Raw genomic sequence first — 288,358 nt, 5'->3', positions numbered from 1 at the left:
ACTTTTTACTGAGCCAGAAAAGGAATCCGACTTCATCCCCTCGTCTTCAATTTTCATTGATAATATAAAACGCCCGTGGGAGAACCCTACAGCGGCCACAGGCCCTTCCTCCATCGAAAAGAAGTTCTATAGTTTGGCCCGGACATTGAAGGATTGCTACAGTTCCCCCCTGTGGATCAATCTTGTTGCCAATCTTGTTTCCAATGCTCTAGTCTCAGCAGACATGGAAGGTCTGAAGCCGGACGACCGCAAAGCAGAAACCCTCATCCGCAAATCACATCAGTCAGCAGCATGGGCATTGCGGGCTGCCCATGCAGCTTCATTTTTTAAACACACATCCATTGTTTGGATTAAAGAAATGCAATCCAGACTGGACCCAGAGGACGCTAGACCCCGTCAGGACTTAACTAAACTTCTTGCTGCAGCGGAGTTTTCCGCGGACGCAACATTGAACTCCGCTAAGTTCACGGCGTGTTCCATGGTGGCCACTATGTCCTCACACCGCCTTCTCTGGCTCAAAAGCTGGCACGCCGATGCAAGATCTAAATGGCGTCTTGTGGCAGCTCCCTTCAGCGGGGAGAAACTATTTGGCGAGTCATTAGACTCAGTGTTGGTTGAGGACAAAGACAAACGCAAGGTCCTCCCTAAGGCTTATAGGCGTGCTGATAGAAGACCAGCACCATATTCCCGCAGACAGACTTTTCGTTACGACACCACTACAGCCTCTCCCTTTGCGCAAGCCCAGAGAACCTATGGCCAAGGCTACTATCGACAGGATAGACTGCCCTTCAGAGACAAGAACGCGGGGGGGTACCATCCATACACAAAACCTAAACACCCGTTTAGGGGTCAACCCTCCAGAAACTTTCGGAAATCCAAATGACTCATCCAAAGATGCTCCCATTGGAGGAAAACTTCAAGGGTTCCCCACGCAATGGGAAGAGACATCCTCAGATTGCTGGGCCATAAACACCATCCAATCAGGACTGCGTCTAGAATTCCTTGCCCTCCTGCCCAACCGGTACTTCAGATGCCCCATCCCCGCCAACAGAGCGGAAAGGGACCTACTCCAACAAGAAGTCCAACACCTGCTGGACATCGCGGCCAGCGAACCGGTACCTCATGACCAGGAGGGAAAGGGATTTTATTCACACATCTTCCTAGTGCCCAAAAATTCAGGGGGACATCGTTTAATCCTCAATCTAAAGCAACTGAACATTAATGTAAAGTACCGCAGGTTCAAGATGCAGTCACTCAAATCCATCCTAGCCTGCATCTGTCAGCACGACCTCCTGACCTCCATAGACTTACAGGGGCATATTTACATGTACCAATCCACCTGGACCACAGGAGATACCTACGGTTTTACCTGGGAGGTGCCCACTTCCAATACCGGGCCATGCCCTTCGGGCTATCCTCAGCACCCAGGACATTTACCAAGTTGCTAGATGTCGTAATGGCAGTCCATAAGACTCCAAGCCTACTTAGAAGACATCATTATTCTATCCAGGTCGCCCAAACAAGCACAGGTCGATCTATCCCACACAATCTGGTCCCTACAGGCATATGGATTCTCAATAAATCTCGTGAAGAGTCACCTGACACCTACAACATCGCTTTGTCATCTCGGCACAATCATAGATACGGTCAGTTGCCACATCTCCCTGTCACCAGACCGTCAAGCATCCCTACTAGAGACAGTACAATCAGTACGTCACGACCACAAAGTACCACTGGCCTTAATATCCAGGCTACTGGGCATGTTTGTATCATGCATCGACGTGGCCCCCTGGGTAAGACTACACACACGACAACTACAATGGTTCCTCCTGCCATTTCAGAAGAACAAAAACAGTCACACCAGCAAGCTGGTTCGATTACCACCCAGGGTCTGCCACTCCCTTCAATGGTGGACAACATCAGCTATCCACCAGGGCACCTGCTTCAAGGAACAGATGTGCATCACTGTGACAACCGACACAAGCCTCTCAGGCTGGTGGGCACACACGGCACACCAAATAGCCCAGGGCAACTGGACTCTGAAAGAGCTTGCCAACAACAGCATCAACTTCTTTGAGTTAAGGACGGTATCGCTAGCCTACGCCAGTTCCTTCCCCAGGTGGCGGGCCGCCCAGTCCTCATCCTCACAGACAATGTGGCCACCCGGGCATATATAAACCATCAAGGAGGCACAAAATCACAATGCCTCATGAAGTAAGCAGAGACACTGGTTTCCTGGGCGGAACAACACCTGCAGTCCTTGAAGGCGGAGCACATAGCAGGGACTCTAAACACACAAGCGGACTAGCACCGAACACCCTCCGCCGGCAGGTAGCAGCATTGTACACAGTACTCCACCTGGACAATTTGTGGTCACTATATCACCACCCCTACATTTGAGACTTCCTCCGTGGTGCTACTAACATCAGACCACAGGTGGTGCACATGTATCCCACCTGGGACCTCCCACTGGTCCTTCGGGCATTAACTGGCCCACCTTTTGAAACAATGCGCTCAGTTCCACTTCGCATACTCTCATTTAAGACCGCTCTTCTGGTAGCAATTACTTCAGCCAGAAGGGTGTCGGAATTATCAGCCTTCTCGGTACGGCAGGATTTATGCATTTTCTATCAAGATAGAGTGGTCCTGCAACTGGACCTGGCGTTTCTACCGAAGGTCAACACACCATTTCACCGTTCCCAAGAGGTCGTACTTCCGGATTTCTGCGCCCAAGCCGCTCATTCTCTGGAATACTGCTGGCATAAACTAGATGTCCGGTGAGCCCTCAAACTGTACATTCGTAGGACACAACCAATTAGAAAATCTGAAGCCTTGTTCGTCTCCTTCCTCCCAGCCACTCAGGGACTCAAGATCTCCTCCCAAACAATTGGACGATGGATAAGATCTTGCATAGTGGAAGCATATATTGCACGGTCCCAGCAGGTACCACAAGGGATTACAGCGCACTCCACCAGAAGTGCGGTCACATCCGCCGCCTGGAACACACAGGCGTCAGTGGAGGATATTTGTCGCGCAGCCACGTGGTAGTCCCCAACAACGTTCATTAGACATTACCGCCTCGATGTCTTTGCCTCTGCGGAAGCAGCTTTTGGCAGGAGAATTCTTCAAAGAGTCTGTGCCGCTTCTGCTCCCCTAATCAGGCCTGATCCCTCCCTGTCTCCATAGCTTGGATATATCCCACGTTGGACTCTCCTAAGCAGCGCATTGGAGAAGAGCCATTGTACTTACCCAAACGGTCTTCTCAATGCGCTGCGTGGAGAGTCCAAAACCCACCCGGCCTTGTTCTTGCCCAGGGTCGCAGTTCCTTTTTATAGTTCTGGTTTTTTCCTGTAACAAATAAAGTTTTTTTATATAAAGAATATATGTCTATGCCTTTGTTTTAAAACTGAGCCCTCTGGGGCAAGCAGGGGGCAGGACAGAATTAATTATTTAAATTCAAACTCAGTCCCTACCAATAAAACTAGAGTATAACCCACGTTGGACTCTCCACGCAGCGCATTGAGAACACTGTTCAGGTAAGTACAACAGCTCTTTTCCTGCAGAACTGCATGCGTTGGGGTGCCATGCCTCCCTGCCAGTCAGCTGAACTTCGGTGCACTGCTCCTAGGCTCATCAGCCTCCAGATTCCCACTACCCAGCACCAGTTTTGGAGGGGTGGGGTGGAGAAACAGATGAAGGCAATGAGAGAGAGAGGGAGGGAAGGAAAGAGAGAAACAGAGGGATGGAAACAGGGTGAGAAAGAGAGAAGCAGAGGCAAAGAGAGAGAGGGAGGGAAAGAGGAAGAGAAAGAGAAAGGCAGAGAGGAACGGAAAGGGGAAGAGAGGCAAGGAAAGAGAGAGAAAAACAGAAAGGGAAGGAGAAAAAGAGAAATAATATTACAAAAGTTTTTATTATTATTGAGCATAATATTTCAAAAGCAGAAAAAATGAAGGGGCATAAAAGTGCATTTATCACATTTTTCATAGAACAATTAGCTGAACTCTGCCTTTATCATTATTTTAGGTAGTAAAACCTCAGTATTCAGGTTAAATTGCCTTGTTGGCACTTTGCGACAAGTAAGTGACTTTTGCAGTGTCTAAAAGGTTCGCCACCACTGCCCTAGTCATAGGTTTCCCACTGCTCATGATAGAGATGCTTATAATAAAAGGTGTTAGAAACATAGAAACATAGAAGTCTGACGGCAGAAAAAGACCTCATGGTCCATCTAGTCTGCCCTTATACTATTTTCTGTATTTTATCTTAGGATGGATATATGTTTATCCCAGGCATGTTTAAATTCAGTTACTGTGGATTTATCTACCACGTCTGCTGGAAGTTTGTTCCAAGGATCTACTACTCTTTCAGTAAAATAATATTTTCTCATGTTGCTTTTGATCTTTCCCCCAACTAACTTCAGATTGTGTCCCCTTGTTCTTGTGTTCACTTTCCTATTAAAAACACTTCCCTCCTGGACCTTATTTAACCCTTTAATACAGAGGTCCCCAAACTTGGCAACTTTAAGACTTATGGACTTCAAGTCCCAGTATTCTGCCATAGCTATGCTGGCTGGAGAATTCTGGGAGTTGAAGTTCACAAGTCTTAAAGTTGCCAAGTTTGAAGACCTCTGCTTTAATATATTTAAATGTTTCGATCATGTCCCCCCTTTTCCTTCTGTCCTCCAGACTATACAGATTGAGTTCATTAAGTCTTTCCTGATACGTTTTATGCTTAAGACCTTCCACCATTCTTGTAGCCCGTCTTTGGACCCGTTCAATTTTGTCAATATCTTTTTGTAGGTGAGGTCTCCAGAACTGAACACAGTATTCCAAATATGGTCTCACCAGCATTCTATATAGTGGGATCATAATCTCCCTCTTCCTGCTTGCTATACCTCTAGCTATGCAGCCAAGCATCCTACTTGCTTTCCCTACTGCCCGACCACACTGCTCACCCATTTTGAGACTGTCAAAAATCACTACCCCTAAATCCTTCTCTTCTGAAGTTTTTGCTAACACAGAACTGCCAATGCAATACTCAGATTGAGGATTCCTTTTCCCCAAGTGCTTTATTTTACATTTGGAAACATTAAACTGCAGTTTCCATTGCTTTGACCATTTATCTAGTAAAGCTAAATCATTTACCATATTACAGACCCCTCCAGGAATATCAACCCTATTGCACACTTTAGAGTCATCGGCAAAAAGGCAAACCTTCCCTACCAAACCTTCCCCTATGTCACTCACAAACATATTAAAAAGAATAGGACCCAGAACAGACCCTTGTGGCACACTGCTTGTAACCTGTCTCTGCTCAGAATACTCGCCATTAACAATAACTCTCTGATGTCTATGCTTCAGTCAGCTTGAAATGCACTGAACTATCCAGGGATTAAGTCCAATCTTCACTAATTTATCTATCAGCTCTTTATGTGGAACCGTATCAAAGGCTTTGCTGAAGTCCAGATAGGCAATATCCACGGCACCACCTTGATCCAACACCTTTGTGACATAGTCAAAGAAATCAATGAGATTAGTCTGACATGATTTGCCTTCAGTAAAGCCATGCTGATTTGGGTCCAATAATATCAAAGTAGTATTGCGTATAGTATTACACAAATGTGAGCCGTGCAGCACAATGATCCTAAACACATGAGAGAATAACTATAGCAGAGGAACTTTCTCATTCCAAGATGGTCAAGTCAAACCCCAGACCTTACTCAATTAAATTGCTGTAAAGCAAGTTGTTCATGCAAGACTAGAAGTACAGTGGTGCCTTATCTTACGAACGCCTCTTCTAACGAACTTTTCAAGATACAAACCCGGTGTTTAAGATTTTTGGGGGGAGGGGCAGCTTGGAGGGGGAAAGACTTTGCATTAACAAAAGTAGGAGAACAGCGTGCTTGCAGACACTGAAAGAGTGTCTTTTGAAGAAAGAAAAGGGAGGGACGGCTTGGAGGGGGAAAGACTGCATTAACAAAAGTAGGAGAACAGTGTGCTTGCAGGCACTGAAAGAGTGTCTTTTGAAGAAAGAAAAGGGAGGGGTGCCCCCCTTGCCTTTCTTCCTTCCCACTCACCCTTTAGCCTAGCCTTGCTTCTTCCACCCGCCCCCTTTAGCTGCTCCTCCCTGCCCTCTGTTCGCCTCCCTTCTAAAGTTTGGGATTTTCCTGAAGGATTTGCACGCATTATTTGCTTTTACATTGATTCCTATAGGAAACATTGTTTCGTCTTACGAACTTTTCATCTTACAAACCTCCTCCTGGAACCAATTAAGTTCGTATCATGAGGTACCACTGTATTACTGAAAATACTTCCAAGGCAATATGCTGAATAGCTATAGGAAAAGAAAAATATTAAAAGCCATTGTACTTAAAAGAGTAGTTAACAGTTATGAAATCTAACTGTTCGTGTACCATTTTCCAGAAAAAACAATTATTAACTCAATGTTTTCAGGAAAGATATTGACACAACGCACCGTTGTTTATATGCTTTAAACAGAATCTCTCACCCCTTAAAACGATTTTAGACCAAATTCTGATCACACTCTAGGCATTCACAATTATTATTTTGCAATAGCATGGTATTAAAGATTTTTGCATGTTGCATTTTCTTGATGGGGCCATATCAGATTGGAACGAAAAAGATCACCTTTAGTACCATCACTGGATCTCAGATTGACTGAATAGTAAAAAAAAATCCCCAAAACAAAAATACAAAACTCAAGAACTGTATTTTTGGAGTGTAAGGTGTACCTTTTTCCTCCCTAAAAGTGGCTGAAAAGTTGGGTGTGTCTTATACTCTGAATGTAGCTTTTTTTGAAGCCTTTTTTTCCAGCCTTAATGTGGCACTAATGATCTTCCTGACTTTACTGGCTTGCAGGCTTTTTTCATTGCTAGTCGGTCAGAAGATTTTTTTCCCAGCCTTAAGTCTTTGCAAGCTTTTTTCCCATTACTACTCGCTCCAAATAAGTTTTTTTCCAGCCCTAACAAAGTACTAACGATCTTCCCAGATCTTCCCAGGTCCTACTGGCTTGCAGACTTTTTATTGTTACTCTCTCTTAAGAAAGGTTTTTCCAGCCCTAAGTCTTTGCAGGCTTTTTTTCATTGCTATTTGCTCCGAATAAGGTTTTTTTAAAGTCCAAACCAGGGGATAAAATAATGTGCTGAAGCTGACCAGACTAAGGACACTAGCCAAATGAATATCTGGCAGGCAGGCTTTCCCTCCTATTTTCCTCCCCAAAAGCTAAGGTGCGTTTTATACTCCGGTGCGTCTTATACTCCAAAAAATATAGTACACTTCTTTTTTCCTGTTCTACCATTCCACACCGAATCATGAGTGCATAGCACAGTAATACTTCTTAAAGGACAGGCACTATTCCAATCAGGAAACATCATTTCTGCATCATCAGAAAAAAAATCTGTTGTGTCTCAGAAGCTAAAATAGAAGGCACATTTCAGCACTGATTTCAGCACTCTGATGGTGGTGGTGGTGGGGCTTTAACATATCCTAAGCCTAGCTTTCTAATATCAGAAATAAAATATGTTATTGGAATTAATCAGCAAAAGGATACACTCCGCATACATACATACCTGGACATGATACTTGACAATATAATAGGAAATCCATAGAGGAATAATAATAATAGTTATAGCAAGTTTTCCAGTATTGTACATCTTGAATACCTAAAAATAATTTTAAAAATTAGTTCTTTCCTGCTTGATTGCATCAATATGATTTCATTGGATTTGTTGAAATTCAAAAATGATGTTTAATGTTATTTTTATGTAATAGCAAACTACAGTGCAATCCTGTAGGAACAAATCTCCTTTGCCTTCTGGAATAGCCATGAGGTAAGAGAAATTTAACTGTACATATTTATCATGTTATCCCACACTAAACTATAATTTTAATGCATAGCTGAATTAGCCATAAAGCTAATTCATTCCAAATAAGTTTTCAAAAATCAGTTTGTTGGGTACAGATAGGAACATTCACACAAAATGAGACAAGATTTTCAGCTCTTCCCTCCATGCTGAAAGATAAAAGGTGCCTTGCAGCATGTAGTTATCTCAGAGACCTTATACAAATTTTCTATATCCCTCCAAATTAAGAACTTTCACATATTGCCAAATTCCTTTATGAAAACAGCCTGCTTTGTTATCCAAATACTGGCTGGGCAAATGCTGGCTGGGGAATTCTGGGAGTTGAAGTCCAAATATCTTCAAGTTGCCAAGGTTGGGAAACACTGAATTAGAGGTATGTATGTCGGCATTAAACCACACAAATCATAACACACGTCTGCTAAGCGCTTGTCAGATCTCACATCCAGTGGACCAGGGAGTTTCTTTTTTCTTAAATGTTATTTATTTTCAAATCTTTTATTTAAAATAACTATTGCAATAATTCGACATTGCCACCCTGAGTCTTCCGAAATGGGTGGCATAGAAGTGAAATAAAATAAATAAATTGTTACACATTTCCCTTTTTTGTTTACGCATTACACTTATTATCATCATTTCATTTGTCGTTATTGCAAAAGGGAGTTTCTACCTTAAATCCCAATAAAACGTAGGGTTGCAATCTTAAATCGATCAAAAACCTTCCTTTGCTTCAGGTAGAGGCACCTTCCCTGAAACTGGTGCCCGGGCCAGATGCTGTACTACAACCCCCATCGTCCTCAGCCGCCGTGGCCAGAAAGCACGGGAATCTGATGGGAATCCCCTATCCCCCCACCACCACTTGTGCTGGGCTTCACCTGTCTCTTCCAGAACGTCTCGGGCTGGCGGAAGCGCTGCCAGAAACCTTCCACCCAGCCGACCTTCCGCTGGGGAAGGACTGGTTCCCGGGGGCTCAGCTCCTGCTCTTTGAGCCAGCGGCGGCGGAGCTCTCGCAGCTGCTGCTGCCGGAGCTTCTCATCTGGGGTGTAGCCGATCACCTCCTCGGGGAGGTCTCTGGGTTGCATCCCCGAACCCGGACCCCGCGACATCTTCTTAGCTGAGCCTGATCTCAGACACTTGCTTCTGGCCCCGCTGTGCCTGCGCGACCTTCCTGCGGCGAGAGGACAGTCTTGGGTGGGTGGAAAGGGGAACGTCACTTCCCGTGGTCGGCCATAGAGAGAGGAGCAAAGACAAGCTATATCAGGGGCTGTACGGAGGGGCATCTGTTTCCGGTTATAATAAATCTATTGCCCATAGATTTTCCCTATTCATTATTTTTCTCATGATTATGGGGAATTAGGCCAGGCGACTCTACAAGCGTCTTGAAATATCTTCATTTGGTATTTTAAAACGAACGAGAAAGGATTACCTTGAATGCCTTTTCTATATGCAAGAGTTATTAATTAATTAATTAATTTTTTATTTCGTCAAGAATGCATTAGATCAGAAGTCTCCAACCTTCGTAACTTTAAGCCTGGCGGACTTCAACTCCCAGAATTCCCCAGGAGATCCAGAGGGGAGAATGGGGCCGGGCAGGGTGGAGAAAAACGGGAGGAACCCATGGAGATCCAGAGGGGAGAATGGGGCAGGACAGAGTGGAGAAAAACGGGGGAAACCCATGGAGATCCAGAGGGGAGAATGGGGAAGGACAGAGTGGAGAAAAACGGAGGAAACCCATGGAGATCCAGAGGGGAGAATGGGGAAGGACAGAGTGGAGAAAAACGGAGGAAACCCATGGAGATCCAGAGGGGAGAATGGGGCAGGACAGGGTGGAGAAAAACGGAGGAAACCCATTGAGATGCAAAAGGGAAGAATGGGGCAGGATAGGGTGGGGAAAAATGGGGGAAATCCATGGAGATCGAGAGGGGAGAATGGGGCAGGACAGGGTGGGAAAAACGGGAGGAACTCAAGTCTGGAGGTGGGGCATCCCAGCGGCTGGCGGCAGGTTCGTAAGGTGAAAAGTGTTTGTAAGAAGAGGCAAAAAAATTCCGAAACCTGGGTTCGTATCTTGAAAAGTTCGTATGACGAGGGGTTCGTATCATGAGGTACCACTGTACTTTTTACTCTAACCCACACAAGACTTGGTCTAGAATTGATATGGCCTGGGCCCCTGCCCATATAACAGAACAAATTAGTAAAATAGAAATAGAGACAAATACTTGGGCAGATCACAACCCCTTATCCATATATTGGAAAGGTAAAAGGAAAATAAAAAATTGGACAATGAATAGAACTATAATAAAAGACCCAGAGTACAAAAAATGGATAGAAAATTTTATTAACAATTATACGAAAGAAGAAATAAGTGAGGATTTAATTTTCAAATATTTGGAAAAAATAGAGTTACCAGCATTAACTGAAACACAACAGCAAAGACTAAACAAACCTATTACAGACATAGAATTAAAACAATCTATAAAGAAACAAAATAATAATAAAGCGACTGGCCCAGATTCAATACCAGCCGAATTTTATAAATTGGACACAGAAATACTTTTCTCAAATATGCTTGAGACATATAATCAAATATTGATAGAAGGTAAAATACCAAAAACATCGTCAGAAACTTTAATAACTTTAATACATAAAGCTGACACGGAAAAAGAAAAAATTGAAAATTATAGACCTATCTCACTATTAAACGTAGATTATAAAATGTTTATATCAATATTTGCTAATAGACTTAAAAGTATTATAAATAATATGATACATAGTGATCAAAATGGATTTTTACCAGGAAGACAAATCAAAAATAATTTAAGAATAATAGTAAATACATTAGAATATTATGAGCAACATCCAGAAAAGCAAATGGTGCTTATATTTTTGGATGTGAAAAAGGCATTGGATAATGTAGATTGGAACTTTATGAAAGTACAACTAAAGAAGATAGAGGTAGGAACAAAGTTTTTTAATATAATAGACACTATATATACAGAACAAACAGCTAAAATTATAATAAATGGTGAACAGACCAAAAAAGTAGATATACAACGAAGAGTAAGACAAAGTTGTCCAATATTGCCACTATTATTTATTTTAACATTAGAGGCATTGTTGATTAAAATAAGAGCAGATAAGGAAATATTTTAAATTTAATAAATTTAATTTAAATTTAATATGGGAAAGTCGCAGGATTTATTTATCTTGGTAGATTTCATCCACTTTCTTGCCCAAATGGTTTATATTAGCCATCCTTCCATGCACCCTGGTTCGATAAATGCACGTGTACTCTGGATTTCCCCAGTTGCTCTCCACCTTGATTTTTACATACTGGAACGCCTTCTCTTGTTCATTCTGAAATGTAGATGAGGGAAAAGAACAATCATAATAAAAAGCAATCGAGATGAAGTCATCCTCTTGAATGGCTCTATCGGTTTAATAGAAGAGTGCAAAGCCTATACTGTATATCTATATACAAGAGCCAGGGTGGCGCAGCAGGTAGAATGCTGTACTGCAGGCCACTGAAGCTGACTGTAGATCTGCAGGTCAGCGGTTCAAATCTCATCACCGACTCAAGGTTGACTCAGGCTTCCATCCTTCCAAGGTGGGTAAAAGGAGGACCTGGATTATGGGGGCAATATGCTGGCTCTGTTAAAAAGTGCTATTGCTAACATGTTGTAAGCTGCCCTGAGTCTAAGGAGAAGGGCGGCATAAAAATCAAATAAATAAATAAAATAAATCTGTAGACCTGTTTCCCAAATGCTGATATAACAGCTTTGGGATTGTTATTCATCAGAAAGAAGATTTGTGGTGGGTTTTTTTTGTTTTTTGTTTTGCTATGTCCCATTAGCTCCCATCAATATATATAGTCCTCAACATATGACCCCAATTGAGCTCAAAATTTATGTTGCTGAGTGAGAACTTTGCTAAGTGAGTTTTGCCCCATTTTACGACTTTTCTTGCCACATTTGTTTAATTAGAAACACATTGTTACTTAACAAATTGTTACGTGAATCTGGTTTCCCCATTGACCTTGCTTGTCAGAAGGTTGCAAAAGTTAATCACATGGACCCCGAGACACTGCAGCTGTCCAAAATATGAGTCAGGTGTCAAGTGTACAAATAGGGGTGCTGCAATGGTTACACGTGTGAAAAAATGGTCATAAATCACTTTCTTCAATGCTACTGAAACTTTGAACAGCCATTAAGTCAACTGTTGTAAGTCGGGGACTATCTGTATAGTGCAACAGATTATAACTATATTTCCTCAGGAGGAGCTCTGGTTTTCCAGCTCTGGCCTAATCCACTCCTTAAAGTACTGAATTAAAAGTTGTCTGATTTTTAGTAGATGGGGCAGAAATTGGAGAGATTCTTTCAAAACAACTCCCTCTGACACAGCCCCTTCAGTTTTACTCTATCCTACTTTAGTTTTATCTCTACCCCACTTCTCCCATTTCTAGTTTACCTTCAGTTGGAATGTCTGAATTAATTCCTTCTCATTATCATACTTGAATGTTCCCAGCAGGATCTCCTCTTTTGTTTCATCATTTAGCCCCTAAAATTAAAAGGAGGGAATCAGTGTAGAAGAGTTGAATGCTGCAGCAACCCTGAAGGACAACCTGGAAGCAGTTCTTGGCCAAGAAAGTCAGGTCAATGCAGAAACCAAAAAAACAAAACAAAATGGAATTTTGAGTCTTGACAAGCAGGCAATCTTTTAATGGTGAGCGGAATTATTTTATATGAAACGGGCAGAGAGCTATGGAGAGTGGTGTGATTTTTCACCCTGGTTATTGCCAGATTGTTTTTGACATGTTTATTTTATTGATTGATTGATTGATTTTGTCCACTACACAATGAGGGTTTTAGTGGGTATACACATAATAAAATACAGGATGTAGGTTATATAGAGGATATACTCATAGTAAAATATATCTAAGAAAGAGTAGAAGAGAAGATATAGGAATGTTAAGATGCCTATGTTAGGGCTTATGTCAGAAAGCTATGCTGCTAATTTTCAGCAACTCTGGTGTACTGATCTGGACTCTGAGTTTCCCTGGAAGTAGCAGGCAAAGGTTTTGTCCATTTCATCCTCCTCCTCCCACATATTGTATTCCAAATCACTATCCTGTACAGGGGTTGTAGTGAAGGCAGGAAATGTCCCAGATTATGGGACCTTATGGAAGTATCCTATGGAGTAGGGAAAGGGACAGTCTTTAAATGAATTCATATGGGAAGCAGCAAAGAAATTGTTAGTCATTTTCTGAATTAAAGACACCAGGGAAGGTGAGGCCATGTCGTTGGATAAGAGAAATTAATAGACTACTTAGAGTGGAAGCTGATAGAGTTGGGCAGATATAATTGCTTGTCTTAGAATTCTACAAGGGGAATGGCCATTTAGCTCATTACTCCAAATATTGCTAGTTTATCCAGCCTCTACTGATAGGTTGCCAGTCCAGAGAACCTGGCAGTGTATTATGTACCAATCCCTTCAAAAGGAGCTTTTTGAAGGTAGCAATAGCTTGCATATCACAAATTAAGGTATTAATTAATATTTTTCTTAAATTTGTATCTTACTTTTATTTGTTACAATTTAAGATCTGTACACAATAATGGGCTGTGGCCCCCATAGGAGGGGGACACAGTGGGAGTTGTAAGTTCATGCACTATTTATAGAAAATAATTTTTTTATTGTCCTTCCTTCTCTGGTGCCTTAGTATGATCCTTAATTGCTTTTAAAATAGTAAATAATTAAATAGTATGTTTTACCCATAAACACTTTAATCATTTTAATCATTATCTAGATCTTAACTTTTATAGCAATTAAAGAAAATTGAGCTACTTGCTTAATATGTTATCATACTGAACCTTATGGGTTTAGTACAAAACCTTAAAATGTTACTGTGCTCCTCAACAAATAATGCTGTCTATCATTTGTCCTTTTGGTGGCTATTCAAATAACGTGACTTAATCATAGAAACATAGAAACATAGAAGTCTGACGGCAGAAAAAGACCTCATGGTCCATCTAGTCTGCCCTTATACTATTTTCTGTATTTTATCTTAGGATGGATATATGTTTATCCCAGGCATGTTTAAATTCAGTTACTGTGGATTTATCTACCACGTCTGCTGGAAGTTTGTTCCAAGGATCTACTACTCTTTCAGTAAAATAATATTTTCTCATGTTGCTTTTGATTTCCCCCCCAACTAACTTCAGATTGTGTCCCCTTGTTCTTGTGTTCACTTTCCTATTAAAAACACTTCCCTCCTGAACCTTATTTAACCCTTTAGTATATTTAAATGTTTCGATCATGTCCCCCCTTTTCCTTCTGTCCTCCAGACTATACAGATTGAGTTCATTAAGTCTTTCCTGATACGTTTTATGCTTAAGACCTTCCACCATTCTTGTAGCCCGTCTTTGGACCCGTTCAATTTTGTCAATATCTTTTTGTAGGTGAGGTCTCCAGAACTGAACACAGTATTCCAAATGTGGTCTCACCAGCATTCTATATAGCGGGATCATAATCTCCCTCTTCCTTCCCAAATCAACTGAAAAAGAGTTGTCAAGCCACTACCACCCAGTCACATGACCTTTAAGCCACCCCAGTGACCTTTAAGCCACCCCAGTCACATGATTGTCAAACCACTCCCACCTGGTCACATGGCAGGCAAGCCACACCCACAAAATAAACCATGCCCACAGTGTGGCAGTAAACATTTTGGCAGCTCATTGCTATATGTTCATAATGCTCCCACCTCCCATTTTTCCCCAAGAACTTTGAGAGATGAATTGGTCTGAGGGAGAATGACTGGCCTGAACTCTGCTGGCTTTTATACTAAAGGGAGAAATAGAACTCGGAGCACTGATTTCTAATCCTTCATCTTAACCTCGATACCAGAATGGCTCCATATCCTATTTCAGCTCAATATCAAGGGCATAGTAGCCTTGGTGCTTCCTAAATTGGAGTTCTTTTAATGAACCTTAGAGGAAAGATATAAGATAAGTTAAAACAGTATTGTACTCACATAAACCAAGAAATCTTTTAAGGCGCTTGTGATTCCTTCCGAAAAAGCTATTGCTTTAGAGATGTGCTGAACTGTAACGGCTGTCAGTCGGACTTTTTCAGGCAGCTTAATTACGACTTGGCCTTCAGATCCTGAGAATGCCCAGCAGTTTCCAGGGTAAACATCCGGCTACAAACAGGAGACCATTCACATAAATAAAATGCTCAAAATTGGAATCACTCTATAATATGTAAATAGAGACATTGCTCTGGGGTTAAAATGGTTTATACAAGAAACACACCCAATTTGGTGGTGGGGTATGTATGCTTGTCGGGTGGTGGGCACTTTTCACTATACACTTGTTTTATGTTGTGGGTATCTTAAAATTGTTAAAAATCAATTAAAAAAAATGAATTCAGGTCCTGCAGATTGATTTGATGTGTGAGTACAATAATTACTGGGGTTTCTCCAGGAGTAGGGTGAACTTTATTGTGAATGTGTGACAAAATTGCTTCTGACCTCTAATCTGTGTTTTCTCTGGCTTATTAAGAGGTCAGATACACCAGCAAAGTAAACTATTAGTGCGTAAATAGAGTTTTGTAATTAAACCAGAATAATATCCCAACTAGTGTAAATTTTCCAATCATTTGCAACCAGGAAAATGTCATTCTTCCCTCATTCCTCAGTTGTAAATGAGGCATTCCCTCTTTCTCATTCTCTTTCTGCCTATCTGCCTTTTAATCTCATTCAAGGGAGTAGTGAATAGGATGGGCAAGAAAGGACCAGGATCTCCAACATTTTTATTTTTATCCCTCTAGAAATGAAGGGAATGGATGACGAACTGGGAAAAAGGATTACATAAAGTGAGGAGAGTACAAGGTGAAAAGAACAGAGAAAGGGGATGGATGAGATTAAAGAAATATTCCCAGAAGGTTGGCAGATTTATTTTATTTTTTAAATTTATGTGTTTGTTTATCAAAACGTGTAAATAATAGCAGGTATTGATATAAACACAAACATAAGTAATGTAGGTACAGGCAAATAGGACAATAAGGCAGGGATGGTAGGCACAATAGTTTGCTTATGCATACTCCTTACTAATAAACTTACTGTGTGTTTGTGTGTGTGTATTGCTCAAAAAAAATAAAGGGAACACTCAAATAACACATCCTAGATGTGAATGAATGAAATATTTTCTTCCATTCTGAAGCCCAATAATGAAGACTTCTATAGAAATGGGAGAGAATTCTCCTTTTGCTTTCCAACGTCCAGAAAGCATAAATAAGGAGAAACAGTCTACACTATAGCAATAGCAATAGTACTTAGATTTATATACCATTCTTTACAGCACTCTCTGAGATGTTTATAACATTAGCAGCCCCCAATTTTACTGACTTCAGAAAGAAGGAAAACTGAATCAACTTTAAACTGGTCAGGATTGAATTTCTGGCAGTGAGCAGTTACCCTGCAATCCTGCATTCTAACTACTGCGTCATCACAGCTTTTGCCATCATTTAAAATCTTCTTAAATACAGCAACTCAGAACTTCACAAACTATTCCAGATATACATTCAGAAACAACATACAAAGGAGAAGATTTTGTTCTTCTCTGGAATATTCTGTTTTTGAGCTGGAGAGTTTTGTGCATCCCTCCCAGGGTTGGGCTACTGCCCGGATGGGAGGGGACGCAGTGGAGTAGCGAAATTGGAACTCCACCCTAGAGCACCCAATTTGCACTGAAAGATGTTGAAAGAAAATGTAGCAGGTCCTGCATAAACCACGCCCACAACCGAAATCATATTATTGTAACTTCTGAACTCTGCCTTAGTTTAATGCAATTAAAAGCAACAGTTAGATTTTCAAGTCAGAACAAAATAGGACCTGAAGAACTGCAGAAAAAGTTTGCAGAGCCATTCACAAATATGTGCATCCTTTAATTTTAAGGAAAGCACTGAGCTTTCCTTAAAATTAAATGAAGTCAGATTTTACCAACATTTCGATCTGGAATACAAGATCTCTAGGAAATCCAAGGGCTATGGTGTAGGCTAGATTGAGAAGTTAAAGAAAACATCCAGAAGAAAATAATGACATGTATATAGTTATGAGATAGAAACTGGACTCGGGGCAGTACTATTTTTCTAGCTGAGAAATTGTACTATTCTTCTGAATTAACTAATAGCAATCATAGAAATACTGCACCTGTAAAATAGTTTCAGGAGGGTTGGCTGAAGCGATAAATGGAAACCAACAGTTTTCCTGGTGCAAAAAATCGAAAGACTTAGATGTCCTGTCTTTATCAATCGTGGCTCCTAGATAGACAGACAGATGATTATGTAACCTCAAGTTGTTTTCTATTTCTAATGAACATTTTGATGTATTTTCTTGTGACAGATGTTTTTTAAAGTCTAGAATTAGTAGAGTAAAATAGAAAGAGATTTCTTATCAGAAATTACATTCATTCACATGTAATTTCCCAATATTAGTTCCCGCGTAGTCTCCATGTAGATAGATGATACTTTTATAAAGGCTAGAATAAGTACAGAATAAAATATAAAGAAACATTTCATCAGAAATTAAATTCACTCATATATACTGTAATTATTCAATAATAATTCATCTTTTGTAGAGTTTATTGTAGAAAGAGAAAAATCTGTCAGATATGATTTCAAATCACTTTTCAAGTCGCAGTTTATGCAAAGACACTCCTGGCTGTGAGTTGCAAACCCAAAGCCACTCCATCTTTCAGGATATTACCTACTGACTTTTGAGCCCAGTCAGCCTTCTGTATATCGTCTTCAAACATCTTCTTAAAAGCCAAATTGACCATATCAATAATTTCCTGCCAAGGAGAAGAAAAATGCATCAGAGAAATGATTTATACAAATATCAGTTACATACGTTAGACATCGTAAGTTATGAATAGAACCATAGACTTAATTCCAACTGTTAGCAACAGATACACAAATATGGACAATAAAGCATCATGTCAAAAAAGTCAAAATTTGCCAATTTGGCAAATGGTTTGTTTCTCAAGTTTGCTGAGTAAAGACAGGAAATAAATGTGCCCAAATGAATAGCCCATAAAGGAATATTAACTGGTATCTAATAATATTTTTCTATCAGATTTTAGCTAAGGAGGAATTGTTGGTGGTGCTTAAAACAGTGTGTACCACGATTCTTTTAGATAGCATTAAGATGTTTTCATATGTCATTTAAGTACGTGAAAACATGATGCCTATGAAGCATACACTATAGCCAGCCCTGGGACACAGGCATTTGGGGGCTAATGTCAAAAGACAAAAATTTATATCAGTGCAGAAATCTATATGCAATGCTCATGCTTTTTAGACATAAAGGCTGGAACTTCTGTGGAGAAGAAAAGTATGTAGAAAGGAGAGGTGATTCAATAATTCTTAGAGTCATCAATCAATCCAGACAGACTATCTCATGTAGCAGGTTGGAGATGTACAAATATCCTTTAAACTTTTGGTAAAGGGTAATCCCATAATTTACTATTTTATTTAATTTCTATACCACTCAACTCTCCAAAAGGAGTAATTGTTTTGTCTTCACCATAAAGACACCTGAGCTATGGTGGTGAATCTATAGCATCATGCGAGAGGTGGCATGCAGAGCCCTCTCTGTGGGCATGTGTGTCATCGCTTCAGCCTAGCTCCATCGCATTTGTTTGTCGGTTTCATTTTCAGGGAAACAAAAGTTTGTGGGACTAAAAAAAAAATTCACTCAATCAATTCCAACTTTGTGAGATCTTTTCCTTTCATGAGAAGTTGGAATTGATTGAGTGAAATTTTTTTTTAGTCCCACAATTTCATTTCCTGAAAATGAAACTGATGAAGAAATGTGATGGAGCTAGGCTGGAGTGATGACGCATGTACCCACAGAGAGGGCTCTTCATGCCACCTCTCGCATGATGCTATAGATTCACCACCATAGGTCTAGGATTGTCCAAACTATGCCACTGGTTGATTGTTCTCCCTGTTGGGAAATTTCTCCTTGGTTCTTGGTTGCTTTTTCCCTTGATTAGTTTCCATCCATTGTTTCTTTTCTTGCCTTCAGGTGCTTTGGAAAACAGGTTGATGCTCTCTGCTCTCTGCAGTCCTTCAAATATTGGAACACTGCTTTCGTGTCATCCCTAATCCTTCTTTTCATTAGAGTAGATATACCCAATTAGCATCATCCTTGTTTCTCAACATTTTGTTGATATTGTGGCGACCAAAACTGGATGCAACATGGAATACTAGTGCCCAGTATGAAATTATAATTTACCCTTTTGCAGCAGGAAAGAAACCCTCACTGTGGTTCAATGTTTTCCCTACTGTATTTTTTAGGCATATTTTGTACGAGTGAGGCTGGGCATGAGAACAACTAACAGACTTCAGTTTTGTAAAAGGGGGAAAAAATGACATTCTATGGTAGCTAATAGATGTGCAAAAGAAAATGATAATCTGGAAAGATCGAAACCAGAGAATTTCTGAGATTAGTTGCAGCTTCCTACTTTCTCCTCTCCTGATAAGTCACTTTCCTGAAGGATTTGCTTGGTGGACTGCAGGCGGCCTTTCTGGAGGTTGCTGATCTCAGACTGTATTTGATCCATTTCGTCCTTAAGGTCCTGAATTTCATGGAATTGATCTTCCAGCAGACGTTGTGATTTCCTTGTAATAAAGGAGGGGAAATGGGTGTCAGGATTATATGCAAAACTCTGAAAAACTGTTAAATGGCAAAACAAAAGGATACAAACCCGTTCTATTGTTGCTTCCGTCTAGTGTTGCCTTGATTTTTGCTGTAGACTAGTGTGATGCAGCTGGTCCTTGACTTACAACCATTCATTTAATAAGTCTGAAATTACAGTGGCACTGAAAAAAGTGATTTCCGACCACTTTTCACATTTAGGACTGTTGCTGCCTCCCCATGGTCACATGACAAAGATTCAGATGCTTGGCAACTGATTCATATTTATGACGGTTGCAGAGTCCCAGTGTTGTGATCATCTTTTTGCAACCTTTTTACAGACAAAGTCAATTAGGGAAGCCAAATTCATTTAATAACCATGCTATTAACTTAAGAAAGGCAGAGTTTCACTTAACCAGTGTAGCAAGATAGTGGTAAACAGGGGCAAAATTCAGTTAACAAATGTCTCATTTAGCAACAAAAACATTTGGGCTCAATTGTGGTCGTAAGTTGAGGACTTACGACCACAAAGTTGGCCATAGTGGGCGTGGTCAGCTCAACATCACATGTACCAGTGGCACCTGTGGAGGCCCTGGAGGCTCCATTTTTTTGCTGTGACGGCCTCCTGCAAAACTCGGCCACCGCATGTGGCCCACCCAAGCACTGTTTTGGCCAGCAGAGGCACCAAGAAGCCAATCTTTACTGTTTACAGGGCAGTCCCACAGGTCACATCTAAGCCTCCCTCAGGCCGAATGTGGCCCATGGGCCTTGGGTTTGAGAGTCCTGCCCTAAATATACATAGTCAGGAATGAATCTTTTTGCATTCAGGGGAACTTACTTCCACAGAAAGGTGGATAGAATTGCAGCTGAAATATTTTCTCCTTGGGTGTGAAAGAATGTTGCACTGTAGTCTCTAACCAAAAGCAAATGCATACTTATCCAGAGAAGACTTCCAATGTGTTTTCAGTCTTAGGATTCCCTCCAAAGGGATTGGTGTAGGCCAGGAATAGGCAAAGTTGGCTCTTCTATGACATGTGGACTTCAACTCCCAAGAATTCCTGAGCTAGCATGATTGGCTCAGGCATTCTGGGAGTTGAAGTCCACAAGTCATAGAAGAGCCAACTTTGCCTACCCCTTGTGTAGGCCAAGGATGGGATTGGACAACCTATTATTTTAACCCTAATGTACATGAGAAAATGAAGCTTGAGGCTTACATTCCTAGACCAAGGCATGTCTGGCTGGGGAATTCTGGAAATTTGCCAAGGTTGGGCAGCCCTGTCTTAGTTCCTGTAGTTCTAAGCCTGGCTGCATTTCAACAAGCCACATTCCCCGAGATTTATACAGTTCTTTTCCTTTAAACCATAGCTTTTCTTCCATATCTTACTTTTGAAGAAGGAGAGGCCTCTTTCCAATGTTTTGGTTTATTGGGTGACGATTTCCAGATTTTTTTTTAAAAAAAGCTTGTGTGCATTCTTGTTTTTAACTATTGCATTTTGTAAATTTCCCAGTGTCATGAGATAGATTTAAGCAGTTTATACATTTAATTAATGAGTAAAGTCTTTTTCTTTAAGATATTTTGGAGGGATGTATAATAGCCTTACCAGAGATTGTTCAGCTCAGTTTCATACACTTTTGCTAGTTCCTGTTGGAAGGAAAAAAACATATATGATTCAACTTTTATATGAACAATTTGTACCATGGACCTCAATCATAGTTAACTGTAGTTAATTTATGACCATTTTAAAATATATATATTTTATATATATTTATGCTTCTTGACTTAAATTCAATTCCATACCTACCCAGCCAGAATTATGCAGTAAATTATAATCTTATCATTTAGTGATTGCCTCAGATAGTGAGAATTTACCATTACATAGATGATGAAAAACTAACTTTGGAATCAATAACCACATTTATCTTTACAACATCATGTGTGTGTGTATATATATATATATACCTTCTTCCTCTTATTTTTCCCAAAATAACAAGTGAGTTAAGGTGAGTGTGTGTGACTTGGCCAAGATCACCCAGCTAACTTTCGAGGTTAAGGCAGGACTAGTACTCAGTGTCTCCTGGTTTCTAAGCCAGCATTTTAATTGCTATATCAAACCCAAGCAATCTGTCACTTCCTGAGCTGCTTGTTTGTGTAGCAGTGGTTACTCCAAAACTGCTGAGAACAACTTAACAGGCTCAGTTGTGTAACGTTAATTAGTTGATTACAGCCTGGTAGCAGCTGCTGCCTGGAATTGACAAAATCCTAGTCACTTTCACCCCTGAAAGCATTTGCCTCCCAAGAAGCTGCAGCTACACTCCTTTCAATGCATATTCCCCATCATGTACCTGTTCACTCTCTTTCCAGTGAATGTAAATGCAAACACCATTCCCATTCTTTCTAATTATCCCAGTGCCAGGGTAAGCATTTCAAACGATGGGGAGTAGGGGAAAAGGGGCATATGATTTGGCCTTTTCTCCAGGTTCTTCATAAATTGAGTTCTCCCTACACCTTCCACACTGCTTGGAGCCCCTCCCTTATGATACCAGGTTGCAACGCCTTGGTCCCTTCAGCCTTGAAAGATGGCGTTTAAGGGGTGACTTGATCGAAGTGTATAAAATCATGCATGGGATAGAAAAGATGGAGAGAGAAAATTCTTTTCTCTATCACACAATACTAGGACGAGGGGGCACTCCTTAAAGCACATAGGTAAGAAAGCAAGGACAGATCAAGGGAAATATGTCTTCACCCAGAGGGTCGTTGGTTTATGGAATTCAGCTGTCAGCCTTGATAGCTTCAAGGCAGGATTAGACAGATTCACGGATGTCAAGTGTATCGGTGGTTATTGAAATGGATGTCCATGTGCCGCCTCTATGTTAGAAACATAGAAACATAGAAGACTGACGGCAGAAAAAGACCCCATGGTCCATCTAGTCTGCCCTTTTACTATTTCCTGTATTTTATCTTACAATGGATATATGTTTATCCCAGGCATGTTTAAATTCGGTTACTGTGGATTTACCAACCACGTCTGCTGGAAGTTTGTTCCAAGGATCTACTACTCTTTCAGTAAAATAATACTTTCTCATGTTGCCTTTGATCTTTCCCCCAACTAACTTCAGATTGTGTCCCCTTGTTCTTGTGTTCACTTTCCTGTTAAAAACACTTCCCTCCTGAACCCTATTTAACCCTTTAACATATTTAAATGTTTCGATCATGTCCCCCCTTTTCCTTCTGTCTTCCAGACTATACAGATTGAGTTCATTAAGTCTTTCCTGATACGTTTTATACTTCAGACCTTCCACCATTCTTGTAGCCCGTCTTTGGACCCGTTCAATTTTGTCAATATCTTTTTGTAGGTGAGGTCTCCAGAACTGAACACAGTACTCCAAATGTGGTCTCACCAGCGCTCTATATAAGGGGATCACAATCTCCCTCTTCCTGCTTGTTATACCTCTAGCTATGCAGCCAAGCATCCTACTTGCCTTTCCTACTGCCCGACCACACTGCTCACCCATTTTGAAATCACTACCCCTAAATCCTTCTCTTCTAAAGTTTTTGCTAACACAGAACTGCCAATGCAATACTCAGATTTAGGATTCCTTTTCCCCAAGTGCATTATTTTACATTTGGAAACATTAAACTGCAGTTTCCATTGCTTTGACCATTTATCTAGTAACGCTAAATCATTTACCATATTACAGACCCCTCCAGGAATATCAACCCTATTGCACACTTTAGAGTCATCGGCAAATAGGCAAACCTTCCCTACCAAACCTTCCCCTATGTCACTCACAAACATATTAAAAAGAATAGGACCCAGAACAGACCCTTGTGGCACACCGCTTGTAACCTCTCTCTGCTCAGAATACTCGCCATTAACAATAACTCTCTGATGTCTATGCTTCAGCCAGCTTGAAATCCACTGAACTATCCAGGGATTAAGTCCAATCTTCACTAATTTATCTATCAGCTCTTTATGTGGAACCGTATCAAAGGCTTTGCTGAAGTCCAGATAGGCAATATCCACGGCACCACCTTGATCCAACACCTTTGTGACATAGTCAAAGAACTCAATGAGATTAGTCTGACACGATTTGCCTTCAGTAAAGCCATGCTGATTTGGGTCCAATAAGTTATTGTTTTTTAGATGCTGATTTATCCTCTTTTTGAGTAGAGTCTCCATCATTTTAACTACAACTGATGTCAAGCTAACTGGCCTGTAGTTTCCAGCTTCTTCTCTACTGCCCTTCTTGTGGATAGGCACAACACTGGCCATTCTCCAATCCTCAGGAACATCTCCTGTTAACAGGGATTGGTTAAACAAATCAGTCAGGGGGGTAGCAATGACAGATCTGAGTTCTTTAAGAACTCTGGGATGGATGCCATCTGGACCCATTGCCTTATTTATCTTTAATCTTTCAAGTTCTTCTAAGACATCGGCTTCTAAGATCACTGGAGCTGAATCCGTACAGCTGGAAGCAATGCTATATCCCTCTATAGTATTATTTTGTAAGGTGTCCTTTGAGAAAACTGAACAGAAGTAGCTATTGAAATGGTCAGCGATCTCCTTATTCCCATTAATGCATGTATTATTCCTGGTACTAAGCTTTGTGATGCTGCAGTTTTTCTTCTTCCTATCACTAATATATCTGAAGAAGGTTTTATCCCCCTTCTTTACAGATTTTGCTATTTCTTCCTCTTTTGAGGCTTTAGCAGCATATATTATCTGTTTTGCCTCCTTCTGTCTCATTTTATACACCTCTCTATCAGCTATATTTCCAGACTCTTTATACCTCCTATAGGCAGCCTTTTTTTCATTGACTATAGCCCTTACATCATTGCTAAACCATAGCGGTTTCTTCTTCCTTTTACCTTTAGTTACTTGCATTACATAAAGTCTTGTGGCTTTTAAGATGGCCTTTTTTAATACAGTCCACTGGGTGCTCGCTCCTGCCATTTTATCCCTCCCCTTTAATTCATTATTTAAATATTCCCCCATTGCATTAAAATTTGTTTTTCTGAAATCCAATACTTTGGTTGCAGTATAGGATTGCTCACAATCAGTTTTTACATCAAACCACAAACATAGATGGTCGCTGCAACCTAAATTTTCTCCCACCTTGACCTCTGAAACCCGATTCCCATTTGTAAAAACTAAATCTAGAATATTCTCCCCTCTAGTTGGTGTCTTAACTAGCTGTGCCATAGCTGCTCCTGTAAAGGCCTCTACTATATTCTTACTTTTGCATGTAAGGGCACTGGGGATATTCCAGTCAACATCAGGCATGTTGAAATCACCCATAACCACAATATCTCCCTTTACTGCCATTAGGGTAATCTCATCCACCATCTTGTTGTCATGTTCCTCAGATTGCCCTGGAGGCCTATAGATCACCCCAATTCTAATGACAGAACCGTCTTTATTTTGCATGCAAATCCAGAGGGTCTCCAGATCTTTACATGTATTTTGAATTAGTATTGTTTTTAGACTTTCTTTAACATAAATGGCTACTCCACCTCCCCTTCTCTCTATTCTATCCTTCCTATACAGTGTATATCCTGGTATGGATATTTCCCATTCATTGGAATCCTTAAACCATGTCTCAGTTATGGCAACCAGATCCAAATTATCTCTAGATATTATGGCCATTAACTCACAGAGCTTGTTGCTCAAGCTTCGAGCATTCGTGCACATTACCCGAAGAACATTATTTTCATTATTAGTTTGCCCCTTATCATCAACAACTACATCTATTTTATTTTCAGCTCCCTTTTCATAAGCTTCCAGAAACTGATGTATCCTCATTGGTCGGGGACAGAAATCCTCCACATCTGGTACATCTCTGTCCCCTTTACCTAGTTTAAATGCCTGTCCAAAAAAGCTCTGAATTCCTCACCGAGCACCTGGGTACCTCTGTATGATGGATGCAAACCATCCCTCTTAAACAACTCCCTATTAGACCATCTACTGACATCATGACTTACATAACCAAAACCTTCAGCTTTACACCACTGCCTTAACCACACATTAAACTCTCTGATACAACTTGTTTTACCTTCCTGGCCACAAACCGGTAACACCTCTGAGAAAGTCACTGAATCAGTTATTTTACCCAGCTCCACACTTAGACTTTGAAAATCTCTTTTTACTACATTAACATTTCTCTGGGACAGATCATTTGTGCCAAGATGCACCACCACATCAACTTCATTACCTTTACTCACAGCCCTGACAATGTTTGTAATCCGCCTGCTGTCCCTGTGGGCAGTGGCTCCTGGAAGACACCTCATCACCTTCACCACATCCTTCCTCTGTCCCAAATGAACACCTCTGACAATCGAGTCACCCACAAGAACATGTGTCCTCTCTTTATTTCTACTAACTGGACTTGGTCAGGTTATTACATTGCTTGAGATATGGAAAAGCAGAAGTGAGAGTAAAAAACATAGTAGAGTTGATGAAAACCAGCAAGAGGATCAGCAGAAAGACTACTTGTGAAGTAGAGGAAGACATAACATAAGCTTTCTTCCTGCAAGTAATGGAGGAGAGAGGCAGCTTGAGTCTATGCAAAGGATTCAAGAAGTCCATGGGTGTTTCAACTGGGTTTATTTCAACATGGCCAACTCTCCATAGGATGATTTACTGCGGGACAAGAATTACACTAATATCAAAGAAATGGTGGAATAGAATCACTGAAGAATGGAAAATTTAATATTTTAAAATTTATTTTACACTTGCGGAAGGGAATGGGGTAGGGGTTGATTTTATTATATTATACTATATTAATTTATTTGATTCTTTTTATTATCTTTATTGTTTCAAATGTGGTTTTATATTCTGTAAGCTGCCTTGAGTCACTATGGGTGAGTAATATAAAACAATATAAAACAAACAAACAAATAAATTGATCCCAGATTCAGTTCTTGGACCTGCAGTGGAGATAATGGTTTACTAAATACATCAAACCAACCTTCCTTTGTTTCTAACTAACCCCTCTTCTAAAAAGTTGCTTGTTATAATCATCTTCTTTGGCACAATCCAGAGAACGTATGTGTTGTGAAAAGATCTAACATTTTGCTATATTTTTTTCCTATTAACAGATGATCGTACTTTCTGCACCATCTGAAATAGAAGTTGATCCAGAAAATCTGATCTCTGAGAATGCCTTTTTCCTTCATTGGGAGGAATTCTCAGTATGAAATATGAGGATTGAAAGCTAAAGGACTTTTTAAATTTTATTCTATTTTTTCCAAATCACACAAATTTACTGCCAGGTGAAGAAGAAGAAAAATAAATGAGTTGAAGTGCTGGATACTTTCACTAGAGGTCAGTCTTACTTTATATAATAAACAGCTGGTGATCCCTTGTGGATGATTCTTCCAGAGATCCCTATTTCCTTAATTAAATGGAGAAACAGAATGAAAAAAACAAAAAGGGATTGGGAACAAAACTTTAATTGAGGTTGCTTGTGGGAATCTGGGAGGGAGTTCAGAAATGAACCCTCTTCAGCTGACCGAGGAAATTGCCTGCTTGTGGAAGGGAAGAAAGGAAGCTGTAGACCAGTAATGGTGAACCTATGGCATGGGTGCCACAGGTGGCACGCGGAGCCATGTCTGCTGGTATGTGAGCCATTGCCTTAACTCAGCTCCAATGTGCATGTGTGTGCTGGCCAGCTGATTTTTGGCTCACACAGAGGCCCTGGGAGTTTTTGGTTTCCAGAGAGCCTCAGGAGGGATGAGGGAGGGCAAAACATGAGCCTATTGGGCCCACCAGAAGTTGGGGAACAGGCCATTTTTGGCCTCCAGAGGGTCTCCAGGGGACAGGGGAAGCTATTTTAGCTTCCTCAGGCATTGAATTATGGGTGTGGGCACTCACGCATGAGCAATAGCGCGCACCCATGCTCTCTTGGCACCAGAGGAAAGAAAGGTTTGCCATCACTGCTGTAGACTATAAGGAAAATTGTACCCCAGCATACCTGTAAGGGTCCCCTTACTTCAAAGAGAAAGGCCTCGCCCAACAATATCTGGCACTCCACAATAACCTCTGAGTCTTTCTCTGGCTCTTATTTCACCACCTTCCTTCAGCCGTTATATGTCAATTGTCAGCCTGAGTTCTAAGACAGCCAACTGCCATTTGCCCATCCACCAGCTGATTGGATGCAGAGGGAGAGAGGGAGGTGTGAAAAAATAAAAGATACAATAGCAATAGCATTTAGACTTATATACCGCTTCACAATGCTTTACAGCTCTCTCTAAGCGGTTTACAGAGAATAAGCCTATTGCCCCCAACAATCTGGGTCCTCATTTTACTCAACCTTGAGCCTACTGAGATTCGATCTGCGAAACTCCTGGCAGCCAGTGATCAGCAGAAATAGCCTGCAATACTGCACTCTAACCACTGGACCACGGAGGCTCTTCAGTCCTCTCTTGTGTCATACAACATATGATTAGTGTGAAGGCGTGGTTGGATGTCACCAAAATGACAACTTTCCCAAACTTCCTAAGTGAGTCAACGTGTGCTAGATTTCTGTAAATAAACTCATTCTGGCTTCTTTCATTCAACAGCTCTTGTTTTAAACCTTCCCATTGAAAGTTGTATTTTATCATAGGATGGATATATGTTTATCCCAGGCATGTTTAAATTCAGTTACTGTGGATTTACTCACCCCGTCTGCTGGGAGTTTGTTCCAAGTATCTACTACTCTTTCAGTAAAAAAATATTTTCTCATGTTGCTTTTGATCTTTCCCCAACTAACTTCAGATTGTGTCCCCTTGTTCTTGTGTTCACTTTCCTATTAAAAACACTTCCCTCCTGAATCTTATTTAACCCTTTGACATATTTAAATGTTCCAATCATGTTCATTAAGTCTTTCCTGATACGTTTTATGCTTATCAGGAAAGACTTAATGAACTCGATCTGTATAGTCTGGAAGACAGAAGGAAAAGGGGGGACATGATTGAAACATTTATCTGTCTGGAACCCATACCACATCTTGGACATCAACACCCTTGAAAACGTCCAAAGATATTTCACCAGAAGAGCCCTTCACTCCTCCACTCGAAACAGAATACCCTACGAAAATAGACTAACAATCCTGGGCCTAGAAAGCCTAGAACTACGGCGCCTAAAACACGATTTGAGTATTGCCCACAAGATCATATGCTGCAACGTCCTACCGGTCAATGACTATGTCAGCTTCAACCGCAACAACACAAGAGCACGCAACAGATTCAAACTTAATACAAACCGCTCCAAAATTGATTGTAAAAAATATGATTTCAACGATCGAGTTATCGAAGCGTGGAACTTATTACCGGACTCAATTGTGTCAACCACTAACCCCCAACATTTCTCGCTTAGACTCTCCACGATTGACCTCTCCAGGTTCTTAAGAGGCCAGTAAGGGGCGTACATAAGTGCACTGGTGTGCTTTTTGTCCCCTGTCCAATTGTCTTTCCTTTCTTTCACCTATCATATATATTCTCTTCCTTTCATATATCCTCTCCTCTAAGTTCACTTACCCTTACCACATGTCTATTTTTCTTCCTATGTATTTGTGTATTGGACAAATGAATAAAATAAAAAATAAATAAATATGTCAAAGGGTTAAATAAGGTTCAGGAGGGAACTGTTTTTAATAGGAAAGTGAACACAAGAACAAGGGGACACAATCTGAAGTTAGTTTTCTTTCCAGTTAGGTAAACACTCAAACCAAGAATGGTGCCACCCACACAAACACACACACACCGTATTTAGCTTGCCAAGAGTGTCATATTGGGGATTGTCAAGCATTTGGTCAAGGAGTGTGGAACCAACTCTCACCTCCGTGTCAATTATGGCATGACATCCCTCCATAATGAAACTCAAACTGGGCCACAACTCTCATTGTCGGCCTGGTGAGCACATGGGGGGGACACACACAATGTGTATGTGTGTGTCTCAGAAAGCTTTCCTTGCTGTTGAACATAAGCACATGCAGGCCTCCAGGGAAGTAGTCCTCGACTTATGACCGTTCATTTATTGATTGCTCAAAGCACCAAAAAAAAAAAAAGTCACTTGGGTCCATTTTTTTTACCCTATGGGTTCTTCTACCCTTATTTCATTCATAGTCAGAAGGCTGGGAGGCTAATCTTACGAGTGCCCGTTGAAGACCTTTTGCATTTACTTGTGGAGTTTTTAAAACTTAAAAACTTAAGTTATGAAGGCAAGACAGCAGTGGAAGGGATGTGCTGGTGCCTGGAAGCTGTTGGGGTCTGGATGGGTGTCAACAAGCTCAAACTCAATCCAGACAAGATGGAGTGGCTGTGGGTTTTGCCTCCCAAGGACAATTCCATCTGTCCGTCCATTATCCTGGAGGGGGAATTATTGACCCCCTCAGAGAGGGTTCACAACTGGGGCGTCCTCCTCGATCCACAGCTAACATTGGAACACCATCTTTCGGCTGTGGCGAGGAGGGCGTTTGCCCAGGTCCCCCTAGTGCACCAGTTGCGGCCCTATTTGGACAGGGAGTCATTGCTCACAGTCGCTCATGCCATTATCACCTCGAGGTTCAACTACTGCAACGCTCTCTACATGGGGCTACCTTTGAAAAGTGTTTAGAAACTTCAGATCGTGCAGAATGCGGCTGCGAGAGCTATCATGGGGCTTCCTAGATTCGCCCACGTTTCTACAACACTCTGTGGCCTGCACTGGCTGCTGATCGGTTTCCGGTCACAATTCAAAGTGTTGGTAATGACCTTTAAAGTGTTGGTAATAAACCTGGCATTGGACCAGAATACCTCTGGAACCGCCTTCTACCACACGAATCCTAGTGGCTGATAAGGTCCCACAGAGTTGGCCTTCTCCGGGTCCTGTCGACCAAACAATGTCGTTTGGCCGGCCCCAGGGGAAGAGCCTTCTCTGTGGCGGCCCCGGCCCTCTGGAATCAACTCCCCCCGAAGATTAAAATGGCCCCCACCCTCCTTGTCTTTCGCAAGTTACTCAAGACCCACCTATATTGCCAGGCACGGGGGAATGAAGACATCTCCCCCAGGCTTTCTTATATTTTATCTTTGGTATGTATGTGCTGTATGGTTTTTTAAAATTGTTGGGGTTTTTATATAATTTTATTATTAGATTTGTTCCATTGTTATACTGTTTTTTTATTACTGTTGTGAGCCGCCCCGAGTCTTCGGAGAGGGGCGGCATACAAATCTAATAAATTGAATTGAATTATCAGAAAGTCAGGATTGACTAGGACAGTGATGGTGAACCTCTGGCACCCGTGCCACAGGTGGCATGCAGAGCCATATCTGCTGGCACATGAGATGTTGCCCTAGCTCAGCTCCAGCACACATGTGCACGATTTTCAGCTTTTGCAGAGGTCTAGGAGGGAGTTTTTGGCTTTCAGAGGACCTCTAAGAGGTGGGGGTGGGTGGAAAATGGGCCTACCAGACTCACCAGAAGTTGGGAAACTGGGTGCTCATGGCCTCTGGGGGATGGGGAAGCCATTTTCTCCCTCCCCAGGCATCGGATAATGGGTGTGGCCACTCGCAAATGCCCAATAGTGCACGCACACTGGTGCTTTTGGCACCCAAGGAAAAAAAGTTTCGCCATCACTGGACTAGAGTGTTTGATTTGTCTTCTCTCAGGTTCAATCAGAAAAAATCTTTACCACTTGTCCACTAGTGAGTTATAAGACCTTATGACAGTGATGGCAAAACTTTTTCCCCTCGGGTGCCAAAAGAGTGTGTGTGTGCCAACACCCACAATTCAATGCCCCTCATGCACCATGCACCCCCTGCACATGCACACATGATGTCCGCATTGCCCCATGCATGCATGTCTCCCTCCCCGTTTTCCAACTTTTTTGGGGGGGGGGGTTAAGTGTGCTTTTTGCCCTCCTCAGACTCCACAGTCTTTCTTGGAGCATGGGGAGGGCGAAAACAGCCTCCTCCGCCCTCAAGGCCTTCTAGAGGCTGAAAATGTCCCATTTTCCAACTTCTGGTGGGCCCAGTAGGCCTGTTTTTCACCATCTCCAGGCTCCAGAGGCTTTCTGACACCCGTCAAGCGGGTGCAGAAGTTGGTGACAAATCAGTAGCTTGCCACACTTGCCTGATGTTTATGGGAACTTGGGAGGGGTGATTTTCATGAGGGAACAGATGCAACCACAAAGCATTCTTTCGAGTGGTTCAAGGCCATCCTATACCCACCCACCTGGGCGGAAGCGGAGGAAGGACTTGCCCCGCTGGTACAATCTGAGTGGGCAATGTGACAAGTTTGTGGGTGGGGGGAACAAGGGATGTGAATTTTCAACTGATTGGGAAACTCAGATTCAGGTTTCCCAGTGTGGGTGCCAGGATGGCTTCGGAAATAAATTGGAACTTTGAGGAGTACTTTGACTCAGATTCTGATTTAGTTCAGATGTTACTTGGAACCTTGACACCTCCCCTACCCCCACTAGAGGCTGAAAATGCCTTCCCAGAGCTTCCGCATGAACCAAAAATCAGCTGGCTGGCAGGGACATGCATGATGTAGGGAAACAGCTTGCGTGCTGGCAGATATTATTATTATTATTATTATTATTATTATTATTATTATTATTATTATTATTATCATCATCATCATCATCATCATCATCATGTCGATACAACACAGCAAATGAGATCACTATGCTGGATTTCGTATTTCATCACCAGTCGGGCGCTTCCCAAGCACCTAGGACTGCGTGATGTAGTAGCAAATTATGTTTGCCGATCCCAGTAAAGTGGCCTTTTGCAATTGACAGATGGAGATTTTGTCAATTCCGATTGTTTTCAAATGTCCACTGAGATCCTTTGGCACTGCGCTCAGCGTGCCAAGTACCACTAGGACCACTTTCACTGGCTTATGCCAGCTCGATTTTTAGATCTTCGTATTTCACTAATTTCTCTAGCTGCTTTTCCTCAATTTTCTGTCCCCTGGGATTGCGATGTCGATGATCCATACTTTCTTTTTCTCTACAATCAAGATGTCTGGTGTGTTATGCTTCAGAATTCGGTCAGTCTGAAGTCGGAAGTCCCACAGTAGTTTTGCTTGCTCATTTTCGACCACTTTTTTTGGCTTATGATCCCACTAGTTCTTTGCCACTGGTAAATGGTAGTTCCGGCACAGGTTCCAGTGGATCATCTGTGCCACAGCATCATGTCTATGCTTGTAGTCAGTCTGTGCGATCTTTTTGCAGCAGCTGAGTATGCTACAAAAAGATCGCACAGACTGACTACAAGCATAGATTATTATTATTATTATTATTATTATTATTATTATTATTATTATTATTAATAATAATAGGATTTCTATGCCGCCCCTCTTCGAGGACTCTGGGTGGCTCACAACATATAAAATATACAATACACAATATCTTAATCCAATTAACTAATTAACCGGTTCCGGTTGAGTAGCAGGAGGGAGGGAAGAGACTGCTGCTCCGCTGGACTACGGCATTAAGATCAAATATAGGGAAACTTTTCAGTTAATTTTGAAAAACAACAGATAGTTCAGAAGGATTAGACTCCCCCGTTTCGGAGGATCGTGTTACCTTGTGTCTCGGCAGTGCTTTTCTCTTTATTTCCTGCTGTGAGAAAGCTGGGAGCCCCGATCAGCTGGGGCTCGGAAAATGGCGATTGTGACCGAGCTGGTTTGATTCTGCCCTGAATCCACACTTTTTAAGAGCATTCTGCAGTGGGGTGAGCTGTATTGTTGCAATTACATTGAGGCTCAACCCGGGGGCTGACAGAGATAAGAAGAGTGGGGGTTGCCGCCCAGCATTGACTCATATTGACACGGACAGAGGTGGAGAGGTGGAGAGGGACTGAGAAGGAGCGAGCGAGTGTGTGAATGTTCAGGGCAAGCATGCTGGGCCGACTGTGCACGGGCCGAGGAGGAAAGTAGATAGAGGAAAACGTCCCCCACAACAGCAGGACGTTCCCAAAAACAACGGGATCTACCGGATAGACGCTGGACGTCGAGTGGTTACATGGTGGGCACGCTTGACGTCGGAGGGCTTTGCGGTGGACATACTCGGTGTTGGAGTGCCTGGAAGAAGGAGGGTCTGCCATTATAGTGAACAAGGAGATTGTGAGAAAGAAACTGCCAGATTGAAATTGACAGTATGAAAACCTTGTGGCTGCTGGATGCTATAACTGAAGACCAGGGGATACAGAGATACCTCTCAAATAACAGCAGAGGTACTGGTAGACATTTGGGGCGACCCATGAGAGACCGGGGGTGTCGTGGAGGTGAGAAAGCTGATAACAACGACAGTGGCAAAGAGAAAACCTGGGACGACAGAGGACAGAGTTTATACTCAGGACTGTTTGTCCTACTAATAACATCATACATCCCTCAGACTCACCTTTTTAGACTGGATGATATCTATATGAACTTGGCTTAATTGATTAATTAACTGACCAGTTGAAATATCTTCTACCTATATATTTATTTTTATTACTTATATTTATCTATATTTTTAATAATTAATATTTTAATAATATGAACTATTAGTTTTATATTAACTCTTTTTAATTAAATTATTGTGGGGATTTTTAAGTGGATGGGAGGATGGTAGTGATGGCATGAATGAATGGGACTATTTTAGTAATTATTGGAATGAATGGAATACTGTGAATAAAAATGAATGGGAGGGGAGTGATAGATGGAATGGAGTGGGTGAGAGGGATTATAATATGTATGGAATGAATGAATATGACATGAATGGAATTTTTGGCACACCTGACGCTGGAGGGGCAGGAGGGGAGGGGACACTTATCTCTGGGGTGGCAGAGGGTCAAAATATCCCAGTCTTGCTGGGGAGAGGCAGGTATGGCGGAAGCCATGGAGCTAGCCGTTCCAGGGGAAGGAGGAATCGCTGCTTAGTAGCGATCCCTTCTTCAGGCTCCATGAGCTTAACTCAAAGCACTGGTGATGAGTGTAATTCTGGCCCTGGGCTCAAGTTGTTGCTACTCAATGCCAGGTCGGTGGTAAATAAAGCTCTCCTCATCCGGGATCTGATCCTGGATGAGGAGGCCGACCTGGCTTGTGTGACCGAAACCTGGCTGGGCCCAGAGGGAGGAGTTCCTCTCTCTGAAATTTGCCCAGCTGGGTTTCGGGTATGGCACCAACCTCGACCCCAGGGAAGGGGGGGAGGAGTGGCTATTGTAGCCAGGGAGAGTCTTGGCCTGCGTAGGCTCATTGCTCCAGAGGTTGCGGGTTGCGAGTCCCTCCTGGTGAAGTTGGACTTAGGGGTTCAGGTGGGCTTGTTACTCACGTACCTGCCTCCCAGCTGCGTGTCAACAGCCCTGCCTGTGCTGCTCGAGGAGGTGGCCGGGCTGGCGGTGGAGTTCCCCGGACTTATCGTCCTGGGGGACTTCAATCTGCCGTCGCTCGGCGGTTCCTCTGGACTGGCACAGGAGTTCATGGCCACCATGACAGCCATGGACCTGACTCAAGTAGTTCAGGGTCCGACTCACGAGGGTGGGCACGCACCCGATATGATATTCCTCTCTGAGCAACTGAGTAATGATCTGAGATTAAGGGGCTTAGAAGTGCTGCCTTTGTCGTGGTCAGATCATTTCCTACTGCGGCTTAACTTCCTGGCTCCAATCCTTCCCCGCAGGGAGGCAGAACCAATTAGGAGGTTCCGCCCCAGACGCCTGATGGATCCAGAAGGCTTCCAGATGGCGCTTGGGGTTATTCCAGATACACTTGTCCACAGTTCGGCAGAGTCTCTTGCTGAGGCCTGGAACAAGGCTGCAGGGGAGGCTCTTGACCGGATTGCGCCGTTGCGACCTCTCCGCGGCACTAGACCCCGTAGAGCTCCATGGTTCAACGAGGAGCTCCGGGTGTTGAAGCGCCAGAAGAGACGTCTGGAGAAGCGATGGAGGAAGAGTAAGTCCGAATCCGATCGAACACTTGTAAGAGCTCATATTAAGACTTACAAAGTGGCGCTCAAGGCGGCAAGATGCGCGTATCATGCCGCCTTGATTGCATCAGCGGAATCCCGCCCGGCCGCTCTGTTTAGGGTAACCCGCTCCCTTCTTAATCAGAGGGGAGTTGGGGAGCCCTTGCAGAGTAGTGCCGAGGATTTTAACACGTTTTTCGCTGATAAAATCGCTCGGATCCGGGCCGACCTCGACTCCAATTGTGAAACAGAGTCGACTGACAATGAGTCAGTCGAGGTGACTGGGGCTAAACGTCTTTGTCCATCTGTCTGGGGGGAGTTTGACTTGGTGACACCTGATGAAGTGGACAAGGCCATTGGAGCTGTGAGTTCCGCCACCTGTTTACTGGATCCGTGTCCCTCTTGGCTGGTTTCGGCCAGTCTAGGGGTGACACGGAGCTGGGTCCAGGAGATTGTCAACGCCTCCTTGGGGAGGGGGTCCTTTCCGCCACTTTATAAGGAGGCGGTTGTGCGCCCCCTCCTCAAGAAGCCTTCCCTGGACCCAGCCGTGCTTAATAACTACCGTCCAGTCTCCAACCTTCCCTTCATGGGGAAGGTTGTCGAGAAGGTGGTGGCACTTCAACTCCAGCGGTCCTTGGATGAAGCCGATTATCTAGGTCCTCAGCAGTCTGGATTCAGGCCCGGCTACAGCACGGAAACTGCTTTGGTCGCGTTGATGGATGATCTCTGGCGGGCCCGGGACAGGGGCTTGTCCTCTGTCCTGGTGCTCCTTGACCTCTCAGCGGCTTTCGATACCATCGACCATGGTATCCTTCTGCGCCGGCTGGAGGGGTTGGGAGTGGGAGGCACTGTTCTTCAGTGGTTCTCCTCCTACCTCTCCGGTCGGTCGCAGTCGGTGTTAGTGGGGGGTCAGAGGTCGACCCCGAGGTTTCTCCCTTGTGGGGTGCCTCAGGGGTCGGTCCTCTCCCCCCTGCTATTTAATATCTACATGAAACCGCTGGGTGAGATCATCCAAGGGCATGGGGTGAGGTATCATCAATATGCCGATGATACCCAGTTGTACATCTCCACCCCATGTCCAGTCAACGAAGCAGTGGAAGTGATGTGCCGGTGCCTGGAGGCTGTTGGGGCCTGGATGGGTGTCAACAAACTCAAACTCAACCCAGACAAGACGGAGTGGCTGTGGGTCTTGCCTCCCAAGGACAATTCTATCTGTCCGTCCATTACCCTGGGGGGGGAATTATTGACCCCCTCAGAGAGGGTCCGCAACTTGGGCGTCCTCCTCGATCCACAGCTCACATTAGAAAAACACCTTTCAGCTGTGGCGAGGGGGGCGTTTGCCCAGGTTCGCCTGGTGCGCCAGTTGCGGCCCTATTTGGACCGGGAGTCATTGCTCACAGTCACTCATGCCCTCATCACCTCGAGGCTCGACTACTGTAACGCTCTCTACATGGGGCTACCTTTGAAAAGTGTTCGGAAACTTCAGACCGTGCAGAATGCAGCTGCGAGAGCAATTATGGGCTTCTCCAAGTATGCCCATATCACTCCAACACTCCGCAGTCTGCATTGGCTGCCGATCAGTTTCCGGTCACAATTCAAAGTGTTGGTTATGACCTATAAAGCCCTTCATGGCACCGGACCAGAATATCTTCGGGACCGCCTCCTGCCGCACGAATCCCAGCGACCGGTTAGGTCCCACAGAGTTGGCCTTCTCCGGGTCCCGTCGACTAAACAATGTCGTCTGGCGGGACCCAGGGGAAGAGCCTTCTCTGTGGGGGCCCCGACCCTCTGGAACCAGCTCCCCCCTGAGATTAGGATTGCCCCCACCCTCCCTGCCTTTCGTAAACTCCTTAAGACCCACCTTTGCCGTCAGGCATGGGGGAACTAAAACACCTCCCCCTTGCCCATGTTGTTTTGTTGATTGATTGACTGTGTGCCTGTTTTTTATATATACTGTTTTGTTTTTGTTTTTTTTATGAGATTATTAATTTCAATTGGAATCTGGATGGGTGGGCATTGGATTTGGTATTGTGTACTGTACTGTTTTTTTATTATTGTTGTGAGCCGCCCCGAGTTTGCGGAGAGGGGCGGCATATAAATCCAATAAACCTAAACCTAAACCTAAAAATCTAGAAATCCCCCGCATGCTACCTAAGGCCGCGTGCTTCACCATCACAGCCTTAGGACAACATCCAGCCATTGCTGAGGCAATATATCCCTAATAAAGGCCAGTTTCATATTGCCATATTAGTAGTTCAGTGACATTGTATAGTGCTAGAACAGTCTTTGTGGGGCAATACCTATTCTTCACTTTGAGGGTTAAATGTCATGCTAAGCAGGACTCAATGAAAAACCTTTTAGCAATCTGTAGTAAATTGGTAATATTGGTACTATGGTCCTAGATGTTGAACAATAGCAACAGAAGTACATTTTTTTTCTGAAAAATAAGCTGCTGAATATAGAATTGGTGAAGAAGTGGAATATTGTTTTCGATGCATCTCGGTCTTGGTGTTGAAGGCAAATATTGGGCTTAAAGTAAAATGCAATCAGGGGTGCCCCAGCCTTTGGATGATGGGCTTTGAAAAAAAATTGTTCTAATAAGCAATGTAGGTATTGCACTTTAAATGCAATGAAATCTGTATCTTAATAAAGAGGCATTAGAAAGTATAATGAGAACAGAGATAATGAAATGCTTGTCCTTAAATATTTTACTAGAATTAAGATTGCACTCATATATAATAAGCAAATGTTATAAAATGCTGTAGCACGATTTCTATGGAGTATAGTATATGTTCTTCCTTAGCCTTGGGTGAATTAACGAAGGGCCAGATATTTTAAATTAGTAAATATTGCAGATTTCATCTCGGAAAACACAGTAGTTCATTTAACATAGAGAAGGGCAATGTGTGACAAAATTCAGAGGTGACATTTGCTCATGAAATTTGAAAGAAATTGGGTGATATTATTAAATATAACACTTGAATGCATGGGGTAGTAAATAAATGCTTTGGAACAACTCTTGAATATAGGTGTTGTTTAATATTACTGTATTTTTTGGAGTATAAGACACACCAGGGTATAAGACGCACCTAGATTTTAGAGGTGGAAAACAAGGAAAAAAGTATTCTGAACCAAATGGTGTAGTAATATATTATTTAATAAAATACCAGCAGAATGTAGGAGAATACTTTTTACAAACATGTACCCTTTTTACAAACTTCAAACTTGACAGCTTTAAGACTTGTGGACTTCAACTCCCAGAATTCCTCCTCCAGTCATGTTGCTGCAAATGGGGTAATTAGAAGGCAAAATTACCCCCGTTTTTGTGAAAAATGGGCTGGTTTTTTGCCCGTTTTCCTGCAAAAATGGGGTGGGCGAAGGGTCCTGGAAGCCTGCAGGGAATTCCTAGGTGCTGGGGGATGGCAAAAATGCGGTTTTTGCAAAAACCGGGCCATTTTCCACCCATTTTTCCACCAAATGGGGCATTTTTGTCTCCTCCCCAGTCCCTAGGAGCTCTTTGCAAGCTTTCTAGGCCATTTTCCCACCCCATTTTTGCAAAAGAATGGGTGGAAAATGTTCCATTTCTTTTGCAAATATGGGGGCAGTTTTGCCATCCCCCAGCATCAGGAGCTCCGCAGGCTTCCCAGACCCTCTGTCCCATTTTTGCAAAAAACAGGCACATTTTTTGCAAAAATGGGACACTGGAGCTGGGCTTAGGGACAGCAAAAATGGCTATATTCAGTGTATAAGATGCACCAACTTTTTCATCCTCTTTTCGGGGGAAAAGGGTGTGTTTTGTACTCCAAAAATATGTTAGCATCATAGCCAGCACTGATATCCATCCCAGCAGCCCAAATTACAGCAAACAATGGATTGTCAATATTAAAAGTTGCACTTCTGTATAGAATCATGAATATCAACTTAAAACATGTAAAATTAACTATTAGTTAAATATATACTTTGGGTAGGTGCAATAATTATATGTTCCAAACAACATATAAATTTTAAGATAAAACCGCTAAAGAAATTGTGGCCAGTATATGGTCTGTCTTTAGAAAGTAATAATGAAGGCTGTAAGTTCATGTTTATTAATCATTCACACCCAATTATTCCTTATTCCTTTCATTCTTTGTTCTCTAGAAAGATGCTTTGATGGCTTCCCTTTTATTTTTTTTACAAAATGAAACTAATTAGATGGGTGAAGGATGGAAGCTTTTCAAAAATCTCTTTTGTGTTTTTCCATTGATTATGAATTTCATCTGCATAAATAAACCATCCTCACTGGATAAGTGCTGAGCAACCTGACATTTCCAGTTTTGTGTTTTTCTGTTTTCTCCTCTTCCTATCCTTGTGAGCTAAACCAGGCCAGATTTTAAAGAGAAGGATTGTTTGTGCATGTATTTGTAAATTCAATTGGTAATTTCTGAAAATGATGGTCATTAAACAAATCCATTCATTTGATTGGACTTTTTTTTTTTGCTGACACCAACAAAAAAATGTCAGAAACTGGCAAAAAACCCCAACCATTTGAATTATGAATAAAACTGTAACACTCGTATGGGGTTCCTTGTAACAATGGGAACGTGGGAATTATAATCAATAAAGGAGCAAATCAATGTTGGAATCTGAAACCTATGTTTGGCTGTCTTTGTGCATGTCTGTACAGCATACCCATCTGTAAATGTCATGGAGCAAAGAATTCAGTGGGTAGGAATAGTGGGCGCAGAAGGTAGGAATAAATAGGTAGCCAATAACTATCTAGAGAATAAGTACTGAAGTGGTTGAACTGAAAATAAAAATGCAAAGTTCTCAATTAAAGGAAGACAGAGTTAAAGAGACAGTTGAAAAGGAATCCTCAGTGAATACAAAGTAAGGAAGAATTAGCTCTGAACGCTTATTGCTTTTGAAGATAATTATTTGGATAGTAATAATTATATAAATATCCGGGCCTTACAAAAGGGATTTAAAGAATATTCTTCAGTTTCATCACAAGATGGCAGAATATATCCAGTTTTATAATTTTGAGAGACAGTGACTGGGTGAGTGTGTGTGAAGGGGGGGGAAGGGAGGGAGGGAGAGGGGAGGAATTATGAGTACAGGTAGTCCTCGACTTACAACAGTTTGTTTAGTGACCATTCCAAGTTACAATGGCACTAAAAATAGTGACTTATAACCAGTGAAGGGCTACCAAAATTTTTACTACCACACTGTGGGCATGGCTTATATAGGACGCCCTGCATTTTATTTAAATATCTTTCAGTGCAAATTGGGTGATCTGGGGTGGAGCTCCATTTTTGCTACCCCACTGCGTTCCTCCCCATCCAGGCAGCAGCCCACCCCCTGCTTATGATCATTTTTCATACTTAGGAACTGTTGTGGTGCAGTAGTTAGAACAGTACTGCAGGCTATTTCTGTTGATTGCTGTCTGCCTGCAATTTGGCAGATCGAATCTCACCAGGTTCAAGGGTGACTCAGCCTTCCATCCTTCCGAAGTGGGTAAAATGAGGACCCAGATTGTTGGCAATAGTCTGACTCTGTAAACCACTCACAGAGGGCTGTAAAAACACTGTGACGAGATATATAAGTGCTATTGCTACGTGTATTATGATTGTTGCAGCATCCCCATCGTCACAAGATTTACATTCAAATGCTTGACAAATGACTCATGCTTATGGTGGTCTCAGTGCCCTGGAGTCATGTGATCCCCTTTTGCTACTTTCGAAAAAGTAAAAACAATGGAGAAAACAGATTCACTTACTAACCGTGTTAACTAACTTAACAACTGCAGTGATTCATTTCATGTGACAAGAAAAGTTGCAAAATGGGGCAAAACTCACACTTCGCAACATAAGTATTAGGCTCAATTGGGGTCATAAGTTGAGGACTACCTGTATTTAGCCTCCTTTCAAAAATTTGAGAGCAGTGCAGAGGTATATAGCAGTGACGGCGAACTGTTTTTTCCTCGGGTGCCGAAAACTTATGTGCATGTGCTATTGCACACACAGTACAGGCATCCTGTGTACCTGACAGCCAAGACTGACAGTGAAGAGGATGTGGTGTTAGAGGCTGAAGAGCAACCCGGGCCTTCTGCAGCTCCTGAGATGAGTGACTCAGGAGAAGAGGAGGAGCCTCTTCTTGATTCTAGGATTCACAGGGCCTCTAGGAGGCAAGAGTGGTTACTCAGGAGGAGGCTTCCTCATGAGTAGCAATGCTGGCTACTGGGTCACACACTCAGGCTATTTAAGGCAGAGTAATGCGATACTTCGGCACAGAGAACAATTTAGTTCGTTTCAGAAATCTTGTTGCAGCTCTCGTCTCCGGCTTGTGTTTTGAAAGAACCACATCCTTGGCTGCAGTAATTAGCTCCGGGCTTCTAGCCAAACTCTGTAAGTCTATCTTTCTGAACGTTTTCTACCATCTAATAATTACAGTTGTGTTTACCCATTCTTGGGACTCTTGCCACCTGATAAGACATTATAATCAGTGCGGTGAAGCTTTTGCTCGATTTTACTTTCTTTTCCAAAATACTCAAACTGCATAAGACTTTTGTAAATAGTAAAATCTTTAGTAGTTAATCCGGTGGTGTGCATCTTATTTTGGGGGGCTCTACGCTGGGACAGAACACAATGGGGAGGGAAATCATCTGGGAAGATGTGAATACCAGTATTCTCATTATAATTGGTTCTAAAAATAAGTCTGCATACATTATTTTTCTTTAAAAAAAAAAAGACTGGCTAGCTGAGCCGTTATTTCTTTGAAGCTATTTAATCCACCTCATTAATCTTAATCGTTATATAATGTCAGATGACTGGCTCCTTCTAAGACTTCAACAGACCTTGCTATTCCCCCCCCTCCCCCAGTCTACATTTTCAAGGAATTGTGGAAGGAGATTGCTCCAAACAGGAACACTGATCTCTCCTGAATGTCAGCGAAACTTGTGTAAATGCACCCTTGTATTGAAAGTGTATTGAAGCTTACCTTTGGTTGATTAAGCATAACAGGAGCCCATGCGGTTACATTCATCTGGGGAATATTTCTGACAGCTGGTTTATTACTGTTTGCCTGAAGAAAGTGGAAGTCCATGTTGGATTGCTCCATGAATATAGCACACACATCATTCTTTTGTCCTGCTTTTTTGTTCTAGTAAGATTTTTAAAAAAATGTATGCTAAATTTTACAATCAATCAGTGTTAATTTAAATGGAGCTAACTTATGCATTTGAAAACACCAAGCAATGGATCCAGAAAGCTGGCAGAATGGTTCATTGTTTTTCAGTTTACATCATGCAGAAGCAGGAAGCATGTACAACTTCATTCCTATGGAAGCATCTCTTCATACAGAGATTGGGGAATGAACATCTGTAAAAACAGAACAGAATGGGAAATTATTTATATACCGTACAGCATGTCAAAGTGTTAAGTTGAATTGAAAGGACAAATGACCTCGGAATATTATGCACTATGGAAGAAATGGTACAATTGGATTGAATATAGAAAATGGAAAAAGAGATGTAAAATGTAAGGGAAGTAAAATGTATATTTGAAAAATATGGACTTTATGGATTTGAATGAAAGGAGATGTAAATGTTATGTATTAATTATTCTTACAATGATATGCCAAAGAATTGATATGTAAATAATAGGCAAGAGCACAGATGTATAAAGTTTGGAAATTTATTAACTGGAAAAACCACAATAAAAATGTTTGGGGGGGGAAAGGTGTTAAATTCTGTCAATACCATTATCTTACCACTACTGTATGTTTTACAAATCCCTTTTTGCAATCAAAAGGTTTATTCATGTGGTATCATCACGTTTGCTCATGGAGGTATCATTACGTTTGCTCATGGAGGTATCGTCACGTTTGACATGAATAAATGTGACGATACCTCCTGCCTACCAGACATCAACAAGCAACAAACAAATCCCAGCCACAAAAACTGACACCGGACTCAGAACAACACAGGACACCACCACCAATCATCCTCACCAGACCCAAACCCATACCCACCCCACAGAAAAAATGCAGCCATCAACCAGAATCCAAACCACGGCATCTCCAACTGCTGCACCCTCCTCCAACACCCACACAAAGCAAACTGACACATGTCATAAACACATAGCCAGTTTATGTATTAGGTGACCACTGTGAAAGGGTTGTTCAATCCCCAAGGAGCCAAGGCAGTTGACGCTTCTGGTGAAGCAACTGAGATGTTAGATTGTTGAGTGGAGAAAGGTGCCAGCTGTTCTTTGGGCAGCCCTCAAGATTGTGGTAATGTAAGTGGGAACAGGTGAGCTGCATCTTCCAAGATTTCTTAGAATCCAGATTGATCTCATAGTGCAGCCCATTAGTACAGCCGTAACCAGACAATGAACTCACCACGACAGTGAGAAAACTAGAGCCATCCATATCCAAACAACATTTCCCCAATCAGAATAAAACATCAAGTAGAGTGGTGATCTGCATCATAAGCCAGCTAAGGCCATGGTTTTTATAGCCACTATGGTCTTCTGAACACTTCTAGGCAAGCCAGCCCCAAACTCAATTAGAAAATCCCTGAGCTCAGTCAGCATAGGGTGCTCCAAAATCAGTTCTGAAACCAGTTCTTTCAGAGGTTTCATAAACCAATAGGGCACAGCAAACTAAGAGAATCCCTTTATATCTCTGATTGCATGGCCAAAGGATACTCATTCAATAAGAACTGGTTCTCTCCTATGTACCCTGCTATATTGTTCTTATGAATTATAACTACACCGTGTATCTTCCCATTTTCTACAGCTTGCAAGTACTGAGCCAGAAGAAACTGAGTTCATGCCTACCTAGCTAACCAGGACTTAATTACACAGGAATTTTATGGTTTATTGATATTTAAATTACAAACCAAAAGCTCATTCTTCAGAAGTTAAAACCGCACTGAGAACATATAATTGCCATTTTTTAAAATTAAAATAAACCTTCAGCCAATATAAGTAAGATACACACAGCTTAAATTTTGAGCAAAGCAGGCCTGGAACTTATTAAACAGACTGAATTTAAATATCTATAGTCTTGTGATTATTAGGTATAATGTATGAGCTAAAATGGGATCTCATTTATTTGTTGGTCTTGAAGTAGTTTCTCATTTAAGCATAAGATACATTGTTTAATTAACTCGCCTTGATTGGAACATATGCTTTTGTAACATTTTATATAATTGCCATTTTAATTTTAAAAATAACAAAAAGGGAAGTAAATGCCCAGCAGTGATATAAAAAAGCCAGGGGAAAAAACCAGTAACAGTTCTTTCTATCACATAGAAAACATTGTGTGCTTGCCAAACAAAAAAGAGTAATGGAAACATAAATGAATAATTTTGTCAACTGCTGTTTCTCTCTTCTCTCTCTTTTGAAGCAAATGAATTCCCTAGACATTTTTATTCAGTATAACTGAGCAGGAAAATTGGGGTGATCACTTTTAAAGGTGAACAAATACACTATCGGGAAATTTGTTTCTTTGTTAGATTATATTCATACAAAGAGCAAAACCCAGAAAACAGGAGGAAGGGATCTGATAAATACAGATTCAAAGGCATAAGAACATAAGAAGAGCCATGCTGAATCAGGCCAAAGCCCATCAAGTCCAGCATTCTGTGTCACACAGTGGCCCACCAATTGTACATGGGGATCTTGAGCAGAAAGAGAAGGCAAGACCCTCCCTTTCCTCTGACCCCCAACAAATGGTACCAATGGAATCCTGCCTGCCTCAAGCAACAGAAGAGGCGGCACATGGACATCCGTTTCAATAACCTTGAATCCATGAATCTGTCTAATCCTGCCTTGAAGCTATCAAGGCTGACAGCTGTTACAACCTCTTCTGGAAGTGAATTCCATAAACCAACGACCCTCTGGGTGAAGAAATATTTCCCTTGATTTGTCCTCACTTTGTTACCTATGAGCTTTAGGGGGTGCCCCCTCGTCCTAGTACTGTGTGATAGAGAAAAGAATTTTTCTCTATCCACCTTTTCTATCCCATGCATGATTTTATACACTTCGATCAAGTCACCCCTTAAACGCCGTCTTTCAAGGCTGAAGAGACCAAGGTGTTGCAACTTGGTTTCATAAGGGAGGTGCTCCATTCCCTTGATCATTCTTGTGGCCCTTTTTTGCACCTTTTCCAGTTCCATTATATCCTTCTCGAGGTGCGGTGACCAGAACTGTACACAATACTCCAAGTGTGGTCTCACCATCGATTTGTACAGAGGCAATACAACACTTACCAACTTATTTTCGATTCCCTTCCTAATCAGTCCAAGCATGGAATTTGCTTTCTTTACTTCTGCTGCGCACTGGGTTGACATCTTCATTGGCATGTATCCTATAAGCCAGGGATGGCTAATCATTCTGTTGTTGTGAGAATGGGCCCCTGCACATGTGTCTGTCCCCCACCCATGCCCCATTTTGCACCTGGAAAGCCTCCTGAACCAACCTTTTCTGATGAGAACTACTTGCAAAGCCGTTCCAGCCTTGCTGCATGCTCCCTGCAGTGTGATACTGGCAGGAGGAGGAGGAGCCATGGGGCAGCAAGCCATTTGTTTCTCTTCCTGGCTACTCCGAATCCCAGCCAAAAGCGGTTGCCTGACAGCCACAACTGCGTGGGGAGGGAGCAGGGGGCGCAATGTTGAGGACAGTTGGGCTGGGGCTACCCTCCCTCCCCACTCTGCTGCGCTGTGTACCTAAGCCAGTGATTGCACCTAAGCCGGCCCTTGCCCCCTGCACCTCTTTGGGGGCTTGCTTCCACCTCCCCAATCAGTGATGTGAGCATGGCTTATTTTGTGGGTGTGGCTTGAGGGTCATGTGACTGTGGTAGGAGTGGCTTGCTGACCATGTGACCAGGTGGGAGTGGCTTGACAATCATTTGACCGGGGGTGGCTTAAAGGTCACGTGAGTGGGTGGGAGTGGCTTACTGACCAAGATAAGTTTTCACATCGGTGCTTGGACTCTTTTTTCAGTTGATTAAGTCACATTATTTGAATAGCTCCAAAAAGATGATAGACAGCATTATTTGTTGAGGAGCACAGTGACATTTTAAGGTTTTGTACACCTTAAGGTTCAGTATAATAACAGATTAGGAATTTTTTTTAATTGCTATAAAAGTTCAGTTCTAGATAATGATTAAAATGATTAAAGCGTTATGGCTAAAAACATACTATTTAATTATTTCCTATTTTAAAAGTAATTAAGGATCATGCCAATGTACTAGGAAGGACAATAAAAAAACTATTAAGTATTCAATAAATTGTGCCTAAACTTACTACCCACTCTGTGCCCCCTGTGTGAGGGCAGCAGCCCATTACTACCCCCCATGAACCACTTCAGACTAGCACCAAATTAGGAAGAGGGAGGGTGGTGGTGAAGAAGTGATGGCCGGGCGCCGTAAAGCAGTGATGTGAAGAATGGGACAGCCAGCGTCGAAAGAGGAGAGCCGCCGCCGTCACTTTCTCCCTCTGTCATTGAACCTGGCCAGCTTGCTTGTCCTCAACCACACTTGCTTACCCTGTTTTGTTTTCATTTAACTTGAACTTGTTGAAGTCCAACATGGCAAGGGGAAGGAGCAGTGGGCAAGATAGCCAGCCGTCCAGCCAGCAAATGCTGCCCCATGTGCCTGAGTCAGCCAATCGCTCTTGCACTTCCCCCTGCAGCTGCTGCTCTTCTGAGGAAGCAGGGCTGTGCAGGAAGAATGCCAGAGAAAGCACGTCGGCTGGGAAGTAGTCACGCTTCCTTCCCAGACATGGGGGGGGGGGGCTGCTCAGGGGCCAGCCGGCTTTTCTGGGGCACCCAAGCTGGCCATGTGCTCCGGATCGCCTTGGGCCAGGCAAGAAGCCCCTCAGACAGAGATAAAGGGAAACTCCATCCCACCCAACCTGGCCAACAGCTCTGCTCCCCTAGGAGTGACTGCCAGGATCCCCTCTCCGTGTCTTTGGGCACGCGCACTTGTTGCTCTTGCCGTTGCTGGTCTTTGTTTTCGCATGCACACTGGAAACCAGAAGACCAGCTGGCTGCTGCACATGCGTGCACTGGAAACAAGGTCATCTTTGTGGATCGCACATGCACAATGGGCGACTGCTCTTTTGTTTTCCAGTGTGCCCGTGCACATCAAAACCTATTGGCTGATGTGCAGGAACCCGGAAGAACAATGGGCAACAGCTTCTGGCACATGTGCCATAGGTTTGCCAACATGATTATAGGCCTCTTGTATCTGGGCTCAAAGTTCAGAGAAGTATTAGTTAGCAGCAATGCAAAACAGAAAACTCTAACTTTTTGAAGGCAGCTAGTGACTGTTCAGGCTTTTGCAACCCAGTTTGAATATTTATAAACAGAACTGAGCCCCAAATTTATTTATTTATTTATTTATTCATTCATTCATTTCCTTCCTTCTTTTTTTCCTTCCATCCACCCACCCACCCACCCATCCATTGATTGGACTTGTATGCTGCCCCTCTCCGTGGACTCAGGACCATAGTTCCCTCTAAGCTGAGCAGTGAGCAATCGCTCACTTAAAAATTATCATCAACTCAGAGTTTTCCAAACCTGCCCAGAAGCCGAGAGGGAAAGAGTGAGAGGGAAGGAGAGAGAGAGGAAGAGAGGAAGAGAGAGAAACAGATAGAAAAAAGAAAGGAAGGAAAAGAGAAAGAAAAGGAATGGGAGTAAGGAAGAGAGAAAGAAAATCAAAATCTAGTTTGAAACTAGCTCAACTATTTAAGTGGCATTTTGATATTGATAGAGTTGCCCTATTATGAGCTCACTGTTATAGACACACAGTACAGTATTTTATTTTGAAATTCTCTGAGGCAAAACAGGGTAGGTTTTTTATTTGTTTGTTTGTTTGTTTGTTTATTTATTTATTTTTTCTGAGCCGCCCAGTCCCGAAGGGACTGCCGCTCAGACACTATACTTTTCCACCCACCACAAAAAAAAATTAGAGGGAACACTGCTCAGGACAGCTCGTTTTGCCCTATTTTATGACCTCCCTCGCCACAGTTGTTGAGTGAATCACTGCAGCTGATAAGTTAATCCGGCTTCCCCACTGACTTTGCTTGTCAGAAAGTCACAAAAGGAGATCACATGACCTCGACACACTCATAAATATGAGTCGGTTGTTAAGTGTCTGAATTTTGATCGCATCAACACGGGGATGCTGCAATGGGGATAAGTGTGAAAAACATTAATAAGTCGCTTTTTTCAATGTTGGTGTAGCTTCGAATGGTCACTAAAGTGAATTGTTAAGTCGACGACAATCTGTAAAGTCCTCCTGAATGGAAAGGTTACTTATTTGGGGTCGAATCCAGCTATTTTAAAATGTTCGATAGGAACAGTCAATGAACCTGCATTGAGAGGCAAAACTCACTTAAGAACTCTCTCCTTTTGCACAACAATGTTGGGCAGAAATAGTGCTCATATGTTGAGGTTGGAGTAGCAATTGGATTGTGCTTCCAGGTTTGTTCCTTGACATAGTTACACATGTAGCAACAGTATTATAAGCATTTTGCCATCCCAGATGGGGAGGCAAGGAAAACCTTTCGTTATGGCATTGCCTCTCTCTCACCACAAAATGCACAAATTCTATTTCAGGGGTCCCCAAACTTGGCAACTTTAAGACTTGTGGACTTCAACTCGAAGAATTCTCCAGCCAACTATGAATTCTGGGAGTTGAAGTCCACAAGTTGCCAAGCTTGAAAACCTTTTCTCTATTGTTTATCAGGGGAACTATATTTAGTGGACCAAAAATTCTTTCCGAATTCCCAAAAAACCCAAGCCTTAGCCAGAGGGTACTAGTAGACAATGACCTACCAATTCTACAGTGCTTTAAAATGTTTATCAACATTCCATCTGGAATAAAATGTCAATATGGAGTATTGTTAAGTCACATATAGCTGTTTATGAAAGAGAAATAAGAAAGTTCAGATTAAATAAGGAACCCTGCTGGCTCAGTATTAAATCAAAACCGAATCTGGTTTTATCTGACTTTTTACAAGGCATTGGGTTTTTCCCAGAACTATTCCATCATGTTTTACAACTGCACATTATTACCGTTAATGATATACAGATTTTGGTTTGCCTTCTAAGCAATTAAGCGCCATCCAAAAAAAGTTTTGAGCTGAACAGGCACAAACTGATTTTTTCCCCTGTTATTGTCTATCCTATTTTGGGTTCCTCTGCTTTTAATAAATCATAACAGTATTTTCCACTGCAGTACTCTTGACAAAGCAGTACTCTGCTTTGTGGCATACAGTAATAAAACTGGCAGAAGTGGACATTTAAGGAATGGGGAGAATCCATTTGGCTTGGCTAGCTCAAGCTTGTTAATGAATTTGTAAGTTACATACAGTTACTTTGATAGGTGTAAAAGTAAACCAGTGAGGTTTCATAAGGAAAAGAGAGTGATCCAGTAATGGGTTCAAAAACACATTGCGACTGCTTCACACACACACGTTTGTGTACATGTGTGACACTTCTGTGAATATGTGATGCTTCTGCACATGCACAGAAGTGCCTCAGGTGGGTAGGGGAGCCTCCTACCAGTTCACATAACTGGGCCAAACTGGGAGCAACCCACCACTGGAGTGATCCCAGATTAAAGCATGTCTTTCGCAAGTTACTCAAGACCCACCTATATCACCAGGCATGGGGGAATTAAGACAGCTCCCCCAGGCTTTCTTATATTTTATGTTTGGTATGTATGTGCTGTATGGTTTTTTAAATTGTTGGGGTTTTTTATATAATTTTATTATTAGATTTGTTCCATTGTTATACTGTTTTTATTATTGTTGTGAGCCGCCCCGAGTCTTCGGAGAGGGCGGCATACAAATCTAATAAATTGAATTGAATTGAATTAACTATTCTCCCACAAGATGCTGATTTGTCAGTTAATTGCCTGCTGAACCTGATTACAGTAAGCCTATTCCCATAAATCAGAGAAGCAAAAAACTATTGTTTATTTTATTTACATGAATATTATTTTTATCCTTCAACTAAATAACAATCAATATCCTTATCAAAGCAATTATATATTGGAGCAATTCATATTGTTAATATCCACAGAGGCCTAATGGACTGGGGATGCGGTTTTTCCTCTGGCCCGTGATGGCAAACCACATATGTGCCACAGCTGGTACGTGGAGCCATATGGGAGGGCATGCGAGACTTTCACATGTTTCAGCTCCAGCAGATTTTCAGCCTTGGGAAATGCTGTTTCATCCTCCAGATGCTTCAGAGAAGCTTCCCTGGGAAAAAAAAAAAAACCCAACGGACAAACCGGAAGTTTGGAAAAAGGCACTTCCGAGTTCCCCATTTGGGCATTTTTTTTCACCTACCAGCAGTGGTGAATTCATAGCAGTGTGGTCCAGAGTACCACACTGCTATGAACCCCCTGATGCAATTTTTGACATTTTCCCCCCCCAGTGTCTCCTGAGGAGGAGCTTCTCAGCTGTGCTTCAGATGAAGACATTAAGACAAGTGTGCCAGCTTCTTCGGACCAGCAGAGCTTGAGGGCCTCTTCCGACAAGGAGACACCGAAAAAAAATAGCCAAAAATTGCATCAGTGGGTTCCTACCAGTGCAGACTCCAGACCGCACCGGTATGAACTCACTACTGCCTACCAGGCTTTAGAAAGGCCTGTGTGCATGCACAGGTTGTATGTGCGCATGCGTGGGTGGGAGAGAAGGGGTGTGGGCACAGGTGGGCAGCAGGCAGGATGGGGTGGAACACAGTTCCACCGGCAGAAATGAAGATGCGTGCACAGCTCCAGCTGATCGGCAGCTGTCCCTTCCTGGATTCCTGGTCTCAGCTCGGCTCTCCTTTTTTCCCTGCTGCTACTGCATCTGCGCTCCTTGCTTTTTTCCTCTTTCCTCCTTCTTGGCCATGGACCAGCTTTCCTCTCTCCTGCCTGGCTCCTCTCCAGCCTCACACGCCCACCTCCCGCCTGAGGTGCAAGCAGAAGGCGTGGGTGGAAGCAATGCTGGCAGCATTTATGCTTCTGGCAGCACCTGAAGCTGCCAGAAGCTACCCAGCCTGAGGCGGGAAGGCGACCCAGGAAGGAGAGTGCAGGAAACGAGCGACACTGGGAAGGTTGTAAGTCGAGGACTTAACAGTTCACTTGAACGATGATGATCGTTCAAGCCACTCCCACCTGATCTCATGGCCAGCAAGCCACTCCTACCCAGTCACATGACCATTCAGTCACACCCACAAAATAAGCCACACCCATAGTGTGGCAATAAAAAAATTGGCTGCCCATTACTGGGTGTGGGCACATGCACGCATGCTAGCACACACACACACACACACCCTTTTGGCACGCGAATCAAGAAAGGTTCACCATCACTGCTATAGGCTGATCAAAATTGAACCTGCATACGTTATTCTATGTTTAACATCTTTTAGAGAGCCATTGTGGCACCTCTATATAGGTCTCAAACAATTCTTGAATGATCAAAAAGAATAAATTGTCAAAAACCAAAAACAGCTGTCTGTCTGTCTGTCTGTCTATCTATCTATCTATCTATCTATCTATCTATCTATCTATCTATCTATCTATCTATCTATCTATCTATCTATCGGATTTGTATGCCGCCCCTCTCCGTAGACTCCAATAACTATTTGTAGGCAAGGGGAAGTTTAATCAGAGACATAAATTTATCTTGAAGATCAAATGATACAAGCAAGTTACGTTTATCTGACATCCTATTATCCCCAACTGGAATTACGCAGATTACACTCCAACACTATACGTAGGATGCCTCATTGGCAAAGTTGGACTTATTCCCAAGAAAATGAAAAGGTTCCCTTTTATAAACGGACAGTGGTAGGTTTAATTTTTTATATTATAAAATGGAGCAATATAAGACAATCCTCCTCAAATACCCAACTGTTTTGGACTGCCCATGATTGTCCATATAAATATTTTATGCTGTTGAGTAAGATTGAAAATGGGTTACGGTATTTTAAATTGCTCAGAGACTGAGCAGAGTATGGCCTTCATCCTGACCTTCCTTCTTGTTCTTGAGAGAAGGGAAATAGAACACTGTTATAATCCTCGTTTTTGACAGAAATGAGGTTTCAAGAAACAGTCTTGCTGTGTCACTAGTTTCTCTATATAGAAATCTTCCCCAATGGCTCTTGTTCTGCAAGGTTACCAGCAAACCACCTGAAATCAGGCTGATGCGTTGCCATAACTAGATATAGGTGGAAAACGTTTGGAGATTTGGATTCATTCTTATGACCAAGTGTCCTTCTGAATGTAAGCAGAATACTAAGAGAATACTGTTCAAAGAAATTTCGATCCGGGTCAGTAATGGGTTCTAAAACCCTTGACTACTGATGCTTCTGTGCATGCGCAGAAGTGTCCTGGTTCGGTAGGTGGAGCCTCTCACTGCCCCTAACAGTTCTTAGAACCGGGGCGAACCAGGAGCAACCCACCACTGATCTGAGTTCAATTTCAAGTTGGGGAAAAGACCCTAAAAATACGGAGGCTGTTTGGAAAGATAATAATAATAATAATAATAATAATAATAATAATAATAATAATAATTGTTATTTTGTTGTTGTTATTATTATTATTGTTATTGTTGTTATTATTATTATTATTATTATTATTATTATTATTATTTTGATTTGTATGCCACCTCTGGCCCAGCTCCTGCCCCAAGCAATGTGGAGGTGGATATGGGGGAGACATCCACATGCCGCAGGCCTGTTTTGCTCCTGATGTAATCTGCCGATGAAGCCTCCTCTGACCAAGGAAGCGTGAGTGACAGGGAATAGGGGAGTTTGGCAGACAGCCCAGGAGGAGATCACATGGGGAAGAAAGGGAAGAGATGATGGAATTCCTGGGTTTTATGCCTTCTATTGGGTTTTGAATTTGAGCTTGTGTTCTGATTTGTTGTCAGACTCCCATGCAGGGTCAACTTTGTAGGTTGTGTTTTGAGCCTTACTGTAATCTTCCCAGGTGCCATGTGGTGAGTTCGGTTGCTAGATGGGTAGAGGGCTATTTCTGCCTTTGTTGAATCTTGGGTAAGGGCATTTGCCTATGAATAGACCTAGCCATCTCTTTATCTCTTAAGCGAGAACTTAAGAGTCCTCGGAGAGGGGCGGCATACAAATCTAATAAGTTGTTGTTGTTGTTGTTGTTGTTGTTGTTGTTGTTATTATTATTATTATTATTATTATTATTATTATTATTATTATTAACTACTGCTGTGGGCTATTGAGAAGGATGGGGGCTATTAAGAGTGAGTCTGCATCCTGCCTAAAAACATGTTTCTCCATTTCTCATCCAGGGAAATATAATATTCTGCCTTTATATTTATTCCCTAGAATATTTCATTTTTCTAGGAGAAGGATGAGTGATAACTTCCTAAAATACTAAGCAGCAGAACACCCTGTTCATAATATGCTCATGTTATGGCCGTCTTGGACGGAGATATCAGCTTATGTCAGCTATCAATAAATCCTAAAATTCATTATACTGGAAGTAAAAGTAGATTAAGTCATTACTGGGGCTTTTTTTTAAAAAAAAACTACTTTCTATCTAAAATTGCATTTTGAAGGGGAGAATCCCAAGAGAGAGAAAAAGTGTTTCCCTTTCTCTCTTAAACATAGAGACCTACTTAACTAACTGTATGCCAGATAAGAAAGATAGAGAAGACTTTTCCAGTCCTGTATCTTTACCATTTGACTTAGTAGTCAAAATAGTGTAAAGCAGGGGTGAAATCCAGCAGGTTCTGGAGAACCGGTAGCAGAAATTTTGAATAGTTCAGAGAAACTGCAAACGCCACCTTTGGCTGGCCCCAGAGTGGGATGGGAATGAAGCTTTTGCAATATCCTTCCCCCTGGAGTGGGGAGAGAATAGAGATTTTGCAGTATCTTTCCCACACGGGTGCGGAGAGAATAGAGATTTTGCAGTATCTTTCTCCCAGGAATGCGGAGAGAATAGAGATTTTGCAGTATCTTTCCCCCAGGAGTGCAGAGAGAATAGGGATTTTGCAGTATCTTTCCCCCTGGATTTATCTACAATAAATCTCCAAATGAGAAGCTTGTATATGTCTTTAGCTGTTGTAGATTTCTCTAGTTCTAATGTTTATTGAGAAAAGCTTGATAGTACAGTGGTACCTCTACTTACGAACTTAATTTTTTACGTGACCAGGTTCTTAAGTAGAAAAGTTTGTAAGAAGAAGCAATTTTCCCCATTGGAATCAGTGTAAAAACAAATAATGCATGTGATTGGGGAAACCACAGGGAGGGTGGAAGCCCTGTTTCCTCTCAGGAGATTCCTAGAGAAGCCCCACAGAGGCTTCTCCTGCCTTTTCTGGCCCTGTTTCCTCCCAGGAGATTCCTAGAGAGGCCCCACAGACACTTCTCCTGCCTTTTCTGGTCCTGTTTCCTCCCAGGAGATTCCTAGAGAGGCCCCACAGAGGCTTCTCCTGCCTTTTCTGGCCCTGTTTCCTCCCAGGAGATTCCTAGAGAGGCCCCACGGAGGCTTCTCCCTGCCTTTTCTGGTTACAATTTCGGAGGCTCGGGTTTGTAAGTGGAAATGGTTCTTGAGAAGAGGCAAAAAAATCTTGAACACCCGGTTCTTATCTAGAAACGTTTGTAAGTAGAGGCCTTCTTAGGTAGAGGTACCACTGTACTATTATAGAAAAATAAAGATCTATTCTGGTACAGGGCCCTTCCATAGAAGCCCAATTGTTTTCTACATCCTTGCAGTTGTACACATGCCATGCCACAAATCTCCCCATCTGGCCACTGAGGAGCCTCCTGAGTTCAGTCTCTTGCCCATATTGGTTAACGGTGCATAAAAAAAAATATAACCGGCAGGTAACTGTCTGAGTAACTGGCTCCACTGCTCAATTGCTCTATTAGGAATTAAAAACAGCTATAACCCTTTCAAATGGAACTGCCTACTTGTAAGTACAATCCACTATTTCATGTCTTGCACTTTGGAGTAAGAAAAAAATAAAACTCAAACTTCTTCTTCCTCCCTCTGTTCTCCCCCCCCCAAGACTAATCATACCTAGATTCTTTACGTTTTCTTCATTTATCTTTATATCGTCTTCTTTGTCTACTTTTGAACTTGTTCCAGATTTCTGAATTCTTCTTAAAGCGTGCAACCCAGAATGATTACAGGATTGAAAGGGCGGGGGGCAGTTTCTGACCAATTTAAAACAGATTGGAACAATTACTGGAGATCATTTTGATACAACCTAAAATTATATTTGCCCTTTTTGCAGCCAGATCTCACTGGTGGCTTAGATTCAATTTGCAGACGGCTAGTATGATCTTCTATTATATATATATAATTTTTGCTCAGCTCAATTATCTGTTCCTATTGTGATGTAGGAATCCATTGATTTTCAGCAGTAGCAACCTATGCTGAAGCAATTACCGGTACTTGAATCCCTTCCTTCATGGTATCAATCTTTGTAGGTAAAGATATTGTTTGGAAGGTACAATGAAATTTTACCATTCAAAAAAAAAAAAGGCTAAAGAAAAAAAGATGAACTGGATTGTGGTATTACATCTGGCTCACAGTGGTATTCAGCCGATTCTGTCCAGAACTGGTAGCAGAAAGTTTGAGTAGTTCACAGAACTGGCAAATGCCACCTATTCACTGTCTCGCGAGTTCTAGCTGATCGGCTGGGCCTTCTTTTGTTGCCCTGCACAGGAGAATGGAGCTGGAAAGCAGGTTGGTGAGGTGGAGAGGGAATGGGGATTTTGCAGTAACCTTCCCCTGGATTGGGGAGGGAATGGGGATTTTGCTTTCCTTGCCACACCCACACAAGCCAGTAGTAAAAAAAAAGGAATCTCACCACCCTGGCTGGTTATATCTCCTTGTGGATTTCTTCTGGGTTGTACTGATATATATATATATAGAAGTAACTAAACAAATGTGGACTTCAGCCCAGTGGTTCAAAACAAAATTAACAAAGCAAACGTAACATTGGTTCTCCACTTCATAATAATTCCTAACATCCAAGATAAATAATTTCACCAATTATGTGATAAATTATGATCTAATATGCCAGTGATGGCGAACCTTTTTTTTCCTCGGGTGTCAAAAGACCGTGTGTGTGCACTATCATGCATGTGTGAGTGCCCACATTTATAATTCAATGCCTGAGGAGGGCAAAAACAGTAAAAATGTCACAAACATATACTAAGTCTCTTAAGAAACAGACACCAACAACACCGCTTACAATTGGAGCAAAATCATTGACAGAAATGACAACAACAGAGAAACAAGAACAAGGACCATCTCTCCAATCAATCCAGAGCTCACTGGATTTAATACAAGACTTTATGAAACAAACACAAGAAACCATGTTTAAAACACAAGAAACCATGATTCAAAGCCAAGTTCAAACAAACAAAAACTTTGAATTCATGAATGGGAACATGGAAGAAATTAAAACACAAATAAGAAACATACAAGATTTTATTGATAATCACGACCAAAAAATTAAAATAATGGAAGCGAACACTTCATAATAATTCCTAATCTCCAAGATAAATAATTTCACCAATTATGTGATAGATTATGATCTAATATGCCAGTGATGGCGAACCTTTTTTTTCCTCGGCTGTCAAAAGAGCGTGTGTGCGTACTATCATGCATGTGTGAGTGCCCACATTTATAATTCAATGCCCGGGGAGGGAAAAAACAGTTTCCCTCTCCCTGCGGAGGCCCTCTGGAGGCTAGAAACGGCCTGTTTTCCAACTGTTGGTGGGCCCAGTAGGGTCATGTTTCACCCTCCCCAATCTTCGGAGAAAGGCGGCATACAAATCTAATAAATTATTATTATAATTATTATTATTGGAGCTGAGCTAGGAGATATGGCTCCATGTGCCACTTGTGGCATCCATGCCATAGTTTTCCATCACTATAATATGCTATTGTAGCTTTATATTCATTCAGACTAGGGATGGTTTCTCACTCAACCTCATTGCCGGTTTGTTTCCTCATGCGCCATGCATGCTCGCACACATTGCATGCCACGCGCAGTGCTAACAACTGACTTTCTGAGCATGCGCAGAAGTGAAAAACAGGATGGTGGTGCAATAGACGGTTCTGAGAGAGCCAGTTTGGGGCCACGTCCAGCAAGCCATTGCTGTCAGTTTGGTGAGCAGGGGGAAATACCAGTCCGAACTGTCAGGAACCCATCTCTGATTTGGACATTCCAATGCCAATATGAAACTAAAAGACAATAACCTCTATTTTTAATATTCTGTGAAAAGTCATTACAAGATTTATGTTGCTTGTCTCAAATCCAATCCAAACAAAATTTATCTTTGACAATTTTCTTTCCTTTATCTAGCTTGTTCTTCAAATTGCAATGGCTGCTAAAATTAACAGTAACTTTGTTGGGGGAGTTTTCAATTAAAATGTATTAAAATGTAAATAGAAAAGAGAAAGCATAAGAACAATGACAGCAAAAAATAACGTGGTTTGCAAAAATGAACTCATTTTTGCCTATTCAGATTTCTTTGCAGTTTAACTTAATTGTAGGTCTCTTTTGTGTGTGTATTAATCGGCTCCTCGCTGTTGCCTAAAATACAGGCAACAATAACCCCTTTATCATCTTTAAAGGTACAGAGACCTTTAGAAATATTTAAAGTAAACAAACCATTTGATGTACTGGTACTACTGAAAACAACATCTACAGTATGTCTTCCTGAAAAGTGTTTTGAAACCCAAAGAAACAATATTTGACCTTTAAAATTTAAAGGGGAAAAACTAGGCCCAACTTATCCCAGACAATATAATTTTTAAAAAGTATTCATACTCTATTAAACACATAGATTACAGGATATAGCATTGCTTCCAGCTGTAGGGATTCCGTTCCAGTGATCTCAGAGGCCAATGTCTTAGAAGAACTTGAACGATTAAAGACCAATAAGGAAATGGGCCCAGATGGCATCCACCCCAGAGTTCTTAAAGAACTCAGATATGTGATTGCTGCCCCCCTGACTGATTTGTTTAACCAATCTCTGTTAACAGGAGATGTTCCTGATGATTGAAGAATGGCCAGTGTTGTGCCTATCCACAAGAAGGGCAGTAGAGAAGAAACTAGTAACTACAGGCCAGTTAGCTTGACATCAGTTATAGTTAAAATGATGAAGACTCTACTCAAAAAGAGGATAAATCAGCACCTAAGAACCAATAAGTTATTTGACCGAAACCTGCATGGAAGCGTTTGGAGGGGTAAATTTGGAGGCGATTTGGGATGGCATAGGAAGCGTCTGGAGGGGTGATTTTATTATTTATTTATTTATTTTATTTATTACTTAGATTTGTATGCCGCCCCTCTCCGATGACTCGGGGCGGCTCACAACATGTAGAAACAAATCATAAGCAATCAGACAAATTTAAAATATTTTAATATTTAAAACCCCATATGCTAACAGACACACACACAGACATACCATGCATAAATTAAACGTGCCCAGGGGGAGATGTTTCAGTTCCCCCATGCCTGACGGCAAAGGTGGGTTTTAAGGAGTTTACGGAAGGCAGGAAGAGTAGGGGCAGTTCTAATCTCCGGGGGGAGTTGGTTCCAGAGGGCCGGTGCCACCACAGAGAAGGCTCTTCCCCTGGGGCCCGCCAACCGACATTGTTTAGTTGACGGGACCCGGAGAAGGCCCACTCTGTGGGACCTAATCGGTCGCTGGGATTCGTGCGGCAGGAGGCGGTCTCGGAGATATTCTGGTCCGATGCCATGAAGGGATTTAAAGGTCATAACCAACACTTTGAATTGTGACCGGAAATTGATCGGCAGCCAATGCAGACTGCGGAGTGATGGTGAAACATGGGCATACCTAGGTAGGCCCATGACTGCTCTCGCAGCTGCATTTTGCACGATCTGAAGTTTCCTAACACTTTTCAAAGGTAGCCCCATGTAGAGAGCATTACAGTAGTCGAACCTCGAGGTGATGAGGGCATGAGTGACTGTGAGCAATGAGTCCCGGTCCAGATAGGGCCGCAACTGGTGCACCAGGCGAACCTGGGCAAATGCCCCCCTCGCCACAGCTGAAAGATGTTGTTCTAATGTGAGCTGTGGATCGAGGAGGACGCCCAAGTTGCGGACCCTCTCTGAGGGGGTCAATAATTCCCCCCCCCCGGGGTGATGGACGGACAGATGGGATTGTCTTTGGGAGGCAAAACCCACAGCCACTCCGTCTTATCCGGGTTGAGCTTGAGTCTGTTGACACCCATCCAGGCCCCAACAGCCTCCAGGCACCGGCACATCACTTCCACCGCTTCGTTGACTGGGCATGGGGTGGAGATGTAAAGCTGGGTATCATCCGCATATTGATTTTGGCAGTGAGATGGGGTGAAGGAAGTGATAGGCTAGGGGGGATTTTGGCAGCAGTACGGGGAAGCTGCGGGAAGCAGAGGAAGTAGAGGACTGGAGGGGAAAGTGGCAGGGAAATGGGGTGACTGCGGAGAGCTCCTCTGGCGCACGCCATTTTGGCTGCTGCTTGCAGCAGCAGCCAAGAGAGAAGCAAGGTTTCGTAAGTAGAAAATGGTTCGTGAGTAGAGGCAAAAAAATCTTGAACACATGGTTCATATCTCAAAAAGTTCATAGGTAGATTCATTCCTAAGTAGAGGTACCACTGTATTTGTTTTCATAGATTTTCACAGGTTTAGGTATGTAGGTTTTGGTGTGTTCAGGTATTTTCCCGATCTTACACAGGAAAGGACCTGAACACACCAAACCGTACTTACATATACATATACTCTCTCTCTCTCTCAGACAGAACTCTTAAAAAGTCATTTTTAGAAGTATCTTAAGATGGCAACCATAAAGGTAGTCACAGGCTTGGCACTGTTGAGACTAAAAATCCAGTAAGGAAGTGACAGAGATAAGAGATGCAATGAGGTAGAACTCAGAATCCTGGGCAAGCACAGCCAGGTAAACCCAACAGAGCTGAGGTTTGCAAAGTTGTTTTCTGCATCTGTTCCCAGGGAGGGAGGGAGGCCAATAAATCCACCATGCTGTGGTGCTTCCACTCAACAACCATCTGCAGCAGTTTACTCCTCTGCATTGTCTAATCCGTAAGGTTGCTTCTTGGTATGTCTCTTTGATTTATGGAGTCCTGATCATAGCTGCTACATCTTTATCTCCTAGGCCTTGAATAGTTTGGCTGGACTTCAGAGAGACAGTTGGAAAATTTGGGCAAGATGTCCTGGGGATTTTTTGGAGCGGTTCAACTAGAGTGGCATCATCGATTACATTGCCACTGGAAACAGTACCACTAAAATAATTGTCTCTAGATGCCCCTGGCAGCTTCTCCTCTTCTTTCTCCTCCTCTTTCATATCCATAACAAACTCCTTAAAAAAAAAAAGCTAATTCACAGAGTAATTTTATTTTGCATAATGTGTTGGTACTTATAAATATATTAAGTTGAACTGTAAACCAATGGCTACAATCTCTGAGAAGGACCAGGGAAATGAATGCGGTTCACTTTTATAATCGTACATACAAAGATATTCAAAGGCTTGATGGACACTATTGTTTGTCAATTAACAGTCGGAATAAAGAATAATCTTTTCTTTCTGTATTTGAAAAAGCATTTTATCATTTGGCAGATTAAATACAAGTTTATATAAATGTTAAAATAAATATGTAAAATGCATTAATATGTACCTAAAATAATTGCTGTTCAGTATATTTTAACTTTGTACACATGATGACACACACACACACTCTGTGTGTGTTTCATACTGTATACATTTTGATGCAGCTTTATACAAGAAATGTATATATGTTCTCACATTTGGAATATTATTTTTTTTACAATGGATAAAAATTAATTTTTACACACAATTTCATATTTGGCCATTTTTATATGGAATTTACAAAATGGCTCATATGTCAGGTTAATCCTAAATAAATTGTGATTATTGGAAACTGGGTGGCGCGGCAGGTAGAGTGCTGCACTGCAGGCAAGTGAGGCTGACTGTAGATCTGTAGGTCAGTAGTTCAAATCTCATCACTGGCTCAAGGTTGACTCAGTCTTCCATCCTTCCAAGGTGGGTAAAATGAGGACCCAGATTGTGGGGGCAATATGCTGGCTCTGTTAAAAAGTTCTATTGCTAACTTACTTACTTACTTACTTACTTACTTACTTACTTACTTACTTACTTACTTACTTACTTACTTATTAGATTTGTATGCCGCCCCTCTCCGTAGACTCGGGATGGCTGACAACAATAATAAAACAGCATATGACAAATCTAATATTTAAAATAATTAAAAAACCCTTATTAAAACCCAAACATACACACAAACATACCATGCATAAATTGTATAGGCCTAGGGGGAAAGGAATACCTCAATTCCCTTTGAGTCTAAGGAAAAGAGTGGCATAAAAATCGAATAAATAAAACAAACAAACAAATAAATAAAATCTTTCAAATTTACTGTGGTGGTTCATATTGACAGATATCGCAGTCCAATACTTCTGGAGAATATCAACCTAATCGTGAAATGATTAGGAGTTAAAACATCTTTCAGGCAAATGTGGACATTTTAAAAACATTTTGGTATTTTGCAATTCACTGCTAATGAAACTCCAATAGCAATATAGAAAATGGTCAAACCCTATAAACCTTATTATTGGAATCTTAATGTTCAAATCTGTTCCTAAGGGAGCATACCCCAAAACACTTGCGGAATCCAGCCAATTTCTGATGAGCCATCGCATCCTTGTCTTTAAACAGGATTCCTTAGCAAAGTAGGTAATGAATAATGAATTTCTCATCCTTCATTCCTCCTCCTCCGCTCACCCAGTCATTACAGGGTAGCCCTAATGTTCAAAGAGATTGCAAAAGCAGAATTATATTTCATTGCCTCTGCTAATTAAGCATTACATTTCCCCAGACATTTTTCAGATGCAGAGGTTATTTCATACCTGTTTTGAGTTTTTATTTGACCAGAATCCATTTTGTGCACACTGGATTTCCACGGTGGGGGGGGGGGGGGGCGCAAGTGTGTCAGGATTCAAATTAGCACCCTTTCTTCTTGAGCTTAGCATAGAGACTGGCCAGTGTGGAGTCCTTATGTTCACCTCGAGAAGTATTTGGAAGTCCCACCCTCTATCTATAAGAGAAAATTACATCACAATGAGTTTTAACACAGCAACATCTATATGTAATGCTTTTCCTGGATTATGTCTGGAACATCAAATCACTAAGACACTGGCACTCAGAGAGTTTTCAGGAGGCCAATCAGAATAGCCTTTAACTAGCAAAAATCAGTTAATGGAAGAGAGTATAGATCAGTGTTTCCCAACCTTGGCAACTTGAAGATATTTGGACTTCAACTCCCAGAATTCCCCAGCCAGCAAATGCTGGCTGGGGAATTCTGGGAGTTGAAGTCCAAATATCTTCAAGTTGCTAAGGTTGGGAAACACTGGTATAGATGTCCTTGAGGGTACATCAAACTAGTTGTGGCCAACTTTAGGGGGTGGTGCTATTCTCCATTTCTTAAGGTGAAGAACAGTGATGGTGAATGTTAAGTATGCAGCTTCAGTTACTGGGGAGAAGTCAGAAGTTCTTGGTTTTACATATTCTATTCTGATTGGTTGGCGACCTTCCAATGCAGTAGGCCCCAGAACCTACTAACAAATCAGAGCTGCAAGCATTTCTGGACCTATTAAATTTCTATTCTGTTTTCTTTTAAAGCAGAAGGCCTCCGCAGCTGAACCGTTGCACAAACTTCTCAGCGACCTGGAGATGGTGAGACACTGAGCGAGCACCATTCCTCAAAATAAAGAACCTTTTAACTTCTCAAAGTGTAATAGTACAGTATAACTCCACCTCACCACTGAGGCTAACATGCGACGCTTCCCCCTATGGGGTGGGAGCACTCCTGGCTCATGTGCTGCCCAATGGACAGGAGGCTCCTGTAGCCTATTTTTCAAGGACCATGTCCAGCACCGAGAGAAATTATGGCCACATTGACAGGGAAGCCTTAGCCTTCATTGCAGGCGTTAAAACAATTTCACCAGTATATTTTTGGAAGACATTTTGAGCTAGTGACAGACCACAAGCCATTTCTGGGTCTGCTAGGAGAACGCAAACTGACACCGCCTTTTGTCTCACCCAGGATGACTAGGTGGGCTATATTTTTAGTGGGTTATGATTGCACCCTCATTTACAGGGGAGGGTCTCAGATCAACCATGCAGATGGGTTAAGCCATTGCCCCATGCCCCAAATAGTGGAAGACCCTGTTCCAATTAGTGAAGTTCTACTAATAGAATTAGCTGACCAGTCTCTAGTAACAGCAAAGGAGATAGCAGAGGAAACACGGAAAGACACAACTCTAAAAGCAGTAACACAGCGCATATTGAGGGGGTGATCAACAGACAGTGATGACAGTTTAGTAAGAGATTTCAAAAACAAGCGTATGGAACTGTCTGTCATGAGAAACTGCATCTTATGGGGGTAGTTGTTCCCAAAGCATTGAGACAAAAGGTCATGGAAATGTTGCATCAAGGCCACCCTGGAGTAGTCAGGATGAAGGCTTTAGCCAGAGGGCACCTATGATGGCCTGGCTTTGACTTAGCCATTGAGCAGTGGCTGGCCACTTGCTCACCTTGCCAGAACTCAAGACCAAACCCCCTAGACCACCCCCACGAATTGAGAAATGCCAAAAGCCCCTTGGTGACGAATTCATGTTGATTTAGCTGGCCCGGTGAGGCCCCACACTTTCTTGGTTGCGGTGGATGCCTACTCAAAATGGGTAGAAATTATTGTGATGGGAACCACCACCTCTTGTGCCACCATACGAGTACTCCATCATTTGTTTGCTACCCATGGGTGCCCAGATGTGATGGTCTCCGATAATGGGCCACAATTTACCTCTAGGCAAATGGAACTTTTCCTTGCCCAGTTGGGCATCAGGCATGCCCTGGTATCTCCTCATGCAGCTTGGGCTAATGGGATGGCAGAGAGATTTGTAAGGGTGGCAAAGGAGGCCCTTAAAAGAACAGAGCCTTGAAACATCCAAGAACACCTAGACACTTTTCTCTTGACACAACACATCACACCTAGCTCAGTAATGCACAGAAGCCCTGCGGAGTTGTTAATGGGCAGAAAGCTGAGGTCCCCTTTGGACAGGTTACACCCAGCCTATATGTGTAATAGAGAAGACCTCTGTAATTCCCCAGAAAGGTCATTAATGTCGGCCAAACTGTTTTTGCAAAAAATTTCGATGGGGAATTAAATTGGGTAAAGGGAACCATAACTGAAAAAAATGCTCCAAAAACTTATCATGTCCTCCTGAAGGACGGCCGCATGTGGAAAAGGCATATTGACCACTTGAGGAGGCGGGTGGAGGCAACCAGCCTCTGGCAAGAAACTTCCCCGCAATCTAACCAGGACTATGAATTTTCACTCCTCACAGGGAGTTTGTATTGGTAAACCTGCTCCCAAACGCGACCTGGACAATTTGAAATAGACTGGTACTTACCAGGTCGTCGACGTTCTAGCACTGGGGAAGCGACTCCCGAGGAGGCCGGTGGTGGTCCTGCGGACTCAATGCAGAGAGAGTCTCCACAGGCAAGGCCTGGAGCCCTCCTTGGAATCATAGAGGAGCCGACCTCCTTACTCTTCAAGTTCCAGGACTCAACTGAAGTGTGCAGGTCAGAGAGAGAAGTGAGGAAACCCAGCCGATTGGAGGACTTTGTCACATGCCTCTCTGAATGATCTGCATCTGAACTAAGAGGGGAGGAGTGTTAAGTATGTAGCTTAAGTTACTGGGGAGAAGTCAGAAGTTCTTGGTTTTGCATATTCTATTCTGATTGGTTGGCCCCTTTAGTGCTAAAATTGTATCAATGTCAAAGTTGCCTGTTGCTGGGGCTAGTTTGTATAAATACTGAAAAGACGTGGCATACGCTCACTCGCGCTAAAACTTGTTATATAGAATCCATTTAAACATATTGCTCCTGTCAGAAAATAAACACTGATAAACTGCTTCAGCCTGTTTTGAGAGTTGTTACAGTGAACTTATGGCACAGGTGCTACATGTGGCACGCGGAGCCATATCTGCTGGCACATGAGCTGTTGCCCTAGCTCAGCTCCAACGTGCATGTGTGTGCCGGCCATCTGATTTTTGGCTCAAACGGAGACTCTGGGAGGGCATTTTTAGCTTCCAGAGAGCCTCCAGGGGGGTAGGTGAGGGCGTTTTTACCTTCCCCTGACTCCAGGGAAGCCTTTGGAGCCTGGGGAGGGCAAAACACGAGCCTATGTTATACTATGTTTTTAATCATACTATGTTTTTAGTAATATTGTCGAATGAATGGTAATGATAGCTTTTTAAATTAGAATTTTTAAAGAATTGTTTTAAATGTATTATTGATTGGATTATTTTCTATTGTTTTCTGTTTTTTGTATATGCCCCGATTCCCTGGAGAGGGACAGCATACAAATCCAATTAAATCTAAATCTAAATCTAAACCTACTGAGCCCACCAGAAGTTGAGAAACAGTCCATTTCTGGCTTCCAGAGGGCCTCCAAGGGGTGGGGGAAGCTGTTTTCGCCCTCCCCAGGCATTGAATTATGGGTGTGAGCACTCACACATGCATGATAGCATGCCCGCACACTCTTTTGACACCTGAGAGAAAGAAAAGTTCACCATCACTAGTCTAGAGACATTTCTGCAATCATGTGGCCAGCATATCATGCTGCAGCACAGAGTGTCAGGCCGAATATGGAATTCTTGTTATCTTCCTGTATGCTTATACATGGTACCTATTCATCTACTTGCATTTACATGCTTTCCAACTGCTAGGTTGGCAGGAACTAGGATAGGTGACTGGAACTCCCACCCTCTTATGGCACTTGGATCTCGAACTGCTGAGCTGTAGACATTTAACGATCTAAGTCTTAGCACCACTGAGCCACCACATCCCTGTTGATGGAAAGCGTGCAATTAAAATGTGTATGCTGGATGTTGAAATTACTTGTGGGATACCATACATGTTTTGATGAAGTCATTCATGCTGCACGCTAAGTTATCTTAATGCAGATAGAAGTCAATTTATTGTAAGAAAAGAATAATAATGAGACATTCTAATGAGAAGATCTTGTTAGAATCTACAACTCATCAAAGCCATTTGTGCTATCAATGGCAGCTGGTTTATGGCTATCAGAGGCCTTGAACAAACTATCTAGCCTAGAATATACTTACAACTAAAACAAAATACATTCTGGGAAACAGAGCAGAATTACATTGTATTGCTTTGTGATGACAGATGACAGGAGATCTCCTATTTTATATTTAATGTATGAAGTCAAGGAAGGTATTGAAGAAAAATATTAAATATTTAAAGACATTAAGAATGAAGATTTGCAGCTGGCTGAAGAGTAGACAACAGAGAGTTATTGTGAATGGCGAGTATTCTGAGCAGAGACAGGTAACAAGCGGTGTGCCACAAGGGTCTGTTCTGGGTCCTATTCTTTTTAATGTGTTTGTGAGTGACATAGGAGAAGGTTTGGTAGGGAAGGTTTGCCTATTTGCTGATGACTCTAAAGTGTGCAATAGGGTTGATATTCCTGGAGGCATCTGTAATATGGTAAATGATTTAGCTTTACTAGATAAATGGTCAAAGCAATGGAAACTGCAGTTTAATGTTTCCAAATGTAAAATAATGCACTTGGGGAAAAGGAATCCTCAATCTGAGTATTGTATTGGCAGTTCTGTGTTAGCAAAAACTTCAGAAGAGAAGGATTTAGGGGTAGTGATTTCTGACAGTCTCAAAATGGGTGAGCAGTGTGGTCAGGTGGTAGGAAAAGCAAGTAGGATGCTTGGCTGCATAGCTAGAGGAATAACAAGCAGGAAGAGGGAGATTGTGATCCCACTATATAGAGTGCTGGTGAGACCACATTTGGAATACTGTGTTCAGTTCTGGAGACCTCACCTATAAAAAGATATTGACAAAATTGAACGGCTCCAAAGACGGGCTACAAGAATGGTGGAAGGTCTTAAGCATAAAACATATCAGGAAAGACTTAATGAACTCAATCTGTATAGTCTGGAGGACAGAAGGAAAAGGGGGGACATGATCGAAATATTTAAATATGTTAAAGGGTTGAATAAGGTTCAGGAGGAAAGTGTTTTTAATAGGAAAGTGAACACAAGAACAAGGGGACACAATCTGGAGTTAGTTGGGGAAAAGATCAAAAGCAACATGAGAAAATATTATTTTACTGAAAGAGTAGTTGATCCTTGGAACAAACTTCCAGCAGACATGGTTCGTAAATCCACAGTAACTGAATTTAAACATGCCTGGGACAAACATATATCCATCCTAAGATAAAAATACAGGAAATAGTATAAGGGCAGACTAGATGGACCATGAGGTCATTTTCTGCCGTCAGTCTTCTATGTTTCTAAGATTCTTCCATCTTGCTACTGCCTAGGTGAGGAGTAGGGTTATTTAAAGTCAGGGGAGATGTACGCAGTAGTTGAGGTCAACTTGAAGGGGACGAGCATGTAGCAGGCTCAGAGAGAGGCAGTAAAATAGGTTGATCAGGGAAGAAAAGAAAGGATGTTTATTTGTCCTTTGCAATTACATATACCCACACTACACCTTTATGGAATATTAAGACATCTGTGAGGTATCTGTAATTCCTCTAAAAGCTGCAATCTTGAAGAAACTATAACATACAGCCCTCTGGGGTTGTGTTAAAAACTTTGGGGGTTTTTCTTCAGGTAAAAGCTGTCCATCTTACTTGGTCTGTCTAAAAGGAGATGAAGATGCCTGTCCCTAGAGAAATTAGGCTGGCATTCTCAGTGACAGCCCTTTCACTTTGGAATAGCGTTCTCTATGAGACCAAACTGGCATTTACCCTTTGATACTTCATGAGGTAAAAACTTTTTCAATAAGATTGTTGGGAAGGGAGTTTCTTTCTTTCTTTAAGCATGTAAAATGTGTGTATATGAATGGTTGACTATGTATATATGTGGTTGTGCATGCGCATGAATACACTATTCCAGCATTATTCAATGACAATAAATCACATATTTGGAGGCATCCTCAAGCATTGAGCTATTTGCAAACAAAATATTTGCAAAATATTTCTGCATGTTTTTTAGTAGGTAAATGCTTTTTCATATTCTGTGGCCTATAACAATTAACATGGAATGTTTTCTGGAATAGAACAGAACAGAACAAAATAGAATACTTTATTTGCCAATTGTGAATTTGTTCATATGCTCTCAGTGTACACAAAACATAGAAACATAGAAACATAGAAGTCTGACGGCAGAAAAAGACCTCATGGTCCATCTAGTCTGCCCTTATACTATTTTCTGTATTTTATCTTAGGATGGATATATGTTTATCCCAGGCATGTTTAAATTCAGTTACTGTGGATTTATCTACCACATCTGCTGGAAGTTTGTTCCAAGGATCTACTACTCTTTCAGTAAAATAATATTTTCTCATGTTGCTTTTGATCTTTCCCCCAACGAACTTCAGATTGTGTCCCCTTGTTCTTGTGTTCACTTTCCTATTAAAAACACTTCCCTCCTGGATCTTATTTAACCCTTTCACATATTTAAATGTTTCAATCATGTCCCTCCTTTTCCTTCTGTCCTCCAAACCAGTGATTTTCAAACTTTTTTGAGCTGCGGCACATTTTTTATATATACAAAATCATGGGGCACATTGAGCGGAGGGGAGTGGGGGGGGGGCTAAAAAAAGTTTGGACAAAAAAATTATCTCTCTCTCTCTTCCTCCCTTTCACCCTATTTCTCTCCCTCTTTCTCTCCCTTCCTTCCTCTCTCTCTCCATCCCTCTTTCTTTCTTTCTTTCTCTCTTCCTTCCTTCCTCTCTTTTTTGCTCTCTTTCTATCTCTCCCTCCTTCCCTGCCTCTCTTTCTCTCTCTCTTTCTTTCTTTCTTTCTCTCTCTCTCTTGCTTTCTTTCTTTCTCTTTCTCTCTTTCTCTCTTTCTCTCTCTTTCTCTCTCTTGCTTTCTTTCTCTCTCTTTTTCTTTCTCTTGCTGAGCTTCGCTGCACACCTGACCATGTCTCGCGGCACACTAGTGTGCCGCGGCACACTGGTTGAAAAACACTGTTCCAGACTATACAGATTGAGTTAATTAAGTCTTTCCTGATATGTTTTAACAAATATACATTTGTTAAGAATCATGAGGTACAACACAATGATTGTCATAGGGGTCAAATAAGCAATCAGGAAACAATCAATATTAATAAAAATCTTTAGGATACAAGCAACAAGTTACGGTCATACAGTCATAAGTGGGAGGAGATGAGTGGTAGGAATGATGAGAAAAAACCACTAGTAAACGTCTACTTTTCAAATCTAGTCAGAGAACTCCAACTTAAATCAGTTACCAGTTCCCCCACCACACCTGAATTTGTGCTATCAAAGAGTTTTATAGTTTATTTGTATATTTTCTGAGATTCCTACAATAAATCCTTAGTAGGAACTACGTTTCTGAGGAAATAATATATTGAAGGCAGGAGAGATGCATACATTCTGTCACTGTACATGATTGACAACCAAAGACATTCATTTGGAAGATTTTTATATTAACCAAGCAATAGCAAAAAATATAAAATGACTCTGCTTGGGAACACTGCCAGATTGCCAAGTACTTCGAGTTGACACATGTAATTCCCTCAGGAGCGAGCTTAATAGAAGAATGGATTGAAACTAGTCCTTCTATTGGAAGGGAAATCACTCAAAAACTGTAAAACTAAAACCAGCCAATTTAAAACGGCAATCTGATTTCAGATACTTGCTGGGCCTTTTTATCATTATCAGCCTTCAACTGTTCCATTCAGTATGTCTGGTACACTAAAGCAGTGTTTCCCAACCTTGGCAACTTGAAGATATTTGGACTTCAATTCCCAGAATTCCTCAGCCAACGAATGCTGGCTGGGGAATTCTGGGAGTTGAAGTCCAGATATCTTCAACCTGCCACGGTTGGGAAACACTGCATTAAAGAGTTTCATAGACAAAGCAGTACAGCCTTGATGCAGTACAAAAATTAAGCCATCCCTAACTGAAGTCAGTGTGTTTCACGGCAATAGTTATCTTGAGGGTGATAAATGTTTTGCAGAAATCGTTCCATTCCGTTCCATTGTTTTTATTTTAATCTATAGCTGTAGATTTCCTGGTGGTCTCCTATTTAAACTATAACTGGAACTGTCCACTTTCTAGGCTTGCTTACTTCTCCTGTGATCCAGCAAACTTATCTTTTATACTGTGACCTGCTGCAACTAAATTTAACATACGATCACCCATTCAAAGACTCAATAAGAAACTAAAAGAGACTTTATTAGAATCGTGTGCAAAGGATGTAGAGTTAAACTGCAAAAAGCAAATGAACTTCCAAGACAGAGTACAAGCATTTGCTACAATAGCTTTTTTGGGTTGTTGGTCTACCATGCTCATTATCCTTTCCATAGTATACAGTACACAATGGCTATCTTTTCTCCAAAATAGGACAAGGCAGCAGCAATTGCTACCTATATTCTTCTGCACCTGCTGGAAAGCTTTTGCTGCAGAAGCAAGAGAGGGGGAGAGAGAAAGAGAGAGAGAGACAGAGATACTGGGATTCTCTATCAGAATAGTAGAGTTGGAAGGGACCTTGGAGGTCTTCTAGTCCAGCCCCCTAGCCAAGTAGGAAATCCTACACTATTTCAGACCAATCACTTCTTATAAACCACCAGGTTTGGCACACCAACAACTTCTGGAGGCAAGTTGTTGCAATGATTACCGTATTTTTCAGAGTATAAGACACACCTTTTTATCCGCCCAAAAGATGGTGAAAACTAGGGTGCGTCTTATACACTGAAAGTAGCCCTACCTATTGCTATTTCTATGGGTCAGGCACACATGCACAGAAATACACAGCAAACAGTGTATATCATCTGTACTATTTGCTGTTTGGCAAATTGCTGGGAGGCAGAGGCCTTATTTCCTTGTTTTCCTCCCCCAAAACTAAGATGCACCTTATACTCTGGTGCGTCTTATACTCTGAAAAATACGGTAGTTGCTCTAAACCTTCTATTCCACAAAAAGCTTTCAGCAGCGGCTATTAATTTAATGCATTGATTTCCATTGGACAGAGAATTCCATTCCAGCCACTGTAATTCTACTTAGTAAAAGGTTCATCTTCTCGATATATTTCTGGAAAGAGATACAGGACTCCTAACTCTGTTTTCCATACATTTTGCTCTAAAATAGCATAATGACTCATTGGAATCACTGCCCAAATCACTTCTCAGAGTTGATGAACTTCTCAGACACAGATTTATTGGGGCAGATGTTGTAGTCAGCCAAAGTTAGAAGCATAAGGATTATACAACCAATGAACATGATCTCCCAGCATTATCACTGCAGGCTATTAGTTAGGGGAGCAAGCACATGTCAGACAGATGTTGCCATAGCAATAGTGTGGCATCATTTTAGTAACGCGTTGATTGCAAATTACATACTGCTAGAATGGCATTGTAAGGAAATTGAATTTGTATATGATCACTATTTCTTTCCCTCATTCCTGACCTTAAGAAGCCTATAATCTAGAAATAAGTACAAGTAGAGAAAAGTAAAAGAAATGAAAATGAGGTCAGGGATCAACAGGAGGGATTATGCAGTTTTCAATTACACATATTCATGTATAATTAAAGTGGAATAAAAAGGTACTATGAATGATATGAATGACGGAGAAGGAAGAAGAAGAATGTAACAGAGGGGACAATAAGGATGCATATATAATCTTCTCAATGCTAGATTTCCAAAATTACATTTTTGTATGAGAACAGAGACCATTATCATTATTTCACTACAGGTAGGACAAAATTATATAATTGCAAGGGTTGATATACGTATGTGCCTATGACCCAAACTATTTTTAGTCTACCCTTTCTTTGTATAGCAATTGTCAAAACTATTTGCTAACTCAAACCGGTGCTCAATGAAACAGCTACTAAATACATTGCTAGAAGTAAACAATTCAATAGTTGAGCAATCTGCTTTGACCTCAGAGGCAGCCCACCCTATCCCTGTGTGATTCATTGGAAGAATTTGGGTCAAACCTATCTTTTCCCATTATGCAAAGAAAATGCTGCATCAAATATCATTAGACCAGTCAATTGGCCACAAAGCAAAATTATCATGGAGTGACTGGCTGTGTTACCTTGTTGTGCTTGGGCACAATCATTCTCGCTATCAGCCAGGAATTTCCAGAAGAGGGGCTCTTGCAGATACGTATAAGAGTGAGCCCTGTTGCAGATTTTTATATGGTTGGGTTGTTTTTTTCCTTCAAAATTTCAGTATCTGAGTGTTCTGTCTAGCTGGATCAATCATCAGGAATAAAGACCCATTCACACTCTGATTCAAAAGCTACCATAGGCAAAGATTATTTATCAAGCAAAATTCTGAAATACAAAGGTTAAAGCAAAAGAATGTGATGCTGGCCACATTTCTCTCATTAGCTTTAGAGTCTTGGATGCCAGCCAGAATAGAGTCATAAATCTCCGATACTGATGTCTCTGCTTTGACTAATTACTCACACAGTCCATGACTTTAAACTCTTAAACAGGAACCATGGTATATACATCTATTGAATACATAACATTATAAAACTAATTTTTCTTTTTAGGCACTAGTGTGTCTCCCCAACCTTCCATCCATCTCTCTACCCCTAGGAATTCGTAATATAAATTTCATTTCTATAACTTTTTTTTCACTCATCCCCCTTTCTGGTTTTTTTTCTGTCCTATATTTGGTTTTTGCATTTTGGTACTCAAATACTAACTTGTTGCTGTCATCTAATGTTAGGAGATTTGCAATCCTGAACCACTCCTTTTACTTTCAGAGATTGTATTAATGTCCAGGGAGATAACTCAAGATTTCTAGAATTGGCAAAATTATTACTGTTCACAGGCTCTTGTTTGTGTGTGTGTGTGTATGTGTGTCTGAAAGAGAGACAGAGACAGAGAGACAGAGAGAGACAGACAAAAGGAACCATCTTTCTCATCAGACTGACCTGTTTAACTCCCTGATTGACAAAAATCTGTTGTGAGTTTAAAATATTAAAATGTTATATTTTTCGGACTATAAAACACACTGGAGTAAAGATACACCTTAGTTTTGGGGAGGAAAACAAAGAAAAAACAAATCTGCCTCTGCCTCCCAGCAACCAGCATCGACAATATGCACTGTTTGCTGTGTATTTCTGTGCATGTATGATGGACCTGTAGAAATAGCAAAGAATTGGAAAAATGTACATTATGGCAATATAGTAATGCCAGAAAGTTTTCTTAAATGTGGTGACACTAACTCCTCCCAATTATTTAAATAGATCTACTCCAAACATGACTAAGTCAGAGTTTAAGTCAGCTGCCTTATCTTAATATTAAACAGCAGACTGCTACATTTCAGATTATATTTTTCCAGATCCTGTTAAAATTGAAATGGCTTTCTGGAAGTATAGTTATTTTCTGCTATTTAAAAGAAGATACAATAGCACTGGGCCTCTTCAGATCAAGCATTTATTTTAAAATGCCACTTCATTTGTTAACTTGTCTAGAACAATAATAAAGCATCTTTAAAAAATAAGTCTAATAATTTGAATATTCTACAAACATTTATAGTTATTGACTTACCTCCTTGCAGCAAACAACAGCCAGTCTGATTAGCAGAAGAAAATAAAATCAATTCAGCAGTCTGATTAGCACATGAAAATAAAATTCTGCTTTTGCCTCTTCTTCCCAGCAATTTGCCTCCTTGAAGCTTTAGTTCCACTTTCATTTTAGCACCCGGGCTTGCCTGAAGCTTCAGTCAATCAGCTGAGGGTTGGGAGGCAGATAATCAGTGGCTTGTGCTAATCAGGCTCTGCACTATTTGCTGCAATAAAGTAAATTGCTGAGAGGCATAGGCCAAAGGTTGGAAGTGGCTGGGTGGGGTTACATATGGTGTATAAGACGTACCCAAGTTTTCACCCTCTTTTGGGCACGTCTTATATATGAAAAATAAGGTAATTAATATAGAACAGGGTGATGTCATGGTTAAAGTGATGGCCCAAGACTGGGAGATTTCAGGTCACATCCATTCTCAGCCCAGAAGCTTACTGGAAGCCATTCAATCAGACATTGCCCTTCAAACTAATCTACCTCACAGCATTGTTGTTTGGTGAAAAATTGACAGAGAGAATGCAATCTATATTACCTTGCATTCCTGGAGGAAAGCCAGAATATACATTTGATACATAAATAAATAAAATCTAATAAACAAGAAGCATTAGGCACAATATGATCGCTTGGATCCAGCTTCAAAATTCCTAAAAACCTGAAGATGTCTTTAAAAACTCTTCTTCGCTTCTCTGTGCCTAGCTGAATTTAGAAAGGCTCCCCTTGAGGAGGAGGCTGGCCTCAGCAAGCTCTGCACCCATGTTTGAACTGGGGTTAGACAAACAATCATCAGAACATTTCGGGAGAGTTAATAGCTTGTAGTGTGTTGCCTCAGGCAAAGTTCCTGAGCTTGCTGCATTAATTAAAAATAATGAGAACTGCACCAGTGGAACAGGGCAAATATGTTGAGGCTAAGAAGAAAAGCCAAGGTTTCTTGCAGGGGGGGAAAAAGGCCCTTTTGTCTTTTGTCCTCTACAGACCAGCCTCTGAAATCTCAACACAAATCTTCTGAACGAATCTCTGAATTATTCCTGCACGATGTTGCATTGTTTCACTGCTTTCCTATACAAATATAAGCAGACTGTGTTCCCTGATTATTCCAAATTGCTATGGTTGCTGTTTCAATTCAATGATCATGTTCGTAGGATACACCTCAGGGGGTCAGTTGAAGAACAAGGAGCTGCATCTGCGCAATTTGCTTGGCTTGGAGACTGTTTTAACTATGAATACTTTAAAAAAAAAAAAAAGATGCGCACATTGTAAAACCCAAGCCTATGGGGCTTCTTCCCAGTCGCTCATGCCCTCATCACCTCCAGGTTCGATTACTTCAATGCTCCCTACATGGGGCTACTCTTGAAAAGTGTTCGGAAACTTCAGATCATGCAGAATGCGGCCGCGAGAGCCATTGTGGGGCTCCCTAGATTCGCCCACGTTTCTGCAACACTCCGTGGCCTGTACTGGCTGCCGATCGGTTTCCGGTCACAGTTCAAAGTCTTGGTAATGACCTTTAAAGCCCTACATGGCAGTGGACCAGAATACCTCCGGAACCGCCTTCTACCGCACGAATCCCAGCGGCCGATAAGGTCCCACAGAGTTGGCCTTCTCTGGGTCCCGTCAACCAAACAATGTCATTTGGCGGGCCCCAGGGGAAGAGCCTTCTCTGTGGCGGCCCCGGTCCTCTGGAATCAACTCCCCCCAGAGATTAGAACAACCCCCACCCTCCTTGTCTTTTGCAAATTACTTAAGACCCACCTGTATCACCAGGCATGGGGGTACTAAGACATCCTCCCCCAGACTTTTATATTTTATGTTTGGTATGTATGTGCTGTATGATTTTAATTGCTGGGGTTTTATATATGTTTTTTTTAATATTGGATTTGTTTTACTGCTATATTGTTTTATTATTGTTGTGAGCCACCCCGAGTCTTCGGAGAGGGGCGGCATACAAGTTCAATAAATTATTATTATTATTATTATTATTATTATTATTATTATTATTATTATTTATTTGCAATGGATTATTTCATGAATCAGGTTAACTGTAGCATAGCCAATATATAAAACCATCAAGATATCAATGTTTAAATTTGAACATTGTTAGTACAGTACTATGTACAAAACAGTTGGGTTTGCAATATATAAACAAGCTACTAATAAAGATGTCAAGGTTCCAGATAACATCCAAACTAAATCAGACTCCAAGCCAAAGTATTCCTCAAAGCTCCAATTTATTTCCGGAGCCATTCTGGCACCTACACAGGGAAACCTGAATCTGAATTTCCTACTCAGTTGAAAGTTCACATTCCTTGTCTCCCATCCACAAACTTGTCACGTTGTCCAGTCAGATTGTGCCAGCGTGGCTAATCCTTTCCTCACTTTCGGCCCCGGTGGTTGCATCTGTTCCGTCTTGGTATTCACCCCTCCCAAGTTCAGGTCTTCTATGGATAGTGTGGCAAACCGTTCATTTATCACCAACCTCTGCAACGGCTTGACGGAATGCTTGTATGTATTGAAGCTTGTATGTATTAAAATAGCTTTAAGAGGTAGCGTTGCAAATTGCCATAAGTGGGAACCAGAAAGCATGATTCTCTCTGCTCTCTCTGCTGATTCACTGTGACTGATATAGTAAACTTTGTGTATTCAATGATAGTTTGATGGATTTGTAAGCTGTAATGTATGTCTAATATGTAAGACAAAGACAGGCTTGTAACAGTATTGTTATATTGAGAGATACTGACTGATTTAAATGTGTGTGACCGAACTGTTTAACTTGACTGTGCTATTTGTAATGTAAACACTAGTTTATACACTTTAATGTATTGTTTGTGTATGACTGAATAATTATTCATATTTCCTGGATATTTCCTGGAATCCCACGTTTTCTTCTGTGCATGCCCTTGATAACTCAATGGTTCTGCACACTTCTTAGCAAACATAAAATCATACAGAACTTTGCTCTTCCTTTAAAGGTATGGATTTTTAAAAAAATATTACAACAGGGATTTTGGTAAAAGAGATGGTTTAACATGCAAGCACATCCAACTTTCTTGGGGGGAGTGGGTGGCTAAGAAAGCCTTTCAATTTCATGCCTCTGAAATGCAAAGGAGAGGGAACCATTTATTACAAGCACACATTTTGTCTTTAAACTTGCCATACCTCACAAACATAGGATTAAACTTTCAGCTGATCTTTGTTCAGTGTTATCACTAATTCACTGCTACATCCCCTGGGCTTCTGATTACTATTAAAAAGAAAGAAAGAAAGATCTATCTATCTATCTATCTATCTATCTATCTATCTATCTATCTATCTATCTATCTATCTATCTATCATCTATCTATCTATCTATCTATCTATCTATCTATCTATCTATCATCTATCTATCTATCATCTATCTATCCTATCTATCTCAATTATCCATCATCTTTCTCACTCTCTCTAATTATCTATCATCTAATCTATTATCCATCTATCATTATCTGTCTGTCTGTCTGTCTGTCTGTCTGTCTGTCTGTCTGTCTGTCTATCTATCTATCTATCTATCTATCTATCTATCTATCTATTATCCATCTATCAATCTATCAATCTATCAATCTATCTATCTATCTATCTATCTATCTATCTATCTATTATACACCTATCTATCTATCTATCTATCTATCTATCTATCTATCTATCTATCTATCTATCTATCTATCTATCTATCTATTAACCCCAATCTAATATACTTTGGGAGTGTTGCTTTATAATTGTTTAGAAATTGTTTTTGAACCAAGAAGGCCATCATTTGCATATGGCATAATATATGCTAAAAATTCTAATTGGGAGTGATGTGGGAAAAATAGAATAAGGACAGCAATACAGACTTTCTTGGCCTATAAAAAAGGGGCTCTAGACTAGAACTGAATACTTCAAGACACTTTCTTCTTTTGTCCAGCCTGTGCTTACATAACTGCATTCCATGGCTAACAGGTCTATAAAAAGACTGGGGGAAAGGTGCAGGTGAAGAATAGAATCTATGCTCTGCTACTCTCAAGTCTGCATTACGGATAAATGAACCAAGGTGCACACAAAAGATTGTCTCTCGCTAGAATAACAGCCTTGCCTGTCTGTTACATGGCATACTGGGGAAAGAGCAAGCGCAGCCTTAGAAGGAACACTCACTTTTCCCATGTGAAAAGACATTGCGCTCCCATTTGCTCTGTGCTACAAAGAAAGTAGGTTGCAAGAGAGTTGAGGGTGTGAAGCTGAGCAGTCTCAAAAGCAATTACATGCCAATGTAGAGAGTTCAGCGTTGATTCAGCTACTAAGCTGTCTCGATTCACCATGATTTCTCTTGATTTTCTCATTTCTTAAAAAGGGAAGGGAAAATGCCCATTATTTTAATGGAAACACACATACAGAGGGGAGGAAGGGAGAGGGAGAGAGAGGGGTGGAGAGAAAGAGAGAGAGAAAGCTATAGGTTCATGATGGTGAACCTACGGCATGTGTATGTTTTAGGGTCTGGATGGGTGTCAACAGACTCAAACTCAACCCTGATAAGACGGAGTGGCTGTGGGTCCCAAGGACAATTCCATCTGTCCATCCATCACACTGGGTGGGGGGTTTACTGACCCCCTCAGAGAGGGTCCACAACTTGGGCGTCCTCCTCGATCCACAGCTCACATTAGAGAACCATCTTTTGGCTGTGGCGAGGGGGGTATTTGCCCAGGTTCACCTGATGCACCAATTGTGGCCCTACCTGGACCAGGAGTCACTGCTCACAGTCACTCATGCCCTCATCACCTCGAGGTTCGACTACTGTATTGCTCTCTACATAGGGATACCTTTGAAGAGTGTTCGGAAACTGCAGATCATGCAGAATGCAGCTGCGAGAGCAATCATGGGCTTCCCTAGGTATGCCCATGTCACACCAACACTCCGCAGTCTGCATTGGTTGCCGATCATTTTCCGGTCACAATTCAAAGTGTTGGTTATGACCTATAAAGCCCTTCATGGCATCGGACCAGAATATCTCCGAGACCGCCTTCTGCAGCACGAATCCCAGCAACCAGTTAGGTGCCACAGAGTTGGCCTTCTCCGGGTCCTGTTGACGAAACGATATCGTCTGGCGGGACCCAGGGGAAGAGCCTTCTCTGTGGTGGCCCCGACCCTCTGGAACCAACTTCCCCCAGAGATTAGGACTGTCCCCACCCTCCTTGCCTTTTGAAAACTCCTTAAAACCCACCTCTGTCGTCAGGCATGGGGGAATTGATTCCCCTGGGCTACTTACGCTTTATGTATGGTTTGTATGAGACATATGATTGTTTTTTATATTAAGGGTTTTAAATTGTTTTTAACTATTGGATTTGTATTGTTCTGTTGTTGTGAGCCGCTCTGAGTCTCTGGAGAGGGGCAGCATACAAATCTAATAAATAAATAAATAATGAATGTGTGCCATAGGTGGCACACAAAGCCCTCTTTGTGGGCACATGCGCTGTCACAGCTGCTCTTTCAGGTTCTGTCCCATGCATGTGTGCTGGACAGCTGCTCTCTTCTGGGTTTCGGTGCTCTGGGGTGCACATATGCTTGCATCAGTATTGGGTTCCTGGGGGGGGGACAGGAGGGGGGAATAGCATTCCCGTAGGAAAGATGGAGCTGTCAGCGCAGCTCTAGCTGAATGGCGGGCGCATGCACGCATGCTGGGAGAGGGTAGTGTCATGCATCCATGTATGGGGGGAATCCGCATAGGATTATGAGTGCATGCACATGACGCCCCCTCCCTGCAGCCCCCCCTTTTGGCACGTGAACCAAAAAAGGTTCGCCATCCCTGGTCTAAAGTATTCTTGTCTCTAGTGGGACAATTGACATGCTGAAAGTACTGTATTTTTCAGAGTATAAGACGCACCACCCCCCCCCTGAAGATTTGGGTGTATCTTATACTCCGAATGTAGCTTTTTTGAAGCTTATTTTTCCTGCCCTAACAAGGTACTAATGATCTTCCTGGCTCTTCCAGGCTCTTCTAGGCTTGTTTTCATTGTTACTCCTTCTGAAAAAGTTTTTTTCAGCCCTTAAGAGATGATAACAATCGTCCCGGATTTTTTCATTGCTACTCCAAAGTTCCCCCCCCCCCAAAACTCTTAAGTCTTTGCAAACTTGTTTTCATTGCTATTCCTCCAAAAAAGGGTTGGTTTTTTTCAGACCTAACCAGGGAATAAAATGATGTTTGCTTTAGTTTGATTCCTTTAGTTTGATTGTTGAATGAATGATATTAATGCTTTTTTCTTTTTAATTAGAATTTCAAAGACTGTTTTTAATATATTAATTGGATTGCTATTATTCTTGTTTTTCTGTATATGCTGTGAGCCGCCCCGAGTCCTCGGAGAGGGGCAGCATACAAATCCAATTAATTAATTAATTAATTAATTAATTAATTAATTAATTAATTAATTAATTAATTAATTAATTAATTAAACAAACAAACAAACAAACAAACAAACAAACAAACAAACAAACAAACAAACAAAATGTGCTGAAGCTGATCAGGCTAAGGTCACTAGCCAGATGAATACTTGGTAGATATTTTTTCCCCTATTTTCCTCCCCCCAAACTAAGGTGAAAAATATGGTATTTTTGTAGGTCTCTCCTTAAGTTTGCCATATTTAAATCTCCCAAAATAATGTCCAGTGAATCAGGGTATTTGGCTTCAGCCTCCATAATTTGGTCAGCTAGAGTTCTTAATGCCCTGTTCACACAGGCTTGTGGCGGGACATACACAGCAATTAGTAGAAATGATGAAAACTCATGGGGAGAGTAAAATGTTTTACAGTTGATAAGGCTCTAGGTTTTCATCCCAGAATTTATATATTATAGTTATATCCTGAGACCAGCTGTTGTTGATATGTAAGCATAAGCTTCCTCCCTTCTTTTTACCACATTCCTGCAATTCTGCCTGAGTGAAATCCTGGGATATGCAGGTTATCATCAAGTGATTCATTTAACCAGGTTTCAGAGAAACGTAATATTGCTGAGTTGTAAACATCAAAATTGTATCTGTTTAAAAGGAGTATTTCATCCATCGTATTTGCAAGTGAAAGTAAGTTGGTTAGGAAGATTGATGGCAGGGATGTGTTTATTTCTCCTATTCCTTAACCTGTTTAAAATTCCCACCCTTTTACCCCTCTATCTTTGTTTCTTCTGTTTGGTTTTTTTGGTAATCCATAGCTCCAGGGAAATTGCTTTGTGTTCTGTTGGAATCTCTTCCACATTTGTAAAGACAGGGTGTGATGGGATCACAGAAAGCTGCTCCTTAAGGAAACATTCCTTAATTTTTAGCAGATGGTCTCATGAGTATGAAGTCCGTAGTGAGTCACAGAGGATAATAAAAAATAAAGAGAGCATTTCACCAAGGAAGCCTTTGAGGCACCATCTTGGATCAATATAGATACATGCATACATACACACACACTCACACACAGAGTATGTGTGTATATATATATGTGTGTGTGTGTGTACATACATACATACATACATACATACATACATACATACATATATATGAAGGTCTTGGTATATTCGGGTTTCTTCCCACGTAAGTTTCAGAGATTTCTGGCAACGTTTCGCTGGGGCCCCACTCGTCATCTTCAGGCTGGTGTTTTGTCTTTGTGCTAGGGTGACCACATATATGGCAGGTCAACATACAGAGTTGGAAGGGATCTTGTAGGTCATCTAATCCAATCCCCTGCCTAAGCAGGGGACCCTGCATTTGCCTCCATCTAGGATTGAAATCACAACCTCCTGATTGTGAAGCAGGATCTCTACCTCTAGGCCACAGTAAAGGTATGTCTGTCTGATGATACCAAACAAAGTTGAAATAGATCTATAACAGTCCCTCTCCTTATCACTTATCAGCAAAAATGTGTAACCATGTAAATTACAGTTTGTCGGCTATTAAAAAAAAAATCTGCTTTGGAAATGGCCCCTGCATGAGGCCAAGAGGCAAAAGGAAAGCAAAAGTTGCTTCCTCCCATATTTGGGAAGACCAGGGTTATTTCAACAGAAAATCAACCATATAACTCTTCCCTGGTAAAAGGCTGATTTGGAGACAAGCTTGTGACTTGGAGGTTAATATCCTACCTTGCGTGCAGAAGGCTGCAAGTTCAAATTCCAGTAAGGGTATGTCTGTCTTATGATACCAAACAAGGTTGAAATCAATCAGCAAAAATATATAAATATATATATGTGTGTGTGTATGTGTGTGTGTGTGGAACATATTTTGCTGATCATGAAAAGGAAGGGAGACTACTATATATCTATTACAGGCTTATTTGCCTTCATCAAGTAGTCACACCCTTACTGGAATTTGAACCTAGGGCCTCTGCCTTGTAATATACATACATATGCATATACATACATACATACCAGCAGCGGGTTCTTCTTACCTTTTCCTACCGGTGTGCTGCATGTGCATTCCCAATGCGATTTTGCTTCCGCGCATGCGCAGAGGAATGATTTTACTTCTGCAGATGCTCAGACAGCCGAAAAATCACTGAAAATTAGGAAAAAAAAGATGGTGGTGTGCATGGACCAGCAAAGACAGCACCAAAGCTGTCATGACAAAATTGCATAATCAGCACTACCAAAGTGGTGCACCAGACCGCAGCGGTAGGAACCCACCGCTGTTTCATATATACATACATACGAATGAAAATCGAATAGAAAGCCAGAAGCTACAATAAGTGATACGGTATGTTCTAAAACAGCTCTATTGTAGCATACCATGAATGGATTGGACACTATGACATCTCTTCCACATTAAAGCAGCAGCCTGTCAGTTTCTCTCGATTACCTCCTGCTGCATCTGTGCTCATTGACACAGTTGTCAGACTTATCACTAAAATGTTACTTGGAACAGAATCAAAGCTGGATTACATAATGAAAAGAAAGTAATGAGTGAGTGGGAGATAAAGAGAGAGGATATGGAGAAAATGCAAAATTGCCACAGTTTTAGCTATGTAGCAATCAAAATATGTTGATAGTGGGCTTCTGACTAAGCACCAACCATTAAGTAGGCAGTAATGGCAAAAAAGAGGAAAGAAAGCCCACAACCATGAGAACTAAGTGTCAGAGTTCCAAGTAACACAGCCCAACAAAAGAAAACTCAGAGGCTTAAGTTTTCTCAAAGTTCTATTTTGTTAGAGATGTCATATGGATGGCATTGGACCAGATTACCTCCGGAACCGCCTGCTACCGCACGAATCCCAGCGACCGATAAGGTCCCACAGAGTTGGCCTTCTCTGGGTCCCGTCGACTAAACAATGTCATTTGGCGGGCCCCAGGGGAAGAGCCTTCTCTGTGGCAGCCCCGGCCCTCTGGAACCAACTCTCCCTGGAGATTAGAACTGCCCCCACTCTCCCTGTCTTTCGTAAACTACTCAAGACTCACTTATGCTGCCAGGCATGGGGGAGTTGAGATATTCCTTCCCCCTAGGCAATTACAAGTTATGCATGGTATGTTTGTGTGTATGTATGGTTTTATAATAAGGGTTTTTAGTTGTTTTATTAATTGGATTGTTACATGCTGTTTTTTATCATTGTTGTTAGCCGCCCCGAGTCTACGGAGAGGGGCAGCATACAAATCCAATCAATCAATCGATCAATCAATCAATCAATCAATAAATAAATAAATAAATAAATAAATATTGGCACATCTGGGAAAACCCGAATCTGAAAGCTTCCAGGGTTTCCCCACCCAAAAGAAAGACCACGTCCCTGTCCCAGCACCTATATGTCTATCACATGCCTAAATCGATGCACTGTCCCAATAGGAAATGCCTTCCAGTTACACCCCTCCAGTTGCAGGGCACAGTGACCTTGACTCTCGGAGAAAGGAATGTTATTTTGACTACATATCTCTCCAGTTCCATCCAATCCCCCCCCCTCCCAGTTTCCCACAGCACCAAATGTGGCAGGCCTGAAACCAAAAAGTGGTTTCCAGGCATGACACTAACATAACCCAAATTTATGTTCCAAGAGAAGCTGAATTCCACAATTTGCATACTCTGTGGTATATTATTATGATTAAAATCACATACACACACACACACACACACACACACACACACACACACACACACACTTGATTGGTTAAAAATCCAAAGAGCAAAACCTCAGCTATTAAAAACCTGGTACTTTGTCTTTTGTTTGTAAGTTTACCTGGTGAGTTCATATATATTTTCAAGGATAACTTGAAACTATCAGCCAGTGTTTGAGACAATGCAACACTATATTATAAGACCTTTCACACTGGTCATGCTAGTGGGACTTTTGGGGGTTTAAATTTAGGAACGTCTATAGAATTTTTTTAAAAAAAATTCAACTCACTATAATATCTAGAAACTTAAATATATTTTAAGGAAATCATGTTCTGGGTAAAGGATGCTACATCATGAAATGACACTCCACTTACCAGTTTGGGCCCTTCAAGTAGCTCTTGATCATTCGTAGGAAGCATCAACATTTTGGGGATTTGTACTCTCAAGCTATTTGAAACAGCAGCTTTACCCTTAATCTGTCCACTATTAACCTCACCCTAAGAGGTCAGTTGTTCTGCCAGGCTTCTCAACAGGAGCCCCCAATTAAGTTCAAAAGTAGAAATTCAGACACACACAGTTGTAAAGTCAATAACACTGGTTTATCAAAAGGAAAATACGAACCAAACACACTTTTAGTCAAAGTACTCTCCTTCAAAGCAACAGCCTTGAATGCTGTGAAGAACAATAAACAAACACAAAGCAGATACAAGGCAGCTGTAAAGATGTCACAGCCACCCCCTTTCAAGAGTTCTCAAGTCACAAACTTAACTATGATTTAGTTCAAAAGTCCTGGAAACAGTTCAACGAATCCTTGTAGAATCCTGATGCAAAGCACACTTCTCTCCTTCACCGAACAGATAAACTTCCACACCCAGAGGTAAGAACGCTGACAATTTAACAGCAGCCCCATTAGCCTAATTACCCCCAGCCACAGGTGATCTCCCTTATTTCCTGTAGTATTTACGCAGGTGCTCTTTCCTAGACATTGCCCTGCACATCAATGAATGTCTCCTCTTCCAAATCCAGTGATGATAATGATGATGAATCACTCACGGGGCGACTATCTAGTGGGCTGCCTGCAATTACCTCCTCTGAGGATCCCACTTCACTTTCACTATCTACTACAGACCCTTCGCTGTCGGAAGCAGTCGGCAGTAAAACTGGCCTCTGACAATGGGAGGATTCACCCACATCAACCTCCCACAGTCCTTGGAGCAGGAGCTGGCCCAGAGCCAACCACAACATCAGTAAGGGGCGTGCATAAGTGCATCAGCGTGCCTTCCGTCCCTGTCCTAATGCTCCCTTTTATTAGGACCCATCACAGGTATATAAACAGTGTTATATCTATGCATACTACCAATATGTACTTGACAAAATAAAATAAATAAAGATAAAATAAATAAGATTGAGAAACACTGATCTAAGCACAGCCTATTCTGATTTGCATCCTTCTAGTGAGAACTCTCAAAACCATGCAACTCTAAGGCTTAAAGTACCGACTGACACCTGAGAAATTACACTTTCCTTGAGAAGCTTCTGAAGCGAGCCTTGTCCAAGGAGGGACATGCCTGAATCACTCAAGGACCTTAAATTATACCTAAAAAGCAACCATTAAGCAATCCACCTCAATGCTAGAATACGGTTTCAGGCCAGGAGAAGAAAACCTTGGCTTAATTGAGTCTTCTTTGGAAAGATTTCAGGAGCAAAATGTAATTACCAGAGCTGAAGTTTATACCTGTGTAATCTTATTCTTTCATCAACCGAAATCCTTTCTTTTCTTTTTTCATCTTGGGCCAAAAGAATGATTGATTGTTCTCTCAGAAAGCAGGAGCAAAATGCATCTACGGCACCTGCGCGAAAAGAAAACTTGATTGTGACCTTGGCCAGGATTCAGCCCAAATTAAGCTATTCTCATTCTTGTGAGTATCAGTAGGAAATCTTCAGTCCAGAGCTAAAAGAATATCAGTGTCCTGCATGTAGCTTTATATATGCAGGTGTGATATTAAACATTTTATTGTTATCCCTGTATGTAAGCAATTCTCTAATTTAAACAGGTCAGCAGGAGGTCCCTCTGGCTTGTATTTCTGATTAGTGACTCCCACCCATCACTGCATGTAGAAGCATTCAAATGTGCAACATCAACCTGCCCCATCCCCAGTTTTGTGTCACAATTGCTACAACTCACAATGGATAATATCCCATTCCTTTCCAGGTACACGAGCTGAGAATATAAGCCTTAAGATTGGAGAGATCACTTTAATCAGCCCTATGTACTGAGTCACACATTATTTTTTTAATCACTGTTATTTTAATAATTTTTGTGAAGATATGTAACAAAATCTGCATCCATTTTAAAGCGATTAAATATTAATAACATTTTCCCCAATGTTCATCTCCATAATAATCAAAAATTGCTCACTGAGGATTTCTTAAAATGCAGATTTCCCTTCATCTGAATTTATTTTATTTTTTTCCCTTTTCATGTAACTGCCTCCTTTGAATGCTAGCAGATGTCTTTCAGTGCTCCCACTGATTTTGAAAGTTTTTGCAAATCTATTGCCTTATTAGGCTTTTTTATTTTTTTTATTTTTTATTTTATTAATAGAGTTGAAAGGGACCGTTAGGTCATCGAGTCCAACCCCCTGCCTGAGCAGGAAACCCTACAGCACCCCAGCCAAATGGAAGTCCAATCTCCTCTTGAAGGTGTCCAGAGTTGGGGAGTTCACCACCTCCCCTGGCAGGCAGTTCCATTTGTTGATCGCTCTGACCATCAGGAAGTTCTTCCTTATTTCCAGGTTGAATCTTTCCTTGGTCAGCTTCCAACCATTGTTCCTCGTCCGGCCCTCTGGTGCCCTGGGGAATAAAGAGACCCCCTCCTCACCGTGGCAACCCCTCAAGTATCTGTAAACTGCTATCATGTCCCCTCTAGACCTTCTTTTTTCTAGGCTGTCCATGCCCAGTTCTCTCAATCTCTCTTCGTAAGTCTTGGTTTCGAGTCCCCTAATCATTTTGGTTGCTCTTTTTTGCACCTTCTCCAGAGTTTCGATGTCTTTTTTGTAGTGAGGTGACCAAAATTGGATGCAGTACTCCAGGTGGGGTCTGACCAGGGCATAGTAGAGTGGTATTAGTACTTCCCTGGTCTTGGAGCGTATTCCTCTGTTGATGCAGCTTAGGATTGAGTTGGCTTTTTTGGCTGCTGCTGCACATTGCTGACTCATGTTTAGTTGATTGTCCACCAAGACTCCAAGATCTCTTTCGCAGTCACTACTGCTGAGTGGGGTATCTCCCAGGCTGTATGTATGTCTAGGGTTCTTTTTGCTGAGGTGGAGGACTCTGCATTTGTCGGTGTTGAACCTCATTTTGTTGGTATGGGCCCACTGTGATAGTCTGTCTAGGTCTTCTTGTACTCTGAGCCTGTCCTCAAGGGTGTTGGCTACCCCCGCCAGCTTGGTGTCATCTGCAAATTTTATTAGTTCCCCTTTTATTCCCTCGTCCAGGTCGTTGATGAAGATGTTAAAGAGTACAGGACCCAGGACAGAGCCCTGTGGTACTCCACTGTCTACTTTTTTCCATGTGGATTTGGTGCCGTTGAGGACAACTCGTTGGGTGCGGTTGGTCAGCCAACTGTTATTTAACTTATTTAACTTCCTGTTAGAACGATGGCACATCACCTCTTTGCAATGCCACAACTAAAAGGGAAGTGAACCTATCCAAACCGTGTTTTTAAAAATCTGTATTTATTTCAAAAAGATTTTTTAAAAAACACATTTTACGTATTTTTCCCTTCTTTTTTCTCGACAATTTATCTATTGACAATTGCATATTCTTGGGTGAAGGGCCAGATAAAGTAAGTGGAGATTGGCAGCAAAGGTTGATGCATTTAGATTTGAGAGGTAAATAGGGAAGGAGGCTAAAATGTGTGTTTACTTCTTGCTGTGCATGCAAGCAAAAGTGCTTTTAGGCATCACTTAGAGAACGGGGCAGGCAAACCTCCAAGCAAGAGACTGTGGGCTTTCCCCCACTACTGAATCAGGTAATTTCCTCACTAGCTACCTATCGTCAAGTTGGCACAGAAACAACATTGGTATAGCATTTGCAGACCTCACTGTTAATCTTTATTTTAGTGCTGCTGCGTCTGAGTTACTGCTGAATGGTAACCTAATTTGTGAATGTGGCATTCATTGTAAGGTGATGGGCTTTGTGATTTTGCTGCTGACCCCTTTCACCCTTCCATCAAAGAGCAAAGAAACCAAAATATACCCATCACAGCCAATTCTAGCTTTAGGATCCTCTCTGACTCATCTGCCCTCCAACTGCATCCTATTGGAGCATCTTCCAAGTGTAAAAGAAACATAAAGGAAGATACCATTGCTGAAATAATTCCAATCAGGAGAGAGGCAGACCCATGCCTGTACAATTAGCTAGGTTCTGTACCAGTGGTGAGATCTGAATTCTTCTGCTGCTGGTTTGCTCAGGGATACGACGTATGCACATGTACAGAACTAAAAAAAAAGCTGTGCATGTGCAGAAGCAAAAACAAGATGGCGGCGCCTATGGTGCTATGAGAATTGGCTCGGGGGCAAGGTAGGCCTGGGTCGCTGCCAGTTCCAGCAAGCCAGGCCGTCAAGTTACTAACGTCTATAACACCGGTCCGAACGGGTAGGAACCCACCTCTGCTCTGTACAATGAGGTAATTGAATTAGACTAGCTGTTGGATGAGGTAAACCAGATCAGAACTGCACTTTATTGAGATAGGATATATTAATAGAAACTTGCAAATCTGTATTTTACCTTCCTTCCTCTTATACCACCATTTTAGAGCTAGCCTAAGCTTCTTTCTATTACTATCTCCCTGTCCAGGACTAATGAAATGTTTCTATCCTTGTTTCAGTAATGATTTTGGAATATTATTTTCAAAGATATCTCCATGATTCTCTACACTGGTGGTTCTTAACCTGTGGGTTGTGACTCCTTTGGAGGTCGAATGACCCTTTCACAGGAGTCGCCTAAGATCATAGGAAAACACATATCTCCAGTGGTCTTAGGAACCGAGTCCCCAGGGAGGTGCGGCATATAAATTTAATTAAATAAATAAACTGAGACACCGTCTCAATGTGGGTCCACCCACATGCAAATAGACTACTGCAAAATATACTGTATATACAGTGGTGCTTCTACTTAAGAACGCCTTTACTTAAGAACTTTTCTAGATAAGAACCGGGTGTTCAATTTTTTTTGCCTCTTCTTAAGAACCATTTTCTACTTAAGAACCTGAGCCCGGAAAAATTTCCCAGGAAATTTGAGAGCGGCACGAAGGTCCGGCCAGTTTCCTGCCATTCCCCCTTTAATCCTGTCCATCTTTATTTCTTTTAGAAATAAAATTAAATCTATATGCAGATGATGCAATCATATTGACTCAAACCCCGATAGAAATGATTAAAGGAATAAAGAATATATTACAAGATTTTAAACAGCAATTGGGGCTAACAGTCAATATGGCAAAATCAGAGATTATGTTCCTGAATGTTGGTCCCAGAGAACAGATACTTATTAGGAAAGAGTCTGGATTGAAGTTGGGACTAAAGAAAATGGAATACTTGGGAATATGGTTATTAGGGGATTTGGAGAAAATGGTGGAGGTTAATTACAGACAAATCTGGATAAAAATGATAAAACAGAGGAAGAGTTGGGAAAAGAAAGGACTAAGGAAAATGGCAAAGATAAGGGCATTAAAAATGATGATATTCCCAGATGATGCATTTGTTTCAGGTAATGCCAGGTGTTTCACCTGAGGTAAAATTTAAAAAATGGGATAGAAGACTAAATTTTTGGATGGAAGAGGATAAAAGACCAAGAATAAGAAACAAATGGCTAATTGTAGTAGAGAAAGATGGGAGCTGAGGAATCCCATGCTTAGAATGAGCGTTTCAAATTGAAAGATTAATGGAGTTACAAGTATGTGAAACTAAATGGGTTAAGTTGGAAAAGGAGACCAATGGGATAAGTAACAGAGAGTTAATATTTACAAGTTGGAACAAAAATGATGTAGATAAATTAATAGGCCCTTTGAAAGGGACCGTAAAAATCTGGAAAAAGTGGCAGGGGAAAATAGGATTAAATAAATCTAAGCTCTTAACATTGTATGTTATGAATAGAGATAATGAAACAAACCTGAAAAAGATAATAGGTGAGTTGAAGAGTAGGGGTATAAATAGGATAGAACAATTATATGAGAATGATGGAAAAGTTAGCAGTAGTAGTATAGAATGGTGGTTGGGGCAACAGAGATGGTTGCAGATAAATGCAATAGATGCATATTTGAATGAAAGAGAGAATAAAGAAGTACTACTAAGAGAAGAGACAGAATTAGAGAAATTTTTAAATAAATATGACAATATAAGGTCACAGGCAGGCAATATACAGTGATACATCATCTTACAAATGCCTCATCATACAAACTTTTCGAGATGCAAACCCAGGGTTTAAGATTTTTTTTGCCTCTTCTTACAAACTATTTTCACCTTACAAACCCACCGCCGCCGCTGGGATGCCCCGCCTCCAGACTTCCGTTGCCAGCGAAGCACCCGTTTCTGCGCTGCTGGGAGTCCTCTGAGGCTCCCCTCCATGGGAAACCCCACCTCTGGACTTCCATGTTTTTGTGATGCTGCAGGGGATTTCCCAGCGAGGGGAGCCTCAGTGAAATCGTAGCATCGCAAAAACACAGAGGTCCAGAGGTGGGGTTTTGAGGACTTCGGTGATTTTGCGATGCTGCGATTTCACTGAGGCTCCCTTCGCTGGGAAACCCCACCTCCAGACTTCCGTTGCCAGCAAAGCGCTCGTTTTTGCGATGCTGGGATTCCCCTGCCTGCAGCATCGCAAAAACACAGAAGTCCCGAGGTGGGGTTTCCCATGGAGGGGAACCTCAGGGGAATCCCAGCAGCGCAAAAACGGGCGCTTCAGCTGGCAAAAGGGGTGAATTTTGGGCTTGCACGCATTAATCGCTTTTCCATTGATTCCTATGGGAAACATGGTTTCATCTTACAAACATTTCACCTTAAGAACCTCATCCCAGAACCAATTAAGTTTGTAAGACAAGGTATCACTGTATATAGGATGCTTACGCAGGTAGACGGGTGTGTAATCCAAGGATTAACCAGATTGTGCCAAAGTAAACTCCGAATAGATATACAAGAGATGAAGAATATAGTAGAGAGTATAAGGAAAATTAAGAATACAAGGGTTAGAGAAATGAAAAGGAAAATATTACATAAGTGGTATTATACACCAGTACAACGTGCACATAGTTTTAAGAACGGATGTCAGGAGAGAGGGGTGTTCATGGATATGTTTTGGGAGTGTTCAGTAGTACATAAATTTTGGAAAGAGATGCAAGATGTGATTAATAGGATGTTGAATATAAAATGGGTGATTACAAAGGAGATGGCAGTACTAATAACGAGGAGGGATATGGGTGACTTCAGAGAAATTAAGGAATCAGCTATAGAAAGTGCCTAAGAGGTAATACTTTTAGGCTGGAAGGATGCAACAAAGTGGACATACAAAACTGGTATCGGTACATGGTGGAACACATTCAATTTGAAATTATGGAAATTAAAATGAATATAATTGATGAAAATAACAAAGTTATGGAAGACTGGTAAGGCGTTCTTCAACTTCTTTAGCATTTTGTAGCATCACTAGAATCATGATCAATAAGCCATCATGATAACTCTATCCACCCTAGAATGACACTGATGTACATTGAGCTCAATGATTTTTCAGCTGTTTGACATGAGCAGCTGAGGAATATGTAGCAAGATGCCCATCTTAGGCTTCTGACAGCTGCAACAATGTCGTCTGGCGGGACCCAGGGGAAGAGCCTTCTCTGTGGGGGCTCCGACCCTCTGAAACCAGCTCCCTCCTGAGATTAGGATTGCCCCCACCCTCCATGCCTTTTGTAAACTCCTTAAAACCCGCCTCTGCCGTCAGGAACGGGGGAATTGAAACATCTCCCCTTGCCCATGTTGTTTTGGTGTTTGATTGATAATGTGCTTGTTTTTTATATATATTGGGATTGTTTTTATGAATTTCTTAACCTAAAATTGTAATTGGATTGGTGGGTATTGGATCTGTCACTATGTACTGTTTTAGCCATTGTTGTGAGCCGCCGCGAGTCTGCGGAGAGGGGCGGCATATAAATCCAATAAATCTAATCTAATCTAATCTAACTGGTAGAAGCTACAAATATTCTTGGGTAAGGATATTAAAACACATTGAAATAAGCTGTTATTTAGTTTCCTTTCCTCCCCATAGATCTGGTACATACACTAAACCAGTGCTGAGTGATTATTGCCTCTGACTTAATGATCAGTTGTGTAATAGGAAAAATTAAAAACACTCCACCTTGAATGGAAATTGCAACAACAACAAAAAGGAAGAACAAAGGGTAGCAGCTGTTTTGCTTCTTGGGAATCTAATGCTATACAGTGCATCTTAGGGCAGTGTTTCCCAACCTTTTTTGAGCCGCGGCACATTATTCACATTTACAAAATCCTGGGGAACATTGAGCGGGGGGGGGGGGGTTGTAAAAAAAAGTTTGGACAAAAAATATCTCTCTTCCTCCCTTTCGCTCTATTTTTCTCTCTCCCTCTTTCTCTCTCTCCCTTCCCTCCTCTTTCTTTCCCCCCTCTCTCCATCTCTCTTTGTTTCTCCCTTCCTTCCTCTCTTTTTTGTCCTCCTTCTCTCTCCTCCTTCCCTCTCTCTGTCTTTCCCTCACCCTCCTTCCCCCCTTTCTCTCTCTCTCTTGCTTTCTCTCTCTTGCTGTCTTTCTCTCTCTTTCTCTCTTCCCCCTCTCTCTACCTCTCTTTCTCTCTCTTGCTATCTCTCTTTCTCTCTCTCTTTTGCTTTCTCTCTTTCTCTCCCCCCTCTCTCCCTCTCTCTTGCTATCTCTCTTTCTCTCTCTCTCTTTTGCTTTCTCTCTTTCTCTACCCCCTCTCTCTCCTTCTTTCTCTCCCCCCTCTCTCCCTCTCTCTTTCTCTCTCTCCCTCTTGCTATCTCTTTCTCTCTCCCCCTCTCTCCCTCTCTCTCTTGCTATCTTTCTCTCTCTTTCTATCCCCCCTCTCTTCCTCTCTCTTTCTCTCTCTACCTCTCTACCTCTCTTGCTATCTCTTTCTCTCTCTTTCTATCCCCCTTCTCTTCCTCTCTCTACCTCTCTTGCTATCTCTTTCTCTCTCTTTCTATCCCCCCTCTCTTCCTCTCTTTCTCTCTCTCCCTCTCTTGCTATATCTTTCTCTCTCTTTCTCTCCCCCCCCTCTCTCCCTCTCTTTCTCTCTCTCCCTCTCTTGCTATATCTTTCTCTCTCTTTCTCTCCCCCCTCTCTTCCTCTCTCTTCCTTTCTCTCCCTCTCTTGCTTTCTCTTTCTCTCCCCCCTCTCTCCCTCTCTCTTTCTCCCAGTAGCCGTGGGGCAATGGCAGGGTGATCAGCTGTGAGACGGAGGTCCAGAACGGAGGCACAGACGGCGGTGGCTAGACGCCGTACATTTCTGGCGTTGCGCTGGGCATGGACGTGGGGCTTGAGCCTCCGTCCTGGTCCAGCCAGCAGGCAAGTGCCAGCCACGCAATTCCAGCATTTCCAGCCGCCGCCGCCGGTGTCTCTGTTCCTCTGTTCCATAGCTCCGCCTCACAGCTGATCACCCTGACGTCGCCCCACGGCTACTGGGAGAAAGAGAGAGGGGGAGAGGGGGGAGAGAAAGAGAAAGCAAGAGAGGGGGAGAGAGAAAGGGACCACCCTGCCACCGCCCCACGGCATGGCTCTTGCCCGCTGCCGCCGCCGCCGCCATCACCCTCCCGCTGCGCGCCGCCCTCCCCGCTGCCGCTGCCCTCCCACCAAGCCCCAAACCTCACCTGTTGACAGGGAAGCTCCAGTCGGGTGGGGCGCCACAGCTGCTGGAAAACTTGGAAGGCGCAAAGAAGCAAGCTCAGCTTCCGGTCTCACAACTTTTTTCTCTTCGCAAAAAGTTGCGAGACCAGAAGCTGAGCTTATTTCTTCGCGGCACACCTGACCATGTCTCGCGGCACACCAGTGTGCCGCGGCACACCGGTTGGGAAACACTGCCTTAGGGTCAAGACAACCCACTGAGTTCAGTGAGACATGCATAGAATTGTAGTCTTAAACATATGACATTTCAGCCTCAGCAAAAGAATGTCCAGCATCTTTGAAAGCTGATAGATTGTTGCTATCAGCTGAGTTCTTTGGACAAATGTAGTGACCTTAAATCTCTTGCTGGCTGATGCAGGGCTTGTCATTGTTAAGAATTTAACCTGGTTAATTCTTTGAACCTGGTTTTTCCCTTTCTTTCACAAAACTTTGTGATCCTATTCACACCTTCCTTCCTTCCTTCCTTCCTTCCTTCCTTCCCTCCCTCCCTCCCTCCTTCCTTCCGCTCTCCCTTCCGCCCTCCCTTCCTTCCTTCCTTCCTTCCTCAGACCCAGTTTTGTTAAGTGGACATGTAGAGTTGAAATGGAAAATATATTCAATACTTAACTATTACTTATTTGGTTTTTTTTTACTAGATCTTTAAGATCTTAGTAATTTAAAAATTTCAACATGAAGTACCAATTTGTATTTTTGTGTAAGTACATGCCATTCATATCTATTCTGAAGACCCACATATTTTTAAAAATTGCACTTTGGCACAAAGCTTTGATTAAATTGTTTATTTGAATCATTTTCAGTTTGAGTTTAATCTAGATTTGAAAACAGTAACTTTATTTACCTTTGGCACCATACTATGATGATTTAGGAAGTCTCTTTTTTAAATTTTTATTTATAAACATACAGAACAAAGACATTTAAACACATTGGACATTTGTGTAGCAACCTATTAAACAACTATTTTACATATTCATCGTAGACAGGTCATATACATTGATCTTATTTATATATCTAATTCTATATCTATTTTCCCTTAACCCAGCTTTTATTATATATCTAATCCTATATCTATTTTCCCTTAACCCAGCTTTTATCATATAACTAATCTTATATCTATTTCCCCTTAACGTAGCTCTTATCATATATCTAATCCTATATCTATTTCCCTTAGCCTTGCTTTTATCATATATCTAATCCTATATCTATTTTCCCTTAACCCAGCTCTTATCATATATCTAATTCTGTATCTATTTTCCCTAAGTCCAGCTCTTATCAGCCAGAGCGTAGTATTTTCACTAATAAAACTGAATTTTATATTGTCTATATAAAAAAACTAACTTTAAATAGATATAAACACATATGAACACCACTGCTCCAGATAAAATAAGCCTAAATGTACCTTCTAGACAGCCTGACATAAACATACGGGAAGTTTCTATTCTATTCTCCAGATCATTGTTACCAGATTTTGCAGTATATTTGAATGTAGGCTCAGGTTCTTCTATTTGTATGGACACGTGATCTGGCTTCTTTCCTAAAACCCTCATATGGTGACATTCACAAGGGGGAAGGTCGCCCTTTGATGGCAATCTAAAAGGAGACCCTTTACAGCATCCCTTTAAATGAAGAGAGGGAGAATGTTCTTTACAAGACCGAGGGATGTGATCTTCAGATTGACTTTTAGAAGGTAAAGATGAACAATTGTCCAAGTTCTTCTTGGGATGCAAGAGATCATTTTTTGGAGGATTCATTCTGGATGGTAAAAAAGAGGAGCGTTCTTCTTTGGAGTGCTTTGTGGATGGGGGCTCTTTCAAAGGATCATTTATAAGATGAGAAACCAAATGGAAAGGCTGCTTACATATAGGACAGTTTGCCTCGGTTTTCAATATGTCCTGTATACAAAAAAAGCAGAAGCTGTGCAGACAGAGGCTTGCATGCAGCATAGTATTAAAAGCTGCGGACCGAAGAGGGCGGATGCAATTTAGAGACTTGTCAGGTGGCTTGAATCTTTTGTACAAGCCCTTCGAGTCAATTTTCTCAGGGACCTCCCCATTTAGTGATACTGGATCAATAAAAGAGAAAAGAGACAATTTAGCATCCATAATCATGTGACTATACAAATATGGTAAATAAATACAAATAAATATATGGAATGGCTTTAAATGAGGTCGGTTTTATTTCCTACTTTACAAAGGTTTTATTATTTATTTATTATTTTGATTTCTAGGCCACCCTTCTCCAGAGACACAGGGCGGCTTACAACATAAAGATAAATATATAAAGATAAAGGTTATTATTTGTTTGTTTGTTTGTTTGTTTGACCTGGAGAAGGCTGACTCTGTGGGACCTAACCGGCCGTAAAGTTATATATTTGAATTCTGTGGCTGTTCATTTAAAAAGCCAATTCTGGGCATCTCTCAAATATATATAACCAAATGTCATAAAAAATAAATAAATAAAAGCTAGTAAGCTAGTGCCACAATCCATCTCCTTTGATGTAGCCAAACACCAATATCTTCCAGCCCTGAGTTCACCCCATCCCAGTGCTAGAGGTAAGATTCAGCCCTTGATGGCCTTCAGGAAGGTTAAGAGAGTGTGAGGCCTGCCAAATATCCAGAACAATGGCTTTCAAGAGGATAGGGACTGTTCATGGAAAAGACATGCTTCATAGGTTCTATTTTTTTTCTTGGGGGCGCTTCAAGTCAGTGTTGACTCCTGGCATCTGCCTGGACAAGTCCTGGCAGTATACTTGACAATATTTCAGAAGTATTTTGCCATTGCCTTCTTTAATTTATAATTTAATTTAATTTAATTTAATTTAATTTAATTTAATTTAATTTAATTTAATTTAATTTAATTTAATTTAATTTAATTTAATTTAATTTAATTTAATTTAATTTAATTTAATTTAATTTAATTTAATTTAATTTAATTTAATTTAATTTAATTTAATTTAATTTAATTTAATTTAATTTAATTTAATTTAATTTAATTTAATTTAATTTAATTTAATTTAATTTAATTTAATTTAATTTAATTTAATTTAATTTAATTTAATTTAATTTAATTTAATTTAATAATTTAATTTAATAGATTTGTATGCTGCCCCTCTCTGAAGACTTCTTCCTAAGGCTGAGAGGGGGTGCTGACTCAAGGCTACCTAGCTGGTTTTGTTCCTAAGGTGGGGCTAGAACTCAGTCTCTCCCAGTTTCTAGCATGATGCCTCAACTAGATAACAACATCAAAGGGAAGGACCCAGTGGTGGGTTGCTCCCAGTTTTGGACCCGTTCTTAGAACTGATAGTGCTGGTAGCGGGAGGCTCCGTCCACCTGCCTGAGATGCTTCTGCGCATGCACAGAAGCATTGCACGTGTGTGTAAACTGGTAGTAAAGGGTTTTAGAACCAACTACCAAAAGGACCTGGAGCATGTCTACTCCTGATAATCATCTGAGAAATCTCCCAAGCAGGTATTCTCATGGGGAAGCCTTCCTGTGGATAACCCAAGACATGTAGGGCTTTAAAGATGATCAGTATCTTGTATTGCACTTGCAAGAAACCTGGAAACCTGTGCAGCTTACACAATAGGGGTATAAAATGGGTGGAATTGGGGCACCCCGAACTGTGCATGCTGCCACCTTCTGAAACAGTTGTAACAGCAGCTCCATGGAGAAGATTTTGCAGTAGTCCAGTCAGACTGACTAAGGCAGTGATGGTGAACCTATGGCATGCATGCCACAGGTAGCACAAGGAGCTTAGGTTGCACTAGGCTTTGGGAGGCATTTGGGGCTTCCAAAGGACCCCTAGGGGAAGCCTCTGGAACCAGGGGAGGGCAAAAAACAGGCCTACTACAAGTCAGGAAATGGGCTATTTCCGACCTCCAGAGCGCCTGTAGGGTGGTGTGGAAAATCTGTTTTAACCCTCCCTAGACATTGAATTATGGATGTGAGCACTCATGCATGTGCAATAGCACATACACACATGCTTTAGGCACCTGAGTAGGAAAAGGTTCGCCACCACTGGACTAAGGCATGTTTTTTTAAAAAAAAAAAAATAATTATTATTTTTCAACATCTTGAAGTTGCCCATTAAAAGTTGCCAGCATTTTGGACAAGAGACTAAACAAGCATAAAGGACAAATGATCATAGATATCTCATTTCTGAACATCATTATATTATTTCTGGATTGTATATCAATTTACTTGTGATTATGAAAATTGATTTCATTCATTCTCTGTAATACGATGCATTTCATTTATTTATTTTTTTGATGACACTTATTTAAGTTCAGCCTTTTAATAATTATCTGGGTAATCTCTCTGTTTTTAATAATATACATATAGCAAGAAAGGTTCTTTATTTACATTTTCCAAGCTATAAATATTCCTATACCTATTCTTTTAAATTAAACTCTAAGATTCTCCCTCCCCTGCATATTAAGACTTCCATGTTTACAAGAAAAAAAACTAATTAAACACCCCGAATTGGGAGTCAGAGGTGTGGGAGGAGAAATCAGAGAGATAGAGAAACTGATGAAGAAAAAACACAAAATAATATTATAGTAAAGTTTTCTTTTCATTACTCATATGTTTATGCAGCTTTAATTATTTCTTTTACTACTAAGATTTCTGTATGTTACTAAAACCTTTTTTTAAAAAGCAGAAACTTGCAATTAAAGGCAACAGGATTTCTTGGGACAAAGGAGAGAGGAATCAGAAATCTTTAAATTCCCAACAATTTATTCCCTAAATTCCCAACAATTTATTCCCTAAAATGAAACGGAGAAAATTCCAGAAACATCTTAAGGATATGGGGATATCTGATAGTGAAATCTCACCCAAACAGCGCAAATTGTTTTTCAAAAATTGAAGTTTAAATCTAGGAGGAATTGAACTTGGTGAGCCACAAGGGAGAAAAATGTACCATTCAGCTTTAAAACCAGTTTAATTATATTTACAACCAACAAAAACCCATTTCTGCTATACTGTATCTGGAAATACCTGGCCGGGAAAGTTTAATAGGCATTTTAGAGAGAGGAGCAGCCACAGGATAGACAGAGAGACTTCAAATTCTCCAGGACCGTCTCAGCTAGTGGGCAGTTCAACTGTCACTCCAGTAGAATCCTCAACGTTTTTGTGCATCCCTGCTCCATGGCCTGCCAGAGATCCTTAAAGAGTCCCCTACCCAGCCCTCTTTTAAACCCATGTAGCTTTTCCACTTCACAAATAAACTGGGCTCCTGCTTACTGCCACCTCCGAGTTATCGTGCTACATTAACAGTTCAGAAAAAGACCATTCTTTTATTAGTGAATTCTCTTCGGATAAGCTTTTGAATGAGAACATAAAGGATATGTTGAAAACTAGTATTAGGATCTAATAACACTGGTCAACACAAAAAAAGTATCAACAAACGTAATAGGTCTGTTTTATGGAGTGTGATGTGCCGATTCCAAAAATATGCTTAGTTTTGCTCTATCACATAAAGTTTCTGATATGGAAGCCTTTTTGTTATTGCGTTATTTCTACATTTTCAATGTATGTGGTAATTATTGTTTCCTTAATATCGCCAGTATATTTCCTATATATCTCAGAACTGAAAAAGAAGCTGTGCATGCACAGAAGGAAAAATAAGATGGTGGCGCCCATGGTGTCATGAGAATTGGGTCAGGGGCATGGCAGGCCTGGGTCGCTGCCGGTTCCAGCAAGCCAGGCCACCAAGTTACTATTGTTCAATAGAACCAGTAGGAAGCCACCTCTGCTTGAAGGTATTTGGACTTCAACTCCCAGAATTCCCCAGCCAGCGAATGCTGGCTGGGGAATTCTGGGAGTTGAAGTCCAGATATCTTCAAGATGCCAAGGTTGGGAAACACTGCCCTAACTAGTGCTAGTGACTGGCACTAATGATGTTACCTAGTTAGGGCAAGAAAACAAGCAAGCTCAAGAGAACACAAAAGTCCCCTCATAGCCTTCTTTGGATCCCTTTCTCAATTTTAGTATATGTGCTGCCAAAGCAAGCACAATTTGTACACTATGCCCAATTGTGATTTGAAGTGTACTGTAGGTATTGAAAAAAAACATTTTCTTTGATGTCCCTCAGTATGTTAAGTCTTTCCTTAGAAAAAGATGTATCCTTTTAGATTTCAAATAGCATCTGAATGTATTCCCACTCCCACTTTCAAAATACACTGTTCTAGCCATTTATAAACTCTTACCGTTTTAAATGTTTTTTCTCTTTCTTTGCTTTCTACATGTTGTTGTTGTTGCTGTTGTTGTTGTTGTTGTTGTTGTTGTTGTTATTATTATTATTATTATTATTATTATTATTTATTAGATTTGTATGCCGGCCCTCTCCGTAGACTCGGGGTGGCTCACAAAAGCAATAGCACAATATATAACAAATCTAATAATTAAAAGTCACTAAAACCCCTTATTTAAAAGAAACATACATACAAACATACCATGCATAAACTGTATAGGCCCAGGGGAAATGTCTCAGTTCCCCCATGCCTGGTGGCAGAGGTGGGTTTTAAGAAGTTTGCGAAAGGCAAAGAGGGTGGGGGCAGTTCTAATCTCCGGGGGGGAGCTGGTTCCAGAGGGTCGGGGCCAACACAGAGAAGGCTCTTCCCCTGGGTCCCGCCAGACGACATTGTTTAGTCGATGGGATTTGGAGAAGGCCAACTCTGTGGGACCTAACCGGTTGCTGGGATTCATGCGGCAGAAGGCGGTCTCGGAGATATTGCATGTTTGAGGCTAACAATAAAATGGGAAAAGTCTCGAAAGAAAACTGTACATTAAAAAAAACCCCATATGCATGCAGTATGTAATATCAGTTTATATTTAGCTTAGAGATGTTATAAGTGCAAATTTTCAATATTTTGTAAATATAGCCAGATATGGTTCCATGGTAAGTTGTTAAAAGAGATGATGGAATCCCAGAATTCTTATTAAAGATGAGAAAAACTGGTCTAATATTATAATCCTGGGAAATCTGTCAGCACAAGGATCTGGGTTAGATGTTCAGCATCCCTTCCAAATCTCCCCATTTTAAGCCCTAATCCAAATCACAAAGTGTTTTCTTCTTCTCCTTGTGGGAAGCTAAGTCCCTTTCATTCCAGCAGAGCAATTTCAGGATGTTTAATTATCATGAAGATAATATTAAAAGACCAAAATAAGTCCCTCCTTAAGCAAAATGTAATTGACAGACAGGTGACAAAGTTTAAACATGACAGCACATAACTCAAATAGGCAATTCAATAACTCCAGAGGAAAATGTGTTAGGCTCTGCATACTAATCACATATAGTGGCCTTTTAAAATAATGGCAGTGAAAAACATCAAGCTATTCTAACATGGAATGTATGTTTTAGATCTCAGTGAAATTTGGCAACAGCAGAAGCTCTGAGAAACTCATCTGTCTGGAACCCACACTGCATATCGGACATTAATACAATTGAAGAAGTCCAGAGATATTTCATGAGAAGAGTCCTCCACTCCTCTGTCCACAAAATACCTTATGCCACCAGACTTGAAATTTTGGGGTTAGACAACTTATAACTACGCCACCTTCAGTTTGACCTAAATGTAGTACATACAATTATCTGCCACAATGTCCTACCTGTAAAGGAATACTTCAGCTTCAACAGCAACAATATACAAGCACACAAGAAAGAAAACTACCAAGAAAACTGGGGGGAGGGGGGAGGAGAGAGAAATTAAACTACAGAAATTTGGTGCCAAACATGTTGGGTTGTATATCAGAATTACACGGGGTGCCAATATGTTTCTTTCTGGATTCATCTGATTAATTTAGCCTGAAAGAAGGATATTAGCAAAATGTATTACAAATGTTTTGGGCATCAAGTTCAGGATGGCCAGCACCCTATATTTCTCTAGAGCCAATAATCCTGAGGAACAAGAGAAGCTGCCTTACATTGTTGACACTTTTTCTATTTTGGCAGAGCTACATCATCAGTAACTGGTATGTCAGTTTATTTGGATACCATTCATCTCTTTTTATTTTGAGATGCGACTGCACAAATATGAAATCAAGTATTTGTAACAAAATATATCGTTACATGCATTTCAGAAGCACTTGTGTTAAACGTTTCTTGCCTTGGACAGAAATAATTTCTATAGTGTCAAAATGTCACTATAGAGCTCCGCACATCAAGGCAACTAGACATATAGCAGTTTTTCCCCAAACACCATCACTCTGCTAAACAAGTAACTATCTCAACACTGTCAAACTGTTTACTAAGTCTGCACTACTAATAGTTTTTTCTCATCACTCCTATCACCCATTTCCTCCCACTTATGACTGTATGACTGTAATTTGTTGCTTGTATTCTTAAGATTTTTATTAACATTGTTTCCGCATTGCTTATTTGTACCCTATGACAATCATTAAGTGTTGTACCTCATGATTCTTGACAAATGTATCTTTTATTTTATGTACACTGAGAACATATGCACAAATTCCTTGTGTATCCAATCACACTTGGCCAATAAAGAATTCTATTCTATTCTAGCCTATTCTAATTACTATAAACACACAGCTGATATAATACAGAATGACAAAATCTGCAGTACCTGTTTAATCTAATGAATGGCCTTACATCAAGGTGTGAAGAAATCACCAGCACATAAATGTCCAGCCATCAGGGAACTTCCATACATTTTCAATTCTCAAAGTCACCTTCCGCAGAAATCCCAAATCCTTATTGTTCAGATGCTTTATCCACTATCAATGGCACCCTGTGAGTCTTGGATGGAAGCAAGTGTTCTCCCTTGATATCCCCCCCACTTCCCCTTCGTAGCACACTCTCAAACAATACCATTTGTTCTTTAATGACTCACAAATCTGAAATGGCTATTCAGGCTCCTTTTGAGTTTGTGCCACTAATTCTTCTAATTAATCCCCTATGAAACAAACTGTTAGAATGGCCATTGTTAATTTGTTCCAAAGCAAATGATTATCTAAAATTTACACAGTAGGGAAATTCTTAATTAGACTGTCATCAGCTAGGACTCTAAGTGCCTCCAACAGTAGGAGGCTAATTAATTATTCCTACTGCCAATCTAGAGAATTTGAGGTTTAGCTCTAGCTACTTCATTTTCCAGGCCTAGTGTACCGCAGGACAAATTGTTCGCCTCAGCGATTCTCAGAAGATCCGTCTTTCCATCACTATGAAACCTTGATATGTCAGAATCTCAAGATACATTTATTGTATCACTTGTCTAAGTGATTTATTGCTGAAGCTTACAGTCAGAAATACCATGCTAAAAAAAATGTAAGAAGGACTCAAAGGGGGACAAAATTAATGTAGAATAGGCAAGCTTGACATTAAAAGAAAAAAGATTTCTGCTAATTTTATGGACAATTCAGGGGTGAAAGGCTCCTGTTCACTCATACCTGTCAGTCGTCGGAGAGCCGGTCGCGAGGGGAGCACAAGGCTCTGGCCATCTGCCCAGATGCCGCCATTTGGGTTCTTTTACCATTTCTGCATGTGCAAAGCATTCTGTGCATGTGCAGAGGAAGCACAAGGCTCCGGCCATCTGCCAAGATGCCGCCATTTGGGTTCTTTTACCATCTCTGCATGTGCAAAGCATTCTGTGCATGCGCAGAGGGTAAAAGAATCCAAATGGCAGCATCTGGACACAGCCTCACACTCCCTTCACGACCAGCACTCCGACGACTGATAGGCACAAGCAAACTGGGAACATTTCACCCTGGGACAATTCCATATAGCTTTCTTGGTAAAAGTAGTTCGCTATTACCTTGTTCTAAGATTTTTATTTTTAACTTCCACATCTAGGCTACAACTGTCAAATGGTTCCCAGGCAAATATTAATCGGAGCAAATCCTATAGCCTGACCAAAGAGTTGGCCTTCTCCGGGTCCCGTCAACTAAACAATGTCAGCTGGCGGGACCCAGGGGAAGAGCCTTCTTTGTGGCGGCCCCGACCCTCTGGAACCAGCTCCCCCCGGAGATTAGGATTGCCCCCACCAGTGTTCCCTCTAATTTTTGGGGGGGGGGGGGGTGGGCGGAAAAGTATAGTGTCTGAGGGGCAGTCCCTTTGGGACTGGTCGGCACAGAAATAATAAATAAATACATAAATAAACAAATAAACAAACAAATAAATAAAAAACCCACCCTGTTTTGCCTCAGATAATTTCAAAATAAAATACTGTACTGTGTGTCTATAACAGTGAGCTCATAATAGGGCAACTCTATCAATATCAAAATGCCACTTAAATAGCTGAGCTAGTTTCAAACTAGATTTTGATTTTCTTTCTCTCTTCCTTACTCCCATTCTTTTTCTTTCTCTTTTCCTTCCTCTCTTTTTTCTATCTGTTTCTCTCTCTTCCTCTCTTCCTCTCTCTCTCCTTCCCTCTCACTCTTTCCCTCTCGGCTTCTGGGCAGGTTTGGAAAACTCTGAGTTGATGATGATTTTTAAGTGAGCGATTGCTCACTGCTCAGCTTAGAGGGAACTATGGCCCCCACCCTCCCTGCCTTTCATAAACTTCTTAAGACCCATCTCTGCCATCAGGCATGGGGAAATTGAGACATCTTCCCCAGGCCTATATAGTTTATGTATGGTATGTTGTGTGTGTTTTTTAAATTATGGTTTTTTAGTTTTTTAAACATTAGATTTGTATTTTACATTGTTTTCTACTATTGCTGTGAGCTGCGAGTCTACGGAGAGGGGCGGCATACAAATTTAATAAATAAATAAATAAACAAACAAACAAACATGTTATTTAATTGCATTAAATATTAACAAAAAAAAATTATTTCATGAAATTAAAAAAATATTTGTTCGTAATCCCACTCGACAGACATAATGTGAATGTGTGGAGGTAACAATATAAGAAAGTTTTCTTAAAAGAATGTTTGCCTGTCAAGTGTTTTTAATGGGCACAAATATTATTTTTTATTTATCTGGAGAACTGGGTCTTAATCCACCAAAAGGTATGTTATATTATCATTTGTAAGGTAACAAAAAAACTGTTCATTATTTTTTATTTCCAGTTCACCACCCTAGAATCAGAATATAGTGGATGCAAACAGACACTTTTACAGAAGGCAACAGATTACCAACTGCATATATGCAGCAAAAGAAACTGCATTCTAAGAATATTTAGCCACTTCCAGTTCCAGATTCCCTTTTAAGAGTTTCTATTTCTTATTTGTACTAAAAGGAGAGAAGCAACCTAGAACTAAGAAGAAATTTCCTAATGGTGAGAACAATCAACCAATGCAATAGCTTTCCTTCAGAAGATGTTGGTTCTCCATGACTGGAGGCTTTCAAAGAAACTGTACAACTATTTGTCTGAAATGGTATAGGGCAGTGATGGCGAACCTATGGCACGGGTGCAACAGGTGGCACGTGGAGCCATATCTGCTGGCATGCAAGCCGTTGCCCTAGCTCAGCTCCAATGTGCATGTGTGTGCAGGCCAGCAGATTTTTAGCTCCTACAGAGGCTCTGGGAGGGCGTTTTTGGCTTCCAAAGAGCCTCCGGGGGGGATTGGAGAGTGCGTCTTTGGAGCCTAGGGAGGGTGAAACACGAACCTACTGGGCCCAGCAGAAATTGGGAAATGGGCTATTTCCAGCCTCCAGAGAGCCTCCAGGAGGCAGGGGTTGTTGTTTTCGCCCTCCCCAGGCATTGAATTATGAGTGTGGGCACTCATCAGTGATGGGCTCCTACGGGTAAGGTCAGGAACGCAGTTCCGGTAGCAAAATTTGGAGTTCCACCCCAGAGCACCCAATTTGTACTGAAAGATGTTGAAACAAAATGCATAAGCCACGCCCACAGTGTGGTAGTAAAAATGCCCATGCTCTTTCGGCACCTGAGGGAAAAAAGGTCCACCATCAATGGTATAGGGCAGGGCTGTCAAATCCCTGGTCTGCAGGTCACATGGGTCACACACTGGCCACGCCCACTTTAGCAAAGGGGAAAAAAGTTCCAATACGTCACGTCATGCTGCCATGTGTTTGACACCCCTGGTATAGGGTCTCCTGCTTGCTTGAACAGGGGTTGGACTAGAAGACCCCTGAGGTTCCTTCCAATTCTATTATTCTATGTTCTAGCAACACCTGGGAAATCAGTTTCTTCTCCTTACTCAAAAGCACTCAATATTTAGACAGATGGTTATAAAAATTCATGCCCAGTGACCATCCGTTTATTTATCTGCAGTCACAACTTCATTTTTAACATAACCAACTAGTGTTCCTAAGTGTAATTTTGTATGAAACCTTAGAATGTTTTATATTTTATCTCTTCATTAACATGTGTCTAGCTGTGCAAGTGAATGCAGTTCTTCTTTAGTAAATCAAATCAACTAGACTTCCTTGAAAGGTAAAAGCTCGATATATTCACATTCATTCAATTAGATCTGTTGCACCATAAAAAAAACAACACCTCACATAGTGTATTAAGCCAAATCATTTTTAAAATGGTTTTGTGTGATTATATTTTAAATATCATGCTGCACAAAAATGAAGTAAACACAGTGTTTAAAGAAGTATGAGGTCCCAGAAAAGATTCTTTCTACAGTACAGTAGTACCTCTACCTAAGAACGTCTCTACTTACAAACTTTTCTAGATAAGAACCGGGTGTTCAAGATTTTTTTGCCTTTTTTCAAGAACCATTTTCCACTTACAAACCTGAGCCTCCGAAAGTGTAACCGGAAAAGGCAGAGAGAAGCCTCCGTGGGGCCTCTCTAGGAATCTCCTGGGAGGAAACAGGGTGGGAAAAGGCAGGGAGAAGTCTCCGTGGGGTCTCTCTAGGAATCTCCTGGGGGGAAACAGGGCCTCCACCCTCCCCGTGGTTTCCCCAATCGCACCCATTATTTGATTTACATTGATTCCTATGGGAAAAATTGCTTCTTCTTACAAACTTTTCTACTTAAGAACCTGAACACGGAATGAATTAAGTTCATAAGCAGAGGTACCACTGTATTTGGTAAAAATACAATGGGGGAAAAAACCAATTCAAAACAGTTCTTTATAATCTTTCCCAATAGAGTAGTAAAATTATTATTTGTATAATTCATTATCATAGCAGCTGTTTTGCTTTTGGTGTGTTGCTTAGAGCAGGGGTCCCCAACCACCGGGCCGTGGACCAGTACCGGGCCGCGGGGCATGTTGCACCGGTCCGTGGAGTCAGCAGCTGCCGGCCTTCATGCCGCCACCCCCTCCCTCCAGCGCTTCGCCTCCCGCCGGGCAAGAGGCCTCAGGAGGCAGGTTCTGCCGGCCACAGGACGATGGATGGGACAGAGGGGCGGGAAGGACCGAGAGGCTCAAGCCTCTTTTGGCTTCTGCCATGGGGCGCTTTTGCGTTTTTGGCTGGGGGGAGGCAGGAGGGCCAGCCTGACCCCCTCTCTCCAGCGCTTAGCTCCCGCTGGGCAAGAGGGCTTGGGAGGCAGGTTCTGCCGGCCACAGGACGATGGCGGGAAAGAGGGGCGGGGAGGACCAGCACCCCCATGCTTAATCCCGCCCCCAACCATGCCCCTTTCCGCCCCCACTGGGCCATAGAAAAATTGTCTTGCTGAAACTGGTCCCTGGTGGAAAAAACGTTGGGGACCACTGGCTTAGAGCAGCTGTTTTGGTCTTCTGTAATTTTTAAGGAAGATTAATACCATGGTCTTCTATAGAGTGTACAGAAGAAGACATACATTGATCTGCCTTACATTCACAAACTCTTGTGCAGTTTCGTTTAAACTTCTGGTAGAACAGTGATTCTCAACAGGTGGGTTGCGACCCCCTTGGGGGTCAAATGACTCTTTCGCAGGTGTTGTCTAAGACCATCGGAAAACACATATTTCCGAAGGTCTTAGGAACCAAGACACTACTCCTCTATCCGTCTCCAGGTGGGTCCACCCAGATGCAAACTTTTAAGCATGCGCAGAAGCTGAATTTCCGGCACTGCACATGCATCGCCACCTTGTTTTCAGCCTTTTTAACTATTTTTTTAAAAAATTGGCACTGTGCATGTGTGCGCATGCAAAGCGCACAAACATCCACAAGGCGCAGCCAGGCAGCATAGAAGAAGCGAACCAGCAGCGAGGTAAGTTAGAACCCACTCGAGTTTCCTAATGATTTTATTATTATATGGTTGGGGGTCACCACAACATGAGGAACTGTACTAAATGGTCGCGGCATTAGGAAGGTTGAGAACCACTGGAATAGAGGTATTTTAACCAAGCTCATATCTGTAATTCAACCTACTGTATGTAGACACAAGCTTCCTACAAGACTCACTTTCTTAAACACTTTCAGATGTAATTAATTTGCAGCTAACGAGATTTAGCTGAGCAGCAGCATGAGAGAATTCCACTTGGTGAAATGAAACGTTAATGGGAATAGTAAAAGAATTTGGAACATTAGCAGGTTTTTAAAACCAACAAAGTGAAGGCAAAGATGTTAAGGGAAATAAAAGATGAATAAAGTGGCCTTTCAAATAGAGAAGGAAGTAAAATAAGTGAGTATCTCTATGATAAATATGCATTGTAGGTTATTTCAAAATAAGTATAATTCAATTCAATTCAATTTACTGTATTAGATTTGTATGCCGCCCCTCTCCGAAGACTAGGGGCGGCTCAAAACAACAATAAAAACAATATTCTAGCGAAAACAAATCTAATATTAAAAAGCACATAAAAACCCTATCATATTTAAAAAGCAAACAACACATACATATCCAAACATAAATATAAAAAAGTCTCAACTCCCCCATGCCTGGCGGTATAGATGGGTCTTGAGTAATTTACGAAAGACAAGGAGGGTGGGGGCAGTCCTAATCTCTGGGGGGAGTTGATTCCAGAGGGCCGGGGCCGCCACAGAGAAGGCTCTTCCCCTGGGGCCCACCAAATGACATTGTTTAGCCGATGGGACCCAGAGAAGGCCAACTCTATGGGACCTTATCGTCGCTGGGATTCGTGCAGTAGTAGGCAGTTCCGGAGGTACTCTGGTCCAATGCCATGTAGGGCTTTAAAGGTCATAACCAACACTTTGAATTGTGACCGGAAACTGATCGGCAGCCAATGAAGGCCACGGAGTGTTGCAGATACGTGGGCGAATCTAGTAAACCCCACGATGGCTCTCGCGGCCGTGTTCTGCACAATCTGAAGTTTCTGAACACTTTTCAGAGGTAGCCCCATGTAGAGAGCGTTGCAGTAATCGAACCTCGAGGAATGAAGTTTAAAAAGATATATTAAGACATTTAAGATGAGAGAAACTAAAATTGTAATTGATGTGGAGAATTTCTGTGATACAAATGAATGTCCTTGCCTGGAAGGATGTTTTTGTTTCGGCAATATGTGTTTTGTGAACGGATGCATTGTTTAAACAGTGGCAAAATGATGTATCTAAATCTGTATAAAGTGTGCGGGGGGGCACCTACAAGTTAAATAAGTGTTACAGGATACAAAGATAAAGGAATATTTGGTTTACTAAATTTGAAATTGTATTATGCAGTTTGCTGATCGATTTGGATGGAAGAATAGGTGCTGCTGACCAATAAAAGACATGACCCGAGTATCTGTGGTACATCAAATGATTGTTAAAGTGGAATTTAAAAACTATTAGGTAATATATGCCATATTGAGAATGTGCAATATGTAAAAATTTATTTATTTATTTATTTATTTGTTTGTTTGTTTATTTGTTTATTTATTTATTTATTTATCAGATTTGTATGCCGCCCCTCTCCGTAGACTTGGGGTGGCTCACAGCATACAATGAAACAATTCAAAAGAAATCTAATAAATTTAAAAAACTTTTAAAAACCCCATTATTAAAACAGACATACACACAAACATACCATACATAAATTGTATAGGCCCGGGGGGGGTGTGCCTCAATTCCCCCATGCCTGACGGCAGAGGTGGGTTTTAAGGAGTTTACGAAAGGCAAGGAGGGTGTGGGCAGTTCTAACCTCCGGAGGGAGCTGGTTCCAGAGTCGGGGCCACCACAGAGAAGGCTCTTCCCCTGGGACCCATCAGATGACATTGTTTAGTCGACGGGACCCGGAGAAGGCCAACTCTGTGGGACCTAATCGGTCGCTGGGATTCATGTGGGAGAAAAATCCAGGTTGTGTCCCAAAATACCTTTGCAGAAGAAGCATTTTATAGATGAGAAACAATAGGTTAACTCAGTGATTCTCAACCTTTTTTTTCAACCAGGATCCCCTTGAAGTACCTTTTGTAGCCACGGACCAAGGCCATGGACCCTCAAGACTTAACTCAAGATTTAAATCATAACATTTCTTCAAGACCTCAAGACCTGTGATCACAATGCAGCTCCACAGTAGTCTGCAGACCACAGGCTGAGAATCATTGGGCTAACACAAATAATTGACTTATCGTAAGTCTCTAACTTTTGATCAGTGGTACAAAAAAATGCTAAAATGTTGGAAAACACGGTCCTAGAAAATTAGTATATAAAAGGATAAAAAACCCACTAAAATCTCTTTATTCACCTAAAGAATACAATGCATCGAAGGCTTCTTTTTTCATTATCTCTTCAAAATATTATAGCATAACTACCACATTATCTTCAACAATTGTACACCTGAATGGAAGTGAGGATCCCAGTCTCAGAACATGGGAGGTTAGAACAATATAGATTCTGGGAGAAGGAGAACTTAAGATAATAGAGTGACACATAGATAGATTATTAGTCAATAGCAGAATAACGGAGTTGCAAGGCACCTTGGAAGTCCAGCCCCCTACTCAAGCAGGTGACCCTATACCAGCGGTCTCCAACCTTGGCAACTTTAGGACTTGTGGACTTCAATTCCCAGGCTGGCTGAGGGATTCTGGGAGTTGAAGTCCACAAGTCTTAAAGTTGCCAAGGTTGGAGACCCCTGCCCTATGTTATTGGTTGTCCAATCTCTTCTTTAAAATATCCAATTTTGGAGCAGCCAAGATGATTAGGGGACTCTGCATTCTTTCTAGACAATTTATCAATAATTTACAAATATCCTAGTTAATTATTTCATTAGTGATACATTTTTAACCCAATGGGACTGGAACTCCCAAAATAATCTTAGAAGTAATTTGAAGAGGGTATAAATACTGTTGGATCTGCTATAAAGCTCTCCCATTCTTGAATGTCTGAAAATTAGAATAATTCTCTTTGCTGTGGGCTTACTATGGTCACTTGTTACTAACATAATTTTGTTTGCATTAGTTACATCATTTTTGTTCAAATACAGTAGTCGTACACAAAAGGATAAGTAAAAATGATATTTATTTTAAAACCTAGGCAATTGCATGAGCTGACTCAGTTAGGTTGCCATTTGGTTCTAAGTTGTTACACAGATGCTAAGAATTCATTAAAAGCTCTCCATTGAATAGACTTTTAAAGAGTCTGCATCAGAATTTTTTAAAGATATATCTCACCCTTGGGACTATAATCATCTCCATATTCATGCTAGGAAAATATACAGCAGTTTCCTCCAGCTAGTTTATTTTTAAAGCACTTTTTCTCAATAAATAGCCTTAGGAACTTACTGAACAAATCATCTTGTGATAATTCTTCTGCTAAAGTCACTGTCACCAGATCTCATAGGACTCCCTAATTGGTTGAAAATTCACTAGATGGCAGGTGATGATTGCAGATTCTGTACATCAGGAGTCTAGTTCAGAAGTCTTCAAACTTGGCAACATTAAGACTTGTGGACGTCATCTCCCAGAATTCTCCAGCCAGCATAGTCTTATTTATTTGACTTCTATGCCACCCAACCCCGAAGGACTCTTAAAGTTGCCAAGTTCGAAGATCTCTGTTCTGGTTGTTATTCGGAGAGGGGCGGCATACAAATCTAATCAATCTATCTATCTATTCAGAGTTTTGCAGCCCCAATACAATAAGTCCTTGAGTCATCTGATCACCTTTTCTGACCTTCGAAGAACAAAGTCAATGGGGAAACCAGAAACACTTAACAAAAAAAAAAAACATGTTATTAACTGAACAACTTTTGTAAGCTCCTTAAAACCCACCTCTGCCGTCAGGCATGGGGGAACTGAGATATTCTTTCCCCCTAGGCTTCTACAATTTATGTATGGTATGTTTGTATGTATGATTGGTTTTAAAATAAGGGTTTTTAGCTGTTTTAGTATTGGATTGTCGCATGTTGTTTTTACCACTGTTGTTAGCTGCCCTGAGTCTATGGAGAGGGGCTGCATACAAATCCAATAAATAAATAAACTAAATAAACTGCTGTGATTCACTTAAAAACCGTGGCAAGAAATATGAGGCAAAACTGACTTATAAACTGTCTTGCTTAGCAACAGAAATATTAGGCTCAATTATGGTCATACATTGAGGACTATCTATAGAGTAGTTTTAGATGGGGGAGTCATCTGGTGAGAGAGAAGACAACTCAAAACAATTTTGTGCTGAACTTCCCATCAATGAAAAAAGTCCTATTTTGAAAAAGGATGCCTTTATTTCCATTACTTATTGCACTTCATTCTCTACTGAAGAATGCATGAGGTAAAAATGAAGAAGCAGACACCTTCCAGATTGCTAACCTAAGATTGAAAGGACAAGGAAAAAAGAATTATATTTATTGATAGTCATTGCTTTACTAATAAAAATACAACCATAATATAATCAAAATAAAATATTATGAAATCTCTGCCACAGCAACATATATTATTGTCTCATTTGATTAACAGAAAATATTGCCTTTTCCGAAACAGACAGACCCCCACATTTCAAACAACCAGTCCTTTATATTTCGAATAATATCACTTTTCCATTTCTTCAATAGGATTCTTTTATACTACTTTCCGATTAAGCTCAATACAACCAGAATTCCTGATAAACAGTCAGATTCTAAAGTTTTGGTAGATAGTTCAACATCACATATTTAACACACATTTCCCATAAATCTATTTAAACATATTAACACTCGTTCCAAATAGGGCTCAAGTGATCATATGATCGTATCGTATCAAATTTGTTACATCTCTTACACAGAAAATCTGATCTGATTTTGGGCGATTTTAAAAAACAGCGAAGATTTGTGAAATATCACGCACGAGAGCATCCTCGTGCGAGATTTCGCTTGCTGCGCATGCGCGGAAGCCAAATCTCATGCATGCACATGTTGGGGGCACGGAGATGCATGCAAATCTCAATTTCCGCTACCGGAACCCTGATCCCAGCCTTACCGACGGCAACCCATTACTGCTTAGGAAATTTCACCTTAGTCCTAGGTCGCTTCTCTCTTCGTTAGTTTCCATCCATTGTTTCTTGCTGTGCCTTTTGGTGCTTTGGAAAATAGATTGACTTCCTCATTTTTTTTTGGACCACCTCAAATTTGCTGACAAAACAATCAGTGGAACAACATGCCTCCAGAAGTTGTAAATGCTCCAACACAGGAGAGAATGGATAATAATTTGTCTGAATTGGTGTAGAGATGTGATGACAAAACTATGGCGTGGGTGCCACAGGTGGGACATGGAGCCATATCTTCTGTCATGGAAGCTATTGCTGTAGATCAGCTCCAGGGCATGCCAGCTGATTTTCAGCTGGCCATACTTCCCCCCCCTCCCCTCCCAGGAGTTTCCCCAGCCTGTTTTGAGGTATGTAAATGGCTCATGTGGAGGTCTGGGAGGGGGCTTCTGGCCTCCAGGGCTGGGGGAGGCCATTTTTGCCCTCCCCAGCTCCAAGGAAAGCCTCTGGAGGCTGGGGAGGGCAAAAAACGGGACTTCTGGTAACACCAGAAGTTGGGAAATGGGCCGTTTCCAGCCTCTAGAGGGCCTCTGGGAGGGAAGGCCATTTTCAGCCTCTCCAGGCTCTTATAAAGTCTCCGGAGCCTGGGGAGGGTGGAAAACCTACCCTGCCATTGTGTGCCAAAAGCGGAGGAGCGCGGGGGGTCATACGCAAATGCGCGGGGTGCATTGAATTATGGGTGTGTGTTAATGAGTGTGCAGAATGACCCTTGATTTATCAAGGACATGCATAGAGGAAAACATGGGATTCCAGCAGATATCCACGTGATATGAGTAATTATTCAGTCATACAAGACAGACACATTAAAGTTTATAAATAGTGTTTACTTTAGAAATAGAACAGTGAAGGTAAAGAGTCTGGTAATTTACATTCAAATCAGTCAATATCTTTCAATACAATAATATTATAAAAACTTGTCTTTGTCTTACATATCAGACATACATTACAGCTTACAAATACATTAAACTACCATCGAACACGCAGAGCTTACTATATCAGTCATAGTGAATCAGCAGAAAGAACAGAGAGAGCAGAGAGGGAGAATCATGCTTCTGGTTCCCTCTTATGGAAATTTGCAACACTACCTCTTAAAGCTATAGTACTTCAATACAAACAAATTCTTTGTTAGCTTGTTTATAAATTGCAAACCCAACTGTTCTGTACATAGTACTAACAGCGTGGGTATGCATGTGTTTGCTCCCCCCCACTTTTGGCACATGACGGCAAAAAGGTGAGCTATCACTGGTATAAGGTTTCCAGCCTAACCATGGGGTTGGACTAGAAGACCTCCAAGGTCCTTTCCAAATCTGTTATTCCATTCTATTCTAAATATTGGAACAGTGCTATTTTATTGTGAGTTGGACTGAGAATAAATTTCCTAAGGGTGAGACCAATCAAATTGGCCATGCCCAGCCAATCACATGACCCATTTCCCACAGAAAACATTGGGAGCCACAAAACCTAGGTAGGTGTGACTGGTGGAGACCATGTGACTGAGGAGTGACATTGAGTTGGCCATGCCCGCCCACTCACATACCCACCCAGCCATGTCCATGACCACCAAGCCAATATTTAACATAATCTTTAATAACTGTCCTCTATACCATTCCCTCCCTTTACATCTTCTCTTTTCTAACTCCTGTTTATTATCTAACCATTGATAAAATTGATAAAATGTGTCCCATATCAAAAAATATTGTTTCTTCTTTATCCTTAATAGCAAGTGTTAATATATCCATTTCTGCACAATCTAATATTTTTAAAATTATATTCTCCTCAAACGGGGTCTCGTCGCTTTCCCATTGTTGCACAAAAACAATTCTAGTTGTTGTTAATTTATGCAGAATCAAGTATGCAGTCCATAAATATTTTTATGGTAGACTGCCCAACAAAAATATTTCTGGTTTCAAGTCTATCTGTAGTTTTGTCATTTTTCCTAGCCATTTATGTATTTTTATCCAATATTTTCTTGCTCTTAGGCATTTCCACCACATGTGATAGTATGAGCCAGATGTTTGATTACACTTCCAGCATTTATCCGATTTATCTTTAAACATTCTTGCCAGTCTTGCCAGTGCAAAATGCCATCTATAAAAGATTTTATACAAGTTTTCCTTATATTATTATTATTATTATTATTATTATTATTATTATTATTATTATTATTATTATTTAGATTTGTATGCCACCCCTCTCTGAAGACTCGGGGCGGCTAACAACAATATAAAAAGAAAATGTAAACAAATCTAATATTAAAAAAAATCTAAAAGAAACGAACTTAAAAAACCACTCATACATACAAGCATACCATGTATATGCAGTTGACACTGTCAATTTAATATTTTTATCCCACAATTTCTGCCAATTGTCTAATTCCATTACATATCCAAAATTTTTGGCCCAAGCAATCGTCTCCTTTTCCTGCTCACTTTCAAGTTTAATACTCAATAAGTAACAATATAATTTCTTTATCAATTCATAATCTATTCCAGTCAATATCTGATCTAATTCTGTTCTTTGTTAAAACCATACAGGTTAGCATCTTTTTCATAACAAGATTATATCTGCATATGAGCCCACCCTGCTATCGCTATCCCCTAAGTTCCTGTTTTGTTTGAAACTTACCTTTTTCATTCAGTATGTCCTTATATCTTACAATTTTTTTCCTTCTTAATAACATTACTAAATAGTGGAAAGCCAGATTGGTATTTTCAAATAATGTTATTCTTTTCTTTTAGTCCATATTAATAACAATGCATTCTTCACTGTCTATTTCTATTCCCAGTCATTTGTTAAGTGAAAATAATTGGGTACTATTTCGAGAATGAAATAGAAATCCCAATATAGTGGAGCCATAGGTGGGCAACTTTGATATAAGGGTAAATAAAAAGATAATTTTGGGATTACTCTTCCGCAAGAGTCTTAAGATACATCTATGCCGCCAGGCTTGGGGCAATTAGACCTTAGCCCCCTGGCCGATGAGCGTTACGTATGATTGTTGTTTGAGTGGGTAAGATTAGGGTTTTTTTTAATAATACTGGGTTTTATAGATTAATACACTTAGTTTTAAATTGATTGGATTTTGATGATTATATTTTATTGTTCTTCTTTGTATGTGTTGTAAGCCGCCCCAAGTCTTCGGAGAGGGGCGACATAAATCCAATAAAATAAATAAATTTTAAATTGTTTAGTTAATAGTCATTTGTGGATTTGGTAATGATTCCGAAGAAGTGCTTCAGGGGTATTATATGAGCACAGCAGATCTGTTAGTCAATAAAGTAACCCAGTTTTTATTTTTAGTTTCTGCACAAGCTTGAAAAAAAACAAACCCCAGTGCTGTGCTTTTTCAGTCTTGTGTGGGGGAAAAAATGCAATGGTAATTTCATGGCCAGAAGTAATTCTTCCAAATAATTTTCAAAATGTCTAAATCCCTGCAATTAATTTTTAAACACATTTCAATAATTTAGAATTGTTTTGAGAAGTCAGAAAAAAAATCTGAACTCAAAAGCCTCTTAATCATCGAGTTCAGTGCTTTTGGTTTCATTTTATCTATTTATTTATTTATTTGTGAAACATATATAGGATAGTAGTAGTTTGTATAAACATAAGTAAAAAGCAATGATAAAGAGGACAATAGGACAGGGATAGTAAGCACAGTGGTGTGCTTATGCATGCCCCTTACAGACCTCTTTGAAATGAGAAGAGGTTGACTGCAGACAGTCTAAGGTTACAGTTTTAGGGATCTGGGAAAGAAATCACAGAGTCAGGTAGTGTATTCCAGCCATTGATCACTCTATTGTTGAAGTCATATTTTCTGCAGTCGAGTTTGGAGTGGTTTACATTTAGTTTGAATCTATTACATGCTCATGTATTGCTGCGGTTGAAGGTAAAGTAGTCATTAACAGGAAGGACATTTTGGTATATGATTTTATGAACTAACTATATTTAGATCAGTTCAGGAGATGTACATGTAAATTGTCTAATCCCAGTATTTCAAGACTGGTGGAATAAGGTATTTTGGATTGGTTTATGATTGATTCCATAACTTTGCAGGCGATGCAACCCAAAGAGATTGGTCTGTAATTTTCAACGTTACTTGGATCTCCTTTTTTGAAGATAGGGATGACTGTGGCTAGTGACCGTAGGTTGGGTAAGGAATTAGTCCTAAAGGATTTTTTAAAAATTATGTTTAGAAGTTTAGCCAAGGTTGTGGAGAGCTTTTTAAAGAAGTATTCACATATTCCATCAGGTCCAATAGATAGAGATGGTTTTAGGTTGTGTAATGCCTTTCTAACATTATCTTCTGTAAAATTGATTTGTGTTTGATCATTGAAGTTGATTGTGGTATGACTTAGGAAATATTGGGCATGAGCCATTGCTGTTTACAAAGACTGAGCTGAAGAATGTGTTAGAGGTTGGCTTTAACTGTTTCCTCCTTATAGTCTGTACCATTCAGTCCTTTAGGGCAGTGTTTCCCAACCTTTTTTGAGCCACGGCACATTATTCATATTTTCAAAATCCTGGGGAACACTGAAGGGGGGGGGGCGGGGGGGGCGGGCTAAAGAAAAGTTTGGACAAAAAAACCCTCTCTCTTCCTCCCTTTCACTCTATTTCTCCCTCTTTCTCTCTTTTCCTTCCTTCCCTTCTTTCTCTCTCTCCATCCCTTTCTTTCTTTGTTCCTCTCTTTTTTTCTCCCTTCCTCTATGTCTTTCTCTCTCCCTTGCTCTCTCTCTCTGTCTCTCTTGCTATCTCTTTCTTGCTTTTCTCTCTCTCTCTTGCTCTCTCTCTCTCTTTCACTGTCTTGCTATATGTCTCTTTCTTTCTCTTTGCCTCTCTTGCTATCTCTCTTTCTTTCTCTCTCTTTCTCTCTCTCTGTCTCTCTTGCTATGTCTCTCTTTCTTTCTCTTTCTCTCTCTCTCTGCCTCTCTTGCTAAGTCTCTCTTTTTCTCTTGCTATGTCTCTCTTTCTTTCTCTCTCTCTCTGCCTCTCTTGCTATGTCTCTCTTTCTCTCTCTTTCTCTATCTCTCTTTCTCTTTCTCTGCCTCTCTTTCTTGCTCTGTCTCTCTTTCTCTGCCTCTCTTGCTATGTCTCTCTTTCTCTCTCTCTCTGCCTCTCTTATATGTCTCTCTTTCTTTCTCTCTCTCTCTCAGCTGACTGCAAGCGGGAGCCCTGACGGCGGCAGCTGGACGTGCTGCTGGACACCGTATATGCCAGGCCCGCAGCGCCAGCAGCACGTCCAACCACCACCGTCAGGGCTCCCGCTTGCAGTCAGCTGAGAGAGAGAGAGAGCTCCCTCTCGCCGCCGCCATCTCCCTGCGACTGCCTGCGGCCGCTGCAGCCACCCCCCCCCGCTCCCATCGCCAGTGCCCTCCCGCCGGGCCACAAAGGACACTTGCCGCACGTCCAACCGCCACCGTCAGGGCTCCCGCTTGCAGTCAGCTGAGAGAGAGAGAGAGAGCGCTCCCTCTCGCCGCCGACATCTCCCCGCGACTGCCTGCGGCCGCTGCGGCCACCCCCCCCGCTCCCAACGCCAGTGCCAAGGACACTTGCCGTGGACGCCAGAGAAGCTCCTTTTTCCCGCCTTCCTTCTTTGGGGCCCAGCAGGAGAGCGCCGAAAACCGCGGCATCGAGCAGGAGCCGGGGGACAGCTGCGAGCGGGAGCCCCAGGACGGAAGTACCAGCAGCGCCCCGCCCAGCCGGAGCTTGGTGGCACACGTGGCCATGTCTCGCAGCACACTAGTGTGCTGCGGCACACCGGTTGGGAAACGCTGCTTTAGGGGATGGGATGGATCTCGAGACTTTGAGTTGGTTTTTTACAAAGTTATAGAAGGCACGTGTACAATTTGTGTCATTCTTAAGGAAACATTATTCCTAAAAGATTATTTGCTTTTCTGTCTTGACATTTTCAGTTTCGCATTTCCTCTATTTTGATAGATAGGAGAATCTCACTTCAGAATTTAATACTGGCAACTATGGAACAGTTTTGGGAGTACAATGAGCCAACTGCCAATTGTTAAAACTGAGTACAATTTAAGGGACTTCAGCCTGGACAGAGCCTTCTATAACAACTGAAGAATTGATCCATTTAGGCCACAGGTGTCAAACTCGATCACGTCAACATGACATATTGCAATGTTGTTTTGCCTTTGAGAAGCCGGAGTGGGCATGGCCTGCACATGATGCATATGGCCTGCCAGTTTCACAGGCCTGATTTAGGCCATAGGTAGATTGTTGGTTGTAGAGCACACTGGCTAATCAATGAAATCTATGTTGTGATGCAAGCAGTGTAATCTTTCCAACTGGATTTGACACTGTGATACAAGCACAAAAGGCTCGTGTCTGCATCACAATGCATATGTTGCTAATTTTTGTTACTGAACTTTGTACCAGCCATCATAGTTCCCTCTAAGCTGAGCAGTGAGCAATCGCTCACTTAAAAATCATCATCAACTCAGAGTTTTCCAAACCTGCCCAGAAGCCGAGAGGGAAAGAGTGAGAGGGAAGGAGAGAGAGAGGAAGAGAGAGAAACAGATAGAAAAAAGAGAGGAAGGAAAAGAGAAGGAAAAAGAATGGGAGTAAGGAAGAGAGAAAGAAAATCAAAATCTCGTTTGAAACTAGCTCAACTATTTAAGTGGCATTTTGATATTGATAGAGTTGCCCTATTATGAGCTCACTGTTATAGACACACAGTACAGTATTTTATTTTGAAATTCTCTGAGGCAAAACAGGGTGGGTTTTTTATTTGTTTGTTTGTTTGTTTATTTATTATTTCTGTGCCGCCCAGTCCTGAAGGGACTGCCGCTCAGACACTATACTTTTCCGCCCCCCCCCAAAAAAAAAATTAGAGGGAACACTGCCAGCCATCTATGATCAAACTGTTCTTAAATATTGAAGAAGACAAATGTAGTATTTTCCCTTTCTGTCATGTTATTTCTAACAGCAATCCCATTCGCCAAACTGATTTAACAAAGAGAGACATTTTGGTAATTATTGGTTGATAATAACCAACCTGCTCACTTAGGATTTACTGTATTTTTCGGTGTATAAGATGCACCCTTTTCCTTCCTAAAAGAGGCTGAAAATTCAGGTGCATTTTATACTCTGAATGTAGCTTTTTTCGAAGCTTATTTTCCCCAGCTCTAATTAGGTGCCTAACGATCTTCCCAGCTCTTATCTTGCAGGTTCTTTCATTGTTACTGTCTGTGAAGAATGTTTTCCAAGCCCTGTCTTTGCAGGGTTTTTTTTACATTGCTCTAACTTGCTCCAAATGTTTCTTCCCAGCCCTAACCAGATGCTAATAATGTTCCCAGCTCTTACCCGCTTGCAAGCTCTTTCACTGTTACTCTCTGTGAATAATGTTTTCCAAACCCTGTCTTTGCAGGGTTTTTTTATATTGCTCTAACTTGCTCCAAATGTTTCTTTCCAGCCCTAACCAGATGCTAATAATGTTCCCAGCTCTTACCCGCTTGCAAGCTCTTTCACTGTTACTCTCTGTGAATAATGTTTTCCAAACCCTGTCTTTGCAGGGGGGTTTTATATTGCTCTAACTTGCTCCAAATGTTTCTTTCCAGCCCTAACCAGATGCTAATAATGTTCCCAGTTCTTACCAACTTGCAAGATCTTTCATTGTTATTCTCTGCAAAGAATGTTTTCCAAGCCCTAAGTCTTTTCAGGTTTTTTAAAATTGCTCTACTTGCTCCAAATTTTTCTTTCCAGCCCTTACCAGGTTCTAACAATGTTACCAGCTCTTACTGGCTTGCAAGCTCTTTCATTGTTACTCTCTCCAAATCAGGTTTTTTTAAAGCCCTAACCAGGGGATAAAATAATGTGCTGAAACTGACCACACTCTAGCCAGATGAATATCTGGTAAGCAGATTCTTTTCTGTATTTTCCACCCCCAAAACTAACGTCCATCTTACACTCCAAAAAAATACAGTATATGCTTAAAGATGGGCACACAGTTAACCTACATGTTTATGACACTAAAAACATAACACACTAGATAGTTTGTAACTTCAAGCAATTTGTCCATATTATCAAATTGAGAAGATATTGTATTGTAATACATCCTAGAATTCTCTGTAACATGCATGTTATCTACATATGGAATGCATACAAACTGAGGCGGAAGGAATTTTCTGAAGATGGAAATGCATTTCTCTGCACTCTTCCATATTTTTTGGCTCTATATAGCATACTCTTCACTTGTAATAACCCCAAAACGTGTGTCTTGAAAGCTGTTCATTGGGTGTAATTGGGGAGCTGCTTTATCATGAATAAACACACTGAGGAATGTGAAGACAGGTAAAGGGTGAGTTCCACTTACCTTCACCACCGGTTTGCATCACGATGTTTCATGCAATGTCCCCATGAGCAATTTCACTTCCGCAAATACTCAGATGGTGGATTCAGTCTGAAACACAGCTGAGGAGCTGATCAACTGTGCTTCAGGCAAAGAAATAAAGGTCAGTATTAACCCAGGGGCAGGCGGGCTGGCTTTTTTCAAAGCACAAATTGAGCAGAAGCCAACAAAACACAGGAAAATCTGCTGAAAATTCAGAAAAAAAGATGGCAGTGAGCACAGACCAGCACATACAGAACCAGATCTGTGACACCAAAATTATATCGCCAGTGGATCGCTAACAGTTCGGGTGATCTCATCTGAACCAGGAGGAACCCAACCCTGGGACAGGTGATCTAGGAGGCGAGTTGGTGAAAAAAGAGAACACAATGGATTGTTAATGGAATTTAAGAGGACAATCAGACAAGAAAAACAGAAGCATGGCCAGAGAAGTTGTACATTCTGAGGAATTGTGTGTTAAAGCACCGAATAATATGTTCATCTCCAGAACAACTTATCAGAAGTAGAGACTTCAATCTTACGACCACAAGTAAGCCCAAGATTTACATTGGTATGCAAGACAATTGATAAGTGAGCTTTATCCTGCTTTACAACCTTTCTTGGAGCAGTTGTTCAGTGAATCACTGCCATTGCTAAATTAGTAACATGGTCGTTAAGTGAATCTGGCTTATCCTGTGACTACATGTGTCAGACAGTCACAAAAGGTGATCACATGACCTCAGGATATTGCAACCGCCACAAATACATTCCAATTGACAAGTGTCTGAATTTTGATCAGGGGGATATTTCAGCGGTCACAAGTGTGCAAAACAGTCATAAATCACTTTGTAACTTTGAATGGTCACTAAATCAATGGTTGCAAATTGAGGATTACCTATATTAGAATTATTGATCAGCCTCTACAATCTGCTGAAGTAAATGCATTATAGGAAGTATGTAAAAGTTGTGGCCTGTCCACGTCCCGCACAGCTAATCATGGATTCTGAGGATCGAGAAATGAGTGTGGGTTGGTATTTATTTTATTTAGTTAGTTAGTTATTAGATTTGTATGCCGCCCCTCTCCGTAGACTCGGGGCGGCTAACAACAATAATAAAAACAGCATATAACAAATCTAATATTTAAAATAACTTAAAAAAACCTTATTAAAAACCAAACAAGCACACCCACAAACATACAATGTATAAATTGTACAGGCCTAGGGGGAAAGGATATCTCAGTTCCACCATGCCTGGTGACAGGTGGGTTTTAAGGAACTTACAAAAGGCGAGGAGGGTGGGGGCAATTCTGATCTCTGGGGGGAGCTGGTTCCAGAGAAGGCTTTTCCCCTGGGTCCCGCCAATCGACATTGTTTTGTCGACGGGATCCGGAGAAGGCCAACTCTGTGGAACCTAACTGGTCGCTGGGATTCGTGCGGCAGAAGGCGGTCCTGGAGATATTCTGGTCCGATGCCATGGTATCCTAGTCCAGTGTACTTGGTGCCAAAGTCTGATAGCAAGGAGGTTGGGAAGGATGTGGGCGGATCACAATCCGGTAGTAGTTTATATGAGAATTAATAAAAAACATTTTAATTGGCAGATGAATAGAAATATATTGAAAGAAAAAAAATATAACGATTGGATTGAGATAGAATTAAAAATATTTTTTGAAATTAATAAAAACTCAGACACTACTCCACAAAATTTATGGGATACAACCAAAGCATACATAAGAGGATTAACGATATCTTATACCGCAAAACACAACAAGGAAAATAAAATAAAATATGAACAATTAATAAACGACTTAAAACAATTAGAATTTTTATCACAACAAAATACAAAGAATAAAGAACTGAAAGGAAAAATGGATGTAATTAAACATAAAATTAGATTGATAGAGCAGAATCAAATACGGAAAAAATAAAAAGAGCTAAACAATATTATTTTGAACATGCTAATAAACCAGGTAGATGGCTCGCATATAAACTTAGGAAACAGAGGCAATCGAAAATAATTAAAAAATTAGAAGATAAAGATGGATTAATAAAATATGACACAGAAGGGAAAGCAGATATTGTACATAACTTTTTAAAAGAATTATATAAAAAAGAAAATGTTAGTGAAGATGAAGTTTTTAAATATTTAGAACATTCTGAGTTACCACAATTGACGGAAGAGCAACAGGCAAACATGGAAGGACCAATAACAATGGAAGAACTCCTTACAATAATTAAAAAACAGAAAAATAATAAAGCTACCGGACCAGATGCCATACCGGCAGAATGGTACAAAATAGAAAATGAGACAATAAGAAATAATATGTTAGAAATTTTTAATGAATGTAGACTTGATGGCAAAATCCCTAAATCTTGGTCTGAATCTCTAATAACTTTAATTCATAAATCGGGTACAGCAACAGAAAAAATTAAAAATTATAGACCCGTATCATTATTAAACGTGGATTATAAGATATTTACTGCAATATATGCAAATAGATTAAAAAGGGTTATAAATGGGATAATTCATCAACACCAGAACGGTTTTTTACCAGGCAGACAAATTAAAAATAATCTTAGAATGGTTATTAACACATTAGAATATTATGAGCAACATCCTGGAAAAACATTATCATTAATGTTTCTAGATGCCCAAAAAGCTTTCGACAACGTCAATTGGACATTTATAAAAATGCAATTGAACAAAATGAGATTTGGTCCAAAATTTGTTAATTTAATAGATGCTATTTATTCAAATCAAACAACAAAAATTATATTAAATAACGAACAATTGGAAACATTTGAAATAAATAAAGGAGTTCGCCAAGGTTGTCCTATATCACCTTTATTATTCATTATGTCCTTAGAAACCCTACTAATTAAAATAAGAACAAATTCAAAAATAAAAGGTCTGACCATTGGAAAGGAGACATATAAAGTCCAAGCCTTTGCAGATGATCTGACTTTTATAACTGAAGATCCGATAATGACAGTCCCAATATTAATCCAGACAATAGAACAATATGGAAAGGTAGCAGGTTTAAAAATAAATAAAAGCAAAACACAATTTATAACAAAAAATATGAGTAAAATACAAGAAAGCAAATTAGAATGCATTTCTGGAATAAAAGTAGTTAAAAAGGTTAAGTATTTGGGAATATGGTTAACAGCTAAAACAATAACATTAAAAATGATAATTATACAAAATTAATGACGGAAATTAAGAAAGATTTAGAAATTTGGAATAATTTAAAAATATCCTTTTTGGGAAGAGTGGCCACAATTAAGATGAATATTTTGCCTAAAATTTTATTTCTGTTTCAGGTGATCCCAATAAATCCAGGGAGAAACTTTTTTAAAAATCTAACAAACATTGTTAAAAAAAATTTATGGCAAGGGAAAAAAGCAAGAATAAAGATAAATATGTTAGAAGATATTAAAGAAAGGGGAGGATTTGCACTTCCTAACTGGAAATTATATTATCAGGCAGCCGCCCTAATGTGGATTAGAGATTGGATAACTCTAGAAGATAAAAGAATATTAAAATAAGAAGGACATGATCTTATGCTTGGTTGGCATGCCTTTATATGGTATGATAAGGATAAAAACCACTCATACTTTAAAAGACACACTTTAAGAAAATACCTATTAGAAGTTTGGAAAGATATAAGAAAAAATCATTTTTTAACTATCCCTGAATGGGTTGCCCCCTAGAAGCAATAATTCACCCAAAGTCTATAAAGGACACAAAAATAATAAGATATAAAGACTTATTAAACGATCAAATGAAATTAAAATCCAGGATTAAACTACAAGAAGAAGGGACAATAATTGATTGGTGGCATTATGCACAGATCCGATCTAGATATCAGAAAGATACAACGCTCTATATTTTTAACAAGAATAAGAACCTACTAAGTAATTTAATCACTCTTAACCAAACTAAAACAATAGGGAAAATTTATAAATATTTGATTGCACACAAAAACATAGACCTGACCCTAAAAGATAATATGATAAGTTGGTGCAAAAATATCGGAAAAGAAATAGATATAGATACATGGGAGTAAGTCTGGACTTATAATTGGAAAATGACAAAATCAGTGTCCTTAAAAGAAAATCAAATTAAAATGTTCTATAGATGGCACCTCCCACCAAATAGGATAGCAAAAATGTTTCCCAAAACTTCTCCGATGTGTTGGAAATGCAAGAAAGAAATAGGGTCTTATTATCACCAATGGTGGACATGTAGCAAAGCCAGAATGTATTGGAAGATGATAGAGAAAATAATGAAAGAAATAGTAAAGCAAGATATAGAAATTACCCCGGAATTCTATCTATTAGGAATTACAAATCAGATCTATAAGAAAGAAATTTTATATTTAATTATACATATTTTAACTGCGGCTAGGATTATATATGCGCAAAATTGGAAAGGGGAGGATATCCCCAAAGAAGAAGAAGTCATCATAAAAATATTGGACTGCGCCGAGATGGATATGATGACAAGACGCTTAAATGATCAAGAAGATACGAAATTTTATGAAACATGGAACAAAGTTTATATATGGATAGATAAGAAAAAATAATAGAATATTATGTATAAATTGTTTTGGTTATAATAGCGTTAGAAAAATTAAGTTTGATTTAGAAATATATTAGAATTAGTTTATATACAAAGAATTATTATGAGAAGAAATTTCTTTAATGAAAAGTTTAACAAATCCTTTTTTAACATTCAATTATATATTCAATTATGTATTCTTTTTTATGTACTTGAAGTTATACTTTTGAGATAAGCGGGGAAAATATATCCCCACCTTTTATGTTGAATGTATGTATGTCTGTTTGTCTATTTTATGAAAATTAATTTTAAAAATTGGAAGAAAAAAAAGGAAAGGATGTGGAGTCAGAGACTGAAAGCCAACCAGGGCCTGTAGCACCTCCAAAAGTGCCCATGAGTGACTCAGGAGAAGAGGAAGAGCTCTTCTCAATGCAAGGGTGTGCAGGAGTGTCACAAGACAGGAATGGCCAAGGAGGAAGTGGTCTCTGCCTGAATAGATCTCTAGAACACTTGGCCACGCCTTTTGGCTACTTAAGGGTGAGTCTTGTAAAAAGTGAGTGAGGAAGTGAACGTTCAATATGAGAGCTGGACTATCGGATCTCTATCTGTGATTTATAAATTAAGAAACTGAAAACTGTATCGTCAGACTGCCTGCCAATTCAGTGTGAGTCATGTTAATTAGAGAATGAATCAAAGAAAACTATTTGGGGAGTTTTGGGCTTTCTGCCCAATACTTTTATTAACAGCCACTACAGCAATGGACTGATTCTTGCTCTTGCTCAGATATTTTATACAGTTAAACTTTTAGCTAGTAAACTATTAGAAATTATAGGCTTAAAACTTGTGTATGTGTGGACCTATTTCTTTGGGGGCTCATCATTGGGACAGAACAGTAAAGTAGCCAAATTCCAGCATGTATGACTATTGAGAAAACAAACATAAGCACTGGAGTATGAGTAGCAGAGGAAGTTCCCAGCAGCATTTTATTAAGGTAACCAGTGTACGTTGGGCTATGTCAGGAGTCTGGGAAAGGAACTAAAAGAAATAAAAACTCTGTAGTAGGGGCACCTTCAGACACAAAAATAAAAATAAATGGACAGAACTCAGCAATCGTGATGAACAGTGCTTAAGGCAAGTTTGTTGTTTCTGCCTAAGCAACTCACGCAAACTTCAGCAGCATTGGAGGTGAAAGCCACAGGATGGGTGTGCTCCCATCTTATCAAACTGAATGATGGCCTAACAGATCCAAGAAAGATACAGAGGTGACAGAGAAAGCAACTCTCCGTAATGAAGGCAAACAATGGAACAAGCCCAATGGAAAGGAGTGATAAGTGGAAGCAAGAGACTTATAAAATATTCTGCACTGCTGGCAGTCAGAAAATGCTTTCGGACCATTTGTGGAGAAGAAACAGTTCTAAAACCTTATGGGAAGCAAAAAGAAATGGTGTAGAACAGAAAATAAGAAAGACGGGGGATGCAGCAATGCCTTGCAAAAGGACTAAAAGAATCATAGTAGATGATGACTCACTATTATAAGCAATCCAAATAAATGTGTGTCAACTGGGCCTTGCGAATTGTGATGTGTATTATCTGCCAGAAGCCCAGATTAGAGATATGGCAGAACTTTGCAGGCTTATTGAATTTACTGACAATTATCCCTTGATATGGAGACAAATGTTCCTGGGGGGAAAAAACATGCAATGTTATTACCATGCCCTTTGAAGATCTACCTACGGAACTTAAACACCTAGGGAGTTTAGGCAGCTTCTTTTAACTTGGAAAGGGGGTGGGAGGATTCCTAAGCTGTGCAGAATTTAATAACTGGAGAATTTTTGTTTCTGTTATGTGAGTTATCTATCTATGATCATCTGTGACCTCAAATGAGCGGCTTCTCATAAGGTCTTTATTTAAATTATTTAATTTAAAAGATCTTTTATTTAATCCTTCATTAAGGGTTTTTGTTTTCAGTTAAAAGTTCTCCTGATGAAGCTTATGAATGCCACAACAAATCACCTTTCTCTCTCTCTCTCTCTCTCTCTCTCTCTCTCTCTCTCTCTCTCTCTCTCTCTCATTTTCCCTCATTCCCTCCCTTTCCTGTGTTGGTCAAAAAGAACTAGACCGAAGAGTTAACATTTCGATATTTCTTTGCTACCATCTAATAGCTGCGTGTTATTTGAAGACTTAGATCTGGTGCTTCTACTAAAAGTCAAATTGCCAACAGTTTCAACAAAAAACAAACGTTTAGATTTTGATTTGATTTTATTGGATTTGTATGCCGCCCCTCTCCGTAGACTGGGGGCGGCTAACAACAGTAGTAAAACAGCATATAACAAACCAATATTAAAACAGTTAAAAACCCTTATTGTAAAACCAAACATACATACAGACATACCATGCATAAAATTGTAAAGGTCTAGGGGGAAAGAGTATCTCAATTCCCCCATGCCTGGCGGCAGAGGTGGGTTTTAAGAAGCTTACAAAAGGCAAGGAGGGTGGGAGCAATTCTAATCTCTGGGGGGAGTTGGTTCCAGAGGGCCAGGGCCACCACAGAGAAGGCTCTTCCCCTGGGTCCCGCCAAGCGACATTGTTTAGTTGACGGGACCCGGAGAAGACCCACTCTGTGGGACCTAACTGGTCCCTGGGATTCGTGCAGCAGAAGGAGGTCCCTGAGATAGTCTGGTCCGGTGCCATGAAGGGCTTTATAGGTCATAACCAACACTTTGAATTGTGACCGGAAACTGATCGGCAACCAATGCAGACTGCAGAATGTTGGTGTAACATGGGCATACCTGGGGAAGCCCATGATTGCTTTCGCAGCTGCATTCTGCACGATTTGAAGTTTCCAAACACTTTTCAAAGGTAGCCCCATGTAGAGAGCATTACAGTAGTCGAACTTCGAGGTGATGAGGGCATGAGTGACTGTGAGCAGTGACTCCCGGTCCAAATAGGGCAGCAACTGGTGCAGCAGGTTTTGCAGTGTGTGTTTGTGTATTGTGAGGAATTGAAAGGATATAAAGCAAGTGGAAAAATGGACTAAAGAGACCGTAAGGTGCTTGTCCAGAACAATAGAAAAACAAGAACATTTAAGCTCAGAATATGTTGAGATTGGCAAGGGTAAAAATGTCAATGGGGCTTAAAAAAAAAGATTCTGTTTATCAGCTGTCCATTGAATGCAGGAAATTGATGCCAGTTAAGAAATAAAAAATAGGTTACTTAAATCCAATTTGGATCCAGTCTTCTCCACCACGTTTCATCAGGCAACACTAACTTGAGATTGATAAAACTTTGCAGGGGAAAAACTATTTACTTTGAATTAATTTAAATCTATGGGGCTAGATGAATTGCATAATTGTGTTCTAAAGCACTTGTTCATGGTCTGGAATAATTTTAATGTATTATCTTTACAGAAGCTGGAAAGAGGATAAAATACCAGATGCCTGAAAAAGAGTAATTGTTGCCTCTATATTCAAAATGGGGAAATTCTGAGTAACTTAACCTAATAAATACTTGCAGCTCAAAAGATGTTATGTCATAAAGCGAATCATTTGAATTCCCTAAACACAAGTTTTATATCATTTTAACTTACGGTATGTTTTCCACAGGGCAGTTTAATTGATTTAATGTTTAATCAGCAAGGTAATTAAAGGTGGACTGAACAGCATTATAATTAAGTAGATACAGTACATAACTGGATTTAACAATTCCTAAGAATTTCCACCAGTTGTTTCTCATTGAACTAAAATCAAATATGGAGTCAGGCACATCAAGATTCAGTCTCAAATTTGCAGAATAATTTAGATGAGGAGCAGTGGTGGGCTTCACATAATTTACCTCAGGTCGCCACTACCAGTTTGCCCGAACCTGTCCGAACTGGCTGAATTCCACCTCTTATTTATTTATTTATTTATTTATTTATTTATTTATTTATTAGATTCGTATGCCGCCCCTCTCCGCAGACTCGGGGTGGCTAACAACAGTAATAAACGGCATATGACAAATCTAATGTTTAAAATGATTAAAAAACCCTTATTTAAAAACCAAACATATCTCAGTTCCCCCATTCCTGATGACAGAGGTGGGTTTTAAGGAACTTACGAAAGGCAAGGAGTGTGGGGGCAATTCTGATCTCCAGGGGGAGTTGGTTTCAAAGGGCCGGGGCCGCCACAGAGAAGGCTCTTCCCCTGGGTCCCACCAGATGACATTGTTTAGTTGACGGGACCCGTAGAAGACCGACTCTGTGGGACCTAACCGGTTGCTGGGATTCATGCGGCAGAAGGCGGACCTGGACCTCTTAGAGGTAGAGGCTAAGCTTATTAAATTTGCAGATCACTAGGAATGGGTATGATTCTTAATACAATCATTCCTCAGCATTTGATGAACAAACTGGCCCTGTTAGCTTTTAATACTCCTTTATGTAACTGGATACCTGATTTATCGAAAGGCCCCATTGTGTGCGAGTTGAAAGAAAAGTTTCCAACTCCATCTCCTTGAGTACGGGTCCCCCATAGGACTGTGTTTTGAGTTTGCCACGTTCACCTTGATGACCCATGACTGCTGTGTCAAATTTGCTATGAATCATATTGTGAAATATGCAGATGACGCGGCAGTAGTGGATCTTATCTAGGATGACAATGCAGAGTTTTTCTAAATTCTATGTAAGTTCTATTTATTTTATTTATTTATTTATTTGTTTGTTTATTTAGTCCAATACATAATACACATTGAAGAGAATAGATATTTAGTAATATAACTAAAGAAACGAATAGAAGAAAAGATATAAAAGTATAGGTGAACATATTTTAAAGGAAGAAAAGATAAATGAGATAAGGAGAGACAATTGGACAGGAGACGGAAGGCACACTGGTGCACTTATGCACGCCCCTTACTGACCTCTAAGGAACCTGGAGAGGTCAATCATGGATAGTCTAAGGGAAAAATGTTGGGGGTTAGGGGTTGACACTACTGAGTCAGGTAATGAGTTCCATGCTTCAACAACTCAGTTGCTGAAGTCATATTTTTTAGTCAAGTTTGGAGCAGTTAATATTAAGTTTGAATCTGTTGCGTGCTCTTGTGTTGTTGCGATTGAAGCTGAAGTAGTCATTGACAGGTAGAACGTTGCAGCATATGATCTTGTGGGCAATACTTAGATCGTGTTTTAGGCGTCGTAGTTCTAGGCATTCAAGACCAAGGATTGATAGTCTGCTTTCGTAGGGTATTCTGTTTCGAATGGAGGAGTGAAGGGCTCTTCTGGTGAAGTATCTTTGGACATTTTCAAGGGTGTTGATGTCCGAGATGTGGTATGGGTTCCAGACAGATGAACTGTATTCAAGGATGGGTCTGGCAAAAGTTTTGTAGGCTGTTTTGTGAGATTGCCAGAGCAGAAGCTACGTAGGATCAGGTTAACAACTCTAGAAGCCTTTTTGGCGATATTGTTGCAGTGGGCTTTGGCACTTAGATCATTTGATATTAGTATTCCAAGGTCTTTACTGAGTGGGGTTTGGATGTGAGATTTTGTTTATTCGGTTAATATATGAGGTTCAGATTCTTTTTCTCAAAGTGTAGTCTAAGTGTAGGACCCCGGGGTCCCCTCTTTTATGGGATCTGTAAAATCAAATAAATTAATGTTTTAAAATTTCTCACTTTTAATTTCTAATACATCAAGGCTCTTCAAACTTGGCAACTTTAAGATTTGTGGATTTCAACTCTCAGAATTCCTTAGCCAGCAATGTTCACTGAGGGATTCTGGGAATTGAAGTCCATGTCTTAAAGTTAAGCTGGCTGACGGATTCTGGGAGTTGAAGTCCACAAGTCTTAAAGTTGCCAGGTTTGAAGAGCTCTGCAATACAATAAATATCAATAGATACAATTCCATAAACCAAAGTTCTGTAAGGCTCTCAATCCTTTTTAGGAATGTAAAAAGGTCCTGAGAGCAAAATGTTTGAGAACTGCTAGTCTAGAGAGTCCTTTCCAACAGTCTGATTCAATTATTCAATGATGTATTCTAATGATATGCATAGTATAATTTCTGATAATATGCTCCATTTCTCTTCTCTTATGTTGTTATTTCAGTAATGGAAATTAATATTCACAATAGAAATGTATGTTAAATTTAGATACAGAAAATATGTCTAAAATATGGAGCTAATGTTTTTCTCCCTAAAACAAGTGGGAGAAAAATGTTTTGTTAGTTACAACAAACAACAAATATTTGATGAAACACTTGAATTTACTTGCAATTTTCCTCATCCACATTAATCGTGTATATTTTGGAAAGTTCTGTAACTCCTTTTTGTTTTGCATTTAATTGTATTTATGACATAAAACTAAGAGTTTAAACCTCCCCTTGCAGCTCAGAAAAGATATAATAGGTAAACTGAGATTCCAGAGACTTATCTGCTCCAGCTAACAATGATGAAAAGTCAAAGACGAGTATTACAGGATATTTTTTTCTTATATAAAACATACATCTTCTTGATAGCATGTACTTTCAATCCCACTGTGTTAAATTTCCAGTAAATTTAAAACAAAAACAGATATGCACTTTTACGTAATAAATATACTGTAATTCTATAAACAACTTCCTCAAACATACATTGTTCCATATGAAATGTGATTTATTAAAGTCGGTTGGTCTTCAACATACATCTATAGGCATTGCACACTCAGAAGGGTGTTCCATTGTTTTCAACAAACATGCTTCCAAGTAACAAAGGTGGAATCCTATAATTGTTGTTGCTACTAACACTCTCTCCTGTGGAGCCACTTTTCTGAGCAGCCAAGAATTGGTGATTTAATTGTAAAAAGCTTTAAGCTGCCATCCATCAACAACAATTTGTAGGTTTAGCTCAGCTGGCATCATTTGATTTACAATCCTTGTTTGTCTTTCTGTTTTTATAAGAGAAATGCATAATTCTAAATTGCTGACCCATACTGTGTTTCAAACTGCTGTTCTTATCATTTACACATGCAAATGTTTATCATTGGTTTCACATAGTGGCACACAGTCCAAAAATTTCTTTAACATCAAGCTGCTGAAATCTTGTTTTTGCCTTTCTGTATTACTGATATTTTGAAAGACAACACATACTGTATTTTTCGGAATATAAGCTGCACCTTTTTCCTCTCTAAAAGAGGCTGAAAATTTTGGTGCATCTTATACTCTGAATGTAGCTTTTTTCGAAGCCTTTTTATCAGCCCTAACTAGGTGCTAACAATCTTCCCAGCTCTTACCTTGCAGGCTCTTTCGTTGTTACTCTTTGTGAAGAACGTTTTCCAGCCCCTGAGTCTTTGCAGGCTTTTTTTTATTGCTCTACTTGCTCCAAATGTTTCCTTCCAGACCCAACAAGTTGCTAACGATGTTCTCATCTCTTACTGGTGCTGTGGTTAGCTCTGGCCCAGCTCCAGCCCCAAGGACTGTGGATGTGGGGGAGACATCCACATGCTGCAGGCCTGTTTTGCGCCCCCCCCCCTCCCGGTGGAATCTGCTGATGAAGGCTCCTCTGACCAAGAAGACATGAGTGACAGGGAGGAGGAGAGTGTAGCAGACAGCTCAGAAGGAGATAAATTATCTAGCTCCTCCTTGGATTCAGAACAAGAGTTAATGATACAGCCACGCATGCGGAGAGCGATGCATAGGCAATAACAACTGAGAGATTATTATCAAAGAAAATGAGGCCACCTGTGGTTGGGTGGGGCTGGGGTAATTAGTGAGGCAGCCTGTGGGTTTGGCCATTGTGGAGGATTATCTGATCGTTGTGTTTGCTGACTGCTTTACTTACTGACTTTTTGTGTGCTGATTTTTCCCCGCTTTGAAACTAACCCAGAGCAAAGTGTGTTTCACTTTGTGAAAGAAGGACTGCGAATTGCCTCACAGCTGCAAGCTAAGTATCACAGAACTGATAAGGGACTTGTACAAATTACCAGTCTGGTTGGAGATGAGTGCTCTTTGCTATACCAAAAGAGGGCTTAGTTTAAGTGAATTTTCATTATAAAGAACATTGTTTTGAATTTTCAAACGTGTGTGTGTGTCTGAAATTTGTACCTGTGAATTTTTGGGAGGAGTCTACCAGAGAGCCCGACAGAACAACTGGCTTGCAAGCTCTTTCATTGTTACTCTCTCTGAATAAGGCTTTTTATAAGCCCTAACCAGGGTATAAAATAATGTGCTGAAGCTGACCAGTCTAAGGACACTAGTCAGATTAATATCTGGTAGGCAGATTCCCCCCCCCCCTATTTTCCTCCCCAAAAACTAAGGCACATCTTATGCTCTGGTGCGTCTTATACTCTGAAAAATACGGTATTCCATATTCTCTCTGCTCAAATATCCTTATAGCCTGAATCTTCAGGATCTGGGTATATTTTATATTCAAGTACAAAATAAAATAGCTGAAAAGGTAAGGAAACTATAACATATAAAATAACCTAATTTTAAAATACTTATTTTATTAATAAAATATTAATAACGTGATGAAAAATGTATTTAAATTTAAAAATTAAACCTATTAAAGAAATGTAGGTTTAATTTTTAACAAATCAGTGCAAGCAAATAAATCCTTTCTTGTTCCATGTTACAAAATAAATTAAAATATTGAAGGGTCCAGAACACTTGATCATTTCAAGATAAATTGCCTTGATTATTTTGTGGTTATTCATCACCATCAAAAGCCTATTTTAAAAATGAGTTTCTCTCTGTGTGCTGAAATGTACTATTCGAATTATTGCCTAAAGGGCAATGATGGAAGCACTGATCCAGAAACACATAAGCAACTATTGCTAGTACAGCAATTTTTTTTTAAAAAAAATGTTGACCTGCATATCAAACAAACACATATACTTTTGCAAGTGCAAGCACCCATTCCCACTTCAAAAATAATTTATTTTGCTATCATCAATCATCATTGTCATCATCCAAAGCCCTTTAGGCCTGTGATAGCGAACCTATGGCACGTGTGCCACAGGTGGCATGTGGAGCCTTATCTGAAGGCACGTGAGGCATTGCCATATGTCAGCTGGCCAGATGATTTTCCAGGTTCTGGAGGGCGGGTTGAGGTTGGACCCATGGATGGTGAAAAACGGACCCGATGGGCCTACCGGAAGTTTGTTTCTGAACTTCCAATTGGGCTGTTTTTTGCCCTCCCCAGGCTTCACGAGGCTTTCCTGAAGCCTGGGCAGGGTGAAAACGGTCTCCCCACTACCCAACGGGCTTATTGGAGGTCCAAAGACTTCAGTAAGGGCTATGTGCATGCGTGGGGGGAAGGCATTTAATTATGGGTGTGGGCATGCGTGAGTTATCGTGCGTGTGCGTACCCTTTAGGCACCCGAGCAAAAGAAAAGGTTTGCAATCACTGCTTTAGTCTCTCATATTTAATTTTACTATTCTTTGATTCTTAGATTTAGAGTTCAAAAAAGGTGGAATTAAGACTCCTTCTCATACAGCAAGGCTAAATGTCTAATTTTGTAGGCTGTTTACCAGAAAGATTATCAGAAGATGCTCTTCTCTCCTGTTTGAGGGCATTAGCCTTCCAAATTGAGTTTAAAAAACATGAATGGAGTTTATCAATGATCTTGTTCAGTGGCTGTCTATGAATGAGATGGATTTTTAATCTTCATTTTGTATTTGAATAAACTTCCTGCCATGGACCAGAACTGCCCACAAGATTTCTCAGCTCCACAGGAGCGAGTGGGGGCACGAGTGCTGTTGTTTTTCAGCATTATCGAAAGATAACTTGATCTTTCATCATAACTTCTGTTTCCATTTAGATTTTTCTTATATTTAAGAGAATACCCCTTGCTGTTTCTGCAATATGGGAATCAGTTTGGTGTACAGGTTAAATGTAATGGAAGGGGGAGAAGAGGCTGCCTAGGAAACCATAAGAGAAGAGGGGCAGGAGCCTGCAGTTACTTACTAGTCTGAAAAAGAAACTTAGGAAAGACCCGCCCAAATGGATTAAGTCATTAAAAGCAGAGATGGAAAGTTTGTCCTTTCAGACTTTGAACAGTCTGCTAATGTAGCCTTACAATAAAGCAGGATTAGTTCTGTTGTATCTGATTTACGTTGCAGAGCTCAACCCCAACAACATTGAATGGCTATGGGCATTGCTTCCGAAGGACTGTTCCCTCTGTCCATCCTTAGCTCTGGGGGTGGGGGAAATATTAATCCCTTTAGAGCGGGTCTGCAATCTGGGTGTCCTTCTAGACCCGCAGCTGAGCCTGGATCATCATCTCTCAGCTGTGGCTAGGGGGGCTTTTGCACAGGTTCGCCTAGTGCAGGGAAGGCAAAGTTGGCTCTTCTATGACATGATTGGCTCAGGAATTCTGGGAGTTGAAGTCCACAAGTCATAGAAGAACCAACTTTGCCTACCACTGGCCTAGTGCACCAGTTGCAGCCCTATTAAATTGTTTTTTAATATTAGATTTGTACATGTTGTATTGTTGTTGTGAGCCACTCTGAGTCCTCGGAGAGGGGTGGCATACAAATCTAATAAATTATTATTATTATTATTATTATTATTATTATTATTATTATTATTACTATTATTATTATTATTTGGATCAGATATCTGGTCACAGTCACTCATGCCCTTATTACCTCAGGCCTTGACTATTGCAATGTGCTATACATGGGACTACCTTTGAAAAGTGTTTGGAGACTACAACTGGTCCAAAACGCAGCTGTGAGAGCTGTTGTGGGTGTGCCCAAGTACACCCACATTACACCAACACTCCATGAGCTGCATTGGCTCCCAATCGGTCTCCGGACACAATTCAATGGTTATCACCTTTAAAACCCTACGTAGCTTAGGGCCAGAGTATGGGACCACCTTCTGCTGCATACCTCCTAGCGACAGTTTATGGTCCACAGAGCTGTTCTTCTCAGGGTCCTGTTGGCTAGACAGTGTCAGCTGGCAGGACCGCATGGGAGGGCCTTCTCTGTGGAGGCTCCTGCACTATGGAGCCAACTTCCCTGGGAGATCAGCACGATCCCCACCCTCCTGGCCTTCCGAAAGGCTGAGAAAATGTGGCTTTGCTGGCAGGCCTGGGGCTGGTGAACTATACCATCTAGCCCCAGCTGAATGGATATGAATGTTTTATTATTAAGGGTTTTAATTGTTTTTATATTATTTTATATTGTTGTTCGCCGTCCAGAGTCCAGGAGTTGGACGGTTTATAAATCACAAAAATAAAAATAAATAAATAAAATAAGATATCCAGGAGGGTGTATGGATATACAATCTAATTTCATTGATAGATTCAATCCTTGATGTGATTGGACAAGGACAACCTTATCTGAATGCTAGCTCCAAACTCTATGCAGAAAACTGATTTCTCCAACTCACATGACTACCAGATATATATTTTGGTTTTTATTAAATCGGTAATTTACTTGTTTTTGCTAATGAACAGCACCTAAAAACAATCAAAAGCAAAACTAACTAAAATTTAACTAAAATCTCAATTAAATTGTAATTATTAATTTCATAAAACCCATATATGTGTAGTGTATATACAGATTCTATTGTATTAAAAAAACTTTTTAATAATACTGTTGAAGTCTTCTGAATAATGGTGAAATGATGCAAATGTGTTTTTATGTATTTTGAAACAAAGAATACTTGTTCAGAAACAGGCCACCTCTATTAAACTTGAAGCATCTAGCAATCCTCATCCTTAAAATACAAACAAGCTACAGCATGATCTCTAATTGGAGAGTATCATTATATTGTTCAAGAAATTCAGCACAGCATGTAGTCAATATTACCATACATGAACTTTGACCTGCACCATAGGTAACTGCACATTTCTGCAGACTTAGATGTTTTTATATTTGGCAGCTCAGCTGCATCATATTCAGAATGGCAGGAAAGGCAATCTTTCCTTTGGCAGGAATAAAATTTTGCGTAGCTTATGGGTACGCCTTGTGCCCATTAGCAAAAACACATGGCCCTGGCATAAGGCCCCCCCCCACATTTTGTAAAGCTTCAGCCTATTGTTTTCCATGTACAGCCGTTTTAAACGATTCCTCTCCCCCTTTCTAGTTGCTGTAATAGCATGTAACTACAATTAAAAATAGTGGGGAAAATACTTGGTTCTGGAAGTGCCAACATGCTGTTACTTCACTATCATAGATGCAAGGAGTAGCATCTTGTACACAAAATGTTTCCTTCATAATACCAAGATATCCCCCCCCCATCAGACAAATATGCATCACATGTACTGAAAAAAATGAATAGAGAAACATTAGGAATTTATATATATTTTTAGAATGAACTTTTTATTGCTCCAGCTGCAGGAATTTAAGGGAGGTACGTAAATACTTACTGTAAATAGGATCCCATCTTTCGCACAGTTCTGCTAGTAACTTGGAAACAAACAATAATTCAATTTGTGGTATGTCACATTGTACAAATTATGTGAATTATATAATTTATATTAGTCATATCACAATAAAAATGTACGCCACAATACTAACAACGTTTGTGGATTGATGCCCATTGCAGAAAGCAGGACTGCAAACTAATGGAAGTTCATAACAAACCACTTGATTATGAAATAACACTTGAATAAGCAAAATGTAAACCTTGAAACTAACCTGCAGATTACTTATTTTATGAGAACCACGTTGTTTTGCCGGGCTCTCTGATAGGAGCCTCCCGAAAATTCAAGGGTACAAATTTCAGACACACACACGTTTGAAAATTCAAAACAATGTTCTTTATCACAAAATTCAAAATAAACAAAGCACTCTTTTTTGTATTGCAAAGAGCACTCTTCCCAAAACAACCAGGTAGTCTGTACAATTTCCCTTAAGCAGTAATTAAGTACTTAGCTAGCAGCTGTGAAGAAACTTCACACTCCTTCTTCTTCCAAGGAAGTGACACACACACACACACACACGTTGCTCTGCTTTGGTTTCAAAGGCGTGAAAAAGCAACAAAGTCCAGCAACACAAGATTCCTGACGAACTCCGATCGGATATTCTTCCACAAAGGCCAAACCCACATGCTGCTATTTATAGCAGCAGCCCTAATTACTGGAGCCCCACCCAAACACAGGTGGCCTTCCTTATTTCCTGTAATATGTTCTTACTTGGTCTCTTCTACGCATAATTCTGCGCTTGCGTGGGTCCAAAATGTCATCATCTGAATCAACGGAAGATAAGGGAGATTGACTGCTTGGGCTGTGTGCCAAGCCCTCCTCTGCCGAGTCACTCCCATCTTCTTCTTCGTCCGAGGAAACTAAACTCTGAACTGATTCTGTCGGCAATAACACAGGCCTGTGACATGTTGAATTTTCCCTTGCATCCACCTCCCCATTCCCTGTGGCAGGAGCTGGGCCAGAGCCAACCACAACACATGTGATATAAAATTTTTAACCCTCTGTAATCTACTGCTTCCCAATAAGCAACATGTTGGCACAGGATAAAATATGTCTCAGGAAACAAACAAATCTGAGAGTTTCCTTTATTATTTTTATTTACAAAGAAATACAGGTAGTTCTTGACTTATGACCATATTTGAGCCCAAAATTTCTGTTGCTAAACAGGACAGTTATCATATTTTCCGGCATGCAAGACACACCAGAGTATAAAATGCACCTTAATTTTTGGGGAGGAAAATAGGGAAAGAAATCTGCCTACCAGATATTCATCTGGCTAATGTCTTTAAGCTGGTTAGCTTCAGCATATTATTTTATCCCCTGGTTAGGGCTTTAAAAAACCTTATTCAAAGTGAATAACAATGAAAATAAAGCCTGCAAGCCAGTAAGAGCCAGGAAGATCTTTAGCACCTCATTGGAAAAAAAAGTTCCAAAATAGCTACAGTATCATAAATGAATTTTGCCCCATTTTGCAACTTCTCTTGCCAGAACTGTTAAATGAATCACTGCAGTTGTTAAGCTAGTAATAGCTATTAAGGGAATCTAGCTTCCTCATTGACTTTGCTTGACAGAAAGTTGCAAAAAGCAATCACATGACCATGGGATACTGTAACCATCATAAATATGATAGATTGCCAAGCATCTAAATTTTCATCATGTCACCAGGAGGGGGCTACTGCAGTGGTCATAAGTGTGAAAAATGGTCATAAGTTACTTTTTTTCAATCACTGAACAAAATAAGTAAAGACTATCTGTATACAAGAACATGGTTTCTTCTATGGCTATGATTAGAAAGAAGAAAGGCATATAATTTTGCTCCAAAAGATTTTTTTTAAAAAATAAATGTGGTAACAATGCAATGAGATCTCCTAGGATACATTGTTCCTTGTAGCCTTTGCTTCTAATGGATACCAGATAATTTAGAATTAGATTCAATTTTTTAAAAAATGAATTTTTTTGGGAATGAATTATTCATATAATAGTTAAGACTCCCTACACATACATTGTTTGCCACTGGGCATCCCAGTGAGTGAAAAAGCAAGCACGTTGGAAGCGATGCTTCAAGATGGATGGAACAAAATTGGCAAAGTGACTGTAGAAGCTGTTAGAATTAATAGCTCCTGCAAACACACTGAAACACTAGTCCTTGTGGAGGTTTTAATTTGAGCTGTACATCAAGCAGGCTAATGAACTCTAGGCTCCACATCTGTCAAAAACATGTCAGATGCTTTTAAGGGGCCAGTCACAATACCTTTTTTCCAGGATGGTTAGTAGCTAGCTTGTACATTTTCTTTTCTCTACTCTTTCTTTTCTCCTCTACTGGATGATTTTAAGGAGGGATTGAACAGCCATTTGTCTGGACTGGAAGACCTTCAAAGTCCTTCCAACTCTGTTATTCTGTATTCTATTCTCTTACCATCATTTCTTAGATGTATATTTGTCAAGTACATGACTTTGGGTAGCTAACAATTGATGGAGTTAGAGACAAGGCATTGGAGGGTGCTAAGATGTCTCATTGCCTTTGCAGTGTTTATTGCTTTCTATACAGTACAGTTTTCCAAGCAGCAAAAGGTAGAAGAAAGTAACAGCATTTGCTTGGGTAAATTCTCATGGGTTAAGTGTAGGCAGTTTGCTTCACATGGCCTCCATCTCTACAAACATTATTAGAAATGATGCAAAATATAGAAAAAAACATCCTGCATCCAGGAAAAATTACACAAGCAATCGTCAGCCACTCAAGAAATAACCAAGAAATGTGCTCTATCACATACACAGAGGTCCATATTTGACTCCAGAACCAAGACTTATCGGAGCTCAATAGAGACAGAGATGATAGAATTTCTGATGGAATGATATTCTAGATCAGGGGTAGGCAAAGTTGGTTCTTCTATGACTTGTAGACTTCAACTCCCAGAATTCCTGAGCTAGCATGATTGGCTCAGGAATTCTGGGAGTTGAAGTCCACAAGTCATAGAAGAGCCAACTTTGCCTACCCCTGTTCCAGATGGTAGGAAACCACAACAAAAAATGACTTAGACTTAGAAGAATTTTATTGTCATTTTGAATGTACACTAATTGGCATTCATTAAAATGAAATTTCATTGCATACAACTCTCAAAGGGTCCCCACCTCTAATACAGACTACATAAACACAACACAAAATAAATAAATAAAATAAATAAATATATAAATACATAAATAAATTGAAAAAATTAATTATGCACATATATGACACAGAGAAACAACACAATCTAGTTTGGATGTATACATGTACATGGCAAGAAAAACGAATCTTACAAATTTACCAGATGGATGGTATAGGATAGGGAACAAAGCTGTTACATAATCTGGTAGTCCTGCTTGTTGTGATTCAGCCTGAGGCTCCTCAGGGACCGGCTGGATCTCTGCCGGATCGATGCCCAGAGGAGGAGGACAGTGAACAGGAGGGGGAGGACCAGGCAGACGGGGGAGAGGAACATCAGGAAGAGGAGGAGGGAGAGCAGCCTGAGACCCCCGGGTAGGGGGCTCTCCCCAGCTAGTAGCCTGGATTCATTGGATGAAGACGCACAGGCTATAATAGACATGAGGCAGCGACGTGCAGCTCAAAGACGGGGCCAATTAGAAAGGTATTTCCATCCCTGAATTGGCAACAGCTGGGTTTGGGTGTGGTTCTCCTCAGCAGGGTTGAAAAGGCAGGCCCGCCCTTACAGTCTTGTGGAGAGTTATCAACTAGGAGTCCTGTGACCTTGCTTCGATTCTCGGCATCTCTGATCTTGGCTTGTGGCCTAGAAGTCTGGAAGACTTGGGGGAGGCATGGGTTTTATTATCTCCAGCGTTGTTTTTGCCAGCAAGAATCCTGTTTTATTGCCTGGCCTTCATGAAACCTCTGTGAAGCTCCATAGTGTTCCTGTCTGTAAGAACAGTTTTTGTTACCTGTGTTTGCTTTGAAGAATATCAACTGCCTTTGCTTTTTACCAGTGTGTCTGATACTCTTTTTGGTTGGGGTTCGCGTCTGGGGGGACCCAGACAGAACACCTGCTAGAGATATTTGGAAACCTTCTTCCACAGAGGAGCCACAGAAACAGACCATAAAGTGTTTGTGTGTGTCTCGAACAATGCTTTGAGTTCTAAGCACATAGCACTCATAAGCAGTATCCTCAATGACAGGAAGTGAGATTCCTATAATTTTCTCAACTATCTTTACCACACTTTGAATGGACTTTCTCTATAAGGCCCTGCAGCACTAAACTAAACAGTGATGCAGTTTGTTAAAACATTCTCACTTGTGCCTCTGTAAAAAGTCACTAATCCGTTCATAGTTTGCAACCCTTCACAGATTATTCATTATTACAACCCTTCACACACATTGATTATTTCAAATACAGGTAGTCAACTTACAGTCACAACTGAAATGAGAATTTCCATTGCTCAGCAAGGAAGTTGTTGAGTTGTGCCCAATTTTATTTTCATTTCTGCCATGATTGCTTAGTGAATCCTTGCACTTAAGTGAATTATATGGTCATTAAGCAAATCCCGCTTCTCCCATTGAGTATGCTTATCGGAAGTTGGCTGGGAATGGCAATCAGGTGACCCTATCAAGCATCCGAATTTTGATCATATGAACCACAGAAATGTTGCAACAGTTTAAGTACCAGATGGTTGCAAATCAATTTTTTTCAATGCCACCTGAACTTCAAACACATGCCAAATAAATAAAAGTACATTTGAGGACTACTTTTCTAATTTCACGTCAAATAAAAAGGAAACCTCTGGAAACATTAAAAATTCAATGGTACTGTTGAATTTTGAGATAAGGAATTCTAGTTGCATTCTACACAATTATGACATTTTGAAATGAGGAATATTTCAACTAAAGTCAAACAATATGAACTATTCCTTTAGTTATCTGGATTTTAATTTGGCAATGACACGTCTTGGGGAAATCCTTTTGGGAGAGGGGGAAGAACCCGAAAATTTCAAGGGAAATGTTGCATTGGGGAAAAAAAAACCAGGTAGATTTGTTCTCCCCATACATTGGTAGCGACCAAATGATCCTTTCATTTATGCCCCAAATTTATTCACATTTAGAGCCCCATTATCAATTCCCAGGTTTCTTTTAACTTCATTGCAATTTGCATGATTGATCACAAGCAATAAAGATTTCTCTAGAGAGCAGTTCCCCCTCAGGCTTTCTTTCATATTATATTATTAAGCCAGAAGCTAAAGAAACAATGGCCCAAAGAAGTACTCAGATCTGTATCAAAGATTATATTGCTGAGGTGAGTTCTACTGAAAACAAGATCTTCACATATATTTATCTTTCTCTGGGGGACAAAATGAGAAACTTCTAGTAGCTGACATTTGATTATACTAGCAAACACCTGGTTTGGGGGAGTGTTCTGAAGCAAACTGGCATAAAATGCTTGACGCAAATAATTCACTCTTTCCATCTGTCTTCTTGGCAGCAACACCTCACCAGTTAGAACCTCAGAACTTAAGACGTGATCCTGTGTTAGACATGGTTCAACACATAGCACTGAAACACGTTTATGGACACCCATACATGGATATGTATATTATGTGCAATATGATGATGATATTATCTATTCAGTTATGTCCAATTCTTGACAATTCTATGGGCCAAATCTCTCCATATCTCTCCATATCTTCTGATCTTGCGTAGTGCAAATAATGTTCAATTCTTCTTTGAATTGTTCTATGCTGTGGCTGGTATGAGTGTCCAGCCACTGTGTTCTTTTGTGGCCTGGTTTCCTTTTACCAATAACTCTTACAAACATACAGTAATACTTAATTGGTTCCTGGAGGAGGTTTGTAAGGCGAAAAGTTCATGAGACGAAACATTGTTTCCCATAGGAAACAATGTAAAATGAATTAATGCGTGCAAGAAAAAAACGCAAAAAAACGCCGCCTCCTGGCTGTCACCTTTTGAAACAGCCGGGCGCTTCTCAGCGTTCTCTCAATGCCGAACCCGGAAATTCGGCAAAAGTTCGGGTTTGGCGTTCAGGTTCGGGAGGACGCCGAGAAGCCCCCCAGCTGTTTCAAAAGGTGACCGAAACGTGGCCGGCCAGGAAGGATGTCTTTGTGACGTCAAAGCTCTGCCCATGGAATTCCCTATTGGGATTCCCCACCTCCTTTCCAACCTCCCAACCGGCCTAACAGCTCCGCGGCTCTTTTGAAAAGCTAACAGCCAGGCGGCGGGGCTTCTCAGAGTCCTCCTGAACCTGAACGCTGACCCCGAACTTTTGCCAAACGTCCGGGTTCGGCGTTTGCGAGAACGCCGAGAAGCCCCCCGGCTGTTTCAAAAGGCGACAGCTGGGTGGCAGGACTTCTCGGCGGCCTCCCGAATGCCAAACCCGGAAGTTCGGGTTTGGCGTTCTGGTTCGGGAGGACGCCGAGAAGCCCCCCAGCTGTTTCAAAAAGTGACAGCCGGGCGGCGGGGCTTCTCGGCGGCCACCCGAACCCGAACTTTTGCCGAACTTCCGGGTTCAGTGTTCGGGCGGTGGGTTTGTAAGAAGGAAAAAGTTCGGTAGAAGAGGCAAAAAATTTCCGAACCCCGGGTTCGTATCTCGGATTGTTCGTATGGCGAGGGGTTCGTATCACGAGGTACCACTGTAACTGAATTTCCCACATGGCATGGGTGCAATATTAAAACTCTCACAATTACAGTAGTTTCCCTTTCTCTTTCACACACAAAAGAAATATCGTAAACCTACATAGAGATGAAGGGACCTAGGCAAGAAATTTGAAAAAAACAAAAACAAAGAACATGTCTTAATCTGCAACTAGATAACAGTATTTGCTCTTTCACACACCCTATGATTCAGTAGACCTGATCAACCTTGTATTTGCTTGAAAGATAAGCAGATTAGATCTAAACCAGGACAAAGCCATTAATCCATAATAGGAATTGCCCAATACCCTTTCAGAACACAAGCCTCTTCATTACATCATCACCCAGCAAGATTCAACCAAGGCTGGGGCTCAAGACACCCCACAGAGTTATTCAGTAGGAGTCTCACAACCAGTCAGTATATATTTATGCCACAGGAATGGGAAGCAGGTTCAAAGCCCAAGAGAGAGTATAAATCAATCAAAATATCTCTGTCTCTCTCCCTCCCATGTGTTCAATTGCCCAGGATATCAAACCATGTGGTCCTGTCCACCATTAAACCATCTTTCCAAACAGCCACCATGTTTCCAGTGTCTTTCTTATCACCACACTTGGAACTGAACCAAGATGGACATTTCTTTCAACCTGTTCATGAAGCCATCAAGAATACAGTTCAGCTTGAAGAATATTCTTTTTAAAATAATCTCTTTCCAGTACCTTATCTACCACTAGTTTAGATTATCTCTCATAAAATATCCACTTATTCCATGGGTTTTGAAATAACATCTGTAAAAGCCTACTAGAGACACCTCCGTATCAAACCTACAATCTAACCAATTAAATGGGTATAAAAAATGAACTTTTTCACTAAAACCCTAGTTGTTAATCCAGACATTTAATCAGAACTGAACTTCCTGGTGTAATATATTGAGAATAAACAGGAATTCAATCTTAAAATACATGTTTGTATACAATAGATGCCAAATTCAAATTCTTTGATCCCATAGTCAAATGAAATTGTTTTTTGAAAAATATAAAATAGAAAGCAATGTGAAGGATGTCAACTTTGGCTCTTGCAGAACCAAAGAGGGGCAGCATACAAATCTAATAAATTATGATGATGATGATGATGATGATGAGCTGGAATAGACAGCGCTGTGATAAAGAGACTTGATCTAAGAGGAATGATACTTAACAAGCTAATACATTAATAATTCCATTAAGGCTTATAGTATCAAACAGTGATGTATTAGGAAACAGGAAAAAAGGTAAAATGTTGATTTAAAAGGGAAAGTTAATTTCTATTTAGTCTCCAAACTGAGATGTTAGTTCCAAGGAATAAATGCTTTCTTAGTCAATTCTGTATCCAGACTTTCTTTTTCCTCTCAATACCGTTACACACACACACGCACCACATTTTAAAAAAGTACTTTATCTACAGGTTCACAAGGAGTGCCAAACACAAAACGTTCCATTTGTGGGGCTCATAAGCTATGTTCTGTTGTAAACACAACATCTCTTCATGTCATCCTCATGTTTACCAGAAACTCAGCCCCGAAGTCTGTCGCACATTGTGTAACAGAAGTAGTGCCAAGTATCACCCCGGAGGCATCCCATCAGACGTAAACAGGGAACCTGGTACACCGCATGGGTTAACAACAGAATCTTTCACCTGCACGAATAGTAAATGTTACCATAGTTAGATGTGATGTGGCGCCACTTTAAAAAAAGAAAGAAATTCCGCTGCTCTCTTCCTAGATTTCTTTTGAAATCAGACTAATGGTCTCCGTCCAAGCTCTCGTCTGTCGTATTAGCGCTACAAGCTCCTCACGTGCTTCCCAATAGAACTGCGGCTCTCCCTACCGAAGAAAAAGAGTTTACCGTTTACACTTAGGCGCTTTTCTGCCTCTTATTGAAACCGAGGCGTTGTTTGGCGCTCCAAATTATAGGCGGCGACGGCTGCTAACCCGCCAAGAAACTTCCCGCCATTTTTTCCCACGCACCTTGGAAGAGCGGGAGGGCCTAGCTTGAGAGGTCGTAGGAGGACTTCAAACTCCGGTTGTTGCTCCGGGGCAGCGCGCGTTCTTCGCCCTGGGAAAAGCGCGCGGGACGCGAACCTTGAGCACGCCGGGACGCTCTCTTTACCTGACACGCGAATGGGCTTACGGAGACGTCTGGTTTCGCCTTCTCGCGGCTTGGCTCCTTCTTGCAACTGCTCGGTCCGGAATCCAAACACCGGTCATTTTTTGTGCGTTTTTTTTTCTTTATTTTTTTCTTAGCCAAGGATGTTGGGGGAGAGGGGGAGGAAGCGGGGCGGGAGATCCATTTTGTTTTCTCTCGATGGGGAAAAATGCAACCTAGAACCACAAGCCTGAAGTCGGTGGGATTTTTTTTTTTTTTTGAGAACTCCCATTGAACCCATCAGATCCCACGCTGACTAGTTTGAGGACCGCCGCTTTCACGTGCGGCCGCGTCTCCCTTCTCACCGCACGAGGCCGTACAATCTTTGGAGCTACGCAACGCAACTGTGTGTTACCTAATTCCCTCGCTCGCTCGCTCGCTCGTTGGGCATACTGGAACCTCTCGCTAGGGTAAAAAGTTTTTTGTTTTTTTTTGCAATCGCTTTTAAACGCATCGCTGATCCTCTGGTCCGGGCATCCGAACGGGGAAGAGCCAAGAAGCCCTCGGGATTTCACGTGCCTTCAAGCCGCTGAGGGGTGGGGGGAGGCATCAACCGCGCTAAAAGAAAACGGCGGCGGCAGCAAAAGCATCGGGGAAAGAAAGGGGAAGCCCGGCAGGAGACGGCGGCCGGTCCTTGGGGCACAAGCGACGGCTGCGCTGCGTTGAAAGCCCGGCTTGGAGGGGAAAACGGGAGGCGAGATGAGGTGAGGCGTCCGATAAAACATTGCGCGCGGCTTTTGGAGCCCCGCCGCCGCCCCTCGCCCTAGGCTGCTCCGAGGCAACGGAGCTCGCTCGCTTCCGCTTTCCCCGCGTTTCTCCGGGGAGCGACGGGATCCGATGACCTAGAGCGCTCGTGTAAGCCATGCGGCCCGACGACATCAACCCTCGGACCGGTCTGGTGGTGGCTTTGGTCAGCGTCTTCTTGGTGTTCGGCTTCATGTTCACGGTGTCCGGCATCAAAGGCGAGACTTTGGGAGACATCCCGCTCTTGGCTATCGGACCGGCCATCTGCTTACCGGGCATCGCCGCCATCGCCCTGGCCAGGAAAACCGACGGCTGCACCAAATGGCCCAACTATTGCTCCCAGTTCTGCTGCTGCCGCAAGAAACCCCACGACAAGGAGGTCCTGGAGTTGCTGAGGACCCCTTCGGACCTGGAGTCCGGCAAAAGCAGCTGCGACGAGCTGGCCCTCAAAGCCCGTGACGCCCAGCCGGCTGAGTCGACCCTCGGGCGGAAAGACTCCCTCGCCACTCCCTCTCGGGATTGCGTGGCCTTGGACCCCAAAGTGGCTCAGGAGGAAATGTTGAGGTACTTGGAGAAGTGCTATCCGGAGATGCCCGGCGGGAACATTTTTGTGGCCGAGGCCTCTGCTTACGGTGCCTTAGACCAGCCGCGCGGGGAGTCCCCTGGCCTCGAGGGGCCCGCGGCGGAGGGCGATTTGACCGTCGTCCCCAACGACAGCATCATCATTTGCTCCTACACGGAGAGCAGCCCTTACGACCGGTACTGCTGTTATATAAACCCCGCCGAAGACCTCACTTCGGATCCCCGGGCCATCGTTTGAACGGACCCCCGTCCCGTCTTTTTTTTTTTTTTTGCCAGCGCTCCGATTTTCCTCTTTCGGGTTTGGCCCCGCGTTCTTTCAAATGGGGACACTGACTCTTTCATCCCCCCCCCTAAAATAACCATAACGGTAATAATAACATAATGATAATATTATAATAATCATATATTAGCTGGTATTGCACTGCATGGGACTAGCCTCCTCTAGCTCAGCTGTTAAAACTTTTAAAACCTGGTAGGGGGACTGATAATGCGAACCTTTGGTGCCTGAAATAATTTTCGTTTTCTTTCCAATGCAAGTAATAATGGCTTGTTCAAGGAAAATCGACATTTTGGTATGGTGACTTCTGAGCAGCCAGGTTTCAACTATTTTCTTATACAGGGCTAAAGAAATGGGGTTAATTCCCCGGGAGCTTGCCAAGTTCAAAGTTCATCCGGAAATGGACTGGGTGCTGTTATTTATGTCTATGGAGATTCTCAGTCATCTGGGCCAAGTTGGCGCTTCTATGACATGTGCACTTCAACTCCCAGAATTCCTGAGCTAGCATGATTGGCTCAGAAATTCTGGGAGTTGAAGTCCAGAAGTCATAGAAGAGCCAACTTTGCCTACCCTTGATCTTCTAGGCCAGTGGTTCTCAACCTGGGGGTCAGGACTTATTTGGGTGTCGAACATCCGTTTCACAGGGGGCCCCTAAGACCATGGGAAAAGACAAATTTCCCGTGGTGTTAGGAACTAAAGCTTTTATTTTGGCACTTTGGAACATATTTTTACAATCTGACCAGTCATTTTACAGTGGGAATGTCCCTCTGACCTTCCTGCCAATCAGCTTAAAGCTGTTGGGAGAATTGACATTAGACTTGTGGTTGGGGGTCACCATGACGTGTTGTTTTGGTGTTAGATTGATTGTATGCGTGTTTTTTAATATTCTGGGGTTGTTTTTTATGAATTTTTTAGTTTAAAATTGTAATTGGATTGGTGGGTATTGGATTTGTTATTATGTATTGTTTTTACCTTGTGAGCCGCCCCGAGTTTGTGGAGAGGGGCGGCATATAAATCCAATAAATCTAATCTAACTGTATTAAGGGGACGTGGCATTAGAAAGGTTGAGAACCACTATTCTAGGCCATGGTTGTCCCAAAGGTGCTTTTTCAAAAGGCAACTTGGCTTTGTTTTTCCATGAAGACGTTTCTCTTCTCATCCAAGAAACTTCTTCGGTTTTCACTTGAAGAACTGAAGAAGCTTCTTGGAGGGCAAGGGAAAGGTCTTCAAGCAAAACCAAATTCCAGTTGCTCTTTGGAAAATGCACCTTTGGGTGTGATTGTTAACTTTTCCAAGTTAATATGGAGGGAGCTCCTTTAAGATCATTGAAGTTGTGAACTCCCCAACCCCCTTCCCTGCTCCAACTTTTACCATGTTAAGCAAATTCAGCATACTTCAAAGAGTGTTGGGTACAGAAATCAAAAGACCATATCCATGAAGGGAAATGAGTGAAATTACATTAATACCTGAGTTTTCAAACTTGATTAATATGCCAATAGTTTCCAACTTCTTCTTTTCTCTCTCTCTCTCTCTCTCTCTCTCTCTCTCTCTCTCTCTCTCTCTCTCTCTCTCTCTCTCTCTCTCTCTCTCTCTCTAATATGCTCAGTATTGTTATGTCATGCAATCTCCCTTCTTCTGCATAAAGGTCTCCAATGAAATGGAAATAATGATGGAAGCTAAGAGTTCCAGTTTTGAACTTGCACTAGATTTTGACTTGAGGCATACTTGTGTATCCTACTGTGACTATTCTGAATGTACAGTTAAAAGTTAAAAACGTTACGTAACGAGCAATGCAATCTGACAAAATCAAGCCATTTGCGTTCCATTAGTTTTGTGGGGAATTTTGAATATGTTGCCAAATCTCTCCAGTTGAAATTTGTGGCATTCAAAAGGGCTTAAATTTGGGTGGGTTATCCTCCTAGCTTTTTCTGCCTTCCCCTCCCCTATTTTTTGATACAAATTTTATTGGCCATGCTACAAACACCATGTAACTCCATAATTGTGAATTCTTAGGATTCAGCATAGGAAAAAATGAGTCTCTCAGAAACTGCAGAATCAGCAAACCTCATATACATATTTCTGTACTCTAAATGTACATGCAGCATCATTTTGTGTGTATGTTACATATTTAATCCATGCAGGATACCTTACAGGGATGAAATGTGAAGAACAACGTACAGTGGCACCTCTACTTAAGAACGCCTCTACTTACAAACTTTTCTATGTAAGAACCGAGTGTTGAAGATTTTTTTGCCTTTTTTAAAGAACCATTTTCCACTTACAAACCTGAGCCTCTGAAACTGTAACCGGAAAAGGCAGGGGAAAGCCTCTGTGGGGCCTCTCTAGGAATCTCCTGGGAGGGAACAGGGCCGGAAAAGGTAGGGAGAAGCCTCTGTGGGGCCTCTCTAGGAATCTCCTGGGAGGAAACAGGGCCTCCACCCTCCCTGTGGTTTCCCCAATTGCATGTATTATTTTATTTGATACCTACATTGATTCCTATGGGAAAAATTGCTTCTTCTTACAAACTTTTCTTTAAGAACCTGGTCATGGAACGAATTAAGTTCCTAAGTAGAGGTACCACTGTACTTAATAAATTTAGAACAATTTGCACTTGGTTTTAGCTTTTTAAGTTTGGCTAAACCAGAAATGTCTTCTAAAAGGCTTCCCAGTTTTAGAAGCTTCGCATCTTAGTCACACGTATTTTATTTCTGATAGGCTTGTTGTTAAGCTTCCTGTGATCCATCTCAGTGGAAAGCAAGAGGTAATCATGCACAATCATCCTCTGGTTTTGTTGAGAGCAGTTGAGCATTTAACCCTTGTGCACACAGATAAATGTAAAATACTTCCAAGCACTTTGTGGAAAACATGGTTAAGCAACATTTATTTCAAAGCAGAATATCAGAAAGGGATTTTGTGTTTTCTGTTAAGAATTTTTTAGATTTCTATCCTGCCTTTACTCAGGGAAGAAAGGCAAGTACACCATGCTTCTTCCTCCCACTTTTCTCCTACTTTTGAGGTAGGTAGGGCTGATAGACTGGGTGGCCCAAAATCATCTAATGGACTTTTATGGCTGAGGATGGACTTCCCAAAGCCAGGCCAGCATCTTAACCACAATACTATACTGCCTGTTGTTAATATGCATGTGATAATTCTTACTTGTTATGTAAAATTGTTACTGGAGTGTGAAGATACAGTGGGAACAAATCATTCTATTGGTCCCTTGCATATTTTCAGGAAACTGCTAGAAACACCAGGTAAAAAGTGAGTAAGCCTACATCATCATCAAAGCACAAGGCTGTAAAAAACAGATTATAAAGAGAAGGGAGCAAGATTTATCCCAGGACCACAAGTAGTGGTGTTCCAGCATTTCTTCTTTTTTTGGGGGGGGGGCAAAGTTCCCCAAACAGGAAGGCCAAAGTTGGTCTCTTATAGGTTCAAGTTGATAGCAAATGTTCAATGCACCAACTTTACCCTTTCAAAGTCCTGTTCCTCTCTGAGGAACAGCAATTAATTATACCCACTTCTGGAGTATATCTTTGAAGATGCCAAAAGCCTTGCATGGCTTTTGGGCTAAAAAAAGTGGCATTTCTGGCTGAGGGCAACATGCATTCTCATGTTGCTTAGATTCCTTTAGATTCTCCAAATATTTCAAAATTCAAAGGTAATCATTAACACTAAGGCATGCCACAAGGAAAGTGGAGTAAATTTCAGGTTCAATCAAAATGGAGATGAGTAGAAGAAAATGAAATTCAGATTGGTTAATTGCATAGGGGAAAAATTCATTCGCAGAAACGAATCTCTCCCCCCCCCCCGCCTTTTTCTGTGTCATGTTCTGAACATTAAAACTCAAGCCCTCTTAATGTTCAAAGCCTTGAATGGTGTAGCATCACATTAGCTGAAGGAGCACATTTTCCTGTAAATACCCTATCAGATTTTAAGATCTAATAAGGCCTTCTAAGTTCCCATCACAGCAAAGAATTTGACATGGGTCTCAACAAAGGGGGTGGGTGGGTTTTGCAATGGCACCCCATTTGTGGAATTTTCTCCACAGAGAGACTCTGCTAACATCTACTTGAGGATCATTTTGATCCTCAAGCGGATGTCTATTTTCCCTGGCCTTTTTACTGCACTTTAATTGTACTTTAATTTGTATTGTTCTAGCTTCATATGATTGCCTTGCTACTGCCTAGCTTGCATTTTATTTCAACTATTTTTGGTATATGCTTTTATTAAAATTGTATCTTTTAGTATGTTTTATTGTAAGTCACCCAAGAGTTTGGCTATTGAGCAATTTAATTTTTTAATAAACAATAAATAACCCAATAATACTTATTCTCCCAAACAATTTATTCTTCAACAGAACCTTGTTTGATGCCCATAATGTATTTCCTTGAGTAATGAGGCAAAAGGGGGAAATTATTAAGAAATTAATATGTTTTAAAGAAATCACAGAAAGCAGTGTGTTCTTTGTGGGGGGGGGGGGTGAGACTTTTTATTTGCACTATAAAAATAATTGTATTAATCTACTTTGGTGGCTTGTTTTAAAAATTACAGTACAAGTTTATTTAAATGAAATATTTTGAATGTTCAGAGTAGATTTATGCATTCTAACTTAACTCTGTGAGTTAGTATGTATAATTTTAGTAAAACAGTTAATTTGGGGGGGGGGGATTATTTAGAGTGCCCTTAATAGCCTAATTGAAAAATTTGTATAAGTGCAGGACTTGTTGCTGAAAGCCAGTGAAATCACTTTTTTTTCATTTAAATATGAGCCTTGAAGTTTAATTACAGCATTTTAAAGGGACTACAAAAGATAAAGTGAAGGGTTATAAAACTGACTGGATACTGGAAATAAATATTTCATATTAAAATTCTGATAACATTTTAGGAATGAAATGGTAAAATTTAAAAATGCATTGATTAAAATATCAAAAAAATCACAATATCAATTAAACAAGAAGACAATTTAGTATACAACTTATTTAGTATACAACTTATAATTTTAACATTCATGTATTCTATTCTAAATTTTTAAAAATACATTAATGATACTGGAGAAATGTATAGTAAGACAAAATTATGTAATACAAAGTAGCTTATAAACTCTGAAAACAGGAAAGGAAAAAGACAACAACAATAACAAAAAAACCTCAATACAAGTAACAAGAAGTGGAAGAAGCACAGTTTTAAATCCTACCATGAGATTGTAGTTGTATGCTTATGGAAATCAGTGAAACTTTCAAGATAAAAAGCAACAAAAGGAAAATTATTGAAAATGTAAAATGTTAATGTATTCTTAAATAAAAAAGAGTTATAATTGCTATTATAATAAAGAACAAATTTTTATCTTAATATCAGAAAGCAACCTTTTTTCTCCAACATCTGACATTCAATTAATTCAGATCACAAAGGAAAGCAAAACAGAATAACAACTTCATATATTGGCTATACATTGAAAAGAATTTTGGAGAAGAATAGAAGTTATAAGAAGCAAAAACATCTTGCAAAGAGAAATTTCAGACAAAATTAATCTTTAGAAAGTACTGCAGATAAGGAAACAATTACTGAAATATTGCTGACTTACAATTTGGAATCTTATGAGTGAAGCTCAACATTTTTTCTAATTATAACAAATAGGTAAATAACTTTGGCCTAACTAACACAAAAATATTTAGTTACTATATAAGACTGAGTATCAAGTTCTTCACCTCAACACAAATCATAAAGAGAAAAAGAAGGGAAATAAAATGTAATACTGTAATTACATTTAGTAATTATTTAGTTACTATATAAGACTGCAGTATTTTTCTCCATTAAATTCAAGAGTATCAACTTCTTCACCAACACAAATCAGCATAAAGAGAAAAAGAAGGGAAATAAAATAATAATTACTGGGTGCTCTAATAAATGGCATTTTTTTTCAGAGGGCATTTTTCACAACACAAACAATTTCTTGAAGCACAATTCATGTTTTCTCAACCAGTCAAAAGTAACATCATTCCCTGCTCTGATCCAGCAGCACTTCTGTTAATCACTAGGGGACTCGAGCGTCTGAATGCATGTGCATTTAACTGATGCTACACAGTTTTGCAACGTGACTGTTACTTATGGCAGTATTTATTTAGGAACAAAGGAATGCTTGCAGGAAGCAATCAAGCTTTTGCTTCAGGAATCAGACTGCTTGGCAAATTCCATCCCAAACTCCAAGAAAAGCCAGAGTGATTTTGAGATCCTTGTTGAAAAATGCATTGCATCCTCTAGTAGCAATTACATTGGAATCCAGCATCAAAAAGGTGAACTAAACAACACCAGTACAGAATGCTTATCCTCATACAAAAAAGAACACAGTGTGGACCAGTGGTCACCAACTGGTGGTCCGTGAGAAAATTTTGGTGTTCCACAGAAAAATTATTTGCATTTTTTATATTGCACTAAATACTAAAAAAATCATATTAGTGGTCCATGAGGTCTGAAAGGTTGGTGACTCCTGGTATAAACAGCATCACGACTCTTTCTCCCTATTTGTTTTCTAAAGTGTTGGCTTTGCATTCAGACCTTGCATTTGTGCCTTTACTGGGTGCTTCTTGCCAACTTGGAACCCTTTCAGCCTCCAAAAAAGTTCTAAATATGATAGAGGTAAAGAATTATACCATCATGTATGAGTTTTGATACCGTGCCTAGATTTTTTTAAAAAATAAAACAGCTTTGGACAGCACATCTTACACAAACTGCCATTTATTTCATTGTCTCCTATTTTTCACATTTTAGATCATGAGTACCCTATTTAATGTTCCCAACTGAATAGAAATGGGAAACTAAGCAAGCTTGTTAGTTTAAATTCTTGTATCCCCTCTAACCTTGTCCAGTAATTGGGTTCTAAGGAGAGAGAGAGAATCTAAAAGAGACTGATTAACTTTATCCAGTACAAACCACAGTGAGCTTCTACACATAAATTATGGAGTATGTTGTCCCAAAAAATCATGTCCTCTGGGTAGCTGTTAACAGAGATGGTATGTAAGGGACATTACAAGGGGAAAGAATGAAGCCTGTCAAAAGTGAAACATTGGCTGCTATGTGCCTTTTTGTTTCAACTTGTCATTAGGGCAGTGCTCGTCAATTATTTTCTGTTATTGCCCCCCAGGAAGAAGTAAACATTTCACGCCACCCCAACTCTCCGCCAGGATGGTTGTTTGCAATATTCGGCACATTTTTGCTGATAAAACACAAATGGCTTATCAGCATGATTGGAGTGTAATGTGTTTAAGTGACACCTTGATTTATTTGGCCTTCATGCTGTCCCCTGCCAACATTTTTAGACACAGTAAATATACCAGTCTTTCCTTGTCTTCCACCGTAGTCACAGTGAAACCAAGCGCCACATATGCTTCATCATATTTCCTCATCTTAACTTTTGGGAGACTTATGTTTGTCTCATCTCCATCTCTCTCCCCCTTTCTTTTCTTCCTTGTTAAATATTTTTACATGGTGTCTCTTAAGGGTTTGTTATCTGCATTTCGTATCTCCTACTCTGTGCTATATGCTATTGTTAGGTGCAACCCCCCCTACTTCCTGTGGCAAAAAAAAAGCATGTTCCCAGGGGACACGCACCCCCCTGGCATTGCTCCATGCCCCCCCAAGGAGGTCTGCCCCACTATTTGAGAAGCACTGCATAGGGTAAGACAGGGGCAAAATGCTCCTGGTTCAATTGTGCGTGCTAGTCGTTGGAGAACCGGTTGTGAAGGGAGAGCGAGGTTTTGCCCACTCACCTGGATGCTGCCATTTGGGTTCTTTTATCCTCTGCACATGCACAGTGTTCTGTGCATGCGCAGAGGGTAAAAGTACCCAAATGGCAGCATCTGGTTGGGTGGGCGGAGCCTTGTGCTCCCTTCGCGACTGGCTCTCCAACGACTGACAGGCACAAGTGAACTGGGAGTATTTCACCCATGGGTAAGGGGAAAATGCCCCGGATTGTGGGGGCAAGTACTATTGCTAACATGTTGTAAGCCGCCCTGAATCTAAGGATAAGGGCGGCATAAAAAAATCAAATAAAGAAAGAAACAAAACTTCTACAGTTCCACTGAACTTTGTGAAAGTCTGGAAACTTTTCAAGGACATCTTAACAGGTGTGAAGAAGAAGGCAGATGGTCCTCATAACAAAGAGAACTCGTTTACATGGTCTGTGAGGAAGCCTGGCGGATTGGCTGGGAAAATCATTGTTTAATACTGTGAACTGATGCCTGAGAATGTCAGAGTTCGTTTTATCATGCCATTACCATGCAATGTATTAAATAAACCGTAAGCTTTTCAGAAATGAAATGATCCGGGATTTTATTTGGTACTCAAGCTGGATGTTGACAGAAACCTACTCTTGACTTTCATGGTTGTATGATTTCTGATAGCTCATCATAGGCAGCAGTAAAATTTGCGAACAATTATATTTCAGTAATAATGACAGCAAACCTGGGATTGAATGTGAACTGGAATAAGACTATACATTGTGCTAAACCAGGGTTCATTTTAACCATGTTTTGTTGAACAAGAACTAGTGGCCTAATCCAAGCTGCAAAGTGTGGCCACAAATTACAAGGACTCCACTCACAACTTTTGCTAAACCACAACTTCTGTTAGAATGAAAATGATATATATCCTCAGGTCTTGCTAGAAAATAACAGTCTAGCTATAAACAAGCAGATGTATCAAACTGTTAAAAACTCTTAAAAAAACAAACCATAGCTTGGTATAACACTCGAATCTTCACAGAAACTACTTGGGTTAATCTTTGAGCTGAGAATTGTATTGGTTGTGTGGTTTGTTTAAAAAAACAAGAAGCTTGAGATAACTCAGATTTTTCCTGCTTATAATTTCCTAAAAAGCTAGAGAGATCAGCTGTCCATTCTTTTGGAATGGATTTGAAAATGGACCATTCTATACAACACCAGGAATGATACCAAAACCACTCTGGTTAATAGCTTCCGAGGTTGCAGATGGGCTTAATCCCTTCTTCTGAATTATTCCAAACTTTTTCCCTTCCAGCCAATATGTTACCATATCGCCTTTTCCCTAAAATAAAAAAAAGACATAATAATGGACCATTTCAGTAGAATCAATAGCCATACTTTGTTTCTGAGAGCATTTTCTTTACACATTAAAGTGTAAACAGAGAAGCAGACTTAGCCTACTGCTTTTTAAAATTAAGTTTGAATAGCGTTACAGGCAGCAAGCATTACTATGGACATTAATCAACTCAAACATGCATTTTAATTAACAGAGCTGCAAGTAAAGGTTACAAGGAGGGTATGAAGTAATTTTATTTTCTGCGAACCTAAAATTCAGATGAGTCTTAAGTTAATTTGAAATGAAACATTATTTCCTATTCTCCTTTGAGGATTGAAATAATTTTCAGAAGTGGCTTAGATGTGATTCTGAAATAAGAGGGGTGAGGGTGGAAAGACATTTCAAAAATCTGCTTTCTCTCTCTTGGCTTTATAAGCCAAATGGGTGGCTTTGAACCAGTTACTCCCTCTCTCTCTCAGCCAATTCACCTCACAGGACTGTTGTGGAAAAATAGAAGGAGGATGTAGCATTATGTGTGTTTGTGCTGTCTTGAGTTGTATATTATTTATAAAAATAATAAAGATAGGATATTAAAAAAACATGAACCAGACTTTTTGTCCATGTCCAATATAAATTCCTCCCTTTCCAGTTTGTGTTTAACAAAAATATAAGTTTTATTGTCACTTTTTTTCTGTGAACATACTGGCACACATTAAAAAATGAAATTCTAACACCCGCTCTCTTAGAATTAGTTAATTTCTTTTTATCCAAATTAGAAAACTAGTTTCAGAACTTGTCCAGGAATTTTAAGTCAGATACACGGGAGTAAACAACCTGGGTTGTCTTGACGCTGTTAGTTACTAACTAAATAACTGATATATTTACTGAAGATGCTCAATCAAATTTGTCAATCAAATCACTGGTCACCAACAAGTAGAATGACTCCATAGTGTCATCCCCAAATCCCCAACACTTTACCCTTAGATTATCTACGGTTGACCTATCCAGATTCCTAAGAGGTCAGTAAGGGGCAAGTGCAAGTGCACTAGAGTGCCTTCCATCCCCTTTCCTATTGTTCTCCTATATCTCCTATACCTTTCTTCTATTCCTATATCTCTTCTTCTATTCTTTCATTGATATGTTATATTACTTTATCTTCTTTTCTATTATTTCTTAGATATATTTTACTATGAGTATCTCCTCTATAACCTTCATCATGTATTTTACTATGTGTATATAGATATATACCCACTAAAACCCTCATTGTGTATGGGACAAAATAACTAACTAACTAACTAACTAACTAACTAACTAACTAACTAACTAACTAACTAACCAAATAAATAAATAAGTAAGTAAGTAAGTAAGTAAGTAAGTAAGTAAGTAAGTAAGTAAGTAAGTAAGTAAGAAAACAAACAAACAAACAAACAAACAAACAAATAAATAAATGAATGAATAAATTGTCATGCTGCCATCGGAGCTGAATCTGCAGAGGCAGATGAGCCGGAACTGGAGCTGAGGGAGATCAAGGGGGCGGTTTCATTGGCTTCGGAAGAATATGGGGAAGAGAAGGCCGAGTCAGCCCAGGGCCTTTCAGGATTGGGATCGCTTGTAGGCAAGGAGTAACAGGGACAGGATCAGTGATGGCTTGCTACCAGAACGGTAAGGTGCTTTGTTTTGGTAGCAATTTTCGGGATGCCTGCTGTGCACCCCTGATGCGTGCCCACACACACCCATGTGAGATTTTGCTTCAGCAAACAAAATCTTGTGTGAAGACACTCGTGTGAATGAGATTTGGTGATTTTTCCCAATTTTTTGCTTCTGCGCATGCACAAAAGCAAAAATACCGGCAAAAATCACCAAAATCTTGCTTGCGGGAGCATCTTCACATGAAATTTCATTTGCTGTGCATGCGCAGAAGCAAAATCTCATGCCAATGGGCATGTGAGCACCTGCTGAGCACGCGCACACCCGCAATGGCTGCAGGGGGCATACCAGTAGCACTGAAGATGGCAGACCTTCCCTGGACTGGATGACCAAGAGAGGCGAAGCAGTGAACATGAGAGTCAGGTGATCAGCAAGGACTACCACCAGTGTTCCCTCTAATTTTTTTTTTTGGGGGGCGGAAAAGTATAGTGTCTGAGTGGCAGTCCCTTCGGGACTGGACGGCACTCTTTCCCTCTCGGCTTTTGGGCAGGTTTGAAAAACTCTGAGTTGATGATGATTTTTAAGTGAGCCATTGCTCACTGCTCAGCTTAGAGGGAACTATGACTACCACCCCTGATCCTTGACCAGGGAGAGTGGAGAGAAGGTAGGACCAGCGCAGGCTGACCTGACTACTTGAGAGGAGAGCGCTCCACCCCTCTCCACAAGGCCCACCTGGGGACTGAGCCTTAAGGAGAAGCTGTGGAGAGGGATATTTGTTCAGGATAAGCACTGAATTCATAGAGTGTTGTGTGTCGTTACCGACGTTGGACGTTTCCTGGACTTCTTCCTTCTTTCCTTTGCTTCCTGGATTAATTGACTGGTTGCTTTGCTTCCTGGACTAATTGACTTATTCCCTTGCTGTGCTGGATTTCTTATTTGCAGCCATTGTACTCACAGCGTTATGCTGGACTACTTGCAGCCAGAGGCTGCTGGAGGTGTGTATATGTGTGTGTCATCACTTTGATCTGGGATCTGCCAGAAACATGGGAGCGTTTGGGGAACATTTTGAGCAATAAAGGGCCGGTTTGAACTGTCAGCTGACTGTGTTGCCTCTGTGCCGTGCCTGGGTCATCACAGAAAGTTGTTCAAATCTTAATTCTAACAACTTGCAAGGAAACCAACAAGCCATATGCAGGTTTTGCATGGCACATATTCTTTAGTGCTTCGCTGGATCCAGTTAATGAATGCAGCACCTCTGATATACAGTGTTTATTTATTCTTAATAAATGCCCTGCCCCCTGACAAAAGGCGATGCTTGTAAGCGAGTTACGCCTTTGTTAGGGAGAAAATTGGAACAAAAGAAGATATTAACCAGACAGGCAGGAGTTAGCAGGAATCTAGGCAGTGAACATGCTGAAGGAAACAAACTCAAGGAATTGAATAGGGACAAAGAAAGAGCCACCATCTAAACCCAGTTAATGCGTTCAGGAAATTAAAAGAGTCTCTCCTGGTATCTGCCTTCCAGCTATTTTTTTCTATTTTCTCTGATAGGGCTGCTGAAAGCTGGAAATAAAAATAAAGAGCCATAGAATAATACTATGTAGTAATTTAAGGCAGGGGTTTCCAACCTTGGCAACTTTAAGACTTGTGGACTTTAACTCCCAGAATTCCTCAGCCAGCTTTGGGAATTTAATGATGATGATGATGACAATGACAACGACAACAACAGAGTTGGAAGGGACCTTAGAGGTCTTCTAGTCCAACCCCCTGCTCGTGCAGGAAACCCTACACTACTTCAAACAAATGGCTATTCAACATCTTTTTAAAAACTTCCAGTGTTGGAGCATTCACAACTTCTGGAGGCAAGCTGTTCCACTGATTAATTATTCTGTCAGGAAACTTCTCCTTAGTTCTAAATTGCTCCTCTCCTTCATTAGTTTCCACTCATTGCTTCTTGAAGAAATGGAGAGAGTTTCAAATCTAGTTCTATCTTGGGCATGAAGCCAACTGGATGACTTTGTTTATTTTAGTTTTTATTTTTGGCAATTTCTCTCAGCCCTAGGAAGGCAGGCAATGGCAAACCACTTCAAAAAACCTTGCCAAAAATCTGCTGAGGCTAGTGCTGGCAGTCACCAGGAGTCAAAACTGACTTGAAATCACATTTTATTTATCTATCTATCTATCTATCTATCTATCTATCTATCTATCTATCTATCTATCTATCTATCTATCTATCTATTTTTTTATTTATTTGTCCAATACACAAAACACATCGAGGGGAATGAGCATGAAGTATTACATACAAGGAAAAGATATGAAAATGGAGGAGAAGATATATGAAAGGGAGGAAAAATATATAACATATGGGATAAGGGGAGACAAATTGGACAGGGGACGAAAGGCAGGCTAGTGTACTTATGTATGCCCCTTACTGACCTCTTAGGAACCTGGCGAGGTCAATCGTGGATAGTCTAAGGGAGAAATGTTGGGGGTTAGGGGTTGACACTACTGAGTCAGGTAATGAGTTCCACGCTTCGACAATTCGGTTGCTAAAGTCATATTTTTTACAGTCGAGCTTGGAGCAATTAATATTGAGTTTGAATTTGTTGCGTGCTCTTGTGTTGTTGCGGTTGAAGCTGAAGTAGTCATTGACAGGCAGGACGTTACAGCATATCATTTTGTGGGCAATACTTAGATCGTGTTTTAGGCATCGTAGTTCTAAGCTTTCTAGGCCTAGGATTGAAAGTCTGTTTTCGTAGGGCATTCCGTTTCGAGTGGAGGAGTGAAGGGCTCTTCTGGTGAAGTATCTTTGGACGTTTTCTAGGGTGTTGATGTCCGAGATGTGGTGTGGCTTCCAGACAAATGAACTGTATTCAAGGATGGGCCTGGCAAATGTTTTGTAGGCTCTGGTGAGTAGTGTGAGATTGCTGGACCAGAAGCTGCATAGGATCAGGTTAACAATTCTGGAAGCCTTTTTGGCAATGTTGTTGCAGTTGGCTTTGGCACTTAGGTCGTTTGATATTAGTATTCCAAGGTCTTTAACTGAGTGGGGGTTGACTGTGATATTTTGTTTATTCAGTTTGTATATATACAAACATATGTGATCATATGAAATCACATACAAAGCAGGAAAGAAGCAATCTCAAGTGAGTGTGCCTTCAAGTCCAGTTAAGGCCAAGGAAGAGATTCTAGGAGTCTTCCTAATCAAGAATGTACAGGCTGAGCCTTTAAAAAAATAATAATTGTTGCATTGAAATAAATTGGGTGGGTAAGAGAGATACCTTTGTCTTTGGCACTTTTGACATGTTAAATGAAAGTGGATTTTGTTGAAGCTCTCCTACTTGGTGATGATACAATTTTCTGTAACCGTATTTTATAGCTACTTCTCCCAGGCTTATAGATTGAGGTTAAAAATAACTTCTGGAGAACCTCAGCACAAATGAGGCTCTAGAGTGATAATATCTTTCAATACTTTGACCAAACTGCAATACCCAGGGTCCCTGGGGGTAGACATTAAATGCAAATTGGCCCAAGAAGCAATTCAAACATAAATGCAATTCATATTTCAAATATGGCCAGGAGAGTTAAAACAAAATCTGTTAAAGAATGACCATTCATTTCCCATTTGGAGAAAGCTTGAACATATTTACCTTGATTTGCAAATTCCCCCGGCACACCAATACATACTCTCCAATCTGTTGCAGCAGCTGGTATGTGCTTGAACTGCACTGTATTTTGAGAGCTAAAGGGAAAATGAGAAGCGGTGTTGCCATTGTTTTCATAGTTGAAAATCCATTTTCAAAAATAAGGAACAATAGGTATCCAGGCTCTTAAAATAGCTCATGCTTCTACTATTATCCTAACTTTCAGTTTAATTTGAAAGCATCTTGGAATACACATTTGACTATCAACAAAGGCAATTAATCCTTTTGTGAAAATTAAGAAGGAAAAGCTTAATATTCTTCATTTCAAGTTGCTAAATTAGATTAAGAAGAAGCACTAATAACTTAAATTTCATGGTCTAATCTAGTGATGGCGAAACTTTTTTTCCTCGGGTGCCACAGGCACATGCACTATGGTGTATGCACGAGTGCCCACACCCATAATTCAATGCCTGGGGAGCTTTCCCCACCCCCTGGAGGCCCTTTGGAGGCTGGAAATGGCCTGTTTCCCTACTTCAGGTGGGTCCTGCAGGCTCATGTTTCACCCTCTCCAGGCTCCAAAGCTTCCCTGGAGCCAGGGGAGGGTAAAAACGCCCCCATTCCCCTGGAGGCTCTCTGGAAGCCAAATACACCCTTCCAGAGCCTCCATGGGGGGGCAAAAATGAGCTGGCTAGCACACACATGCATGTTGGAGCTGAGCTAGGGCAACGGCTTCCATGCCAGCAGATATGGCTCCGTGTGCCACCTGCGGCACCCATGCCATAGGTCTGCCATCACTGCTCTAACCAAACAAGAGAATGGTAACACATTCATTTGAAAGGGCATTTATAGGAAAACTTTGTGACATAAGATATCTAGGAAATCACTTGGTAAGTACCACATAATTTTTTGATTAGCAACTACCGTAGTTACTACTGATTGGATAGCATGTCTATATTGTAGATCTACAACCATCTTAAAACGCAAAATTAAAAATATTTATCAGTGGTTCAAATGAAATCAAAGGAAGCAAGCTGGGCATGTGGTGTTTGGTTCTGGCCACACCGCTGTATTCTACATTTTTATTAATCACTTGGACTAAAAGGTGAAAAGGGACTACTTTTTAAATTTTCAGGCAACACAAATTACCTGAGAAAGGCCATAATAACAATTTAAACTGGAAAACACAGCTGCCAAGATCATTAGCCATCATCCACATAGCCAGGAGAAAACACATAAAACCAGAACCAGGGCCAAGTCTCTAAGGACATATGGAAGACCAGCAGGATCAGGGCCAACCTAAACTCTGAGGGATAATGTTCAAGGAGGTAGGCACCATACAGGAATGCCTCATCCTCTGTGCCCTGCCACCCACAATTCCTTAGCCAAAAAGACCTGAAAAATACTAATTTTGCCAGACTAAGTCAGGAAAGAAAGCATAGCTCAGTCATAGCTCACTGCTTGGTTGTACTGTTAAATATTGCACATCACCTTCACTGGTAGATTCCATTCTGGAGGCTGTGTTGACTGTGTCCCCAAATAGACAATACCGAGGCATTTTGGTTCCAACGATTCCTGCCACAACTGGACCTAAAGAAGACAAGTAGAAAGATTCCTTTAGCTCTTACGCCTCCATTACTGTTTATCACAATGGAAAAAAATAGGCATATAGGCTACCTATATGAGGAGTAATTGCATCAAAGAGAACCCTCACATCCTGGACACAAATTGTTTCAACTCCTACCCTCAAAACGTCACTACAGAGCACTGCGCACCAAGACAACTAGACACAAGAACAGTTTTTTCCCGAACACCATCACTCTACTAAACAAATAATTCCCTCAACACTGTCAGACTTTCTACTAAATCTGCACTTCTATTCTACTAGTTTTTCTCATCATTCCTTTCACCCATTTCCTCCCATGTTGACTGTATGACTGTAACTTGTTGCTTATATCCTAAGATTTTTATTAATATTGCTTCTTCATTGTTTATTTGACCCCTATGACAATCATTAAGTGTTGTACCACATGATTCTTGACAAATGTATATTTTATTTTATGTACGCTGAGAGCATATGCACCAAGACAAATTCCTTGTGTGTCCAATCACACTTGGCCAATAAAAATTCTATTCTATTCTATTCTATTCCAAAGAACAGGGAGCAAGATGGCAGAGAAAAGCAGGATAACAAGCAATGGCCAGAATGACATCGTTCTAAGAAGAAAGCAGATGCTTAGCTGATAACAGCTGCACTTGGAAAGAAAAGATAGATGGTACCCCACTAGTGCAATAATTCAGGATGCAATCTAAGAAGTTGCTTGCAGTCATGTTAATTGGTTGGTTACAAGTAGTCTAAATTTAAGCACCAGAGTTACTGAAACTATTCATCAGTGTGGGTCAAGTGAGGGTAATTCAATGAACAGTTCAAATGATTGACCAGTGATGGCGAACATTTTTTTGGTTTGTGTGCCAAAAGGGGGAAAAGTGCAAGGGTGGGTCACACACATGCCCACACCCATAATTCCATGCGTCCCCACTCATGCACATGTGCAAGCAATAGCACTCATGTTTTTGGTTCTCCCCAGGCTTCAGAACCTTTCTAGGAGCCTGGGGAGGGTGAAAACAGCCTCCCCCCCCGAGGCTCCCCAGAGGCCAGAAATGGCCCACTTCCCAACTTCTGGAAGTTGACAAACAGGCAATTTCCGGTCTCTGGAGGGCCTCCAGGGGGAGTCATTTTCACCCTCTCCAGAGTCCTAGAAAAGCTCTGGAGCTTGGGGAGAGCAAAAAACAGACCTTCCCTACCCCTTCTGGAGGCGGGAAACAGACTGAAAATCAGCTCGCTGGCATGCGCCTGCACATCAGACCTGAGCTTGTGTGCCCACCAATATGGCTCCCCATAGCACTTACGGCATGCATGCCATAGGTTCGTCATCTCTGTGCTAAACTAAAACATTTAAGAACATGTAACATGATGATCATTTACTTCCTACTAATGACTTTGTGTCAATTCTAAGGATTATACTACTAGTTCCCATTGCCACTTCTTCCCCATTATGAATGAATGAAGCCAACCAATCTGCTGGCATTTTGTGACTAGAGAAGTGACATGGCTAGTGCTTCCATTACCCCTATTTCACCAATCCAACATTCATTACCAGGATTAGTCACGGAGGTGAACAGCCTAATACACTGGTCTACAAATTTTGGGAAATTATCGACCTCCATGATAAAATTTGTTAATTCTACATATTTTTGTTAGATGAATTAGAAAAGAGATGATAAAGGTGCTGGTTGGCTAAAGTTTTCAAGATAATTCACAATAAAGATTTATACATAGGCGAGTATATTTACCTACAAGTGAGGGAAGTGTCTAATGATTGTGATGCCTCGTAGCATCTCGACAAAGTACACTAGAACAATGAAAATGGTACCACATGAAAGTGTATAAATTTATCTTCACTTTGAAAACAGCAAGTCAAATAACTATGAAAAACCTATGGAAAATTTGCTTTTCTCAGTCATGTCATTGAAAATTCACTTCTGACACTCGCATTTAGACTACAGTGTTCCCTCGATTTTCGCGGGTTCAAACTTCGCGAATAGCCTATACCATGGTTTTTCAAAAAATATTAATTAAAAAATACTTCGCAGCTTTTTTCCTATACCACGGTTTTTTTCCATCCGATGACATAATACGTCATCGCCAAACTAATAATTTTTGCAAATAAATAACAAAAAAAATAATTATTGTTAATAAATAATTATGTTTATAAATATCAGGATCACTATTCAATGGTGAGTACCAGTAATAATGGTGAGTAAATGGTTGTTAAGGGAATGGGAAATGGTAATTTAGGGGTTTAAAGTGTTAAGGGATGGCTTGTGATACTGTCCATAGCCAAAAATGGTGTATTTACTTCCACATCTCTACTTCGTGGAAATTCAACTTTCGCAGGCGGTCTCGGAACGTATCACCCGCGGAAATTGAGGGAACACTGTATTTCCCTTTGAACTGTGGGACAGTGAGTGAGGAGCATGGGGAGAGATTCCACCAGGATATCACAGCATACCGAAGCAAATGGAGTCCGTCGATGCTTGCTGATTACTGCTGAACTCTCCCCAGGGATTATTCTACTGTAGTTTACAAGAGAAAGCCAAAAAGTGCTGTTTAGATATCGAATAAAGTTGGAACCTTGATGTTTAATCTGATGTTAGAGCTTGTTTCCTAGTATGACTGTTGTATGGATTGTTAATTGAAGTTTTAAAATTAGAATTTTTTAACAATTGTTTATGTTATTAATTGGATTATTTTTCTACTGTTTTATTATGTGCTGTGAGCCGCCCTGAGTCCTTGGAGAGGGGTGGCATATAAATCCAATTAAATTTAAACTTAAACTTGTCAGTTTTTCATGCAAAAAGCATGAACATGTTACATGAAAAACCAATAAATGAATGGAAAGTTGGGTTATTGGTATCAATAAAAAGATAAATTTATGATGATTGGTGTGGCACCATTCTCATTGCTCTATCACATTTTGCAGAAATGTTATAAAACATAGTCACACATCCCTCTTGTAATTTTTGAATTATTTTGATGGAATTTTGACCTGAAGCTGTTATCTTGGAAACTGGAGCCAATTAATACTCAGGACTTAATTTTCCTTTATTAGCGACCCAATTCTGTGGAAATTAAGCTACTTTCATTTCTGAGGCTTTTTCCTTACAGACCAGTGATACCTGAGTGGATTCCTGCTCGGATTTTAAGCTGGGTCTCTGGCTTGTGTGGAATCTTAAATGTTTTGCACACCAAAAGAAGCTCCAGAGCCATGCTTGCAATTTCACTGGCATGATTAATCCCATTCTCTCTTGGCACTCCTGATACTACCATATCTGAAAATGACAATAAGTACATAAAAGGGGTAAATCATAATTTACATTCATATCACTGTTGCAATTTCACACATACATATAAATGAAACCCAATGCTTACAACGGTCCGTAGCATCAGGCAGCACTAAATAGCATTCTCATAGTCTCTATCAAAAAATCAATAGCAAAACTAAAGCATTTATTTCTAAAAACATTTCTGAAAGTTTTATACAAAAAAAAGAGAAACTTTTTGTTTGAGAAGAGCTTTGAATTTAAGAGAAAAAAGTTCCTGGGCAATTTATACTAATTTATAAATATAAAATATAACAATTTTTGCATGATCAAACATTAATTGTGAAAAGAAGGAAATCCGGAATGGAAATGGACAGATTTTTAAGTATTTAAAGTTTGAAAAGTAATCCTAAAATACTGCCCTAAAACCTTCAGAAAAACATACCAGATTTGCACATGCTCATGCACAAAACATTTCGTACACCAAGAAAGCGAAATCTTCAGATTACTGAATTAGAGCAGCCATTGTTAAGAAGTTGTCACCTCCTATAGAGTTAGCCAAACACAAAGGTTCTTTAACTAAACACTAACATGGCTAAATGTATCTATCTCATCTTGCACTGTATTAATATTTTAAATAGTTGCATCTCAAATCTACCAATCGCTCATTACATTAAAATGATTTATTAAAATACCAATATCAAGCTGTTTTATGACCCAAATAATTCTGAAATATCCAAAAATAGACAAAAGGGCTTCATAAACTGTGTAAAAGGCAAAGCCAGTTTTGATGTGTATTTTCAGTATCTGAACCAGAATGATGGCACGTGAAATGCATTGTAAACATTCAAAGTACTTTCTTTGCATTCATTAGTTGGATCCAGTTTATAATAATGGTAATTAAGTTAGTCTTTATTAGCATAATCCCAGCAATTTCACTGAGTCAATTTGAAATACAACTGTCCCTAACTCCATAGTTATCCTTTAAGTTGATTCAGTTAAATTGCTGGGATTTATGTTAATTCATAACATAAATGAGTAAATTGCAATTCATCATAACAGAAAGACATTAGCTTCATGACATATACCAATGTTCTGCTTCTAGAGACTTGTGTGATTATGCATGTCACTCTTAATCCATTCTCCCACGCCTAGCATTGATTGACCCATTCATTTTAATGGCTGTAAACCATCCATATGACAGCTGTCTTAATCCTAAAATCCTCTGGCTTTTAGTTAAGCCCAGATGCAAAATAATCTGAAGAAATCCCTGAATTCTCTGCAGGAACAATCCATCCTGAGGATGCTCTATTGGAAAATGTAACCTCCACATGGCTGCGAGAACAACTGAAAACTACAACTCATTCACCTTACCATTGTGCATATAATAAAAATTACTCCAAATTCCTTCAATCATCACCTTTTTTCAAATCTAAAGGATCGTCATTTCCTTTTTAATGCATCATGAGTTAATGTTAATATAGTAGTTGCAATTTCCTGTCCTTTAATTTTATTACCTAAAGTTATTGGCTTCTGTTACCTAATGTAAGGTAGGTAAGGTTTAGAACTAAAGATAGTTTTTGGGGGAAATGTATGTATTTATGTATGTATGTATGTATGTATGTATGTATGTATGTATGTATGTATGTGGGTGCTGCAAAGTCCCTGAGGGGAACAATGTCTTGAAAGGGACTTAGAGCAACCCCAGCCATGGGGGGTCACTCACGAACACGAATGCTAGAAAGAAAACTTGAACACATTTCTCTCTGGGTGAAATGACACAGTATTGAGCTGTGCACGCCCTTTTATTGGGGGAATATGCAAATTAGGCAAGATTATACGTACATGTCAAGTGATATATAAACATCCAATAACGTAACTCTAAGATATGACACAACTTCCAAGTCCTTCCTATCTACATATGGCACGTAACTAGTTTCTACTGAACAAATGTCTCTCATGGCCAATTTCCTGGGACCTTTTGTTGTTAATACAGCTATCTCCTGTTTACCAAAAAGCAAGGTCTTTTATCACAGCCTTTGTCCTGTTCATCCCAGGAAATGTAAATTGCGTCTTTTGATCACACAGTTCTTTTCCTGTTGACACATTCTTGTTATTCAAGGAGAGCTGCCTTGAACCATTTTATGGCCAGTCACTTCCTCAAGCAGATTTTACCAGAAATGCAGACTCCCTTTGTGACCTTTATGTACAGTCCTGTTCTGGCTAATGAAGTCGGAGTGTATAAGGCATTTGTTGTTAGAAATCCAGATATCAAATCCTATCCTAACATTATGCTATGGCAGCTAGATATGTATGTATGTATGTATGCATAACTCACAGGCATCTCCTATAGTTTCTACTTTGTAGACATCATAATTATCTATGATTTCATCAAAAGTGGTGTAGAGTTTGTTTAAAAAGTCCACAACCTGGTAAGGTGTACTGGTGCTGGAGAGCTGCGTGAAGCCAACAATGTCACTGGAAAGAAGAAAGAAGCAAGTAAGTTATGGTATGTCCCATTAGGATTTCAGAATATTTTGAAATTGACATGAGATTTTTACGCTACATTGCAAATTCTGATTGCAGAACATTGTTTTCTTCTCTACCACCATTAAACACCACTTTTCTCTGCAAACCTTCAAGTTAGGTGTGGAGACTAAAACACATGAAGAACGGCTGCAGGGTTTGGGTTTGGCTAAAGTCTAAAGAAAGGAAGAATTAGGTGTGACATGATAGCACCAGAGGGTAGAGCAAGAAATAATAGTTGGAAACTGATCAGAGAAGCAACCTGGAATTAAGGAGAAACTTCCTAATAATAAGGATGCAATTCAAAGTGTTGATTATGACCTATAAAGCCCTACATGGCATCGGACCAGAATACCTATGGGACCGCTTCCTGCCGCATGAATCCCAGTGACTGGTTAGGTCCCACAGAGTTGGCCTTCTCCAGGTCCCATCAATTAGACAATGCTGGTTGGCAGGGCCTAGGAGAAGAGCCTTCTCTTGGGGGGGGGGCGGTTTGGAACCTACTCCCCGGAGAGCCATATTGCCCCCAACCTCCTTGCCTTCTGTAACAGTCTCAAGACTCACTTATGTCGCCAAGCCTGGGGCCCTTAGATTCTTGCCTCCTGGCTGATGAATAGACTGAGAGAAACTGATTGAATGAGAATAACTGGGTTTTTTAGGCTTTTTAGTTTTAGATTATATATTTAATTAATTGAACCTGAAATGTTATGTATTGTTTTATTATATGTTGTGAACCACCTTGGAGAGGGGCAGCATAAAAATCAAATAATAAACAAACAAACAAACAAATAAATAAGGACAATTAACCAGTGGAATAGTTTGCCTCCAGAAGTCATGGGCACTCCATCACTAGATATTTTTAAGAACAGTCTAGAGACAGTCACTTATCTAAACTGGTATAGATTTTCCTGGTGATTTTGTAGGTTAGTCTCTGCAGTATTTTTTTGTAACATCAGCACTAATGATGTTATCTAGTTAGGATAATGTCTACAAGAAAATAAGCAATCTCAGAGAACACCAAGCAACATTTCAAAAGTGTTTTGCCATTTCTTGCTTCATAGGGCTGAGAGGCTGGCGCAAGGTACCCAACTAGCTTCACGCCTTAGCTAGGACTAGAAATCACAGTCTCCCAGTTTCTAACCTTCTTCACCACTACATCAAACTGCCTCTCACCACCACTGCTAAGTATCCCATAATAATTGGTTGCTATTTTCCATTCAAATTAATGGCAAACAAAATAGTAAAGAAAAGCATAACCAGCATATGTTAAGGAGTGTGCAGAACGACCCTTGAATTATCAAGGACATGCGTAGAGGAAACGTGGGATTCCAGCAGATATCCAGGAGATATGAGTAATTATTCAGTCATACAAAACAGATACATTAAAGTTCAATTCGAGTTTACTTTAGAAATAGCATAGTCAAGTTAAACAGTCCAGTCATACACATTCAAATCAGTCAATATCTCTCAATACAATAATAATATTACTAGCCTGTCTTTGTCTTACATATCAGACACACATTACTGCTTACAAATACATCAAACTATTACAGAGCTTACTATATCAGTCACAGTGAATCAGCAGAAAGAACAGAGAGAGAGAGAGAGAGACCAGGCAGAGAGAGAATCATGCTTTCTGGCCCCCTCTTGTGGCAATTTGCAACACTACCTCTTAAAGCTATAGTACTTCAATACATACAGACATTCATTGTTAGCTTGTTTATATATTGCCAACCCAACTCTTTGTACATAATGCCATCAGCATATACCTACTGTTAGGTCTTCAGTAGGTATTAATAATAGAATAGAATAGAATAGAATAGAATAGAATTTTATTGGCCAAGTGTAATTGGACACACAAAGAATTTGTCTTGATGCATATGCTCTCAGTGTACATAAAATAAAATATACATTTGTCAAGAATCATGTGGTACAACACTTAATGATTGTCATAGGGGTCAAATAAGCAATGAAGAAGCAATATTAATAAAAATCTTAGGATATAAGCAACACATTACAGTGGTACTTCAAGATACGAACCTAATTGGTTCCAGGGGGAGGTTCGTAAGACGAAAGGTTCGTAAGACGAAACATTGTTTCCCATAGGAAACAATGTAAAGTCAATTAATCTGTGCAACAAAAAAAAAAACCGCAAAAAAATGCTGCCGCCCGGCTGTCACCTTTTAAAACAGCCCAGGGGCTTCTCAGCGACCTCCCGAACGCCAGCTCCTCCTCCTCTTCTTGCTTCTCTACAAAATGACAGCCGGGCGGCGGGGCTTCTCAGCGAAAGTTCGGGTTTGGGAGGCCGCTTTGAGTTTTTGGCTGGGGGGGAGGCAGGAGGTCCCGCCTGACACCCCCCACCCCTTCCCCCCCAGCCACAAACCCAAAGGTCCCCACCACAGCACCCGCTGCAGGAGACTTAGCCTCCCGATCCTCCCCGTCCCTCACCCATGGCCTCCCGAGCGCTTTTGCCCAATGGGAAACGAAGCGCTGGGGTGGGGGGTGTCTTGACAACTCCCACCCCAGTGCTTTGCCTCCCGCCGGGCAAGAGCGCTCTTCTGCCAGCCATGGGCGAGGGGCGGGGGCGAGGGTGCCTCCTGCGGTGGAGACATTTGGGTTTTTGGCTGGGGGAAAGGCAGGAGGTCCGGCACTTCGCCTGCCCTCCCAGCCAAAAGGCAAAGCCGCGCAGCTCCACAGCCACCGAAGGAGGCTTAACCCCGCCCCTCTGTCCCACCCATCGCCCGTGGTCGGCAGAAGAGCGGAGGCAGGCAGGAGGCAGTTCTTCGGCGGCTGTGGAGCTGCGCGGCTTTGCCTTTTGGCTGGGAGGCAGGTGAAGCGCTGGACCACCTGCCTTTCCCCCAGCCACATTCGCCTTCCTCCACCGCCAGCGGCATCCAGCTCCTCCTCTTCTCGCTTCTTTACAAGATGACAGCTGGGCGGCAGCACGGAGGCTGGAGGCGGCGGATGTGTGTGGAAGAGGTCCGCAGGAGAACTGGGGGGAGCTGCCTGCAGCACCTGCCTGCAGCAAAGGCACCCGCCACCACCACCTTTGCCTTTCTCCGCCACCACCAGCATCCAGCTCCTCCTCCGCTTCTCGCTTCTCTACAAAATGACAGCCGAGCGGCGGAATATGGGAGGAGGAGGGAGGAGCTAAGTGGCCAGAGAAAGGGATCAATGTAAAAGTGCCACTGGGCTGGGAATGTCTTTGGCCACTTAGGAAGGTCACCGACTCCCCCTCCCCAGAATCTCTCCTCCTCCCCGCCCGGGGGGCTGTGCTGCGAGGGGCGGGAAAAAGAGAAAGAAGGTGGCATTCCCCGCCCGGCCATGATGGTCCCTTCCTTACTGCTCATGTTGGCTGACGGGGAAGGTTAACCTAAGTGGTGGCAGAGGGGTTGGCGGGGCGGGGGCAGCGAAATCGGTGACGAGGCAGCCTAACCCCACCGGTGACCGCCAAAGGGTTGGCGAAGGGGGGGTGCTGCGCCGACCCGGCCAAGCCTATGGACGCGCCTCACGCCGCTCTGCCCAATCGCAAAGCCGAAGGAAGCACGGGAGGCGGTGAATGTCGTGTCCTCCGACCATTCAAGCGAAGCAAGGTGGGGCTTGGCAGGGAATGTTGGGGGGGAGTGAAGAAAATTGAAACAGATTACGAAAAACTTGGTGGCGGATGGCACTCCTTCCAGGAAAACGCCTCCGTTACATCTTCCGCTGCCAGCCAGGCCATGCTGGCAGCAGCGCAACAAAGAGAGGCATTCGCTTTCCTCCCGCCCGCAGCCGACTGACCGTGGGCTCCTTCCCGAGCTCGGAGAGCTTCCTGGGCATGAAAGCTCGTGAATGCAACAAGAACGAAAGCCAGGAAGCTCTCCGAGCTCGGGAAGGAACCCACGGTCAGTCGGCTGCGGGCGGGAGGAAGGCGAATCCCCCGTGGGCTCCGTTACATCTTCCGCTGCCAGCCAGGCCATGCTGGCGGCAGTGCAACAAAGAGGCATTTGCTTTCCTCCCGCCCGCAGCTGACTGACCGTGGGCTTGCTGGGAAGCTCCACAGCCCGGCTGTCACTTTTTAAAACAACCGGGAGTTTTCCCAGCAGCCTCCGAGAACCGAGAACCCAAACGCCAAACCCTCCACGCACTTCGCCCTGAATGCCTCCTGGCTCACGCGGGCAGCAGCAGACCCCCTTTGGGTTTTCGGCTCGGGGGGGGCAGGAGGACCTTCCTAACTCCCTCCCCCCGAGCCAAAAACCCAAAGGGGGTCTGCTGCTGCCCGCATGAGCCAGGAGGCATTCAGGGTGAAGTGCGTGGAGGGTTTGGCGTTTGGGTTCTCGGTTCTCGGAGGCTGCTCTGAAAACTCCCGGCTGTTTAAAAAAGTGACAGCCAGGCTGCGGGGCTTCCCAGCATACCTCATGGCTCAAGCGGGCAGCAGCAGACCCCCTTTGGGTTTATGGTTGGGGGGGCAGGAGAACCTTCCTAACTCCCTCCCCCCGAGCCGAAAACCCAAAGGGGGTCTGCTGCTGCCTGCTTGAGTTAGGAAGGTCCTACTTCTCCCCCCCCAGCCAAAAACCCAAAGCCTGTCTGGCCGGCGGGGATGAAAGGGCAGGACTCCCAGGGTGGAAGGCGTGCTCGGCTATGCCGCTCCAGCCCCTTTCGGACGAGCCTCCCTGGCCAAACGACCGCCTTCCGCCGCTGCAGCACGCAGCGCCTGCGGCAGCCAGGGAAGCCAAGCCAGGCGTGGCGGAGACGGCAGCGCCGCTGCTGCTCCGGTCACCCGGTCCTCTCCTGCCTCCCGTGCCAATGTTGCCTGCTGCGTCGGGCGCCACCAGCCCCGAGTCGGACACACCCTCACCGCCGCCGCCCACAGTTGCTGCCCGCCCCCTCTCGCTGGAGGTCTAGCCGGAGCCTGAGCCGGGCCCGCTCGGCCGCGCCTCCTCACCCGCCCAGGATACTGACCTGCTGCCTCGCCCCGCGCCCGTTGCAGACCATCTTTGTGTTTTTGGCTGGGGGGAGGGAGTCAGGAAGGTCTTCCTGCTCCCCCCCCCAGCGAAAAACACAAAGAAACTCAAAAAAACAAAACACAAACCGCCGGCGGTTTCAGCCTCCCTTTGCCCCACGCTGCTTCGCCCTGCCTGTTATCCTGGGAGAAGTGCTGGGGGGAGACGACAGCTGGGCAGCGGGGCTTCTCAGAGGCCTCCAGAACCCGAACTTCCGGGTTCAGCATTCGGGAGGCCGCCGAGAAGCCCCGCTGCCCGGCTGTCACCTTTTAAAACAGCCGGGGGGCTTCCCAGCAGCCTCCCTAACGCCGAACCCAGAAGTTTGGGTTTGGCGTTCGTAAGACGAAAAAAGTTTGTAAGAAGAGGCAAAATTTTTCTGAACCCCGGGTTCGTATCTCGGGTTGTTCGTAAGACAAGGGGTTCGTATCTTGAGGTACCACTGTACAGCCATACAGTCAACATGGGAGGAAATGGGTGATAGGAATGATGAGAAAAACTAGTAGAATAGAAGTGCAGATTTATTTGAAAGTCTGACAGTGTTGAGGGAATTATTTGTTTAATAGAGTGATGGCGTTCGGGGAAAAAACTGTTCTTGTGTCTAGTTGTCTTGGTGTGCAGTGCTCTGTAGCGACGTTTTGAGGGTAGGAGTTGAAACAATTTGTTAATGTCAGGGCATCTAACAGGAAGAGAAAGCATCAAGGATTATGGAATTCAATTTAAGACATATTATATCCAATATATATACTCAGTGTGTACTGTTGTTGTTTCAAAGCACTTTTTAAAGCAGAAAATAAGAAACAGATTATTTCTGGGTTGTGCTTTAGTGTTTCTGCTCTCAGTAGCCTCAATCTCTTTCTTAATAACTCCTAATGTTATTACTTTGGATTGTAGTTTGAAGAAGGGCACGTAAGTTAGAAGCCTGCTGGATTGCAGCAGCATGTTAATGTAAATAAAATAAAATACTGTACCACTCTTCTATTGAAAAAGAAACCCAATCATTTTTGTTATTTTATAAATTCACTTAGTCTTACAGACTTTTTGGCTTAAAATGACATTTCTACAGAGATATGATAACATACAATATAAATACTTAATTAGTAGATGAAAGGCAGATAAATTAAATGAAATTTTAATTGGTTGACAATTTCATTCCCTAGTAAGTCAGTCAATTGAGGCTTTTAGCATTTCTGCCATTCCAACTGCTTTGCCGCTACCCACAGACACATATGTTCAGATTTCATCAGCACCAATTATGTGCACTGTATGAATATACATTTGTAGTCTGTACATGTAATTCTGCTTCTACTCTTAATGAGTATATGTAGAATTCTAAAACTCATAGGGGCAAGCTGGTGTCATCATCTAATTTCATTTCTGGTTACTCTAATTAAACTGAGTTCTTTTATATAAGCAAAGTTAATTGCTGAAATCCATTCTTAGCCTATCAGACTTTGCTTTGCCTTTACTTTTGATTCCCCAAATATAGTATTGCACTAGTTCTGCCTACTCTAAGCAGTTTCACCGAGAGGATCGATAATTTTGAGTTTTGGTTTCGTTCCTCAAGTGTTGTTTGAGTTAATTCCATCCATAACAATTTAATTAGCATTTTAAAATTGCCAGTCGAGAATTGAAATTAAAACAAGAAGGTACGTATGATTTTATTTATTTATTTATTTATTTATTAGATTTGTATGCCACTCCACTCTGTAGACTCGGGGCGGCTAACAACAATAATAAAACAGCATATGACAAATCTAATATTAAAATAACAAAGAAACCCTTATTAAAAACCAAACATGCACACAAATAAACCATGCATAACTTGTATAGGCCTGGGGGGAAAGGAATATCTCAATTCCCCCATGCCTGACGACAGAGGTGGGTTTTAAGGAGCTTATGAAAGGCAAGGAGGGTGGGGCCATACGTTGCATCCAGGGATGGGCAGCAGGCAGGACGGGGTGGAACGCAGTCCCACTGGCAGAAATGAAGCTGCGTGCGCAGCTCCAGGTCACCGGTGGCAGTCACTTCCGGAATAACCAGTCTCCCCTCCTCTTTTTTCCCCTTGCGAAGCCCTCACTCCACCTGCAACTGAGATGAAAAAGCATTGTGTGGCAATAATAACCTTGTGACTTTCCCTCGGCTTTCCAATATTTTTAAATCCCCCACCCTCTCGTCCTCCTCCTCCTTGGAAAGCGGCAGGGAGACCAGCACCGGCAGGAGTTGCGGGAGGTCCTTTTCCTCCCCTATCTTTTCTCAACAGCTGATTGGCACCTGTTTGCCTAGCTACCCAGCCTGAGGTAGGGGGGCAACCCAGGAAATAGAGGATGGGAAACATGAAGCAAATTGTCACCCCAGCGAGTGACACTGGTGAGGTTGTAAGTCGAGGACCATTCAAGCCAGTCCCACCTGTGGCAAGCCACACCCACAAAATAAGCCACACCCACAGTGTGGCAGTAAAAATTTTGGTTGCCTATTATTGGTTGCATCGCACAAGTAGGTTTAAAACCAAATTGTTTCAACTCCTACCCTCAAAACGTCGCTACAGAGCACTGCACACCAAGACAACTAGACACAAGAACAGTTTTTTTCCGAACGCCATCACTCTACTAAACAAATAATTCCCTCAACACTGTCAAACTTTCTACTAAATCTGCACTTCTATTCTACTAGTTTTTCTCATCATTCCTTTCACCCATTTCCTCCCATGTTGACTGTATGATTGTAACTTGTTGCTAATATCCTAAGATTTTTATTAATATTGCTTCTTCATTGCTTATTTGACCCCTATGACAATCATTAAGTGTCGTACCACATGATTCTTGACAAATGTATATTTTATTTTATGTACGCTGAGAGCATATGCACCAAAGACGAATTCCTTGTGTGTCCAATCATACTTGGCCAATAAAAATTCTATTCTATTCTATACTGCTCTAATCCTGTATGTAGTGTAGCTGCTGAGATTCCAGCAGGTGCCCTAATGTCAAAAGATGTTGTGAATGTTCCTTTTTTTTTTTAAGGACAGAAAAAACCCAAAGGCGGGGGAGGGGAGGCTATGCTGAATCATTTAAATTTAATTTACAAGAAGATTAGATAACCTCTTATCTATATATTAGGTTTACATCTGTTGGATATATAAATCTCTCAGAGTTGTTTTCCCAGTTGGGTATAAATCATGCCCATCTGCAGACAAGCAGATGTAAGCATAAATCAGCAGACATTAATCTGCAGAATTTTAATGGACTTGCTTGCTGAACACAAAGATGTACAAGTCAGGCCAGTTTTAAAAACAGAGGTTTCTCTCCGCAAGAAAAGGAGGGAAGATCAAATAACCGTTACATAAAAATACTGTGAAGATTATTTCTCTATTACAATTAGAACAACTTCTTTTGTTCTGCTAACATGGCACTATCTCATTCCAACATCAATAGCTTTAGGATCATACAATTAAAATAGCAAAGAGAAGAACTGCTAGAAAATAAAACCCTCATTTGCTCTATTCAGCCTGTTACTAACCATTCCAATCAAACTACTTTTAATACACAGCCAATGAGCATTCCCCCCCCCCTATTTTTTTCAAAACACAGGAAATGCAATCAAGAAAAATAGGGTGGTTTCGCTCTTTGGATTGTCCACAATAAGGTTTCTATGATTCCATGATAACTTGATAGTGTTCAACGAGAGAGGGGAGGGGAGAGGGAGATGTGATTGTGATTGTGATCCATTTTCTCACAAGAGTTTTGCCTCTTGATGAGGGATCCTGGATTGGTTTTTTAAACTAAGAGGTTCTGTGGCCTAAAAAAAAATGCATATGCCAGACATTTCTTTGGAGTACAGTGTTCCCTTGATTTTCGCGGGTTCGAACTTCGCGAAATGTCTATACCACGGTTTTTCAAAAATATTAATTAAAAAATACTTCACGGTTTTTCCCCCTATACCACAGTTTTTCCCACCCGATGACATCATATGTCATTGCCAAACTTTTGTCTGCCTTTAAAAAACATTTTTTAAAATAAACTTTAATAAATAAACATGGTGAGTAATAATCTAAATGGTTGCTAAGGGAATGGGAAATTGTAATTTAGGGGTTTAAAATGTTAAGGGAAGGCTTGTGATACTGTTCATAGACAAAAATAGTGTATTTACTTCCACATTTCTACTTTGCGGAAATTCGACTTTCGCGGGCAGTCTCAGAACGCATCCCCCACGAAAATCGAGCGCACACTTTAATGAGATTGGTGTCAACTAGTCAGCTCTCCCCAGGAGTTTGGAGGGTTTGAAGGTGCTTTGTGGGAGCCAATGAGATATAGGAGAGACAATAGGATAGAGGACGGAAGGCACTCTAGTGCGCTTATGTACGCCCCTTACTGGACAGGTCAACCGTGGATAGTCTAAGGGTAAAGTATTGGGGGTTAGGGGATGATACTACAGAGTCCGGTAATGAGTTCCATGCTTCAACAACTCGATTACTAAAGTCGTATTTTTTGGCTTGGATATGTTGGCTTGGATATCCAATGGGATATCCAAGCCAACATATCCTATACTGTATACTGTACATCACCCTTCCCCAACAAAGGATCTTATCCTACTTTTTATTTCAAAGTCCAACGTGGAATGAATATGCAGATCATAGCATAGATAAATAACATGTGTTCTGGTCTAGCTGATGCAAATCCACAAATCTCTTCTCAAGGCTTTGGTTTTTCAAACAAATAAATCTTTTATTCTCTTTACACAGAATAAATGGCAACATTTACACGCAACATTGTGAGATCATGCACAGTAAATCTTACAATGCAAAGTCACATTCCAAGCTAATGAGTTGAAGATACAAGGCTATAAATCTCTCTAAAAGTAGAGGGGTTTCTCAGTACTAAAGGCTTTGTTCAGAGTTCTTTCTAATGTAAATTAGCACAACTTGTCATGGTTTATCAAAAGCTTACTTTTCAGGAACTAGGAATTCATGCCATATTTCAACTACGCGGTTTGTCAAAAAGCATCTTCTCCTTCCATTCATCTCTGGAAATTACATCTCACCTATTACACAATTCTAACCTGCAGATTCAGAACTTTTTCCCAAGAATTTATTCTCTTCTTTTTTCAACTCTCCTGAACCTAGGATTAACTCATGGGCTGTCAGCTATTCCCTCATTATCTGAAGATGAACCACTTTCCATGCTAACTTCTAAATCATTCTCTCCTACGCTCTCGTCCCCACTATCTTCTGATAACCTTCTTAACCCAGGATGAGCTAAAACCTCTGTTTCCTCATCCTCAGAATCTGATAATCCCAGAGGCTGACAAGGAACACTCATAACACCATGCACACAATGTTACAGATCATTAAGTATACTCAAGATGGTAGAATAATATTTTACTCATCATAAAGACAAATAATAGGTGTGTTCCAATTTGTTGGTTTTTTAAAAAAACACACAGAAAAAATGGCATTATGTTCTCGTATAATAGCTTTTCTAAAGTTCAACATACTATGCAGAGCTGTAACTGTAATGCCAACTGTGAGAAGCAGAGGTGGGATTCAGCAGGTTCTGACCAGCCTTGGAAAATCAATGGTAAAAAATTTGAGTAGTTCGGAGAACCATTAAATACCACCTTTGAATGCCCCTGTCCCCATCCGCATCCCGAGTCCCAGCTGATCAGGAGGAAATGGGGATTTTGCAGTAACCTTCCCCTGCCACGCCCACCAAGCTATGCCCACAGAACCAGTAGTAAAATATATTGAATCCCACCATTGGTGAGATGTAAATGTATGCCTAGAACGTAATTTACAGAACATCTTCTTTCAAACTTATGCACACATTCCAATTAGCTAGCAATTTAAAAGCAATTCTTACTTACCTGAAAAATATGGTAGAATTTACATAACTTTGAGCCTCTGATGTTTTCCCCTGCCTTAAATCATCTGCAACCTGTTTTGGCAACATACCTGTTTTATATAATTAAAACAATTACTATTGCTATCATAACATGTTGAAACATAGAAATATGTTCCCAGTGGGATGTCTATACCTATTTGAAACATTCAACTCTCATTATAGCAAACAAACTAGGTTTCAATTTACATCAAGAACCTTGAACTAGTTCCTTTATTTAAACATCAAATGGATATGAAATTTCTTTTCCATTTCTCAGATTTCTAGCTATTTAAAAAAACCACAACACCCTAAAATGTGAATACTCCATTTTATTTATTTTTCCTACCTGTCTCCTGGATTAAAACTTACTTCTGTTAAGTATTTCTCTTTGTTTCTAAATAACTCTACCATACTTTAAGATTTTTTTTAAAAAAAATCATAAATAGATAATCAACAGCTAAATTTATATACTTCGCATTAAAAAAAATCCTCTCTTTGCTTTTTTGTCCTATGTTCATTTTCCATTCATGTTTGCTGGGTACCAGGCTTTTGGCAGTTGGCTGAATTGAAAATAATTCTTTCCATGCAGAATTTTCCTTGCAATATTTATTTATTGAGATGAAAGTGGGAAGATATACAAAAATGTCAGCAACTGAAAATTTCCTGCTGAAAACACCAGTTCTTAGGGGCAGAGAGTTTCTTACTTTTGGCATTTTTTGGTGAACTGGTGAAAATATTCTGTATTTTTCGGAATATAAGATGCACCGACGAATAAGACACACCTTAGTTTTGGGGGAGGGAAATAGGGAAAAGAATCTGCTTACCAGCTATTCATCTGGCTAGCATCCTTAGCTGGGTCAGCTTCAACACATTATTTTATCCCCTCGTTAGGGGTTTCAAAAAACTTTATTTGGAGAGATTAACAATGAAAGAGCTTACAAGCCAGTAAGAGCTGGGAACATCATTAGCACCTAGAAAGAACTTTTTTCGGAGCAAGTTAGAGCAATGGAAAAAGCCTGCAAAGACTTAGGGCTTGGAAAACATTCTTTGCAGAGTAACAATGAAAGAGCTTGCCAGCTGGTAAGAGCTGGGACCATTGTTAGCGCCTGGTTAGGGATGGAAAGAAACATTTGGAGCAAGTAAAGCAATGAAAAAAACCCTACAAAGACACAGTTTGGAAAACATCCTTTGCAGAGAGTAACAATGAAAGAGCTTGCAAGTGGGTAAGAGCTGGGAACATCGTTAGCACCTGGTTAGGGCTGGAAAGAAACATTTCAAACAAGTTAGACTAATGGGAAAAAAACAATATATTGAAGCATTGGAGTTTTCTTTGATGCTTTCACTATAGGCTGAATTCACAACTTATTCCAGTTCACCAATGTAACCAAGTTAATTGTACACCTTTTAAGCAAAGAACTCTCCCTGGTATATAATTTTGGTAAATCTGAATGAAGATGCTCAAAGAAAAAAACATACTTAAGAATGTTTCCAATGGAAGCTTAATAATGTATTTACCTGTCCTTATTTGTCTACTTTCAACAAATGTCAGCTTTTATTTGTTTCTTTTCCCTACTTTTACTAACTCGTCCTATCTCATGAAATTGTAAAAAGGGAAAGTCAGAATACTTGAATCAGTGAGGAAATCTAAAATCTGTTTTTAACAGCATATACATTAGTCACTACTTCTCAAAATAAATTGTATTCCTGTTGATGCTGATCACTTACTATACAGCAAACGGTCTGTCTTCTGTTTTTCATATGTTAAATCCTGTGTTCTTTCCGCTACTAACACTTCCAGGTGCTTGCTGTATTTCTCCATCTAGCCAAAATAAAAAAATGCATTCAATTGAAGCAACTGCGGAGCATATTCAGCGAGAAATAATCAGCTATCTATTCATTGGATTTGCCTCACATTGCCAACAGACTCCTGAGAAAATTTTGCACAGCTTTGCCCACGCATCTTCTGCAACAAAACAGAGGTGTGCGTCTGAAATCATTTCAATGCCACATGGCAATGATTATAATGCTTAAAAGGGACCCACTTATACAGGCATTCAAGAAATAATGCTTTAAAGAATACTTAAACCTTGGCATCCAGCACTAGAAAGTGAGTGTGTTATGAAGTTACATTTCAGATTGCCTTTTTAAAAAAAATAATAATTATTGAATATATACATTAAAAAACAGGGTACAGAAAAGCAAAAGGGATATATATATAATATACATTCTAACATTTATAATTTACTTATATAGTACACGTAGGTTGCCTTTTTATGTTCTCATAGAGCCCTTAACAAATGCTATAGTATTGAAGGAGGAGGAAATGAACAACGTCCTCCTCATTTTAACCATTATCCTTTTGTAGCACTGGACAGCTGCTTTGCATGAATAAAATATCTTGCTGACTGCTAATAGATCTGGGCTGCAAAGTTTTGGATGACCACTAGGTTGCTGAAAAGAAGCTAGGAAAACTCACTTTGGGGTCATCTAGAGCAGTGATTTTCAACTTTTTTTGAGCCGCGGCACATTTTTTACATTTACAAAATGTACATTTGTACATTTACATTTACAAAATTTTTACATTTACAAAATCCTGGGGCACACCACCAACCAAAATGACACAAAATGACAATCTAAGATAGTACATATTATCCCCCCATTGTGTGAGGGCTGGGGTTTTTTCTCTCTTATTCTTTGGGTGCTTTTTATCATATGCTTTAAATCAAGAGTCACTTCTCTCTCTCTTTTGTTTCTCTCCTCTCTCACTCTGCCTCAATCATTTTCTCATTTCTCTTTTTTTCTCCCCTTTTTTCTCTCATTTCTCTCTCTCCCCCTTCCTCTCCTTCTCTCTCTCTCTCTCTCTTGCTTTCTTTCTCTCTCTCTCTCTCTCTTTCTCGCTTTCTTTCTTTCTCTCTCTTTCTCGCTCCCCCTCTATTTTTTCTCTCTCTCTCTGTCTCTCTCTGTGTATGTCTCTCTCTCTCTTTCTTTCTTTTTTTCTTTCTTTCTTTTTCTTTCTTTCTCTCTCACTCTCTTTCTCTTTCTCTTGCTTTCTTTTTCTCTCTCTCTCTGGCTTTCTTTCTCTTTCTCTTGCTTTCTTTCTCTTTCTCTCTTCTCTCTCCCCTCTCACGGCACACCTGACCATGTTCCGCGGCACACTAGTGTGCCACGGCACACTGGTTGAAAAACACTGATCTAGAGGTCCTCAGAATTTTTTTTCAATTTGGTCCAGGATTAACAGATTGCACACTACTTTTTAATGGGGAAATGAATCTTTGCTCAAATGTTCATAAATGTTATTCATCAGAGTAGAATTTTATCTATAAGTATGATAACTGCATGATAACTAATATGATAATAAGATGATAACTGCATATCTTTCACTACGTATCAAATGATAATAAGATGATAACTGCATATCTTTCACTACATATCAAATGATAATAAGATGATAACTGCATATCTTTCACTACATATCAGCCATAATGGAGGCTGTTAGGGTCTGGATGGGTGCCAACAGGCTCAAACTTAACCCCAACAAGACTGAGTGGCTGTGGGTACTGCCTCCCAAGGATAATTCCATCTGTCCATCCATCAGCCTAGGGGGGGAACTTTTGACCACCTCAGAGAGGGTCCGCAACTTGGACATCCTCCTCGATCCACAGCTGACCTTAGAACATCATTTTTCGGCTGTGGCAAGGGGGGCATTTGCCCAGGTTCGCCTGGTACACCAGTTGTGGTCCTACCTAGATAAGAAGTTCTTGCTCACGGTCCCTCATGCCCTTATCAACTCAAAGTTTGACTACTGCAATGCTCTGTACATGAGGCTACCTTTGAAAAGCGTTCAGAAATTACAAATTGTGCAAAATGCAGCCGCACGAGCAGTCATTGGCTTGCCCAGACACGGGCATATTTCTCCAACACTCTGCGGTCTGCATTGGTTGCCAATTGGTTTCCGGACTCAATTCAAAGTGTTGGTTATGACCTATAAAGCCTTACATGGATCAGGCCAGAATACCTGCGGGACCGCCTTCTGCCACATGAATCCCAGCAACCGGTTAGGTCCCACAGAATTGGCCTTCTCTAGGTCCCATCAACTAGACAATGTCATTTGGCGGGACCTAGGGGAAGAGCCTTCTCTGTGGGGGGCCCGGCCCTCTGGAATCAGCTCCCCCCAGAGATTTGTACTGCCCTCACCCTCCTCGCCTTCCATAAAAGCTTAAAGACCTATCTGTGCTATTCTTGCCCCCTGGCCGACAAATGTAGTATGTTTTGCGATGTGAATGGGAATGAATGATTTTAAATGTTGGTAGAGTTTTAAAGTTTTTCTAGTAAAATTAATTGGATTTTTTGGATTTGTACATTGTATATTGTTTGCTATGTTCTGAGCTGCCCCAAATCCTTGGAGAGAGGTGGCATACAAATCCAATAAATAAATAAATAATAGGAAGACCGGACCAGAAAATTAAGTCTGCAGGAAAGTTAATTTTATTAGCAGTGGCTATAAAAACAATGCCTCCTCCTCCTAGTCCTTATTGTTCAGTGCATTAGGGAGGTGTCTGTTTCAACTGCTTCAAAAGGTTATCCTGTAGCTTTAAGCTTAAAAAAATGCTCCATTCTATTTTGCCTATGCAATAGTTCTTGTATATCTTTATCATGTAATCTGAAGTGATGGCAATACAGGAAAGGGAGTAAGCGAACTGAGAAAATGGAATGAATAGCAGTGACAGATCCCAATTAGGCTCAAGATGCAGCTAGTCCTGCTAATATGAGAGAACTATTAAAGTGGTATTTTGTTGGAAGATATCAATATGTTGGTAAAGGTTTGAGCACATGCTTCTTGTTATTGTCTTTTCTGTGCATAATATTGGTTATCTGAATATTACCAATGTTTAACTGAATATGATAACAATAACACATCTGGAAAGGACCACATTAGGAATAGAGAGGAATAGAATAACAGAGTTGGAAGGGACCTTAGAGCAGTGGTTCCCAACCTTTTTTTTAGCCATGCCCCACCTAAGCATCTCTAAAATCCTGAGGCCTCCCCCTCCCATGACATTTAATTCTTATTATTCAAAAAGTGAACTACTCACCCGGAGGAAGCCTAAAAGCCCATTAACTAGGTTTAAACAAGGTTCCAATTGCCCCTATTAAAAATGAAATTGCCCCCTCAATACAATCCCTGTCTGAGTTCAATCCACTTGATAATTACTAGAAACCTACTAATATTACAACCTATGATTATGTTTCACTAACAAAAACGACAAACATAATCAAACTAAGCCGTCACAATCCAAATGCCTGCTTGCTTGCAGGCAATACTACTCCTCTCTCTCTCTTCTCTCTTTCTTCTTCCTTTCTTTCTTCCTTCTTTCCCTTTCTACCCCTTTTCTTTTCACGTTATTGTTGGACTATCAAATATTACAGCTATAAGATTATCCAAAAAAGAATACTGAATACAAAATATTTACATATGGACAAATACTTGGAATGTGTATACAATAATATATATAAGCTGTGATATAACAATACTGTTTACCCCCTCCCCCTCCCCCCTCTCTTTTTTGTACTCCCATCCCCCTTTCCCCCTGTTTTATTTCCTTTTGTATAAACCAATAAAGTATATTTTGAAAAAAATGAAATTGCCACCCTGTGGGGTGTTGGTCCCACATTGGGAACCACTGTGTTAGAGGTATTCTAGTCCAACCCCCTGGTTAGGCAGGAGAGCCTACACCACTTCAGACAAATGGCTATCCAACACTTTCTTTACAATTTCCAGTGTTGGAGCATTCACAACTTCTGGAGGCAAGCTGTTCCACTGATTAATTGTTCTAACTGTCAGGAAATTTCTCCTTAGTTCTAAGTTGCTTCTCTCCTTGTTTAGCTTTCACCCATTGCTTCTTGTCCTACCCTCAGGTGTGTGACTCCCTCTTTGTGGCAATTGGAACACTGCTATCATGTCTCCCCTAGTCCTAGTTTTCATTAAACCAGACATATTTATTTATTTATTTGTTTCTTTATTTTGTCCAATACACAATACATATAGAAGAGAATAGACATGAGGTAATATATATAAAGAAAAATATAAGATAGAGGAGAAGATATATGAAAGGAAGAAAATATATATGATATATGAGATAAAGGAAAGACAATTGGACAGGGGACGAAAGGCACACTAGTGCACTTATCTAGTTCCTGCAACTGTTCTTCATATGTTTTAGTCTCCAAACCCCTAATCATCTTTGTTATTCTTCTCTGCACTCTTTCTAGAATCTCAATATCCTTTTTGCATTGTGGCAACCAAAACTGAATGCAGTATGCAGGAAAGGTTGCTATAGATAGAACATTGTGATGATGTTCAAATGTATTGAAGGGTTGGAGACCTGGAAGAAAGAAATCTAATATAATTAGAGTAATAACCATGATTCTTACCAAAGTCATCATCATGTCAACTGGACTAACTTTGTTTGGGTTCATTTTATATAACAATTTCTTGACTTGCTCAAAAGTAAGTCTTTGTGATGGATTGCCTTTCCTGCATTTCCTGATGAGCTGTCAAAAAAAATGAACGAATATAGTATAGTTATTCAGGCATTTCAGTTCAAGATACCTGTCTCTTGATCTTTTCTTTCTATCATTCATCAGATGTCATCCAATTAAGAATGTTGACAAATCCCAGTTTAATTCAACTCCAGATATAACCTATGTGCAATTCATCCATACTTTCTTCAGTTTTAAACACTCCCTGCCTTCTTTACCTGCTTACACAAAGCTGATTTTTTTCTCTTTTTTTTAGAAAAATGTTATTGCTAATAATCAAATTATAAAACAAACTATAAAGAAAAGTCAACCCTCACAAATCTGAATAACAATAAATAAAATATCTAAACTCCATCTACTTAAATCAAACACCCAGTCAGAAAATAGTCTTCATAGTTTTCTAAAAAGCCAAATGTCCACTTTTAGATCTCTCCAGACAAACTAGACTTTTGAAAATAAATAGGTACTTCTATTTAGCTCATAAAGTGATTTTCCCCACTTAAAAAATTTTTGGGCAAATCAGGATTGTAATTAAATTGCAGGAGAGGGGAGATTTAACCTTTCTCCTAGCAACGAGCTCAGTGATTCCTCTCCTCAAAATCTATTATTAGGCCTGGATTTGATGCTACAATTGGCCAATGCTTAGAGGATATTCGGAGAGGGGCGGCATACAAATATAATAAATTATTATTATTATTATTATTATTATTATTATTATTATTATATGTGGAGACCTTTACTGTATTTCCTGTTATGTCTTATTTCATTCATAAAAGGATGATGATAATGATGCTATTTCTTGGATTTTATAACCATAGAGAGGATGGATAATTGGCTTTAGCATTTGTCTGCATGTATATTTAGTAAGTTATTTAATACATGTTGTGGACTTTTATAGAAGAAAAATAGTCCATTTTTCAGCACCTGGTGTTAGTTTGACTTAAATTGGCAGTTCTGTGTTAGCAAAAACTTCAGAAGAGAAGGATTTAGGGGTAGTGATTTCTGACAGTCTCAAAATGGGTGAGCAGTGTGGTCGGGCAGTAGGAAAAGCAAGTAGGATGCTTGGCTGCATAGCTAGAGGTATAACAAACAGGAAGAGGGAGATTGTGATCCCGCTATATACAGCGCTGGTGAAACCACATTTGGAATACTGTGTTCAGTTCTGGAGACCTCACCTACAAAAAGATATTGACAAAATTGAACGGGTCCAAAGACAGGCTACAAGAATGGTGGAAGGTTTTAAGCATAAAAGGTATCAGGAAAGACTTAATGAACTCAATCTGTATAGTCTGGAGGACAGACGGAAAAGGGGGGACATGATCAAAACATTTAAATATGTCAAAGAGTTAAATAAGGTTCAGGAGGGAAGTGTTTTTAATAGGAAAGTGAACACGAGAACAATCTGAGGTTAGTTGGGGGGAAGATCAGAAGCAACATGAGAAAATATTATTTTACTGAAAGAGTAGTAGATCCTTGGAACAAACTTCCAGCAGACATGGTTGGTAAATCCACAGTAACTGAATTTAAACATGCCTGGGATAAACATATATCCATCCTAAGATAAAATACAAAAAATAGTATAAGGGCAGACTAGATGGATAATGAGGTCTTTTTCTGCCGTCAGTCTTCTATGTTTCTATGTTTCTATGTTTAAATTCAGAATAGGCAGGGGAATGAATACAGCAGCTATTTGCGTCTTATTAAACTAGGTGCTGCCTTCATGGTTTCAAATACGATTTTTTTTTTCTTGGAAGTACATTCAAATCACTCTCCTCTTCTACATGCAAGTCAGACGGGTGTCCGTAATCGGTGGGCTAATTGTAAAATATACATGATAGTACAACAACCGTGACCTGCATACCGGCATCAGGCTGGGATTTGCATCATGACATCATAATTCTCCACCCAGTCATTTGCTGAGATGATCGGCCATAAAAATTGAACAAATAAACTCAAATACTGTAATTATTTTGACAAACACTCACTTTGATGGGAATGGCTATGATTGGTCTTTTTCCTGTTTCTTTTTATATATCACAGGATTCACCTGGATTATTTTAAACTTCAATTTTGAAACCCGAGACAAATCAGAAATAAACCAGATTGTATGTTATTGCTAATAATATAGTATGTATTGAAAATAGTCTAAACAGGAATTAACCTATGGTTACATTAATAAATTATTTGGGGGCAAGAAATAACCGTATACAAATGCCTACTTTTTAAAATTCATTTTGTTTTTCAAATCGCATCTTTTAATATGAATGAAAATAGACTTTTGTCTACTGTTTTTGCTAGCTATTTGGAGTGAAATGAATGACAAGGAACTCGTGCTAGGTTTTTTTTTAAAAATAATATCCTTAGTTATTCAATGCTTTGAAAATTGGAGGAGTGATTCTGGGAACAAAATATTTAACTTTTCCATACTATTTCTCTGATCTATATAGTATCTGTGTGTGTGTGTATGTGGTCTACAAAACACACATATGCAAATGTACGCATTCTGGGAGATGCTCTTAATTATTTTGGAAAAAAATACATTCTGTAGATACATTACTGTATGGCTGAAATATCAGAGCAGTTGCTTCTAGGGTAATTAAACAAGAAAAAAAAGAATGAAATTAAAGCACGGCACAGTGATTCCTCAATGATGAGCAAACGTTTAATTTCTTTTTTTGAAAAAAGATCCATCCTACAGACATATTTTTTTGGCTTGCTGACAGCTATTTTTTAAATGGAAAAGCCAAAGCTCCATAATTATTAAATATGATTGCGGGACTGACAGATTATAACCAACAGAAGTCTTAAACCTCCAAGGACTGCAAATTAACTGCATCATTTGCTGCCTTCTGTTTCCGTGAGACAAGATGAAATATCAGTTTGTGACAATAATACAGTTTTTTTAAAATAAAAAAAAATAGTAGCGCCATTAGTTCCATGGTAAATTTCCATAAGAAATTGCAAGGACGATATTCTTTGGTTTGTATTTTTAATAAAACTAAACATTTCATTTCTTCAAAAGGGAATATGCACTGGAATCACTAAAGTTGCCAACTTTTATAGATCAAACTGCGTGCTTCATTTTGTGCTTAACAGCAACTTGACTTGCAGTTACTGTTAAGTACGGACAAGTATTGATATCATGAAATAATAATACTCATACTAAGGCATAAATAGCAGGCCCACGCAGTGATTTTTAGGGATATAAATTAAGAAGGTACAGTAATTCACTCATAACGAAGACAGAAAATATTCCAAATGTTTTACATTTACCTCTATATATTCTGTGGCGCATGGACAAGCATTTTCAGATTTTTCAGATATTAGTTCTGCCAAAGGGAGGCACGAGGAATATTTTTCTGAATGTGTATCATCTTTCTGCAAAACAAAGACAGGGCTGGTGTTTTTTCCACACATAGCTACACGTATAGAAATAGAGAGATTGGAAACATAGACTGTGTTCCCAATTAGTCTAATAAATAGTAATAATAATAACCGCCTTCTGCCGCACGAATCCCAGCGACCAATTAGGTCCCACAGAGTTGGCCTCCTCCGGGTCCCGTCAACTAAACAATGTTGTTTGGCGGGACCCAGGGGGAGAGCCTTCTCTGTGGCGGCCCCGGCCATCTAGAACCAACTCCCCCAGAGATTAGAATAGCTTCCACCCTTCCTGCCTTTCGCAAGCTTCTTAAAACCCACCTGTGTTGTCAGGCTTGGGGGAATTAAGATATTCTTTCCCCCTCGGCTTCCACAATTTATGTATGGTACGTTGTATGTATGATTGGTTTTTAAAATAAGGGCTTTTAGTTTTTAAGTATTGGATTGTCGCACATTGTTTTTATTACTGTTGTTAGCCGCCCTGAGTCTGCAGAGAGGGGCGGCATACAAATCCAATAAAATGAAATGAAATTAAATAATAATAATAATAATAATAATAATAATAATAATAATAATACTCAGCTGCTGCAAAAAGATCGCACAGACTGACTACAAGCATAGACATGATGCTGTGGCACAGATGATCCACTGGAACTTGTGCTGGAACTACCATTTACCAGTGGCAAAGAACTGGTGGGATCATAAGCCCGAAAAAGTGGTCGAAAATGAGCAAGCAAAACTACTGTGGGACTTCCGACTTCAGACTGACTGAATTCTGAAGCATAACACACCAGACATCCTGATTGTGGAGAAAAAGAAAGTATGGATCATCGACATTGCAACCCCGGGGGACAACAGAGTTGAGGAGAAGCAGCTAGAGAAATTAGTGAAATACAAAGATCTAAAAATCGAGCTGCAACGACTCTGGCATAAGCCAGTGAAAGTGGTCCCAGTGGTACTTGGCACGCTGGGTGCAGTGCCAAAGGATCTCAGCGGATATTTGAAAACCATCGGAATTGACAGGATCTCCATCTGTCAATTGCAAAAGGCCGCTTTACTGGGATCGGCAAACATAATTCACTGCTACATCAGGCAGTTCTAGGTGCTTGGGAAGCGCCCGACTGGTGAAATCCAGCATAGTGATCTTGTTTGCTGTGTTGTATTGACATAATAATAATAGTTGTTGTTGTTGTTGTTATTTATTATTATTATTATTATTATTATTATTATTATTATTATTACTACTACTATTACTATTACTATTACTATTACTATTACTATTACTATTACTATTACTATTACTATTACTATTACTATTACTATTACTATTATTATCTGTGGTGGTGCAGTGGTTACAATGCAGTACGGCAGGATAATTCTGCTCATATTGCCAGGAGTTTAATTCCCTCAATCCTGACTGGTTTAAGCCTCCCATCATTTCAAGGAGTGAAGAGCTACCAAAATTTTTACTACTACACTGTGGGCCTGTCTTATGCATTTTCTTTCAACATCTTTCAGTGCAAATTGGGTGTTCTGGGGCGGAGCTCCATTTTTGCTCCCCCACTGCATTCTCTCCATCCAGGCAGTAGCCCACCCCTGTTTCAAGGTCAGTAAAACGAGGACCCAGATTATTGGGGACAATATGCTGACTCTGTAAACCGCTTAGAGAGGGCTTTAAAACACACTGTGGTAAGTAAATCTACACTGATATATACAGTAAGCCTAACTGCTACTGCTACTAGATGTTATGTTTTGGGAACTGAATGCTTCAGCTATCATTCTTTGCACAGTGAATTTAGCTTTAGGGCCCTCCTTGTCAAGGTTTATAGGAAGGTAGATGTATGGACTCACAAACTGGGTTTGTTATAGTTGTTATTGCAACTCTAGATTGCAAATGATATAACCCTTTTAAGAGGCAGACTTTGCACATTTGAACTATTATTATACATTTCAGCCAATGTATGTAAAAATTCATTAGGAAGGTCCTTGCCCATCACTGGTGATCCCAGTGGTGATTATGTAATTTTGAAGGGGAATTCTAGGTGCATTAATGAGCCATGGTGGCACAGTGGTTAGAATGCAGTACTGCAGGCTACGTCTGCCGACTGCCGTTCGGTAGTTTGATTCTCATTGGCTAAAGGCTGACTCAGCCTTCCATCCTTCCGAGGTGGGTAAAATGAGAACCCAGATTGTCGAGGGCAATATGCTGACTCTGTAAACCACTTAAAGAGGTCTGTGAAGAAGAAGATAAGTGTAAGTGCTATTGCTCTTGATATTGCATAAATAGAAATATTCTTAAATAATAAAGGATTTTGCTCTAATTTCTTTGGTTTATGTTTACTTCTTGAGGTGTATAAAGAGACTTAATTAGCTTTCTGAGAGTCCAGTTTTTCTTTAAATGCAGTCCATTAGTTTCATGCAGAGCAGTGGGCTGTGTTCACGTGGAATGAATTACTTTCTCTGCTTATGAACTGCCACAGCTAAAGAGACACACATACAGCCTGGGAGAAACCCCACTTAGCAGTAGTGACTGCGAAAGAGATCTTGGAGTCTTGGTGAATAATCAACTAAACATGAGCCAGCAATGTGCAGCAGCGGCCAAAAAAGCCAACACTATCCTAAGCTGCGTCAACAGGGGGATATACTTGAAGACCAGGGAAGTATTAATACCACTCTACTATACCCTGGTCAGACCACATCTGGAGTACTGCATCCAGTTCTGGTCACCACACTTCAAAAGAGACAATGAAACTCTGGAGAAGGTGCAGAAAAGAGCCCTCATCACCTCGAGGTTCGACTACTGTAATGCTCTCTACATGGGGCTACCTTTGAAAAGTGTTTGGAAACTTCAGATCGTGCAGAATGCAGCTGCGAGAGCAGTCATGGGCTTACCTAGGTATGCCCATGTTTCGCCATCACTCCACAGTCTGCATTGGTTGCCGATCAATTTCCGGTCACAATTCAAAGTGTTGGTTATGACCTTTAAAGCCCTTCATGGCATCGGACCAGAATACCTCTGAGACCGCCTCCTGCCACACGAATCCCAGCGACCGATTAGGTCCCACAGAGTGGGCCTTCTCCGGGTCCCGTCAACTAAACAATGTCGGTTGGCGGGCCCCAGGGGAAGAGCCTTCTCTGTGGTGGCCCCGACTCTCTGGAACCAACTCCCCCCGGAGATTAGAACTGCCCCTACTCTCCCTGCCTTCTGTAAAGTTCTTAAAACCCACCTTTGCCGTCAGGCATGGGGGAACTGAAACATCTCCCCCGGGCATGTACAATTTATGTTTGGTATGTTTGTGTGTGTGCTTGTTAGCATATTGGGGTTCTTTTAAAAACTTTTTTAAATATTTAAATTTATTTGAATCTATTTGGATTTGTACGATCTGTTTATGCTTTGTTGTGAGCCGCCCCGAGTTCGCGGAGAGGGGCGGCATACAAATCTAAATAATAAATAAATAAATAAATTAGGGGACTTGAAACCAAGACTTACAAAGAGAGATTGCGGGAACTGGGCATGGATAGCCTAGAGAAAAGGAGGGCCAGAAAGGACATTATAGCAGTATGTAGGTGTTTGAGGGGTTGCCACAGAGAGGAGGGGGCCACTCTATTCTCCAGAGCAACAGAGGGCCGGACGAGAAACAATGGCTGGAAGCTGACCAAGGAGAGATTCAACCTAGAAGTAAGGAAGAACTTCCTGATGGTCAGAGCGATCAACCAGTGGAACAACCTGCCTGCGGAGGTTGTGAACTCCCCAACTCTGGACACTTTCAAGAGGAGATTGGACTGCCACTTGGCTGGGGTGCTGTAGGATTTCCTGCTCAGGCAGGGGGTTGGACCTGATGACCTGCATGGTCCCTTTCAACTCTAACAATAAATAAAATTAAAATAAATAAAATAAAGAAAGCTGGTATCAGAAATCCAGTGGATATACACCTTTACCCCAAAGATCAGCAGTAACTTCAAGGACACCAATACCAACAAGATTAATTTTAACGAAGAACCATACTTTATGTCATTTCTTACCAGTGATGGATCACTTCTTGTTGCTATTTCTAAAAGAATGATAGCATAGCTGTAGGATTGAAGCCAAAACATTATAAGATAAGCAAAAGTTATTTAAAAAATTGAAACACATCAAACAGACTCTAATTAGCACAGACTAATCACCCAGTCCTCTGAAAACAATAAAATTTGAGTTGCCTTGTTTTCAAAGAGAAATGTTGCCTTATAAATAAAATGAGCTGAATGCAGTAGCCTTGTCTCTGCTCTAGATCTCATTAATGAAGCCTTTGCATCACAGTGGATTGCTGCTTTGTCTCTGTTGTGATTCAGCCTGAGGCTCCTCAGGGAATGGCTGGAACTCTGCCGGATCCATGCTCAGAGGGGGAGGACGATGAACAGGAGGCGGAGGACCAGGCAGAAGAGGAAGAGGAGGAGGGAGAACAGCCTGAGACCCCGGGGGGGGGCTCTCCCCAGCGAGTAGCCTGGATTCATTAGATGAAGACGCCCAGGCTATCATAGATATGAGGCAGAGACGGGCAGCCCAAAGAAGGGGCCAATTAGCAAGGTATTTCCATCCCTGAATTGGTAACAGCTGGGTTTGGGTGTGGTTCTCCTCAGCAGGGTTGAAAAGGCAGGCCCGCCCTTACTGTATTGTGGAGAGTTATCTATTGGGAGTCCTGTGACCTTGCTTCGATTCTTGGCGTCTCTGATCCTGGCTTGTGGCTTCGAAGACTGAAGACTTGGGGGAGGCGTGGGTTTTATTACCTCCAGTGTTGTTTTTGCCAGCAAGAATCCTGTTTTATTGCCTGGCCGTCGTGAAACCTCTGTGAAGCTTCATAACGTTCCTGTCTGTAAGAACAGTTTTTGTTACCTGTGTTTGCTTTCAAATATATAAACTGCCTTTGCTTTTTACCAGTGTGTCTGGATAATCTTTTTAGTTGGTGTTGGCGTCTGGGGGGACCCAGACAGAACAGTCTCCTTTAAATATTTAGTCATCTTCCCTCACATAATCATTTCAGCCTATTCATTACCCTTAGTAATTATAAACATATTGCAATTTTTAATGGCATGAAACTAATACACTGGTATTTTTCTAACATAAGAACATATGCAGAATTACAAAGAATTGATTAGAAATAGACCATGAGTATGTTGCATCTCCGGATAGCCAGCAGGACAATTCAAGTTCTCTTCATAATTTTCCTTTATAGATATACTTAAATGTATTTAACTTTTGTGCACTACTAAAAGAAGGACTGAACATTGTAGGCTTCAGTAAATTAAAAATCACATCCAGCTGTCTAAATGTGTATTTAAAACATGCCAGAGACTCATACAAACTGTATTCTTGTCAGATAAGGATCAGACTTGGATATGTAATGGAAATGACAGTTGCCGACTTTTGAATGAAATCTGGTGTTGGTGGGTGGCTGTGTATCTATCCTTGCTTTAGAATAGAATAGAAAAAAAGAGTTAGAAGAGACCTTGGTGGTCTTCTAGTCCAACCCCCTTCTTAGGAAGGAAACCCTACACCACTTCAGACAAATGGTTATCCAACATCTTCTTAAAAACTTCCAGTGTTGGAGCATTCACAACTTCTGGAGGCAAGCTGTTCCATGGATTAATTGTTCCAACTGTCAGGAAATTTCTCCATAGTTCTAAGTTGCTTCTCTCCTTGATTAGATTCCACCCATTGCTTCTTGTCCTACCTTCAAGTGCTTTGGATAATAGTTTGGAGAATAGTTTGACTCCCTCTTCTTTGTGGCAACCCCTCAGATATTGAACCTCTCTGTGACTTTTGATATAACCAACCATGTATCTTCCTAAATTGACTGGATTGGAGTTGGGGAACACTGTGTTGTGCCAGCTTTCCTCTTTTCTTCGAGGTTGATTCCAATTGGTGGTGACTGCGGAGAAGAGATTCCACACCCATCCCTACTCTGTGGGGTGCTGCAGGGATTGGTATTCTCTCCTTTCCATTTAACACCTACATGAGATCACTGTATAAGCTTATCCATCATCAGGGGATGAGGTCAATATGCTGATAACACCCAATTTTACATCTCTGCCTCTGGAGAATTAAGCAATGCTGTGGACGTATTTTCCTATATCTGAACGTTGTGAAGATATGGGTGGCAAACAACAGGCTTCAACAAGCAATACTGAATTTTGGGTTTTGAGGCCCTCTAATCATAGGATTATACTATCTTTGCTACTAAATTTTTATTATTTGTTATTTGTTGTTTGTTGTTTGTTGTTTGTTGTTTGTTGTTTGTTGTTTGTTGTTTGTTGTTTATTGTTTGTTGTTTGTTGTTTATTGTTTATTGTTTATTGTTTATTGTTTATTGTTTATTGTTTATTGTTTATTGTTTATTGTTTATTGTTTATTGTTTATTATTTATTATTTATTATTTATTATTTATTATTTATTATTTATTATTTATTATTTATTATTTATTATTTATTATTTATTATTTATTATTTATTATTTATTATTTATTATTTATTATTTATTATTTATTATTTATTATTTATTATTTATTATTTATTATTTATTATTTATTATTTATTATTTATTATTTATTATTTATTATTTATTATTTATTATTTATTATTTATTATTTATTATTTATTATTTATTTATTTATTTATTTATTATTTATTATTTATTATTTATTATTTATTATTTATTATTTAAATGGGGTTGCATTGCCCCAAACAGACCCTGTGTACAAGGTGAAGGGTCCTCCTGGACTCATGACTCCTTCTTGATGAGATGGCAGTTGTGACTAGAAGGACCTTTGTTGCAATTTCATATTGTGTACCCATTCCTAGATCAAGTAGACCTATTCACAGTCACTCAGGTCCTGATCACTGCCTGGATGGGCTACTGCAGAGGTCTCCAACCTTGCATCTTTAAGACTTGTGGACTTCAACTAGAGTTGAACTCCAATTCTGGGAGTTTGAAGTTCACAAGTCACAGGCTGCACTGTTCATCAGTTTATTTTCATGTTCAATTTCAATGTGCTGGTGTTGACCTCTAAAGTTCTTCATAGCATGGGACCAGGTAATTTGAGGGACTGATTCACCCCAGTTTCACCTGCTCATCCCACTAGATGAAACAGAGAGGGTATGTTCAGGTTGCATTATCTGGGGAGCTACAGAGTGAGCACTTCATGGTAGGCTACGGTATCTCTGCAGTGGCACCCACATTATGGAATTTTCTTGCCATTGAAATGAAGTTGGTTTCATGTCTTCTGAGCTTCCAAACATCCCCAAGATGCTCCATTATGATTATGATTACTGTTAACATTCCTTCATCTACTTTTTACTTTAGCTTATTTTATAGCTTTTAATGATTTATTTAATAATCATGTTTTTTAGCTATTTATTGCATCCCCGGCCCTCTGGAACCATCTCCCCCAGAGATCAGGACTACCCACACCCTTCTTGCCTTTTGTAAACTCTTGAAAACTCACCTATGTCACCAGGCATTGGGAAATTAATATACTTAGCTATTATAATTTATGTATGATTTGTTTGAGTTGTATGATTATTTTATAAGGGTTTTAAACTGTTTTTTAACCATTGGATTTGTATATTGCGTATTGTCCTGTTGTGAGCCACACCGAGTCCTCGGAGAGGGGCAGCATACAAATCTAATAAATTATTATAATTATTATTATTAAAATAAATAAATAAATAAATAAATAAAAATGGCCACAATGGCAAACCTATGGCACATATGCCAGAGGTAGCTCGCAACACCCTCTCTGATGGCACACAAGCTGTTACCCCAGTTCAGCTCCTACACACACACACACACCTCCCACTGACCAGCTAGTATTCAGGTCTGTGCTGTGCATGCGGGTGGGGGGGGCACATGTGTGGAGCCTGAGTGCCAGGGGAGCTATTTACCGTTCTGGTAGCGGAAACAGTGATGCATGTGCAGCTACACGTTCATGTCGCGTGCATGCACAGCCCCACATACCCCTGTATGAGATTTTGTTTCTGCGCATGTGCACAAGCAAAGAAATTGGCAAAAAAATTATTTATATTTTATATTACTTTTTTATTTTTTTATTTTTTTATTTTTTTATTTTATTTTATTTTATTTTATTTTATTTTATTTTATTTTATTTTATTTTATTTTATTTTATTTTATTTTATTTTATTTTATTTTATTTTATTTTATTTTATTTTATTTTATTTTATTTTATTTTATTTTATTTTATTTTATTTTATTTTATTTTATTTTATTTTATTTTATTTTATTTTATTTTATTTTATTTTATTTTATTTTATTTTATTTTATTTTATTTTATTTTATTTTATTTTATTTTATTTTATTTTATTTTATTTTATTTTATTTTATTTTATTTTATTTTATTTTATTTTATTTTATTTTATTTTATTTTATTTTATTTTATTTTATTTTATTTTATTTTATTTTATTTTATTTTATTTTATTTTATTTTATTTTATTTTATTTTATTTTATTTTATTTTATTTTATTTTATTTTATTTTATTTTATTTTATTTTATTTTATTTTATTTTATTTTATTTTATTTTATCATTTTATTTTATTATTTAGTCAAACAATTATAGAGTGGTCGTTTGTACAAATAAAACATTAGATAAGTAATGATGAAAAGTAACAAAAGAAGACAATAGGACAGGGACTGTAGGCACAGTGAAACCACAGAATCAGGTAGTGTATGTATGTATGTGTTTGTTTGTTTGTTTGTTTGTTTGTTTGTTTATTTATTCATTCATTCATTCATTCATTCATTCATTCATTCATTTATTTGTGTGCCGCCCCTCTCCGCAGACTCGGCATTGATTACTCCGCAGATTCCAGGCATTGATTACTCTGTTGCTGAAGTCATATTTTTTGCAGTCACATTTGCCCAAACATCGCACTTGTGAGCATCCTTGCACAAGATATTGGCGTTTTTTACCTACTTCTTTGCTTCCACTCATGCACAGAAGCAAAATCTTGCATGGGGGTGCACGCGCCCACCACCACCACCACATCTGCCCCTCCCGGCCTCTGGGACCAATCCGATAGGAAAAGGTAAGTGTGGCTCTTCAGTGCACATATGGGAGTGGGCTACATGCAGAGAGCTGCATATACATGCGTAAAGGTCAGGATGCATGCACGGGGCTGTGCATGCATTGCATTTTGGGGGTTCTGGTGCACACATGCATTTTGGTACACGCGTTTTGGGCACTCTGTCCAGAAAAGGTTATCCATGACTGGTCTATGGTATTACAATTGTAGCCTACTACAATAAGCACTTTATTCCCTCTATTCCAGAATCTGAATGTACGCTTACTTTAAACAATTCCCCCCCCCCATATTCACTGAATCAGATAAAAACACGTAAATGGTACATATACTTCCACATTTTCTAACAGATTTGCCTTGTAGCAAGTAGACGCTGTATCAGCTTCTTTTAGGGATTCATTGAAACGTAGTTTGACCAAGGGTGCCTAAACATTTGCGTACAACCTACCTGGCTAAGCAGTTGATGTTTAAAGGATTTGTGGATACAGAGAAGGGATGCATTCAACTGACCTACTTTGTGCTCCGTAGAGGGAATAATTTCACAATGATTTCCTTCATGAAAATCAGGATTATTCCCTCTGGCAAAAATACCTCCACGGCTGCCCTGCTGATTCATCTTCCTGGTGATGAAATAGGATCAGGCAAGGCTTAGATACAGTGGAGTCTGATTTGCGGAATATGGGGTCTTAAGAAATGCACCATATCTCCAAACATTTAGCAAATGCACGAGGTGACTAAGAGCTTAGATGGAGCTCGGAATGTTTGAGAATGGCTTATTGATTGGTCAGCAAATGAAATGGTAAAGATAATTTTGCTACTATTCTTCCACACTAAAACGTTCTAAAAATATTGGCAATCTGACTTCCAGAGCTCTGCACTCCTCTGCGGAAGTCATCCTATATTTGGGGAAGGCAATACAAATAGAAGCACAGCAACAAAATGAGCACATTTCCTTTGCATATTTCATGCATTGATTGCAACTGAAGTGGGCTTTAGTTTTAGGAAACTAATTTATATTATACAATGTATATTATACACTGGAAAAAAACCATCCTAAAGATAGTATTTTGAACTTCTTACCTATCTACAAAATAAGTAGTCACCACAGAAATGTAAAATGTTCATTCAATAAAAAGAATAAAGCAATCCATATTTATAGATACAGGAAGGTAACAATAAGTGAATTTATTCTACTCACCTATATACATCTGCAGCAGGGGTTGGTTCGAAGTTTGGCATGGAGTGAGCTTCTGGAGCCAAATATACTTGATGGGCAATAATGGAATTCATCCCTGAATCCTCTTTTCTGTAGGATTCTAAACCATAGTCTGCCACAAAGAAAAGGAACAAACAGATTATCTTTCCTTTCAAGTTTTGCAATCTATTTTAATCTAGAACAATGTAAACATGCAAATTAGTACAGTAATCCCTCGCTACTTCGCAGTTCATCTTTCGTGGATTTGCTACTTCACAGTTTTTTTCAAAGGGGGCTCATGGCCGCTGTATCGCGGATAATGAAGGAAAATCCAGGGAAACTGTCAAAGATGAATATCCAAAATATTCACGGCAATTGCTGTGTCCCCCCCCTCCATCCCCAGGGACGGTTTTGTGTGTGTGTGTGTGTGTGTGTGTGTGAAACTGCAGCGGTGGCTTCCTTCAACCCGCACGGTAGCTGAGGGCCTGGCGATTGCTGTGCCCCCCCTCCATCCCCATTCCCAGCAGAGGCCTGGTGCCTTAGAATGCCGGGGCAGGGACGGTTTGTGTGTGATTGTGTGTGTGTGAAACTGCAGTGGCAGTTTCCTTCAGCCCGTGCGTCACAGGGAGGCTCGGCTTGTCTTGCCCTCCCATTCGTGGATGTTTCTCAACTCTCTGAAGTTCATCCGCCGCCGCACTACAGGAAAGCCACTATCACCACTGCTGACCGCTGAAATAAGCTGGTCCCTCTCAGCCTTCAGCAGCGGTGGGTTGTTAACAATACAGGGAGGGTTTTAAAAGTCCAAATACTCATTAAATACATAAAAAAAATATCTTTCCTCTACTTCGCAAAAATTCATTTTTCGTTGGTAGTCTTGGAACGCATCCCCCACGAAAAACAAGGGATCACTGTACAAGGGCATTTCCAATTTTAGAATACAAATGAATTTCTCTGCAAATTTTTCAGGTAACTTTGGATACGGAGAAAATATCCTTCAGACAAGAGATGATTCATGTTGTTTTACATCCAGGATCAATATTTAGAATAGAATTCTTTATTGGCCAAGTGTGATTGGACAAACAAGGAATTTGTCTTTGGTGCATATGCTCTCAGTGTACATAAAAGAAAATATACATTTGTCAAGAATCATGAGGTACAACACTTAATGATTGTCATAGGGGCAGTGGCAGGCTACCTTTCCCAGTGCCACCTGTCCCAGTGCAGGACCCGGGATTCGGCTTCTGTGCATGCGCAGAAGCCGAATCTCACATGATTTCCGCCTGTCCCTTACCAGATTTTCCGCAGAAGCAACAAAAACTGAAAACAGCAGAAATCAGGTAAGTTACCCCCCCTGTTGCCTGACTTGCCCTCCCCTGAACTTTGCCTGGCTATCCCGGGTGAAGGCAGTGCTCGCAGAGGGAGAAAGAGTGCTAGCGGCGGGGGAAAGACTGCATTCACGTCGGGGCAGCCAGGCAGAGTTCAGGGAAGCACCGGTTGCACGTGCATGCGCTCGCAAGCCCAGCATCATCACTGGAGCTAGGTTACGCACTACATTGCCACCACTGGAACTGCGTTCCCCACCATTTAAAAACCTTTCTTGGAGTTCCAGGGAAAAAATGGAAGGCGAGTTGAAGTTGATTCCCAACAACCGCAGCACTGTGAAGAGCCAGGGGGTAGAATCAGCTCTTTGTAATTCCTCTCTGAACAAGGAGAGGACTTGCGAACACCCACAAGCACTCCTGAGCAAGGGTCTCCAACCTTGGCAGCTTGCTTAGGAACTCTGGGAGTTGAAGTCCACAAGTCTTAAAGTTGCCAAGGTTGGAGACTCTTGCTCCAGAGAGTTGCTCTTCAAAGAGCTCATTTGTTGCATTTGGAGAGAAGATGATAAATTACTAAAATGGTTTTATACCTGTTGCAACAGTTGGTTTTAAAATATTTTTGCTTACTTTACTATATTCTTACTTTCTTTTCTATTTTTCTTTCAATTTTTTTCTTTCCTGCACCTACATTTTTCATTGTATTTTTTTAGTTTGTATTAGTTTTTGTCACAGCAATTGTAATTTTAGTAAAATTACTTAAAAATCCTTTTTTCAAACAATATTAATCCACAATTAATATGTCATTTGATGTAAAATTATTTGCCCTGTAGTATCTTTCATCTTCTTCTCTTCTTACCTGAAATCTTACAGACCCAGCGATCGTCGATAACACAGTTCCTTGATTTCAGCTGTCCATGATAAATGCGATGATGGTGAAGATATGCCATTCCCTGGGCAATATCAGTGGCAAAAGAAAATCTAAAGAGAGGATGGAGCAATGGTTAGCATTAATATACATTAAATGAGAAGCAGAAGGAGAGGAGGTAGAGAAGAAGTAGATGATAGGATTTAAAATAACTCAATAGAAGAAACAGGAAAGTGTTCAAAATGATATTTGACTTATACCCTATAATATCCTCTCCTACACTAACAATAAAGACTCATAAAGGAAATATTCATTCATATTATTCATTTCTTAAACACACACTCACTCACTGAACCTTCTCCTTCTAATGATAGCAATAGCAATAGCATTTCAATGTAGATGCCACCACTTTCTAGTGCTTTATAGCACTCTTTAAGCAATTTACACAGCCAATGTACAGTGGTACCTCTACTTACGAACTTAATTTGTTCCGTGACCAAGTTCTTAAGTAGAAAAGTTTGTAAGAAGAAACAATTTTCGCATAGGAATCAATGTAAAAGCAAATAATGCGTGCAGTTGGGGAAAGCACAGGAGATCTCTAGGAGATTCCTAGAGAGGCCCCACAGAGGCTTCTCCCCGCCTTTTCCGGTTACAGTTTTGGAGGCTCAGGTTTGTAAGTGGAAAATGGTTCTTGAGAAGAGGCAAAAAAACCTTGAACACCCAGTTCTTATCTAGAAAGGTTTGTAAGTAGAGTCATTCTTAGGTAGAGGTACCACTCTACCTATTAAATTATTGCTCCCAATTTTACTGGGTTTTACTGAGCTCCAAAAGGATGGAAGGTTGAGTCAACCTTGAGCCCATCAGGATATAATGTTTGGCTGTGAGCAGATTTAGCTTGCAATACTACATTCTAACCACTGTGCCACCACAACTCATATGTCACACCTAATTATTCCAAAGTAACATGAAGAACACTATAATGAGGGGGAAAGTATGACAGGAAGAAAATATGTCTCCATATCCAAAACCATTTATGCTAAGTTTGAATCCTCCCTTTTCTTGGACTGTATATTTTATTCCAGACTGAGGTAAGTATTAATCTACATAGAGATAAACTTGCAGATTACTACTATATTTTCTTAAATATAAGAGCGTGCGTGGGAAATTATCTGTTTGGTGAGAGAGAAATGCTGTTTGCTTTTGAACTGCTTCAGGGTTTACAAGGACTTTTTTGAACAATTCACAGTTAAGTACAGCATGAGGACTCTTGAAGGGGGTGGCTGTGACATCTTCACAACTGCCTCTTATCTGCTTTGCTTTTGTTTTTGTTTTTCACAGCATTCCAGGCTCATGGTTTGTGGGAGAGCACTTTGGCTGATTTAAAATGCATGTGTACAATATTTTTCTGTTGATAAATGGACTCTTTGTTTACTTTACAACAGTGTGTGTTTGAATTTACACTTTGGACTTAATTGGGGCTCGTAATGTGAAGCCCGGCATAACAGTAACGTTAGCTAAATGTAATCATTCTGTATATAAAAAGTTAAGTACTTTTTGAGTGGGGAATAATTATCTCCATATTTTATTAAGGTAACTAAAAAAAATTGATACTGTAGTTGCATCAAAAGGAATGAGATACAGGAATGTGCATGTATTGTAATTCTATAGACATTTGCTTAACGGTAACCTTCTGCCCACTGAGTTTTGTCCAACATTTGTTTGTTTGTATTCCATCTTTATTATTTTTTACAAATAATTCAAGGCAGTGAATATGTCCAACAAACATTCCTCCTCTTACTTTTTTCACCACAATAACCTTGTGAGGAGAGTTGGGCTACAAGTCACTCAACTAGGTTTCATGGCTAAGGCAAGATTTGAACGTGTGGTCCCCCACTTTTTAGTCTGGTGCCTTACCCACTACACTAAACTGAACATTCCCATAGATAGCGGACTATGGGTTGGAATCTAATGAATAAAATGACTAATATGAAATCACAGTGTTCAGTGCTATATAATATTTCTGGGAAATGCCAGAATATATGGCATTATTTATATTAGCATAATACAAGTTAGGTATGAAGTCTGATATCTGTCAGCAAAGATAGTTTTCTGTATCTTTTTACAGCCCAGATTTGATAGCCCTACAAAATCAAAGATATATAAAGAGGTAAAAATGTTTTATGAATATCTAGGATAGAAAGCTTGGATTTTGAGTAAAATCTTAGCCATTGCGCAACCTTATTTTTAGAATGGCTAAGGTGAAAAAAAGGTCTTGGGTTTCTAGATAATATAGCTCTAAAGAAACAGTCAAAGAAAACTGGGTATGAGGTCAGAACAAGAAGTTATTTTTATAAGAGCAGTCTTCTCTAACCTGATTTCCGTGTGGAAGTAATTTGCAGTCCAAAGCTTGTGGAAACGTGATTAAATAAGATTGTACTAGACATGACTGGGAGCTAATAATGAGATACTTATCTTCTGAATTGGCTACTTAGAATCTTAGGTATTAGTGTTTTTCTAATTTAAGCAATAACCAGTTTTGACAATAGCATGTCATGATGTAAGCACTTCAAAATAATATTGAAATACCTATTAATTAGGATATATCAATGCATTTTTAAAAGATGTATTTTATTCAGAATCTATAAGTCATAACCTAAATTCGTAACCATTTTATATAGATTGATGTTTCTCATCATTTCCATATCCTCAAATTTAGGCAGCTGCACCCAAACAATGCAATATGACTCAACAAAACAGCTATTTGAGGGTATGACAGAAATGTTTCCTACAAAACAATTCCTTTTGAACTGGACTGCATTTCACGTTCATGATAATAAAATATTAGAAAATTTGTCCTTGAGAGCTGAAGATAATAAGTGACATAGCCTAATATTCTTCTTGGGTGTGGATGATGGAATTAGAAATAATCAGAGATAGTTTTTTCCCCCTCTGTGCCTCTGTGACAGCCAAAAATCAGCTGGCTGGCACACACATGCATATTGGAGCTGAGCTAGGGCAACAGCTCGTGTGCCAGCAGATATAGCTCTGTGTGCCACCTGTGGCACCCGTGCCATAGGTTCGCTATCACTGGTCTAGAGGGTAACTTAATAGATATATGCAAATTTTTAAAAATTGAGGAAACTTTTCATCCATAATCTATTATCATGTATAGTAAATTCTGTCTAGGAATCAGTAGAATTAATTTTCATTACATGTTTAAGTCCTAATATTTTTTCAATACAATTGGAAGATATAAATTCATTTTTCTCTCACCCACCCATGCTGCTTGGACATGCTACTATGTGTACAAACTCAATCCTATCGGTATGAAAAACTTGATTTTTGTCAGTCACACTCCAGACTTTCCTTATGGGTAAGATGAGAGTACGTTTCTGGTTTAGGTATGATTGATGTATGATTGATGTGCAAATTAACAATGTGTTCTTACATAACAGACAAACCAATATAGAATAGAATAGAATTCTTTATTGGCCAAGTGTGATTGTACATACAAGGAATTTGTCTTGGTGCATATGCTCTCAGTGTACATAATATGTAATATTCCTGATTTTAGGTTTCTAAGTAATGTAGTTAGCAGTAATAAATAATACACAGAATATAATATTCTAAAGCCCAGTTCCAATCTTACCATCACCAAGATCTCAACAGTATTTGATTACCTATTTATGTTCAATCTATTATTTATTCCTAAAGGTAATGCTAAGTTTGCACTATGTTGTTATTTTATTTATCTAATGAAGTTTCAGTCTAATAAAAATACAGTTTTCTATGTGCTATGTTGGTTCTCTCACCTGAAGCCCCAGTTTAAAGGAATATTTTCATTAAGCAGCACATCATTCAAACTTCCTTTAGGACAATATTCTGTTATTATGGCAACATTTGGTACCGCAATGCAGCCTCCAATAAATTTGCAAATGTTTGGATGATCTAGTTGTCTGCAGAGGGAGGAAAAACCCAAAACTCAGCATATTTATCAGAATGATCAATTAGAGAATATCCAAATTGTGTTATGTTGCTCCTGAGAAATACATTTCCACTACAATAAAAATATTGATTGATTGATTGATTGATTGGACTTGTGTGCCGCCTCTCTCCGTGGACTTTGGGAGTTGGAATCAAATCTCAGAATTCACTTGAACATTGATTACTGAAGTGGGGAATTGTAGATTATTTGGGTTGACTAACTCGTCCAAGTTGCTGAAACTAAGTAAATCTAATATAGCCTTTCCCAGCTTTTATTGGAGCTTTGAAGATTGAGTATTCTGAATGTTGTTATGCTGCTTCCAGACAGTGGGGTATTCAAAAGTTGAAGCTCAAAACCAGCAATATAGATTGGTAGATTAAAACATGGTCAAGGCCCAATCCAGAGTTCAGTTCTGGGAAAACCTGCTATTAGCAGAAGATTCAGAGCATCAGTGCATTCAGTTCTGCCAGAAATTATGTACGCTTTCTATTCACAGAAAGCACAGGGTGTGCTACATATCTGAAAAAGGCATAACTGCTTCATAGGGTTACAGACAAGAGGTACACTTACAACTCCTTGAAGCATCTGTTTGGAATTGAACCCAAAACATTGCACAACCTTATTTGGCAGACACTTTGCACAACGGAAAGTAAAGCCCACCAAGCCTACTCAGAGATGGCTGGAGGAACAAAACCTTTCTCTCCAGGTGGAACAGAGGGTTTGATAGTGTCGTTCTCACTATGTCTGCTCCTGTTTTGAAAATGCTTTAGAAGTGCCTCACGAAAACTCAGCACCTGTCTGCAATACATAAGCAACTTTTCTTTTTTAAGGCTTCCAAAGAAATCTGGAAGAAAAGGTGGCACTGCCAGAAAAGTTAACATTAAGTTAAAAACATCTGTCTCTTAAAGGGGGTTCAATCTCTTTTTACTCCCCAGATTTCACAGGGAATCTGCTACTTTAATGAATAACACAGATGTTGTGCTTGTGGGACATTTTTCTAATCATTTTGGAAGCACACATGGGAATAATACCCAGTACATCTTGTGCTTAGATGGGGAAAGTTCATAAAATCTATTTGATTGGAAGAGTCATCAGATCATGTAAGCCACAGAATAATGGAATCCAATGAGAAGTGAGGTCCAGTGAGTTTAGGATAAGAAAAGCCAATCTTATTTGGCGTGCATAAGTGCACCAGAGTGCCCTCCGTCCCCTGTCCTGTTTCTCTTTTACTAGCATCATGTATATAAATAGTGTTATATCTTTGTATACAACCAATATGTACTTGACAAAACAAATAAATAAAATAAAATATTTCACTGTCTTCATTCCTTATATGGAATTCTTTATTGCCCAAGTAAATATTTAGTCCTTGTGAATGTTTTTGTTTATTTATTAACATTTATTTATTTAAGAAAATGTATATGGCTGCCCAGTTCACTCCAGGAAGCTTACAGAAATAAAGATATTATAAGATAAAATACAAATAGAAACAAAAATTGAGAAGGTTAAAGAAGTGCAGAAATAAATAAAAAGGGGCTAATCACTTTCTTCACTATAGTAGAATGCAAAAACAATTATAACTTCAGCCTTTTGCTTTATATTTCTAAATTTTTCAAGCCATTTCTATAAAAAACCAAAGTCATTCCAGTGAAAACCTAAAATTAGTTTCATTTTTTTCAGTTTCAAGTGCAAAATCCAGAAATGGTCTCCAAATGAAAATAAAACTAGACAAAATCTTCTGCTGAGTTAAAAAAAAGTCAATTTTATCATCTCCGCCAACCCCATCACCTTTACCATTCATTCTTCCAAGAATTCTTGTGATATACAGTATATACAGTAATCCCTTGCTAGTTTGCGGTTCATTTTTTGCGGATTTGCTATTTCACGGGTTTTTGCAAAGGGAAAAGAACGCTGGGGCAGGGACGGTTTGTGTGTGTGTGGGGGAGAGGGAGACTGCAGCAGCAGCCTCCTGCAGTCCGCGCGGTAGCTGAGAGAAGCTGACCGCTGAGAGAGACCAGCAGCAGTGGGTTGTTAACAAAACATGGAGTCCAAATTTAAAAGTCCAAATACTCGTTAAATACATACAAAAACAGTATTCCTCTGCTACACAGAAATTCATTTTTCACAGGGGGTCTTGGAACGCATCCCCCGCAAAAAACGAGGGATCACTGTATATACATACATACAGTGAAGGGCTACCAAATTTTTTACTACCACACTGTGGGCATGGCTTGTGCAGGACACCCTGCATTTTCTTTCAACATCTTTCAGTGCAAATTGGGTGCTCTGGGGTGGAGTTCCATTTTTGCTAACTCACTGCATTCCCCCCGGCCCCCAGTCCGGGCAGCAGCTCACCCCTGCATACATACATACTGTATATATCAATCCCATAATCTACTTCATGTTTAATAAAGGACATATCTGGTCCTCTTGTTTAAGTGCAAAACTTTACAGGACCCAGTTTACAATGCTAATACTGTACAGTGGTACCTCATGATACGAACTTAATTGGTTCCAGGAGGAGGTTCATAAGGTGAAAATTTCGTAAGACGAAACAATGTTTCCCATAGGAATCAATGTAAAAGCAAATAATGAGTGCAAATCCTTCAGGAAAATCCCAAACTTTAGAAGGGAGGCGAACAGAGGGCAGGGAGGAGCAGCTAAAGGGGGCGCGTGGAAGAAGCAAGGCTAGGCTAAAGGGTGAGTGGGAAGGAACAAAGGCAAGGGGGGCGGCCCTCCCTTTTCTTTCTTCAAAAGTCACTCTTTCAGTGCCTCTGCAAGCACGCTGTTCTCTGCAAAGTCTTTCCCCCTCCAAGCCGCCCCTCCCTTTTCTTTCTTCAAAAGACACCCTTTCAGTGCCTGCAAGCACGCTGTTCTCCTACTTTTGTTAATGCAAAGTCTTTCCCCTTCCAAGCTGCCCCTCCCTTTTCTTTCTTTAAAAAAGGGGAAAAAAAGAAACCCCTTCATCCCAGCAGCAGCGGCTTGGGTTCGTAAGGTGAAAATAGTTCGGAAAAAGAGGCAAAAAAAATCTTAAACACCGGGTTCGTATCTTGAAAAGTTCGTTAGAAGAGGCGTTCGTAAGATGAGGTACCACTGAATTGGAGTTAAGTGAGAATTTGTTTTAGACAAGAGGGAGATTTCTCTATGTCCTTGTTGAATTCCAATTGATGTAGAAAAATTCCACTTATAATCTGTAGTTTAATAAATGAAATATACAGCCCATTTCAAGCAAGAGGAAACTTACTGTAAAGTCATGTGGGATGCTCATTACATTCATTAGTAGACATGCATCTAGATATACTGTATATAGAGAATATTGTGTATAGCTTACCTTACTTGTTTGACTTCTTTACGTATGGTCTTGGTAAGGGTAAATGTCTTTTTCATTATTTTTTTGATGGCAACTGTTCTGCCATCACTGAAAAAATACAGAGATGTTTGTATTAACTGCCAACAACCATAAAATCCATGTACGTAAAGGTATCACATTGAAATCATTTTGGTTTTTTCCCCCTTCATCCTATGAAACAAGCTAGGTTTAAAAATAATTGCTAACTCTTGGTTATGCAGTAAGCTTCATCCATGGGGCTATTCTACATTACATCTCTTCATATCTCAACTATGACTTGTGGGATATTATAGATGAATATAAGGTTAGGCTAGATTTATACAATATTTTCTCTCCTCCTCTTTTTGCAGTCTTCCGTCCTCAAAATCTAAATCCCCATGGCTGAGGAAATATAACCAGTGTTCAAAAGCATTGCTCATCAATTTTGGTACAAAGAAATGGAGGAAGGAGGGCAACCAAGTGATGGGTTGCCAAAATTTTTACTGTCACACTGGGGCGTGGCTTATTTTGTGGATGTTGCTTGATAGTCATGTGACCGGGTAGACGTGGCTTGAGGGCCATGTGATCAGGTGGGAGTGGCTTCACAATCATGTGACCAGGGGGTGGATTAAAGGTCATGTGACTCTGTGGGAGTGGCTTACTGACTAAGATAAGTTTTCACATCGGTACTTGGACTCTTTTTCAGTTGATTAAGTCACATTATTTGAATAGCCACAAAAAGGACAAACGTTGAGGAACACAGTAACCTTTTAAGGTTTTGTACTGAACCCATAAGGTTCAGTATGATAACAGATTAGACAGGTAGCTCAATTTTCTTTAATTGCTATAAAAATTCAGTTCTAGATAATGATTAAAATGATTAAAGTGTTTATGGGTAAAAGCATACTATTTAATTATTTCCTATTTTAGAAGTAATTAAGGATCATACTAAGGTACCAGAGAAGGAAGGACAATAAAAAAACTATTAAATATTCAATAAATAGTGCATAAACCTACGACCCGGGGCAGCAGCCCATTACTGAGGGCAATAGACAACAAATGATCTTATTATGCTTATTGTGCATGGGTATTTGCATACACATGTGTTTGGAGTAGCACCCACAAAAAAGAACTGACAAAGATGCTTTCTAGGTGTAAACAAACTAAAAGGATCTTCTTTGAGGGAACACAGCATTTTGACCCATGAAAGTATCCCATGAAAGATCGAAAAATTCTTACTAGATTCCAGAGGGCGAGAAGTAATTTACTTTGGAAGTGTTGGCCGGTGCTGTAGAGGAGCTCAACCCTGTGAGACAGCTGGTGTTGGAGATGCTGGGTGCAGGTGGGATACTCAAGGCACTTCCCGTGGCAGTTCTTGAAAAACGGTCTGGGGGATGGGAGGAGAAATTCAATAGTTGAGAGATCCATTGACATGAAGAGATGTAATGTAGAATAGCCCCATGGATGAAATTTACTGCATAACCAAGAGTTAGCAATTATTTTTAAACCTAGCTTGAATTACTATAATGGGCTATTCATATCCCTGCATGTACACTAGTTTGTTGTATTGGTAGTCTACAGGTTGTCGTTGACTGACAGCCATTCATTTAGTGACCATTTGAAGTTACAAGGGCAGGTGACTTAAAACTGGTCCTCACACTTAAGGACCATTATGGCAGCCCTACAATCGTGGGAGCCGAACTTTTGTCTCACCTTGTGTTTATGTTGCTGTCCTGGGATCATAAGATCATTGTTTGCAACTTTCCCAGCCAGCTTTCAGCAAGCAAAGTCAACGGGGAAAACTGTCTTCACTTAAGAAACTCTGCACAACTTTGCAGAAAGAGGTGACTCTCCCAAGCCATCAAATGCACAAGAGACTCTGATAAAGTGGGCACAACAGCTTGCTATAATAAATATGTTAGTTCAAAAGATGTGACAAACTATTTCTTGCAATAGCTGAAATATGACATTGACTGTTGAATATATAAATCTAACATTGACTGTTCAGAATCTTGACTCCCACTGCTTTGTGGCAAACCCTGAAATATTGGAACACTGCTTTCATGTCACCCCTAGCCCATCTTTTCATTAAACTAGACATGCCCAATTTGAGCAGACATCTCATCGGACCAGAATACCTCCGGAACCATCTTCTGCCGCAAGAATCCCAGCGATCAGTTAGGTCCCACAGAGTTGGCCTTCTCCGGGTCCCGTCGACTAAACAATGTCATTTGGCGGGACCCAGGGGAAGAGCCTTCTCTGTGGCAGCCCTGACCCTCTGGAACCAACTCCCCCCAGATATCAGAGTTGCCCCCACCCTCCTTGCCTTTCGTAAGCTCCTTAAAACCCACCTCTGTCGTCAGGCATGGGGGAATTGAGATATTCCCTTCCCCATGGCTTATAAAATTTATGCATGGTATGTCTGTATGTATGATTGGTTTCTTAAATTGGGGTTTTTTACATTACTTTTAATATTAGATTTGTTCATATTGTCTTTTTTGTCTTTTGACTGTTGTTAGCTGCCCCGAGTATACAGAGAGGGGCGGCATACAAATCTAATAAATAAATAAATAAATCTTTGTTGCTCTTCTCTGCACTCTTTCTAGAGTCTCAACAACATCTTGGCAATCAAAACTGGATGCAGTATTTATTCCAAGTGGGGTCTTGCCAAGGCATTATGAAATGATATTAGCACTTCACGTGTTCTTGATTCTATCCCTCTGTTAATGCAGCCTAGAATTGTGTTAGCTATTTACTGTGAACATTCCTTGTCCACCCCTGGTAATGTCAGATTCTGAGGAGGATGAGCCAGGCCCCTCTGGATACCCTGGGGCAGTGGGGTTGCCAGCTGATGTAGAGAGTGAGAGTGAGGAAGAGAGTGACCTGGATGAATCTGAGGAACCAGCAGAGGGCGCTGATATAACAATGGGGGAGAGGATGAGGAAGACATTAGAGAGGATAATCTGCTCTTAGATGCTAGATATTGTAGGTTTCTGAGAAGACAACAGTGGGGTGGGGAAAGCTGTTTTTGCCCTCCCCGGGCATTGAATTATGGGTGTGGGTACTCTCACACACACAATAGCGTGCATGCACACTCTTTTGGCACCCGAGGAAAAAAAGGTTCGCCATCACTGACCTATATTATACCTGTGCATTTAGTTTTTCTTAATAATAATAATCTAATAACTCCAATGGGGCATAAGGGTATAGGTAGATTATTCTACGTTTCCTCTTGTCTATAACTCTCCTTCCACTTTTTCTAAGAAATTACAAATTTCAGGTCACTTCATTCCATCTGAGTAGTTAGCTAGTGCTAAACACTTCCTATCTCTATAATGTATTTTTGATAAAACATTCTCTTTCTTGTTATAGTTATGAAACCTGCTTCATTAATTATTGCTCTGGCTGGGTTCTCTGCTCTTAAAAATGCTCACATGCAAACCCAGGAGCATTCAAGTTCCCAACATTTTGAAATAATGGTTGAAGGATTTGCAATAGACCGATAAAACACTTTTTCACTTCTCTTTAGGATAAATAACAGGGACTTTAGTAAAATGTTTCCTTGGATAATTACCAAACTGGTCTGTTCTCAATTTGTGAGGTTTTTTTTTAAATTTATGAAGCAGAACACTTACATACCTTGCTTGATACAGCTGTAATCTATAATCCAGCTTTCATCCCAAAACATTTTTTGTTTTTGGTACTGAAACCACTAAAGGAAAGAGCAGAACAAATTTATTCCTGGGAATTGGTCCTTAGAGTCCAACAATATTGCAGCAAGGGAGAGGATATCTCCTATGTTGTCAAATGTAAGCAATTGTGAACAATTTAAGAAATGGTATTTGTACAAACACTTCCACACTGCCACTTTTTTAAACCAAAGCTCATGCCTAATATCATAACTCTTTGAAAAATTACAGTTAGGGCAGGAAGCAAAAAAAAAAATCCTATTGTATAGAATTAGCAATTATTAATCTGAATCACCATATTTTAAACATATTACAAAAGTTTACCATATTACTTAGTTCAGTGATGGTGAACCCTTTTTTCCTTGGGTGCCAAAATAGCGTGGGCACATTCGAATAATTCAATGCCTGCGAAGGGCAAAAACAGCTTTTCACACACCCCAGAGGTCCTCTGGAAGCTAGAAATGGCCTGTTTCCCAACTTCTGGTGGGCCCAGTAGGCTCGTGTTTCGCCCTCCATAGGCTCCAAAGGTTTCTCTGGAGCTGAAGGAGGGTAAAAACACCCTCCCCCACCCCCTGGAGGTTCTCTGGAAGCCAAAAGTGCCCTCCCAGAGCCTCTGTGTGAGCCAAAAATCAGCTGGCCAGCACACACATGCACACTGGAGCTGAGCTAGGGTAATGGCTCCTGTGCCAGCAGATATGGCTCTGCATGCCACCTTTGGCACCATAGGTTCGCCATCACTGGGTTTGTTTCTGTCATCCTCAGGAAAGAGGTTATGGTAAACCACTTTGAAAAAAACTTACCAAGAAAACTGTAGGGACTTATCTAGATAGATACGATTATGAATGGAAGTTTTAAAAAGCAAGACTTCTTCATCCGTTATCCATGGAGACAGTTTTAACACAGGAAATAACAGGACTGCTATAATACATAATGCATCTTTTACACTACCATTCACTGCCTTGGATGGTCCCTAGAGGGGCCAAGAGGCCAAAGGGAAGCAATATGATCCCTCCCATATTTGGGTATACCAGGGTGATTCGACAGGAAAAAGAACCCATATAACTCTTCCCTTGTAGAAGATTAGACAGGAGGAGAACCTGTGGCCTAGAGGTTAAAGCTGCTGCCTTACAGACGGACTATCCAGGTTCAAATCCCGGTAAGGGTATGGCTAGCTGATTAGAGCTAAATAGCTTGAAATAGATCTATACTAGTCTCCCTTCGTTATCAGCAAAAATATGTTACACACACAAACACACATCTCCTTTTGCTTAGACACACACACACAGAGAGAGAGACATACTGACACACACAGAGGGAGGTGGGTGGAGTAGAGAGAGAGAGAAAGAGAGAGAGAGAGGGAGAGGGAGAGGGAGAGAAGTTGTTTTTGCCATCAGCATCACATTTTGTCAGAATTTCAGTGGAGTGGAGAAAGAGAGAATAAACAACACACTACAAAGATATGCAACATCTATAGGAAAGAGCTAGAGATAATGAAAGAGGAATTGAGAGAAGAAACTACCTGGAGTGGTGAAGAGCTGAAACTCTATCTCATTATCTAAAAACACGGGGTACATTTACTCTGGTTGCAATTATAATCCTGACCCAATTTGACAAGGCTGATCATCATTCCAGAGCAAAAAACCTGAGGTGTCTTTTAACATATTCATCATATTGGTTTTAAATGGTTGTATGAATTCAACTTTAATTCCTTTCCATCCTGCAATGTTTCTTTGAAAAGCCAGAGATTTCAGACTCTTTTTTTGAACCCCATAATGTAATGCACATGTAATCATTTATTGTGCTGAGTCTCTGTCTATCCATCCACAGCATAAAGACAATTTATAGTGAACAAAATGGCAAAGGAATGTACCCATCTGTTAGGTTCTCTAGGGAGGGTCTCTGAAACAATTGGTTCCAAAAATATATCTCTCAGTATAAGGCTGTCACAGTTGCATTTCACCCAGGTACCCCTGAGGCCAGCAAAGAAATAGAACAAAACATCCTCTGAAAAGTGTTTGGAAACTTCAGATCATGCAGAACACAGCCGCGAGAGCCATCATGGGGCTTCCAAGATTCGCCCACGTTTCTTCAACACTCCGTGGCTTGCATTGGCTGCCGATCAGTTTCCGGTCACAATTCAAAGTGTTGGTCATTACCTTTAAAGCCCTACATGGCATTGGACCAGATTACCTCCGGAACCACCTGCTACCACACGAATCCCAGCGACCGATAAGATCCCACAGAGTTGGCCTTCTCCAGGTCCCGTCGACTAAACAATGTCATTTGGTGGGCCCCAGGAGAAGAGCCTTTTCTGTGGCGGCCCCTGCCCTCTGGAAACAACTCCCCCCGGAGATTAGAACAGCCCCCACCCTCCCTGTCTTTCGTAAACTACTCAAGACTCATTTATACCGCCAGGCATGGGGGAGTTGAGATAGCCCTTCCCCCTAGGCCACTACAAGTTATGCATTATATGTTTGTGTGTATGTTTGTTTTTATAAAAGGGGTTTTAGTTGTTTTTTATTATTGGATTGTACATGTTGTTTTTATTATTGTTGTTAGCCGCCCTGAGTCTACGGAGAGGGGCGGCATACAAATCCAATAAATTATTATTAATTATTATTATCCTAGTTTATAATATTAAAGAAGGTTAAAATCTTGGAACTCGAAAAGAATGAGGAAACTGGGAAGGAGACCAGGTGAATGAAGAACATGAGTGATAACATCTTACTTGATACGTACCAAGATTGTCAAAATGGAACCAGTGCAGACTAAACATATTGGTAGAGCAATGGCTATCTTGATTTCAATTGTCAAGGGACATTCCCCACAATCAGCTGGGCATATGGAACAGCCCTCATCATCTTCGCAAATGTCATCGCCACAAACTGAGCACAAAGAGAAAGAATGATCAACATCAATAATGGAAGAAACAGAAGCACAATAAGCCTTAATGGTAATTATGTAATTTAAAAGACAGGTGTAACAAAAAACATCCAATGCCAATCAAATGTAGAACAAGATTGGGTCAGCAGGTGTTAGTGCGAACTTGAAAACTGGCCAGCTAAATGTAAGTGAGACTCAAAAGACAAACAAAAAACAAAAAACTCAAGTTATTCTGTGAAATGTGCAGGTGAAGTAAGATTTGAACAGTGCATTTTCAGATTATTGTCCATATTCTAAATCAAGTGATGGCAAACCTTTTTTTGCTTGGGTGCCAAAACGGCACTGGTGTGTGCGATAGCAAGCACATGCATGCCCACACCCCTAATGCAATGCCCCCCCACATGCGTGCAGGTCTCACAAAAGCGTACATAAGTGCACCAGTGTGCCTTTCGTCCCCTGTCCAATTATCTCTCCTTTATCTCATATATCTTTTCTTCCTTTCATATATCTTCTCTATTTTATATTTTTTCTTCTATCCTTTTCTTTATATATATACATGTCTATTCTCTTCAATATGTATTGTGTGTTGGACAAATAAATAAATAAAAATAAAATAAAAATTAAGCTTTCAGACTCTGTGGATGAAGAAAAACAGGTCCATTGGGCCTACTGGAAGTTCGGAAATGAACTTCCGGTAGGCCTGTTGGGCCATTTTTCACCTTCCCCAAGCTTCAGGAAACCCTCCTGAAAGCCTGGGGAGGGCGAAAACGGCTTCCCCTACTCTCCGGAAGGCTGAAAATCAGCTGGCCAGTGTGTACATATGCTCTAGAACTGACATAGGGCAAAGCCTCAGGTGCCCTCAGATATGACTCCGCGTGCCAACTGTGGCACGCGTGCCATAGGTTTGCTAACACAGCTCCAAATTGTTACATTTTTTAAAAAAAATGATTGTCCAGTATTAAATCAAATCAAATTTATTATTACAGTCATAGACCAAAACAAATAAAAACACTTAGTAAATACACAACAAAAATTTATAGGATAAAATGATAAATAACAGATAAAACCCATGATAAAATCTAGTCTATCAATTACGCATGGTCAATACTATTAAAATTACAATCCATAAACTGTGAGGTCTATAGTCAGTTTGATACTATTAGGGAAAGGAATAAACAAGGTTGCCACATTTGTCATATAAATTAGCTAAGATTGTCCAGTACAAGAAAAGTCTTTAAGTGTTTGAAACCTCTTCTTCTTTCTAAACATATTAGACCTGTGATGGCAAACCTTTTAGGCACCAAGTGCCCAATTTGCCTGGGCATGGCCAAACTGAAAGATGGGTGTGCACGCAAATGAGTGCATAGAAACATAGAAATATAGAAGACTCACGGCAGAAAAAGGGCTCATAGTCCATCTAGTCTGCCCTTATACTATTTCTTTTATTTTATCTTAGGATGGATATGTGTTTATCCCAGGCATGTTTGAATTCAGTTCCTGTGGATTTTCCAACTACGTCTGCTGGAAGTTTGTTCCAAGCATCTACTACTCTTTCAGTAAAATAATATTTTCTCAAGTTACTTCTAATCTTTTCCCCAACTAACCTAACCTGCATGTGTGAACATGCCCATGCGCAGCAGACACCTGAAGACCACCTGGCTGGCGGGAGGCGGGGCATCCCAATACAGGCAGTGCAGCAAGTGATAATATATTTTTCTTTCATGAGCATCTGTTTTGTTGTTTGCAGGGAAATAGAAGCTCATGAAAGAAAAACCACAGAGATTTAACCTTGGGCGATGGCACATGTGCCAGCAGAGAAGGCTCTGTGTGCCACCTCTGGCACGCATGCCATAGGTTTGTCATCACGGTATTAGACTACATATCAATTTCACCCAGCTTGGAACCTTGTAGCTATTATGCGGAGTTGTAACTAATGGATTTGGGCAGTCATGGGCTCCTCCCCCCTCGTAGGGGGACGCCATCGGCCAGTGGAAATAGCCCAGGGATGGTATGACTGATAGATTTCAGCCTGGGAATGGCACGATGGATAGATTCTCGGTGAAAATCGCTGTTTTTTTGCTTCCGCGCATGCATGGAAATAAAAATCCCAGTAAAAATAGTTGAAAACTCACTATCGCTCGCGAGATTTCAGCTATTTTCACCGTTTTTTGCTCCTGCGCATGTGCAGAAGCAAAAATCCCAGTGAAAATAGGCAAAATCTATAGCACATGCACAGAAGCCAAATCTCACATGGGGGAGGGGAACATCCACGCGGCTGCCGAGGAATGCCCAGATAGTGTGGTAAGTGGCTGCCCAATACTGGATCTGGGCAGGGACGATTGAGAAAAACTGAACTACCACAGTGCAACAAGCAACTACCATCTTGTTCTTGTTCTAGTTTTCACCTGCATTTCATAAAAAGAAACAAAAGAAAACTGTTGGACTTGCTATGCCTTTTTTGTAAACAGTGGGATTATGAAGGTTAGAAAGGAAGGCCTTAGAAAGGGAAATTCAGCAGGCTATATACCTTAATTGCAGTCTCTCAGCTAAGTATTTCCCTTCAGTTAAAAGAGGTATCCTTGTCTATCTGTCTGGAAGTCGCAAAGGATCATATACCTCTCCTGTCACTCTAATGAACATTCAAGACTTTCTGGCAATATAAATGTTATGTCTGGAACGCAGAATGACTGAGGATCAGGGATGGGCTGCTGCCCTCATTGGGGGAGGGACACAGTGGGAGTAGTAGGTTTATGCACTATTCATTGAATACTTAATAGTTTTTTTATTGTCCTTCCTTCTCTACTACCTAAGTAAGATCCTTAATTACTTTTAAAATAGGAAATAATTAAACAGTATGTTTTACCCATAAACGCTTTAATTATTTTAATAATTATCTAGAACTGAACTTTTATAGCAATTAAAGAAAATTGAGCTACTTGCCTAATCTGTTATCATACTGAACCTTGTGGGTTCAGTACGAAACCTTAAAACGTTACTGTCCTCCTCAACAAATAATGCTGTCTATCATTTGTCCTTTTTGCGGCTATTCAAAGAATGTGACTTAATCAACTGAAAGAGTCCAAGCACCTATTTGAAAACTTACCTTGGTCGGTAAGCCACTCCCACTAGATCACATGACCTTTAAACTACTCCTGGTCACATGATTATGAAACCACTCCCACCTGGTCACATGGGCAGCAAGGCACTCATACTTGGTCATATGACCATCAAGTCACACCCACACAATAAGCCATGTCCACAGTGTAGTAGTAAATTTTTTTGCACCCTTCACTGCTGAGTATGCAACAATAAGCATGCTTGTTTCCATATATAACTGTCCAAATGTATCATAATATCATCAAAAGGATAAAAGGTGTGTTATGAGGCCATGATGCAAGCTCCATCCTTTTATAAGAAGCAAACACTTATATTACCACACTTGTCTGCCTTAGCCCAATTCCACAGATACTTAGGTCTCTGTAGCAATTTTGGCTAAATTTGGTACATACCTACTGCAGGGAGCACTATTGTTTGAGCTTCTAAAGCAGCCTGCATTTTCCCCACTCTGACATGGGCAATGAGAGACGTCACACCCACATGTACCAGGACTACCTACAAAACAAAGAAGAGATATAAACAGTCAGTCTTTTGCATTGGAAAGACCAAGCTATTATATTTTTCAGACTATAAGACGCACCAAGATTTCAAAGAGGTAAGTAAGAAAAAAAAAGTTTTTTGCTCTCTCCCACCCCCTAGAAGCACTCCGCAAGCCTTGCAAACTCTTTGCCCACCCTGTTTTTTTGCAAAAATGGGCCCACTTTTCACCTGTTTTTGCAAAAAATGGAGCACACAGAGGGTTTAGGAAGCCTGCAGAGTGCTCCTGAGGGCTGGGGGAAGGCCAAAATGTCCCTGTTTTTGTGAAAAATGGCCTATTTTTTTTACCCTTTTTTGCAACCCCCATTCCCCCAAAACAACACAACGGGGTGTGTAGACGGTTTGGGAAGTGTGCAGAATGCTCCTTGGGGTTGGGGGAAGGCAAAATCACCCCCATTTTTGCAAAAATAATGGCCCATTTTCCGCCCATTTTTCTGCAAAAACAGTGTTTTTACCTTTCCCCAGCCCCCAGGAGTGCTATGCAGTCCTCCCAATCCTCTGTGCATCCAATTTTTGCAAAAAAAACAGGTCCATTTTTTGCAAAAGTGGGATGTAGGGCAAGGCTTCAGAAGGCCAAAAATGGCTGTATTCGGTGTATAAGACCGACATTTCCACCCTTCCATTCAGTAATCTAGAATGCTGTGCTTCCTCTAGATCAGGGTTGTGGAACAATGGCCCTTTTATGACTTGTGGACTTCAGCTCCCAGAATTGGACAAGAAACAATGGATGGAAACTAATTAAGGAGAGAAGCAACCTAGAATTAAGGAGAAATTTCCTGATGGTTAGAACAATTAATCAGTGGAACATCTTGCCTCCAGAAGTTGTGAATGATCTGAAACTGGAAATTTAAAAAAAATTGGACAACCATTTGTCTGAAATTGTATAAGGTAGGGGTGTTAAACTGCAGCCCATGGGCTGGATGAGTCACATGCAGGCCATGGCCACCACAGCTCCAGGGGGGTTCCTGCTTACCGCTGCTACCAGTTCCAATGAGCGTGAAGCTCCGGGTGACTGGCGGTTGGGTGGGCGCATCCCAGTGAGATTTTGCTTCTGTGCATTGCTAGAGGACGTGCATGCAAGATTATGGTAATTTTTTGCTTCTGCTCATGTGTCCTCTTGCCGGGATGTGCTTGCATGCCCGCTGGTCACCCAGACCTGCACAAGCATCACCGGTTTTACTACTGGTTTGCAGTGTGGCCCATACCTGCAAGGAACCCAATACTACACAGCTCCAAAAATGGGAAAAACATCGAGAAACATTATGACATGTCATGGATGTCAAACATGACTCCGCAAGTTTGACACCTGTGGTTTAACGGTTTCCTCTCTGAGCAGGAGGGTTGGATTAGAAAACCTCCAAGGTCCCCTACCACTCTTGTTATTCTATTAATTCAGGAGTTCTGGAAGTTGAAGTCCACAAGTCATAAAGGAGCTATCGTTCTCTACTTCTGTTCTAGCTGCTCTGGAATGTTGCAAGCAGGCCTCATAATACTTTTTCCCTGTTTCTCCCAGCACCTGTAATTTCTTTATTATTTACGCATTGATTCATAGGAATCTTATCAGGGTTTTTTTTCCTTTTCTTTTTGTTTTGAAGACATGGTTGAACAGATGCCAAATGCAAGTCAGGTCCAAAGAGAAGCAAAACGTTATCCATGTGAATGAATGAGATTAAGGAAAGAAGGTCATGTTTGTTTGTTTGTTTGTTTGTTTGTTTGTTTGTTTGTTCGTTCATTCATTCATTCATTTATGCGGAGAGGGGCGGCATACAAATCCAATAAATAAATAAATTTATTTATTTATTTTGTCCAATGCACAATAATACACAATGAAGGTAACAGAGGACACCTTCGAGGAAATAGAATTAGAGAAAGAATAGAAGAGAGAATATAGGATAAAATAAATCGATGACATAATAGAAGAAAGATATAGGGATAGAAGAGAAGATATATGGGATATAGGAGAGGCAATAGGACAGGGGTCGGAAGGCACTCTAGTGCACTTATGCACGCCCCTCTTAGGAATCTGGAGAGGTCAACCGTGGACAGTCTAAGGGTAAAATATTGGGGGTTAGGGAATGATACTACGGAGTCCGGTAATGAGTTCCATGCTTCAACAACTCTATTGCAGAAGTCATATTTTTTACATAATGGATTAAAAAAGCCTTTAATGAACGGGAAATTGAGAGCAGTCCTCAACTTGCAACAGTTCATTTAGTGACTGAAGTTACAACGGCACGAAAAAAGTGTCTTATGACCAGTAGCGAGTTCCTACCGGTATGGTCGATGCCATTGTACCAGTAGCAAAAACTATGGTCATAAGTTGAGGACTATCTCTATAGTGAAGATCAAATCTTCTCTTACCTTAGCAGTCCAGTTTGTCTGTGTCATTTTGCCTGCAGTAGATACGGTATGTGTAAATATTTGACCATCATCTGGGATCCATGGTCCACATATGCCACCATTTGCCTTTTGCCAAATAGATTAGAATTAACTTACCTTAAATGTATTCATGAGAACTCATCAACAGACAAGCATTCTATATTGCATGCCACAATTAAAAAGGAGAATGTATAACTCAGCCTTTTGTGAAACTTTGGCTAACTTCCCGGGAACATGAAATGAGTTACACAATTACAATAACCATTTATTCTGCATTTTTCTTTGTATACCAGAATATTACTAGTGTAACTCTTACATTCAACATCATTAATTTCATTAATCTGTACAGTTTTAGGTCATTGCAGAAGAAATGGTAAGAAAGAACAGCGGGCATCGGAACTTAGAGGCTAAATTAGTGCAACAAACAGGAAAAAAAGTAGAAACATTAAATTTATGACTTCATGAATAAGAATGAATTTAAACCATGGCTTATTTTTAGACAAATGAATGACCTCCAATTAATTTGGGGGTGGGGGGAAAAGACACTGTTTTTGTATCATCTAAAGCCCTCTGGCAAACCATTGTCAAAACATCACAAAGGGAGGAAATAAGGAGTGGCAATAAACCGGAATACAAACTTGAGATGGCTTTGCCATCTCAAGTTTGTAAGATTCACTCTTCTGAACCATTAGACACAAAGCAGTATTCCCATTAAACTGATTTAATGCAGTATACAAGTACAGTGATCCCCCGCTCTTTGCGAGGGTTCCGTTCCAGGACCCCCCGCAACGAGCGGGTTTTCGCGAAGTAGCGCTGCGGAAGTAAAAACACCATCTGCGCATGTGCAGAGGGTGTTTTTACTTCCGCAGCGCTAGCGAGGAGCCTAAGATTGGGGGCGGCGCGGGTGTTTTAAAACATCCCCGCCGACATGAGGGGCTCGCTAGCACACCCCCAAACCCGGGTTGGGGGTTCGGGGGTGTGCTAGCGAGCCTCCCATGTCAGCGGGGATGTTTTAAAACACCCGCGCGACTTTCCAATGAGTCCCGAAGACAAACGCGTTGTCTTCGGGACTCATTGGAAAGTCGCGCGGGTGTTTTAAAACATCCCCGCCGACATGGGAGGCTCGCTAGCACACCCCCGAGCCCCCAACCCGGGTTTGGGGGGTGCTAGGAAGCTCCCATTGTTGGCGGAGACCTTTTAAAACACTCGCGCGGCTTCCAAACCGAGTCCTGAAGCCAAGCGCAGAAGTTCGCCTTTGGCGCTTGGCTTCAGGACTCGGTTTGGAAGCCGCGCGAGTGTTTTAAAAGGTCTCCGCCAACAATGGGAGCTTCCTAGCACCCCCCAAACCCGGGTTGGGGGCTCGGGGGGGGTGCTAGGAAGCTCCCATTGTTGGCGGAGACCTTTTAAAACACTCGCGCGGCTTCCAGGACTCGGTTTGGAAGCCGCGCGAGTGTTTTAAAAGGTCTCCGCCAACAATGGGAGCTTCCTAGCACCCCCCAAACCCGGGTTGGGGGCTCGGGGGGGGTGCTAGGAAGCTCCCATTGTTGGCGGAGACCTTTTAAAACACTCGCGCGGCTTCCAAACCGAGTCCTGAAGCCAAGCGAGCGCTTGGCTTCAGGACTCGGTTTGGAAGCCGCGCGAGTGTTTTAAAAGGTCTCCGCCAACAATGGGAGCTTCCTAGCACCCCCCAAACCCGGGTTGGGGGTCCGGGGGGCGCTGTCTCTCGGCGCTTTCGTGCTGAGTCCGGGAGCGAACTCGCTCCCCGACTCAGCTGGAAAGCGCCGAGAGACAGCGTGGACAGGCCCGTTCCTTGGCGCTGTCTCTCGGGGCTTTCCAGCTGAGTCGGGGAGCGAGTTCGCTCCCGGACTCAGCACGAAAGCCCCGAGTGACAGCGCCAAGGAACGGGCCTGTCCACGCTGTCTCTCGGGGCTTTCGTGCTGAGTCGGGGAGCGAGTTCGCTCCCGGACTCAGCACGAAAGCCCCGAGAGACAGCGCCAAGGAACGGGCCTGTCCACGCTGTCTCTCGGGGCTTTCGTGCTGAGTCGGGGAGCGAGTTCGCTCCCGGACTCAGCACGAAAGCCCCGAGTGACAGCGCCAAGGAACGGGCCTGTCCACGCTGTCTCTCGGGGCTTTCGTGCTGCGGACTCAGCACGAAAGCCCCGAGTGACAGCGCCAAGGAACGGGCCTGTCCACGCTGTCTCTCGGCGCTTTCCAGCTGAGTCGGGGAGCGAGTTCGCTCCCGGACTCAGCTGGAAAGCGCCGAGAGACAGCGTGGACAGGCCCGTGCGGCGAGAATGAACGGCGTGGGCGGGCGAAGGGCGGGCGGCAGCGAGGAGTTTGCGTGGGCGGTGGGGAAACTCCTCGCTGACGCCAGCAAGAGGGGGAAGACTCAGGGAAGCCGCCCAGCAGCTGATCTCCCGGTTGCCATCTACGCATGCGTGCCCACGGGCACGCATGCGTAGATGGTATTTTGACTTCCGGGTTGAAAAATAGCGAAGTACCCTGTTCGCAATGGTTGGGGACGCAATAAACGGGGGATCACTGTAATTCTGCACTTGAATATTCTTTAACTCTTACTGTATTTCTGCTGTATAAGATATGTGGGATGAATCTATAGGATAACACAAGCTGAATCTATAGAAGACTTGAGATGTAAGGAACGTTCATAGATGTCCCATTTTCTATACACTGAAATAACTAATGTACTTCTAGAAAGTTCCTTCACATTGAATGATATCTGGCTGATCAAGAGGGAAACACAAGTGTATATAGAGACTCTTTTCCTATGCCGGCCAATATGCTAACAACAGGGAAGTGTTTCTGTGGTGACCTATATCAAAATATAGGTCAATGCTAGAAGATAGGGGTAATGCATCCAATGTCACAACCTCCTAAATATATTCTTTCAGGGGACTGAAATTTTCAAACAGTGAGAATAATTAACCAGTGGAACGGCTTGCCTTCAAAAGTATGGGCACTCCATCACTGGAGGCTTTTAAGAAGAGATTGGACAGCCATTTGTCTGGAATGGTATAGACTAGTGCCAAGTTGGCTCTTCTATGACATGTGGACTTCAACTCCCAGAATTCCTTAGCTAGCATGATTGGCTCAGGAATTCTGGGAGTTGAAGTCTACAATCCAGAGAAAATCCAACTTTGCCTACTCCTGGACTAGAGCAATGATTGCGAATCTATGGCAGGCGTGCCACAGGTGACACGCGGAACCATACCTGAGGGCAATCAAGACATTGCCTTATGTCAGCTCCAGTGCACTGCCAGCTGAATTTCAGCCTTCTTTTCAGCTGTTTTCACTCTCCCCGGGATTTAGGAAATCCTCCTGAAGCCTGGAGAGGATGAAAAATGGCCCAACAGGTCAAATGGAAGTTCAGAAATGAACTTCCACTCCGCGCATTGGCCCATTTTTCACCATCCCGAGAATGGGCTTAGCTGAAGTCCGGAGGCCTGTGTACATGCATGGAGGGCAGCACAGGGAGAGGTTTGGATGCATGCGTGGGGGACTTGTGCATAGACATGGGGTAGGGCGTTGCATTATAGGTGTGGGCATGCATGTGCACGCTGTCGCATGCATGCACATCCTTTTGGCCCCCAAGCCAAAAAATGGTTCGCCATCACTGGTATAGAGTTTCCTACCTGAGTGGGGGCAGACTGGACTAGAAGACCTCCAAGGTCGCTTCCAGCTCTGTTATTCTGTTATTCTTTTCTGTTCCGAATGGAAGTCATATATTGTGCTTGTGCTTTAGCCAAAGTTGTCTGCTGAGCTTCTCAGCTAAGCAAGAAGTTGAATCTACTTTGCCTACATGCAAGTGAATACTTTTCCTACAACAGGCAAATCTAGCTTTCTGTATGATTATAGTATGTTCTTCCTTATGAAAAATGTATCAGCTGTATTAAGAAGAGAAGAAACTAGAAAAATCAGGGTCCAAGGAATGCAGTATCCAAGGAATAAAAAAACAGGCTGAATTCTATACAATCTGAGGCCCTTGATATGTATTGAGTCTCTTTGGCCACAATTCCACAATTTTGCTGTTGAGCCAGTTCATTCTTGACTTAAGTGTAATAATAATAATAATAATAATAATAATAATAATAATAATAATAATAATAATAATAATAATAATAATAATGTTACATTTTTTCTGTACTGGTCCTTAGTTTGCTTCAGGAAGCTTCTCAAGGTACTGGTCTCAAGGACCAGTACAGAAAAAATGTAACTCAATGTCTTATGGACAGTTGGCGGAACAAAGCATTGCATGGCCAGTTCTTGGAGAAGATTGAAGGCAAAGTGGATAAAGAAAAGACCTGATCATGGCTTACAAGTGGAACACTCAAAAAAGAGACAGAAGGACTAATACTGGCGGCCCAAGAACAGGCCATTAGAACAAATGCTGTCAAAGCCAGAATTGAAAAATCAACAGACGATCCAAAGTGCAGACTCTGTAAAGAAACAGATGAAACAATTGATCACATACTCAGCTGCTGCAAAAAGATTGCACAGACTGACTACAAGCATAGACATGATGGTCCACTGGAACTTGTGCTGGAACTACCATTTACCAGTGGCAAAGAACTGGTGGGATCATAAGCCCGAAAAAGTGGTCGAAAATGAGCAAGCAAAACTACTGTGGGACTTCCGACTTCTGAATGACCGAATTCTGAAGCATAACACACCAGACATTGTGATTGTGGAGAAAAAGAAAGTATGGATCATCGACATCGCAATCCCAGGAGACAGCAGAATTGAGGAGAAGCAGCTAGAGAAATTAGTGAAATACGAAGATCTAAAAATCGAGCTGCAACGACTCTGGCATAAGCCAGTGAAAGTGCTCCCAGTGGTACTTGGCACACTGGGCGCAGTACCAAAGGATCTCAGCGGACATTTGAAAACCATCGGAATTGACAAAATCTCCATATGTCAATTGCAAAAGGCTGCTTTACTGGGATTGGCAAACATAATTCGCCACTACATCACACAGTCCTAGGTGCTTGGGAAGTGCCCGACTGGTGATGAAATACGAAATCCAGCATAGTGATATTGTTTGCTGTGTTGTACTGACATAATAATAATAATAATAATAATAATAATAATAATAATAATAATAATAATTTATTAGATTTGTATGCCGCCCCTCTCTGAAGACTTGGGGCGGCTATGAAGTGTGTTGTTAGCTGTGCAGTATTAATGCTGCAATAAGAGAGGGCGGATTTTTTTTCTCCCAATTAATAGAATCTCATCTGGGCTTGTTGGTTTTGCTTCATTACAGTAACATTCCAGCACCACTTCACTATGCTTATTGATACTTTATTGACTGATCTGTCTTAGGATCGCAACAAAAATATAAAACAAAAATAATATTCAGGATACAAACCCAGGGTTTAACGGATATGCTTTTAAAAAACGGAATTACTCCCTCCACTTTCTATGAATCTGAGTGAGAGAAGAAAATGGTAGGTACAATAGCAATAGCATTTAGACTTACTATACCGCTTCACAGTGCTTTACAGCCCTCTCTAAGGGATTTAAGCAGAGTAAGCATATTGCTCCCAACAATCTGGGTCCTTATTTTACCGACCTTGGAAGGATGGAAGGCTGAGTCAGCCTTGAGCCTAGTGAGATTCGATCTGCCGAACTGCAGCAGAAGTAGTTTGCAGTAGTGTTCCCTCGATTTTCGTGGGGGATGCGTTCCGAGACCACCCGCAAAAGTCGAATTTCCGCGAAGTAGAGATGCGGGAGTAAATACACTATTTTTGGCTATCAACAGTATCCCAAGACTTCCCTTAACACTTTAAACCCCTAAATTTACAATTTCCCATTCCCTTAGCAACCATTTAGATTATTACTCACCATGTTTATTTATTAAAGTTTATTTTAAAAAATGTTTTTTAAAGGCAGATGAAAGTTTGGCAATGAAATATGACGTCATCGGGCGGGAAAAACCGTGGTATAAGGGAAAAAAACCATGAAGTATTTTTTAATTAATATATTTGAAAAACGTGGTATAGACGTTCCGCGAAGTTCGAACCTGCGAAAATCGAGGGAACACTGTACTGCACTTTAACCACTGTACCGCCAAGGCAATGAGGAGAGGGGTACTATAGCTGGATGCCAATTGTTAGGCCCTACTCCCAGGGATTAAAGAAACAGGACCAGTGGGAATACTCACGTGGAGACACGTGTGAATATTGTCACTGCTGCTGCTTCAGTAATATGATTTTGTGGGTTTGGGAGATGAAAATAATGGATATACAGAAATGCCACTTGTGTAAAATAATGGACCGAGTTGTCCTCATTTGGTGAAAGAAGGAAGGTCTGATCTCTTTTAAAACTCCTCTCTAATACCAGTCTGAACTTCACTTCTTTTATCACTGCAAACTGACAGTCATCCTTAGAATTGTATTTGATGAGGCACATTACAAAGGGCAGCATAATTGTTGAAATATCCCCTTGGTTCAGTCACCCTCACCAGTAATGCTCATCTATACATGACTGCCTAATCAGAGGTTATTTTCCCCACTCCTATTAATGGAGCTGCCTGTTAAGTGACTTTTTAAAGGACTGTAGCATAAGGAGATTTTGCTTATAGACTTCCTACCCGGAGAATTCTTTCACTTCTTCTTTGATGCTCAGCTCATTCTGACAGCTGCTCTATAGACTTTCTTTAATTTGATAATGCTGTTTGGATTCAGTATTTTTCAAAGCTTCTCATTTCCCAGGAAAAATAATTAATGCTCACTATGTTGTAATCCTTCTGCAGGACAAAGGTTTTAAGGTATTAATTCTAACGATGTCTAATTTCTCCTTGCTAATTTCAGGGGTTTGCCTGATGCATATATGAATGATACATCAAAAATGTGGCTACCTCCTGCAAGCTATGATTTAAAAAAATACCAAGTATAAATAGCTCCTACTTAACTAAGCCAAGTTCTTGAAATATAAATGCATTTTATATAACAAAGGCACGGTCTTTTTAGCCTTCATTCCATTGAGCAAGGTAATATAAAATATAGAATCTCTGACCTTGAATGCAACTTTAATAACCTAATGGCTAAGCTCACAGACATCCTTTGGATCAGTTCACGAGTCTTATTACCACACAATAAAATCAGAAACCTTTTATTTATTTATTTTTTAAAGGAAGAAACAAGGGAAAAACCCTCCATTTTTTAAAAAGCATCTCAAAATTGGACATGAACAATGGATGCCAGCGTTATGATTCCCATAACAGCATTGTTCTTTCTAAAATAGGTATATGTCATAAATTAAAAGAATAGTTTCCCAGACCAGCTGTTAATATCACTGGCTGGGAAGAGATCTGGACTTCTGCAACACCAAAGCAAAATTTAGTGATGGAAAAGTGCTATTTAGAAGTGTTACTAGTCAAGAGTTGATTTACTGTTTCTCTACTTATGGATTGCCACAGTCATAGATAATAACCGGCTGTATCTCCAAAGCTCTCATTCCCTGCTATGGATTGGTAAAAGATATTCAGGTTTGTGGATCGGGAGAAGGTTCATGGTTCCATTTGCTGCACAAAGTCCTAGCTTAAATCAATGTGTTCAAAATAAACCTGGGGTTATTTCTTTAAAGTAGGGCTATAACAATAAGGTCTACCTTAGGAAGGTGAGACTTTGCTATCACTAGCACAGTGCTTCTCAATTATTTTCTGTTATTCCCCCCTGTGCTGTCTCCAGAGACAGTTGGACTGTATTTAGGCATGTTTCTTTAAGATATTGCATTAGGGGAAATGCAGTGAAATTGCACTCTGGGTAATGTAGTTTTACATGTGACCACATTTGTGTATTCCTATTGGCTCTGACTCGGGATGAGGGCTAATTGGAGAGAACATTCCAGAAGGTCTTTTGTCTTCACTCACTAAGCCAGCCAGCATGTAGATGCTACACCTAGAGCTGGGGTCAATTCAACCTCTTTTTACCTGCACAATGGGAAAGATTATACTGCAGAAGAATCGCATCATAACTGTGAGTTATTGTGAGAATGCCTGTAATAAAATGATCTGTGATACCTCATTGTGCTGAGTTGTCTGACTGGGAAAAGTTGATCTTGTACCAGAACACACACACACCATTCCCCGAAGAAGTAAACATTTCGCACACACACACTATTCTCCACCGGGATGATTGTTTGCAATATTTGGCACATTTTCACTGGAAAAAAAATCAGTATGATTGGGGTGTAATGTGTTTAAGTGACGCCTTAATTTATTTGGTTTCGTGCTGTCCACTGCCAACATTTTTAGACACAGTAAACATACTAGTCTTTCCTCATCTCCCACCATAGTCACAGTGAAGCCAAGCGCTACATATGTCCTCGGAGAGGGGCGGCATACAAATCTAATAAATTATTATTGTTGTTGTTGTTGTTGATGTTGTTGTTGTTATTATTATTATTATTATTATTATTATTTTTTAATAAATTTTTATTGATTTTTAAAAGTTTACATAAAACAAACATATAACAGTGCACAGTGCATGTGCCCATCACCTAACAACAACACACACCCCATCGCCCCCACCACCCATACAAGAGGATTCAAAAAAAATTAATTGTTTATCTATTATTCCTTGGCTCTATCCTGATCAAGTATTATTAAAAGAGTGATTGCAATTTATTTTTCATATTTACATCACAGATTCTATTTAACATATAATCTTTTACCTTGTTCCATCGCAACATTAGCTTCTCCAATTTATTCTTATCAAAATTATTTAATCTTATTTCCATAATTTCAAAATGTATGTGATCCACCATATACCAGTACCAATTTTGTAGTGTCCATTTTGTAGAATCTTTCCATCCTAATACCATCACCGCTTGAGCACTTTCCAATGCTGCGGTTTTAATTTCCTTAAATTCTCCTAGTTCTCTATATTTGATTAAAATTGCTATTTCTTTTGTAATAATCCAATTAATGTTTAACATTTTATTAATTTCATTCTGGACTACATTCCAGAATTTCTGAATTTCTGCACACTCCCAAATCATATGCATAAAAATCCCTTTTTTCTGGCATCCGTGCCAACATATGCCCTTCTCTTTCCCCTGGAAGTGTGCAATTTGTACAGGTGTATAGTACCATTTATGTAAGATTTTTCTTCTCATCTCTCTAACTCTTGTATTTTTAATCTTGTATATATTTTCTATTATTTCTTTCATTTCTCTTTCATCTATTTGTAAATCATCCTGCCAACATCTTGTTAAACTTTTTGTTACTTCTTCTTCCATTTGCAATAGCATTCTATATATACTACCGGCTTGTGCTTTACTTTCATTTGTCTTTTCACTTATTATTTTTTCTACACTATTTTCTTCCCGTAAGAAGGCTTCTTTATTCTCACTTTTGTTTAAGTATGTACATATTGCATTAATCTGCAACCATTTCTGTTTGCCAATCCACCATTCCAATCTAGTTCTACTAACTCTTCCATCTTTCTCATATAATTGCTCAATTCTCGTTATTCCTTTACTATTTAATATTTTAATAATTCTACTTAGATTAACGTCATCCCCTATATTCAATACATGTAACGTTGATAGCCTGGATACCTTTATTCCACTTGTCCTCTGCCATTTAAGCCATATTTCTAAACATGCTTTAAAAGGATCACTTAAGGTACTGGTTTCAATTCTACTCCAATTTTTAAATAATAGTTCTTTATTATTTATATTATTAATTTCTTTTTCTATTCGTACCCATTTCTTTTCCCCCCATAACTGTAGCTCCATTAACATTTCCATTTGAAACGCATTTCTATATAATACTAGACATGGGCTGCCCCACCCCCCCTCTTTCTCTTGTGCATTCTGCCAATGTTTCCTTATTCTGGGTTTTTTATCTCCTTCAATCCAAAAATTTAGTCTGTTATCCCATTCTCTTAATTTTGCCTCAGGAAAACTACCAGGTAGAACCTGAAACAAATACATCATTTTTGGTATTATCATCATCTTAAGAGCCCTAATCTTAGTCATTCTTCCTAACTTTTTACCCTTCCAATTTTTAATCTGCTTCTGGATTTTTTTCCATATTAGGTTATAATTGGCCGTTGCTATTTTTATTGGATTCTTGAATAACCAAATTCCCAAATATTTCATTTTTTTACAACCTAGTTTCAGTCCTGAAGTTTTTTGAATCTCGATTTGCTCTTTAGGGCCTGTATTTAAACATATTATCTCTGATTTGTCTATATTAACCTTCAGTCCAGATTGATCTTTAAATTCCTGAAGTAGTATCATTATTCTTTTCATCATTTCAATTGGGGTTTCAGACATCACTATAGCATCATCTGCAAATAAGTTTAATTTCAATTCCAATTCCCCTATTTGATAGCCTCTCCATTCCTTATCATTTCTAATTTTGTTTGCTAGGGTCTCAATTGCTAATGCAAATAACATTGGGGATAGTGGGCAATCCTGCTTAGTTCCATTTTGAATTTTAACTATTTCTGTTCTATTGCCATTTACTCTAATTTGAGCCACATTATCCTTATATATTGTTTCTATAACTCTACAAAATATGTTTCCCATATTTAAATCTTTACATAATTGAAATAGGTAGTCATGGTTAACTTTGTCAAAAGCCTTATAGACATCTAATTTTAAAATGCATAATTTTCTTTTGGTACTGGTAGCATGGTGTAAAACATTGATCACTTTTCTTATTGGTTCATAAATTTTCCTTCCTTTCACAAATCCATATTGATCTTCTCAAATTATTTTTGGTAATATATTCTCCACCCTATTTGCCAATATTTTCATAAATATCTTATAATCTTGATTTAATAGGCTGATGGGGTGATAAGAACGCGGATCCATTAAATCACGATCTGGTTTTGGGCCGTTATAATTTCTGACATTTTCCACGTCTTTGGAGTTTCAAAAGTCTCCAATACATTATTGAACAATTTCTCCATATGCGGTAATAATTCATTCATATACACTTTATAATATTCAGCAGTAAAACCATCTGGACCAAGAGCTTTGGCCGGTTTCAATCCCTTAATAACTCTAGATATCTCCTCACTTGTAATTTTTGCATTTAACATTTGGGCATCTTCTTCCTCTAATTTCTTTTTAACCTCTGAGGTTTGCGAAACAACATACTCTTTTTTATATAATTCCCCATAGAATTCTCTCATTATTTTTTCCATTTCTACATTACTACGTTTTATTACACCATCCTTATCTTTTAAAGCAGAGATGTAAGATTTCTCTTTTCTTTTTTTCAAATAATGTACCATTTGCTTCATTGATTTGTGACTCCACCCTCTAATTCTATGTTTCATAATCATATTCATTTTATTCCATCTTTCTTCATCAAGTAATTGCAATTTCTTTTTCTTAAATGATAATAATAAATTCCATTCTCTATTTCTTGTAATTTTTAAAGTTTCTTGGATTAAATCTATTTCTTTTAATAAATTATTCCTCTTAACATCCCAGGATTTCCTAATAAAAGCTTCAGTACTAATGCAGTTGCCCCTCATTACTGCTTTATGTGTATCCCAAACTATTGTTTGTTTAACCTCACCTGTTGCATTAATACAAAAGAATCCATTAAGTTCCCTTTGTAATTTAATTCTACTCTCCTCATTTGCTGAGACAATGGGGTTATACCTCCAAATTCTTTGTTTACTACAAACCTCTATCTCTATCACAGCTAACAGAGGAGCATGGTCTGATAGCCAAATAGTTTTTACTTCTGCTTTCTTAAACTTTACCTTATCTGTTTTATTAATTAACATATAGTCTATACAGCTAAATTTATTATGTCTTGCAGAATAGAAAGTATCTCTATTAGCTACGTTTTCATGAAGATCCATCATATTGAGTTTATTTAGATGTAATTTTTTCTTTTCCCCCTTCCCTGCTGTTAATTCCAGATTAAAGTCTCCTGCTAAAATCACAATACCTTCCGCAAATTCATCTAGTTTCCGTTTTACATTTATTATAAATTGTTTTGCATTTACATTGGGAGCATAAATTACCACTAAGGTTAGTAGCTTGTTACTTATTTTCCCCTTAATAAATAGCATTCTGCCATCTTTGTCCCTTTTAATATTACTTAACTAAAAATGCACTCTTCGGTGCAACAAGATGGCAACTCCTTTTGCCTTATTCGTTGCTCTCGACTCATAAACTTCCTGCCATTCTGCATTTGTGACTAATCTGTCTGTTTTCTCCCTTCCCTTATGAGTTTCAGATAAAAATAAAACATCTGCCTTACTGTCCTTTGCCAGCTTCATGATTCTATAACGTTTTTTCTGTGATGAGAGACCATTTACATTCAGCGATAATAATCCTATATCACCCATTTACATAATTTAAATACATTTCCCCTTCCAACAAAACAGAGCCTACCTGAAAAATATTTTTTCATTACAATGAATCCCCACCCTGGTGCCCCTATCCTGGCCTCCCCCCCCAGGGGGAGGCAACGAAAAAAACTTCCGTTACTAAGAGGCACTCCTGGATCTGCGTTCCCTCAGAAAGCCCCCCCTTCTTCCCCATTTTACAACATAATAAAAGATTCCCCCCTCCTTCCCTCCTCTCCCCCTGTTAACTAACGAGAACAACCAAACAAGAAATACAGAAAAAAGAATAATTGGTTGAAAAACTTGATACCATATTAGCAAGTCAACTCAGTTCAGTTTATTATTTTTTCTTCTGTCGAGTGACCCTTGGCTCGTCTTTCTTCTCTGCCTGGAGTGAGGCCAGTTCTCTTTGAAGTGCTGCAATCTTTTCTCCCTTACTTTGCCCTGCATCACGGAACAGTTGGAGAAACAATTCTTCTTCTGCTGCATCTGGTCGATCCACCGATGATTGACTCTGGGTTGCTCCCTCCGGATTTAACCCCAATTGAAAAAGCAGCTTTCTTCCCTCTTCTAACGATCTCGCCTGGAAAACCTTGGAATCTTTAAACACAATTATTGTAGCAGGATAGCGCCACGAAAATCTGATCCCATTTTCATAAAGTTGGGAGGATACTTCTCTCATCTGGCTTCTCATCTTGAGGGTTTCAGGAGACAAATCTTTTAAAACGCGTATTGGAGAAGCTTTGTAACATAAGTTTAAAATCTGTTTCAACTCTTTAAATATTTCTGCAGCTCTCCTCTCTGAAACAAATCTTACAACAATGTCCTTTGAGTCCCCACGCTTGCGGGATCCAAAAGCCCAATGCGCTCTTTCGAATTCTTGCAACTCACATTTAACTTTGTTCTCGATGAGCCACTGAAGGATTTCTTGAACAAGTTGTTTGCTCTCGGCAAAATCTTTGGGGAAACCTCTCAAACGAAGATTAGATCGGCACTGTCTGTCTTCCAGATTTATGATGCGAAGTTCCTGGCGAGATTTTCCCACCTCCAGTTTCCCAATTCTTTGATCTTGTGTTTTGGATTGTTCTTTCAATTCTGTCATTCCAGTTCCCAATGCAGATAAATCTTTTTTCATTTCTTGGAGCAGTTTCCCCATGTCAGCAAAGCCTTTAAGTAGCGAATCCATCTTTCCCTCCAACTCCTCGGTAGACGCCATCTTCTCTTTGTTCTCGCTTCTTCACACAGGCACGTTAAAAACAGTCACTTGCTTCAATTTTTAACTCCTTCTAATAAAGTTTTTCCAGAGCTTGTTCAGTTCGCTCTCCTCTCAATCCACTTTCACCAAGCTAGAGAGGTTGTTAAGGGTTAACTTTTACTTTTCCTTTTCCACATCTGGGAGCCTTCTTTTGGAGCGTTCAGCTATACCAACGCATGCGCAGAACCCTATTATTATTATTATTATTATTATTATTATTATTATTATTATTATTACATACTCTTTGTCATATTTCCTCATCTTAGCTTTCGGGAGATTTATGTTTGTCTCATTAACTCCAGCTCTCTCTTCCTTTCATTCTATTAAATATTTTTCCATGATGTCTCTTAATGGTTTCTTATCTGCACTTCATATCTCCTGGGCTGTGTGCTATTGTTTGGTGCAAAAAATCTCTACCCCCTGCATCAAAAAAAGCACGTTCCCTGGGATCACGCATTCCCCCCCAGCATTACTCCACACACACACAGGGGGCCCACCCCACTATTTGAGAAGCATTGCACTAGCACAATCTGATAATCACTGTAAGCAATCAAATATCCTGACTGATATATAATCACTTCCTATATGCATATATGCCTTCAGAAAAAGGGCTGGGTTTTGCACATCTGATCTTATTTTCTGGCTAGAATAAAGAATGGTTGGTATGATCCTTGTCTCATAACAAGGTCTAAAACTCCAAAAAGCCTTATACTGGGTAAGATCAACAAAGAAGATATTTCCCTTCCATTGGAAATAGATTTTAAGAACAATAGCCCATATGGGAAGGAATACAATAGTTCACTTCTTTGAATAATAATAACTTTAACAAATAGAAAGGCAAAAGTGTCAATTAATATATACAGACTGTTTAATACAGAAAACATGGCAGTAATAATAGTGTAAATGTAGAGAACAAGTGACAAAAAGAAACAATATGCAAAGGAAAGCTAGAATCTGAGATCAAAGTAAGATTCCACTTAGGTATAAATAAAAGTGACAACTTATAGTATATGTTGTTTGCTCCAGGAATGTAAAAGTGACCCAATAGTGATATAATTGAAAGGATAGTAGAAGACCTAAATCTCAGTGACTGGGTTAAAATTTTACAGTAAGTCATAACATGGACTCCCCCCACCCTCCTGTTTTGATTCACTGACATATATAAACAGTCAGCTGGGTTGTAAATCATGACTTACTTTCAGCCTTTTATTCCACCATTGTCCCTGGGAACCTACTGCATGAATCAGTACCTAGACCAGTGATGGAGAATCTATGGCACGGGTGTCACAGATGGCATGTGGAGCCATATCTGCTGGCACACGAGCAGTTGCTGTAACTCAACTCCAACATGCATATGTTTGCCGGCCAGCTGATTTTTTTTTTATCTATCTATCTATCTATCTATCTATCTATCTATCTATCTATCTATCTATCTATCTATCTATCTATCTATTTATTTATTATTTTGTCCAATACACAATGAGGGTTTTAGTGGGTATATATCTATATACACATTTTTACCTTCTCTCGACTCTAGGGGAGTGTTTAGAGCCTGGGGAGGGCAAAACACGAGCCTACTGGGCTCACTAGAAGTTGGGAAACAGGCCATTTCCAGCCTCCAGAGGGCCTCTGGGAGGGAGGGGGAAGCTGTTATTGCCCTCCCTAGGCATTGAATTATGGGGGTGGGCACTCGCGCATACACAATAGCATGCGTACACACTCTTTCGGCACCCAAGGAAAAAAAAGGTTCGCTATCACTGACCTCACTCATGCCCAAATTAAAAAATGTGACATCATAACGCAAGCTTTGCCCTTTTGTGCTTGCAATATATCTATGCAAGCATAGAAAAGACCTAATTGTATGTCACAATGTGACTTGTTTTCCCTTAACTTCAGCAAGAGGCTTATGGAATCTGTCTTTTCAGAGGAAATTCCTTTAAGATACAATATCATCTAATTTGAACTTCTAGATTAAGAGGCACTGTGGGCTGCTCCTTTGCTGTAACCGGGGTGGCCCCACATGCCAGATCTAAGTACCCCATGGTCCAGATCTGGCCTGCGGGCCTTGAGTTTGACAACTCTGAGCTGTACAAAGGGTAATCATCTCTTATTCAATTCTTTAAAGTTTAATCGGCAATATTAATGGGCCCAAGAAAAATTATCTTCTTGATTCAGTCCTGTTTCTCGATAATATTAACCTTTTCCAAATGACTACTGATACTGCATTTGAGTTCAGGTTTACCCAACTATGCAACACAAATACATTAAATGAAATTGTCATGAAATACTAACCATGAAAGCCAATGGACAGGAATGAATGTTCGCATGATGGACACAACAGTTTTCTCCGTTAGCATCTTTCCAGTTGGGAGGACATTCCTGTTCCTCACAAAACTTCTTAGCAGCCTTTGCATCACTTCAAAAATATCATTATTACGTGGGCAAAGATCACATTGAAAGTTACCATGCCATTCCATTCAGCAGCACACACACAACTTCGTATTAGTACAACAAAGAATGAACACAGAAACAAATTATTTGAAAATATTTGTGTGCTCTCTGAAGTTGGGCTCTTTTTAAAAACAGATTTTATATACATATATGCAAAAATCTGCATTTTTTTTAAAAAAACCATGAACATTCAAACATATTCTTGTGTATTTACATTTTTTTCAAACTTTTGCAATTTGCATTATGTTTCATTTTTCCTAAAATTGTTTTCAAAGAAAGATATGCACAACTAAGTCTATTCATTTTTCAAATTATATACTTCTACACTTCTGCATTTTTTGGCACTGGGATATATATTTCAATGTTTGTGAAGTGCAGGTAGTTCTCATTAAACATCCAGTCATTCAATGCTCAAAATTACGATAGCAATAAGGGTCATTCTTTGTCAAGTGGACCAGGTGAAATTGAAGCCTTATTTGAAAAGAAACCATCACAAAAACAACATATATGATAGAAAAAAACATGCTCTTTCTAATGAAATAAATATGAAGATGTTTGAAGGTGAGAAAACAGAGAGAGATAGAAAAAAACCTTGCTCTTTCAATGAAGATGATTGAAGGTAATGAAACAGAGCTCTCTGTTTTCTCACACTCTTTAAAAAATATTTGGAAATCTTCTACAGTGGATACAATGTCTGCCTGCTATTCATTAATACAATCAAATTTTCTTTGTGAGGATAAAAAGAAAAATGACACTATCTGTACTATCTGAAAAAAAATCAGACTACTTTAAGCAGTGGTTCTCAAGCTGGGGGTTGAATGACCATTTGGGGGGGTTGAATGGCCATTTCACACGGGTCACCTAAGACCATGGGATAAGATAAATTTTCCATGGTGTTAGTAACTAAAGCTTCTATTCTGGTGCCTTGGAACATATTTTTACAATCCAACCAATCAGGTGTTTACAGTGGGAGTGTCCCTCTGACCTTCCTGCCAATCAGCTTAAAGCTCTGTTGGGAGAATTGGTGCTGGACCTATGGTTGGGTATCACCACAACATGAGGAACTCTATAAAGGTTAGAAAGGTTGAGAACCATTGACTTTAAGGAATAGCAGATACAGCTTTTGCTTACAGGAGCCCTGAAGAAGTTCTAAATAATTTTCAAAATATGTAGAGTCCTAACATAGAAACAACTGCTGATCAAAGCCAAACATTACTCCTTTTTGTCAGAAAAGAGAAGTTTATATGTCAGAAGTACAGTTGTTTGGAGGAAATCTGTCCATAAAGGAGAAAATGATTGATAATGGCTTGTTCATAATAATGAGGATTGTTTCAATTTTAAACAAATATTTGGAAAATGTTGTCTAATGCAGTGTTTCCCAACTTTGGCAACTTGAAGATATTTGGACTTCAACTCCCAGAATTCCCCAGCCAGCATTCTGGGAGTTGAAGTCCAAATATCTTCAAGTTGCCAAGGTTGGGAAACACTGGTCTAATGAACACACATCATTGTTATATTTTCTCAACTACTCATTAAAACAGTAACATACATACCTTCCACTACCTTATATATTTCCTGAAGCAGAAGCATAAATTACTTCAACTTTATCTATTGATGCTGACCTGTGGGAGAAGATCCCGTTTTCCACAGCATAATGGTAGAAGTAATCGGAAGCAAAGACAGAGTAGATAACATCAAAGGATTCTCCACTTATTATCTTTTCTGGAGGCCTATGGACCCAAGCCATCTCTAGACCTAGAAATAAAAGGTTCATCTAGGGATAGTTCAAAACTCAGTTAACATTTCAGTGTCTTTAACCCTGAGATTGAAGTAACTAATCCAAACAATAATAATTGCCTATGAGTGATAATACCGTATCCAGATTCTTTTGGGTAGTATGTGAACACCAGGTTAACATAGATTATTTGTGTCACTAGGATGGTTTTCTTTTCTGCTTTTGGTTTTTTGAATTTGAGATGATATAAACTGATGGAAAAAAATCTGTGCAGACTAATAGGTCTTGCTTTTGATATAATTTAGATCAGATTAGGTGGTTCCTACCAGTTCTCACTTATTCTTTAGAGCAGCGGTCCCCAAACTATGGCCCGTGGGCCACATGCGGCCCACTGAGGCCATTTATCCGACCCGCCAGTGAGTGACAAGAGCACAGGGAAAAGAGAGAGAGAAAGAAAGAAAAGTGAAAGAGAGGGAGGGAAGGAGAAGTGGAGAGGAATGAAGGAGGGAAGGAAGGAAGGAAAGAAGGAAGGAAGGAGAAATGGAGGGAACAAGGAAGAAAGGAAAGAAGGAAGAATGAAATAAATGGAGGGACAGAGGAAGGAAGGACTGTTTGGGGGTGTGGGTGTAATTTTTTTAATTTTTTCTCTCAACATACATTCAAACAACACAGTGTACTATCTAATTTTCCATGAATAAAATGCGGTATTTTGTTAGTAACTAATATAATCATCAAAAAAGTTGCAAAAGGTTTTTTTCCTAATTTTGTCATCCAGTTACATTCATTTTCTTTTAATTAAATTCCCTCCTTAATGTTCCTTCAAAAAGTGCAACACCAATTACATTTCTAACTTATTAACCATTATGCCAAAGTGCTTCCTTCTTTCTTTATACATTTTTCATAAGCCAAGAAAACCTTGTATAATCAATCAGATGTTAACAAAAGAAAATTAAAAACAACACATTAACATATATGAATTTGAGATCTTCTCCCCCTTCTAAATAGTACGTTCCCATTTTGTTTTTTACTTTAAAACAAGGTATGTGCAGTGTGCATAGGGATTTGTTCATAGCTTTTTTATATAGTCCGGCCCTCCAACAGTCCGAGGGACAGTGAACTGGCCCCCTGTGTAAAGAGTTTGGGGACCCCTGCTTTAGAGCTATTAGTAAACTGGTGATGATGTCACAGACTTTGTTCTGTCAGTACTGGTCTGTGGGCACTGCCATCTTGATTTTGCTTCTGTGCATGTGCAGAAGCTAATTTTTTCTTCTGTGCATGCATAGAAGCCAGTTTTTTATTCCTGCGTGGACGCACACGCACGCAAAGCATGTGTGCGTGCCCATTGCCACCCTGAGAGAACCAGCAGCAAAACAATCTGGAACCCAGCCCTGACTTTACTATGGCTTTATGAGTGGCAGCTGTCTTTGTGCTTTCCATCATAGTTTGTATTGCACTGTATTCCATTGTGATTTGCATTGCACTGTTTTCCATGGTGGTTTGTATTGCACAATTTTGTTTTACATTATAATGGACATTAGCTGCAAAAATAAAACTGATTGAGATTAAAAAAATAGATTCTTCAAGAAGGTCAACAGTATTCTAGCCAAAAGAAAAAAAAGATGGTCTCTAAGAAACATAACTATTATGAGCCGGGGTGGCGCAGCAGGTAGAGTGCTGTACTGCAGGCCATTGAAGCTTACTGTAGATCTGTAGGTCAGCGGTTCAAATCTCATCACCGGCTCAAGATTGACTCAGCCTTCCCTCCTTCCGAGGTGGGTAAAATGAGGACCCAGATTGTGGGGGCAATATGCTGGCTCTGTTAAACAGTGCTATTGCTAACATGTTGTGAGCCGCCCTGAGTCTGAGGAGAAGGGCAGCATAAAAATTGAATGAATAAATAAATAAACAAACAAACAAACAAACAAATATCATCATCATCATCATCATCATCATCATCACAGTTAGCCAGATGTTTAGACTGGATTTGGCAGTTTTGTGTATTTATCGAGTTCTTTGGATGTTTGATGATGTTACAGACATTGCCACAGGATGGAAGCTGTTCCAAGTAAAGCTGCCTTCTGCAATTGACTGATGGCAAATCTGTGTATTACTTTTGTGAAAATATTAACAACAACAACAACAACAACAACAACAACAACAATAATAATAATACAACCTGTGACACTGCCTTTAAACCTGCTCTCTGAGATCCTTGAGAAGAACTCAATAGATTGATAATAATGCCAGATTCATTCTAAACATCTGCCTGACTGTCAGACCAATCATAATAATCATATGGATTATCAATTTTCTAATTCCAGATTCTCCATTATTTCTTTCTGCCTGGAATTCTTAGGCAGAATAGGAAGGAATGGCTACTTACTTAACCAGAATTAAAATAGTAGACGTTATAACTATTTTTATCTAGTACATATCTACTACAATCCTGGTACAAATACAAGAAGTAATATTAATGAACTTAGAATTGAGATATTTTGAACATATCATGGAAAAGAAGAGTTATTGAAGAAGATCCTACTCTTTTGAGAAAACAGGCTGAAAGAAGACACTGTCGGCATTCCAATAAATGACCCCAACAAAAAAAAACTCTGAGACTAGAAGTTACCTGATGATATATGTTTACACTTCCAAGAAGTCCAAAAGGCATTCACTGTCAGATGGTTTTGTGAAATTATGTCCATTGTTTCAGAAAGAGTTGGGAATGACTGAATGACAATGTTTGTCTTATGTGGGCAAGCCTTCACTGTGATCTTCATGCATTTTCCCATAAATTAGTATCTTCTTCTATCGAGAGTCATACAGTAAACAATTCTTATCAATTGCCATGGTTACATATTCCTCAATTCCCTTAAATTTCCGCAAGAGAAGGAACCATTGCTCATGGTTTCCGATTTGATATTGTGAAATTGGGATGGATAGATGGGTGGATGGATGAATAGGCAAAACAATGCAAAGCATTTGAAAGGGTATGTGTAGGAGTATGAGGAAGGAATGTGTGTTATTCCTACATAGCGTGTTGGTAGCAGAGAAACATTGATGTAAGACTTCTATAGGGAAGGTGAACACAGTGTAGAGTTGTTCTGATTTTGACTAAAGATTGCAAGGCAATAGGTATTTCTCTAATGCAGTATTTCCAATAATTAATATGTTTGCTACTACTATGGGTGGCTCTTATTTCTTTTTAATGTACACAGAACAAGTTTCAGATAGATCCCTTTGTTTCTTCAGTTTTTCATAATATATCCGAGCGTCCAGAAAGTATGTAATTCTCTTGTGTGATGTTATTTACTGCCCTAAGTAATTTTACCTAGAATTAGGGGTTTTTTTTGCTGATGCCTGCTGTTTCCCAAACAGCATTTGTAGTCTTTTTGTTTGCTTGTTTGCTTTATCCTATAAAAACAACAACAATACCTCCACAGTCCAGCATGTTATACTCATCCGGTTTCTCCAAGGGCCAGCAGTCATAATCTGTGTTATCCAAATCATGCCACCCATCTGCTAAAAGAGCCTGCCATAAATAAGCAACATCAAAAGGTTCTTAGATATACAGTAGTACAATTTCATTCTCCGGTAAAACATTTTATTTTAGAGAAGCAAGGATTACTATTTATTTGTTTGTTTGTTTGTTTGTTTGTCTGTCTGTCTGTCTCCCTCTCTCTCCCTCTCTCTCTCTCTATCTTTCTTTCTGTCTGTCTGTCTGTCTGTCTGTCTGTGTCTGTCTGTCTGTCTGTCTGTCTGTCTGTCTCTCTCTCTCTCTATCTTTCTATCTATCTATCTATCTATCTATCTCTATCTATCTATCTATCTCTATCTTTCTTTCTTTCTTTCTATCTATTTATCTCTCTCTCTCTCTCTCTATCTATCTCTATCTTTATCTATCTTTCTGTCTGTCTGTCTGTCTCTCTTTCTCTCTCTCTATCTATCTATATCTAGCTATCTATCTTTCTATCTAGCTATCTTTCTATCTATCTATCATCTATCATCTATCATCTATCTATCTATCATCTATCTATCTATCATCTATCTATCATCTATCTTTCTCTCTCTCTCTCTCATCTATCGATCTATCTATCTATCTATCTATCTATCTATCTATCTATCTATCTATCTATCATCTATCTATCTATCTATCTATCTATCATCTATCTTTCTATCTCTATCTCATCTATCTATCTCTATCTTTCTTTCTTTCTTTCTTTCTATCTATTTATCTCTCTCTCTCTCTATCTATCTCTATCTTTATCTATCTTTCTTTCTGTCTGTCTGTCTGTCTCTCTTTCTTTCTCTCTCTCTATCTATCTATATCTAGCTATCTATCTTTCTATCTATCTATCTTTCTATCTATCTATCATCTATCATCTATCTATCTATCATCTATCTATCTATCATCTATCTATCATCTATCTTTCTCTCTCTCTCTCTCATCTATCGATCTATCTATCTATCTATCTATCATCTATCTATCTATCTATCTATCTATCTATCTATCTATCATCTATCTTTCTATCTCTATCTCATCTATCTACCTACCTACCTACCTACCTACCTACCTACCTACCTATCTATCTATCTATCTATCTATCTATCTATCTATCTATCTATCTATCTATCTAATCTATCTGGATTAGAGGTCTTTCCAGTTCAGTTTTTCTTGGTTTATTTTAGGTGTTTGTTTCTCTGACTGGCCAACATCACTTTATATATATAAAGTGACCCAAAATAAACCAAGCAAAACTGAACTGGAAAGACCTTTAAACCACACAACTAAAGGCTTGGGAAAACAACTAGGTTCTTAATAGATTCAAAATGTTCATGCTCTCGTGTTTATCAATCTAGAAAATTCCAGATTCCAGATTAAGAGGAAAGCTCAGTAAGCAAAAATTGGTTAAAAGGAATATTTTTAATCTGCTGATTCAGCTCAGTTTACATCAAGCGTAAAACACACTTTCCCCTATTATTTATATATACTGCTCAAAAAAAATAAAGGGAACACTCAAGTAACACATCCTAGATCTGAATGAATGAAATATTCTTATTAAATGCTTTGTTCTGTACAAAGTTGAATGTGCACAACAGCAGGTGAAATTGATTGTCAATCAGCTTTGCTTCCTAAGTGGACAGTTTGATTTCACAGAAGTTTGATTTACTTGGAGTTATATTGTGTTGTTTAAGTGTTCCCTTTATTTTTTTTGAGCAGAGTATTATATAATCATATATATTCAGTGAAGGGCTACCAAAATTTGTACTACCACACTGTGGGCGTGGCTTATCAGGATGCCCTGCATTTTCTTTCAACATCCTTCAGTGCAAATTGGGTGCTCTGGGATAGAGCTCCATTTTCGCTACCCCACTGCGTTTCTCTCCATCCGGGCAGTAGCTCACCCCTGTATATATTCATATAATATAACATAATCATATAATCATATTCATGGAGGCTCAGTGGCTATGATGCTGAGCTTGTTGATAGAAAGGTAAGCAGTTCAGCAGTTCAAATCCCTAGTGCTGCATAACGAGGTGACCTCATGTTACTTATCACAGTCTAGCAACCTAGCAAAGGTTCGAAAGCACATTAAAAATGCAAGTTAAAAAATAGGGATCACCTTTGGTGGGAAAGTAACAGTATTCCCTGTGCCTTTGGTATATAGTCATGCTGGCCACATGACCATGGAAATATTTTTGGACAGCGCTGGCTCTTTGGCTTTGAAACGGAGATGAGCACCGCCCCCTGGAGTTTGGAATGAGTAGCACATATGTGCAAGGGGAAACTTTACCTTTATTCATATACTAGCAATCAGTTAATGAGGGGGCTGTGAGATAAATAAGACACTTCAAATATGGGAAGATTGCAGAATTTTGTTTGTGGTTTTGTGCTTTTATGTATTTTTCTGTGTTTTGTGTATGTATGTATGTATGTATGTATGTATGTATGTATGTATGTATGTATGTACCACCTGAGATCCTCTAGGCAGTTCGCAAAGTTAAAACACAGAAAAATAAACAATAAAACAAATTAACAAATGCATACAATTCAGATAGTGAACGCTGAGTCGACATGCTCCTTTTAAAAAATACAAGTAGTCCTCAACTTATCACCACAATAGAGCCCAAAATTTCTGCTGCTAAGCGAGACAGTTGTTAAGTGAATTGTGCCCCATTTTATGACCTTTCTTGCCTCAGTTGTGAAGTGAATCATAGTAATTGTTAAGTTGATAACACAGCAGTGATGGGCTTCTACGGGAACGGTCGGGAATGCAGTTCCGGTAGCAAAATTTGGAGCTCCACCCCAGAGCACCCAATCTGCACTGAAAGATGTTGAAACAAAATGCATAAGCCACGCCCACAGTGTGGTAGTAAAAATTTTGGTAGCTCATCCCTGTAACACAACTATGAATCTATGAAAGCTACCTCATTGACTTTGCTTGTCAGAAGGTCACAAAAGGTGATCATGTGACCCTGGGACATTGCTACTATCATAAATGGAAGTCAATTGCTAGATGTCTGGATTTTGATCATGTGACCATTGGAATGCTGCAATGGTCGTAAGTGTGAAAAACATTCAGTTAATGAATTCAGTTTGATGAAGGGGAAACGTGAACTAATCTTCCTTCCTTCCCTCCCATCCTTTAAAAAGGTTTTCAACTTTTCGTGAAACAGAATCTCAAATATTACAGCATTTCATCCAAGACAAGTTATTTACATTTACATGGAAAAAAAATCCTTTTAGTAGGGCTGCTGTTTTGCAACTAATCTTTTGTTCATTCTTGTCATTCAACAACAATATGTTTGTAAAGTCATTACAAATGTCTGGAAATACCATTTTACACATGAGGATTTTATTACCACCATTTTACACCAGTGTCAAGTAAAGGACGTCTAATAGCAGGTTAAGAGCAGTGTTCCCTCGGGACTGGGTGGCACAGAAATAAATAAATAAACAAACAAACAAACAAACAAACAAATAAATAAAAAACCCACCCTGTTTTGTCTCAGAGAATGTCAAAATAAAATACTGTACTGTGTGTCTATAACAGTGAGCTCATAATAGGGCAACTCTATCAATATCAAAATGCCACTTAAATAGTTGAGCTAGTTTCAAACTAGATTTTGATTTTCTTTCTCTCTTCCTTACTCCCATTCTTTTTCTTTCTGTTTTCCTTTCTCTCTTTTTTCTATCTGTTTCTCTCTCTTCCTCTCTCTCTCCTTTCCTCTCACTCTTTCCCTCTCGGCTTCTGGGCAGGTTTGGAAAATTCTGAGTTGATGATGATTTTTAAGTGAGCGATTGCTCACTGCTCAGCTTAAAGGGAACTATGGTTAAGAGCAATTCAATTTTGATAATTTGGTCTGTTCCTGATGTGGAAACATCGTATACAAGTTCAGATTAGTTCATGGGATAAAAAAAAACATATTAAGATGCATGAAAAAAGGATGATAATATTATAACAAATAATATCAAAGACTGAACAGATATATGAATTATGATTACTGTATTCACAATTGCTGTTGATTCTACTATCATGGTGCCCGTAGACCATGTTGTACTCCATTATCTTTACTAGTTTGCTAAACGTTAAGTATTATTACTAATAAAAATGAGTTATAATCACAAAGTCCAATAACATGAAGGAAGATTGCCTACCAGTAAACCAATGAAGATCTGCAGCTCAGGGTGGAGTGTTCTGGTGGCTCTCATACTCCTCTCGACATGCAGAGAAGGAGATGCCTGTTGCTGCAGGAGCCCAACTTCCCCTTAGATCTTGTGCTGTAGCTCAATATCCCCCTCCTCTTATTATACCCCTTGCATACAACACAATAGTTATGGAAAGTATCCCAAGCACAGGACTTAAGAGAACAAAGCCTTGCCTCAAGGTCTCCCCCTGGTGGCTATAAAATGCTCACTTTCCACTTGGGAGTTCAAACGTCTGTAGTTGTGAGCTGTTAAATTCAAACACAGCTCTTCTTGCTCCCAGTCCTCTAGTACAGTGTTTCCCAACCTTGGCAACTTGAAGATATCTGGACTTCAACTCCCAGAATTCCCCAGCCAGCATTTGTGTTGAAGTCCAGATATCTTCAAGTTACCAAGGTTGGGAAACACTGCTCTAGTGGGAGTTGATTCTTGTGATGTGAGCAGTCGCATAAAAAAACAATTAATACAATTTCCATCACACGTTTTTCTGAGGTTGGATGTAGGTGGGGAAATTAATTAATTAATTAATTAATTAATTAATTAATTAATTGTATTTATATGCTGCCCACTCCAAAAAGGACTCAGGGTGGCTAACAATAGTCTTAAATACTAGAACAATTAAAAATACAACAATAATAAGCAGCAATGCAATACAATATACAATATCCTAAAAACTATGCATACATACAGTCATTCCTAATTCCAGGAATACATTTAGATATAGGCAAATGTATAGGCAAATGTATTCTTTCCCCTCACCTCTAAACATCCGCAGTCTGCAAAATTATACACATTTAGTATGCAGAAGTAAATTAGTTCTGAACGCATGCTTATTATATCATATTCTTATATCATATTAACACATATTCTTATATCATCAAATTAATTCTGCTATTTATTACTAAAGAGGGTTATATATCCATATAAATCCCAAGACGTAATGGTGGACTTGGCTATAAAACAAGTTTATGCAATGCTGTTTCACAAGATGCCATTAGATTAATTTAGAATTTCTTTCAAAATACAAATAATTGGGACCACAAGCATAATAACAGTTTTAGATACCTGTGTCACTTTTCTTTCATACTAACGCTTTCATTCAATATTCCATTATTTGGAATGGAAAAAAATTACCAACTATTTTTATAGCTTGTAACTAAATGTGGAATTTAATTGTGAAATGTGGAATTCCCACTTCCAATGTTTTAATTTTAGCATATCCCTATTCTGCATTCTCGCTATATTTCAGAAATGTAACCAAGATATGGTACAAATGGATATACACTGTTGGCTTGTCTCAGTTAGCGATGAAACCTTCGACAACACCGAGCAGAATAATGAGCTTTTATAGCTTCAATGAGGAAGTGACGAAACAGCCTTGAATATTAACTCTTCAAGTACAAGTTAACCCTTTAAGTGCACATTAACTCTTTAAGTACGTACAAGTTTGGTACAAATGTAAAATATGCAGTTTACAATGGCAATCCCTAACAACCATGTACCCTGTACTAACATACACCATAGTTTAGAGGAAATTGAGGTTCAGTTTGTATTATTAATCCCCATCAGAAATTAATGTTCAATTTGATCTCAGAGCATAATGATTCATCTGGGAAAATGGCAGAGAGAGAAATGGAAATTGCAATTCATCAAGGTACACCCAAAATGCTCTAGTCAGATCTATTTCCCTACCTTGGAAAGAGTTGGGAAATTGCCTTCCTTCTACTCTCTCTATCATTTGAACTATCAAAAGTGAAACAGACCAGAATATTTCTTCTTGTCTATGCAGCAAGTATATTTTTACTTCTCCATCATATTTTCAGTAGAAATCCTACAATCACCTAACAGGTAAAACTCAAGTTATAACAAACTCAAGGCAAAAGAGATGCTTGACACAATTGAAAGAAATGGAATGGAATCCCAGCGACCGGTTAGGTCCCACAGAGTTGGCCTTCTCTGGGTCCCGTCGACTAAACAATGTCGTTTGGCGGGACCCAGGAGAAGAGCCTTCTCTGTGGCGGCCCCAACCCTCTGGAACCAGCTCCCCCCAGATATCAGAGTTGCCCCCACCCTCCTTGCATTTCACAAGCTCCTTAAAACCCACCTCTGTCGTCAGGCATGAGGGAATTGAAATTTTCCCTTCCCCATAGGCTTATAGAATTTATACACGGTATGCTTGTATATATGATTGGTTCGTTAAATAGGGGTTTTTAAGATTATTTTTAATATTAGATTTGTTTACATTGTCTTTTTTACTGTTGTTAGCCGCCCCAAGTCTTCGGAGAGGGGCAGCATACAAATCTAATAAATAAAAAATAAAAATAAAATAATAATAAAATTGAATTGTCACTATTTTTTGAGTGCTACATAAACAGTGTCTCTAGGATCTATTGATTTTAACAATTGCCATTGAAGCATAATATGCTATGCTATGGATATGCTGTTTATTAAGAAAGTGGAATCAGAAACTGGACTAAAGAATAATTCTGAACCTGGAGGATGGCTGGAAAATGAGAGTTCTTTTACTCCCCTCTAGTGGTTTTAGTTCCCAATAACAAGTTACAGCTACCTATTTTATGCATGGTATTAAAAAGCTATGCATCTTTTGTAATATAATATAGAAGATGTAGGCCCTATCAGTGATCAGTGAACAGTTGCCAAAAACAAGAGAAACATTTGGAAATAAACCATGTTTATTTCTCCGGAATCTCCACCTTCAAAGTTTTGACTGGAGAAAGATATCCCTTACATCTATATCTAAAAACAATGAAACCTAAGTCAACCTATCAATATGTTTTTCTGATTTAACTGAGATCTAAATTTTGCTAACTGAATTGAATGAGGAATGAGCGCTACTGTACATAACTTCTTCCTAATATCTGCTCTGCTTTGTGCTTAGGTAACTGCTGTGCAATATTTGCACATGAACAACCTTATTGTAGAATCAGTTAAGGGGGAAGAAAGAATGCCACAGGGACGAGAACCCGATTGGTGTAGCGGCTAAGCATCAGGCTAGAAACCAGAAGATCGTGAGTTCTAATCCAGCCTTAGGTCAACCCCTGTCTTTCAACTGTAAAAAGCAAGCAAGGACTTCTGAAAAGTTATTATTATTATTATTATTTATTGGATTTGTATGCCGCCCCTCTCCGCAGACTCGGGGCGGCTAACAACAGTGGTAAAACAACATGAACAATCCAATTAATAAAAACAACTAAAAAGCCCTTATTATAAAAAACCAAACATATACACAAACATACCATGCATAACTTGTAATAGCCTAGGGGGAAAGGATAACTTAACTCCCCCATGCCTGGCAACAAAGGTGGGTCTTAAGTAATTTGCAAAAGACAAGGAGAGTGGGGGGCGTTTTAATCTCTGGGGGGAGTTGGTTCCAGAGGGCTGGGGCCGCCACAGAGAAGGCTCTTTCCCTGGGGCCCGCCAAACAACATTGTTTGGTCGACGGGACCCGGAGAAGGCCAACTCTGTGGGACCTTATTGTCCGCTGGGATTCGTGCGGTAGAAGGCGGTTCCAGATGTATTCTGGCCCAATGCCATGTAGGGCTTTAAAGGTCATTACCAACACTTTGAATTGTGACCGGAAACCGATTGGCAGCCAGTGCAGGCCGCGGATTGTTGCAGAAATGTGGGCGAATCTAGGAAGCCCCACAATGGCTCTTGCGGCCGCATTCTGCACGATCTGAAGTTTCCGAACACTTTTCAAAGGTAGCCCCATATAGAGAGCGTTGCAGTAATCGAACCTCGATGAGGGCATGAGTGATGAGGGCATGAGTGACTGTGACCAGTGACTCCCTGTCCAAATAGGGCCGCAACTGGTGCACCAGGCGAACCTGGGCAAACGCCCCCCTCGCCACAGCCGAAAGATGATGTTCCAATGTCAGCTGTGGATCGAGGAGGATGCCCAAGTTGCCAAGAAAACTGCAGGGACTTACCCAGGCAGCTGTCGAAAGTCAAGATTGACTTGAAAGTTGAAGGTGCATACATGCATGCACAAGCATCACACACACACACACACACATACACAAACATACACGGAAAAAAGCATAAGGAAGATGTATTGGAATAGATCTCATGTTCCAGCAATTTGCCAGTTTACATATTGATGAGATTCTAGTTCTGGAACCGATTGGTATAAATCTGGCCCAGAACTAGAATCAGGCATGTGAGAAATAATCTTCTACTCAAATCTTATCTGAGGTTTTGTAGGAAAGCTAGCCCGTTGTGAAATACCTTTGTTACCATGTGTTATTTCAATATTGAATAACCGATGACAAGAAAGAACAGCATTTATTTTGTCCTTGTTTATTGACATTCTAGCCTCACAGCATGATAAGGTTGCTCCATATTACTGGCAGAGAAGCAGTTTTATGAAGTGATGTGCCGGTGTCTGGAGGCTGTTGGGGCTTGGATGGGTGTCAACAGACTCAAACTCAACCCTGATAAGACAGAGTGGCTGTGTGTTTTGCCTCCCAAGGACAACTCCATCTGTCCGTCCATTAGCCTGGGTCCGCAACTTGGGCGTCCTCCTCAACCCACAGCTCACATTAGAGAAACATCTTTCAGCTGCGGCGAGGGGGGCATTTGCCCAGGTTCGACTGGTGCACCAGTTGCGGCCCTATTTGGACCGGTAGTCACTGCTCACTGTCACTCATGCCCTCATCACCTCAAGGTTTGACTGTTGTAACACTCTCTACATGGGGCTACCTTTGAAAAGTGTTCGGAAACTTTAGATCGTGCAGAATGCAGCTGCGAGAGCAATCATGGGCTTTCCTACGTATGCCCATGTTACTCCAACACTCCGCAGTCTGCATTGGTTGCCAATCAGTTTCTGGTTACAATTCAAAGTGTTGGTTATGACCTATAAAACCCTTCATGGCACCGGACCAGGATATCTGCGAGACCGCCTTCTGCTACACGAATCCCAGCAGCTGGTTAGGTCCCACAGAGTTGGTCTACTCTGGGTCCCGTCGACTAAACAATGTCGTCTGGCGGGACCCAGGGGAAGAGCCTTCTCTGTGGCGGCTCTAACCCTCTGGAATCAACTCCCCCCAGAGATTAGGACTGCCCCCACCCTCCTTGCCTTTCTTAAACTCCTTAAAACCCACGTCTGTCGTCAGGCTTGGGGGAACTGAGACATCCCCCCCTTGCCTATGTAATTTTGTGCATGATATGACTGTGTGCATGTATCTTATCTATTGGGGTTTTTTTCTTTTTAGACTTTTTAATTTAAAACTGTTATTTTAGATTTTAATTATTAGATTTGTTAGCATGTATTGTTTTATGGAGAGGGGCAGCATACAAATCTAATTAATAATAATAATAATAATAATAATAATAATAATAATAATAATAATGGTTAAATCATGGCTAAATTCTGTTAGAAGCCATGCGGTAAAAACAGGAGAACGAGAGCCAAATCTATACATGCTACTTTGGGAAGGTATGGCATAGGACAGTCATACTGTTTTAATCTGATCCTTATTATGATCTTCAAAACAATTTAAAAAATATATAGTGACTATAACTTACATATTGATTTTATTTCGTGGAGCCCCTAAAAAATGTCTTAAGGGACCACTAAGGGTTCCTAGACCATACTTTGCAAATCATTGCTCTAGCCCAGTGATGGCAAATCTTTTTTGGCTCAGGTGCCAAAAGGGTGCACGCACACACAATAGTGTGTGTGTGCATGTCCACACCCATAATGCAATACCCTGCGCATGTGCACAAACCCCCTATGCTGCCCCCCATGCACATATGTGCACAGGTCTCACTGAAGTCTCCAGATTTCCAGTATGGGTGAACTAAGACATCTCCCCCAGGCTTATTATATTTCACATTTGGTGTGTATGTGCTGTATGGTTTTTAATTGTTTGGGTTTATATATATTTTATTATTAGATTTGTCCCATTGTTATACTGTTTTTATTGTTGTTGTGAGCCGCCCCGAGTCTTCGGAGAGGGGCGGCATACAAATCTAATAAATTATTATTATTATTATTTCTTTATTAAGTGGATTTGTATGCCGCCCCCTCCGAGGACTTGGGGTGGCTCACAACATATCAAAGAAAACATAAGGATACATCTGGATCCAATTAATGTAATTAAAAACCTAAAAGTTGTAATATAATTAAAAACATTCATTACTAGTAGGCTCATTAGGCTGTTTTTTGCTCTCTCCAGGATTCAAAAAAGCCCTACTTAGTTACCTTCAGATAGTTGCAACCAGTAATGGGCAGCCAAATTTGTTACTGCCACACTGTGGCTGTGGCTTATTTTGTGGGTGTGGTTTAATGATCATGTGACTGGGTAGGAGTTGCTTGCCGGCTCTGCGATCAGGTGGGAGTGGCTTGAATGATCATCATCGTTGAAGTGAACTGTTAAATCCTCAAGTTACAACCTTACCAGTGTCACTCACTGGGGTGACAATTTTCATTGTGTTTCCCGCGCTCTCCTTCCTGAGTCGCCCCCCCCCACTTCAGGCTTGGTAGCTAGGCGAACGGGTGCTGACAGAAGCATAAATGCTGCCGGCGCTGCTTCCACTCACACCTTCTGCTTGCACCTCAGGCGGGAGGTGGCTGCATGAGACTGGAGGGGAGACACGCAGGAGAGAGGGAAGCTCGTCCGAGGCCAGAAAGGAAGAAAGAGGAAAAAAGCAAGGAGCACAGTTGCAGCAGCAGAAGCAGGGGGAAAAAGGAGAGTCGAGCTGAGACCAGTAATCCAGGAAGTGACAGCCGCCAATCAGCTGGAGCTGTGCACGCTTCTTCATTTCTGCCGGTGGAACTGCATTCCACCCCGTCCTGCCTGCTGCCCACCCCTGGTTGCAACCAATCTTGGATTCCTTATTCCCAAATCAAGCAGTACAATAAATGACCCAGGATCTTTCCCACAGGATATCTCAATATTTTGTTGTTTCTACAAATTTCTGGATGCCTCAGCAACTGAGAACAAAACATGTTGCTTGAGGGCTTCATATCGTGTACCTACTGTTAGTAATCCGAGTCTTCGGAGAGGGGCGGCATACAAATCCAATAGATAGATAGATAGATAGATAGATAGATAGATAGATGGATGGATGGATGGATGGATGGATGGATGGATGGATGGATGGATGGATGGATGGATGGATGGATGGATGGATGGATGGATAGATAGATAGATAGATAGATAGATAGATAGATAGATAGATAGATAGATAGATAGATAGATAGATAAATTTAATACATTTCAAGTTTGTTTTACACAATGAACCCATAGATATTCAAGAATTAAAGGCTTGCTTTTGAGAAAGGAAGTGGATAATTGTTTCAATCCTCTCCTTTATAAAACAATTCTATGCACAAAAAGGCACTTATAGAAAGGTTTCTATAAAGTCACATTGTTGTGAATATTTCTCATACTCAGAGAATGTTATTAATAGTGAAATGGTTGCATACGTGTGTCGTATTTCCCGGCACAAGTGCAAAGGAGCTGAAACGTGAGGTATGATGGTTTAACCTTGCTTTCATCATCTGAATGAAAATGATGGGTCTTAAAGACAGCTCAGTATTTAAAATCCATTTTTCAAATTGTTGGAATAGCATTACTCAAGTTTTTCGATTGTTATTATTTTCATTTTTCAAAAGTGGAGTAATAATCGTTATGAATTGAATTTTAATTAATGTTACTTAAAGTCAAACACAATTTATTTTTGTCTTGCCTACCCTCAAAATCTCCGGAACTTTAAAAGAATTATTTACTATGCTTTTGTTAGCCCCTGTTAACATCGTCAGAGTGTAAAATCACCATTGAAGAGAGGCTTGCTTTTTATGGTTACTGATCAATTTAGTCATTGTGCATATGATGGGCCCACACCCTTGCTCCCCCCCATAATTAGCTTTGTTGTTTTTGCCTTAGTCATGCTGAGTGAGGGAGATGTGGCTTCTGTTACCTCCTTCCCTATTGTTTATTGCTTGGGCTGTCTCTCCCCTGGGGTTGGGTGGGGGGATGATGCCCAGCTGTCAGGTATTGCTTTGAAGGCATTTGCTCAAAAAAATAAAGGGAACACTCAAATAACTCATCCTAGATCTGAATGAATGAAATATTCTCATTGAACACTTTGTTCTGTACAAAGTAGAATGTGCACAACAGCATGTGAAATTGATTGTCAATCAGTGTTGCTTCCTAAGTGGACAGTTTGATTTCACAGAAGTTTGATTTACTTGGAGTTACATTGTGTTGTTTAAGTGTTCCCTTTATTTTTTTGAGCAGTGTGTAGTGTGTGTGTATATGTGTGTGTGGCCCCACTCGTCATCTTCAGGCTGGTGCTTTTGTCCTTGTGCCAGGGACAACACAGCGAGACCTGAGCTGCCTTCCCTCTATAAATACTGGTGGGTGGATGTGGAGTGCTGGCTCAGCAGCTGCAATCTGTGTTGAAACTTCCTGGTGAGTCAGTGGGGTAACACCTGGGTCATTGATGTAATTGATGTATGCTGATTAGTTGATGTTTGTGGATTGGGGGTAATATCCTGAGTAGTTGGAGCTTGCAGATTACTTAGCTGTTTTGTAATGTGTGTAATGTGTGTCTGAAGATGACGAGTGGGACCTCATCGAGTGGGACCTCGTCGAAACATCACCAGGAATCTCTGAAAGTTACACGGGAAGAAACCTGAATATGCCAAGACCTTCATACTTGAACCCGTGAAAATCTACAAATATATATGTTATATATGAAGGGATTGGATACTGTAGCCTAGAGGTTCATTCTCTGCCTTACAAGGCAAAGGTTGCAGGTTCAAGTCCCAGTGAGGGTATGGCTAGCTGATGAGGCCAAAATAAGGCCGAAATAGATCTATCCTAGTCTCCCTTAATTTTCAAATTCAGCCAAAACATGTGACATATATATAGACACTCAAAATATTACATGGGGTAAAACCCAAACTCAGAACAATCTACATAAATATACCCGTGAAAATCTATGAAAACATATATATATGTATGTGTGTATATATATATATATATATATATATATATATATATATATATATACACACACACACATATACATATGCATACACACATGTTGTGGTTAGCTCTGGCCCAGCTCCTGCCCCAAGCAATGTTGAGGTGGATGTGGGGGAGACATCCACATGCCGCAGGCCTGTTTTGCATCCAGTAGAATCTGTCTCCTCTGACCAAGGAAGCGTGAGTGACAGGGAAGAGGGGAGTTTGGCAGACAGCCCAGGAGGAGATCAATCATGTGTATCATCCTTGGATTCTGAACAAGAATTAATGACACATCCACGCATGCGTAGAGTGATGCATAGGAGACAACAACTGAAGGATTATTACAAGAGAAAATGAGGCCACCTGTGGTTGTGTGGGGCTGCTGTAATTAGTGCTACAGATAAAAATAAAAGCGTGCTGGTTTAGCCTTGTGGCAGTTTATCTGATTCATTGTTTCATCAAGATTGTGGTTTGTGCGCTGTTCAAGATTGTGTGTGGACTCTCTGGACTTTAGAATTGGACTCAATTTCCCAGTTATTGGGTGAGCAATTGGATTGCATTTAACCTGTGCCTTGTGTGTACCAGAAAATCCCTTTGACATTTAAAAAGGGAGCTGTTTCTGTTTTTCTGTTTATAAAAACATTTGGGTTTTCCTTTTATCGTGTGGTGTGTGTCTTCCTGGACTAATTCCCTGTAATTACGGGCGGTTGAAACATGCCGGAAGAACACCTCTGTGATGTATGTACAGTTGAAATGTAATTTCAAAGTTTAATCCTACATATTAATACAACAAATCTGCTTCTAACAATCACAACTAAATTGCCTAAACTGGAAATAGGTATTTACAATAATCAGTTTCATCACGGGGTGCCATTTGAAGAAGAACTGCATAATACCAAGGATTATTTTTCAGAAGCATACTGATTTCCAGGTTATTAAAATGCAGATTAAAATCTACAAAGCACGGGATTAGAAAACATCAAAAAGTGTATAGGCCAGCACTTTCTGATTTTATATTTCATCAACATTGCTTATACAACTTTTCAAAGTTTAGCATCTAGAAAGTTTGAGCCTTTAAACACTAAATATGAACCTTTCAGCAAGCAAAAAAAAAAAAGATTTTCAATTTTCAAAACAAACATTTAAATCACAGAGTTTTTAAAATTGATTTGTCCCTTACCTCCACCCCACTCTCCTGGCCTTACAAATACATATAAAGGATATCTGATCTATACCAGTAGATGGCGGACTAACACACATAAAAAAGATACTTAGAGACTGAGATTTTTATAGGATGCAAAAAAAAGGGTACAGTACACTTTAATTTGTATGGTTTAGTTGAGTTATAGTTTGCTTTTTCTCCAAAGAGTTCAAGATGGTGTCCTAGTCTCTGCATCTGTAGTCTTTTAAAACATTTACCAGTCAGAACAAAAGACTAATTTGCTTTGATTTTGATAGTCAAGCTTGTACAGTAGGTGACTCGTTCTTTCAATTTAAAATTACATATATATCGTGAAATATTTCTCTGCAAGTCATTTCTCATCTTGAATAACTCCTCGCCAAGATGCTTTTCCATCTATCTACAAAGGAATGGAACTGAAATCCCTAATTAGGAAAGAATTAAGTTCACAAGTTGAAATAAATAAAAATCTGTCTGCCTCAAACAGCATTTAAGGGATATTAAACAGAAGAACATTTTCTCCAACGTTCTATTTATTTCTTTTTTTATTTATTCACTTTTGCAAACCAGATGCTACAATTTTCAAGAAAATTGAGCATTTTTTTTCCCTGATTGAGTTAGCTACAAAAATGTATACAGTACATGTTTAACAGACTGACATCCATGGGAGCAACAAATTGCTTTAGTAATTTTATTGTTTGGGTTTCGTACTTTATCTGAACATGTTCATGCTATGTCTGTTATTGGCATTTTAAGCAAGGAAATTTATTTCATATTTTCATCTATCTATCTATCTATCTATCTATCTATCTATCTATCTCTATCTATCTATCTATCTATCTATCTATCTATCTATCTATCATCTCATCTCATCTATCTATCTATCTATCTATCTATCTATCATCTATCTATCTATCTATCTATCTATCTATCATCTATCTATCTATCCATCCATCCATCCATCCATCCACCCACCCGCCCACCCACCCATCTCTATCTATCTATCTATCTATCTATCTATCTATCTATCTATCTATCTATCTATCTATCTATCTATCTATCTATCCATCTATCCATCCATCCATCCATCCATCTTTATCTATCTATCTATCATCTATCTATCTCTCTATCTCCTATCTATCTATCTATCTATCTATCTATCTATCTATCTATCTATCCATCTATCTATCCATCCATCCATCCATCCATCTTTATCTATCTATCTATCTATCTATCATCTATCTATCTATCTATCTATCTATCTCCTATCTATCTATCTATCTATCTATCCATCCATCCATCCATCCATCCATCCACCCACCCACCCATCTCTATCTATCTATCTATCCATCCATCCATCCATCCATCCATCCATCCATCCATCCATCCATCTATCTATCTATCTATCTATCTATCTATCTATCTATCCATCCATCCATCTTTATCTATCTATCTATCTATCTATCTATCATCTATCTATCTATCTATCTATCTATCCATCCATCCATCCATCTCTATCCATCCATCCATCCATCCATCCATCTATCTACCTACCTATCTATCGCCACCTATCTCATGATGTAACATGGCAGATGTAACAATCAGATAATAACAACACATATAAAACAATCATTATAAGTCAGTATTAAAGCAAAATTCTAGGCAAAGAGGAAATATATCCCTGTAGATATGGGGGAATGGGACAATTAGCCACAGCCAATTTGCTGTGGCAGGCTCACCATGTCCACCTCCAGTTCTCTGGGACTGTAGGCCTGATGATGTAATGTAACTGGGTCTTGAGGGATTTCCATAACATCAAGAGCAATAGAGCTAATCTAATTTTGGAGAAAGGAGAGAATACAAGGCAGGTGACATAATGGAAAAAGCCCATCATTGGTAATGGGCCCCACCCGGAAAGACTGGGATCGGCAATCTGGTAGGACTTTTTAGTGCACAGAACAAAAAAAAGGGCAAAAATTGCAGAAATCTCACCTGTGCTAGTGTCCTTGCATGAGATTTTGCTTAGGGCACATGCGCAGAAGTGAAATCTCACATGGGGGCGTGCCACATATGTCGGGCGCCCGCCACCTGCACCAGCCTACAGAATCACCAGCCTCAGGATACTGATAGGAAAAAGTAAGTGGAACCCTTCACTGTCCATCATCCACCCAATCTAAGTCCCTGGTGCATGCCCCTCATATCACAGGATCCTTGCTGTAAGGATACAAACAGGAGGAACTCCTCTATGTAGGATATACATACTACAAATAAAAGATCAAACAAATAACACCTGCCAGATGTCCCCTTTCATGGCTGAAAAGGGAACTAAGTTAAGTTTTAGCAGCAGACCCAACAGAGTGCCCCATATTATTTATTTATTTATTTATATTTATTTGTCATACAAATATAGTATTGTCGTATGTATTAACATAAGTAAGTACAGATAGAAAGGGTAAAAAAAACATTAGGACAGGGACAGTAGGCACGAAGGTGCACTTATGCACGCCCCTTACAAATCTCTTAGAAAAAAGGAGTGGTCTATTGTAGATAGTGCAAAGTTGAAGATTTTGGGATTGGGGGAAGAAACAACAGAACCCGATAGGGAATTCCAGGCGTTGACCACTCTATTGCTGAAATCATATTTTCTGAAGCCTAGTTTGGAGCGATTTATATTTAGCTTATATCTATTGCATGCTCTTGTGTTGTTGTTGTCTTGAAAATAATGTTACATGAATTTCTGTTCTGTAAGTAATTTGTTTAGATACATTGGTAGAAAAATAGAGAGCCTGTAATGTATTATTTTTAATTTTTAATTTAATTTAGGGATTATAAATTATGTCCATTTCAAAATTACTACTAAAAAAGAAGCCACTGCTTTGTATGTGTGTTGCATTGTATTATGAGACCTACACAGTTCTAAAAAGCATTGTGCAGCCTAAAACTATCTCTATCAATTGGACCTGATGGACTATGTTTACACTTCTTTAAAAAGCTCTCCACTGGTTTGGCTGAACCACTAAGCATAATCTTTGGAAAATCCTTCTGGATCAGCTCCCAACCAAATCTATGGTCACTAGCCACATTCATCCCTAGGGAATAGTTATTCAGCATAATATCTAGAGTTTATGCTGTGTTTAGCATAATGGTGTGCTTATAAAATGAATATGAAGCACACATCTAACTTCAGGAGAAATAGGATAACTATTTCTAACTAGTTAAGTTATTTATTCCAGGCAACTAATTGTACTGGAGCTTCTTAATAAGCCATTGTCTATTATTATATCTGCAGATGTGTTCAGATTTGAAATGCAGGGATGGGAGAAGAATTGATCTTCAATTCCTAGGTGAGAAGAAGAGTTGGCCTATTTTTTTTTTATTTTGAAAGTACCATATATTTTATCAGCAAATCCAAATGTAATACCTTTTAGAGAACATTAGTACTGTCCAATCCATTTTATTGTTTGCCTTTCAAGCTTGTTTTCTCTCCTTATGGATAAAAATAAATAAATAGGGATCTTCCCTTAGTATAATCAAAAAGAGAAATAAAAACAATAAGACTACGTCAGGGACTGACTTTCCCCACCAGTTTGCATTGTGACTGACATGCATGCATCCCTTTCCAAAAATGACCATCTGTTCATGTACAGTATTTTTTTTAAAGCCAAGATGGCGCTGCCACCGTGAGAATCAGTTTGGGGGCATGGCAGACCTGGGTCCAGTGACCCAGGCCTCCAAGTTACTAATGGCACCGCGAATTGAAAGGCTTAGCGGCAGTGCTGGCGGTGACGGTGGCTGAGGGAAACCCGAGGCAGCAGTGGTGGCTGAGGGAAGTCCCTGGTTACCTTATTTCTCGTGGTGACGTTTCCTTGTCGCCAGATGTTAGATCCTTGCAATTATGAAGGACTGCAGACTTGGAGTAAGTAAAGGTTCTTTTTGTTAGAACAGAAGGTAACGGTTTACAGAACGAAACAAGACAACAACATGGCCGTGCCTGGCAGCTATATATACCCCTAGCTGCCAGGCTCAGCCAACCAATCACCTTTCAGTATTTTCCCGCCCAAGGAATATGGGGCGGGTACAAGGCCTAACTGTTCTCTGGACACAACACTAATGGTTCTATAGAATTGGTCCGAACCTGCAGGAACCCACCTCTGGACAAAATCTATGAACATAATCAGGGGTGGGAACACAGTGGGGTAATGAAAATGGAGCCCAAAGTATGGTAGTAAAAATTTTGGTAGCCCTTCACTGAACATAATGTACTTGGCAGGGCCTTGATTCCTTGAAAGGATTGTCATAAAACATAGAAGGAAAAGTCAGTTTCTCAATGAAAAATAGTCAGCTTGAAGCACATCTTGGGTATACTGTCAGCAACAGAATTCTACATCTGTTACAGTGAGAAATATAATGAAGCCAGATAGTGGAACAAGATTACTACCTCCCCCAAAATATTGGAGATGCTTGCACAATTCTTATAATGGCTTTTCTGTTTTAGTGCCTGATTTGGAATTCTCTATCCAAAAGAAATAAGTAAATAAATCTCCAAGGGACAAGCCAATTACTAGAATGTTAGTGCTACTCGATGACATACTGTACTTATTGTGGTAAATGTTAATACATACATTTGGCGATTCTGTCTGCTGTCCATCCCTCCATCCATCCATCTTAATTTCTAAATATATTTACTAACATTTACCAAAATAAGTACGGTACTCTATCTATATATAAAAAATTATGTATTAATATTTACATAAATAGCGATAAAGTATTCATTCTCCCTGTTTCGGTCGCTGTCTTGTCTCTCTCTTACACACACACAAACACACACAAGCACCTGCTATTCTTACTTTTATTTGTTTATTTTAATTTAAGAATGAGCTTCTGACTTAAATATTTCTCCTTCTGAGTAGTCATAAGTTCCCCAATGGAAAAGATGGATACAACATGCTATACAATTTCATTGTCACCTTAAACATGTCCTAAGCCTAACCCATAAAATCATCTCCTACAACGTCCTTCCTGTCTATGACTACTTTAGCTTCAACCACAACAACACATGAGCACCTAACAGATACAAACTTTAAGTAAATTGATCTAAACTTCACTGCAGGAAATACAGTATGACTTTAGTAACCGAGTAGTTGATGCATGGAACTCATTACCAGACTCTGTACTATCATCTCCTAACCCCCCAAACTTTACCCATAGACTATCCACGGTTGACCTCTACCGATTCCTAAGAGGTCAGTAAGGGGCGTGCATACGTGCACCAGAGTGCCTTCTGTCCCCTGTCCTAATGTTTCTCTTTTGCTAGTATCATATAAATAAATAATATTATATGTCTGTATACCATTAATACGTACTTGCAAAACAAACAAATAAATAAATAAATTGTTTCTCTATATTTTTATAGAAATGGGGGGGGGGCATCATTAGGGGTATTTCAAAAGTCTAACCATTTCGTTATTTTGCTTACAACAGCTTGAATTTAGCTGATCATTACCATTTTCTCTAGGGGGAATTACAGAAGGCACTTTAAAAACGTGCAAAAATCAAGAAAACAGGGGCATTCTGTAGACATTTAAATGCATAATGAAAGAATGGAGGCAGAAATTGCCCTTAAACATGTGGAGTTAATGATTGATTAGAAATCAGATGGCTGATATGCAGTGGTTTGTTTTTCAATAAGAAATTTCAATCCAGGCAACACCTCCCCACCCTCCCAGAGGTGGGATTAAGCATGTTCTGACCAGTTCTGGAGAATCAGTAGTGGAAGTTTTGAGTTCTGATAAATAAAATAAAATATAAACAATAAAAGAAAGTAAAGTATTAAAATAACATACAATAGAATCAGAGTAGAAAGGAAAAATAGAATTGGAAAAAGAAATATTGTTTTAATCAAGTTCAATATGACATGTCTATCCTTAGAATCACAGAATTATATTCTGTAATTTGTCATGGAATATGTCTGAAAAATTGTTGAGGTATTTCATAATTTTAATTAAAGATTTAGCAATTTTTTTAAAGAAAACCATTTGGGGCAGGGATTTTTGAAAGAAATCATGCACATTTTTTGGTATCAAAACCAGGGTAAAGCAATTCCAAATGTAACAATGAAAAGTAATGCTTGATAAAATATCTACTGAATAAAGTTCACAATGGTATTTACATTATCTTCCCAGCACCCTCCTCCCCTCATTTATCTGGCGCCATTGATTAGCTATCTTGTAATAGCTGTCTCTATCTTTCCAGACTCATAAAACTCATAAAACCCAAATCTACTGTAGTATAAAACTAAATTATAAACCTTTCTCTCAAAATTAACTCATTAAACTAATGGAATGGCAGTGTAATAAAGATATTATATAAAGTACTCTTCAAGTTAACTCCTACACATCCCTAGGTAAAAATGTGGGCAAATTTTGAAATTTGTCATTTTGAAATGTTATAATACATAAAAACTCTGCATTATTTAATAACCGTATTCCATAGCTCCATTCCTGATACATAATTATTAAGATGTAAATCTACCCCACCCCTGCATTATACACAAACCTGCTATTTTTTTCTATATGTATGGAAACCAATGGCATATTTACTCTCTTATTAGAATGGCTGGCATATGCTGTTCATGATATTGTTTGCATTTATGTTTGTGTCTGTGTCTGTATTATTTATTTACATGTTTCACAGGTTGTTTAACCTGCCCCAATTTGACAGCTTTAAGATGTGTGGATTTCAAGTCCCAAAATTAGAATGGGAATTGAAGTCCACACACCAGAACCTTGAAGTTGCCAAGGTTGAGAAACACTATTCTAGTCAGCATAAAAATCAGTTTGTTTGCTTGTTTAGATTTAGATTTAGATTTATTGGATTTATATGCCGCCCCTCTCCGCAAACTCGGGGCGGCTCACAACAATAATAAAAAAACAGCACAGTACATAATACCAAATCCTATGCCCACCAATCTAATTACAATTTAAAATTAGTAATCTCATAAAAACAGTATATATAAAAACAGGCACACAGTCAATCAATCAACAAAACAACATGGGCAAGGGGGAGGTGTTTTAGTTCCCCTATGCCTGACGGCAGAGGTGGGTCTTAAGGAGTTTTCGAAAGGCAGGGAGGGTGGGGGCAATCCTAATCTCAGGGGGGAGCTGGTTCCAGAGGGTCGGGGCCCCCACAGAGAAGGCTCTTCCCCTGGGTCCCGCCAGAAAACATTGTTTAGTCGACGGGACCCGGAGAAGGCCAACTCTGTGGGACCTAACCGGTCGCTGGGATTCGTGCGGCAGGAGGCGGTCCCGAAGATATTCTGGTCCGGTGCCATGAAGGGCTTTATAGGTCATAACCAACACTTTGAATTGTGACCGGAAACTGATCGGCATACTTGGAGAAGCCCATAATTGCTCTCGCAGCTGCATTCTGCACGATCTGAAGTTTCCGAACACTTTTCAAAGGTAGCCCCATGTAAAGAGCGTTACAGTAGTCGAGCCTCAAGGTGACGAGGGCATGAGTGACTGTGAGCAATGACTCCCGGTCCAAATAGGGCCGCAACTGGTGCACCAGGCGAACCTGGGCAAACGCCCCCCTTGCCACAGCTGAAAGGTGTTTTTCTAATGTGAGCTGTGGATCGAGGAGGACGCCCAAGTTGCGGACCCTCTCCGAGGGGGTCAATAATTCTCCCTCCCAGGGTAATGGACGGACAGATAGAATTGTCCTTGGGAGGCAAAACCCACAGCCACTCCGTCTTGTCTGGGTTGAGTTTGAGTTTGTTGACACCCATCCAGGCCCCAACAGCCTCCAGGCGCCGGCACATCACTTCCACTGCTTCGTTGAGTGGACATGGGGTGGAGATGTGCAACTGGGTATCATCGGCATATTGATGATACCTCACCCCATGCCCTTGGATGATCTCGCCCAGCGGTTTCATGTAGATATTAAATAACAGGGGGGAGAGGACCGACCCCTGAGGCACCCCACAAGGGAGAAACCTCGGGGTCGACCTCTGACCCCCCACTAACACCGACTGCGACCGACCGGAGAGGTAGGAGGAGAACCACTGAAGAACAGTGCCTCCCACTCCCAACCCCTCCAGCCGGCGCAGAAGGATACCATGGTCGATGGTATCGAAAGCCGCTGAGAGGTCAAGGAGCACCAGGACAGAGGACAAGCCCCTGTCCCGGCCCCGCCAGAGATCATCCATCAACGTGACCAAAGCAGTTTCCGTGCTGTAGCCGGGCCTGAATCCAGATTGCTGAGGACCTAGATAATCGGCTTTATCCAAGGACCGCTGGAGTTGAAGTGCCACCACCTTCTCAACAACCTTCCCCATGAAGGGAAGGTTGGAGACTGGACGGTAGTTATTAAGCACGGCTGGGTCCAGGGAAGGCTTCTTGAGGAGGGGGCGCACAACTGCCTCCTTATAAAGGGGCGGAAAGGAACCCCCCCCAAGGAGGCATTGACAATCTCCTGGACCCAGCTCTGTGTCACCCCTCGACTGGCCGAAACCAGCCAAGAGGGACACGGATCCAGTAAACAGGTGGTGGAACTCACAGCTCCAATGGCCTTGTCCACTTCATCAGGTGTCACCAAGTCAAACTCCTCCCAGACAGATGGACAAAGACGTTTAGCCCCAGTCACCTTGACTGACTCATTGTCAGTCAACTCTGTTTCACAATTGGAGTCGAGGTCCGCTCGGATCCGGGCGATTTTATCAGCGAAAAACGTGTTAAAATCCTCGGCACTACTCTGCAAGGGCCCCCCAACTCCCCTCTGATTAAGAAGGGAGCGGGTTACCCTAAACAGAACGGCCGGGCGGGATTCCGCTGATGCAATCAAGGCGGCATGATATACGCATCTTGCCCTCTTGAGCGCTACTTTGTAAGTCTTAATATGAGCTCTTACAAGTGTTCGATCGGATTCAGACTTACTCTTCCTCCATCGCTTCTCTAGACGTCTCTTCTGGCGCTTCAACACCTGGAGCTCCTCGTTGAACCATGGAGCTCTATGGGGTCTAGCGCCGCGAAGAGGTCGCAACGGCGCAATCCGGTCAAGAGCCTCCCCTGCAGCCTTGTTCCAGGCCTCAGCAAGAGACTCTGTCGAACTGTGGACAAGTGTATCTGGAATAACCCCAAGCGCCATCTGGAAGCCTTCTGGATCCATCAGGCGTCTGGGGCAGAACCTCCTAATTGGTTCCGCCTCCCTGCGGGGAAGGATTGGAGCCAGGAAGTTAAGCCGCAGTAGGAAATGATCTGACCATGACAAAGGCAACACTTCTAAGCCCCTTAATCTCAGATCATTACTCAATTGCTCAGAGAGGAATATCATATCGGGTGCGTGCCCACCCTCGTGAGTCGGACCCTGAACTACTTGAGTCAGGTCCATGGCTGTCATGGTGGCCATGAACTCCTGTGCCAGTCCAGAGGAACCGCCGAGCAATGGCAGATTGAAGTCCCCCAGGATGATAAGTCCGGGGAACTCCACCACCAGCCGGGCCACCTCCTTGAGTAGTACAGGCAGGGCTGTTGACATGCAGCTGGGAGGCAGGTACGTGAGTAACAAGCCCACCTGAACCCCTAAGTCCACCTTCACCAGGAGGGACTCGTAACCCGCAACCTCTGGAGCAATGAGCCTACGCAGGCCAAGACTCTCCCTGGCTATAATAGCCACTCCTCCCCCCCTTCCCTGGGGTCGAGGTTGGTGCCATACCCGAAACCCAGCTGGGCAAATTTCAGAGAGAGGAACTCCTCCCTCCGGGCCCAGCCAGGTTTCGGTCACACAAGCCAGGTCGGCCTCCTCATCCAGGATCAGATCCCGGATGAGGAGAGCTTTATTTACCACCGACCTGGCATTGAGTAGCAACAACTTGAGCCCAGGGCCAGAATTACACTCATCACCAGTGCCTTGAGTTAAGCTCATGGAGCCTGAAGAAGGGATCGCTACTAAGCAGCAATCCCTCCTTCCCCTGGAACGGCTAGCTCCATGGCTTCCGCCATACCTGCCTCTCCCCAGCAAGACCGGGATATTTTGACCCTCTGCCACCCCAGAGATAAGTGTCCCCTCCCCTCCTGCCCTTCCAGCGTCAGGTGTGCCAAAAATTCCATTCATGTCATATTCATTCATTTCATACATATTATAATCCCCCCACCCACTCCATTCCATCTATCACCCCCCTCCCATTCATTTTCATTCACAGTATTCCATTCATTCCAATAATTACTAAAATAATCCCATTCATTCATGCCATCACTACCATCCTCCCATCCACTTAAAAATCCCCACAATAATTTAATTAAAAAGAGTTAATATAAAACTAACAGTTCATATTATTAAAAATATTAATTATTAAAATATAGATAAATATAAGTAATAAAAATAAAAATATAGGTAGAAGATATTTCAACTGGTCAGTTAATTAATCAATTAAGCCAAGTTCATATAGATATCATCCAGTCTAAAAAGGTGAGTCCAAGGGATGTATGATGTTATTAGTAGGACAAACAGTTCTGAGTATAAACTCTGTCGTCTGTCCTCCCAGCCTTTCTCTTTGCCACTGTCGTTGTTATCAGCTTTCTCACCTCCACGGCACCCCCGGTCTCTCATGGGTTGCCCCAAATGTCTACCAGTACCTCTGCTGTTATTTGGGAGGTATCTCTGTATCTCCTGGTCTTCAGTTATAGCATCCAGCAGCCACAAGGTTTTCATACTGTCAATTTCAATCTGGCAGTCTCTTTCTCACAATCTCCTTGTTCACTATAATGGCCGGCCCTCCTTCTTCCAGGCACTCCAGCACTGAGTATGTCCACCGCAAAGCCCTCCGACGTCGAGCGTGCCCACCATGTAACCACTCGGCGTCCAGCGTCTATCCGGTAGATCCCGTTGTTTTTGGGAACGTCCTGTTGTTGTGGGGGACGTTTTCCTCCATCTACTTTCCTCCTCGGCCCGTGCACAGTCCGCCCAGCATGCTCGCCCTGAACATTCACACGCTCGCTCGCTCCTTCTCAATCCCTCTCCACCTCTCCTTTTCCACCTCTGTCCGTGTCGGTATGGGTCAATGCTGGGCGGCCACCACCACTCTTCTTATCTCTGCCAGCCCCCAGGTTGAGCCTCAATGTGATTGCAACAATACAGCTCACCCCACTGCAGAGTGCTCTTAAAAAGTGTGGATTCAGGGCAGAATCAAGCCAGCTCGGTTGCGGTCGCCATTTTCCGAGCCCCAGCTGATCGGGGCTCCCAGCTTTCTCACAGCAGGAAATAAAGAGAAAAGCACTGCCAAGACACAAGGTAACACGGTCCTCCGAAACGGGGGAATCTAATCCTTCTGAACTATCTGTTGTTTTTCAAAATTAACTGAAAAATTTCCCTATATTTGATCTTAATGCCGTAGTCCAGCGGAGCAGCAGTCTCTTCCCTCCCTCCTGCTACTCAACCGGAACCGTGTGTTTGTTAGTTAGTTAGTTTGTTTGTTCGTTCCTTCGTCCATCCATCCATCCATCCATCCATCCATCTCATCTCATCCCAGCCCACCCCACCCCACCCCACCTCTTCTATCTATCTATCTATCTATCTATCTATCTATCTATCTATCTATCTATCTATCTATCTATCTATCTATCTATCTTCTATGCCGCCCAATCCCAATGGGACTCAGGGTGGCTATAATATAGTATAAATTAAGCAATTAATAGAAACCCCTAGATTGCCACATGAAGTATGTAAACCTCGTTAAAAGCATACTGGAATCATGTTTCAGCAGCTTTTTGAAATACCAGGAAAGAAGGGACTGTTTGAAACTCCAAAGACAAGGAGATGCAAAGATCTGTAATAGAGAAAGCCTGCTGTCTGTACATTTCTTCTTTACCTAACATAAGAACATAAGAGGAGCCATGCTGAATCAGGCCAAAGCCCATCGAGTCCAGCATTCTGTGTCACACAGTGGCCCATCAATTGTCCATGGGGATCTTGAGCAGAAAGAGAAGGCAAAACCCTCCCTTTCCCTTGACCCCCAACAAATGGTACCCAAGAGAATCCTGGCTGCCTCAACCAACATAGAGGTGGCACTTGGACATCCGTTTCAATAACCACCAATACACTTGGCATGCATGAATCTGAAACACAGACTGAGAACTCGAAACAGGCCTCTTCCAATAGCATTGGTCAGAAGGTTGTCTAAGTCCAGGAAGTTGTTGTGGAGAAGCCATTGTCCACACGGGATTGAGAAAAGATAAAACTTTTATTTCTATACAGAAGCAGAAGATACCTCTGAGTTTCACACCCAAGGCAGGTAAAACATAAAGGAGTCCCTGCGGATTTTACTCTGCTGGCCATTGCCGATTATTCTGTCGATTATGTACCTTGTCTCCACCTTCATAATTGCCCTTTTCTTTATTAGGCTCAATAAGCACCAACTGTTGCTGTATTGGGAATAACAAAGATGGATGCTCTTGATCAAACTGGGTTCTTACCTCTTTTAGGCTCTCTTCTACTATTTCTTGCAATACACAAGCCAATAGCTTCCAGGACAGAAAAGATCCAGATTTGATATTATCTATTAAGTTGCTCCAATAAGTATCTATTGAAGACAGAAGCTCATGTAGACTGAAAACTCACTCTTGGGCTGGCATTCAAACTAGCAAAACTTACAATCATCCAATCATGTTGGAAATCTCCCATATCTATTTTTTAAACATAAATTTTAAAAATAATAATAATAATAAGAGCCTTGGCGCACAGTGGTTAAAGTGCATTATTATTAATATTATTGTTGTTGTTGTTGTTGTTGTTTTGTTATTGTTGTTGTTGTTGTTGTTCTTATTATTATTATTATTATATTAATATTATTAATATTAATATTAATATATTTGTATGCTGCCCCTCTCCGAAGACTCAGGACGGCTTACAGGATATAAAACATACAAAATCTAATTAATTAAAAACAAATCTAATTAATTAATCAATCACATCCATACATCACATTTATTAGCCAGGGAGTCTAGATCTAATTGCCCCAAGCCTGGTGACATAAGTAAGTCTTGAGGCTCTTGCGAAAGCTGAGGAGGGGGGGGCAGTGTGAATCTCTGGGGGGAGCTGATTCCCACAGAGAAGGCTCTTCCCCTCGGCCCTGCCAAATGACATTGTCTGGTGGATGGGACCTGGAGAAGGCCAACTCTGTGGGATCTAACCGGTCGCTAGGATTCATACGGCAGAAGGCGGTCCCACAAGTAATCTGGCCCGATGCCATGTAGGGCTTTGTAGATCATTGCCAACACTTTGAATTGCATCTGGAAACCAATTGGCAACCAATGCAAGCCATGGAGTATTGGAGAGACCTGGGCATGTCTGGGGAGGACCATGACCATTCGTGCAGCTGTATTTTGCACAATTTGAAGTTTCCGAACACTCTGAATATTGCAGACAAACTCTGCCCACAGTTTAGAGTTTCATCCTGATGGGCTCAAGATGGACTCAGCCTTCCATCCTTCTGAGTTCAGGAAAATGAAGACCCAGATTGTTGGCGACAATATGCAAATAATATTTCTACATTATAAACCACGCAGACAGTGCTATAAAGTGCTATAGGGTGGAATATAAGCCTAAACGTTATTGTTAATAGCAATAGGAACGTTGCTATAGTCTTAATAGTTACAAATATCTGTATGAGTATAAATGTCTGGTGTTCTGGATAATGCTTTCTAAATGGAAGAGAGAGATAATAAAAAAGAATCACTAGCAAATCATGCCAGGAAAAATATAATAAAAGCAAATATAGATTCTATTAATTTCCATGAGTTCCAGAGCTGGTAGGATGGTGCTGCTTCATGGGAATAATATGCATTTTTAATTAAAGACAAGCATTTCACATAGCATCAGATAGTTGCTGTTGTTTTGTATTTTTAATAAGATAATATACTAAAACATCTTCATCTCTGGAAACAATTCTAAATGGATTTTGTAATGAAAAATCCCAGACTTCAAAATTGCACACAAGGAGCCTGTTTAATAAACGCTAGAACAATTCAACATTTCTAAGTATGCTTTCTTTAGAAAATGGGACTATTATCTTCTGGGTCAAGTTTTTCTTAAGGCCAAATAAAAATATATCTTAACAAGTTTGCTACAAAAGTACACATTTGAAGGGTTAACTTTAATGTCTGAGCTTAATTTCATTTTGGTTTCAAATAAGAGTCTAGACTCTTAAAGTGAGCAAATGTTTGGCAATAATGAGATACAGCTAAGCAGAAAAGGGCTGTTTTCTTTCAAATATGTGCTGCTCAGGAAGAGTTGAAAGCCTGATCCTGTCCCATTAAATTTGAAATATTTGCTGTAGTAGCTGTCTCCTTTTTGGGGTAAATTAAAACATTACCTTTGAGTTGAAGCTAATTAAATTAACAGCACATTCATTAATTGATTTGCAAATCAACCAAACCAATTAAACTTCCTCCTGTGATTATGTGCATACAATTGCCACCTTAAAAAAAATATCTACTAAAACCAAACCAGATCAGTTAGTTTGGTTTTAGTTAGTGATGGGCGAACCGAACCCGCACAATTCGGGTCTGTACCGAATTTTGCGGTGTTCGGTATGCCGAACACAAACCCGATTTTTTTTCAAACTTCGGGCAAAGTTCGGGGTCGTGTTCGGCGTTCAGAGCTTTGACATCACCAGCAGGTTGCTAAGGACGCCAAGGTGATCACTTCCTGGATTCCATGGAATCCAGGAAGTGATCACCTTGGCGTCCTTAGCAACCTGCTGGTGACATCGAAGCTCTGCCCCCGGAATCTCTTCATGGGAGGGATTCCCAGTTCGAGTTCGGGTTCGGTTCAGGTTCGGCCGAATTTTGCATAAAGTTCGTCCGAACTGGCCGAACCCGAACATCGTTGGGTTCGCCCATCACTAGTTTTAGTCAATAGGTTTTCTTGTATGCACATCTTCATAGAAGGAAGTTCTTTTGAAATTAGTGGTCCTTGAGAAAACATGCTAAGGGTGGCTGCAGGATTTACAGGTGAAGAACTACGCAGTTTCCAGCCTTTAAACTGTAATTCTGTGGATATTTATTTGGAAGTAATCCCACCAGATTCCACTCGATTTATTTCTGAAACAAAGCACTTGAGGTTAAAGTTGTGTTTAAAACTAGACAACCCATGACCCCATCAATGGTTTCAGGGATATTTCCTTATCAGGTTCCTCAATGCCTTCAACAATGACAACATTTCTAATATATTGTTTTCACTGGAAAATTTCCTAAAAACTCAGGGACATTCAGAGGTGTAGCTGCCTTGAAAGTCACCCATGTTTAACCATATAGTACAAACAACTGGCGTTAGCCACAGTCAATGTTTTATGACAGTTTGTATTATATTTTATAAGTTTTATATCGTAAAATGTTTTATGAAATTTGCCAAATTTCAATTCCAGGGAAGATAGATTTTGGATGCATTTGATAGGTTAGACCATTCAAGCACCATGGTTCAAAAATGCCCTACTTTTATAGACCCAGTTGTTTTAATAGTATATAGAGGAACAATTGATTTTTTTTCACATACACAACACCTAGATGACTAAACCCTAAAATTTCAGTTCATATTATTAAGTTCCTGGAATATGACATTTTTTTCTGGGATCCAACCAAAACACTTTATCCTATTTTTTATACTCATCTACATAAAGTCATTCTTAGAACACAAGGCAGACCAACATGATTTCCCCAGTACTGTGAGACAGGTTAAAATCCCAATAAGTTATTGTCTTTGAGAAGTTTTCCCCTAGAATAAAATATGTTCACAAATCTTCTGAGAAGCTTATTGGAGGAAAGAAAGAAATTGGGCTGTTTTATACAGCTCTACCTTGCTTAACAAGCACTCCAGAGTAAGTTAATCCTTTCCTTTTGCATAATTCTCCAACAAAGGGAATATGAGACAGCACTGTAGATATAAACATACACAAACATTTGCTCAATTGCCAACATCCTCATTGTGTCAATCTAGATTTCCAATTCCAACTCAAACCATCCTGGAGTTATTTCCTCCCTCATCAAGTGATACCCTTGCATATAGACAGGACAAACAAATGAACACCATACAATTGAGTCTGTAATTGTTGATTAAAACTAATTCCCTGTAAAATATAGTACTCATTTGAGAAATCCAGTGACCTCCCCTATATAGGGATTAATTGATCCTCTCTCACATGTGCTAGCCATTCTCGAAAGGCTAATATTCCAACAAGGGCAAAGGTATATTTACACATATCCTCAGTGAAGGGCTACCAAAACTTTTACTACCACACTGTGGGCGTGGCTTATGCAGGATGCCCTGCATTTTCTTTCATCTTTCAGAATGCGGCCGCAAGAGCTATCATGGGGCTTCCTAGATTTGCCCATGTTTCGTCAACACTCTGTGGCCTGCATTGGTTGCCGATCAGTTTCCGGTCACAATTCAAAGTGTTGGTAATGACCTATAAAGCCCTTCATGGCATCGGACCAGAGTACCTTCGGAACCGCCTTCTGCCGCAGGAATCCCAGCGGACGATTAGGTCCCACAGAGTTGGCCTCCTACGGGTCCCATCGACAAAACAATTCTGTCTGGCGGGACCCAGGGGAAGAGCCTTCTCTGTGGCGGCCCCGGGTCTCTGGAACCAACTCCCCCCAGAGTTGATTAGAACTGCCCCCACCCTCCTTGCCTTTTGTAAGCTATTAAAGACCCACCTATGTTGTCAGGCATGGGGAAGCTGAGCCCCTGGGTTATATTATTTATGTATGGTATGAGTGTGTCGTATGTTTTTTAAATAATGGGTTTTAGATTTCTTTTAATGTATTAGATTTGTTACATTGTTGTTATTGTTGTGAGCCTCCCTGAGTCTTTGGAGAGGGGCGGCATACAAATCTATTATTATTATTATTATTATTATTATTATTATTATTATTATTATTAATATTATGTCAATACAACTCAGCAAACGAGATCACTATGCTGGATTTCGTATTTTATCACCAGTCAGGCGCTTCCCAAGCACCTAGGACTGCGTGATGTAGCGGCGAATTATGTTTGCTGATCTCAGTAAAGCAGCCTTTTGCAATTGACAGATGGAGATTTTGTCAATTCCGATGTTTTTCAAATGTCCACTGAGATCCTTTGGCACTGCGCCCAGCGTGCCAAGTATCACTGGGACCACTTTCACTGGCTTATGCCAGAGTCGTTGCAGCTTGATTTTTAGATCTTCATATTTCCCTAATTTCTCTAGCTGCTTCTCCTCAATTCTGCTGTCCCCTGGGATTGCGATGTCGATGATCCATACTTTCTTTCCACAATCAGGATGTCTGGTGTGTTATGCTTCAGAATTCGGTCGGTCTGAAGTCAGAAGTCCCACAGTAGTTTTGCTTGCTTATTTTTGATCACTTTTTCGGGCTTATGATCCCACCAGTTCTTTGCCACTGGTAAATGGTAGTTCCAGCACAAGTTCCAGTGGATCATCTGTGCCACAGCATCGTGTCTATGCTTGTAGTCAGTCTGTGCCATCTTTTGCAGCAGCTGAGTATGTGATCGATTGTTTCATCTGTTTCTTTACAGAGTCTGTACTTTGGATCATCTGTTGATTTTTCAATTCTGGCTTTGACAGCATTTGTTCTAATGGCCTGTTCTTGTGCCGCCAGTATTAGTCCTTCTGTCTTCTTCTTCTTCTTCTTCTTCTTCTTCTTCTTCTTCTTCTTCTTCTTCTTCTTCTTCTTCTTCTTCTTCGTCTTCTTCTTCGTCTTATTATTATCATTATTATCATTATTATCATTATTATCATTATTATCATTATTATCATTATTATCATCATTATCATCATTATCATCATCATCATCATCATCATCATTATTATCATTATTATCATTATTATCATTATTATCATTATTATCATTATTATCATTATTACCATTATTATCATTATTATCATTATTATCATTATTATTATTTCAGTGCAAATTGGGTGCTCTAGGGTGGAGCTCCATTTTCTCTATCCCACTGTGTTCCCCCCACATCTGGGCAGCAGCCCACCCCTGCATATCCCCCTCCTTTCTTCCAACTGAAACATCAAAGAAAACTGATAAAAATACAGAGTGAAGACAGTGGAAGGGAAGGAAAGAAAGAGAGGAAAACAAAATAAAATGGAGAAGAGGGGAAGAGTCAAGCAATTTAGAAGGTTTTCTACCACCTGGCATAATACATAAAACATTGTTCAGCACCTCACAATGCAAGTCCAGTCCAAAGAAAACCATGTGAGAGTTACTTTTCTTTATAAAGCATTTGTTATTTCAACAGTAATTTAACTTCTCTGCTTTATTAAAAATGACTTGCTTTATGGACCTAGCATGTGGCAATCATTTTTATTTCACCAGTACATCTGCATGTGTGTGTATGTATGATACTCTTGAGTAAATTTACTGGTGCTGCTATATAAGTCAGCACAAATTATTTTTCCATTATACTGACTGGTTATTCACTTACCCCTTTTTGTTTCTCTCTCTCTGTATATATGAAGGCTTCACCGTCAAATAGCATTTATCTTCCTGCAGTTACAAATTATACAGATCTGTTGTCCCATTTAATGAAAAACAGACCAATACAATGGAGAGTTATCTACTCCTCTCTCCATGCCTTCTACTTTTTCAACACAGTTTTATTACTTTTTGGTGGCATAAATACAGATACCCTAAAAAAGAATTTAAGATGACGTAAATGGGATGGGGAAAGACTCTAAAACACAATCCCGTTTTATCATCTTGCTTGTAAATGAGTAATTACTTAATGTGGTTAGCTGGGTAGAGCAATTATTTATTTATTTGTCAGATGTGTATCTTGCCTTTTGTTCAGGAGGTCAGTAACATAGAATTCCCTCCTCTTAGTTTTTTCCACAACCACAATCCTGTGAAGTCAGATGGGCTGAGTTAGAATGACTGGCTAAAACTTACCTTGCCAGCTTCTATTTCTGGGAGGAAACTCATAATTCCCTTGTGCAAATCCAACACCTTAACCACTATACCACATTGGCTCTCCAATTATACAATTGCTGACCGCAGCACTGGCATTTCTTAAATCATGCTAGCTAATTGTTAACTAGGACACAAAATGGGAGACTCAGCTGCCCTGAGTCTTTCGGGATTGGTTGGCATAGAAGTTGAATTAATAAATAAATAAATAATAAATAAATAAATATTTTTTTTACTCCAATGTTAATTGTCTACCGTTCTTTCCATCCTAGAATTCTATGAGAATTCCATAAGAGGATCTAAAATTCTGCACATCCTTAAGTTAAGACTCTAATAATCTCATTCACATTGGCAGATCAACAATGGTAGGAAAAAACTCCCTTGGCTAACGAAAACCACCATTAGTCTCATTGTATGACAGGGTTACTCCATAAGTTAGGCTTGGTTAAAGTTGATTGTTTCCTATTATGATTGCTTATTTTTACCTTATGATTCTTGATGAATGTAGCTTTTCTTTTTAATAAAAAAGATTTATTTTCCTTGGAAGGGCAGTAGTGCCAATGGTGAGAGAGATGTGAAGTATCCTCTTCAGTATAGCACCCAGTTAGATGCATAACCAGGGGTGGGCTACTGGCCGGATGGGGGGTGGAAATGCAGTGGGGTAGCAAAAATGGAGCTCCACCCCCCAGCACCTGTTGTGGTTAGCTCTGGCCCAGCTTCTGCCCCAAGGAATGTGGAGGTGGATGTGGGGGAAACATCCACATTCCACAGGCCTGTTTTGCTCCCGATAGAATTTGCCCACGAAGTCTCCTCTGATCAAGGAAGCATGAGTGACAGGGAAGAGGGGAGTTTGGCAGACAGCCCAGGAGGAGATCAATCTTCCTTATCATCCCTGGCTTCTGAGCAAGAACTTATGACAGACCCACACATGCGGAGAGTGATGCATAGAAGAGAACAACTGAAGGATTATTACAGGAGATATGTGAGGCCACCTGTGGTTGGGTGGTGCTGCTGTGATTAGTGCTATAGAGAAAAAGAGCAGTGTGCTGATTTAGCCTTGTGGAAGTTTATCTAATTCATAGTTTTGTCAAGATCGTGGTTTTGCTGTTTCCCTGTTCAGGACTGTGTGTGGACTTTCTGGACTTTGGAATTGGACTCAATTTCCCAGTTACTGGGTGAGAAATTGGATTGCATTTAACCTATGCCTTGTGTATATCAGAAAATCCCTTTGACATTTTAAAAGGGAGTTTTTTCTGCTTTTCTGTTGATAAAGACTTTTGGTTTTCCTTCTATTGCGTGGTGTGTGTCTTTCTGGACTAATTACTGCACTGAAAGATGTTGAAAGGAAATGCAGGGCGTCCTGCATAAGCCACATGTGCAGTGTGCTAGTAAAAAAATTTATAGCCCTTCACTGTGCATAACCTATTCAAAAATACAATATCAACTTATTCCATATTTAAGGTCACTTGGTGCCCTGTCTGACTGTTCTTTAGCCAAAGGGATAATAATTTGCACCTTACAAATATCACTGAGACAGTCTTGCCTTCTGTATAATCACAAACTCATGATCCTACGTAGCTTCTGCTCTGGCAATCTCTCACTACTTACCAGAGCTTACAAAGCTTTCGCCAGACCCATCCTCGAATACAGCTCATCTGTTTGGAACCCATATCGCACCTCAGACATTAACACCCTTGAAAATGTCCAAAGATACTTCACCAGAAGAGCCCTTCACTCTTCCACTCGAAATAGAGACTAGACTTTCAATCCTGGACCTAGAAAGCTTAGAACTAAGACGCCTTAAACATGATCTAAGTATTGCCCACAAGATCATATACTGCAATGTCCTACCTGTCGGCGACTACTTCAGCTTCAACCACAACAACACAAGAGCACACAACAGATTTAAACTTAATATTAACCGCTCCAAACTTGACTGTAAAAAATATGACTTCAGTAACCGAATTGTCGAAGAGTGGAACTCATTACCGGACTCCATAGTGTCATCCCCAAACCCCCAACACTTTACCCTTAGATAATCCATGATTGACCTATCCAGATTCCTAAGAGGTCAGTAAGGGGCAAGTACTAGAGTGCCTTCCATCCCCTGTCCTATTGCTCTCCTATATCTCCTATACCTTTCTTCTATTCCTATATCTCTTCTATTCTTTCATTGATATGTTTTATTCCTATATCTTCTATTCTTTCTTAGATATATTTTACTATGAGTATCTCCTCTATAACCTTCATCATGTATTTTACTATGTGTATCCCCGCTAAAACCCTCATTGTGTATTGGACAAAACAAACAAATAAACAAACAAACAAACAAATAAATAAATAAATAAATAAAATACATGAGAAAAGGGATAGAGAAAGACGGAAAAAAGAAAATTCAGGCAAAAGTTTCCACACATATATTTCTTATAGGGATTGGTTTTAGTGAAAGATATTCATAGAATAGGAAGGAAAGTGGCAGTGGGTTTCACTTACCTTTTTTACCGGTTTGGAACTGTGAATGAACACTCACAGGTGGTGCTTCTATGTAGCAGAACCTTCTGTGCATTCGTAGATTGTCCATCCAGGTGGGTGGGCAGAGCCTCCTCTTGCTGCAGCTACTGGTTAACCCAAACTGGGGTGAACCAATAGCAACCAACCACTGAAGGAAAGCAACAATATGGGTAATTATTAAAGGAGAAATCATGTTTCTCACACAGCTTTCCCACAAACAATAGAATAACCATAATTCTCTTATTTCCATCTTCTCTATACAGATATTTGGATGCCTAGTATAAACATACAATTTAACACCATGGCTGTGTTCCATATCCATTTCACCACATGCAAATGTAAGTACTGTAACATGTGAGCTTCCTAGTATTTCATAGTAGCCCATCATTTTAGTAAAATGCTAAAGCTATATAAATATGGGTCAGTCAAGGTAAGTGAGTCATATTTGCATTTGTGAGAAAACTAAATACAGACGGCAATTAAATAAGTAGCTTTATTTATTTCAATTTATTTTAGAACATTAAAACTATTCCAACAATCACTACTTAAATCTGGCATATCATTTAAGTTGGCATCAGTAATTTCAAGGCCGATATTTAAAAACAAAGAATTGGAAGTACAAACACTCTTAGTTAATGTCAAAATGAGACATGTCCATTTCTTCCCCCATTCACATGGATGTATCTTAGTCTTTTAAACAGTAAATAAGGTGGAATCATTATATTAAATTTTCATAAAGTTCAGTGTGAACTTATAAACATGTTAGAAAAGTTCTTATTAAACCGTTTTATTTTAATTTGTTTCATCTTTATTAAATTGAGCCTGTGGCTTATGCTGACTTGACAATGTGAAATGTGCAGGTATTCAGGAAATCAAACAATTTGCACTTCAGCTAATTTTAAAGAAGGGAAAGTTATCAATTGGTCCAGGAGTAATTAAGAATGAGGACTGGGTAGAAATCTAATGAGTTGTAAAAATAAGAAACTGAACTTAGAGGTGGAAAATCTGAAACATGGCAGGTACTTTCTTTGACGCTGTAACATTTTATTGGTCTCTTAAAGTTATTGCTATAGTTCATAACATTTGTGCAATTAATCAGAAACTGATGGAAAAGCCCAAGCATTTTCTGTTTTATGAGGAGTCAGTGAGGTATCTGCACCCTGGCAGAAACGCATAGTAATAAAAGAGTAGGACAAAAAGATTTCAAAAAGGATAAAGTTGTAAAGTACCACAAGAGCATAGAAAAAAATCCTTATCCAAGACAAATAGATATAATAAATTTATTAAAAGATAGGCTAAATTTATGAAACTGATATTTAGGTGAATAATATATAGACAATAATATGTGTTGTGCTGTGCTTCCTGAAAGTCATTCATTGGCAAATGTCATTTTGGACCCAAGCTGATGAGTCTAACTTTGATTAGTCTTCTACTAAAGAATATATGGTTGTAATAATATGCTCTGCAATGCTGACATATAATGTATTGTATATCAAGCATCCCCAACCCTCAGGTTACAATCCGTTGGGACTCAGGCCGCACAAGTGGCAGGTGAGTGCGCAAAGTTTTATTTGTGTGGGATTAGATTGTGCACATGAAAAAAATTCCCTCCCCTCCCGCCACCACTGTGAGTCCATAGAGCCATATAAGTTGGGACTGCTGATTTATATAATGTATGATATACTTATCATGATATAAATTCATAAGTGGCTGTGGGTCTTGCCTCCCAAGGACAATTCTATCTGTCCGTCCATTACCCTGGGGAGGGGAATGTTGACCCCCCTCAGAGAGGGTTCGCAACTTGGGCGTCCTCCTCGATCCACAGTTGACATTGGAACATCATCTTTCGGCTGTGGCGAGGAGGGCGTTTGCCCAGGTTCTCCTGGTGCACCAGTTGCAGCCCTATTTGGACAGGGAGTCACTGCTCACAGTCGCTCATGCCCTCATCACCTCAAGGTTCGATTACTGCAACGCTCTCTACATGGGGCTACCCTTGAAAAGTGTTCGGAAACTTCAGATCGTGCAGAACGCAGCCGCGAGAACCATCATGGGGCTTCCAAGATTCGCCCATGTTTCTTCAACACTCGGTGGCTTGCATTGGCTGCCGATCAGTTTCCGGTCACAATTCAAAGTGTTGGTCATGACCTTTAAAGCCCTACATGGCATTGGACCAGATTACCTCCGGAACCACCTGCTACCGCACGAATCCCAGCGACCAATAAGGTCCCACAGAGTTGGCCTTCTCTGGGTCCTGTTGACTAAACAATGTCATTTGGTGGGCCCCAGGGGAAGAGCCTTCTCTGTGGTGGCCCTGGCCCTCTGGAAACAACTCCCCCTGGAGATTAGAATTGCCCCCATCCTTCCTGTCTTTCATAAACTACTCAAGACTCATTTATACCGCCAGGCATGGGGGAGTTGAGATATTCCTTCCCCCTAGGCCATTACAAGTTATGCATGGTATGTTTGTGTGTATGTTTGGTTTTTATAAATAAGGGTTTTTAGCTGTTTTATTATTGTATTGTCACATGCTGTTTTTATCATTGTTGTTAGCCGCCCCAAGTCTACGGAGAGGGGCGGCATACAAATCCAATAAATTATATTATTATTATTATTATTATTATTATTATTATTATTATTATTATTATTATTATAGTGGTGGAATGTATCTTTTGAATCTGTCCTTCTTATTTCAAAGGATAATGCTATGGAAAAAGAAATAATAATTTCTACTTTTTCTCTTTTAGTTTTCCTTAAGAGATATGCTCTCCTTTAATCTATTTACATAATGGTTCAGATCCCTACAGTAGTTACTAATATTTGGCAAAAGGTGGAACATGAAAGCTGAGATTTTGCAAAATCTAAATGTGCCAGAGAAACTAACATGGATTAGTGAATTTATGCCTTTGTCCCTTTGCCTTCGTTTGCTATGAAATAAGGGGAACCAATATGAAATTGTGATCATAATGCTATTACACCTAGTTGATATGTGGGAGAGAGTCTAGCTGCAGGGTTCAATTATAATAATAAATGCATATGTTTATTATTTTCCTTCTGTGCATACTCAAAGAGGAAAAATGCACCAAAAATTAGAAAAAAAGATGGTGCCGCATCAACTGGCAAAGACAGCACCAAAGTTGTTGTGCACAAATTGCACAATTGGCAGGCCACTACTGGAGCGGCACACCAGGAAGCATTGGTAAGAACTCACCTCTGTGAAGGATGAAACACACATTTCATTAGCTCTAATTAGCATTCATCAATATGCATCTTCTATCTCAGGTATTGTACACTTTTCTGTCTTAATTATAGCTCTGGAAATTGATTTCCATCCATTGTAAATACAGTACACACACCAGTGGTGGGTTTCAGCAGGTTCTGACCTGTTCTGGAGAATTGGTAGTGGAAATTTTGAGTAGTTCAGAGAACCAGTTAATATCACTCTGATTAACCCCGCCTCCCATGTATTCTCTGCCTCCCGAGTCCCAGGTGATTGGGAGGAAATGGAGATTTTTGCAGTAACCTTCCCCTGGAATGGGGAGGGAATTGAGATTTTGCAGTAAACTTGCCCCAGAGTCAGGTGGAAATGGAGATTTTACAGTATTCTTCCCTTGCCAGGGCCACCAAGCCATGTCACATCCACCAAGCCATGGCACATAAGCAGTAGTAGAAAAATTTGAATCTCACCACTGACACAAATACAGCAATTTTAAGTAGTAACCAAGTAGTTGATGCATGGAACTCACACAGACTCTGTAGTATCATCACCTAACCCCCAAAACTTTAGATCTGATAAGCAGAACATTAAAGCTATAATAAAATGTTGCAGAGAGATTCTCATTTTTGATATTTTTAATTTATTTTTTACCATGCAACAAAGTCCAACACAATGCAAAAAGAATGAAGACACTGAGAAGTATAGTAAGTTAGACGAACCCTTATTCCTTTCTCCCGTATTTTTTATTCTTAAATACAGTAATCAATTTTTACATACGGTACATATCTAACTTATAAATAAAAAATATAAATATTTGAAATTTGATAACTGGCTTTCAAATGTTTCTTTTTGAAAAGATAAGACTAGAAGAGTATTGACAGATCCACGATAGTATAACTATCTGTAGCCCTAACCTCACTGTGTGTTTGCATAGGATAAACAGTCACATCAATACCTGACTGTTTTTAAAGCAAACTTTTGCAGCTTTGCTTGAAACCCCAGAAAGTTATTTAGGGTACAGAAGGAGACTCTTTTGACAGATACCTTCCAGTTCAATTCACAAGCCCAAAAGTTTTCTAGTCTTACAGGGACAGATGGAAGGAGGTCTTTTCTGCTTCCAGTATGAGGCATCCACACAATTCATGCTTTTAATAGCTGAAGAACAGCTATTCAATTGTTGGAGCCTTGCCTCTGTGACTCTGTATATATATAAAAATAGGATTTAGTTGTCATGATTGGGGATATTTGTTTCTTTTTTTAAGGGCAACTATTATAAAAATAATGGTAATAAATATTATGAAATTGTGGAGAAGATTGAAGCACTGCAGCCTAAATGATTAGATTTGACTAGAAAAGAAGCAATTTAAAAATTGTATTAGTTAATAGCATTTAAAAATACACATAAGAAATTTGAGTAATTATTCTTGTCCGGATGTCATTTGCATTGGGCGCAGCATTGAATGGATCATGAATACCAAAGTTAAAAGAAATAATGATTGTAATGTATTTCAAAATTGATGGTATGTTAATTTGCATAAGTGATTGGAGTGAAAAAAACAATCTTGCCTAAAAAAACAGTTTTAGCAGAATTTTTGTCTATGCAAAATCATGTGAACTTTTTTTTTAGGCAAAGAATTTTTTTATTTTTCTCTCCAATCACGTGTACAAAAAATACCATTAGTATTGAATTATATTACAATGAATCATTTTTACAATTTCAGTATACATAATTTAACCAATGCTGCCTCCTTTACATTTGACATCTGAACAAAAATAATTACCCAAATTTTTTATATAATATTAAAAAAGACTGTTAGCCAATCCACATTTTAGACTGTTCCTAATCTTAATCACATCTAATTAATTAGGCCATAGTGCTTCAATTTCCTCCAAATCTCCTCCATATCAATGTTCATATATATTTGTAACCTTCTTATATAATAAATGCCCTTTTTAAAGAAAGAAAAAAAGATAAAAAGAGGAGCAAAAATTTATAATTACATCCAATGGTATTTAAATTAAATCCAACCCTTGCTAAAAAATAATTATACCAACTTCAAAGGGTAAATAAAAAATAAAAATAAACAAAACAAAATAAATAAAAAATATGCAGAGGGGAAAAAAACCCCAAATAATATATCCCTAAAGTCGCCAAATTATTATTATTATTATTATTATTATTATTATTATTATTATTATTATTATTATTATTTGGATTTGTATGCTGCCCCTCTCCGTAGATAAATCAAATTAATAAACCTAATTAAAAATAATTCCCTTTAATAGGTAAATCATGTGAACTTTTAGTACTGCTTTATAAAACCTTAGTAAGACCACATCTGGAATATTGCATACTGTTTTGGTCTCCCTGTTATGAAAAAGATGTTGAGACTTCAGAAAAATTGCAGAGAAGAGAAAATAGGACAATTAAAGGTTTGGAGACAAAAACATACAAAGAATGGTTGCAGACCTGCAGTAATGGGTTGCAGCGGATATGGCTGGGATTGAGGTTCTGGTAGCGCATGAGATTTGGCTTCTGCACATGTGCAGCAAATGAAATCTCGTGCATGTGCAGAAGCAAAGAAACCACCCAAAATTGGCAAAATCCTGATGCAAGATTTCGCTTGCTGCACATGCGCAGAAGTCAAATCTTGCACTGACAGACACACGCATGCCCGCTGGATACACACACACACACACGACGATCCCAGAGGACGTACTGGTAGCAGCCGGTAAGTGGAACTCCCACCTGCAGACCTGGGTATGGCTAGTCTAGAAAAAAGAAGGACTAGGGGTGACATAGTAATGGTATTCCAGAATTTGAGGGACTGCCACAGAGAAGAGGGGGTTTCCAAAGCATCAGAGGGCAGGAGAAGAAACAATGGATGGAAACTAATCAAGGAACGAAGCAATCTGGAATTAAGGAGTGTGGATGCTGTCAAAGTCCCTAGTGAAGACAATGTTCTCAAAAGAGGCTAAGTGCAACCCAGCCGTGTGGGATCACTCACGAACGCGAATCCTAGAAAGAAAACTTGGACACATTCTCTCTCTGGGTGAAGTGACACGGTTATAGAGCCATGTACCTCTTTTTATTTGGGAGCATAAGGAAATGGGGATAATTACACGTACATGTCAAGTGATGCATCCAATAACATAACTTCAAACATATCTTTGAGTTCTTCCTATTCCCACAGATATCACAAAACAATTTCCTAGAAACTCTTCCTCAAAGCAGATGTTTCTCACACCTAATTTCTCTGAAGCCTTCTGCCTTATCTCAACTAATCTTCCTTAATCACCCTCTCGTCCTGTGTTTGCTTCAGGCAATGTAAATCTCCCCCTTTGATCGTATAATGTCCTGTCTGGAGTGATGTAAACTTTGTTTATTAGTAAGATGTTTATTGAGCCCTTTTGTTTCCCTGTTGTAATTACCAGGAATGCAGACTAGGCAAGTTTAGTGCCCTCCTGTCCTGGATTATAATAAGCAGAGCATTTTTATGCTAGAGGTCCAGATATATATAATTATAATACAATCCTATTCTAACATATTTATGCTATACTGCAACAAAGGAGAAACTTCCTAACAGTGAGATAATTAACCGCTTGCCTTCAGACGTTATGGGTGTTTCATCACTGGAGGTTTTTAAGAAGAGAATGGACAGCTGCTTGTCTGAAATGGTGTACGGCAGGGGTGTGAAACTGGCAGCCGGCAGGCCGGATGGAACACATGCAGGCCACGCCCACACCAGCTCCACCAATAGAAAAAATGTTGTGAAACATCACATGATGGCAACATGACACCACGGGTTTGACACCATTGGTGTAAGATCTCCTGCTCGAGCAAGGAGTTAGACTAAGAGCCGGAGTGGTTAGAGGTCAGCACTGCAGGCTACTTCAGCTAACTGCTAGTTGTAGTTCAGCAATTTAAATCTCAAGGCTCAAGATTGACTCAGCCTT

The 288,358-nt window shown here is 40.4% G+C and overlaps 3 protein-coding genes across 3 annotated transcripts; 1 reads left to right on the top strand and 2 right to left on the bottom strand.

The window, feature by feature from the left end:
• Positions 1-10,195: 10,195 nt before the first annotated feature.
• On the bottom strand, positions 10,196-42,566 carry LOC139159551 (SUN domain-containing protein 3-like). The gene is made up of 8 exons (XM_070736862.1): positions 42,462-42,566; positions 21,170-21,210; positions 19,396-19,552; positions 17,634-17,718; positions 16,869-16,924; positions 14,901-15,068; positions 12,341-12,430; positions 10,196-11,230 (listed from the first exon to the last, which is right to left on the bottom strand). Exons 1-8 carry the CDS (start codon positions 42,564-42,566, stop codon positions 11,072-11,074), a joined length of 861 nt encoding a protein of 286 aa, XP_070592963.1. The 3' UTR covers positions 10,196-11,071.
• Positions 42,567-148,390: 105,824 nt separating this feature from the next.
• TMEM215 (transmembrane protein 215) lies at positions 148,391-149,092 on the top strand. The gene has a single exon (XM_070736246.1). It carries the CDS (start codon positions 148,391-148,393, stop codon positions 149,090-149,092), a length of 702 nt encoding a protein of 233 aa, XP_070592347.1.
• Positions 149,093-158,056: 8,964 nt separating this feature from the next.
• Positions 158,057-278,691, bottom strand: LOC139159550 (atrial natriuretic peptide receptor 1-like). The gene is made up of 25 exons (XM_070736861.1): positions 278,659-278,691; positions 272,062-272,121; positions 261,445-261,540; positions 245,251-245,347; positions 241,706-241,838; positions 239,925-240,048; positions 224,013-224,117; positions 221,507-221,609; positions 217,854-217,999; positions 215,065-215,137; positions 212,665-212,812; positions 211,429-211,515; positions 207,925-208,068; positions 204,104-204,225; positions 201,932-202,061; positions 195,697-195,731; positions 191,555-191,655; positions 188,174-188,293; positions 183,467-183,560; positions 181,725-181,812; positions 170,696-170,835; positions 168,214-168,366; positions 164,965-165,063; positions 163,483-163,574; positions 158,057-158,191 (listed from the first exon to the last, which is right to left on the bottom strand). The coding sequence occupies exons 1-25, from the start codon at positions 278,689-278,691 to the stop codon at positions 158,057-158,059; spliced, it is 2,658 nt and encodes an 885-aa protein (XP_070592962.1).
• Between the last annotated feature and the right edge of the window lie 9,667 nt (positions 278,692-288,358).

This window comes from Erythrolamprus reginae, chromosome 2 (assembly GCF_031021105.1).
Source record: "Erythrolamprus reginae isolate rEryReg1 chromosome 2, rEryReg1.hap1, whole genome shotgun sequence".
In the NCBI taxonomy this organism is placed as follows: Eukaryota; Metazoa; Chordata; class Lepidosauria; order Squamata; family Dipsadidae; genus Erythrolamprus; species Erythrolamprus reginae.
Note: the sequence above shows the minus strand (reverse complement) of the source record. Positions and strands in the feature narration are given on the sequence as shown.

Bases quoted from the DNA above. Each gene is read 5' to 3' on its own strand.
- LOC139159551 (XM_070736862.1), bottom strand. From the start codon at position 42,566: ATGGACTTCCACTTTCTTCAGGCAAACAGTAATAAACCAGCTGTCAGA. The intron at 19,553-21,169 runs GTAAGGCTATTA...CTTTATTACAAG, and splicing joins ACTGAGCTGAACAATCTCTG to GAAATCACAACGTCTGCTGG. The intron at 15,069-16,868 runs GTAAAATCTGAC...TCCTGTTTGTAG, and splicing joins TATTCCAGATCGAAATGTTG to CCGGATGTTTACCCTGGAAA.
- TMEM215 (XM_070736246.1), top strand. From the start codon at position 148,391: ATGCGGCCCGACGACATCAACCCTCGGACCGGTCTGGTGGTGGCTTTG.
- LOC139159550 (XM_070736861.1), bottom strand. From the start codon at position 278,691: ATGAGTTTCCTCCCAGAAATAGAAGCTGGCAAG. The intron at 240,049-241,705 runs GTCAGCATCAAT...ATATTTTTGAAG, and splicing joins AACGGGATCTTCTCCCACAG to TGATGCAAAGGCTGCTAAGA. The intron at 204,226-207,924 runs GTGAGAGAACCA...TCCTCTCTTTAG, and splicing joins CCTTTAAACTGGGGCTTCAG to ATTTTCTTTTGCCACTGATA.